This window comes from Nesoenas mayeri, assembly GCF_963082525.1.
Source record: "Nesoenas mayeri genome assembly, chromosome: 24".
NCBI classification, from domain to species: domain Eukaryota; kingdom Metazoa; phylum Chordata; class Aves; order Columbiformes; family Columbidae; genus Nesoenas; species Nesoenas mayeri.
Window position 1 is genome coordinate 4,152,238 of NC_137546.1, and position 276,468 is coordinate 4,428,705.

The 276,468-nt window shown below is 42.9% G+C and overlaps 13 protein-coding genes across 36 annotated transcripts; 7 read left to right on the top strand and 6 right to left on the bottom strand.

The window, feature by feature from the left end:
• Positions 1-1,974: 1,974 nt before the first annotated feature.
• MTHFR (methylenetetrahydrofolate reductase) lies at positions 1,975-12,661 on the bottom strand. 4 transcript variants are annotated; one of them, XM_080358605.1, is made up of 13 exons: positions 12,544-12,573; positions 11,581-11,729; positions 9,775-10,026; positions 8,434-8,672; positions 8,009-8,119; positions 7,677-7,870; positions 6,946-7,196; positions 6,098-6,232; positions 5,587-5,767; positions 5,176-5,358; positions 3,657-3,758; positions 3,310-3,429; positions 1,975-2,780 (listed from the first exon to the last, which is right to left on the bottom strand). In XM_080358605.1, the coding sequence occupies exons 3-13, from the start codon at positions 10,014-10,016 to the stop codon at positions 2,583-2,585; spliced, it is 1,956 nt and encodes a 651-aa protein (XP_080214731.1). In that variant the 5' UTR covers positions 10,017-10,026; positions 11,581-11,729; positions 12,544-12,573; the 3' UTR covers positions 1,975-2,582. The 4 variants fall into 4 exon arrangements, with proteins under 4 accessions (XP_080214731.1, XP_080214729.1, XP_080214730.1 ...); XM_080358603.1 differs by having other exon boundaries at positions 9,775-10,531; XM_080358604.1 differs by lacking the exon at positions 11,581-11,729 and having other exon boundaries at positions 12,544-12,661.
• A 95-nt stretch (positions 12,662-12,756) lies between these two features.
• On the top strand, positions 12,757-27,125 carry CLCN6 (chloride voltage-gated channel 6; the record flags this gene model as incomplete). 2 transcript variants are annotated; one of them, XM_080358666.1, is made up of 23 exons in its annotated part: positions 12,757-12,840; positions 13,675-13,734; positions 14,806-14,871; positions 15,426-15,491; positions 16,184-16,250; positions 16,635-16,741; positions 16,974-17,100; positions 17,703-17,770; positions 17,879-17,937; positions 18,558-18,690; positions 19,222-19,335; positions 19,599-19,765; positions 20,370-20,496; positions 20,878-21,001; positions 21,345-21,498; positions 21,611-21,770; positions 21,910-22,016; positions 22,333-22,519; positions 23,098-23,255; positions 24,047-24,203; positions 24,894-25,001; positions 25,656-25,781; positions 27,045-27,125. In XM_080358666.1, 23 exons carry the CDS (start codon positions 12,757-12,759, stop codon positions 27,123-27,125), a joined length of 2,607 nt encoding a protein of 868 aa, XP_080214792.1. The 2 variants fall into 2 exon arrangements, with proteins under 2 accessions (XP_080214792.1, XP_080214793.1); XM_080358667.1 differs by lacking the exon at positions 14,806-14,871.
• Positions 27,126-33,470: 6,345 nt separating this feature from the next.
• NPPA (natriuretic peptide A) lies at positions 33,471-35,277 on the bottom strand (the record flags this gene model as incomplete). Its single annotated transcript, XM_080358770.1, has 2 exons — positions 33,471-33,809; positions 35,158-35,277. 2 exons carry the CDS (start codon positions 35,275-35,277, stop codon positions 33,471-33,473), a joined length of 459 nt encoding a protein of 152 aa, XP_080214896.1.
• A 4,033-nt stretch (positions 35,278-39,310) lies between these two features.
• LOC308049320 (uncharacterized protein) lies at positions 39,311-39,742 on the bottom strand (the record flags this gene model as incomplete). Its single annotated transcript, XM_080358894.1, has 2 exons — positions 39,311-39,553; positions 39,632-39,742. The coding sequence occupies 2 exons, from the start codon at positions 39,740-39,742 to the stop codon at positions 39,311-39,313; spliced, it is 354 nt and encodes a 117-aa protein (XP_080215020.1).
• Positions 39,743-62,140: 22,398 nt separating this feature from the next.
• LOC308049344 (chymotrypsin-like elastase family member 2A) lies at positions 62,141-70,355 on the bottom strand. Its single transcript, XM_080358930.1, has 9 exons — positions 70,301-70,355; positions 67,158-67,864; positions 66,502-66,590; positions 65,924-66,021; positions 64,826-64,954; positions 63,920-64,056; positions 63,109-63,254; positions 62,817-62,969; positions 62,141-62,313 (listed from the first exon to the last, which is right to left on the bottom strand). Exons 2-9 carry the CDS (start codon positions 67,198-67,200, stop codon positions 62,296-62,298), a joined length of 813 nt encoding a protein of 270 aa, XP_080215056.1. The 5' UTR covers positions 67,201-67,864; positions 70,301-70,355; the 3' UTR covers positions 62,141-62,295.
• Positions 69,954-74,965, bottom strand: KIAA2013. 8 transcript variants are annotated; one of them, XR_013923281.1, is made up of 4 exons: positions 73,874-74,965; positions 72,292-73,145; positions 71,872-72,020; positions 69,954-70,366 (listed from the first exon to the last, which is right to left on the bottom strand). XR_013923281.1 is itself a non-coding variant. In XM_080358924.1 (4 exons), the coding sequence occupies exons 1-3, from the start codon at positions 74,850-74,852 to the stop codon at positions 71,940-71,942; spliced, it is 1,914 nt and encodes a 637-aa protein (XP_080215050.1). In that variant the 5' UTR covers positions 74,853-74,965; the 3' UTR covers positions 69,954-70,942; positions 71,895-71,939. The 8 variants fall into 8 exon arrangements, 4 of the variants coding, with proteins under 4 accessions (XP_080215050.1, XP_080215051.1, XP_080215052.1 ...); XR_013923282.1 differs by having other exon boundaries at positions 69,954-70,919; XR_013923283.1 differs by having other exon boundaries at positions 69,954-70,942.
• Positions 74,966-76,729: 1,764 nt separating this feature from the next.
• On the top strand, positions 76,730-92,030 carry PLOD1 (procollagen-lysine,2-oxoglutarate 5-dioxygenase 1). The gene is made up of 19 exons (XM_080358668.1): positions 76,730-76,874; positions 80,588-80,679; positions 80,821-80,957; positions 81,515-81,678; positions 82,012-82,124; positions 83,460-83,523; positions 84,191-84,288; positions 84,615-84,716; positions 84,818-84,949; positions 85,229-85,350; positions 86,023-86,127; positions 86,567-86,692; positions 87,515-87,656; positions 87,993-88,106; positions 88,375-88,440; positions 88,792-88,896; positions 89,286-89,432; positions 89,747-89,872; positions 90,141-92,030. Exons 1-19 carry the CDS (start codon positions 76,793-76,795, stop codon positions 90,294-90,296), a joined length of 2,193 nt encoding a protein of 730 aa, XP_080214794.1. The 5' UTR covers positions 76,730-76,792; the 3' UTR covers positions 90,297-92,030.
• Positions 92,031-92,185: 155 nt separating this feature from the next.
• On the top strand, positions 92,186-105,348 carry MFN2 (mitofusin 2). Its single transcript, XM_080358580.1, has 19 exons — positions 92,186-92,226; positions 93,115-93,252; positions 93,492-93,670; positions 94,323-94,458; positions 94,805-94,967; positions 95,500-95,624; positions 95,942-96,050; positions 96,142-96,249; positions 96,658-96,811; positions 97,055-97,122; positions 97,292-97,413; positions 97,746-97,872; positions 98,193-98,297; positions 98,796-98,898; positions 99,543-99,763; positions 99,912-100,061; positions 100,981-101,177; positions 101,556-101,690; positions 102,325-105,348. Exons 3-19 carry the CDS (start codon positions 93,496-93,498, stop codon positions 102,392-102,394), a joined length of 2,268 nt encoding a protein of 755 aa, XP_080214706.1. The 5' UTR covers positions 92,186-92,226; positions 93,115-93,252; positions 93,492-93,495; the 3' UTR covers positions 102,395-105,348.
• MIIP (migration and invasion inhibitory protein) lies at positions 105,315-112,732 on the top strand. 3 transcript variants are annotated; one of them, XM_080358589.1, is made up of 12 exons: positions 105,315-105,393; positions 106,727-106,798; positions 107,646-107,833; positions 108,169-108,657; positions 109,068-109,170; positions 109,622-109,733; positions 109,924-109,988; positions 110,419-110,548; positions 110,875-110,971; positions 111,820-111,927; positions 112,221-112,418; positions 112,574-112,732. In XM_080358589.1, exons 3-11 carry the CDS (start codon positions 107,663-107,665, stop codon positions 112,383-112,385), a joined length of 1,440 nt encoding a protein of 479 aa, XP_080214715.1. In that variant the 5' UTR covers positions 105,315-105,393; positions 106,727-106,798; positions 107,646-107,662; the 3' UTR covers positions 112,386-112,418; positions 112,574-112,732. The 3 variants fall into 3 exon arrangements, with proteins under 3 accessions (XP_080214715.1, XP_080214714.1, XP_080214716.1); XM_080358588.1 differs by having other exon boundaries at positions 112,221-112,732; XM_080358590.1 differs by lacking the exon at positions 112,574-112,732 and having other exon boundaries at positions 112,198-112,407.
• A 2,330-nt stretch (positions 112,733-115,062) lies between these two features.
• On the top strand, positions 115,063-136,449 carry LOC308049133 (tumor necrosis factor receptor superfamily member 8-like). Of its 4 annotated transcripts, none has more exons than XM_080358585.1 (14): positions 115,063-115,135; positions 116,423-116,646; positions 118,528-118,751; positions 120,430-120,639; positions 127,107-127,197; positions 128,643-128,801; positions 129,222-129,377; positions 129,480-129,573; positions 130,003-130,283; positions 130,491-130,601; positions 131,132-131,179; positions 131,859-131,884; positions 132,777-132,981; positions 133,782-136,449. In XM_080358585.1, the coding sequence occupies exons 4-14, from the start codon at positions 120,568-120,570 to the stop codon at positions 133,973-133,975; spliced, it is 1,437 nt and encodes a 478-aa protein (XP_080214711.1). In that variant the 5' UTR covers positions 115,063-115,135; positions 116,423-116,646; positions 118,528-118,751; positions 120,430-120,567; the 3' UTR covers positions 133,976-136,449. The 4 variants fall into 4 exon arrangements, with proteins under 4 accessions (XP_080214711.1, XP_080214712.1, XP_080214709.1 ...); XM_080358586.1 differs by lacking the exon at positions 133,782-136,449 and adding an exon at positions 133,247-133,715; XM_080358583.1 differs by having other exon boundaries at positions 115,073-115,135; positions 133,731-136,449.
• Positions 136,450-136,497: 48 nt separating this feature from the next.
• On the top strand, positions 136,498-150,573 carry LOC308049132 (tumor necrosis factor receptor superfamily member 1B-like). Of its 2 annotated transcripts, XM_080358581.1 has the most exons (11): positions 136,498-136,647; positions 136,787-137,022; positions 141,307-141,409; positions 143,426-143,554; positions 144,645-144,794; positions 145,674-145,767; positions 145,852-146,045; positions 146,752-146,826; positions 147,012-147,049; positions 147,455-147,722; positions 148,270-150,572. In XM_080358581.1, exons 1-11 carry the CDS (start codon positions 136,635-136,637, stop codon positions 148,566-148,568), a joined length of 1,599 nt encoding a protein of 532 aa, XP_080214707.1. In that variant the 5' UTR covers positions 136,498-136,634; the 3' UTR covers positions 148,569-150,572. The 2 variants fall into 2 exon arrangements, with proteins under 2 accessions (XP_080214707.1, XP_080214708.1); XM_080358582.1 differs by lacking the exon at positions 146,752-146,826 and having other exon boundaries at positions 148,270-150,573.
• A 420-nt stretch (positions 150,574-150,993) lies between these two features.
• Positions 150,994-230,222, top strand: VPS13D (vacuolar protein sorting 13 homolog D). Of its 5 annotated transcripts, none has more exons than XM_080358633.1 (69): positions 150,994-151,081; positions 152,461-152,631; positions 153,539-153,616; positions 153,855-154,045; positions 154,363-154,443; positions 154,591-154,707; positions 154,922-155,026; positions 155,339-155,509; positions 156,152-156,252; positions 156,768-156,936; positions 157,414-157,506; positions 157,808-158,024; positions 158,590-158,769; positions 158,901-159,031; positions 159,753-159,825; positions 160,344-160,514; positions 160,715-160,845; positions 161,030-161,162; positions 161,501-163,714; positions 164,576-164,727; positions 164,969-166,003; positions 166,734-166,824; positions 167,360-167,486; positions 168,574-168,754; positions 169,644-169,826; positions 172,105-172,327; positions 172,741-172,951; positions 173,076-173,247; positions 173,755-173,867; positions 174,342-174,551; positions 176,085-176,350; positions 176,529-176,662; positions 176,948-177,103; positions 177,257-177,482; positions 177,807-177,881; positions 178,578-178,784; positions 179,120-179,209; positions 179,829-179,969; positions 181,727-181,849; positions 182,596-182,701; positions 182,992-183,144; positions 183,428-183,563; positions 184,574-184,621; positions 185,564-185,714; positions 185,849-186,059; positions 186,788-187,035; positions 187,722-187,913; positions 188,041-188,167; positions 188,504-188,646; positions 189,310-189,440; positions 189,689-189,864; positions 189,988-190,111; positions 190,887-191,122; positions 191,863-191,971; positions 192,331-192,491; positions 192,823-192,931; positions 193,285-193,464; positions 193,713-193,829; positions 194,662-194,811; positions 195,582-195,731; positions 196,143-196,239; positions 197,118-197,266; positions 199,009-199,143; positions 199,454-199,621; positions 209,768-209,900; positions 210,897-211,092; positions 224,648-224,779; positions 227,497-227,737; positions 228,518-230,222. In XM_080358633.1, the coding sequence occupies exons 2-69, from the start codon at positions 152,535-152,537 to the stop codon at positions 228,647-228,649; spliced, it is 13,110 nt and encodes a 4,369-aa protein (XP_080214759.1). In that variant the 5' UTR covers positions 150,994-151,081; positions 152,461-152,534; the 3' UTR covers positions 228,650-230,222. The 5 variants fall into 5 exon arrangements, with proteins under 5 accessions (XP_080214759.1, XP_080214760.1, XP_080214761.1 ...); XM_080358634.1 differs by having other exon boundaries at positions 172,108-172,327; XM_080358635.1 differs by having other exon boundaries at positions 161,504-163,714.
• Positions 230,223-252,075: 21,853 nt separating this feature from the next.
• On the bottom strand, positions 252,076-272,839 carry DHRS3 (dehydrogenase/reductase 3). Of its 3 annotated transcripts, none has more exons than XM_080358841.1 (6): positions 271,839-272,839; positions 256,395-256,538; positions 256,011-256,130; positions 255,031-255,269; positions 253,885-254,010; positions 252,076-252,983 (listed from the first exon to the last, which is right to left on the bottom strand). In XM_080358841.1, exons 1-6 carry the CDS (start codon positions 272,031-272,033, stop codon positions 252,899-252,901), a joined length of 909 nt encoding a protein of 302 aa, XP_080214967.1. In that variant the 5' UTR covers positions 272,034-272,839; the 3' UTR covers positions 252,076-252,898. The 3 variants fall into 3 exon arrangements, with proteins under 3 accessions (XP_080214967.1, XP_080214968.1, XP_080214969.1); XM_080358842.1 differs by lacking the exon at positions 271,839-272,839 and adding an exon at positions 268,590-268,598; XM_080358843.1 differs by lacking the exon at positions 271,839-272,839 and adding an exon at positions 258,972-259,099.
• Positions 272,840-276,468: the final 3,629 nt, after the last annotated feature.

A 276,468-nucleotide genomic window follows, 5' to 3' on the forward strand; every position in this document is an offset into this window, starting at 1 on the left:
CCGTGTTTTTCAAAGCTTTGTGTCAGCAGTCAATTCCCCTGAGGTGTGTGCCCCCTTCTCCACTGTTATCAGAGATGTTAATCCACTAATCCCCTGCCTCTCAAGAGTCCACTCAGGGAAGAAACCAGCTCCACATTGGTGCAGGAGGGCTGTGCTGACTTGTGCCCACGGGCAGGCAAATTGCTATAAATTTGAGTGAGCAGACAAAGCCTTAGGGCTCAAATAACCAGTTCACTGCTGCCTGCATCCCAGAGATCTGTGCAGGATTAGGTCCTCCTTTAAGGAAATGAGAGCAAGTATTGAAATTAGAGGGCAGAGGGGACATTAGTTTTACTTTTCTGAGATTGGTTTGTATCCTGCACTTACTGGCCACAGGAACATAGAGGAGACAGGGAGGGGCTCTGAGGGAGTGGTGAAGCAGTTGGCAGAGCCATTGCCAGAGGAAAAGCTTTGTTTGTGGGTACTGTGCAGGTGGCTGCAGCCCCTCAAGGGTAACCTGAGTATTTGATTTGTCCACTTTATTATTTAAGGCCTTTGGAAGGTGGCGCCAGCTCACAGCATTCCAGCTCAAGGACAAAGGCTGCTGCTGAATGGTGGGGGACTGCCTGCAGCTGCTGCTCATTTTGGACACGTGGAGGATACAGCTGGCTGTCACAACAAAGAGCTGGTCCTGAGCAATCAGGAAAGCAAAGGCTCTGCTCACGTGATAAAAGGAGTGCTTCTGGCACAGGATAGCCAAAGGACAACTGGGAAGAGATGGTACCTAGTGAAAGGTCCTCTTTAAAGGACTGAGATCCTACCTCCCTACAGGCACAAATTTGAGAAGTTATTCCCTTTTGTTGTAGGGTTGCATTCCCTTCTCCTCTGGACCCTGATTTTGCTGGACTTCTGATTAAAGGTCAAAAAAACACCTTATAGGCTCTCCCTTTTACTCAAGTGTTTTTTTCCTGGACAGGAGTTTAGCATCATGGAGGGAGTAAGTAAATATAATGCATCAGTCATAAAGATATCAGGAGTATGCCTGAGCAAATACTACATCCCGTTGATTTGAAAGCCTGGGCTGTCCTGGGTAGGTGCTAACACAGGTCTTTAATTTTAGATGTGTCTTTTCCCCTGGGGGGGATTCCCACGTGGCTCACACCTCCTCCCCCTATCTGGGTCCATCAGCTCTTCATTAAGCCTTTCAGTGGGTGGCCAACCTCTTGACTGCTTCCTGCTGGTTCCTTTCTGTGCTGAATGGGCCAGGGATGGAGAAACCTGCTGGGAACAGCTGAGCACCAAAAGCTTTGCTGAGGCAAGACAGGCGTGTCTGACCCCCAACCTTCCCATTACTTACTTCCGTGATTGATGCCCTGTAATTACCCTGGATATATGAGTGCAGTCTCAGACAGCTGTAATGAGAGGGTCTGAAGAATCTGGAAAAGGCTTTTCTTCCGTGCTTGTTTGAAAGAGATGCTCACAGCATGGCAGGGATCTCAAAATCCCACTGGGAACTGCCCCAAGGTCTTGTTTTCTTAGCCTGTGGTAGCTTTGCAGGATCGTTAAGTACACAAAGCAGCCTCCATTGCTCCCCCAACCCCTTATTTCTATGCTGTGGGGCCTGAGGCTGTTAAGAGGCATTAGGTCAGGAAAGACAGGCTCTCTTTTTCTACAGGCACTGGAAAAGGACCACTACAATTCCTGTGACCTTTCAGAACTGAACCAAAGGTTGTTATCTAGTTGCTTTTGGTAAATTCTAAGATTTAAGCTTTCTTTGCTCTACCATGGAGCTTTGTCCATACTGTACTTGGGGCATGTGGTCAAAGTGAATGCAGAACTCCCCATAAACAATAGGTTTTCTTTAACTTTCCCTTGTGCCAGGCTGATTAGTTTGCAAACATGAGTCTTTGCTACTTACAAAAGCAGGGCCCAATACAAAAGATATTCATATTGATGTATTTTATTGTATTTAATCTAAGAAATAGTGTGATTACTACTCCATCTCATCCAGAAGTTAAATTCATATATTCCCATTAAAAAGAAAACAGGAGATATATAAAAAGAGAGAAGTTAGGGAGAAAATTTGAACCTTCTTCTGGAGTGAGTGTAAAAAGAGCCTGATATGATCAGTTATGAAGAAACAGATCTTAGGAGTGCAATGTAAAAGCAACTTGAGCAGTTTTTAGCATTGGAAACTGTTTAAATAGTCTCCTTGCATAGGCACTGCTGACAGGAGTGTTTCTGTCCCCAAAGCAGCATTTCTGGCATGAGAAAGGTACCAGAATCCCACTGAGCTTTATCACATTGAGGCACAAGAGTTCTACTGTTAATGTAACCAACAGAGCCATGATCAGCCCCTCTTCATCCTTCAGTCTAGAGCCCCAGCTCAGAGATTCAGGTAGTTCTGGCTATTTTTCAGTGAGAAGGCACCAGAGAGCCTTTGTGTTGGGGACAGAAAAACAGGTAGTGTGGGCGGATCAAAGAGCTAGCCTGGCCACTAGGTTTAGGAGTATGTGGTCCAAACATCAGCACAGAAGCTGATTTTTCTCTCTCCCTGCGGTCAGTGGACGGAAGGAGGAAACAAGGGATGAGAAGAGGAATTTTCACTTCTGAGTTGGAGAGTTCAACAGCTCAAAAGTATCGTCCACAACCTGCCAGAGGCAGTTTTCAAGTGGGAAGTCATTGTCCACCAGGTTGACCAAGTAGTAGTTGTCATGGATGTACTGGATGATCATGCGAGAGGGTGACTCCTCTTCATAGAGCTTGGCCCATTGCTCGATCCACAGTGCAAAGGCTTCATCCTGACAAGGAGAAAAAAAAAGTGCTTGTAGTGGTATAATGCACATGTTAGAAAGCTGCATTTTCATTATACCTCATTTAGGACAAACAGTGTCACACATGCCTAGCCAGCCTGGGGCCTGTTTGTTCTCGGTAAAAACTGCTAGAACTGAGCGGAGCCTCCTGCTTTCCAGTCAGGGGGACGTGTCCTGAACACAACTGTTCAGAGCTGAAAGGAGACGCATTTGCAGTAAAACGGCTCAATACTGCCCCAGTGCGTGTAAGAGGGGAGGGAGAGCTGCTGCCCAGAGCTCTGGGGACCAGCACAGTGACAGTGGCAGCTCCCAAGCCTGGTTACTGGGCACCTGGAAGAGCTCTTGTCAGCACAAAGTTCTCCTTATAATGAGGGAGCAGGAGGAGCAGCATCTGGACCTCTGCAAACTAATATCCCAACAGTCCTCAACTACAAGAAGTGTCACAGTCTAGAAACAAACCAGACACCCTGAACTTCCAGGATATCAGAGCAATGTATCCAGCAGGAGGAGGACTCACCTTCCAGGAGAGGAAGCTTACAGGATCTACCACAGTGGGCTGGATGATCTCTCTGCCTGGGAAGATGCCCCAGGTGACAGCATTGGGTTGCAGATCTGGAGCATTGGTGATATTCTGGCCCTGCCGAAGGAAGAAAATTCTTGTGAAGGAACGGCCGGAGGAGGGATTGAGTGAGTTGCAACAACTGCATTTACCCTCTCCTTGTTAAGAGGTCACACAGCTGACTTGCTTCACTTTCCCTTCCCTTCATCACTTTGTCACACTTGGTTCATAGCAATATCTGAATCTTTAATATTTGCCTCTCTCCTAAGGTGAAAGGCCCTCCCAAGGTCCTGTAAAGAGCCTACCTTGACATTGACAATGTGGTAGTTCACTCGCAGCTCATACTTCTTCAGCACTTTGAGCAGCGCCGTGACGATCTCACTGGAGGTGAAGAACTCTAGGTATGCCTACAGGGAAGGATGAGGAAGAGAGTAAGAGCCTGAACTCATGGGAGGGCTGGGACAAATACAGGCAACCAAGAGGACAGCCTGACTTGTACATTTCTGGGAATGGACATCCAACAGAGTAGGCTTGAGCAAAGGGCAGAGCAAGTTAGTAAGAGAGCTGGGGGAAGAGGAAAAAACAAAACAAACACCCCAAAGCTAAAAATCCAAAGAGCAGAGGTAACAGCCCAGGAGCAGCCAGCTCAGGAAAGCTCCATGCTTCCCATTTTGCACCCCAGTAAACAGCCCGGCTGGAATAAGCTCCAGCCAGCATAACCACAAGTGCTGTGCCTGGGAGAGTCTGTGCCAGACAGAGCAGAGTGCTTGGAAGAGGCCCGAGTTTGACCTCTGTCCTACACAGCACCCTGTGAACAACAGTGTCCTGCCAAGGCAGCCCAGTCTGCTGAGCGCAGAAATCGGGGGTCTCAGCTGGGCTCCCCCAAGCACCCCACCATTCCCCGGCCTCATCTTTTGTTCACCATTCTCCCCGTGTGTTTATACAGCCTAATTCTGTACTTGCTCCATCTACCGCTGCTCTGTGCTTGGCTGCTCCCAACAACTGGTTCCCCTCCTCCCCTTTCCTGGCTATTGTGTGAGATGATGGATTTCCCCTCACCTCGGGGGATTTTTTTCCTTTGAAAACATAACTGCATTTGCCATCTGCTGGTCTCATGGCTTTAGCGGTTTGGATCCCTTTTGAACAAGGCTGCTTTGTTTCCTTGTATGAGCCACTTGCTTGGCATTTACCTTGATGGGAGATTCCTATCACAGCTATTAGTGGCGAGGCTCTAGGGCCTGAAAAATGCAGGACAGCAGGAGGCAGGCAGGGCAGGTAAAGCTGCTTGCAGGCCAGAGAAGGATCCTGGCAGCTGTCTGGACAGCAGAGCAGTCATGCATTGGGGTGGGGGCAATTGGTGGAGAGCTCTGCCTTAGAGAAGGACAGAAAGGGGGATTTTAAAATGCCCAGTTATTACTGTGAGAAGCTGGGTGGTAGGGATACTACCTCACTGATTCCCACTTCATGAAAAACACTCGTGCTCCTGCAGTGAATGGGATCAGATGCAGTGGGCAAGTGTGTGTTTGTACCTAAAACTTTATAGCCCTGCTCTAGAAAGAAGTTAATAATAATAATTACTTGCTGAGAACAAACCCAAGAAACTCTATAGATGTTCAAAAGATGTTTTGAGGTGGGAGAAAACAGCTACGAAATGAGCCACAGAGGTGATGTAGTCTGTTTCTTAAGAAACCAAAGGAGCTTTGCCTTATCTCAGCAACAAGGTATTAAGATAAGGAGCCCACAGAAGGATTATCTGGCTGAAAGCCCAGGGCCTCCCTTCCCAAGAGAGACCAAACGGGGTCATAACTCAGAGCAGTGCAGTACCTTTTGGAAAACATAACCCCCACTGGGCCCCCAGCCTACTATGGGGTCAGTGGATGGTTTGCCATTGATGTTTGGCTGGGAGTTGATGGTCAGGATTCCTCGTCTGTTAACCTTCTCCAGCTGCTCCTTCAGAAGGTTGGTTTCAGTAGCAAGAGGGTCATCATTCCAAGGCATACATGTAACCTACCGTAAGAAGAAAAGATGTCTCACCATGGATGTAACAACCCTTTGTTTATTGTCTGGATGTTGAACTCCAGCTGTTGGATTCCCTTCAGCCACTATCTCAGCAAGTCCTTTTGGATAGGGAAGTTCCAATTCTTGTTTAGAAGAACAATGTGGTACCAGGAGCAAGAGGAAATATACACTATTGTCTATGTCACACTGACCATCCCTTCCTGGGCCATCACTTACCTTGTGGCCATTCTTGTTGGGTTCTCCGGTGATGTAACACGTGAACACCTCAAAGACACTTTCCTCACCAGTCAGCTCTTCTCCCCACATCTTCAGGAGCTCCTCCCGAGGAGACTTGCTCTTCAGGTAGAAAAGGTAGTAGTCCTTCAGTTCCCCAAAGGCTGGAGAGGAGGAATTACCCCTGTAAAGGCACCAGAAAAAGGGTTAACAGGCCACTGGGAAAATAAGCTGATTTGGTGATGCAGGAAGACAGCCACCTAGGAAGAGAAGTATCCAACAGAATCCACCTAGAGACCAAAGACTTCAATATCTTGGTGCCATTCTCATCATCTTATCAATGCTATTCTCCTCATTTTATCTCATCCAAGCAACTGGGGGCCACTTTGTTAAGAAGCCACCTGTTCTGTCAAGCTCAAAGTGTGCCCAGGACGCCCACTAATAACAGACCAGCTGTGGAGCAGGTTTTCATACCACACCTCTGCCTCACTGCCATTGCAGGCTGAGAGCTTACCATCGGCCATTGGGGAAATCATCCCATTCTTGAGTCCGATAGATGTAACTCTTTGGCCTAGAGGCCCAGAAAATTGGCCGAACGTCTTCGACTCTTCTCTTGGGGTGAGCGCTGACTGCCCAGGGCAGAGGCCGCCTGCATGGGAGGAACAGACGTTAGCACAGTTCCTCTGCTCACTTTCCATTAGAGGCTGGAAGCCCTTCCCCTGGAGAACTTTGCCTCTGGTGAGAGCAAGTAACAGGGGCTGAGAGGAATTCTATTCATCAAGAAGTAGGACAGAAAACTCTTCTTCCTTCATGGAAAATCTTTTCCCATTCAGTTCCCTCACAGGATGCTCAGGAGGTGTCTATTAAGTGGTTAAGTACAGGACTGACACTTGAAATTGAATGAAGTAAAGGAAAAGGACTGTGTGAAGCTGTTAATGAGAATCAAAACCAGCTCTCCATTTTCCTTTGCTTCCTTTCCTCTTGTCTCTGCTGAAGCCTGTGGACTCCGAAGTCCACGTTCCCTTTATCAGCTGCAGAGAACCCTAGACATCCACAGCGGGAGCTCACGTAGCACCTAGCCCGTAAGAGGGTTGTGACAGACCTCAAAAAACACACTTCTTCCAAGTGGCAGCTATAAGAGTTTAGGTTTTTAAAGTTCCAGAATAGGCTACTTTAAAGCCACTTGACTAAAACTAATTCCTCCTTCAGCTGTCCCCTCCATTCCTCCCAGCTTTTGTTAGAGACCTGCAGAAAGGTGCTAAAAAAGAAAAAAAGCAGCAGAGGAGAGGTGCAAATCCATGCATTGCTTGAGCCTTCAGTAGATGGAATGAATGTAGTGAAAGTCCAGCATATTCTGCTCACCTGGGGTCCTCATTCCACATGCCCAGGCGCTTAAGGACTTCGGTAGTAGCCACTTCCCGATTGAGGGTGTAAAAATGGAGCCCATGCACCATGCCACTGTCCAACAGCTCCCGGCACATGGACACCGCCAGCTCCACCCCGTAGTTCCGGATAGCGGCATCATTGTCCTTGATGGGTTCAATCACATCTTTGATTTCTTGAGGCACTTCCAGCTTGGAGAGCTTCACCAGCTGGCGCAGGGAGTGGTAACCCTGGATGAGGATGCAGGGGATTTTCATTTTTCCAAGGCCCTTTCCTGACATCCCAGTAACACAGGTACTTGTTCTCAGTTTTGTGGCAGGAGATTTAGAACTGGGGCTCCTGGATTCTATTCCTAGGCCCCACCTCTAGGATGATAAAGCAGTCCTGGCTGTGTCACTTTAGGTGATTTCTTCCCATTTCTTTACTCGTTGCCTGAGCCCTAGGATGCTGACAGTGATGACTAACACCTCAGGACTCATAGGCCACTGTCCTTTATATCTCTTTTTTGCCATATGGATATAGAAAACCTTTTGAGCTTAATATTACATGCCTAAGAGTTTAATTTGGCAAACCACCTACAGATTTGCTGCACCCTCACTTCCCAGAAATTTTATGGAGGATATTTACAGACTTCTGTCAGGCTCTAACCCACAAACACCTAATATCCTGGATCCTTATTCCCTTCCCAAACTAGAATTACTGGATTTCACCTGTATGGGGAAGATGCCAGGAATAATGGGGCAGGTGATGCCAATGGCTTGACAGTCCTTCATGAACTTGAGAAAGGTTTCCGAGCGGAAGAAAAGCTGCGTAATGATGAAGTCTGCCCCAGCAAGGACTTTTTCCTTCAGGTGTCTCAGGTCTGCCTCGTAGCTCTCTGCTTCAGGATGACCCTTGGGGTAGCCTGTGTAAGGAGAAAAATACTAGAAATCAGAAAGTGTCACATCTCATTATAGTGTAACAGCCCAGGTAGAAACAGGGACTGCTGAGCTGATTTCCCTGTCTCAGACCTTACCCATACTCTGCAATGAAGGACGTTTACCTGCCACACAGACGTCAAAGTAATCATCAAATTCATTGCGAATGTGCTTAACCAGGTCAACAGCATAGTTGAAACCATCTACTTCTTCCTCCCATTCCTCACCGACAGGATCTGAAAAGAGAACAAATCCACAGCTCTCTCCAAATGTCTGCTGGACTCAGATCTACTACTTCTGTAAAAATCTCCTGCTATCAGAAGGAAGACAAAGATGAAACCCTCAAGTTTGCAGTTTTACCCGTGGACTGCTTTGCCTGCCCTTGAGCTGGAGGGGCTACTAACAAAGGGATATGAGTGAAATGCAGTCTCAACATTTAATTCCCACAGCAGAAGTAGCCTCTAAATTGTATTTCTCCATTTTTACCGTGGAATTGAACACAATAGCAATACAGCCTCAGCCCCACGCGTCACAAGACGAAAGGATTCACCTCCACGCAATGCCATGATGTTCTTCAACCCAAGCCGCTTGGCCTTCTGCAGATTGGCTGTGATGTCATCCTTGGTCTGATTGCAGCACGTCATGTGCAGGATGGTCTCCAGGCCGCAGTAGTTGACTGCAGTGTTGGCGATAATCATGGAAGAGGTTTCCTTGTCAGACGCTGGGTCCCCGGCAGGGTGCCATGTCACGTCAACGAAGAGCGGACCACCTGCTGCCATGCGGTCAAACCTGTGGATTTCAGAGCTGTGTCAGCCCACCAGGTAGCCAGCTCCCCTCCTCTTTGCCTGCGATATCTTGCTCACTGCTGGAATGCCAGTGACAGGCAGAGAAAGCTTGGAATGCAGCAGCAGGAGAGACCAAAAGTGTTGAACTATGAGTTTAGCAAGTGGCCAATGTAAATAAGGAAAGTCACCCTTTAAGGCTGTATGAGGAAGAGATTAGAGTCTCTTGGATTAAGAAGCAACTTCCTTCAAACATGCTCTATTAGACTGATACGTCTTCTGAAAGACAGCAAAGTCCCATTCCTTTTGAGATGGGAGACTAATGCCGCAGCCCGCTGTCCCCAGCTTTCACTGCAGAGGCCACAAATATTAACAGATGGACCAGATCTCTGTTATGTTCCCAAGTATGTCTAGCAGAAGAGACAAAGGCTCCCCGAACTTGTCTCTCTCCTACTCTGGACTTTCTGTTTAAAGTAAACCTGGCACTGGCATACAGCAGATACAAAAAGAGTGATGAAACTCCCTCTTCTCCTCCAGGTGAGTACATGGTGGCTCCTGGGGCTCCCCACTGGGCTCCATGGTAACCTTTAGCTCTGCTGAGAACTATCACCTTTCATTTAACATGTAGATGGGGACATCTATATCAAAGGCTAAAACTACAGTCCTCTGTAATACAGAGGCACAAACCATAGTGGTTGGATGATTCTGAAAGCAAGTGGGAGTCTCTATTCCAGAGACTTTGGCACACTGCCCATCAAGTAATATTTTTGGCTTTTAATAGGTATTTTTCTGCTCTCTTGTTCCCCAGAATTCTGCTTCAGCCCCAAAGCATGACAGTGGGGTTGCTCTGTCTTCACAGAGCACGGGAGAGGGGAAACAGTCTGATTCCCTCAGTAACCCCACCATGACTCTTTACTCTTCAGGGCCTCCAAGGAAGACAAGTTACCTGGTGTCCATTACCCTCCTCAGCAGGAAAGCACAGCCCCATTACCTGCTTCGTCACCTGGAAGGGGAGACAGAGCATGGGGCAGAGCCTGCCTCATTAGCTATTTCCCAGCCCTCCACCAAAATCACTTCATCTCTCCCCTCTCCCACCCTGCAGCCCTCACCTGGAGATGAGATTGACAGCAGCGTTGGCTGTGCGTGGAGGGAAGAACTCCAAGGAGAACCACCTGTCTCCAGAGTCCAGCCGTCGGCGCATCTTCTCCCGCAGTCGCTCATGCCGGTCAGCGTCGAGGACAGGGGTGGAGCAGCGCGAACTGTCCTTGGAGCTCTCGCTCCCGCTGCTGCTGCCGCCATCGGACTTGGAGCTGGAGCTGGCGCTGCAGGTATGCTGGGTCTCGTTGACCATGGTGAGCTCTCTGGAGGAAGGGAACAGAAGGAGCACAGTGGGTACAAACAGGACACACATCTCGGCAAGGGGCAGTTACTGCTGGGGTGGGCAGCAGATGGTGAAAAGGAAGCGTGTGCCAAGACCCAACATTAATCATCAGCAAGGAGTCCCTTTTGCCAGCCCTCGCTATAAGCTGTAGTGAGGCATCGAGTGAAAAAACAATAAAAAGTGTATCTTTAGATAGTGCTGAGAAAAATAACATAGCAGATGGCTTCATGCCACTTTAACGCAGCTCTTCTGTGCCCGCTGGGCCAAATTTGGCTCTCAAAATTGAGCCAGGTCAACATCACTTTTGCCCTGAGTACAACTTAGCAAGCCATGATACTCATGTGCATCAGGTGACAGCCTCTTTGATCTGGTGGCCTTGAGCTGGACATGCCAGCAAATATTGTTTTTCTTCTACAGCAGCTGCTTCTTGGACTGTATCCATCTTCAGAGTTCCCATTCTGTTTGTTCCCAAAGGGCAGCACTCCCTTACAGCATAGGTAGGAGAACAAGTGTTAATGGGGCAGGTACACAAGAATGTACAAAATATTGTTTTGTCAGAGAAAAAACTGAAGAATCCCCTCTGATCAGGCCATCCCCACTAAATATCATCCTTTATTTTGTCTTTGCTGCCATCAGACAGTTGTATTTCTAACTGTTAGCCTTCTTCCACAAGAGACACCATCTCCACAGACAACTGTCCCCTGCGTCAATACCCCTGCACACACTCAGCTCTTGTCTTTACCAGAATTGCTGTTCTTTTCCTCACCCACTAAGGCTGCTTGGACACAGGGTCTGCAGAGACCATCCCCTTCTGCCCGCCTTGCAACACAACCAGCTGTGCTTGCTTGGCTTCACGGAAAACAGCACTGAAAGTCAGTGGTACAAGTGGATCTAGGATGCCGAGCTCCTCTTAGCTCTCAAAAGTGTTTCACCCTATGCCTTTAAAATTAGGCAGTGATTACAGATAACTAGAGAAAATTTGGATCTGCATTATTTGCTTATGTACCTGCCAAAACTTAAAATTGTCACTGGAAAGCAGCAAGCTGTCTGAGCACTAGGTAATATTGGAGCCTGTTTTGGAGGGAACGGTTGCATGAGCTGTGCACACATTGTCCTTAACATAACCTCAGTGGCTTCAGGTCATCCAAGAAGACTTTGAACTCATCTTCTAACTGTTTACACTGAGTTGCCAATCAAGCAAAACTGTTTGGGAGAAAGTCTACTTTTACCACCTGGAGATCTCTCCTGCTGGCAGGAGATATGAGAAAAGAGCCAGGCCCTCTGTAGCTGAGAGGAACTGGGAGCCTTAAAACTCTTGTATAACAACATTAGGTCATGGTAAAAATCAGCAGCACCGACCTATTAACAAGTCAAGCAGAAGCAACTGCTGCACAGTAGCAGCCTTGACCAAGCTCTCTCAAAAGACTTTGCCTGACAGCCACATGGCACTAATCTGGGAGAATTATCCCAAAGCACATGCTGGTTATCAAGCCAGAGGTGCAAAATCACACACCAGCAACTCCCAATATCTCACTTCTAGCAAGTGTGTCACAGCCCCGCAGGCAAATCAAAGCATCTCAGTTTTCCATCTTGAGATTTAACACCCATCACAGGGGAAGGGCTCACGTTGTGTCTATAGGATGAGACTTGCTGTTGAGGAAAGGTCTTTACCTTACTGGCAACCTGGAACCACAAACACAGGAGAAAGGTCCCACTTAAATTTTGTGTACAAGCAGCATTTGGAACAGTTTCCTTACCACCAGATGCATCACAGCTGTACTGGCAGAAGCTTGCAGTTATTGCAAAGCAAAAATATATTTTCTAAACAACAGAAACAGTTGCAAAATAACACAATCTTAAACACCCATCAGAGCAAAGATCTGTAGCCCAGCACATCGATGTGCCTGTTGTGTTTAAGTGATGCTGCTGGAGCTGTAAGGTGTTTTTACTGCTTCTAGGCCTGAGCTGATACCCACACATGTAGTGTGGGGTCTGCATCCTCCTAAGCTTAGTTTTCCCACCCAAGCTAAACTCGGCTGCAGAGACACACACTTCACATGGGACTTCGAATCACAGAATGTCCCGGGTTGGAAGGGACCCACAAGCACCACCGAATCCGGCTCATGTCCCCGCACGGGACTCGTCCCGGGCCGTGGCAGCGGGTGACAGCGGGGCAGGCAAGGGCCCCGCTGCCCGGCACGGCCGCGGAAAGGCCCAGGGAAGCCCGACAGCTCCATGGGCTGCCGGGGGACAAGCTGCGCGGGGGTGTCCCTGCGCCGCGGGATCCCCGCGCCGCCGCCGGGCTCGGGGCCAAGCGGGGACCGAGTTCCAGAGCGATCGTTCCTTCACCTCAGCTGAACCCGCCCTCGAGCAGCCGCCGGGCAGATCGGGCAGATCGGGCCGCGGCGCAGCGGCAGCCCGTCCCGGTACCGCGGCGGGGGCTGGGATGGGGCTGGGATGGGGCTGGGATGGGCCGCCCCCCCCGGGTCCCGCTCACCTGCCGCCGGTGTCAAGCGCTGCGCATCGCGGCGGCCCCGGCCCGCGGCGCTTTAAGGGCGGGCGGAGCGCGGCGGGTCACGTGGTGCCTCGCGGTTTCCCTTTTCCGACATGGCGCCGTGGCCTCAGCTCCCCGGGACGTGCCGGCGGGGCGGGGCCAGGCGGCGGCTGCCGCGGCGGGTGGGGCCGGCCCGGGGCGGGGCGGCGGCGGAAGATGGCGGGATGCGGGACCGGGCTGTGCTGCTGCTGCTGCCCGCGCTGCTGCGGCGAGCGGGAGAGCCGCACCCCCGAGGAGCTGGTACGGCCGCAGCCCCGCGCGCTCCCGGCCTCCCCGCTCCTGGCGGCGCCCGACACCGGGCCCGGCCCGGCGGGCTCTGGAGAGCGCCTGAGGGTGGGCGGCTGTGAGGGGCGTTGGGCGTTGCTAAGGCGCTGGGCCTCTGCTGCAGGTGCCGCTGCCTCAGCCTGTGCTCGGCCCGGTTCCTCAGCTGATAGCTCAGCCGCTGCTCGGCCCAGCACCTCAGGGTTCCTCAGCCGGTACCCCAGCTGGTGCTTTGGGCCCCGGTACCTCAGCCAACGTTCGGCCCAGGGCCTCAGCCGTTCCTGCTCTTCTTTCTCGTGTTGGACGCGTAGCTCAGCCGCTTTTGCCAGTGCCTCGGCCTGCGCTGTGCCAGCACCCCAGACAGTGTTTGCTTTGGTTGGGCCTGGTGTCCCAGCGCCTGTGGCTGATGTCCCAGCATGTGCTGCTGCTCCTCCGGGCACAGCAGCCATTGCAGCCGTCAGAGGGGAGCGGCCCTGGCAGGGACTCTCCAGCAGCCTGGTGCAGAAGAACGGTGTCTGTGCAAGTTTGCTGCCCTGTGCTTCCCTGTAACCTGTTGTGATGGTAGCTGGAATGTGGGTTTAGTACTATGCTGTGTGGAGCTCCCATATAGAATGCTTGCTAAGTTGCAAGCTTTAAGGTAAGGCCCTATACAGTTACCTCAAGGTTGGTGGTGGTCTGGTAATCCATGCTCTGACTTTATAAGCAATCATGGTATAAGCCTACCTTAACTTTGGCTCTGCCACTGATATTCATGAGCACCTGTCCATGCATTTGTTCCCCTGCTGATTTTCCTTTCCCATGTTTGTTTTGCAGACAATCCTAGGAGAAACTCATGAAGAGGAGGATGAGATTCTTCCACGCAAAGACTATGAGGTGGGAAATTAACTGATCGTAGCTTGTGAAATCGATGTGAAAAGAACTGCGGACAGGTTTTGATCTGTTTGATTTTGTAATGGGGCAGGTACTTAAAATGCATCACTAGTTAGATTGTATTGGCACCAACAGAAATACCAAGAGTTGCTGTACTTGCGAAGAACTGCTCATCATCATTATACATTTCAGGGTTAAAGCCCTGTGAGTAGAGCTTGAACATCCACTCCTCAAATCAGACTCCTGTTGAGGAAATTTATTTTCAGAGTTTGCTATATTGTTCCACTTTTTTAAAATGTGAGATTTACAGGCTCTAGTGATCTTGTTTCCTCATGACTGTAGAAAATATCTGTAGCGACTTGGTCGCTGTTGCCTTACCGCTGTCTGTTGCCATACTGGCTCTCAGCAGATCTTCCCATCTTTCAGATCCTGCTTCTTACAGGAGACTTTTGCTTTTTGCATGTCTGTATGGTGACCCTGAGCTATTTAGAGCAGGTGCTGTCAGCAGGGGTTTCACCAGTTCAGCCTGTTACTGCTTGGCTTGAAAAGGTGAAGTTGTTGTAGATAGAAGCAAGTGGTACTTTGTGAGTAGAACTAAACAACTCTGTATTGCTTTGAACTCCTTACACTGATAAGCTTCAGAATTGATGCTGTTCATCTGGAGAGGAATTCTTATCTAGTGTTCTGTTGTAGGGAGAGGTTAAATATAAAGATCTGATGTTATCCCCTGCACTGTCAAATTGAAGGCACTTTAAGAAGCAAAGTCTAAATATATATGATGTGACTTACTTAAAGTTGTATTAATCAGTCATGTTTCTGTTTGGTTCCCTATGTCTTTCGGCTTGGGCAATGAAATTGGTCTGTTTCTTCACTTCCTGATTCTCAGGGTCTGGCTCTGCTGGAAATATTTGAATGAAGTTGCTTCCAGGAGTTTTTTTTTCTTCTACTGTTTGCAAAACCTACTGTGGGGATAGTAATGACCTCTGTAATCTTTAACGAGGTCTGCTAACCGTAGCTTTTTGCTCAATCTGTTGGAGCTGATTCTCTTAAATTGACCTTTTGGCATTCTTTCAGAGCTTGGATTATGATCGCTGTATCAATGACCCCTACTTGGAAGTTTTGGAGAGCATGGATAACAAGGTAGGACCTTGTTCTTTCTTTTTCATTAGCTTGAAAGCTAAAACTGTGGACATTTCCCAGAGAAATTGGCCTAGGGAACTTGTAGATGTCCCATCATCAGAAGTGTTCAAAGTCAGGTTGGATGGGGCTTTGAGCAACCTGATCTGGGTGAAGATGTCCCTGCCCATGGCCAGGGGATTGGACTAGATGAAATTTGAAGGTCCTTTCCAACCCAAACCTTTCTATGATTCTAAATATTCTCCACTGCAGGAAGTTTTATGGGTTTTTTCTTCTTTATGGAATAAATTCTTACGCTTTCTTGACGTCTCTATGAAAAGAATAAAAATATATGTGGAGATTATAGCTCCCAGCATCTGTTCTGATCCTCAGGTTTAAAGTGAGGGAGATGTTCAGCATTTTCAGTTCCCTATTTTCAGTTTGCTGTTGTCATCATCTTCTGTTGATTTATCACTCTAGCTGGAACTGAGCTGTGGAGCCCAAAACCACATTTTTCTGTTCTCCATTTCTATGTTGCTTTGACTTGGCTTTTTATTTTTTATCCTCTTCCCCAACAGAAAGCGCAGAGGTATGAAGCAGTGAAGTGGGTGATGGTTTTTGCTATTGGAGTCTGCACAGGCCTGGTAAGGGTCATGCTGTTTGGGGAATGATGAAAATTCAAGAGACTAAGCAAGAATGGTTTAGAAGTTGATGGCTGAGGAATAAAGAGGAGAAAATGTTCTCTTTCATGAAGTGGAGAGCTTAGTAGCTTGAGTTGTCTTTTGGGAATTATAGCTTGCTGTTGCTAGATTATTTTCCAGGAAGCCTTTTTTTCTTTCAGATCTTACTGTGCTTTCTTTGCAAAGTATTTTGGCAAATTCTTTAATTCTGCATACAGAAAAACTTGTCCAAAGTGAGCACTTAATAAAAATGGATATTAATTTACAGTTGATCTTTATTTTTTTAGTGTTTGGTAGTACTAGTTTTGCTGCATATGTTTCTAGAGCGTTTGAAAATTAGCTTTGCTGAGTGTATGCCTCAATTAAACACCAGCATTCTTCTGTCCCCTGAAGTATGCTGTGGGTGTTAAAAATGCTACCAGATTAGTGCTCCAAAATGCAGCTCTTTGGGAGGAATTCTAAGTTGGGTCCGTCCCAGGGAGAACAAGGGATGCAGCAGATCTGAGCTTCTGAAGTTACTTTACTCTGAACAATGCCTCTTTTGCCTTCTTCCTCTGTCCTCCCAGGAGTGTGTACTTCTGGTAGGACTTACTAGACACTGGTCTTTGTTACTTGTTTGTAGTAATTTCTGATGGCAGATCGCTTGTTTTTGATAGGTGGGCCTCTTTGTGGATTTCTTCGTACGGCTCTTTACCCAGCTCAAGTTCCAGGTTGTACAAAGCTGTATCTTTTACCTCATGTGTGGGTTCCTGTTAGACTCAAGTGACCTTTTCCTTTCTGTTGCCATATTTTGCTCAGAACAGCTGACACTCGGACTTCTGCCATCTGTCATGTTATTGATGATTAATCAAGTTTTCAACTTGCCTATGTAATTCAGCCTTTGAAACCAAGAAGTGGTTCCAGTATCATGAACATAGGCAAAGACTAATCCCTGAAAGAATGTTCTCCCTTCCTTGTAGCTCAGTCTTGAGCTCTGAAAAGGAAGCCTGACTGGTGCTCTGGCTGGATTAGGAATCACAGGCTTGGCTCCTGATGCCAGTCTGACCCACAGGCAGTACTGAATGGTTGTGTGGCAAACGTCATTACTTTCCTTGACCATCTCTGCAGCGGTGGAAGAATGCACCGAGAAAGGCTGTCTTGCCTTGTCCTTGCTGGAGCTGCTGGGCTTCAACTTGACCTTCGTTTTTCTTGCCAGTCTTCTGGTCCTGATCCAAGTAAGACTTGAGATCTACTGCTGCTCCTTTTTCTTTATGCTCACATGGGTCCTGGGTAGGAAGTTTCCTTCTTGCCGGAATTGCTTTCTGCCCCAAGACATCAAACCAGCTTCACAGTGATAATTAATTTAGTTAAGCAGGGTCTCTTGATCCCTTGCTATGCTCTGTGATGAGATATTGTTGGTTAGCTATGGAAACAATGCCGCACAGCATCAGTGTTTCTTTTCTGCAGCCTGTAGCAGCTGGATCAGGAATCCCTGAAATTAAGTGCTACCTCAACGGGGTAAAGGTTCCAGGGGTGGTGCGTCTCCGGACGGTGGTGTGCAAAGCCATGGGAGTGCTCTTTAGTGTGGCAGGAGGTAAGAAACGCTGTGGTGTCTTGATCTTGTTGGGGTAAGGAATTGCTGAAGCGTGAAAAATGCTGTCCCTGCTGTATGTAGGGCGCAAAAGGCTTCTCCTGCCTGTCCAGTAAAATAATTTTGATGGGCTGGAGCAGAGCGATGAGCCCTAAATGCACATATAGAGTAGAAAACAGAAGGATCAGAACTGTTGGGGGAACAAGTACTTTTCTGTGTGGGCTGATCAGAAGTGCTTCTTTATGGCTGAGTCCAAGAAGACCTGAGAATTCTCCAGAACACCTTGTCTGGAGCAGCCTGGGGGAGGTTATGTTCTAGGTAGCAGGGCAGAGTAATCTGGAGAGTTCAGAGTCCTCGTAACAGCTGTCTTGGAATAATTCCACCCAGTTGGAGTGCCAAGTCTGTACAGGTCTTCACAAACATTTGGGGGATTGTGGGACCAGGGGTCAGCACCTTCCTTCACCTCGAGGGGAAAGGGAAGAGCTGCCGGCTTGGCCCAGGGCGCTGTGCCATGGTGTGGGAGTGGTGAGCTGATCTCTCCTGACATTGTCAGCAAGGGAGAGGCAGGGTGAGACTGTGTTGCCTCATCAGTCCTGTTTTTTCAGGTCTTTTTGTCGGGAAGGAGGGTCCAATGATTCACAGTGGTGCTGTCGTGGGTGCGGGTTTGCCACAGGTTAGTGCTAGCCTGGGTCACTGGCCTGGTCATGCCACTGCTTTGTAAGAGTGCTATGAGGAGTAAGTTTCCATCTTCTGTCGTTCTAAATCTTTGTTTTGTTTGTAGTTTCAGAGCATCTCTTTGAGGAAGATCCAGTTCAACTTTCCCTATTTCCGCAGTGACAGGTACTGTGTACCCAGGATGTAGAGGAGGATGAGCCAGCAGACTTCCTTGGGAGAAGGGTGGTGGGCTGGGATGAATCAGTCAGTTGGTTTTTCATTTTCTCTCTGGTGTCCTGAAGTTTCATTCTGCAGCAAAACAACACTGGGACTTGACTCTTCCATGCTGCTCTGCTCTGGTTTCCATGTTCACTGATGTTCTCTTGTACTACTCCACAAATCTCAACTCATTTAAAACCTTTAATCTGAATGGTTAAATGGCCTCATTGTTGGGAACAAGCTCAGTTACTCACCCCTTGAGACCAAGATATGCTACAGAGATCTTGCCCTTCCCTCTTTGTAATTCTATCAAGTGATACTGGAGCCCTGCAATTTGGGATGGTTCTTCATATACAGGGCTGTAGTATCAGAGTTTTGCTCTGTATTGGTGCTCTAAAGAAAGAGCATGATGCTGCAATGACTTGTTGAATAAATGGCATTACCTGCCATGGCCAGCACTTCTCCCAGCTGTCACTCCTGTATCCCTGGGATATATCTGTAATGGGAATGGTCTCTTATTTTGCAGAACCCAAGCACCTCCAGAGCTCTACTTTGCTAAACTGAGATTGTTTTCCTCTTCATTTCAGGGATAAAAGGGATTTTGTGTCTGCTGGAGCTGCTGCGGGGGTTGCGGCTGCCTTTGGAGCCCCAATTGGAGGCACTCTTTTCAGCCTGGAAGAAGGTTCCTCCTTCTGGAACCAGGGACTTACATGGAAAGTGGTGAGTGGTGACCCCAGCTCTTTCTGTGTGTCTCTTTGAGCTGGATCTTTGGGAGGGCTTGTCCCTGAGGGCATTCAGATTATCCTGTGTCTCCTCCTGAGCTCTCATGGCAGGAGAGAGTTTCCCTTCTCTGAGTGCTTCAGAATTACTATGGACCAAGAGCAGGGATTAGTCTGGTACCATGTGGAACTGTGGAGCAGCTCTGCAGGCAGCAGATTTAGTGTGACTGGGCAAAAGGGCTTTTGTGCCTGGGCTCTTTGCAGCCCAGTCCTTTGGGAGCAGACAGAGAAGGCAGGTGCTAGAAATTCCTGATTTCTTGTGTGGGAAACCAAATCAGATTATTATAGGGGTCCATTCTAGCCCTGCTGTCTTTTGTAGCAGGGAATGTGTTAAACCTCAGTAGGGCTATTTTCTTGAAGCTTGAGAAGGCTCTGAGTTTCTCTTCCCCAGGTGTGAGTCTTAAAGAGCTGACTGTGCCAGTCTTAATTTTGGAGTGTTCAGTTCTTCACTTTTTTTTTTTAACTTTTTCAGCTTTTCTGTTCCATGGCTGCCACCTTCACCCTGAATTTCTTCCGCTCTGGGATTCAGTTTGGAAGTTGGGGGTCTTTCCAGCTCCCTGGGCTGCTGAACTTTGGGGAGTTCAAGGTAAGATTTAGTGTTGTTATTTCCACTCCCACTCCAGTCTCTTGTCAGTTCAATGTTTCTTTCTGGTAGCTTTTTTTTTGTGATGCATGCTTATATTTCAGTGAAAGGCAGCTGATACTTAGCTGAAATACATTGATAGCCTAAGACAGAATTGTTCCCCTTTGGCCACAGCTGCTGAAAGTCTCCTGCTGTGGGGACAGAAGCATTAGTAGAAAATTGCAGCAGCAACTGTAATGCTTATTTTTATGGTTTTCTGCACATAGTGCTCAGAGTCTGATAAGAAATGCCACCTCTGGACAGCTGTGGACTTGGGCTTCTTCGTTCTTATGGGGATTGTAGGAGGCCTTCTCGGAGCCACCTTCAACTGCCTGAACAAGAGACTTGCAAAGTATCGCATGCGGAACGTGCATCCCAAGCCAAAGCTGGTCAGGTATTTGTGCTTTCTTGAGTTTGTGCGGGGATCTGTGATCTGTATTCACTGTCACAAAGCAAAAACATCAAGCTAGGAGACCTAGAGAGTGCAATTGGAGAAAATCCCAGACCTCTTCTTTTTGAAATCACAAAGTAAAGCCTCCATAGAACTTAGAAGTGAACGCCAGAAGCCAGATGTTACAGCCCCTCTGCATTTTTGTAATTACTCTGGTCGTACAGAGAAAGCTGCAACCCCTTACAAGGGCTATGTATCAACCTGTCTAGTCCTGTCTAGACTTCTGCCCTGCAAGGATCTATAGAACATCATTTCCATGTGAACATCCTCATCACTGGACCCTTCCCTGTGGCTTTTTATACATGACTGCTATGTGTTCTCTGGGCAGAAATAGCTCCTTTTTGGGACAGGCAATTAAAAAGGGGAGTTAATGCAATCCCTGGCATCCAAGTAATAATTCAGCTTGACTTACAGAGTCTCCTGCTTCTGGTGTTAAGCTGTGGTGACTACTTGTTCTTGCAGCCTCATCAAAGTCACGTGCGGAGCTGCGACTGGGTTACAGGGCTGAGTGTGGCTTCAGCGTGTGGTTTCTGTTGTGTACTTGCAGAGTCTTGGAGAGCCTGCTGGTGTCCTTGACTACCACGCTCGTGGTCTTTGTAGCCTCCATGGTTCTGGGGGAATGCCGGCAGATGTCTTCCAACAGTCACAGTGGCAATGACACTCTGAACCTGCAGGTGAGGGATCTTCTGTGAAGATTATACGTCCCTGTCATATTGTTCACCCTCCAGAGAAGCGCAGGCACATAACGAGCTTTTGACAGCATGCAGTACATAGCAGAACTTCAGTGGAAGCCTACAGACAGTTGCAGGAGCTTAGGGCAATAATGAAAGCTGCCCTTTGTACTGTCTTACCTTGGTGAAGCAGCTCAGCTGTGAATCAGGGAGCCCAATGATGTTCCAGGCCTCATCTCTGCTGCTGATGTTTGATCTGAATTTCCCAAAGTGTGGGCTGGCAGCCCTGTGTGTGTGTGGAAGGGTTGCTCCCACTCTGCATAAAGGCTAATGTGGGAGAGAGGGGATTTTAACTCTTAGTGTCTTTGTGTCTTGCATTAGGGCATGTCAGAGGATGTGAATTCAAGCATCAAAACTTTTTTTTGCCCAAATGAAACTTACAATGACATGGCCACACTCTTCTTCAACCCTCAGGAGTCAGCCATCTTGCAGCTCTTCCACCAGGACGGTGAGTAACTAGGAGACAGTATCCCATCCTGTGTTTAGGCTCAAGAGCTTCATCTTGCTTGAAACAGCCTTGTCATAAGAACCACAAGGCCAAGAGCATCTTCAGGCTTTCACAGCTCTGGGGGATTGCTTGTACAATAGGTGAAAGCCTCCTCCATGGAGAAAAAAGGCCTGCTTTTCTTCTCTTTTTCACTTGCTCATTTTCCTCTTGTGTGTTTGGACTGGGAGACTGAGTAGCTGTTGTGAGATGAGCTTGCTGTGAGCTGAGGGGTGGATGGTGCAAGACTACTGTCTTTGTCCAACAGACCTGTGTCCCTTTAGTCATGATTCTTCTTGTGTTGCAGGTACTTTCAGCCCAGTCACACTGTCCTTGTTCTTCCTTCTCTATTTCTTACTCTCCTGCTGGACATACGGGATCTCTGTGCCCAGTGGTCTTTTTGTGCCATCACTACTTTGTGGGGCTGCCTTCGGACGTCTGGTCGCCAACCTCCTCAAAAGGTGCATTGAAAGTGTGTGTGTGTGTGTGTGTGAGAGAGAGAGAGAAATGTGCTGCAGACACTCGGTGAGCTCTGGGGTTATTCTAACCTCTGCGCTCTGTGTTTCACCCTAGCTACATCGGCCTGGATCACATCTACTCAGGAACCTTTGCACTGATTGGGGCGGCGGCATTCCTGGGAGGAGTGGTCCGCATGACGATTAGCCTGACTGTCATCCTAATTGAATCGACCAACGAGATCACCTACGGCCTCCCAATAATGATCACCCTCATGGTGAGTGCAGTGTTCTGGCTTCTTGCAGACTGCTTGAAGATGTGCTGGCCCTGAATCTCTGTTCACTCCAGGGCTCCAATAAGCCAAGGAGTCTTGTACTTGAAGCAACAGCTCAGTGTACATTCCATTTGCTCTGCAGGTAGCCAAATGGACAGGAGACTTTTTCAACAAAGGCATCTATGACATCCACGTGAACTTGCGAGGAGTGCCACTTCTGGAGTGGGAAACAGAGGTGGAAATGGATAAGTAAGACTGCTCTGCTTGGCAGGGCTGTGGGTTAGAGTTTGTAGTAGGGCTTTTGCTCAGAAATTAATGTTGTAATGCAGAGGGATGATGCTTCATCTCACACAAATCTGGCTGCTCTGAGAGCCTGTAGTGCATCATTGATGCAATGTTATGTTAAAAAAAAAATCAAGCACACAGGAATAAGGAGCTGGCAGAATTAAATTGCAGCAGACTCCTTTAGGATCTCATTTGGGGACGGGGTTTGTTTGTTTGTCCATCAGCAACCTTCTGTCGCTGACATGATGCATTCAGCAATCTTGGATTTCTGTTTCCTCAGACTACGAGCCAGTGACATCATGGAACCCAACCTGACATATGTCTACCCGCACACCAGGATCCAGTCCCTCGTTAGCATCCTGCGCACGACTGTCCATCATGCCTTCCCTGTAGTGACTGAGAACCGGGGCAATGAGAGGGAGTTCATGAAGGGAAATCAGCTGATAAGTAACAACATCAAATTCAAGGTAAAAAGTTGCTTGTTTGATAAGTTGAAGGGTTGAAGAGCTTTGTTTTGCAGGTGGAAGGCCCTTTCTTTTGTCAGAGCAGAATTCAGGTCAGAGATAATCACCTGCTACAACACAGAATTTTCAAGGACTCAATTTCATTCTGTTCTCTGGGTCATGGCAAAGGCAGCAGACTGAGCTATGTTACTATATCTGGAAGTTAAGAAAACTAAGTAACCTGTTTTAGGACAGACATGGAAAAAGTTTGGATTTGGCACTGAAATTCTAAACTGACCATTGAGATCAGTAGTAGATGCCTAAATACTTCTCCCCTTTGCAGGAGGGGTAGTGAGACAGATGTTTTAGTCTCTTGGGAAACTGTAAGATCAGAGTGAATAAGAAATGTGCTTGTGTTCTAGTGAAAAAGGGTGCCTGAGTTCCTAAAGTCCAGGTTCTCTGCCCAAGGGGGTACAGTCCTGCAGCAGCACTGACTAAGAAAAACCTTATCTGGTGACATAAAGCTGCGATCAAATAGTTCATAGTTGCTCTTGGATAACTGTTGACCTGCTTAGTATGTGAAAATTGTTTCTTGTATCCAGAAATCAAGCATCCTCACCCGAGCCGGAGAGCAGCGCAAGCGCAGTCAGTCCATGAAATCCTACCCGTCAAGTGAATTGCGTAACATGTGTGATGACCACATAGCAACGGAGGAGCCACCAGAGAAGGAGGATCTGCTGCAGCAGATGCTAGAGAGAAGGTGAGATCCTGGTAGGCCCAAATATATGGAAACAGGGTGTTTCCATATGTTGAGATATGTGTTGTGATGCTTTATCTGTCATTCCTGTGTCAGAGGAAACAGTGCTAGTATGTGAGATTTAGAGGTGACTTGTCAGGTCTCATCAGGTGGTGCTGGGACTCACGCCTGTGACTCGAGTTCCTAGGCTGAAGGCTTGATGATATCCAACCTGTTAATTTCTGCGAAAGGATAGAATACCTGGGGAAATATCTTGTCTGTAGAAATCAATATCCTCTTGTCTGCAGAAACCAGAGGTCTCTGCAAAGCTCACTTCTCAGAGGAGCTAAAGTCCTGGTGCCATAATACTGATACCACCTTTCTGGTAACTGGGCTGAGTCACCAGGCTTGGATTACAGTTGTTGCCAGCAGATGCCCAGTCTAGTGAATCAGTTTCTACCCTAGTGCTTGTGATGCTTATGAGTGGAGTCTTGACCCTGATGTTTTGACAGATGCTTCAGCTTTTGTTAGAATCGGAGTAATTTGGCACTGAAAATTGCTTCAGTAGCAAGTGATTTAAAGTTGAGGGCTAGGAGACTGTCTCAATTCTGCTGCTGTTGTCATACTCTGCTCATAGTAATGGCTCTTGACCCCTCTCTGCTATTTTGTTTGGTGGAGAAAAGACTTACTTGTCTCTACCAAGAGCCCCTGAAATGTTCAGAGGGTTGCAAAGAGCTGAAATAGCTGTTTTTGTGGTGGGGGTATATGTCTCTCCTTAAGTTCACACAGCTTATAACATGTTAAATCTGTTACAGATACACTCCCTACCCCAACCTGTACCCTGACCAGTCTCCCAGTGAGGAGTGGACCATGGAGGAACGCTTCAGACCTTTGACCTTCCATGGCTTGATCTTGCGCTCACAGCTGGTCACCCTCCTCGTCAGGGGTGTTTGTTACTCTGAGAGCCAGTCGGTGAGTCTTCATAATCATTAATTGTAGCAGAGACACCCCACCTTCTTGGCCGAGAAGGCTGGGAACAATATTTATCGGCTGCCAAAAAGAATTTACCTATTTTTAGACTTTAAAGAATGCATCTGTGTTTTAAAAGCTGAAGATGGATAATGTAAATTCTCCCTTGCAGGTCTAGAATAAAGAGAGTTTAATTTTTGTTTAAGCACCCTCAGGAAAAGAGGGCAGACTGTTTAAAAAATAAACCAAGAGACCCGTTTGTTGCATAAAGGTGCAATCCTGTCAGAACTGGTGAATGGAGGGCAGATATGAAACACAGAGCAACCAGCCGTGCATACTGTGTCTTTACTGCTGTGTGCCAAGGTCTTTCCAGGAGAGTATCAGCTGTATGGCTGAGATGAGTATGAACATTTGGTTTTGAGGCCTGTCTTCCATGAGGCTGATTTGTTGCTGCCCTCCAGTGTTGAGTGTAGGTCTGTCAGAGGTTGGAGAGCAGAACCCATGCTCTCTCAGCTAAATATTTGTATGGGTTTGGGCTCACACTGCTGTGTTCTGAGGTGAGCTGCTAGGAGCCCCTCTGCAGAAGCTGTGTGTGTGGGCATGGGAGAAGGAGATCTGCGTGAGCGATTGTGCGGCACCGTTTGCTGTGCTGCTTGCAAGACATTGGTTCAGTGGGATTTGTTTTAATTGCAGAGTGCGAGTCAGCCTCGTCTGTCCCATGCAGAGATGTCAGAGGATTACCCCCGCTATCCAGATATCCATGACCTGGACCTCACGTTGTTGAACCCTCGCATGATAGTGGTAAGAGATGCACCGCAGAGCGACAGTGTTTCCTGATATATGTTTAAGACTGTCCCGAGCCTTTAACAAAAGCTGAGGGCGTGTGTAAGTCCCTGGGTGCAGTGACCAACATTCTGTATTTCTCATGCATTCAGCCAGCCTTGTTTGCATGTGGAAATCAATCCTGCTATGAGGTAACATCGCACACAGGTGCTTTACTTTCAGAATAAGGTGTTGCCTGTCTCATTTAACATCCTTCTAGGTTAGACTCCTGCCCGAGTGAGATCAGACAGGCAGACTGCTGATATCTGTTTGGAACTCTGTGCTGGCAGCTCAGTCAGTGGCAAGCCTGTCATTGTCTTTGTGACAGGCAGGTTGCTGTGTAGGCCAAAATACTTTTTAAATATACATTCTTGTTTTCATGGACCCACATTTATCCTGCTGAGGGGCTTTCTGCAGCATTGGGCTCTTAAGGTCTCAGGTTACAAAGTTCAAACAAACTGTGACAAATTCGGGTTCCTGAAATAATTCTGTATTTGTGGAGAAAGTAAAGATGCCCACAGTCTAATACCCTGTCCAGAGATCAGTGCCTTGGAGGAGCTGTAGGAATTGCTTGTTAGTGATTCTCGGAGACAGTGAAAATGTGACTTGTAAAGAATTGTTTTTCTTTCTCAGGATGTCACTCCATACATGAACCCATCACCCTTTGCTGTCTCTCCAAACACTCATGTGTCACAAGTCTTCAACCTGTTTAGGACAATGGGGCTCCGACATTTACCGGTTGTGAACGCGGTTGGAGAGGTGAGTCCTTATTCCATTTTGTCTTGGCTGAGCAAGGAAGCCACTGTGTTTGTTGCAATGCTTTCCACCTTTGATAGAATTAAGATCTCTTTTAATATCAAAGAAAAATGCTTTGAAGAAACCAGAATGTGATTTTCCTAAGGCCCTGAAGCAGTGTTGGTTACTCTGACTCTGACACCATCTTTTGGGTCCAAGCCTGTTTTTCCTGCAAAGGGCAAGACATGCAATCTTTATCCTGTCTCAGGTGCACAGCCTTGAACTCATCAGAGTCTGCTAATTTGGCTTCATCTTTGGTGGCCTTATTCAAGGCCAAGAGCAGAATTTTCTGTGTGTTGGGGCAGGAGGTTTTTCTGCTAGAAGGGAACTTGCTTTCTGCTCTGAATAGTTTGCACTTGATTCACTGTACATGTCTCGTTGCATCTACAGTGTTCAGGAATAGTCAGTAGGTGTCAGTAACTTCCTATAAACAAAATGAGAAACTGTTGCTCTTTAAGCCTGAACTGGTGTGTCCCTGTGGGGCAGCAGTGCCTTTTCTGCCTCTTGGGTGTTCTAATAGCTACTTGGCAGAACCTGTTGCTTGAAAACATGAGATGTTGACTCGTTCCATGCTTAGTACAAGATGCTCTTGCAGTACTAGAGAGCAGCCTACTTCTAAACTCTCTCAATGTGTAAAATCACTGAGGTGTTTCGTTAGCTGAAACACGTGGTTTGACTGTTTCCCCAGCAGACTGGGTGAGGGTCGCTTTTGTGAGCTGCCAGCTAGTGATGGGCAGTGTGCAGTCACCACTTAGCTTTATCATTTCCCTGTTTTGGTTTTAGAGCTTCCCAGAATGTATCTGGTACAAGCTATCTGCAGTCATGCATGTGACACACCAGAAATGTCTCTAATGAGAGAGCTTTGTTATTTCTGACTACAGTTTTCACTTTCCAAAGGATTTAATTACATCTGTGTGCTGTCTAACATGGACAGGATTTCCCATCCTAGACAGGAGTAACTACTGCTGTGTCTAGACATGACAGCAGCAGTTAAGCTGTTTTTGTGTAGTTAAAGCAGTGTCTTTCCTGTAGATAAGTGCTGGGAGAGGGAGGGGTGTTGCTTTGGCAAGGTTTGAACTTGAACCCACTCTCACTCAGCATTGGTCAAGAGCTGCTTGCACGGTCCCTCTTTTTTGGGAGTTGTAAAGAACAATGGCTCTACCACGTACGTCTCTTAGTGGCGCATCTATGATACTGACTTGTGTCTTTTTCTTTTTCCTCTTTAAGATTGTTGGGATAATCACTCGGCACAACCTGACCCACGAATTTCTGCAGGCAAGACTGAGACAACACTATCAGACCATTTGATGCCCGTGCCCCGCTGTCGGTGTGGCTCCCTCCCTCTTCCAAGCCTGCACATGCGCTCACATTCTGCTTGGACCCTACAAGGCCCAGGACTTGCCGTTTGGCTTCTCACATGCATATCAAGCTTGGGGAGCTGGAAAGCATCTTGCTAGCCAGAGAAATAGAGGAGCTGCCTGAGCCCAAAGCTGTTGATTGGTCTCAGGCACTTGGTTTGACCACTCTTGATCCAGGATTTTTGTTTTCCTCTGCCCTGGTTGTCTCCTTTCATCAGATATCCTGACACTGTCTGTTTGTCTGGGTTTTTTTTAAGGCTTGGGGTAAAGAACGGTCTAGCTCCACTGTGTCCCGTGCAGAGAACTGCAGCATCTTTTTCCTGTCCTCCTGTATGTCTCCCTTTTCCTCCCTTGTTCCTGCAACTGTTGCCTTATTTGTGTGAGAAGAGGGTCGCTGTTGAGGCTGAGAGCAGATACTGAAGTTTGCAGTTCTCCCCCTCTTTTATGGGCAAGTGTCTCTGCTGTGCTGGTTTTGACAGCAGCTGACTTTTGAGAGCAGCTCAGCAAATCAGGAGTTCAAAACAGTTCAATTCCACTTACTGTTTGGGATTATAAATATTTAATACATGTGCAGAGCATCTCAGAGAAGGGAAATATCTTTCCCTGTTAGATGTTGCTATTATCTCCCTGTAAGAGACTCTTCTAAGGCACTTTGTGGCACTCCACTTTGTCACTACCCTGCCACTCTTTCATTTCTTGGCATTTGTAGGCACTTTGTCCTTGTACTGATCTAACAGTGAGAGCCTGGGACACCTTTCCAGCTAGAGCTGGAGACCAGGGAGGTGAAGTGTTGCTTTCTGGAGGCATATAGAGCTCATGCCCTGTCTCTGGGTTTGGTTGAATTATCTGTGTCATGAGAGGAGCTGGTGTAACTTCAGGCTGCCATCCAGGAGGGATATGTGGTGCTGGTGACTAACTGGCAGGATCTGCTGCAGGGTGATAAGTGAGGCTGTCTGTGCTCTAAAAAATGCTTGGGATAATGTTTGCAGCTGTAACAGCTGAATATCTGTAAGGGCAAAATCAGCACTTAGAAGCCAGTTGCAGCCAGTTCGCTGCTTTAGCAGGTACCATCCTGGCCAGCACCTGTATTGTTCCGGCAGGCACCTGCCCTCCTGAGTTTTGCATACAGATAACCCTCAGTGGGAAGCCAACATTGTGCCTCCAGGGGCTGCAGAGCTGATTGGCTTGATAAAGCACAGAGCATTCTCTCAGCCAAGAGACTGGGCCAAATAACATGGGGAATGTATCCCAGAAAAGCTTCTGCACAGCCTCTGAGTGCTCCAGTTAACCTTTTGTCTGCCATAAGGAGCTAGTTAGATGAGAGCTGTGACAGAAGGAAATCAGGATTTGTGCTTGTGGGCAGTTACAAGTCCCAGGAATCCTGTTTTAATGGGATGTCAGATCACTCTAATGTGGTATTAACAATCCCATACTGTCAGAGCACCTGTCAAGGATGCCCTGTGTCTCTCCATGACAAATCTTTTCCCTCTTGCTCGTGTTTAGTGATTGTGTGTGGAAGGTTCTCTCTCTTCCTGCACGTGAATAGGGCTCCTTAGATTGTTTGTCTTGAGCTGGTCCTGCCCTGTTTTATTTCTGTACACAAACTGCAGCAGTATATTTTGCTGCAGGATGTCTTGTCATCGCTACTGGAGCCTGGAGTTAGGCAATCCAGAGAAGACAGGCTGAAAAATCTTAAGGTTTGGCTGAATACCAGCTGCTTCCCCATGAAGCCCCTTGCCTTCAGCCTGCTGTCTGCTCTGCCGGTGAGTCTGTCTGAAATGTTTCAGCTGGAAAACACACCCCTTTCACTCCTTCAGTAAAGAAGGTTTAAGTGAGGATGGTGGGTGACCCTGTCAGCTGCTTTAAAGGGAAATCTTGGTGTGCAATCACTGTAGTGTAGCCTGCAGAAAGGGAACTACAAGTTCATCAGACATTTGGAGATGAAGCATTTCCCTTCTGCTAAGGACTGATGCAAAGGGGCTTGTGTTGAATTGATCTTGTTCTCACACTTGGGTCACTGAGTTCCTTTCTTACAACACACTAACTGCTTCTACTCTGGCTCTGGTTGCTTAGTGATTTACCGAGAAACTTACTTCTAACGTAGGTGCCTGTAGCCTTTTACTCAGAGTAACACTAATGGAATAGTAATAAAGAACTGGATTAGTAGTGATGGCAAAAGTTAGGGGGTAGTATGGGGCATTCTCCCCTGTGCAGTGTTAATTATGCAGTTTTGAATTGTTAATTTAACTGTGAGCCATTCCAATGGTAGCAACTTACCTTTCCATTTGTTCTTTTGCACTGTTTTTTTTTGTTATGAAATGATGTAAGCTAATTCCACAGTGTATATAAATGGTATTTTTTTTAAATTTCTATGAATATATTTTTATTTGAACTATGGCACTTGGGACATATTCATGTAACCATAACATGTCTGAGAGTAAAATGTTTGTGTGTCTCCTTCAGCACTTTCAAGGCCTTTTGATGTTTCTAGTGTTGTCTTATTTTTGCCCTTTGTTATAATAAAACTGGCAGAATATCGCAATATCCAAGAACGTTATTTGAGGTAGATGAATAGTTGGTATTTATGAGCTGTCTGGATAGAACAGTTTGTGCAGAAGGTGCTTTGAGGCTGGGCAAAGATAAGAATTAGTATAATCCTTTAGGCTGTGACCACTCCCGTGCCACGATCTCCCACAACAGCTGTTAAAAATGAAGGAGTTATCAAATATATAATAAAGACCTGAATTGTGCATACGGTGCTAGAGGCAACTGCTGCTTTTCTTACCCAAGAACTCTTGCTTTCCACCTTTTTCCCAGTAGGTTCAGGAAAGACATGAAGAATTTAGTGTTGTTCAGTGAGATTTTTATTTTCCTTTACTGACAGGATCCAGGCTGCCTCCGTTAGCGCGTGTGTGTACACACAGGTGTGTAATGCGCAGCACACATAGCGAGAAACTGAGGATGGCTGCGCTCCTGTGAGAAACAGAGAACAAAGCTGCTCTTGTTGTCCAGGGTGCTGAAGCGTTTCTCTGCGGCAGTGGGATGTAACGCAGATGGAATCCGCCGCTAGGAAAACAAAATCAAGGCTTTATATAACCTCCTGTTTATGAAGGGCAAGCTGTACTGTTGAGGGGGGAGCTGATGTGTTAGGAACCAGTCAGACTAATTAATTTTGTCCAGATAGGATGATTGGAGAGGCAGAACTCAAACTACTACAAGCAATCAATAAAAAGGACCGAAGACTGTTTCTGGTTGCCAGCAGTGAGGTCCAAGAGCCCATCTTGTGGTCTTATCCTGCCTTTTTCTTTCACTCTAGTGTTTTCCTTCTCACTGTGAAACACACCAACCAGACCATTTTCTAGAAGAGGCTCATGTCTTACAGTGTAATTACTGCGTTTCAAAGGAAATAAAGCTGCTGAATTATGCGCTGCCAGTCAGGGTGACTGCCAGAAGCTGTTAGGAAGCAAGTCTGAAGTCTGGCCTTGCAGGAGGTAGCAAGTATCATTAGAGCTGGATGGAGGGTATTAGCCTAGTCCTTATCTGATCTCACTGAGATATTCCTTCCTTAGCACGATAGCACTTCGATACATCCTGGGTGCTGTGTTGGGGGGGTTGCTTGAGGTTTATAAAGCACTCTGCTGTCTGATGGGGTGGAGGAGGGCAGGATTTCAGGACCCTGCCCCATGCTCAGTGCTGAATAGCTACCTGGAACGTAACCTGCATTAGCTCTCTTTGACAGCAACAGCGGAAGAAATAAAAGGCTGTCAGGTTAGCACCTGGTTTATATATGGGACAACAGGACTGTCTTTTAGAGTCTTTTGAGCCACAAACACAAGTCCAAGCTGCTGCAAGGTAAGGTGGAGCATGAACACGTCATGCAGCCCATGCTGTGGTGACCCCTTGTGCCTCTTTTGTTCCCCTGCTGGAAAGGTCAGCCTGCTGACCCCTGGTGAAGAGCAGAGCTGTGGCATTTGCCATTGGTACTGCTGGGTCCCAGTGCATGCGGCTGTTCTGTGACACACATGATTAATGAATTAATTTGCTAGCTGGCTCCAAGATCCTTCATGTCTGCACCCACAGGCTGAAATTTCTGGCTTTGCTGGAAGCCAGCTCCCAGTAGAGCCTTTTGTGTTTCCTATATGTGCCCTCTGGGCCACAGTCTGTACCCTCTTCAGAAAGTAACACATGGAGCTCTAGAGAGATGCTTCACTTTCGGATGTCCTTGGTTTAGTCTGCGTGTTTGGGACTGGCTGTTCCCAGCACTGTTTCCTGCTCTCTGATCCAGCTCTCACAACCACACCGGTAGCTTTGCTTGTCCTTGGGGGTGATGCTCGTTACCTGCAGAACGAATGTGAGTTTCTCTCATTCAGCTTTTCCAAGTGCTCGTTTCTGCGTGCAGTCTTACTCTGACCTGGCTGTGAGATTTCCCTGGGGGAGCTTTACAGCTCACTGTGTTTATGGGAGTAGCAGTAAAAATCCAGCCGCAGAGATGCTTTTTTCCTAGATTGCCTGCTCACAATTAGGTTCTCCCAGACCGCAGGGTCTATTAACATGCTGTCTGCAAGCCGATACAGACTTATTCCACCGGGAACTGGCTTGCTGTTAATACTGGACCCACCTGGCTCTAGGTCAGGCTGCGCCAACTCTTCTTACCGTTTTTAGCACATTCCACTGCACTCATTAGTGTTTTGTGCCTTGAGGGGCTGACAGGGAGGGACAATTTACAGTGTCTATGCAAGTTTTGCTTGACTGGGTAAAATTCAGCTCCAGCAAGGGCTGTTATTGCTGGAGTACCAGCATTGTTTTTACTTTCCTTTATAGCAGCACGTGGGAAGTCAGAATTAGGTGTCTGCAGTTGAGTCCATCCTGGTGCTGCTGTGTTCTTAGGTGCTGAATGAGCTTTCTGGGGTGCTCGAGTAATGTTTGCTGGGAACGAGACCCAAAATTCGATGGTCAACACAGTTTCTAGTGCTACGTGCAATCACAGGACGGTTACTTTAAGCCCGGGCTCAATGCCATTGCTGTAGCTGACTTGGAAATCCAGGCAATTTGGTTCTTGAGGTGCTAACTGAATGTAGTCTTGGCAATATAACCCCATTTGGGGTGGGGTAGGATGTGGTTTGTGCCAAATTCAGATCACAGATGTGAAATCTAGCTGCAAAGGCTTAAATGAAACCTTTATCAGATTTGCAGTGTCCCCATTAGCCATGTTTAGGATAACATTGTGAGGGACCATTCGCAGAAAGTGGTAAGTGATAAATGTTATGCACAAGCTGCTTTGTAACTGGAGTGATCCTACCTGCCCTTGCATGAGAAATACCGTGATAGGGTTCAAACATGTTGAGAATCCATCAAGAAACGCTGGGGATCGGCACCTCAGCCACATGCAGAGTCAGACAAGACACAGTTAATGATGTATCTTTCTGTTGATGCTCGTAACCTTTATTTGGTCAGTGCTAGAAAGCATATACAATGAATTCCCTTTCCTCCCTCTGGTTGTCTTGAAATTTGTGGAGTGTTATGATTTTTTTCTTATTTATTTTCCTGTAGACTTTGCGTCGATGAGGGATTTGTGTCAGTGGAGTGCGGTTCCCTTGACTGAATAATCGATACCAGCACAAGGACTCTCTTGTTAGTGAAACCCCTGTCTATAGGAGGACTCGTATTGGTCTTTCAACATTGAGTAAGCTTTTTTTCCTGCTAATCTGTTATAATTTATTAGCGCAGAGGGAAAACTCTAGTGAAAAACTCTATTTTGTTTCTACCAAGCTCATACTTTCTTCGTCTTATGTAAGTAAGATTCAGCCTCATGGGTACCAAAGTACCAATAAAACCTGGGCTTTTGACTTTAGGAAAATAGAAGAAAATTTAATGCAACAGACAGGAGAGAGGTCCAGCATAGATGTCTAACGTGTTAGTTTTATTTAAAGATGGTCTCTTGGTGCTAGAGTAAGAAATGTTCTTTAAAAAAAAGTCAAATAAATAAATAAATAAATAAATAGAAATAGGAATAACTTTCTGTTGGAGAGTTTGGAAAGCATCTGGCTTTCGTCTTGGGAGGAACAGGTACTGTAAAGCATTCTTCAAAGTAGGGTCTAGGGAGGTTGTCCTAATTCTTCCTGGGACCTGCAAACCAAACATGAAATAAATGTTACTAGAATCTGTTTCTCAGTATATACCACTACTGTCAGCAGTGGTTTTACTGACCAAATCAATAGACACAGGGTTTCTTTTGAAAAAATGGTACTAGCTTAGACTAAAATTAATTCCTTTCTCAAACTGTCTTATTGACAACTTACATGAAAACATGCTCGTGTGTCACAGTGAAACGGCTTAGGCGGGACTCACCATTGCAACCCATTCCGCTCAGGGAACCGATTCTATCAATTCTCCTCCCGAAGCAGCCAGAATCTCTCATCATCCTGGGCATCTGCAGCCCCCGCAGTCTCTTGAGGAAGGGGTCCCTGTAGGACAGAGGGGTGCTGGGTGCGAGCCTGGGTTCAGCCTTCTGCTCCTCGCTGTCATCTGTGAGTTCTGGGGGCATCTCCTCCTGCGTTTTGGGCTCTTGCAGGTCAGGATTGGACTCCAGGGCTTCAATCATTGCCAACTTATTCTCCAGTTTCTCCAGCAGAGCCTGTAAGAGAAGGATTAATTTCATCACAGTCCTACTTTTATGGTCATTTACTAGCTCTTACAGTCATCCATTCTGTGTTCATCAATGGTCCCATAGCCACCCTCAGGGAGGCTGTCAGGTTAGATCCCTTGGTTGCCGGTGGCACTTGGGCTCTGTGCTCTGCAGTAAATCCCTCTTCACAATTACTCTACCTATGGGAATCTCTAGCTGAGCGCTGATTGAAGCTGCTTGCTGCAGAAATGTATCTTACTGGCAAGGTTAGAAGTGCTCTTGGCAGAGAAAAAAAACAAGATCTGAGTTGTACAGGGAGATACTACTCAGCCAACCGATGGCACACAATCTCAAAGTACCTCTGAATCCACAGCCCACTCCCATGTTCTCAGAAGTTGCCCGCGATGCTGCTTTCCAGCAGCTTGCTTGTCACCCCTGGCTGTTTCAGTGGGCATCACTTGAACAAGCTCTCGGTGTTTTCACTAATCTCTGCCCCAGGAGTTACAGGATTGCTGCTCCCTAAAGTAACATGCATCCCCCTAAAAATACCTATACGCTAAATTTATGTCTGATGTGTGACTTCTTCCTGGGTATCTCTATAATATTGAAATCTTTGTGTAAGAGGGATCAGAGAACCTCCTCAAGGGCAGCTCCAGCTTGGGCTGACACCATCCTAAGAATTTTAGGAGTTTGTTCTCAGGGTCTGATGCTGCAAGAAGCCGGTCACTGGTGCCAGTCCAAGGAAATGTTTGAGCTTTCAGACTTCATCTTGCAAGACAAGTCTTAAGCTTGTGTTTTGCTGCATCAGTGGGTGTTCTCTCTCATTCATTAAAATACACATGTAGTAATTTCATAGATCTAGAAGCTTTTCTGGATAAGTCACACTAAATGATCATACTATTCCCCTAGCAACTCTTCTAAAAGTTTGACTTCGGGTGCTCTGCTTTACCTCCTCGTCTCCCATCCACACTCAGCCAGTTCTCTTAAATCCACAAATCTAGAGCCGTATGTCTCCTGTTTATTTTGATAAAGCTACTGTGATGATTTGTTCCCTCTCTGGGATGTTACTCCCAGAAAGGTGAATCTTTAAGAGAAAAAGAACTGAAAACCCAAAGCAGACATCCCATAGCATCAGAATTCTGTTTCCCACCGCTACCCCAGAGCTCAGGTGAACCCAGTGCTGGAGGATATTGCTCTGTAGAGCTTCTTTGAACCCCTGTGAAGACCCGAGACTTTGTCCCCCAGCGTGTGATCACCAATATGGCTGTTCAATCATGCAAAAGAAAGGCAAAACCACAACCTCACACTCCGCTAAGGACCCCAAAAGTTTAACCTTGCAAAAGGAGAGAGTCCTCACCTCCATGCTGGCCAGTTCTTTGGCTGGGCTGAGGCTGTAGATGGGGTTGGCTCTGCTGGGCTGGAGCTGGATGAGAAGCAGCAAGAAGAAGCCGCAGGAAAACGAGCCTTTAGTGTCCATGGCGCCGGGTTCACTGGGAATAAAGAAGTTCAAGCTGTTTCTTCAGAGATGTCTCTTCAGGTCTCTCTCTTCCTTGTCCTCTCCCCTCTCTTCCGAAGCTCGTCTTTTATACTCTTTGGGTGTGATCTCTGCTTCCTAGGTTATCAGTGGATTTATCTGGGGCACATTCCAGTCCCACTGCAGGCATGCAGCTCTGTCAAGGGAAGATTCCCTTTATTAGCTGTCATTAGGCAGCAGCTGCTGTTGCTGAGGAATGTATGTCACAAGTCAGTGATTTCATGTCACTCCCCCTCCTCTTGATACCAGGCGCTGTGATTACATAGTCCAGTTGGAAATTCTTAGCAATTTTCTTTCAAGAGACCCCTATGGTCAGATTTACGGAGATGGGAAACGACCCTGAAAATGCTCTAAACTCCACTCATTTTGAAGCTTTCCATAGGGAAATTACCTTTTATAGGGAAAACAGTAAGCTTTTCCGATGAGTATTTGGTGAAGAGTAAAGGCTGAAGATAAAACTCTTTTAGGACACCTAAAGTATCGTGCACATTTTCTTTCCGTATATGGAATATGCACAACCACCGCGTTCCATGGAGTGTGCTGAAAATCCCAGTTTTGGGCCACTTTCTCTATTGCTGTTGGGGTGATATCACTGTTGAGACCTTGTTGCCAACACCAGAGACGACTCGATCTGCACCTTGGTACAGACAATAACTTCTAGACGGGCTCCGCAGGGACACCGGGCACCTCCAGCCCCCCGACAAGTGACTTTGGCACCGTTGCAAAACACTACTCTTTATTAACAGCTAAACATTTAAATCAGTAGGATTTCTTTAAACATCAATGGTAAGGCTTGACCCTGGGTCAATAAAATTTAAAGAAGAGATGGTCAGATTCAGGAATAATCTTCGTGTGCCGTTGTACAGGAAAGCAACTTGCTGGATGAGAACTTTAGATAAATAGTTTTCGGTGTTATTTAGCAAAGGTTTCAGAATTTGGCCCCAAGGAAGAATGAACGAATTTGTGTATATGTGTGTTTAGCGATGGGTTAAAGTGAAATGTTTAGCTTAATAGATTAAAACCAAAAATATTTGAGAGCTGGAGTTTTCAAGGTGAGCTAAAAACTGCCTATGTTTCAACAAGAAATTACAAAGATGCAGATTTGCTGCAAATTCCTCTTGCAGCATCATCTTTGTGCATATAGTGCAACTAAAAATCAGTCTTTTTTACAGAACTGCAGGAGAGTTCTGCACCATGAAGCAGATTGTTTATCCTGCATTTTCCTTACATTTCTTGTTATTCTAAATTGAAACAAGAACTAGTACATGAGCAAATTGAATATGTCAGTCTAGTAATAATTTCATTACTTTTAATATGAATATAGACATTGAAAGATTCTCCTGAGTACAGTTTCTAAATAATAATGGAATGATAAAATATTTCTCATGTCTTAAATATCTTCACACAGTGTTTGTGTACAAACATGTGCACACACTGTTCATATGATCAGCTACCAAAATTATACTAGAAAGGGCACTCTCAAGGTTGTGAAGTGAAGCTCAAAATGCTACTTTTTCCTAATATAGCCTGAAGTCAGCCCAACTCTGCGTGCATTCTGAAGTCCTTTTTTATAAGCACACTCCATTTTTCCCTAATACTTTATTTCATCACTACAGTGGCAGCAGTGCTTGTTTTTTGTATTATTCTGTGCCCAACACATTCTCATTTCATGCTATTCAAATTGTATTTAACAAAGATCTCGATAGCTTTTTTAAATTAACACTCCACACTGCAGTGTCTGTACAGTCTGTGTAATTCACTAATTATTTGCAAGTACTCTCTTACTGCTGCTCTTGGGTGTGTATGTGTGCGTTTGTGCCAGGGCGTAACTTCATTTTGTAAACTGAGGAAGTGTGAGAAGATAAACCGGAATGATTCATTAATATTGTGTGTTCAATTTAAGATAACTAGGATCTCTTATTGTTTTTTCTTTTCCTTTCACCCTTCTCCCCCTCCCTCCCCTGCTAAGTATTCTCTAGTGCAAAAACACTCTGTAGCTTGATCTGGGTTTTGCCTGAGCGCTCAGCACATCTGTAAAACAACCCCTGGGGCACAAATGCCGCAGCAAGAAACTGAGGAACACGATATCAGGTGTGAAAAATTAATATTTTGGTTTGACTGATCTGTCCCTGTGAAACAATCTGATATTCTAGGGTTATATTGAATAACCTGGACCCAGAGATGCTCCTTTCTTTTACTGCTTTGTTCATTTTCCGTCTTCTGCATTCCACAGCAGAGAAATGAGATGGAAGGTCCTGACTTCAGCCTTGACAGCGTTTTTCTAAGACGAGGAGGTTTCTGTGCGCTATTTCACATACTGTGTATGGAGGTATGTAGGTGGGATAAAACAGTTGTCTCTGTAGCTCTTATATTTTCAAAGCCAGATTCTGCTCTCTATTATCAGTCTTGCTGTCCTGCCAGAGCAAACAGAGTGTAAAGTGTTGGAACTCAGCTGGATCATTGTTGAAGCTATAAGCTCACTTGTTTGTTTGCTTGTGGTATTTCAGTATTGTCACCCTGGCAAAGTTAATATGAACTTTAGGCTTTATAGCTCAGTGACAGATACACAAGACCAAGGCTTTACCCGTGCTCAGCTGGTTATTTGACTAGTAAAAACCCTGTTGGGAGTCTTCACAGGGCAGCAGTTTGTTGTAAAAAAGCCACTGTGACCAGTTTTAGGGTTGGGAAATCGGCACATTATCCCTGCAGCCTGTGGGATGGGATTGTGGGGACCTTTCGAGTAGGGTGTTTGGCAAAGCCGGGAGCCTTTCTGCTTGTTCTGGGCTCCCTGCGCTTCACAGCCTTGTCTTGAGAGGCTGGAGGGAGCTCTGCACAAAACCTGTGCAGGAAAGCGAAGGGGCTTTGCTGAAGCCGAGTGACATGAGCTTGGGGGAAAGCGCTTGGGTGAGCTGTGCTGAGCTGGGTTTGGCTGCGCTCTGGACCCGGGCGGGCAGCGCCGAGCCCCGGGCGGGCAGCGCCGAGCCCCGGGCGGGCAGCGCCGAGCCCCGGGCGGGCAGCGGGAGTCCCGGGCGGGCAGCGGGAGCCCCGGGCGGGCAGCGGGAGCCCCGGGCGGGCAGCGGGAGTCCCGGGCGGGCAGCGGGAGCCCCGGGCGGGCAGCGGGAGCCCCGGGCGGGCAGCGGGAGCCCCGGGCGGGCAGCGGGAGCCCGGCGAAGCCGGCGCTCGGCTCGACTGGCTTCTGTCCCGGGTGCTGAAGGCCCCGCGGCCCCTTCGCCCCCAGCGGCCGCTGCCAAGTGTATTTTTAAAGCGATACTGACCTTCTGTCCTTAGTGGCACCCCAGCTTGGCACTGGGACCTGTAGGATAGGGGCACGTGTAGGGAAGCTACCTGGAATTAACCCCGAGCCCAGTGCCCACCTCCTGGGAGGACTCACAGCTAGCAGCCATTGGGAAAGGCTTTCCAGCTCACTGCCACTGTCCCAGAGCTGGCAGCGGTGCCTGACAGTGCCTCTGGACTGATCGTTGTTCGGGAAGGATGCAAACACCATCCTTCCTGCTGCTGCAACACTCTGGCAAAGGCTTGTCCAGACCGGGTGGGATGCTCTGGTCAAGGCCGAGTCCTTAGGGTAGAGAGAGAGGAGCGCTCTGGAGGGGATTTCTTTATCTTCTGACCGTGTGCTATGCCGTGACCGAAAAAACACTCACAAAAGGCAGTGCAGGCTTTGTACAAAAGTTTATTGCTGCGTACCCCACCCCCGCAGAGGCTCCGGGGGGAGCCTGGCTGCTGGACACTGGCCTGGAGGCTCAGGAAGCGCTTGGGAGCCGGTCCCAGCTTCAGCTTCTCCTTCTTCTCCAGAGACCTGGGAGAGAAGGGCAGAGAGCTGCTGGGAGATCCGCTCCGAGGCTTTGAGCCCCGTCCTCTCCGCTCTGCGGGGCAAGCTCCGGCCTCCCCCGCTCCCGGAGCCGCGGGCTCTAACCTGGCACCTACGGGCTTTGTACTCGTTGCATCCCAGCCCCGTCTACGCGCCCATCCTCTCCATCCTCGTCCCGAAGCAGCCGAAGTGTCTCCGTCTGTAGGAGGAGAAGAGGCTCCTCCACTGGCTCTGCCCCTGGGCTGCCGGGACACCGGGCTCCGGGACACCGGCCTCCGCCCCCGGCAGCTCCCACTCGGAGCCGCCGTCCTCAGCCCCGGCCACCGGCTCGTCTTCCAGGCCCAGTTCCCCTTCCTCCTCCCAGAGCTGCCCCAGCGCCTCCAGGAGGGCCTGGAGAGGGAAGGAGAGGAGATTAGCGCCGGGACAGGTGCGGGTGGGCACCCCGAGAGCCCCGGCCCGCCCCGGTACCTGCAGGGACCGCAGCTCCGCACCGTGCTCGCCGCCGGCAGGTTGCGCTCCTGCCCATGGCAGGACGAGCAGCAGCAGTGAGGTCCCACAGCATAGAGCCGGCAGCTGCATCTTATTTTATCCTATCCCAGCCCAACACCTCGCTGCTTTGCCCATGGATGTCTCTCCTTATATCCCCACTGTCTGCCCGGAGGGAGCTCAGCTGCCTCCTTCCAGATCCCCGCAGGAGCTGGAGTGCCCCCCAGCTTCGATAAGGGGACTGGTTACAACTGGCCCCACAGGTGACCCTCGGGGAGAGGGGGGGACCCTGAAAGCAGCAACTCCTCCAGAGGGAGAGAACTGCCCCGAGTCATCTCCTCCCCTCCTGGCTGCACTCAATTCCACCCCCCTCCACTCTCCATCACTGTAGGGTAGGAGTTGATGCAGTGAAAGGGCCTTGCACTTTCTGCCTATTTGCTCTGCTAACATCCGCAGGTGCGCAGGAGCTGTCGGCTGGCCCAAGAGGGGGTTGATTTCCCCTCCAAGGGGATGGAGATGGATAATTTCTTCTCCATGGGAGAGAGAAGTGAGGGGAATTGGGAATTTTCCTCTGTCTGCAGCAACTCCTAAAAGCTTTTCCTTCTCTGTATGCGTGTTTTTGTGCTATGTGAATAGACCACATCCTAGATTTGGGTTTGGGAGGTTTTCCTTCCTTGCAAGTTCATGTGATGACTGTTCTTTCCTTCCTCTGGCATTGGCAGCAGATGCTTCCCTCTATAGCTAAGAGACACTAACCTTTTAGTGGCTTAACTCTACCCTGAGCGACAGTATAGCTGACCACTTTGCTATAAACCTTACTTGGCGCTCCAGCCCTGCCCTGGTTACAGCAGTGAATGAGTTACCACCCTCTCCTCATATCCCAACATCTTTCCCATAAATAATGGCAACAACTATCCCCAACAGCTTGGGTTGGAGTGAGAAATTCCTATGGAAAATATATTGTTTTCAGAATGCCCAGGGGCCTTGCCCAAAGAAAGAGATTTTGTAGATCTTTGGATTTAGGCTCCCCAGATAAAAGTGTCTGAATCACCAATTTGGTGACTGTAACGGGCTGCCTGTTTGTATGAAACTTTCTCTTATTTTGCCTCAGAGCTTTGCAGAAGTTTCTTATTTACTTTCAGTAAAACTTTCAGCATCTCTCCTGTGTGAGTGGTGAATTTCAACTATAAATGAGCACAATTTACACTGGTCCTGGGGTGCAAATCACGATGACCCTGTTAGATCCTTACAGAAGGCAAGGCAGACTCCGTGATATCCTGTGGGAACAGCTGCAGACAGGGTCCTTTCAATCACCACCTTGGTAATATTAAAGCAATTACACTCTCTGCCTTGTGCTCCCCCTTGTTTGTAGCCAGTAGACTCATCCATCTCTCTGATTTCAGCTGATGCGCAGTGATTTCTGCTTGGGCCTTCATTTCAGAGACTGTCCTAAAGCTCAGCAGAGCCAAAGCAAGCTTTTCCTCTGAGTTCTGAGGGGTTCGAACCAAGCCATTGTGAGCTGCTAGGTGCTGTATGAACAAGCAACAACATACATTGTGTTTTTACATCCATTTCCCTCGTTTTCTTGTCCTTCAGTTCCACAAATCTACCTAAAGCTGACAAAACATCTTAGATTGGAAGCAAACTAGTAATAGCAGCTGGTGTGGGACAGTGGTTTCTGGATCCAGCAGTCTTAACAGTTGGCGAGTGGTTTTGTATAAGGCATCGCAGCAAAGAAGAATCTGGCAGAGAAATGAGGTGCATGTTTTGAAAGCACGGTATGCGAATGAAGGAAGCTCATGTGTGATGATCGTGTTTTGTTAATATGGAATAAGAGCAGATAGCTAAGGCGAGGATGTGCATCATCCTTGATTTTGTGTGTAGTAAAGACAGACAGGAGTGGAGAGGGATAAAGCAGTGAGAGTGTATAGGATCTGTGTGATGACCAAGGGAAATAAATACAATTTAGTCCTCTAGTAATAAACTAGGCAGACTTGAGCCTTGGATGAGGCCAAATCTAGATTGCTGCCTAACATTGCTTATAAACAGGTACCCAAAAGCAAACACATTTGAGAAAGATATCTCTATGTTTCTTTCTGTGTAGGAGTAGTTTTATTGCAGGCCTTTCTCCTCGGCAGCTTCTGTAATCCTAGTCAGTAAATTCATGCACTGCTGCTCAGTGAAGATGGAAATGACATCGCTAGAGATGAGCTTCCCCCAGCTGACCAGCATGCTGACTTCAAAGGTTAGCTTTGATTATTTAAATGCTAATAGGACGCAGCAAATTACCTACAGTACAAACACACCTGGCTTCAGTCCCAGGGATCTAATTATGGAGCCTTTTATATGAAAGAAATTGTTCTTGCTTTCTGCGAGTGGCTTTTTAAAATGCTCGCACAAAATGCCAGGTGATGGGATGGCACATTACCAGCTTAGCCTCTGTGGAGTTGGAGCAGGATTCTGTTCACAAGTGCTCACAGCTCAATCTTCAACCTCCTCTGACCTCTGTTATTTTAACTGTAAATAATTACAATGACCCATAATTTATGTTAGTGTAGCTGAGTTTGGAAACAGACTGAGGATGTTGAGGAAGCAAACTCTAGTACCACTTACCCTTCATTGTTTTTTTGGTGTTGAAATTTTACCATCAGGAAGTTTTTTATGGCAATGAGAATGTACCTGATCCTAAGGTTACTGAGAGCTGGGAGCAAGCCATCAGGCCCAGGATTATTAGGAATTGATGTAACCTTCCCATTAGCACCAACTGTCACAAGATACTAGCTCATTGTCTGACAGCAGAATGTCCCTGGGCTGTGTGGATTGACCTTTCCACCACACGACGGTCCATTAGAAATCACTCTCTGCTTTCTGGTCTCAGATAGTGAGCTCTTAAATGTTGCAACATGTTTAGGAGCTTTTCGTGCTGATGTCCTTCCTAGAGCAAGTCTGTGGCTTCAGGGTGAAAGTTATATTTTGAAAATAGCATGAGAAGAACAAAGCTTTCTCTAGTTTGGCCCTGAATAGCTCTGCAATGGGTCTTCATTCTATGGGAATGTTGGTTAGAAGGTACAAAACCAAATAATGGAATTTAAGTGATTGAGGCAGGCACAGAAACTAAAGAGCTGCAAAAGAGCTGAACTGCCAGAGATTCAGAGCACGAGTCTGCTGGTGAACTTGGTTTGCACAGATATTTGTGCTCCGTGTTGCAGTTTGTATCTGTGGGTCCTGTTAGGAATAGGTTTATTACCAGAATATATTCTTCCAGGAGCATCTGTTGTGTGGGCAAGAAAATGGGAGGAGTACAACTGTGCAGCCCATCTGTCCACTCTGGGTGAAAGGCTGGAAGTGAACAGCTGTGCCTTCCTTTTTGACCGCCAGTGTGGACACGAGTGTGAGCAGATCTTCCTGATGCCATGGAGCTGCTTCCAGAGCCCAGCTCTCAGCAGCATCGGGATGGCACAGGTGGGATCTTGGCAAACCAGCCTTCCTGCAGAATTCCTTTGGCTCAGGATGTTTGCCAAGTAGCCATTCAGTGAATAATGGGTTTGCTTAAAAAAATAGAACTGGTCAGATACACTTCTTGTATAATCTTGACTTTTTTTCTGGAAAAATGCCTTGAATTGTCTGTGGAAGAATAGTTTAAAAGTCCATTTTGCCAGAAAGTAGCTCTTTGAAATGCTTGTGAATTTTAGTGGATGGTGTCTAACCGCAAACTGGGGCACTGCTTCAGTTTCAGGAACGATACATGAAAGAATCGCAGCAAAGGCTCCAAGTAAATTCACCAAATTATGGAAACCAGTTTATTGTCTGTGACATAATGAGACTTGTTTATTTATACATTTAGTACACAAATAGTACAAATGTTTTTTGTAATTAAATTTCAGACAGATGTTCACCAATTGTTACTCTGATACAAACAGGCAGTACAGCAATGGTGTGTTCTACTGGCCAGGTAGCTCAGGAGAGAGGGGGAATGCAATTTGCTCAGTGCATCATGTAGTAGATGGATTGATGGAGCAAATGTGAATAAGGGCTGAATATCTCACTGAAAGGCAACAGGTCCTTTGAAACCTCAAAGTCAGGCCTGTCAAGAAAACAGAGGAATAAGTAAAAGAAAGAGAAGCAGACAGGATTTCACGCATGGAAATTAACTGATTTCTTACTGTTCTAGGGCCAGGTTCAACTCCACTGTTCTGCTCAGAGTTTCTTTGGATTGGCACAAGCATCCCTGGGGAGCTGGTGAAAACCTCTCTGACCTGGCTTCTGTGACAAGATGGAATGTGTACAGCTGACGTGGAGAAAGGAGTGAAAGCAGGTAAAGCAGGGATGTGGCATTCACAGGTTTTAGGTGTGCATCTGATGACAGTGAGTTCTGAGGAGGGTAAAAGTGGTAAACTGTGTTTGCAATAAGAGGGTAAGTTACTTTAAGGCATCATTTACTTAAAGCTGCATATTTATACAAGTTATACACAAACACACAGACCACTTGCCTCTGGCTTTCTCTTACCATAGTAAGCAGTTAGCAACCCAGTCCACTCAGTGACCCAATTCTGTCCAGCTTGACACCAAAACAACCCCTGGAGAGGCCCTTTTTGCTTCTTCTTCTGTATCTGCGGGGTAAACTAAGGAGGTCGCTCAAGAACCTCTGGACAGCACCATCACCCATGGGCATGCTGTCAGGCTGGTCCCTGGTGTTTTGGGTCCACTGGAATTCAGCATCTTGCTGATCAAAGGCATCTGTTGGGATCGTGTCGTCTTGCTCATGGTCCCTCTCTTCTGGGAGCAGGGGATGCTCCAAGTCCTCATCTAACAGTTTGGACAGACTCTGAAAAAAGGGAAAGGTAGATGGTGGAGGGGGGAGGAGAAGAGAAAAAAGAGGGGTTCTGGGAACTCTGTCATTATTTTCATGTAAGCCATAGTCAGTGCTAAGTTTGGAGAAACTTATTTTGAACATTTATCAAAAGATTGAAAATACTGATGTGATTTCTGAAGCTGCTGATGGTTATCTTTAGTTTCTTCTGGCTCACAGAGCTGCTCTGAGCTACTGTACTGTATGCTCTCTCCAAATGCTCTAAGGCTCCATTCTGTTACTGTATTCTATAGTTTTGAGCTGACAAACTGCCAGTTAAGTCTTTCCTAGATCTGGGTATCTGAGCTATGGGATAAATTGTGAAAGACGATGAAAGAGGCTTGGTCAAGAGTGATTAAGGAACAAGAGAAGATGATTGATACCTTGGAATAATAAGAGAAGCAATGCAATGACAGGAGATGTGCTGCAATTGGTACTAGAAGAATTATGTATTTCTTTACAGACTGGGAGGTTACTTCATATTTGGGAATAGCAGATCCCTAGTCAGGCAGCTGAAATGTATTTTCCAAATGACTTGGCATTCCTGCACACACAAACTACACACACACACACACACACACACAAAAACTTTCTCTTTTTCTCACATTGTGTCTCTGGGGCTCACAAGCAGGGACTGCACCACTGATCTGAGGAGGAGGTCATGCAGTTACAAACCATTCATTCCTTCTTCAACTTAAACTAGGGTGACTGCTCCAGGCCTCTAGGCAGGAGCCCTTCCAGAAAAATTCCTTTTATTCCAAAAGCTTATTGCTTCACTCAGTCACAGGATTACCTTAAATCTGTAATCCCCAAATTGACCCCATAGGAAAAAGCATTTTCCTTTCAATTGCTTCAGGTGATCAGAAATTTAAATCCAGCAATCGATTACTTTAATTTCCCTCCATTTAATAACTCAGTGTCACCCCACCTCAGGGTTCCTGCTGTCCTTGTTTCTTTGAATGTCACCTACTGGGGTTGGAAGAAACAGAGCTAATCTGAACTAAACCCTAAAGAAGCATCAGCTTCTTTCAGTTCTATTGAGCAGCCAATCACTTACCTGTAAGCTGGAGATGGGCCTGGCCCTCACCTGGTTTTGGCTGACAATAAGCAGCAGAAGGAACCCAAAAGGGCAAAAAAGAAGTTTCAGGTTCATCTTCATGTTTTGGTGTCTCTGATTCCTGCTCCCCTTGAGTCTCTCCTGTTCAGTGCTGCTCTGTGTCTCCAGCTACCAGCCTTTATATCTTCCTCCAACCCCTCCCAAGTCTACCTTTTGAGTTCCTGCCCATGCAAGGATTGGTTTGAGGTTCTGGTCTGTTTTCATTCTCAGAGGAGGAGGAGGAGGAGGAGGGAGGAAATAGTTCTGTTTTCTGGTGGTGAATAAAAGGAGCATTTTGCACTTAGGCAATGCAGCATCACTCTGTGAATCTGAAGGTCTCTGCTGCCTTGGTGCCATTTAAGTATGACCATTTGTTTAGCTCAGTGTTCCTTGAGTTGGCTGCTATACCTTTGCTTTCTACCCAGAGAAAAATAACTGTCAGAGAAGTATGAAGTGAGACAGAAAGCAAATTGTATCTGTTATGCATTCACCTGGCTCCTTTGTCACTATGAAGTACCAAATCAGGGGGACGAGTGTTTCACAAAGCACACTTGGCAAGAACTGAGTCTTATTACCTAACATAATAATACGACATTAGTAGCCTATGAGACAAAATAATGTGTTTTGTAGAAGGGAAATCCAAACCCTAAAAATGAAAGAAGTGATTTACATTGGTCACTGGCCTGAGTGACAGACAGTGTGGCTGAAATCAAGCTGACATGCGAAGAAAGATTCTGCATGACTCAAGCTGAGGAAGAAATTCCTCTTCTCCCGTGGATCCAACTTAAAACATTTATTCATGCCTGTTTCTGAAGTGATTTGAGTGTTCATTTGTATGGCAAATCCTCTCTATAGTATGGGAGTATCAAGAAGGAGGCAGGTTGGCACGTTTTGCTCATCTCCAACAGTCAATTGTTTCCTAGCTTATGGAGATATTTCTCCTGTACCAGAAGAGAACTTATTTCTTATGAAAAGAGTAGGATTAGGGCATCCTTTTCCTATGGGGAAATATCTGCCTCATCTCTACAGGCTCTTGTGAGGAAGCTGAGCTCTGAAGCTGACAGCGTGTGGTGTGCTTAGGTAGATATCGTCAGAGCACAGATGCAGTAACTCGTTATTCTCCTCCTTCCTCGCTCAGTGACCCTTGTCAGCCTTCCTCTCCCTCCCAGTCGCTCGGGCCAGCGTGTCCTGGCTCAGCGCAGCTGGCTGAAAGGGCAGTGACGTGTTTGCAGCGCGTCCGTCACAGTGGGAACATCAGCTCTGTGATGGCAAATGACACCAGGGGCCCATCATTCTTTGGGGTCCCAAGAATGTGTTTTGCCTTTGCCTGATCTGTTCTGCTCTCGCTAATGCTCGCTCATCTCTTTGATAGGGGTGAAGAGGGGATATTTTTTTCTGTAGCCCTTTGGCACAAGAAAGGGTCTCGGCTGTCCAAGGACAAGGAGGGCGGTGGGCTGGCATTTCGTAGCAGGTCGTAGGTGGTTCTGGAGCATTGGGTTTTGACGGCAACATTTTAATATTGTGTTTGTCAGGCACATTTATCACATTCTGCTGACACTAATGAAGGCTGGCAGGGAAGCAGCAGTGAGGGAGGGGATGAAATAGCAGGAGATTGTGCTCAGTGCGAGTCAAATGACTGTCCCGTAATGCTGCTTGAGGAGCTGAGCTCAATTCTGATCTCTGCTGCAGCGGGGGTGGAAATGAAGAAGCCACGTGGGACTTGTGTATCTGGCCCGTAGCTGCCCAGACCAACCTGACTTCTCTCATTATCCCCAGTGCTGGCACTTGGATGGCACTGGGGAGAGAGGCACAACATCCACTGATTCACTGGTGGGTGTTTCTGGCCCCCTTTCAACCACTTGTTTCCCAGAAGAGCTTTTTCTTCATGCATGAGGGCGTTTTTAGGTTCAGTGGTCCTGCTGGGGGGTTTGATACTGAAGATCCCTGACTTTGCTCTGTTAGTCTTGCTGATGGTTAGAACAATTTTGCTGTGAATTCTTTTGACATCTAGAGGCAATCTGCTTTTCCCAAGGTACTTTAAACACACAGAGCCCCACTGCCTGTGATTTAGCACTCTTCAGCAAATGGTGTAAAGCAGATGAAATGTGAAAACTGCTGGAGAACTGGTATGAAAATGCAGATGTTTTTTACAGGCTATAGTACTGGAGAGGATTCTCAGATTAATCATGGCATGATGATGGGAAGACAGGAGGGAGTTGGTATTACACAAATGTGAGAAGCAAGGAGGGAATGACAGCTAGACAAGCATTGTATGATCAGCTGAAACAAAATTGAGGCATTTTGGAAACCCCAGTAGAATGGATCCTGAAACAAATGGAAAACAAGCTGAGGCGTTCAGAGCAATGGCACAAGACTTGTGGTCAGTGCCTGGTGAGAGGCAGAGGCTTAAAGAAAGACCCATGTTCCATGAATCCTCACCTGAGCTATATTTTTGGCTAAGCTTCACCTCTAGCAAGATGAACAGCATCTTGCTGCCCAGTTGTTTTGGAAAGGCAGGAATGTTGCCAGTAACCACACTGCAACTGAAAACACGGATTAGCTGTGCAGCATGGAGTTTACATATCCCAAACTGTTTTGAGCTGAGATTTCCCCAGCAAAACTAGGTGGTTACTCCTGTGAGATCCCACCTCTCCTCTTCCCTTCAGTTTAGCTGCCTTTGTGTTAGTGAGGTGTGTGGTGACCTCTCCTGGTGAGTAGAGAATATGCCTCCAAGTTTGATAGAACAAGTTCTGGCTAAAAAAACACCCAAACCGGACCCTGTGGGAGGTTTTGATAAAATGACGGCTTCAATCTTTTATTCAAGAACCTTGTACGTGCAGTATAAGAAGGGGCTGCAGGCTTTAGGCTCTAGTAGCTGTGTTGGAACATGGGGGTGGTTATGTCTCGGGAAGGCACACGGCACGCGCGTGATATATGAATGTGTGTGCATGGTATGCTGGTGTATACAGCAAAGCGTCAGATGTTCCGGTGGTTGGCTGGCTTTAGATCCACCACTAGGTGTGTTGATCTGGACTCTTGTAATGGATTTTGTAGAATATAAGTTTCTATAAGATGAGAGGGGAGCGGGGAGCACATTTCTTAAGCATTTTGTCTGGAGTAACACTTGCCACGTTTCTCTTTGCAACCTGGTGCATCCTGGAATAGCTCGGAGTGGTGTCAACAGTGCCCATTGATCTGGAAAGTTTGCTAGGCAAGAAACCAAATAAAGGGCCAAGTGGTCACACCATCCCATTGTGCTATTTATTGCTGCATGCCATTTGTCAGCGTAGAGCATGCTGAAGGAGAAGGCATTTCTAGAAATGGCTAAACAGCTACAGGAATGAAACGGCATCGTTCCTGGAAGTTGCTCTGGTTGTTTACTTCCCCTCTCCCTTCCCTAACAAACTGCTGATGAACCTAAGAATAACTCGACTAACTAAAAAGGTAGCCATTACATAAAGCCTGTCCTCCACTGAACACTCTGTAGATGTGAGAGAGTGGCGCTATGCAGAACCTCAGTTTTGTGTTCCCTGAACAGGATCCCAGTTGTATATTAGTTTTGACACATCTCAGTCCAACATCTCTCTGTGGACTTCCCTTGACTGCACAGTTGTGTAGGTAGGTTCCTGCTTTTTGAGAACAGAGAAGTAAACCATCCCGATTTTTGTTGGGCAGAGAATTCATGTGTGTATTATTCTTCCTGCTTACATTTACAGTGCTCTTCATCAATGCTTCTCATCAGTTCAGGCACAACTGGATGCTTGGATGTGCCCACTCTTGCTCACTAGGATTAGAAGGCAAATCCTTCATGTCACAGTGTGGCAAGCAGTTGGAGACTATCGTGGAAGTCTGCAGTGAATGCACATCAGGCTACGTGTGAGCAGGAGAGTCCTTCCTGCCTCGGGTGGTTGAGCTGCAGTGGGAGGAATGCAGCCTCATCCAGAGCTTAGCTAAGCTGGTCTTTCTTAGTAATTCAATGTAGCTATGGACGACTCTTATCACCCACTGTTCTTGATTTGACAACCCTTCTTTATTTTCCCAGAAAATACTCACTGTGTCCGCCAAGCTTCTGGAAATAGCTCCCTCCTTTTGTGGTGGAGAATGGCATGGCCGTGGGCCAGAGGGGCAGGATATTTTAGCTGTTGCTTGTCAGCACAGCGAGATGGGCGAGTAGCATCTCAAAAACTAACACTTCTAAAGCTGTGATAAGGTGCTCAGGCTACAGGGCTGGAGCCTGTGTTCGTGCTTGAGATAAACTCCACTGTCAGTGCTGCATTCACACCTCTCCTGTCACATTAGGCACCTCATGGTCCTGCCTTTCCCATTAGACACTTGCTGCAAAGCCTCAGCATGGGGGTATCAGGCTCTGTGCCTTCATCTGCAGAGTCCCCAGGGGCTGCATTGCTCCCTGTGCCCTTGTGGTGACATTGAGGTGGCTGGAGGAAATGTTGTGGGTTGGAATAGATTTGTCACTGAGGGCTGTCATCCTGAACTTTGTTTGGACTTGGGTGCTTCCCCTTGGGATGTGCTATCTGGCCGTTGCCCTCTGGACAAAAGAGAAACGGGAGTAGCTGGATGTCAGGGCTTGTGCTGGGATTGCAAACACCAAATGTGCTGTCTGAAAGCTGGGTGGGAAAGCCGTGCAATAGTAAGCAGTAATGGACAGGTAGGGTAAGAATACAGCTACACAATCTGTCCGAGTTGGACATGTTACTAGTCCTTTTTACAGGAAATAGTGCTTCAGTGTTTTCTAAAATGCAGGAGAACCCTCCAAAGGGTCTTCATTTGGGCACCCAAACCCATATTTGAAAAAAACAACATTTTGTGAGGAAGCATCTATGCTGTAAACCCTTAACTGTGTTTAGTTAAAACCAGCACGCTAGCAGGGCTCCTCTTCGCATAGCTGAGAGGTGCCACCAAACTTTGCAAGCAGAGAATGCGTTTAGTGTCCCTTGCCCACTGGAAATTCTTCACATAACTTCTGCATTGTTTGACCAAGAGGATTTGTTTGCCCATGTCACCTCCCCGAGGATAACAGCACATTTTTTGCCTGGTGTTGAAGTGTGAAGACCGTTGTGAGCCATGACATCATATCTCAGACCAGAGCAGATCAGGAAATGACCAAGAAGGCCTAAAATATTGGCCATGGGAAGAGTGAATGGAGGAGAGAAGGGATGTGATACAGCAACATTCTTTGGCCTGGATAGGTCAGATGCACCTGACATGTGTAATAGGACCAGAACATCTTTAGCACTTTAGCACATGATGATACTTTAGTGCAGAGAGGTGGCTTGTGAGAGGCAGAGGTGAACTAGGGTGCAAATCCACCAAGTGACATGCTAATAAATCAGAGCTGCCCTTTGACAATAAGGAGTAAAGGGGATATGGACCTGAACAGCTAAACCGCTCCAAATCTGACCTTTCTTTAATTCTGGAAGGTTTAAAATGAATTCTGAGTCCTAATCTCTAACCACAGCTAGAACAGCTACCTCCAGACACATCAAAACTACCAGCGAGGAAAGACACATACATGTATTAATGGTTGTGGCTATTTTGGGAGGGTGGAAGGCAAGGAAGGTGGTAACAGGAGAAAACCAGCAAACTACATTTTCTAGAAAATTGATGGTTTGGTTTTATTTGTTTGTTTGTTTCAAAAAGAAACCATTTTAAGTATTGATTCATGAACTGAATAATTTCAACTGGTTTTGAACTGATGTAAACCAGAAGGGGATTAGTCAGTTAAAAAACAAAAAGAAGAAGGGGAGGTTTATAAGGTGAAGCCTCTCTGGGGTCTTGCTCAGTGGGTTACAAAGCTGAGGGCTTGTTTTGGTCCAAGGTTCCGACATCCGTGGGGCTTATCGCTGAAGTCAGAGCCAAGACAAACCTTCGGGCTGGGTCATGTCGATCTCATTTTGCCCACAGCACAGGAGCCCTTCATTAAAGTCCAAACAAACCTGACTTGCAGACACATCTCGTGCTGTCTCGCTGCTGGTCTTGTAAATAATCTGCTCTCCAAATTGCTAGAGCGCATTTCTCTCTCTGTGTTGTTCTCTCTCCTTGTTTTCCTGTGTCAAGCATTGAGAGCAGGATGATTTGGCTAAGGCTTGGCCTCTTTTCAGTCTTTTATTCTGTAATTATATCAGACATAGGATTGACCAGTGATTAAAGTATTGCTTTGCAAACTGGAAATGTGCATCACTTTTACAGTCTTGCCTGCAGTCTGAGCAACTGTTTGTCTCTGTATTTACCTTCTGCACAGCTTGTGTCTGGTGCTCCCCTATCTCACATGGATGTTATTAAACCAGGTTGTTGTCTGTGCAGCTTCGTAATCGTAGAGGCGAGAATGAATGAGAGCTTTTGCAGATACCCGGTAATTCACCAATGACCAGAAAGCTTCTACTGGAGGAGAGGTATTTAAAACCTCTGTACCTCCTACCTGTCACACCATGTGGCTTTCCAGAGCTACTTTGTGAGCATCCCTAATCATTATACGACTGTATTTAAACCTCAAAACAGATCTCTACTTATACAGGTCCAAGAGCTTGATTTGATACCCCTTAACTTAGCTTCAAAGCGAGTACCTTCATTGAGACAACAAAATGTCCCGTCCCTCCCGGCTGAGCTCCTGGGCCCAGCGCCCACTGATTTGTTCCCTAACGATCCTGCCAGGTCGAGGCCGCTGAGCACGAGTGCTGCTGAGCCACGTGGGGAAGGCAGAACGTTCAGAAGGCAGCGATTCCTGGAGCAGCGAGAGGAAGGGGCATGACAGGAAGAGGGGACCGATACTTCACTGAAGAGCCCATCACAAATAGTGCAAGAATAACAGTTCTCTGTCGCGGCTACAGATTCCCTTATCGGGGAGCGTTAAGCGGTGGAGCCTGTCGACACTTCTGCCTCGCGCCCTGCCCTGCACTCAGCCGCCTGCAGATACAGAGTGGCTTGAACAAGTTCCAGTGCTCGCTGCGGAGCTTCCCAGGACCCCGCAGCCGGGTGACATCACTGCCAGCAGCCGCGCCGGCGCTTCCTGTGTCACATTCCCCACTGAAGAGCCTCTTGCCAAATCCTTGTCATTCTACACAGTCTTTTTAGGAACAAATGGTCTAATTTTAGCCTGAGTGCCACGAACACCTCCCTGAAATAGACTTTGACACTCTCCTGCCTTGTGCATGTTCTTGAGAGCTTAAAAACAAAATCTCTGGTCTTTAGGGTCCATAGCTAAGGCATCTGTCAGCCTAAATTTGGGCAGTAAGAAATATTGAGTAGTGTCATGGGGATACTGTTGTCACTGCTAGACCCATGCTGAGCTGAGCAAGGACAGGAATGTTCCAGAGAGGCAGAAACTCAGGTGATGGCCCGTTACAAAGTTGTATGAATCTGGTCCAATCTGGATGAGTTGTTCTGTAATTCAAGGACTTTGCAATAGAAATAATTTGTTGTTTTCTGGACTGGCTGCAGCCAGATACGATGTTTAGAAGTATGGTGAATGGACTCACAGAGTGTCTTCTGTGGTTTGCCCAGGACAATTGCCCTAATCACCATCCTCTCTTTTTGGGGTGTAACTGGATGAGCACTGGCTTAGGAGTCAATAAACTGTGGTTGCGTCCCATAGCAAGGTCAGTTCGCATTTGCTGTGCTGTTCTTGAAGGGCATGTGCAGCAGTGACCTGCTTTGAGAACTTACAGAACAATTAGGAATTACTGTGATCTGAGGACAAGGAGCACAAACTCCACAAAATCACTGGGCTTTTGTGCTCCTGCCTTTTGCTGTTTCCATGAGCTCAAATACGCAAGCTCTTGTACTGAAGGATCAATGCAAGCCTGAACTGCTGTTTTTAATTAGCATAGAGTAAAAAGCCACATCTTTAAATAACTCTAAATAGGAAAGGAGAAAATGTTTTCAGGCAGCTGTTGTCTTTATGTTGCTCTGTTGTGATTGACACACATCCCTTTTGTTCCTTTATACCTACTAATTAAGCAGCTCCTTGTATCTGCAGGTAAGTTGAGCAGCTAATGGACTCCCTGCAGTCTCTAGTTGCACCACGTCCTGAAGGATAAATAGGAAAAGGCAAAAAGCCCTTGGGCATCCAACTGGATCCTGGGCAGATTTGTCCAACGGGCCTTTTCTGACCACCACTGAAAGCAGGAACATGAGACAAAGACCAATAGCCCTGGAGGCTGCCAGGGTCGCTGCAGGACCTGGTCTCCAGTGGGCGCAGGACTGTTCACTGGAGGAGCTTCCCAGCTTGCCACCATTCAGCAGAGGACTAAAAATACTGTTGGCTCACGTAAGGTGAGTGCAAAGTGGCTGGTGTTACTGAATACTCTAAAAACCAAACCCCCAGCACCTGGCTCCAGCTGGGCTTTAATGGGTGAGAACAAAGCAGGACTTGGTGTGCTGAGCATCCCAGCAGAAGCTGGGAGCACACCAGCACGTTAATGGAAGGACAGAAGGGACTTGGGGGACGGGGCTTCTCCATTCTGGGTGAGCAGCTGAATTACCCCAACTGCTGCACAGGCTGGGGTAGCTTTCACTCTCTTTCTCTAGCTGTATCATCCAGGACCTTTGAAATGTCATTGGCAAAAACTTTGTCAAACTGATTAATGTAAATTAACTATTTTTGTTTCCAGCTTCCTACCTCCCCTCTCATTTTGACATGTGTCTTTTAAGAACAACCTTCTTAACACCCTGAAAAGCAGTGCAGAGCCCACAGATCAGGTCATTTATTGAACAAGATGTTAGCACAGTAAAGTGAGCAGCCTTGATTATTTTTTCTTCTTTGGCTTCCATTTCTGCATCTGGGCCATAGGGATCATCCCAACTACTCCAGGATATGTGCTGTTTTCTATTTCATATTCCTAATCTGCCTCCCTTTTTACCTGCTTTCTGGTTTCAAGGGCACGTTACCATTTAATGCCTTGTCTTAAAAGACTTATTTTGCTCTTCTAACTTCTGTCCTTCTCCACCTCGAGAGGAAAATGTTGTGGCAGCTCAATGACATTCCTTTCTTCTCCTTTCACTGCCTGTGACAAAGTGTGTGTGGGGCTGGAGTCCAGTCTTCTCTTGTGAATGTGCCGTTTATCAGGCAGGTCTGTAATGACACCTGGCGTTCAGTGTAGGAAAACGCTGATTATTGTACTGTCCTGCTCTGGCCTTGTGAGAATTCAGGTGAGAACAGGCTGGCTGAAAGACACCCAGATTCTTGTTTCTAGATCTGCAGAGACAGCTTATTATCCAGACTCTGGATCCCTGTAACTCAGCACTATCACTGCTGCAGGATGGCTACAATAATCCATATGATCTTTATGGAAATGAGGAGTAACCTTTGAGCTTTACTCAGGGAAGGCAATGGAGAAACTAACTTTGTACGTCAAACTCAAAAAGGTCTCTACAGGATTTGTCTTGTTGAAGGTCTGTTTCTGTGCCTTTGACCAGGTTGAAACCACTACCCCATCGTAGAGTAAACTTGAGACTTCGTGTTAGTCTGATTAGTCCAGAAGATGTTTCATCTTACCAAAGGTGAGTCTCTGAGTTAGACCAGTCAACCTGTCCAGCCTCAGCCTTCACCCACTCCAAGCCTTGCTGCATGTTAGGCATAGAAAACTCAAAAATCTTTGGAAATGAGCCACCATATCAAAGCATCAGCCATATGCATAGAAAGCAGCTCATCACTTCCTCCTTCCTCTTTGGAGAGGGATTGTTCAGAGTTGAACCAAATTATTTTTCGTTAATAAACACTAATTGCCATCTATCATCAAGCACACAGGGCCATTTTCTACTATTTTCTAAATTAAAAATCTGCACTGAAGCCTCTGAAGAGATGAAGATCAGAACAGGCTCAATTTTTCATGCAAATAACTTGCCTCTGATCTTGACCCAGGATTTTCATAACAATTAGAGGCAGCGTGGGGCTCGGGTGGCCCTGAGCTGCCCCGCAGTCCCCAGCTGTCCCCAGCTGTCCCTCTCCTCTCCCCGGCTCTGTTCCTTTCATGCCAGCTTATGAGGGGATACGTGCACCTGAGGCATTTTCCTTCACTGACTTGAAAGTCGTGGCTTTTCAACAACATTTATCTCTGTTCCCTCTTTCCTGTTTTGTTTTTTTGGTGTTGTTTGTTTGTTTGTTTTCCCCATTTGATCCCATTTGCTGAGCACTCACAGGAACCAGATGAAAGGGTTGCAGCCTTTCAGTATCCGTCCTGGGCACCACCCTAGATTTATGTAGATATATAGACTTATATGTATGTGTTTGTCTACATGTGATTGTCTGTCTGTTTAACACTGTGCAGCTTCCACATGTCTCCAGTTAGATAAACATCAAGCATTTAAACAAAACCCAACCCACCACCATCCCCTTGGCTGGCTTTAAAAAGAGTTATTTTTTTTAAGTGTTTGATTTGTATTCCTCATGGCTTTCTGTGATGTAGTTTGCTGTAATATGATTTTTTGTTGCAACCATTAAGCACTGCTTTACCTCCCTTAAAAAAAGACCTTTCTCTTGTGCAGCAGTAGTGCTCTACATGAGCCTGTCGACTGGGAGAGGAGATGGGCCAAACTCTCACCCTCACACTTGTGCTCCTGTTCCCATCAGGATGGTTCCCTCATACTGGAATTGCAGCCAGCAACAAAGGGTTAATAATGTGTACACCCCACTTACAAATTAATTGGACTCTGTGCAGAGTTACTAATTGTCAACATCAGGAAGTGATTCAGTTTGCTTTGATTTCTCTGAGTTTTTCTTGGAGATCGCTGGATTCCAGTGACACACCAGGCTGTCATTTTGGACGCTGTAGTTCTTGTTACCAAGAAGCCAGTAGGTTTTCATTTTCCCTTTGCCCTGAAACAAGAAAAGGAGAGCAGAAAACAGCTATTTTCATGGGGGATTAAGCAGAGCATCGCTATGGCCAAGGCTACTACCTGTACTGCATTTATTACCTCTCCTTCTCTTTTAAGTGGCTGCTCTTTGGAGAAAGAATTGTAATTTATATGCATTTTGTGTGCTAATAATTCTTTCAGTTCAGAGAAAGGGCTTGCTGGTCACTAGCAGTATTGCTGAGGATTTAAAATCAGCTTTATACCCACATGTCTTCATAACTGAATCCTAACACTTCCACCCACATTTGTGTGGTTCTGGGCAGGTGCGGACATAGCAGCTGCATTTCAAAGCACATAGTAACACTTCTTCATCAATTAGGAGGAGTAATGTATGACCATTTTCAACTGAATTAGGAAAAGAACCTTGGGGCCACAGTTAAAAATTGACTTGCAGTTCACAGAAGAGCAGTGGCCAAATCTTTCATTTCTCTTTCCTACCTCATTAAACATCTTTACTGTTGCAACGTTACAGAAAAGCTGTTACCTTGACTTCAATTTCTCCTCTCGGTTCAATTTCATACGCATCATCTGTGAGAAGGGCGTCATATGTAGCAGAACTGATATGGATCTTCTGCGCTAGGATTCAGAACAGAGCATTAGAAATGAATGATTCCCCTGTTCCCAGAGACCACATACCAGCCCTCCTGCATTTATCAGCCCAGAGTTTCCTCCTCCTCTTTGGAAAATGTCAGGTTGAGGAGGACGCCCAAGGAAGGGGAAGGTGCCTTACGCAAGCTGGTGGACTCCATGCGGGAGGCTGTGTTTACAGTGTCCCCAAAAAGGCAATAACGAGGCATTTTGTACCCCACAACTCCAGCTACGCAGGGTCCTGAGAAAATACAAGACAGAGAGAAACCCCAGTAAGAAACAAGTGGAAAAAGTGCAGGGAGATGCCCAGTGCAGACACCTTTGCTGGTCTCTGGGTCCTCGGGGAGCAACGGGAATGGGGAATATTCAGCACATCTCAGATCTGGCTGCACATAGTTTACCTAAGGAGATGTCTTGTTTTGATTAGCTAATTAGCTAATTGATGCTGATATCAGTGCAACTGAAAGAATTGTTTCACAGCCCTTTCTACATTGATGCAAGCAAAAGTCTTTTCACCCCACTGTTACTGCTGGAAGCCAGAGAAATATTCATCCTGGGGTGCTGTGGTGTGCTAGTGGCTCATATAGAAATGCAGAATTCTTTTCTCCTCACACCGTTATTGTGTCCTGTTCTCTTTGTCTCACGCCTCCAGCTCAGCGCGCGTACCTGTGTGTATCCCAGCCCGCAGCTGCAGTCTGCCCGTTGGCATATGGGGGATCACGACCTGTCGAACTGCTGCCACCAGATCCAGAGACATTTTGGCAATCTCGTCAGCGTGTTTGGTGCCATTCCTCTCCGGCAGGCCGCTCACCACCATGTAGGCATCGCCAATGGTTTCCACCTGATGGGAAGAGGCACGTGGCACTAAGTGGCAGGTACCAAGCTTTTCTTTCAAAATGAGAGCAGAATAAAATATATCTCGGGTGTCCGCCACTTGCCAAGCTGCGGTGTAGTCCCTGTGCCTGGGGGGTCTGGCCTGGTGTGTTTGGTATTCACTAGGAAACAAAGTAAGAAAGATCTCAGCAGGTTCCAGGCTCCTTGCCTGCAGGTTCGTACTCACCTTGTAAACGTCGTAAGACTCAATCCTGCTGTCAAAACAGACGTACAGATTGTTGAGCATCTCAACGACTTGCAAGGGAGTGCAGGAGGCAGCAATGCTTGTGAAGCCCACGATGTCCGAGAAAAAGATCGTCACCTGTCACGGGGAGAGGGAAAGCGTCAAGGTGAGGTCTCCAGGCAACAGTGGCAGAGCCTTGGAAGAGTTTGGGGATTTGTGACATTCTGAGCAGAACAGCCTGAGGCACAGGCTGCACACAGAACCACTGTTGCAGAACTGAATAGATAGAATCCTAAATTAACAAGCTCTGGCTGCGAATTGTTCTCTGTTAGTTTGACAGATAAAATGATGCTGATCTCCAAAGTTTATAACGTGCATTTCTCTGAATACCTTGTGCTAGACGAGAGATTGAAAATCAAATGCTTTGAATCTCGTGAGCAGTGATCAACCAATTTCTCTAAGAAGTAGATCCTGATTTTTCTTCTAAGGTGATTTAAACTGTAGTAAAGATCAAAATCAGGTATCTGAACAAACTACAAAATAAAAGCTGCTATATCTGCTCTTGTTGAATTGGGAAATATTAATTGGATTTTGTTTCTCCTCAAGTGATGCTCATCTTTGTTATGATCAAGTAATTTACAGATAAATTCACTTTAAAAACCCCAGATTTATAGAAGAAAGAACAACAGAAACCATAATAACTGAATTGAGGAAGGGAAATGAGTGCTATAGCTGTTGGCAAAGATTTCAGTGTTTCTTCTCTGTCCTGCCTGAAATTTGTCAGTGTTTAAAGTGAAATTGTTCTTTTATTCATCCTTGCTAATAGCAATTAATCCAGAAGAGCCACCTTTTCACTCCCTGTCTTGGTTCAGCTACTTTTGATGTCCTCATCGTTGTGAATTATACTTAATTGTGCAATTACAGGTTGCTGTTTCGATAATAACACCTACAAATTAAATGCAAATATTTATTATTGTGTTCCACAGCTAAAACTAACAGAGTGTCCAGAATTGCAATTACTGTAGTATGAGGATTTTGGCTGTGGTTTGTGCAGCACAGCTGCTAAATTCAGCATTGCCAGAGGCGTGTGAGGCAGAGCTGCAAATAAATAGGTGCCTGGCCCAACCCTGCCCTTGTTTTTATGCTGACAGGTTTTGGTACAGTGACACACTTGAGGCTACGAGATCATCCATCCCCATCATCCTGCTCTAAGTCCTGTGCCCTCCCTTCAGGTATATTTCTAGAATCTTACTGACAAGTACAGACTTGTGGTGGGGTTTTTGTGGTTCTTCCCATATTGCAAGGAGGAAACTTGGTCTTGCTCTTATGTGCTCATGATCTAATGACGCTGGCTGGCTCTCAGGAGCGGGCTCATGAACGCAAAGAAGAAAACATGCTAATATAGGATCTTTGACATCTAAGGCTGCACTTCTGGAAATTTCAACTCTTCTTCCTTCCCCATCAGCCCAAGTGCCTCAAGGCACTTTGCTCAGCTCTTTCCAAAACCCATCGTGAATATTTGGATTTCCATCCACACTGAAATATGGGCACAAAACCAAGTTCTTCAAAATGGTGGCAAGGTAGGTGCTTTTTTAGTCAAATACTTTTCTCTCCTTGGTGACAGCACCCTTTCCATTTGCTAACCTCATCGTAGTTTTCTGCCTCAACTTTTTGGCATTTCCTGAGCTGCTTGGCCACAGATTTTGGCAACATCTGGTGCAAGAGGTCCTCAGCCAGCCGCCTCTCTCTTTTCAAGTCCTCTGTCTTTTCCTTGAGGTTCCTGGCATAATTGTGTATCCAATCTGTCATTTGCTTGAAGGACATGAGGATTATGGGGTAAATGAGGCAGGCTACCACTAACAGACTGATCTTAAGGCTCAGTGTGACCAGGATTTCATTAGATTTTGTGACCAGCTTTTCCTGTGCCCTCTGCAGTAGGCAGCTCTGTGCAGAATGCAGTCCCTTTGCCAAGGCTTCAGTGGGCACAAACTCATCTGAGCCCAGGGATGGGATGAAAAAAGAGATTCCTTCATAGTGGGTGAACTGAAGTGATAAGTTGACATTATCCATCCAGCACTTGCGTACATTCTCTGATGAGAAGACAGCATAGTTCAGAATGGCAAAAAATGGATGCAATGTTGTTTGCAAGCTTGGAGATGCTGGCATTAAATGAGCTTTAAGTGTGGCTTCTCTTATTTGAAGGATGAGTTTAAAAGCTACGATGTCTGCCCAGTCAGGGTTGTATCTCATAGCTCTGAGGTCTTCCTGGAGACTGAAACGCTCCAGCGGTTCAGAGATGGCTCTGGACAGCACCTGGTTGGCTTCAGCATCCCCTGTGCTGTTTAATTTTTGTCTCCTGTCAGCGATGTAAAATCTACAAATGGAGATTTTCTCCTTCTTGCATTGGCAATTCTCGCAATACGGTTCCGCTTCACTCGCTTTGCAGAGGGAGTTTAAATTCCCCAGTAGCCGAGCATGAAACGATGTGTTCAGCTCACTGTGTCGTTCCTCCTGCAGGACGTACAGGCGAACAGCCCACAGCTTGTCACAGGAGACAAGCTCCTCGAGGGCTTTCCCTGTGGTTCTCCACGTTTCCAAGCTGTTGCTCAAATCAAAAGAAACGGCTCCGAGGAGGCTGCAGAGGGAGGCGACGCATGCTGTCAAAATCCTTCCAACTGGTTTTCTACTGCCAGCGTTGGAGGGGGGCGAACACCTAAAACAAAACCAAAACCAACAACAGTGGGGGTGTCTGATCCCTGGGGTGTTTCTTACAGCTCCTAAAAACATAACTAGAGTTAGTAGTGAGATTTAACGATTCTCATGCATTCTGAAACAAAGTACAGGGATCGTGCTGTAGCTGAACGTCATTGAAAGACATATTTTATTATATTTTGTTCCACCTGACGTTTTGTTTTAAAATAAAAGATGCAGTTAAGGGACTGTTTCCTTGACACACTCAGAGCTGCAAAAGCACATGAATGAAATAACAGTTCTTCTGTGAATATTAAGACTGATAAAATAATTTGCTGCAGTTTTTATTCTCTGTGGTACTTAAAGGAGCCCATGAAAAGATGGGTTTCTTATTTCAGTGATGGCAAACTGGAACTGTTGAATTTTTTAAATCAAACTTTTAGAATTCGTTCTTAATAGGGATTTCCAGGTGATTAATCATTAGTGTTTAATATGTTCAAATGCACAATTAAAAGGCAGCAATTGCAAAATGTCTGACCGAAAGGAACCGCAAGCCTAGACAAATTTATCTCTAAACCCAGGTGCATTTTGCTTCTCAGAATGAACTTCCAATCTTTTCCTTACTCTGTCTACTCCTTACCTTTGAGTCGCTTGTCCTCGGTTTTTAATCATTCATTTTGCTTTTGAATCCACCAAAATATGTGCCAGGAGGGAGAAGAAAAATGCAACAAAAATCCACCTTGCTTTTATACTACCTTTTATTACAATGAGAGAAATATAAAGAGAGGCTTTAATTTAGTACCAGGCTAAATAGTGGTGACTCTGCTTGTGCTTTGGAAAAAAATCTCGGTTTGTGTCTATGTCAGCCGATAGTGATGGTCCAGACATCTTCACCTGGCATCTGAGTGACTTATAAAGGGGATCTGAAGGAGATGGGTCTGCGGGGACGCTGCCGGCACTCCCTGCGGGATCTCACCCTTCTGCTCCTTCAAAACCTCTCTGTAAAAGCGTTTTGCAGCGCTGCCGCACTCACCTGCCCAGACCCGCTTGCACCCGCGCTGCCTTCCCCTCGGGCATCGCCCCGCTTGCTCCGGTGAGTCCCACTCGCAGCCTCGGGGTCCCGCCAGCTGCCCGCAGCCCTGCGCTCTCACCCCGACCCCCCGAGTTGTCCCTGTGGCTCTAACTCTTCCTCCTGCCTCCTCTTCACAGCAGCTTTGCATCTCCCCTGGGTGAGGGGAGCAGCCTCCAGCCCCAGGCTGGGAACGGCTCTGGCGTTGTCACTAAGTACAGGCTCTAGTCCTGGTGATGCCCAGGAAGAAGTGACACGTGTTTTTCTTTCATGATGCAAAAAATAGTGTTTATTGCAGGTTGGTTATGTATAATGCTTGTGTTGTTAAAAGCATAATCCTCCATCTCTTTGTGATCAAAAGTGTCATGATCATGACTTCATTCAAGCTGTTTTCCCTCTTGGCATCTCTCATCTCGTTCTCTTCGTATTAGTTGGTTGCCATAACCTGAAAAAATTTAAAACAAATGAAAAATCAGATTATGAGAGCCAGGAATTTGTGAACAGTAGATGTAGCATCCAAAATGCAGGATTTAAATAAGGGAAATAAAATTTTTGCTTCTCAGTCACTTTTTAGATTAAAGTTTATATTAAATTAAAAAAGAATTGATGCCTAGAATTGAGCAGTGTGTGCTGCCTGCTAGGATGCAATTGCAAGTAGCAGTGTTATTGATGAGTAACCATTTCTGAAGTCATACCAGTAAAATCTTTATGACTATAAATACAGCCCTAGTATAAAGTGAGAATGCACTCCTAAACATCGAGACTTATTTAAAAGTAAAAATAATGTGGATAACTGAGAATAGGATACTTTATTTTTGCCGCAGAGACTGCTTTTGCACTGGGAAGGGCTTGTCTACAGGGGTCACTTGGATGTAAAGTAGCATTTGAATCAGAAGTGATACAGCTCCAAGTGTCTGTATTCTCTTGCAGCAACACCGAGAACCTTACCTGCTGGATCCAGCTATTGAAAGCAGAGACTCGAGTGAAGACAGACGGCTTGCGGTAATAGTTGCAGCCAAGACTAGAGCCAAAGCTGACGATACCATGCACTTCCCACTGGCCAGCAGCATTTTGACAGTTCAGTGGGCCACCAGAGTCCCCCTGGGAGGAAGGGGGAACACCGTTAATGCCAGTTATAGCGTGAGTAGCTCTTCTTTATTGTGCATTTTAAAGTTTTCCTTCCCATCAGGCCTGTTCGTGTCTGAAACCAAGCCCTACAAGCAGTGATCTCTGGACTTACACTACAGCTGGCGGTGACTCCATCTCCGCCGGCACAGACCATGGTGGTTTTCACTGTGCTTCCCCACCAGGTTGCCTGGGAACAAGTTGCATGGCTCACTATCCGCAAAAGAGCTTGCTGCAGGTCATCAGGGGTAGGTCCATTTGCTGGGAGGGAACAGAAACAGAGGAGTCATGGTACCAGCAGGCACTGAAAAAAGAACAAATCCACCTTGTTAAGTTTCTCCCAGGATCTGGGTACTATCCCTCCAGGTAAGTAACTCCACAGGGGCTGTATTAAAGGAGAGGCTGTATAATCCACTACTTAGCTCCATCCTTTTATCTATATATATTTTTTAAAAGGCTTTAACTTGCTAATAATTTGCATTCCATTAAAAAATGTCTCATTGTTAGAGAAATAAAGGGCTGCTCTTCGTTCAGGAGTTTGGAATTTACTTATCACTGCAGGAATCGCCTCTTGAGGCGAGCTGACATTTCTGCTGAAGCCTCTGAGATTTCCTTCACTTTCCATCTATTCCCGCATATGTCTTTTCAGTTATTCACTGGGATATGTTCAGATTAGTAAATTCTCCAGTGTGCACCCCGTTAACATTTGTGTTACAATAGCTTCTAAAAGCTTAGTACAGGGCCCTCTAGTGTGTTATTAGCCCTATTGCAAGAAAAATAAATGAAAGGCAAGGAGAAATCATGGTGTGAGTGAAGTGGGGCTTGATAAACTACGCCACTACTGTGAGGTTGAGCCTTTTCCCAATCAGTCCCAAAGGTGAAAGCAGTACTGGAAGATTTTGTTCCACAAACGTCCGGGCACTTACTCTGCAGGCGTCCCCAGCCCGTCACGTAGCAGGCGGTATTGGCTGACAGGATGCTCTGTGCCGGCGGCAGGCAGGCCAGCTGGATGTGGTTGGTCAAGGTGACGTGTTGAGGGAGTTTGATCAAGGCAATGTCGTACCTGTGGCCATGTGCACACATTTGGGAGCGGGGAAGAGAAAGGGAAGGGGTGAAGAGATTAGCAAAAGGGTGAATGTACAGCAGCACGAATGCTTAGCACAAAAGAGATGCAAGGGAGCAAGGAGGCTGGTACATAAGCAGTAAAGATTCCTCCAGCCACAAAGCAATGTGGAAATCCATGGACTGGAAGACTGATCCCTGCAGAACTGTCCACTTTCCTGCTGGCAGCTTTTTGGAAATTGTCTTTTATAGGTTATTTGGTTCTTTTCACCAAAACCAAACATGTGAGGGCTAACTCCAAGGTTCTGGAAACAGAAGGGATTTCTTTGATAATGTCCTTAGTTCGCAGAAGGACCTGGGAGTCCTTCAGCAACAAAGGTATTGATACCATTGATCAATAATATTTATGCTATTTGTAGGAGAGCTTCAAAGAGTGTTGTATAGGTTAATTAATTCCCTTCCACTGTATGCAAGAAATAATTGCATAGAACAGCTTCCCACCTGAGCATGAACATGCAAAATGGCATATGAAAGCACAATCAATAAGCAATTCATATTGAAAACTCTTATCTTCTTTTGAGAGGGAAAGGTACAAACTGGAGACTCAGCTCTCGTCTATGAGAGAACATTTAGAAGTACCACTGTAAGCGCTAACAGTTGGCTCTAAACATTTATGCACTTAGATCCCACAATTCAGGGTGGGTGGGATTCAGGCAGTTTGATTTTTGCCCTGCATCTAATAACTGAAAAAATACTTGCCACCAACTTACCCTTTTGAAGCATCATTTGAATTCCAGTTCTTATTGACAATGATTTTTTGTGGACTAACCGCAACTGATCCTGCTTCCTCAGTTGCCAGGTTGTATTTTCCAAGATATACTCGATATGTCCTAGAAGAACTGTGCAAGAAAAGGACCAACAGTCAGTTACGCAGCTGCTGGCTTGCTGCTTGGGCATCTGCATCTTTGCCACCTGAGATTTTCAGTAAGAATATATTTAAGATTGTAATATTGCATCACATGCATTATTTCTCTGGAGCTGAGCCAATATCTAATGGATTTGCTAAGGACAAAGTGTTGTGTGCAAGGCTGAATAGTCATTTCAGCTCCAGGCTGTTCTGTCAGCTCCTGCTCAAGGCTTCATTAGCAAACCCAAGATGCCTCCAATCTTTGCAGGATTCAGCTCTTATTCTTCAGTTTAGACTGCTTTTTTGACAGCAATAAACAGCTTCACTGATAAACAGCTGTGTGATATATATAATATGTAGGATATATAATAATAACATGCAGCCAATCCTTATTTCTTATGATGACATTTTCTACAACTTGGTGTTACAATAACCAAGAACTGTATCCACATATTCAAGGACATATGCTACCAAACCAAAATGGGGTTGTTTTTGTAGGAACGTTTTTGATGATGAAAGGTCATAGCTGTACCTGATCATTTCTTTGTTATATTGCCTCATAACATGGAGAGCTTACTGAAAATGACTGTGATTATTTCTTCAGGGAATGGATTGATTAGATAATCTGTGGATCTCTCTGCCACATATATTATGGAAACAGGCAATGCAGCTGAATTTGAATAGCAACTTGAAAATATAATGATGTTTGTAGTTATTTACAGAAAATGAGGAATGGATAATTCAGGTAATTGTATGAGGGGTTTTTTCCCCCTCTACTTTTATTTTAAGAAAATGAAAAGGTGTCATTCTTCTTCTGACTTGTTAGTTATAATCAAAAGATACGATGTGAAACTCAGAGCTCTTAAATGGGAAAGGGAGAGCTGGCATTCATGTGGTTTTGCTCCATCTACCTCCGGTCCTGCGCTGCCTGCCGGGTGCAGCCTTTGGCTCTGTGGTTTACCTGATGCAGTGCGCAGCTGTCATCACCCAGTTGGTCGCAATGAGGGTTCCTCCGCAGGTGTGCCGCCACCGGCCATTGGAATAGACTTGAAGGGAGGCCTGGGATCAACATGTCAAGTAAGGCTCAGATTATTGCTTACTGATTTTTTCTCATTGCTGCACTTCCTGCACCCAGAACACAACTTGCTGCTGGCTTTTTAGGCATTTAAGCAACAGGTTTCCAACTCCTAGCCCAAACAGAGCATTTAATTTGCTTCAGAAATGTATTTTTAAACACCATGTACAACTATGCTCCAGTAAGCATGGTATGCTCCGCTGAATTTCAGTCTTGTTTAAACACAGGATGGTGCCCAAGACTACTGAAAGCACAGGAGAGCCTGCAAAAGCAGCAAGAGGTGGCACATTCAGAGCTTTCTTAAAAAGATTGGACACTTTGGCATTGATCACAATGTGCTATTCACATCCTAAGATATGGCAGGCAAGATGCATCAAATGAATATAAGACTTGGTCTTGTCCAGCCCTGTTGTGTGAGGGTAGCACAACCCAAATTGTTCCAGCAAAAGCACAACGTGACCAACCTGCCAGGGCCAGCTGAAAGGTCTCGCGTCTTCTCCTCCAACAACCCTGGACACAAGGGGTGGGTAGGCAGGAACCCCGCAGCCAAAGGCTGGAAGACAGGAAAATAGGATGTGGGATTTAAAAGTAGGAGGTTTAGAAAAATGGTTGTAAGAGAGGGTTGTTTTTAATATAAACTGTTTGTACAGAACATTGCAAGGTCCAAGTATAGGCTGTGATTTAACGTGATACAAGTGAAGATACCGCCATCAGGCAGAACTGACCAATGTTACATAAAGTCTGTTTGAACGGTTTCATTTTTCTGACAGATAAAGAAATCAAGTTGGCTTAACCAAATTCTCATGCATCAACTGAGATGCAGCTCTTAGCCAGGGCGACAATTTGATGTGGATTAACTGTATTTCAGTCTATTCAGGCCAAGTAAAATAACTTAGAATTTGCTAAAGGCTGCAAGCAGAAGTGCTAATCGAGCCCCTCTACTAAGAACGAAATAGCACAGCACATAGTTACTGTTCTGAGAGAACTTTTTCATTAACTGCCCATGCTGTATCTCTCTCTGCTTTGTTGCAGAATGTCTAATTGCCATTAAAAAAAGAAAGTTGCTGTTAGGTTTTAATTCATTTTCCCTTTAAAGCAAATACTGAAACTGGGTACATACCTGCAGCAGCCAGACTCAGCACAGCAAAGAGGACTCCAAGCATGGTGCCGGTTGCCTGTGTGCTGCAGGCTCTGTTTCACAAGCCATTTTATACGGGATCGTTTATCTCTGGGATACATGAGTCTGGAGAAGTTATATAATTGTGCGATAATTTTTTATATGCACAAGTGAGACTATGTTAATAACCTGGTTAAAAAAAGTTCCAAATGAGTTGCACATTTTCTGTAGCAGCTGTTTGCTTTCCCATTGTCTTGAAATTCACCACAAAGGTGTTTTCAGAAGGAAAATGTTAGGTGAATTATTCTAATACTTGATGGTCTGTCAGCAGTGACAGCATCTGATATATTCAGACAGTGACAGATTCAGACGTGTCAGCGGGGCTGAATTAGGTGATCTCTCGAGGCCCTCTTCCAACCTTAATTATTGTCTGATTCTATGATTGCTTGAAATTCTATCTCGTTCTGGTGGGTTTTGTGACTGATGGCAGCTGCCACTTTGTACTGACTGAAAACCTGGACCTTCTTTTCTAGCTCAAGTTGCATGTGTTTTAGCGAGCCATACTTCTTCAATAAACTGTAATCACTTTGAAGTGGAAGATGTTTCAAGCGATACGGAGAATCAGCTGTCCACGATGAAAGAGAAACACTGGTGGGCCAGACTTCATTTCTTTCCCATTTACCTTTAATTGTTAGATCAGTAGCACATCCCTGGAAGAGAATAGAGTTCCTGTAGCATTGCAAATGAGTATTTTTACACCCCAAATCAGCATGCTGACCCATGGTATCATGCAGTGTGGGCCTCTTAATGAAAAAGGGTAAACTATTTTCACCAACAGGTCAAATCAGGCAAGAGTAGGCATTTCGACCATGACAGAGCTGCTGCCTCAAAGGAAGTGTCCTAATTCATTACTGGATGTTCGAGATCCATGACTTGATATCATCATTTTGTGCCTTTTCCTTCCTTTTTTCTTTCTACTATGGGAATTTTCCATCCTTGGGCGTTTCCATCTGCCTGCCCTTCATCTGAAAAACTGTTACTGATTATTTAAACAACAAACAAAGCAAGGTCATGCACAGGGAGCAAACTTACGAGACTTGAAACAAATACCATAGCGCCGGTTTCATAACCAGAGTTGCATTGTACATACAGACCAAATTAGAGGTTTCATAAAAGCTGAAATAAATCTATGGTTTAATGTCAGTCTTAACAAGCAGCAAAATCCCTGTTTCAGTCTTAACAAGCAGCAAAATCCCTGTTTTTCAGAGCTTCCATTCGGCAGTAGGTACTGATCTGGGTGGAAGATGCCTGGAGCACACATGTGGAAAGCAGACATATATAATGCTTTGCTGTTTTGTCTGCTTCTCAATAATGTATTATCCTACCAAACAATGGCACTTGAGAAAGCTGCATTCTGAATTTCAAATGGAATCAACCCGACTCTGCTCTGGCATCTTGTATTTATTATCTGACAAAGCGTAAATCAGGATTAACTGAGTACAGAACTGAGATTCTAAAATGTTTTTTCATTCATTGGTTGGCTCTCTTCTTAATGGCTCAATTTACAAGCTAAACAACATACTATGCTTTTCAGTTTAACTTCCATACCACTATCATTTCATTGAATACCAACCAAGGATAAATTTCAGATGTTCGGTTACTATTTAAACTTTCCTGTTTTATGGGTGTGCTTGTAAGCATGGAACTTTCTTTAGTTTTTTAAGCGTTTCTGCAATCATTTCACGAATGACCTTCTGCTATCTTGTACACTGTAAACACAGAAACCCTGTTCTTTCTTTTCCTCTTTCTTCTTTGCAAAGAAATACTGAAACAGTTATTTTATTATATGGGGGGAAGGCTCGTAAGAATCATCATATTTTTAATGTAAAACATTCTCAAAGCTTTCCTTTTGTTTTTTGTTCCACCTCTGCTTTATGTAACGATTGCTTGTCCATGTTTTCCAGGTCTAATCTAAACAGGCTGGCGTATCTTTCTGGAGCTCGGTGGGCGTCACACTGTTGGCAGTTCTGCAAGTGAACAGCAAAAGGCTCAGCCTCCAGCTGGTATCACGGTGGCTTGGAAACAGCTCCCTAGAAGCTCTTATCATCTTCATGCCAGATGTTTCACAGAACCTGAGCAGCTCATGGACCTTCAGTAAGAAAGAGCAGGAACTTCTGGTATGTTCTGTTAAAGTGCAATAGCCAATATTTCTTTACACAATGTATGTAGTGTACAATTTATAATGTACTCCATTGCTTCACAGTCTTTAGCTTGTTGCCTTGTAGGATAGTAACTATGCTAGACCAATTAGTAAGCAGAATGGTCCGCAGATAAATAACAGACACTGAAATCTACTTTTCTGAGGGATGTTTTTAATCTGAAACCAGACAGTAACCTGTTTAAAAACTCAAAGTTAAATCCTGCCCTGGCTTTTCACTGGGAGCATCGAATCTGCCAGATTCATTATTTGCTGGCCATTAAATCTGCCACTTGATTGTTCCTTGGGTTCATTTCTGAGTTCCTAAAACTGAAGCTTGGCCCGCATGCCTCAAGATACAACGAGGCTGCACAGAGCCAGGGAAATGGAGATTAGCACCACCCTGTGTGTTTCAGTCTCTTACAGTGCCTTCCAAATTGTCTGTTCCCAGTTTAGACCCATTTATGTATTATTTTCCACGCTGTATTTCCTTTTAATCCGAGCACTTTTGCAGTCACTAGTCACCACAGATGTTTTCACTGGGCAGGGAGCAAGGTGAGGAGAGAACACAGACCAAAAAGAAACCAACCATACTTTGGTGATCAGATTAGACTGAAAGATATTTATTTAGAAACAACAGCTTTGGTATTTTAAAACCAAACAATCTTTAAATCACTAGAAAGTGGGATGTCTCCCCCCATAGCCAAAACAAATCAATGCACAAAGTCTCAGTATGCTCAGAATAGGAAACCTGCAGATCAGCATTTCCAAGTGTAAATCCAGAAAACAATTTCATTAAATTGGTTTTGCACTCTGCAATGATAAAGGCTGAAAAACCTGTTACCAGCACGTAGATATCTACAGTTCAATTGACTGACTTGTTACTGAAGTGGAAGCAAAATTAACATCCTCTCCCTCCCCCTGAGCAATAAATTAAAAAAATGTATACCAGAAAGGAGGTTACACTAAAGGTTTCTAGTTAACTCTCTGAAGGGAACCATCATTCTTTATTTTCCTGTAAAATTAAAAAACAAACAAATCAAAATATTGGTATAACTTCAAGTATTTTCACTAAATGGATTACTCTTAGGGAACTGAACAGCTTACAAGGAAAAAGAAACATCTGTTACACAAGCTTCTGGGATAAACTCTTGAAGAACCATACCTTGCAAGTCTCAGATTCCTCTCTTAACAAGGCACAAAAGGGTTGTTGCTTTCAAAAGGTCCTTGTTCTCAGCTGCAAAATTGTCAGATGTCTTGTGCAAATGGAGGCTGAAAGCAGGACTAAGTTCACTTGGACACAGGGATGTTCCCATTCAATTAATGAAGCAGGCCACTATTTCAATACCATTAATCTTGCTTCCTGCTACAAAGATTCTGCTCCCTGTTTCTGGAATCAAATCCTGCATCATCTTCATTAAGTAGGTCCAATTAAGAAGAGGCAAGAGAGCTGTTTGCTGTACACTGCAGGGCTTTTTGCAGTGTCAAGAAGGAGGAGCTGTTACATTGGCCCTGGTGTGCAGCTGTGAAGCTTCTCAGCGTGTCAGAGCAGTGTCAGGGACAGTCACCTGCAGTAACGGTTAACGAGTCACTGTAAAAGGCAGAAGGCAAGACTTGTGGGTGGCAAAGGCAACCTGATCGCAGTGAGAAAAGGACATAATTTTATAGTTTCAAGGACATGTTTCAGGATGTTATCAGCGTGCAGCTGTATACAAAATAATTTAAATTACCTCCTGACCACTTCCTCCTTTTGCACTATGGCTCTGATCATGATCATAGGCTTATAACTGCAGGTGTCTTTGATAGACAGATCTATTCCACCTCTTCCTAGGTTAGTTTGTCTAGCCACAAGCACCTTCCACTCTTGTTCATTCAATGGATGGCAGATATTCAGACCTGCCTGCCATCAGGCCTGATCTCCAGGGCTCAACATTACAAAGCCAGTGAGCTGAGAGGGAAATTGCCAACTGACTTTAAATGAGTTTAGTCCAGTACCTTCTGAAAATTTTTCTATCATTTGGAAAACCACAGCAATCTAATGGTAGGACTTTTCCTCTGACAGCTCTATTTAACCATGCCTTTTTTATTTTACTTTTTTTAAACACAAGCCACATTTAACTCTGTTCAACCTGAAGGAGGGATGCCTCTGAACAATATGGCTAGCTCACATGGCAAATCCAGTCTTGTCATTCATTTCCACTCTGTATCAACATACAACCAAGAGCACCACTAAGAGCAGAAATCACCATCTGTTGTCTATTCTGTGCTAAGTTTTTACTAGCACTAAGTTTTCTAAGGCAACTCAAAACAATTTCAAATCCTTTACACCGAAGTGAGATGCGGTGGAGCTTGAAGTCAGAACCTCCAACTCACAGTAAAAAGCACTCAGTGCTTCTCTTAACACAGCTATGCATTTTGTCTGAATCAGAGAAACACTAACTCGGCATCTCCCCAAAATGACGGTGGTAAACGTGGTTTGATGGAGCACTGCACGGTGTCTATAAATCTATGAACATTTACCAGTAGTCCCAACAAGTCAGCACCTTGACCTGAGAACACCAGCTTGCACTTGTGTGTTCTTCACACAGTCACACCAGGCAGACAAGCGTGCACGATTCCCACGCAGTAGTAAAGACAAGTACAGCAGCTCTCTCACAAGCATCCCGGTCCTGCATAATGAGAAACATCATCGTCTGCCTTGATCTGCAGCCTTACAAATGTTTAAGGACAGATGATGGTTTTATCTTTCTAATGTTCATGAGCCCTACCACTCCAATCCCTGCCCTAATCCTACTTCTTGCAAGAAGAGGTCACAGCTCACTTGTTGCAAGAGAGACTGAAAATCCTCACAGTCCAAGACAGAACCTCTCCAGGCACCGCTGACAGAAAATGAGGTTGACTACACTCAGTGGACAGTAGCCAAATGCAGCAGCCTTATACCTTACTCCTGAAGAGTGGCTTGGCTCCAGGACCACAATATTCGTTGTAGATGAGTTTGAACAGAAACAAGTGAAACAATGTGATTAAGGAAGCCACGCTGAACCAGAACAGGAAGGGTAAGCCTGGGTATTGCTTGGCCATGTGTTCCTCATGAGCCAGAATAGCTTTTAGATGGAGTGTGTGTCTCAGGTCCTGCAAGTGGATCAGATCTGTCGATATATAAAGCAGTGGGGTGATGGGTTGAGTCACCATGACTGGGAAAGTGTGACCTCGTGCCTCTGAGGTCAGTTCCACAGGCTCGTTCATACAGCCTGCCTCACACGCGTAGAGTTTAACTGGCTTGTCTTGGAACTTCACAGACACATGCAAGAAGGGCTTTCCTTCAGCATCCAGCAGAACAGCTAGGTTAATCAAGTCCTTATTGTAATGGATCCCACGTAAGGAATAGCTGTTATGAAGTACATCAGGGTCAGCCTGAAACTGAAGATGGTTTTCTGTGAACTGCAGACCCCCAAAACTCAGCACCATTCCCTGCATAAGTCCGTGGACTCCGGCTGCCACAAGGCCCTTGCATCCCCGTTTCTGGAGCGTTAGCTTCCACAGGTCTGAGAGCTGCAAGATCTGGGTGACACTGGTCAGCTTTGCTGGCCACAGGTTCTCCGCGTGCATGGTCGCGTGGCCACTGAAGCAGTGGTCAGCGTAGTTCAAACTGGCTTCCATTTTCTCTCTCTCCTCGCCACTAATGAGCGGATCGAGCAGAGGAGCTGGCATGGTTGACAGCACGTAGTAGAGGGTCATGTTAACAGTCTCACTGGATGGTGTATGCGCATCTGTGATCTTTCGCATTTCAACCCCTGTAATAAAAGAAAACAACCAAGAGTCAGAGGAGTAGACATTAACCAGAACAAAAAAGATCAAAGATGCACGTCATTGTTCAATACACAGGCTAATATAACATCTAAGAACCCTCTGCCTATGAAACATTGAAGTGAAAAGCCTCCTTTTATTTTCTTAGACGCTCTCTCTACTACTTTGATTTTGAAAGCCAAGCTCCCACTAAAGGCAAGTTTGATATACAGATGGAGCTGTCACTGTAACTCTGCAAGAATGATCTGTCAAAGGAACATCTATCTTTTTACTGTCTATAAAAAAGCAAGTCCTACATTACTTGGGCAGCTACTCTTTTATGCAAGGCCATTAAAATCTTAAGAAAAGGCATCCTTGTAGGACAGTCCTTAACTCCCACGAAGAAACCTGTCCTTTATACTATCACTAGAGGTCAACTCTACTTCCAACTTAGAGCTGACATGCTGGGCAAATCAGTGAAGTTCCTGAAGATATGCAAGTTACGGTTAGAAATGTTCTTCTATCGTTTCCTTTATGCAGTAAGGAATACTCCACTTTCATAGAGTACGCTGGGTTCCAAAGCGGGAACACTTTTATTATCCCACAAGGTGCCTTCTGACCCTGAGAGAAACTTGTCACGAAAACCGGAGCCTCTGGAGACCTTAGAGCAACCAGGTCACTGAGCTTTCTGCTCCTCTCTAAAGCAACTTTGGAAGTTGATCATCACTTCCCTTACCTGAAATGAACAGGTCTGACCAGGTCTGTTGGTGCTCCTGGAAAAGATCTTCCACCCCCATCTGCATCACCTCCAGAATCTCTTTCTTGGCCGCCTCCCTCAGCTTGCTGAAGGTCTCCTCCAGCCTGGAGGCCTCGATGGGCTCGGAGGTGTACACCACAGACAGCAGGGTCTCGTCGAAGTGGGATTTGGGTGCCACCTGCACCCGGCTCACGAGTTTCTTGGCCGCCACCACCATGAGCACCACCTTGGTGCTCCCAGGCAGCAGCAGGCGACCAGAGGAGAGCAGGAACTGCCGCTCCTCCGCCTTCTCCAGGCTGGTGGCGAAGCGGCCGCCTAGCGAGGGCGCGGAAGCCGGGGCCGAGGCCTCGAAGGCGGCCACCCGCTCGGTGGGGTTGGCGATGAGGATGCGCTGCAGGTAGAGGTGCGGCCGGCTCCGGTGCGCGACCACCTCCTCCCGCAGCGTCACGCAGTCCCCGCCGCCCGGCCCGGCCCCGCTCTGCACGCACCGCACCCGCCGCACGGCCCCGTCCCGCAGCGCCGCCAGCGCCGCCCGCGCCTCCCCGCGCCCGCCCAGCGCCCTCAGCCGCACCAGCGCCGGGTACTCGGTGGCCAGGGCCGGGCCGCCGCCGGATCCCGCCGCCGACACCCAGAGGCGACCGGCGGCCACGTCCAGCAGCAGGAACCCGTTCCCCGCCAGCGCCAGGCCCGGCCCCGGCTCCCCTTCGCCCGCCACCTCCTCGGGCAGCGGCAGCGCATCGCCGCGCTCGGCCTGCGCCCGCCAGGCGCCCGTGGCCGCCTGCAGGCAGAGGGCGGCGGCCCCGCGGGGCTCGTTCCCCCGGCCCGTTCCCCGCCGCGCCCGCGCCGCCCCCAGGTACCAGTAGGCGACGAGCAGCAGCGCCAGCAGCAGCAGCAGCCGCCGCGCCCAGCTGCTGGAGAGCAGCCCCGGCAGCCCCTTCAGCCGCTGCTGCAGCCACATGGGCGGCGGCGGGGGCGGCGCGGGAGTCCCGGCCCGTCCCGCGGCCTCGGCGCTTCCCCGCGCCCGCTCCCCGGCCCCGATCCCGCCGCGCCGCAGCGACCCTTACGCCGCCATCGCTGCCGCCCGGAAGCACCGCGCCGTGCGGCGGTCCCGGCGCGCTTTGCGGCGCTTTGCGACAGCCCCGACGCACTGCCCTGTGAGGAGGCGCTTGGCGGGAAGCAGCGGCCCGCCCCGCCGCCCGAGAGGTGGGACCCGGCCCGACCTCCCCGGCTCCGGCTCCCCCGGCTCCGGCTCCCCAGGCTCCGGGCAGCCGCCGCCCCTACCCGGCCGCCGAGAGAGGGACGGGCGACACGGCCCCGGCGCCGCAGCCGCGTTGTCAGGCAGCAGCTCCAGCCCACGGCCGCGGTTCTGTCCGTGGCGGGAAAAATCTGGAGGCGTTTTCCATAATTCCAGTGGCAATTTGCTCCTGTTACCGCAGCAGAGCCTGGTGTGGGAAAGCCAATTACACTCCGTTAAACTTTATTCCACTGTGTAGTAAATAGAGGAAAAAACTTGACGTGATTTACATGTGCTCTTCAGGCCACAGACAGCTCTGTAGTCCAGTTCAGCTCTGCGAGGAGAATAGCAAGCCGAACAGAAACAATGTGAGTGAAAATAAAGTGTGGAATTCCTGACAGCACAGAACCAGTGAGCCAGCTTAGCAAAAGGGGAGCAGAGGAGACACTTTCTTAACTTATTCCCGCAAATTAGCTGTTTGCTTTGGGGTGGGCCGGAATCTGTAAAAATGGCGGGTGAGACCCTGTTCTTTGCATGTTGCTGTGGTTTGAGGCTGCTGTAAAAACTGAGCTCTGATCCTTCCAGTTGTTAGGAAGCTGCTGCTGTGCTGGGAGCACGTGTTGCACGTACTCCTTGGAACATCTGCACTGGCAGCTGCCTCTGCTTACAAAGGCAGCCCAGCCCACCCCAGCCAGAGCGCACAAAGCAGGACAAACATAGAAACAGGAAAAAAAATCTGCTTGCTGGGTTGGCATAGCTGCAAAATGCAAACAGAGCTATCAAATAGGGACCAGTCTGAGTAACAGCACTATAAACAATGGTGCGTTCATGATTTCTAGTGTGCAAAACCCCTTTCATTTTAGAATGGAGAGCTTTAACTTCATTAAAATGAGAAACTTGTAGTTTTTAAAACTCTAGATTGAGTCACAGATCTCAGTCGGAGGTTTGAAGGTGAGGGGCTGAACACCTTTGCTTTGGCTCTGGTTTACGGTGTTGGGGCTGCTAAAGATTTATCATGGCCTGCAAAGTACTGCAGAAATCTAAAGTGAAACTCCATTTTCTTTTTTGTTTTCTTTCTTTAGTGAAACTGGCGCCTTTGCAGAAGGAAGTTTCCTGAAATCGCCACCTTAGGGAGAACTAGTATTTCCTTGGATCATTGCCTGCAGTGCATCGTTTCAGCATGAAGACTGTTCTGTTTGCCTGGTAATGATGAGGGAATTCCTGCTTTGGGGAGAGTGAGTAGAAACAAAAACTGCTTTGGACACTCTCAAGAATATTCCCAGTGCACAGGGATGGTACTTCTGTGCGAGGATGCTATGGTGAAGCACGGAGAATACTGATTAGCTACAGTGGGGGGCCGAGAGCGAGCCCCCTGCTCCCGCACAGCCTCACGTTTGCTCAGTACACTTTTCTTCCTCCTGCAAAGCGCAGATGTTCCCTCGCTCCCCTCCAGCCTCGGCCCCAGCGGTTCCTGCTCCCCCTCCCCGAGCGGCCCCAGCTGCTTCCCCGCCTCCTGCGGGGGCCGGGGCGGCCTGGGAGGAGGAGCCGCCGCCTCCCGCTTCCTCCGCCCGTCCCCGCCGGGCGGGTCTGGTGCGTGGCACAGGCTCCGGCAGCTCCGGAGCTTTCTAGAGCCGCCGGTCGGTGTCGGCTCCCGGGCCGCCTCCATGGTGCCTCCGGCGGTGCTGCTGCCCTGGGCGGTCCTGGCGCTGCTCGGGCCGGGGGGCGGCGGCGCCTCCGCGCAGGAAGGTAAGGGGGGAGTCTGCGGGGGGAGCTGGTGGCCGGGCTGGAGGTGCCACCGCTGTCCTGGGCATGGCCCGAGCGAGACTGTGGAGTTTGAGCCCTTGGTCTGAGCCTGAGCTGAGTTCTCAGGGGTGCGAAGCTGGCGGGGGTGTCTGCACATGCTTCTCGAGTGCCTCAGCTACCAGACTAGTGCTCACGGCTCTGAGTTTGAGGTGAGCCCTGGACACCCATTTCATCCCACTAAAGTAGTCCCAGCTCCTTGGAGTGCGTCCCACCCAGGTCAGCCCTTCCTGCTTTTTAACTTGCTCAGTTCAAGAGTTTGGTAACAGAAAGCATTTGATCCCAGACTGGCCACAATGTGCCCTGAGATCCGGGATGCTCCGAAAATAACGTAAATCTATCCCCAGCATAAACAGTTAGTAGATGCTGTGAAGAGTAATTGGTAAACAGTAGAGGATCAGGGCAGCTACAGAATGTCAGCCAGGCCGACAAAGAGGTTCACACACTGTCACTCTGCCAAGAAGTTTGAATAATTATCTCTGGCTTCATTAGAGAAGTGGCAATTAAGTGGAGATTTCATCTTGTTACCTACAATATTTCTCTTCACAATGTGTGTTTCTGGTATAATTTCCTTTACTACGTATTACTTAACAATAATGCAGTTAATGTGTATCCATGGGAGCGTTGGCAGTACTTGAGCTACAATGGCATAACTAAAAGAAAACAATTCAGCATTTAGAATAACTAGCAGACAAATAGAAGTTAATCTCTCTGTGCTATCCTGTTTTCCTTACACATCCCAAATCTTCCAGGTTTTTAGTAAGGTTTTAGAGTGCACTAGAGATATAAAATTGGGTGGTGGGAAAAGACAATTAAGCATGTTGATTAGGAAGAGGGATTTGGAATTAACTGCTTCTTGAACCCATTGGTTCTGCCATGCTCAGAGAAAAAATGCCTTACCTTTTCTGTGCCTCAGCTTCCTCAGAGTAATATGAGACTAATGATACCTGTCTTCTCTCTTGTACATTCTTTTAGATCTCTGCAAAAGTTCTAAGCATAGTTATTTGTAGTTAATAGAATCTTTAAAAAAACTTTCATAAATGTAAATTTAATAGAGATTATATCCACTATTAAATTGTGCACTGATTTTTTGGGGTTTTTTTTCTGTTTGATCTCTGTATTAATGGTATTTTCTTGGACACTATCTTAGCAGGAAGGGGCACAGTAAGATTGCCCAAAGCACAGCCTGGGGATAAATTAATTCCTTGTCCTGAAATGCAGCTGTATTTGTACTATTTCTAATTGTCAGCATGGCCCAAGGAGTCCCTGGGCCCAGTAGGCCCAGCCTGACAGAACAGGCTGCTGTTTCTACATATGAAAAGTAACTGTGACACAGAAAATAGGGAAGCATAAATCTGCTTTTGGAGATTTTAAAATGCCTCTGTGTGTGACTGAGATTAAGAGAGTTACTGCTCTGTCTCCCAAAATACCAATCAGCTGCACCAGTGTTCAGCAAAATCTTTGAGAAAGAGCAAAAAGGGTTAAAGGAGAAAGAGCGGGGGCAGTGTAGCTCAGCACAAGCTCATAGTACTGGACAGAAAGAATGTCTCTTGGGATGGAAAACTCTTGCTACTGCAGAGATTTTTCAGAACAGAAACTGAACTTCATGTCTCTCAGAGTCCTACCCCACTAGATGAATAATAAGAAGGGAATCTGTAATGTGGAATTCTGCTGGGGAGGACGGTGTCTCCTGCTTTTCCGTGCATCAGTGAGTTCACAAGCTGCACAGTGAAACCTTTTCTGTCTTAGAAGTGGGACACCGCTTCCCGTTTGTCCATGCGAGCCTTTAGCTCTCGCATCTGGTCCAGCAAACTTCTGACAGTCGGATCATAAACAGCTGGTTGCTTTCTTTGGGTAGCGACATAAAAATGAATTAGCGATTCATTTAACATGAGATGTCTGAGAATTCAGGCTGAAATAATTACATAGCAGTCAGGCTCTTTTCTTTCTTCTCTTATCGTTATCATATGCTTTCTCCTCTCCTTTCAGGTACTAGAATTTGATGTTTGTCTTCACATTCCTCTCTGGCAGGCCCACATTTGCCCCACTCTGCATTGGCAGCATGATCTTCGCGTTCTCAGAAACCACGAGCTCCGAGCCCTTTAACAAAGCTGCCATGGTTTGTGGCGAGAAACTATAATGGCTTTAACGTGTTCCCTGGGGAGAGAGATATTTTACTCATTTGTTTGCACCCTCTGACTGGACAGGACACAAGGAACTGGAATGTGCTGTAGGAGCTGGATTAGGAATGCACTTCATCTAAAAATCTGCTTTTAAAAACCACACAAATGCAGGATTAATATTCTTTTATTTGTTACTCCCTTTGTGTCAATGCCTAAGAAAATACAATTAGAGCTGACCCCCTGCCTTTGTCAGGTCTGTCTAGGACTCAAGCTCTTAGATCCTTCCTCCCAAAGATCAAACAATATCAGTTTTGTTACACTAGGAAGATGCATCTGGTACATCCATTGAAAAAAATCATTATTCCAAAGTAGCTCGCTCAAGCCAAGAAATTGTGCTTTCAGTTTTTCCTGGTATTTTCTGATGTTAAAATCGAATGGCCAGGATTCACATTTAAGCACTGCTGCCAGAGCCTATATGAATTCCTACTTAAGCTGGAATGTTAAGATGAAGTAGAGCATTTAATCATCACAATGAAGAAACCAGAGCTTCCACATAAAAATCATATTCCAGTGGGACTATAGAGAAACTTCTGAAAGGGAACTTCTGAATTTAGCTTTGTCATTTTTAAGGGACTGGAAATGAAAAGTAAATTTAGGAGGAGAATGTAAATGAAAGTTATGGCAGAATTAAATTCATATTGTATGTGTATGAAAAAATCTGAAAAACGCCTCAGGAATGCAGAAGATAATTGGACCAGCCATGGAGAGGGAATAATAATATTCAGTGTAACTTTGGTGTTCCCTACACCCAGTCAATGCTGAGTGACAAAAAAGCAGCTCTGTGGGGGACAGGAAGCCAATTGCACTAAATAGATGAATTCCAAATGGGCATTTTTGTAGTAGTTCAATTATTTATCTCAAGTTTAATTTTCTCCATACCCTATGTGAGAGAAGAGAATTGTAGCTTTCAATAGCAGGGCAAAAAAAACACTCAATGCATTATATTTTCTTTTTCTAGCTCATAACTCAGGCAATGAAATTGTGTCTTCTTGCAATCTCCCATTTTATACCCCACACCAAGTTCTAATCTCCACTGCAAAGGAACAGTCTTGCTTGTGCTGCAGTTAGTGTTGAGTTCTTCAATCAGACTGAAATTTGAGGGCACCTTTGCCCTGTTCTGTCCCCTGTGATAGTTCCTCCAGTAAAACACCAGCTATGTCCACACGTTATTTGGTCTGATGTTATATAGAATGGACGTAACCTGTGTCCGTGAACAGCAGAGACTGCAAAAGTCAGGGCTCCTTGGTTCTGTTGTTGGATTCATGTTTGACTTTAAGAATATAGTGGGAAAGTCACTTTGCTGCTTCTTGGCTGGATTTTGACTTCTCTTTGTCAAATCTGTCAAGTACTTTTAGGGCCGTTGTTCCCTACCTTGGCTCCATATCTGATAGTAAAGCTCCTCAGTTAAATATGGAACAGCTGGTAGTGGACACCGTGCAAGTTGAATGTGTCTCTTGTGCTTTCTCCTGTATGCAGAAAACCTGCTGGTTCTTACTGTTGCCACCAAGCAGACCGAGGGATTCCAGCGCTTTAGAAGATCAGCCCAATTCTTCAACTACAAAATCCAGGTGATGGCTCAGTGGTGGTTGGTCAAAGGGATTTGTACTGGGAGTTATCAAGACCAGTAAGGTTGTGTGTTGTGGTCCTTTCCTGTGAGTCTTGCTGGGAAGGTGACCTGTTCAATAGACCCTGCGCCTGTCATTCTTTAGGTGCTGGGGCTGGATGAGGAATGGCAGGGTGGAGATGACAAGAAGCCAGCAGGAGGTGGGCAGAAGGTCCGTCTCTTGAAATCAGCTTTGAAGCAGTATGCTGATAAGGAAGACTTGATCATCCTTTTCATAGACAGGTAATGGGTTGGAAAGTATTTGCCATGAACTGAATCGTAAGGCTGTTTGGACAGGTTCTTACTAAGAAGAAATGAACTGTGAAGTAGATTGCTTTTGGAAGGTGTGTCCAGACCTCGTCCATTTTTTTCCCCCTGAATTCTCTGCAGTTGCCAGAGAGTGGCTCAGAGCTGCATCCGTGGCAGCTGGGAAGGTCTGACCAGAACAGGCTGATTCTAGCTCTTGCATAAAGTTGATAGTGTTATACCTGTTCCTGCCAGGGTGGAATTTGGCTGCCTCCATCTGCAGAGAATGAGCAGACAATTTAAATGGATCCTAGGCAGGCCTTTCTTACCAGAATTATTTGTTTTGTAAGGTGAGGCAGGCTGCAACACAATCCTGAGAGCGAGACTTAGTCTGCTGGAGAAATGTGGAAAGGGAAATGGACAGTAATACTGTGAAGCAGAACTAAAAGAAAGAGATTCCTAAAGAAGTTGCTGTTCCTAGAAACTTTTTGTGCTGATCTCATTTTGTGACCCCATACTTTTTCTGTCCCTTTCTTGTCTGTCTTTTGCTCTAGCTATGATGTACTCTTTGCATCGGGCCCCACAGAACTGCTGAAGAAGTTCAAACAAGCCAAGAGCAAGGTGGTCTTCTCAGCAGAGAACTACATCTATCCTGACAGAAAGTTGGAAGCCAAGTACCCTCAGGTGCGAGATGGAAAGCGCTTCCTGGGTTCTGGAGGTAAGATGCAGAATCTTTTTTTAGCTGAGAACCTCTCTCAGCTTTTTCCTTCTATTAGAGGGCCTTTGGGAGAAGTAGCAAGTGACTAGCTGTGGAAAAAGCATCCCTATAGATAGAGCTTTTCTGATGCTAAAGGTTACGTATTTGATCCTGGTGTCATTCTGAGTCAGAAAGTGTGGTCTATACATGTTTTTGCTGAAAGCTGGTATAACCCTGCAGCACTGCAGAGTGGAGCGAGACTTTGTGTGAAAGAAGTGAGAGCATGTGTCTAGAGGAGAACATTCCTTTTTTAGTTGTCTGGGCTGCAACACATATTCATACTTATTCCCACAGGCTTCATAGGTTACGCTCCAAACCTAAAGAAACTTATGGAGGAGTGGAAAGGGAAGGACGATGACAGTGACCAACTCTTCTATACCAATGTCTTCTTAGATCCAGAAAAAAGGGTAGGTGTAGCTGGATTTTGAGACTAGGAGTTGTCTGAGAAGCATTGCTGTTAATCCTCTGTGTAGTGTCCCTGCTGACAGTAAAAGAAATTAGTTGCATACATATTGCCCCTTAGTTATTACTCTGTCATGCTTACATGCAAAAGGCCAGTAGTATGTCTAGTTACCCATTTCTCTTCTGAAAATTTGCATTCTTGCTGCTACACCTTGGTTCTATTATTAGCAGTTTTTATCTTTAAAGTCAAGGTATCTTAAAACAAGTCTTACTGGAAACTCATGCTGGTATCTGTGTGTGCTGATGTTTAAAGCTCTTGAGTGTGGCAGAACTCACCAGCCTCAACCCAGGGGATGTGAAACCCAAACCTGAAGTGTGACTGATTCTGCTTCTGTTGCCCCTGCCCAGTTCTGCGTTATGCGGTGCAGCCTGTCCCTGAGGGACAGCACAATGCATGGGAACGAAGAAGGCAAACTGTGACAGCAACGTCAAGAGGGAGCATTAGAAATAAGAAACTGCTTTCAGACTAATTAGAGAAGGAGTTGCACTTTTTTACCAGCAGGGCTGGCAAAAAATTCAGAACAGCTGCACTTTTTTACTTCCCCAAATCTGAATGTGGCCTGTGATGTTTTAACATGACCAGTTCCTTTAATGTTCTCATCTGCAGTTCTGGCCCTGTGCCACACAAAGGCTGAGTAATTCCACTGACTTGGCATTCAGAGAGCGGATGTTAGCACCCTGCTGTCCCTTCCAGTAATCCGTCTCAATAGGTGCCTGGGGGGACACTGACTCTGTTAAATCAGCTGGATTTTAATCTGACAAAAATCTAGTCAGAATGTGACTTGCAGCAAGGAATAAAACCAAAGATTGTACAAGCTGGCCTTGCACCCTGACTGTGTTCTGGTTTGACACCGATACCTGGGGCAACATTTGGGGTAACGCTTGCCCTGTGGATAGATGGCAAGAAGCCATCTTCACAGCAGGTTTTTTGCTATCTTGGCGTTCCTGCATATTATATGTGGGTTTTATATGACTGTGCTGCAAGTGTACTTCATTAATATGATGCATATTATTATTGGCGCACCCACGAGAGCTTTAAACTGTTTATTTGCATGGTTTTGCATAGTATAATATGCTTAAATTGTTTTAGAAAATGGTGAATTGTCCCAGATTCAAGTGAAAATGAGGATTAGCTGGGAGTATTATAGGCTTCAGAGCCTGGAGAGTATGGAAATGAGTACAGGAATGTCATATATCTTCACTCAACGTCGGGTCTCTCACATGTAAAGAAAGGATGCCCATGTGTTTTAATTAGGGTTATTTATCTAATTCTTTTAAAGGAAAGTATCAACATCAGTCTAGACCAGAGAAGCCGGATCTTCCAAAACCTAAATGGAGCATTAGGTGAGATAAAAGAAGGAAGCTCATTTCTCCTTGGAATACAACTGCATGCCGACACCAGAAATAAAGTTGTGTTGTGGCTGAAGGGATTAAATTTCGGAAATTCCTGTCCCTGCAGAATAAGCCTCAGTAAAAAGCCTCTGCCAGAGTTCTGGGATTTATTTGCAATTCCACTGCAACAAATTAGTTTCTCATTGTAATTCCCTATTCACTTGGGGAAATGCAGGTCAGGTTTTCCATCTTACATCTCCTTGCCCCTTTGATCTCCAAGCATGTCAGATTGCATTAGCCTTGGGGATTGAGGCTGGGAGGGACTTCAGTGCAAGTAGTAACACACAGCCCTGCCTGGGGCTCTCCTGTCTGTCCGCTCCATAGCAGTGTGTGGAATGCACAGGATGCGAGATGCAGCCAGACACTGTCTGTGCTGCTCACTGACCCTACCACCTGCTCATTGGTTTTGCTAGTCCTGGCAAAAGTGATTCCTTTACTCTCCTGACACTACTGCCTAATGTTTTCACTTTAGAGTCTTGCACGACTCCATCTTTATTCCATTCGGGTAAAAAATTATTATGGAAGTGTAGTTTTTGGCTCTCGTGCTCATTATAACAATGGAGCTTGGATTATCAATAAAAGCCTTCCTCTGATAACACGATGGCAATGTCATTTGCAGATGAGGTAGTTATGAAGTTTGAAAACTCACGAGTGAGAGCAAGAAACTTGTTATATGACACCCTGCCCGTGGTGATTCATGGAAATGGACCCACCAAGGTAAGTGGGTGTCCTGCGGGAAAGATTTGGTATGTATTTGTTGCAGTGATCCTTTAGGCTTGAGTGTATTAGTTTACTGTCTTCCCATATACTGACTTTCCTATCTGCATCTGAGAAACAATAAGTGGTCCAGGTCCATAGCTGCAAGATGGGCCTGGTTCAAAGATCAGCATGTAATTATACCCTCAGGCTGTCATGCTTTTGAGATTCTTTAGTCCAAGAAGAAGTTAAATGAAGCTCTGATGAAACGTGATCTTACACTGGGGGTGGATGCAGAGAAACTCCCCTGCTCTGTAATGCCTAACATGGCAAATTCACTTCTGCAGCTGCAGCTGAACTACCTGGGGAACTACATTCCTCAAATATGGACATTTGAGACGGGCTGCACTGTGTGTGATGAAGGTCTGCGCAGCCTCACAGGCTTTAAGGTAATGCTGATGTTTATTCAAAGCTCTCAAGATGGGTCTTACAATGGGATCTTAAGTGTCTGATGTGTTACCTGAACCATCACTTCTCTCACTGAATGTAGGATGAAGCATTGCCAATTATTCTGATTGGCATTTTCATCGAGCAGCCCACTCCATTCCTCTCCCAGTTTTTCTTACGGCTTCGTAACCTTCATTACCCAAAGCAACGAATCCAGCTCTTCATTCACAACCACGTAAGTAATGTTGGCCTATGAAGGTCTTAGCAAATGTGGGGAAAATGTATATGTCCTTCTGTCCTGTGGGCACCTTTGCAGCCTTTGACTAGGCTTCCAGACTCTGTAATCCCAGGTCTCATCTGCAATGGCACCTATAAAATAGCTCTGTCCAGAGGTAAAGATGTGGAAATTGGAAGAGTGGTTGCTCGTCTGGTTTGGCATTTTCAAGAACAGGAGGCTGAGCAGCCTGGAATGAACCCATCTCATCTATTTTTCCTTATTTTTCCTTTGGCATAGGAGGAACATCACTCGATGCAGGTGGACTCTTTTATTGAAGAGCATGGGAAGGAATATCTAGCCGTCAAAGTGATTGGACCAGATGATGAGGTGGAGAATGCTGTGGCACGTAACTTGGGCATGTAAGCAAAGAGGCCATACTTGATGGCTAGTGGAGTCAGCCTGTGTCCAGACTAAGGCAGTCCAGTTTTTCTGAGTATTGTCACTGTCAAGTGGATGCTTCTCTTCTTTCAGTAACCCTTTTCTTTCAACTTTCATAGCTTTAACTCTCCTTGCCCATTATATGTTGGGGAAAAAATCAGGCCAAATGCCAGCTCCCTTTCTCCAATTTCAGAAACCAAGTTCTCCTCGGTTCTTTGCTCTGTTAGACGATAGCCCTGTACCTCCCACCCTCATCAAGCAATCTATGTGCCCAGTCACAGATCACAAAGAATATGCCCCTATATCCATGAAGAGAAGTGTAGTAAAACTAAAAGCTAGTGGCAGAGTATCTTCCTGTCTGTGACTGGGAGGTGTTTGAGCTCAGGTCTGTATTTGGGCTGACAGTAAATGGGAACCTCTTCAGTTTGTGCTGGGGAAACAGTTTGCTAAATATTGATTTTTGGCTGTGTCTCAGTGTGTGCTATTGGATCCTGACTCTGATGTGCTTGTCCTATGCTAGCCTTCTGAGTTTTTAGGTTAAAGTGAACTTCTCTGAGCACCCGTAAGACCTTTAGTCTACAAGGTTTTCTGTCCCATGTCTTGCTGTGTTCTAAGAGGATTTTGATGTGACTTTTCTTTTTCTCTGGCTATAGGGATTTGTGCAGAAAGGATCCTGACTGTGACTATTACTTTAGCCTGGATGCTGAGGTAGTTCTGAAGAACACAGAGACTCTAAGGATCCTGATAGAACAGAACAAGTGAGTTCTTTGTTCTGAGCAATCCTTACTGGTCACCTTTCACAGAAGGTATACAATGAATTCTTTAATCACTGACATGTGTAAGGCAGTAGGAGAAATGTATCAGAGATGGAATGTTAGAGAGACACCTCTTCTTTGGTCTTTTTATACTGTAGTTGTAATCCCTGGGTTTTAGGCAGTAGATGTAAATCATCCCTAGTTTTGTCTTTGTATAGTCACTAGAACAAATCAGATTCTAAGGGACCTGTTGCAGGGTGCAGTTAGATAGGAGATTGTGACTATACTTGCCCTTTCTTATGTGGAATTTCATTCCAACAGAGTTGACAGAAGCAGCAACTCTGTGAGGGAGAATCCAGCTCTTACAGTTCTGTGGTTTGTAAATATTTTCCTTCCTGTGGTAACATCCTGTCCTGCGATTCCTTTTTGTTTGTGCTCACAGGATGGTGATTGCCCCACTGGTGAGCCGGCATGAGAAGCTGTGGTCAAATTTCTGGGGAGCGCTGAGCCCTGATGGATACTACGCCCGTTCAGAAGATTATGTGGATATTGTTCAAAGGCGGAGGGTGTGAGTTTGCAAAAATGTTTCTTGCTGATATAATCTCTCAAATATAAAGCGTGCTGCAGCACATTATCATCAAACCAGCTAATGTCAAAGAACCACAGTCTTTGTGTATAGAAAAGGAAAAGAAGTCTGTACTACCATTTGGAAGCAGCTTTATGTTCTCCCCTCAGCAGAGACCATAACCTACTTTGGGCAGATCATCTTATGATCGGAGTAAGGGTTTAAGAGTCCTGACTCTGCTGAAATAATTTTACTAATGTCATGTTTTCCCACTTGTGGCTTGTAGTTAGTGTCATCCTGAAAATCCTGTGAAGTGCTGTTTAATCTTTATCAGATAGTCCTCATAAAATACCAGGTGATCCTTGAATGGAAAATTCAAAAAATATAATTGTTGGTTCATTTGTATTCTTGAGGGGCCGCCTTTTTTGTTAGGCCATTATATATGTGATAAATACTGGAAATCAGCTTAGACACTTTTGGCTTATTCTGTTTTCTTAAATCACTGGAAAAAAAATATGTTGATCTCTCTGGGAAGAGATTCAAGCCATTAATTCTACCCCTAGTGAAACAAACCCCACAGTAGCAATTGATTGTTTTCACAGCATACTAGTATTTGAGCAGCTTAAAAGCTCTGGGCAATATAAGTGATTTTTCCTGGAAAATAGAAATGACAATTCCTATTGGTATGATTTCTCCTTACTGTTCTGAGCTGGCTTATTTAGGCAAGCCTGGCTGATATTGCAGTGCTGCCTGCCATCCCATCAACTCCAGCAGTTCCTTTCTTAGTGGTATTTCAAATCTTACTCTTGTACCCCTGTGTTTCAGCGGGCTTTGGAATGTTCCCTACATCAGCAGCGTTTACATGATTAAAGCCAAGGCTCTGCGATCGGAGCTTGACCAGACAGATCTGTTCCACAGTGGCAAGCTGGATGCTGACATGGCTTTCTGCCACAACGTTCGGAATCAGGTCAGTCGAGGAGAGGCTGGCAGGGGAGAGCTGCGTGCCAGGGTGGAGGGGGCAAGATCAAGTATTTTCAAGGCATTCAGCTTTGCTGGGGCATGGGACAGGATGAGCTGGCATTGCTCAGTGCTGCGCAGGCTTGGAACGGTGTGGGATTTCTATCTTGCTGTGAAACCACACAGAGCCGGGGACCACTAAATGCAGATAACATTTTTGTTCTTGGGCCTATTCATGGCTGTTCTAAATGGGATTGACAGGGTAAGAAGGAAAAACCTAATCTCAGTGGTTTACAGAAATGTGGGGCCTGGAAACAAAGCTTGATTGTTTCCCTCTGTTCTGCAGGGAGTCTTTATGTACCTGACAAATCGGCATCAGTTTGGACACATATTGTCCTTGGAGAATTATCAGACAACTCACCTCCACAATGACCTCTGGCAGATATTCAGCAATCCTGAGGTGAGATAACCTGCAGTCTTAACAATGTGGCGTGTGAAGATTTGGTGAGTAGCTTCACCAATAAAGAGGGTCCAGGCTTTGTAATAACGATGTCTCTCAGGTGGGATGAGTAGCATAGTCACAGAATTTAAAGAGAAGGTGTTTATGCGATTTATAATATCTGGATCTTCAAAGCCCATGAAATACTCCCGCACAAGTGCCTGGCCTTTCATTCCCTCTTTTAGCAGGCCCCACAGAAATAATTGGTTTTCTTATCCTTTAACTGCAGGACTGGAGAGAAAAGTACATCCATGAAAACTACACAGCAGCGCTGAAAGGGAAATTGGTAGAAGTGGTAAGAAAACATTGCTCTTATCCATCAGAATGGGAGATTGGTGTCAGGACAATGCTGATATCATCACTATTGTCATTCTTGGGAATAAGCGGTTCAGCATGACCTCGTAGTCTTTCAAATCCAGAGGAAATGTGACCTTGAAAGTATATCTAGAGCTAAATCATTTTTGTAGAAGTGTATTTCCGGCTCTCTTAAGTGGAAGTGAGGCGTGTAAATCAGAAGACAAATTTCTATCCTCAATGTTTTAGTTACTTTCCACTTTGACTCAATCTACAGTCAGTTTAGTCTTGTTCCTTTTGACTCAAGCACCTGCCCTTGTTTCTGCTGTTCTCACCCATCTACTTTCTGCAGCCCTGCCCAGACGTTTACTGGTTCCCCATATTCACTGACACTGCCTGTGATGAGCTGGTGGAAGAAATGGAACATTATGGCCAGTGGTCCACAGGTGACAACACGGTAAGAAAAAGCAGGAGCTTTTTGATTTCTGGGTCACATCATTATCTGTGTGTATTTGGTAGTAGCAATGACTCCTGTAAGAAGGCATTAGGCCTCACAGTTAAACCAGGAAACCAGAGGAAATACTCTGATTTTGTTCTTGATAAACTCTGTGATTTTGCCTGTGTTCTTAAAAGTGAATTAATCTTTCTGAGTCCTCTTTAGTGTCCTCTGAAGCTACAGTGTTCAGCCCTTCTGATGGTGATATTGTTTACCTTAGGGTTTAATTATTGTTTGAAATGAGTTTTCCATCCTGGAAATTCTGATAAATAAATATCATATTTATTTGTAGTTACCAGAAGCACATGCTTTTCAGTCCTGTAATGAGTGTTTTCATGGTTCTATTTCAGGACAGCAGAATACAGGGAGGATATGAGAACGTCCCAACTATTGACATACACATGAACCAAATTGGTTTTGAAAGAGAATGGTATAAGTTTCTCCTGGACTATATTGCACCCATTACTGAGAAGCTGTATCCAGGATACTATACCAAGGTATGTATAGTTGAGCATCAAAGCTTGTGATCATCTCAGCACCTCCTCTTAGTTCCAAATTTATGAAAAGTCTGCTGGACTCCTCTAGCAATATGCACAGTATTTCCCAGTATGGAGGCACTGATCCTGGAGTATGACATAAGTATATGCAGCAGGAAATATGCCATTTCACAATGACATTTTCCTGCCTTATTTTTGCCTTTCTCTCTTAGCAGTGAGATGCACTTTAAATATTACACTGGGCTCTGCAGCTCGATAGCCATGGACTAGTATAGCCCTGTAACAGAAGTGCACTTTGCTCTTCTCTCCTGCAGGCTCAGTTTGAGCTGGCCTTTGTAGTTCGCTACAAACCTGACGAGCAGCCGTCTTTAATGCCCCATCACGATGCTTCCACCTTTACCATTAACATTGCTTTGAACCGAGTTGGAATAGACTATGAGGTAAGTGTGTGCCAGTGTGTCAAGAGTGCAGTACGGCCCCTTGAGCAGCCCAGGCAGCTGAAAACCCTTTCCTAATCCATATCTGCCTACTTCACACCGCAGGTTGCAAATAAAGACTGGGGTATGGTAGAAATGTTTTTGAATGCAACAGAACATAGGAGATTGCCCAAGCACCTTCTCACACTCCTGAGGGGCTGCCAGGAGAAGGCAGAGCCTCTTCCCTGAAGCGCTTTTACCAAGCTGGTGTGTCTCATTTTGTTTCCACCAGGGAGGAGGCTGCCGGTTCCTGCGCTACAATTGCTCCATTCGAGCTCCGCGGAAGGGGTGGACCCTTATGCATCCAGGACGCCTGACCCACTATCACGAAGGTCTTCCAACCACCAAAGGAACCCGTTATATCGCAGTGTCTTTCCTTGACCCTTAGAGCCATGTTTCACAGGAAGGACCTTTCCCTGGCCCTGCTCACTGCTGACTTTGAGTGGAAACAGGGAATGCTACTGAGAGTTTCTAAGGCATTGATCAAAGCTATTTGGATATTGATTTTTAACAATATTTTAAGACTCCACTACTGGAAGATCTCTCTCTCTGATACTGCAGGTAATATCTAGGAATATTGCTGTAGAATTTGGAAGGAGATTCTGTGCCTTCGTTTTTGATTCTGCTCCTCATCCGCTGTGTCTTGGAAATGCGATTTACTTGAACCTTCACTGATTGATTGGCTTTACAAAAATGCTTTCTTGGACTGGAAATGCAGCTTTTTGGAGGCAAGTCACAAGCTCCCTCTCCAAGTAGCTGAAAGCCCATTTTCATCCACAGCATGTATATGGGACTGGACAGTAATTCTTGGATACAATTCCAAATGTAAACCAATCGGGGAGCTGACTCCAGGAGTCATAGCAGTTAAATGTTATACCAGATGAAACTCAGTAATAAGAGCCTGAAGATCATCTGATTCTTTACCTCTTTGCAGTCCTTGGAAGCATATCACAAAGGTCAGACAGCAGCAGTGGCAATATAAGTGCTTCTGGTTAGCTAAAGGAAAGTCCGCTGATGATATTTTACCTCTGGGGTTAGAGTGAAGAGATAAAAGCCTCCCTGTTTTCAGTTACTGTAGCTAAAAGGAGTGTGCATACCCAGACAAACACAGACCATGTCGGTGTAAAATCAGATAAAATCTAAGAAAGGGAAGGCTGAGAACAACTGGATCTGTCAGGAGGGCTTCACTGCTCAGTCCTCTCAGCTCTGTCCCCTGTTCAGATTGTCAACAGCTCTGATCAGTCTGGATAATAACCCAGAGGCCCCAGTGGCCTCATTCCAGTCCTCAGTGATAGTTTTGATAATTTTCTTTGCATCCAACTTGAGTAGGCCATCAGAGAGCTGTTCTCTAGTACTTAGAGGAGATCTGTATTCAGTGTTTCTTATTTGAGATTCCAAACCAAAATGCAAATTCCCTACTTCTGCAGTGGGGTCCAGGCTGATAGAAAAGGGTGTTTGGAAAGTGCTGAGAGATCATGGTGAGCTGGTAGGTATAAAAATCTGCCTAGACTAGGCCCATGGTTAGAGAGGGAATGGGGAGAAGCCTTTTCTGCCGTTGCCTGGAGGATATTTGCTCTGCTTCTCAGTGTTACGCTCTGGGCTTCTCAGACTAATAGGTTTCACAGGCAGTAAATTAATATCATGATTGTCCTTAGGAAAAAAAGAAATCATCTTAGTTCTCTGTGTTTTCAGTTTTACTGTCTAATTGCCAGGTTCATCTCAGACAGGTTGCATTAATGCAGGCAGAACAGCTTTAGACCTGTAAACTCTAGCAGGGAACTTTATACGATTTGATGGACCTGAAGAAGGCGACATTGACCCTTTTCTGCTGCTTTCCACGTGCTTTTTAGGTCTGTTTCAAGGCTACACACTCACACGTGCACAAGGGAGAAAAATCTAGGCAGGGACAATCAATCTGAAAAATAAAACAATAATAAATCTTGTTAAGTGAAGTCAGAACTGTTATCAAATGGAAGGCTGTGACAGGCCAATCGTTGACATGTCAAAAATGTGTATGTATTTATTCAGCAAGTTTTTTTTTCACTTATTTTGTTGTGTGTTTCCTTGCTGGGTGGGGTGATGGGGGTTAATTATGGGCCTGTCGCACAGGGTGCGCGGTTTGGGCCGGGGGAACCCGCGTCCCCCCCGCCCGGTGTCCCCTCGGGGGATCGATCCTGTGGCCGCCATTGCGGGGCGGCGCCCTCGGACTACGGCTCCCGTGATGCCCCGCGAGAGGGCGCGCGGCGATGACACGCGCCGCCTCGCGCCTGACGATGCGGCGGGGGTAACATGGCGGCGCGGCGGTGGCGGCGGTGAAGGTGAGAGCTGGGGCGGCGCATCATGATGGGGGAGGCGGGAGCCTCTGCAGGTCTGGACGGGCTCTTGGGGGGGTCGCCTCCTGGGCGGCAGGGACGGGAGGACCCGCCGGGGCAGGGTCTTTCTGCCCTCCGAGGCGCGCGCCGCCCTGTGGGGGCGGCAGGGGGGCGCTTCCCGCCCTTTGCCGTGCACGCGCCGGCTGCCGCCCTCCCGCCCGTCCCCTGAGGTGTGAGGAGAAGGTGATGGGGCCGCATTGAGACCGCAGCTGGAGTATTGTGTCCAGTTGTGGCCCCTCAGTTAAGAAGGACAGGAAACTGCTGGAGGGAGTCCAGCGCAGCCACCAAGATGCTGAAGGGAGTGGAGCATCTCCCGTGTGAGGAAAGGCTGAGGGAGCTGGGGCTCTGGAGCTGGACAAGAGGACACTGAGGGGTGACCTCATTAATGTTTACAGATATATAAAGGGTGAGTGTCAGGAGGATGGAGCCAGGCTCTTCTCGGTGACAGCCAATGATAGGACAAGGGGTAATGGGTTCAAACTGGAACACAAAAGGTTCCACTTAAATTTGAGAAGGAACTTCTTCTCAGTGAGGGTGTCAGAGCCTGGCCCAGGCTGCCCAGGGGGGTTGTGGAGTCTCCTTCTCTGCAGACATTCCAACCCGCCTGGACACCTTCCTGTGTAACCTCATCTGGGTGTTCCTGCTCCATGGGGGGACTGCACTGGATGAGCTTTCCAGGTCCCTTCCAACCCCTGACATTCTGGGATTCTGCGGGGCTGCCCGGAGCATCAGCCCAGCGCATCCCCCGGGCACTGGGATGGCGGGGGAGCACAGCTGGGCTGGTCAGGGAGCTCGGCAGCCCATGTCCCTCATCTCCTGGTCGCTCTGCCACAGGGACAGGCTGGAGTCGGTGTCACTGAAAGAGCTGCGGGCCAGAGGCTGGCGAGGGGGACAGCAGGAGAGCTGCAGTCGTTCGTATTCAAGAGGGACTCAAGCTGACCATGCCTGACTTGTGAAAACATAACTCATCCTGTAAGTAAGCAGAGGGAGACGTGATTGCTGGGGGCTGTTGACCTGAAGGGAGAACAAAGATGGATTTTTATTATTATTATTTCTGATATTTGAGTAATTTGCTCTTGTAGAAAGTGGAGCAATTTCTTTGTGGAAGAAAAAAGTTATTTTTAAAACCTGTATTTATCTAATTCTTGGTAGGCTGCTTGGTTAGCTGGCACTTGGTGAGCCACCGTTGTTTGCTGGATTTTTCCCTGTAGCGCGATGTCCCTGTTGTTCACTCGTTCCAAGTCAATAGTTGCAGTGAAGAAGGATAAAAGACACATGGCTGAGGTAAATGCTTCTCCGCTTAAACATTTTGTCACTGCAAAGAAGAAAATCAATGGTATCTTTGAGCAGCTGGCCGCATACATCAATGAGAGCTCCTCGTTCCTGGAAGGTAAGCTGAATTCTTGAACTGCAAGTGTGTAACTGCTTCACCCACATAGAGTTCCCCAAACACACACCAAAACCCCTCATTCAGTTAAATGACATCACTATACCTGTGCTTATTTATATGCCCATGTGTGCTTATATTGGTATTTACAAGGAGAAAAGAAAATTACTTGATTGGATTTGGACGGGGTTCAGGTTTCACGTTTTAAAGCAGACAAGTTCACAAATGTTATGAAACTGAGCTAGTTATTAAGCTATGCTTGGCCTATACAAGGCCCTTTAGGTTTTTTACCTGTAATTCTTTCAGTATTCTTACCTAGACATGTCATTGCTAGTGATGTGTACCTTATGCCCAAAATTGGCTTTAGCAGCTTAATACACAGACAGAAAAATTTTATTCGAGGGTATTGGAGTGTTGGAAATATTTGCTGTGTTCTGTTTAAGGCAGTCCTGAGGATAAGGGTGGTTATTAGATACATAGAAGAAACCATCTGATATAAAATTGCCTCAGGGTGTAATTGCGTGTGTCAAGATTACCCACACAGTCTTTGGGACACAGATAAACCTCTAGTTGTGTGTGTTACATCATGAAGAGTGCACCCAGTACTGAGGCAGGTGATTTGGAATTCAGAGACATGATATAATTTTTGTTTTAGAAACACACAGGAACATAGAGCTTGATCCTGTCACCACAGAAGAGCAGGTACTGGAAGTCAAAGGCTACCTGTCAAAAGTCAGTGGCATTAGTGAAGTGTTGGCAAGACGACACATGAAAGTTGCTTTTTTTGGAAGGTGAGTCACGTGTTTATGTTGCCTACGCTCCCCACTCAGTAAGGTGACTGGCATTTTTAGGATTGTAGCCAGTAAAAAATATTTATAGAAACCCTTGTGCTCCAGCTTTTGCTTGTAATTTGCATGTTCCTGGTATTAGTCCTTTTGTAAATTGGAAATAAATACTGCCGCGCATAATTCTTTGATTTGGAAGAATTCTTACAATAAGAAAACAGAAAAGTCATCTTCTAAGTTTCCTGTGGCATCTAAATTGTTAATACGTTTGATACTGCTTGTTTTAGAGAACTTGCTTTCTCTAGTATGAAAGCAAGAGGCCTAGCTATAACGTTCTTTAATCTGACTTCAGGACAAGCAATGGAAAAAGCACTGTGATAAATGCCATGCTATGGGACAAAGTCCTTCCTTCAGGAATTGGACACACCACTAATTGTTTCCTGCGTGTAGAAGGGACTGATGGACATGAAGCTTTCCTGCTCACGGAAGGCTCAGAGGAAAAGAAGAGTGTTAAGGTACAAATTCCTTAAGCCTAAGATAAAGCAGAAGAGCTCTTCAGAAGCGCCAGAAATTGGAAGAAACAAGAAAATAAAAGCACTATTAATAGATTTCACAACTAAGGATTTTAATTATTAAAGGAGTAGAGATGAAGAACAGCATTTTTTATGATGTGGGAGGGGAGGAATGGAGCAAGATATAGCATGGAAATTGTTCATTTTATGAAGAAGATATGTTTATTTGTTAGTGATAGCAGGGAACCAGAACGATGACTCAGGAAGTTCTGAGCTCTGCGTGACTAACAGAAGGGACAGACTTCCTGGTAATTCCTCAGTAGCCTTTTGTGACAGGAAAATTTCTCATAAACTCCAACTAGGTGGTCGCCTTTTGACTGGGAGACTCAAGCAAGTTTTATGTTGAAAACCTTCCAGGGAGAAAGTGATTTGGGTTTTATCTTGAATTGTCTGTGAACAGCCCTGAAGGAGAGATAATTGTGTTAATGGGTCTTAGTATATGCAAAGTGTTATAAATTATCCGTCTTTTTAATAGACAGTAAACCAGCTGGCTCATGCCCTTCATCAAGATGAACTTCTGAATGCTGGCAGCCTAGTCAGCGTAATGTGGCCTAATTCCAAATGTCCTCTCTTAAAGGATGACCTGGTGCTGATGGACAGGTGAGAAATAGCTTTCTTTCCTTTCCTGCTTATCAGAGATTAATTACAGAAATGTTCGTTAAATTTTTATTTGAAGACATCAAGGAAATTGACCCTGTTCTATCTATGACAGTGACTAAAGTCCTTTGGTGTAGTTAGCTGTCAGAGTTTCTCTTGATTGGTGCTTCGTTTTAGTCTGTACTCTGTGTCACCTCAGGACGGTGTAGCTCAGATGTGGGAAATTAATGCCTTGAAAAACTGAAACGTATTTCTTATTAACTTTTTAATTCTATTATTTACTGTTCTCACAGCATAGTAATGTCTCTTTTTATTGCTAGCCCTGGCATTGATGTAACCACAGAGCTGGACAGCTGGATTGACAAATTCTGTCTAGATGCTGACGTATTTGTCCTCGTGGCAAATTCTGAATCAACGTTGATGCAAACTGTATGTTCAAGTCCACTTGTTCAGTGAATTTTGCTAAAAGTTTTTTTAAATGACATATTAATCTTAAGAGGTTTTGTCCCATTTTGCTTAGGAGAAGCAGTTCTTTCACAAGGTGAATGAACGTCTGTCTCGACCCAATATATTTATTTTAAATAACCGCTGGGATGCATCTGCCTCTGAACCAGAATACATGGAAGAGGTTTGTGATGTGTTTAAATTCCTTCTCTTTGCATGGATATTATCGAGTCCATTTTGCCTCTGGTCATTGCGGGTAGAATCAAAGTGTTGGATGTAATTGTTTTACAGTTTGGGTTTTTATTACCACAGTGTGGAGACTAGAGGGAGCATAGACTGTAGAGCAGTGGTCAGGATATGACTCTTGAAATTTCTGAGCTGTAAATCAGGAGTTTCACAGGGGAATTTTGAAGTTAGGTCACTTAGATTGCTCTTCTGGAATCTTCCAGAAGCTAAGTTGATTTTTTTTAATATTGTTTTGTTTTGGTAGCTTAGACTAGTAGAAGGCATCAGGGTGCCTGGACTAACCTTTAAGAGATGGAGCATAAAGTGGATTTAACTGCATGTGGGGCTTATCCTGTTTATCCCTCAGGTGCGTCGGCAGCACATGGAGCGCTGTACCAGTTTCCTGGTAGATGAGCTGGGTGTGGTGGATCGAGCCCAGGCAGGAGATCGAATTTTCTTTGTGTCAGCAAAAGAAGTGCTGAATGCCAGGATTCAGAAGGCTCAAGGGATGCCAGAAGGAGGTGAGGAAAGCTAACAGAAACTTTCCATTTTCTTATACAGAAGAAAATAGAGAATATCTTGTTTAAAAAAAAAAAAAAAAGATTAAATTGGGGTGGGTCAGGTTATTAATAGAATGGTCAAAAAAAAGAGGTGACTTAGCAGCACTTTTGCATTGTCTTCAAGGTAAAGCAGGAGCATTTCCTGATGTCCAACATTTGATTGCTTTGTCAAAACTCACGTGGTTGTTTTGTACTTTCTCTCAGGTGGAGCATTGGCAGATGGATTTCAAGTAAGAATGTTTGAGTTTCAGAACTTTGAGAGAAGATTTGAGGTGAGTGTAAATGTGTGCTAACCTTCTGTTTAGATTTTACTCCTGAAAGGCTGGGGTCTGAAATTTATAAACACGGAGTGGGACCACATTTTGGAAACAGGTTACATGGGAAGGGGAAGTTGTGTTAGTGTGCTTCTGCCTTCTAATCTTGGCTGCCTTTTGTATACAGGAGTGTATCTCACAGTCAGCAGTAAAAACAAAATTTGAGCAGCATACGGTGAGAGCAAAGCAGATCGCGGAAGATGTTCGTCTCATCATGGATTCTGTGCATATTGCTGCCCAGGAACAGCGGTGAGGAGAGCTGATGCTTGGTGCTTGTGTAACTGAAGCTTGTATTCTGGGAGAAATCTAAGGGAATAGGAGCATTTGAAATGCAAAGTAGAATACAGCGGTTTTGGAAGTGGGAAGGACAAGTACCAGTAGTCTTGCTTCTATTGAATTGTAAAACTATTGAGTGAATAACCTGTTTTTGTCCTGTGCCTTGTGTATGTAATGTATTGTAGATAGTGACACGTTTTGTTGTTGGGCGGGAGAATCTGCCTTGTTTCTGGGATTCAAATGGTATTTGGTGATCAAAAGTGCATTTATTTGGCTTTTTGATGGGCACTTTTTTTTTTCACCAGAGTTTACTGTCTGGAAATGCGAGAGGAACGACAGGAACGTTTAGGTTTTATTGACAAACAGCTGGAGCTCCTTACTCAAGACTACAAGCGGAAAATAAAGCAGATCACAGAAGAAGTGGAGAGGCAGGTAAGGAAGAGTGACTGCAGAAAAAGAGATTGTCCTAAACAGCTACCAGCACTTCATTTTTCACAAGTCTTAGAGTGCCTCTGTCTTTTTCTGTCCATGCTGTTATACAGAGCATAGATCTACATACTGCTCAGCCCCCTTGTTTGTTTGCGAGTCACCAACATCGCATTTTGCAGTTGGCACACAATGACCACATGGCGCTGCACAATCATAGTGTCTGGTGTTCAGTAGTGCTTACTAGGAAGTGCATGTCTTCGATGCTTTTCCATCGCTCCTTAGGACAGAATATCTAGAAACACTGTCTTGTGCTGTTTCTCTAGGTGTCAAATGCAATGGCAGAAGAAATCAGACGACTTTCAGTGTTGGTAGATGAATACCAAGCAGACTTCCATCCATCTCAAGTAGTTCTTAAAGTTTATAAGAGTGTAAGTGATGTTTGCATCTTACAGGTCACTTAAGGAACTTAAAGTGGCCTTTTTTTAGCTGTGAGTCTGTTATGCCAGCTCTTTGAAATGCTTAACATTCTTCAACTAAGATATGAGCTAAGCTTTTCATATTGGGAAAAATCTTGTTAGAATGTTCCTTATATTGGATGGCTTCTGTGAAGAGTTAACATCATAAAAAAAAAAAAGAAATTATTTTTTAATAATCTTAGTGATAAATTGATGCATATATGCTGTATCACATTGTATAGATCAAACAGAACTTTTCCTAGACTACAGAGTGCATGTGAGATTTCTTGATTTGCTTTTTCCTCCACTGAAGAATGGGGAAGAAAAATGAAACTAATATTAGAACAATGAGCAGACAGAATGCATGCTCCTGCTCTGGGAGGGTTTTTTTAACTGGAAAGCTCTAGCACCCACAGCCTGCATCTTACCTATGTTTATTTTAAGCTTAATAACCCTTTTTTTGTTTGTCAGGAGCTGCATAAACATATTGAGGAAGGCCTGGGTCGTAACATGTCGGATCGTTGCTCCAATGCAATTGCAACTTCCCTGCAGACAATGCAACAAGAAATGATAGGTCAGTTCAGCAGGCAATATTTCCCTTTATCTTTCCTGTAACTGTAATGCAAACCAACTAGGTAGGGGTTCTGGGCTTTTCTTTAATCTGATGGCTGATGTGCAGCTGGCATCAGGACTAGTTATTCCTGCTTTTTTCCACTCTGTCTGAAGTTGTACAGTGATTTGGTAACGAATACATACAATCGGCTTAATCCTGCACGACAGAAGGGAACAGTGACTTTGGCAACTTGGGTGATTCACAGACCAAGATCTAATGAAATGTGAATGACTTGTAACTAGGTGCCTGTCTGAATATAAGCTGTAAGAGGAGTATGGTGTCTAAACGCTTTTAGAACTGCCCTTCAGATTCTGTTTTCCAAGTTATTGCTTAGCTGTAAACTTCACCAGCTACCTGTAAGGGTTTGGGAGAGTCCATGGAAAGATTTCCTTCTGAGTTGATCATAAAACTAAGAATTGAATAGTAATTTGTGATGTATCTCTTGCTTTGCAATGTGCTTGGCTTTAGGAAATTTAAGGGACTAAGAAAAATAACTCTTGAGGAGGGAACGTCCCAGAACCACCCTGATTACAGAATACAAGTCTGGTTAATTTTTGTGAACTCAACATGCATTTTCTGAATGTTTCTCTTTTCCATCTGTGCAGATGGTTTAAAGCCCCTTCTCCCAGTCTCTTTGCGGGGCCAGGTAGACATGTTAATTCCCCGACAGTGCTTCATGCTCAGCTATGATCTGAACTGTGACAAGCTTTGTGCCGACTTCCAAGAGGACATAGAATTCCATTTCTCTCTTGGATGGACGATGCTGGTGAACAGGTTTTTGGGACCAAAGAATGGTCGTCGGGCCTTGATGGGCTATAATGACCAGGTAGGTAGAATACCTCATTGAGTGGTCAGGGGTAGATGTGATATTCATCATTTTGGTAGCTGCTGAAGTCTTCTTGGTGGGAAGGGCAGTGGCTTGCCTTCTCTTATTCTGTATTTTGTTTTTGTTTTGTCACTGTTTTTCTAATTAGGTTCAACGCCCTTTAACACCAGCAAATCCCAGTCTGCCTCCTTTGCCTCAGGGCTCTATGACACAGGAAGAGCTCATGGTGTCAATGGTGACAGGACTGGCCTCATTAACCTCCCGAACTTCCATGGGGATCATCGTGGTTGGTGGCGTGGTACGTTGGCAATCCGAGCAGTATTTATATAAATAAAGTTGGAGCACTGACTTGAAAGTGCTCGCACTGCTGAGTGTAGATATTTGCTATCCACGGATAGTGAAATACTTTATCCTTTGTTCTTCCATTTGGGTATAAATATTGAGCTTATTTTGCATAATAGTTAGGCTTGGACCCAGGGTTGTTGTGAAGGTAACCCTTCAAAGTATATGATGAAAGTATTAAATAGTCTTTGGTTCTTTTATGAGAATAAAATAAAATTTGGTATTTTTCTTTTCCCATTTACAGAGGAGTCAGGACAGAAATGTCTACCAAGAGCCTCTGATCTTTGTCTATCTTCCTTCCTGGAAGGGGAAGAGAGCACTTAATTTTAGATACTGTACCTAATTTATTTAAGAGAAAATCAGTACCTCCTGCTTTTCTGTCTTTTGAAAATAATGAATGTTTTGAATCTCAAATCTCCCCAGCCTGAAGAGGCATAAGAGATCTAGCTCAAGTTGCACGGTAACTCCAGATCTTGTTGTGGCAGGGTCTAAGTTTCTCTACTGCCAGTTCCATACCTACATTCTGTTCCAGTGTCACAGGTGAATTCTCAAAGGGGAGGTGGTTGCTTAAAACCATCTTTTACTTCAGAAACAGGGATTCTGTGAACCATACAAAGTTCATTTGCACTTGCAGATATTTAAATATACTGGGAAGGTTAACCCATACAGAACTCAGATAGTTTAAGTTGGGTATTTTTATTTTATGGACTGGACATCAGCAGTAAGCTGTCTGAACAATGAAACCACTTGCAAGTCAGGGTTGATTTTTCATGTGCCTAGAATGTAAGTACGATGCTCTGTGCACTGTTTTTAGGAGTTATCATCATTCCTAGGTGATGATCATGTCTTTTGTTTATTATTGTCCTTTTTTTTAGGTCTGGAAGGCTGTGGGTTGGAGACTGATTGCTCTCTCCTTTGGCCTTTATGGGCTCCTTTATGTATATGAGCGACTCACCTGGACCACAAAAGCGAAAGAGAGAGCTTTCAAACGGCAGTTTGTAGAGTACGCTGGTGAGAAATTGCAGCTCATCGTCAGTTACACAGGTTCTAATTGCAGCCACCAAGTTCAACAGTGAGTTGCCTGTATTTAGTTAAACTTTATCTGAATTCTGTTGTTTTGTTTTTTTTTTTTTAATGATGTTCATTGTTAAAACAAGATAAGTCTGCATATTGAATTCCAGGTTGAAAAATGTGTAATAGTACATGTGTTTTAAAAGAACATTAGAGTTTTTGAATCACCAGTGTAGTATTTGGGTGCTGTTACGCTTTAGTCTTAATGTACTTCTGTCTCCCAAATCAAGTTGCACTGATGGTTGTGCAAAAGTGGAAAGATGAGCACCCAAGTCAGTATTGTCATCACTGCACATCAAGGGATTTATTCCTTGAATTTGCTGCTTAATCTTACCTTTCTTACCTTCCGTCGTATCCAACTGTTCTCTTTGTTTCTTAGAGAGCTTGCTGGAACGTTTGCTCATTTGTGTCAGCAAGTGGATGTCACGCGGGAGAATCTTGAGCAGGAAATTTCTGCCTTGAATAAAAAAATTGAAGTTCTGGATTCACTGCAGAGCAAAGCAAAACTGCTCAGGTGAGATTGTATTGTTGTTTGCATATGGTTTATTTTTACGTGATTACCCCAGGATGTTCACACTAGGGTGTATCTTTGAATGCAGTCCTTCTTCTGTCATAGCATTTGATATGCAGATATCAGCAGCTTTTTCTACTAAGCTATGTTCCCTTTCAGAATGTACCTTCCCATGTACTGTCAGCAGTCTCCCACAAAACACTTTTTCTTTCTTGTTTTTGGTTTGTTTGGAATTACAATTGCTTTCCATTTATCAAACATCCAGTCTTCCTACAAACTCCTTCAGGCCAATATAAAATTATGCAAAAAGTGTCACCCTTGCCTTTGTACACGATTGTCTGATGTTTTTCTTCACCCTGCAAATGTCATTGGGAAGAATTTTTAACATTCCATATCTACACAGCAAGATCAATGTGAAGTTGTAACCAAGATCTCTGTTTACATGTCAAAGCCTAGGGACTTTGGCAGGGAAGCATTCCTGACCTGGGGACAGTCAAGGAATAGCCGCAGCATTTTGGAATGGACTTCTGGCTCTCCTCTGCATGCTTTGTTGTTCACTCGTTTTAGTTGTGTTTCCTTCGGATTGCTGTGAGAAGAGGTGTTTTACTGGCCTAATGGAGACTTTCTGTCCTTGCAGGAATAAAGCGGGTTGGCTTGACAGTGAACTCAACATGTTCACACATCAGTACCTGCAGCAAAGCAGATAGTGTGGAAAGAAGAGAAAACCAACACTGTTTCCCTTCAGTGCTCTCTTAATTACTGCAGAGAACATGGTGGGTGATGGAATTCCCTAAAGGGAGTGAGCAAAAGCCTGTTGCTACGTTTCCAGTTGCTGTGTGAACAGTAGGATTCTGCTTCCCGGTTTTGTGTCCCACCTTTAAACACTAGCTGATTACTACTCTTCTTTTTCCTTCTTGTGAGACGAGGCTACTGCAGGAGGAATGTGTACTTCATACATTTACAGGGGGCTTTTTAAAGCAAAATCAAGTACAGTAACAAGTTTAAAACAAGCAGATGTTTATCAGGTTGAAAGTTATTCTGACACCTCTTTATGAAGTCATTCATTTTACTACATAAAGATAGAACTTTTGACTTCCAAGCCCCAAGTTTATGTATGTGTGACGAGCAGTTTGTCTAAACACAGATCCCATGCACACAGATATAATGATGGTTTCACAATGTATTTATAGCACGTGCAGGCCCACTTCCTAGGTTAATATTCCATTATTATAGAACATGACAGAGAATCGCCATGTTCATTGAAAGGTTTATTACTGTCAGTATGTTTAGACCTATGAACAAAACCCAGTTCTCTTCCAGAGCAAGAGGGACTAAGATTTTGCTTTGGTAAACTTATTGTCTTTGGTTCTTCCTCTTGAGTAATGCAGTCTGGCCCATTTCACATCATGGACAAATAGATTGCAAAGACCTAACTAGCTCCTGTGAAGGAGGTAGCGCTGATAGTTGGCAGCTTGTTGAGGAAGAAAAATAGGAAAGAAAAGCCAGTTGAAAGAATGTAATGAACTGCCTTATGAGATAAGTTGATGAATGTGGGGTTGTTTTGGAAATGCACAGCTGTGTTTTCTGGAAGCAGGCCTTTGGAATTCCATTAACCACTGTTTGGCGACAAGAACAGCATGTGGATTACAAGCTGTAAGAGATTTTGCTTATTGTAGAGTTCCCATAGGATGTTACAGTCCGTGCAGTAATTTGATTTCCTGTTGTTTCCCTTCTTTTAAAGTATGAGAATGATCTGGCAAGTGCAGCTCCTCTGGGGCAGGGGTGAGACCTGTCCCTCGTGTTTCATGACAGGGCAAGAATGGGTTAAGGCAATTAATTTTATTAAAGATCTTTTTTATTTGCAAATAGATAAAATTTATCTGTTAGTTTTGTCCTGAAGCAATTTTCAATTTGGGGTGTAAGATTTTGGAACTAGAACTTGAGTCTCTTCCTGTTGGAACTGATAGATGAGTAATTCCCACTGATTTCAGTAGTACCAGATTCAGGTTCCAATGTTGCAAAGTTTCTTTTCCACTTGGTGGGTCAGTATTTTGCCATGTGTTAAGTATAACCTTTGTATTCCCCACAAAATGTCTGAGGAATCCAGAATCAGATCCTGTAGTTCTGAGGTTAGTGACACCCTAAATCTCTTCAGCATCAAACTTTAGAGAATATGGGCTATCTTTGAGGAGTCCCAGCTGAATTCATAACTACTAAGAGTTGTTTTCTTATTGACAATGAGACTTTTCACTTGAACGTGCTATCAGCTGGGCTTAAGATTTCTCGTTCATTGCTCAGGTGTGAATATTTGTGCATGTGACAAGTCCCCTGGTTCGTGTGTCGCAAAAGTTCCAGAAAGAAGAAACTGCCTGATACTTGAGGAAGTTAAAATAGTGAAATGTCAGTAAGTACTTTAGGCTCTTCTAAGATTTCCAGTAAGAGTTGAAGTATCTTAATCGTGTAGGAGCTGGCAGTGAGACTTTTGTTATGTCCCTGAAATGCAGGAGGCAAACAAACCTTTCACTTCCAGTAGACAGCTTTGAATCCAACCCAAGCAGAAAAACTGTTTTCATTAGAGGACTTCCCTGGCCTTGGTCGGTTTCCTCAGGCAACCACCAGGACATAAATGTGGCTTGGATCAGATCAGAGAATGAGTAGGAAAGAAATTTGAGCCCTTGCCTTTGGAACTATGTTTTCTAGGCTTGTGATGAAGTATACCAGAGTAAGTGGAATCATCCACTGTTATTCTGCTGCAGGTATTATGTGAATAAATGTGGATGTCTGGTCTCTCAGGCTGTCACATACACATTCATGATAGGCTTTGAACTATGCTTTTGAGTTAAAATGTTAAGTACATCCCTTATACACCACAAAATTGTCAATTCCAGGTAGAGGGAGATGATGATGTACTACTACTCAGCAGCTCTGGGCTAGCCAAAACGCTGACCTTGCTTTTGAAGACGTGCTGTTAGCGTGTCTTCAGCAGCCTTTAGGGGAAATCTGATAAATGAGCTGATCTGAAGCATCTCTGATCTGTAAAGGGCAAAGATATTGGTGGATTCTTAGAATCTGGTGTCTTGCCAATGTGTGTGTTTCTGACACTGTCCAGATTTTGGTGGTGTAGGCATTCTCAGTGTTGTGCTGAAACCCAACCTATAGAACGAAGGAAAGAACCACCTGGATTTTTTTAAGAAGCAAAACTAACATGGGAGAGAAGAATTTTTACATACATAGATAACCCTTGTCCCTACAAGCCTGAGTAATCTAGAATCGAGCTTTTAACAGAAAGCCCTATGAGCTGGATTCCTCTTAAATAAAATACAGCTGTACTTCTTTAATTCAGAGTGGTGGAAGAATGAACACTATTAGCAAGGAAGAAGCAGTTCTCTGCTTTTCATAAAGAATGATAAACTAATCCTGTGAACAGATGATTTCAAAAGCAATCATCCTCCAACTCTTATTAAAGGAGGTCAGCTAAATGCACTTTATCTTATTGCTGCTACTTATTTTTCCTCATTGTGTTATGTTGATGGAGCTCTTCAAAATACTCTTACCAGTGAGTTTTCTCTCTGCTGTATTTAAGGTGATAAATTTGCATGAATTATTCCTGTATCAATGCTGTAAACAATGGAAACCAAAATAAAAATGAATTGGAAAAGTATTTCTCCCGATGTGTTCTGCGTGTTGTGATACAAAGTCTTCAAGTGTAAGTATAATATATTTGGAGAATGATACGCCTACCCTATTGTAGTAAATTGCCTGTTTGACGACAGTGACCTGTTATCTGTGTTCTTGCTATTTAAATTAACGAGACCAATAATGCTGAATTATCTGATGGGGAGGCTTGAGAGATTCCTTCTTAAGCTATACTAAGAATGTCAATATTGAATCAGTGCTTTCTTGAGAATATTGTGGGAAATAATGGTCAGCAAGTACTGTGTTAATTGTGGTGAACCAGTACTCTCGGTTGATAAGATTACACGGTGTGTGTGAGAAGGCGGCAGGTTTCTAGTGATACGTTTTCAAAACAGCTCCCGTTCAGCTTCTGGGGGAGCTCAGAAGATGAGCTGTGGCCATTTAATGAACCCAAAAGGGGCAAGTTTGGGGCCGCGTCCTGCCCGTGACCGCGGGCCGGGGTTGCGGCCGCCGGGGCCGGGCGGTGCCTGAGCCCCGCGCATGCCGGGAGCGAGGGGCGGGCCCAGCCCCGCCGGCAGCCCCGCTGCGCCGCGGGAACGGCCGGGCCGGGGCTGCCCGGGGGATTCCCAGCGTTGGCTGCGGCCAGGGCGGGGACCCGCCGGCGGTGGGGCCCTCCCGGCTGCGGGATCGCCGGGGTGCCGCGCAGGTGGGCCCGGACGCGCGGAGGCGGCGGGAGGGGAGCGGGGGGAATTTGAACGGCTGCAGTGCTTGGCCTGGTCAGACTGGCGGGCTCCCCACGCCGTACCCTGCAGGGAAGCTTTAGCGGGTCTCTGTCGGCTGCTAGACTTGCCTTTTAAAGACGAAAGGGGAATTTTGCCCAACTGCCCTTCCTCCTGGCCGCGGAAGAGCCAAACCAGCGTGTATGCGAACAAACAGCTCTGGGAAGCCCTCCGTAGGTGTTAGACAACTTTCTTGAAGAGATGAGAGTGCTTAGTTCCCAAGACGGCTGTTATTTATTTTTCTTAGCTGTGAGAAGCTAAGCTCCTTTTCACAAAGTATTCAGACCAAAGCAGTTTCATACCCTTGAGCCCCTGGGGTTGAGCATGAAGGCCTAAAAGCTTCTTGCAGATTATGCTAAGAGTGGATCTCATCTGGTAAAACCCTTCCAAAAAGTCCCCTGACTAATGTTATTTTCAGAGTATTTGCTTTTCGATGAGAAATGCTGAGAGGATGCTCTTAGCTTTGTCCTGTCAATACTGTGGGAACTCTGTTCAAATGATCTCAAATTCAGTTCCTCAAGACTGATATTCCTATTTTGTGTCTAGTAGCGTGCTTCTCATTTATTGTAACAAAAAGATTTGTCGTTTTTTTTAATTGTTAGCACTGTTCTTCCTTCCTCCCAGTGCTTTTGTAGAGCATATGCATTTGACTCCATGCATCCAGTTGCCAAGGTAGCAGGCACAAAAACAAACCAGGTGAGTTTTGGAGATCCTTCAGGGATCCTTCAGAACAAAAGGTCCTAGAGAAGCACAGTTTCACTTGAGAACATAATTGATCACTCTAATAAAAAACAATGTGGGGGTTTGGCTTTAGGGTTTTGCTTTGTTTTATTTAAAAAAACACTTTCTGCAAATTTAGAGGAGCTTATAATGTTGTAAACATGCTGGACAGCATAACGACCTTCCAATCAAACTAAGCTTTATTTATCTGTTAACCTCCCCATGCTTCTAATAAAGGGCAGTAACCTTTAGTGTTTAACATGTGGGACTGGAATTGTCTGAGCCCTCATCCTGAGTCATAATTGAGCCTTTTGGAGTTTTCCTGCCTATGGAACATGGAGGATGGTTTTGACTCAATATGTCTTTTGGATGTAGTACAAATATTCATCTCCACAATTTATATTTTGAACTTATGAGCATCCTGGTATTATCACAAATACATTTTGGTGAATTACATAAGGTTGTCCTAAGTATCAGCCTTGGAATCGGATGTCGCTTACTTTGCTTTTTGATGTGATTTTTTTTGTGTTTATGGTTCCCTCTGTAAGAATGTCTTGTCTCTGTCCAGTCAGCTACCAGTTTCTGGGTGCAAATATTTGACAGTACGAGTACATCTGAGGGAAGAGAAGTGTGCAGTGGTGGTAGTTCTTAGTGTAAAGAGTTTTGAGACTGGCTGATTTCTCAGGAGCGATGATCAACACTCCCAATGTTTCAACAGCTCTAAGGGTTTTTGATGAGAAGTCCTCTGAAAGGGGTTTCTCCTGAGTCTTCTTCTTTCCTCAGTGTTCCATTTATATCATTCACGCTTCCTCTGGCTTCACAGGAAATTGTTTTCATAGGATGGAGTTAGAGCACCTGAAGAGGCTGCGTCAGGCTAACCAGGACCTTCTACAGAGGCTCAGAATGAAGCAGGAAGAGATCAGAAAAAGACTTCCCAGCAGGCCACTCGTTCCAGCATCTCTTCATAATAGAGCAGCTACCGAGAGATCTGTCCCTGTGCCCAAGAGAGGGGTACGTGTTGTGTCTGGGAGCTCTGGGAAGCAAATAGGCCTTGTGGCATTGCAGAACGTAAACCTTTTGTTTCTTCTAAGCACAAAGGCTGAAAGTTTAGCAGTTCCTCAAACTGGGAAAAGCTGCATTTAGATGGAAGTAGACCCCTTTCTTACCTTCTCCGAACATTTCGTAATGTGTCATGAATAACATCAGGATTTGAGGGTTTTTTCTGTACAATAATTTAAAGGGGTGAGCAGACTAGCATGGGAGGTTGGTTTTTCTCGTGCTGAGTGAACTGTCCTAATGATAGGTATTTGTAGCATCATGTGGTACGAGAGTGTCTGTCGTTACAGAAGGAAAACCAGGACAATGCTGTGAATTCTACATCTGAGCCTGCAGTGTTGGTGTCTGTGGAGCCCAGAGTTTACGCAGCCAGAGCAGCCCTCTGTTCATCTCTTAAATACAGCAGCAATGACAGAGGGGTTCAGCAACGAGTGAAGATGCAGGAAGGAGTTGATTTGGATTCCAGCTTTCCTGGGAATGAAAAGAATGTTACCCCAGTGTCTGCAATCACTGTGTGTGGCAGAGAAACTTCTGGAGTAGATAGAGATGGTTGTGGTCAAAGAAGTCCAGAGAAAGAATCCTTCTGTCTGGGATATGGAGAGAACAGAAAACAGTCCACTCTGCTACATGGTTTCCATGAGAAAAAACAGCCTGAGGATCATCTGGACCCGTCAGTGAGCAGAATACAAAGTGAAGAGACCAGCAAGCCACATGTGGTCCTTAAAGAGCCCATAATCTGCAAATCAATCTTGCTGACATCTCAGTCCAAAGAGCTGAAGGTAAACAGTGAAACCAATGCTTTGCTTATTTTCATAATTCAATAGATGGATGGAGAGAAAGGGTCAGGAGAACATTGCTTGCCCTGTTCCCACTGTGCAAATTGGAAGTTGGGGTCAGAATTGTTCCCAACCGTAGCAGCCAGGGACTGTTGGCAGTTTGTTGAGGCCTTTCTTTCCTTAGCGCTTGAACCCAAGTCCAGAAAACTGGAGCACTTTGCTGTAAGGCTCCTTGCCATCTGTGTATGTGATTCAGATGCTCAGAGAGAACAGGCTGGTGTGGTGTTGCTGCTCCATAGCTTGTTTCTGTAAGCAGGAAGAGCAGGGTATTGCTCAGATCATCTTCTTTGGAATGTACCTTTGAATGTCCTGCTAGATGTATAGGATATCTTTATGAATTGTTTTCTTCCCAGAAGGAAGCTGGCCATGTGACTTTTCAGCCTGACCCTGAAGAATATACTGTACCTGTGAGCAGCTGGTCTGCGCGTCCTTTTCTGGGCTACGACTGGATTGCAGGTGAATCCTAAACCTGAAAGCTCAGTGTGATGTGGTAATGTGAAGAGTTGAAACACAGTTTATCACCCCTTTAAGTTGAGGTGTGACAGAACTGCAGAGCTAGAGCCCATGTAGCAGGTCTCAGCAGAGGAGCTACAGTTTTATCAGAAGCCATTCCCTGTCCAGAGGTGGCCTGCGTGTCGGTGAAGTGGCAGTGGTGTGGGAATCCAGGCAGCAAATGGCAAAACTGAGTGGGGTCAGAGGGGACACCAGGTCACTAAAACGAATGGGTGCAATAAGGGACCCAAACCACGCAGTACATCTCTGGTTTGACATGTTGGCATGCTCTTCTCGTTGTCCATTTTGGTGCTTCAGACCTTTGGTTGTTTTGACTGTTTTGCGTGACACTTGCTTTGGTGATTTCCCAAATTTGCTAAATCCTTGAACTTTTCTCTTTCCTTGCTGTTCTCAGGGCTCCTAGATACCAACTCTCCAGTAGCAGAAAAGTCTGATCAATATTTTGCTGAGCTACATGAGTTCCGACAGGCCAACAAAGAAGCATGTATTAATGAGCAAAACCTGGAGTAAGTGGGCAGGGGGGAAGGGCTGAAGCAGCAATGTATCCCTTTAGCATAATGAGAAGTGTGATCCGATTGGAGTGGAAGATGGTACAAGTGGTTTTGTAGCCCTTTCTTTACCTCCCAAAAAGAAATGTGGGGCTGTTCAGAGGGCCTGCCCCCCATCACTAACTGATATATTTGTGTGTTTCTTTAGGCCCAAAGCTCTGGATTACATAGTTTCTGAACAAGAACCAGATTTGATAAGCGGTTCCCATAAATGTAAGATCAGATTTCATCCTAATCCAATTTCTGTGTACGAACAACTGAGCAGTATTTTCTTGTTGTTCTGAGAGAGCCCCACAATCATGCAACACAATAATGTGTTGGTTTTAGCTGCAGTTTCTAATCCAGATTAAACTTCCTACTCCAAAGATACTTGAGCCTTCTAGGGTTCCTCTCTCATTATCATCTTACTTTGTCAGGGTTCCTTGTAATTGGCTAATGTACTGGTTTTAAGTTGAGGTTGAAATTTTGCTTTTGCTTTTTAGGAACTAATTTGGGGACAGGAAATGTAAACGATATTTCAGGAAAAGCAGCTCTTTCTATAGAATGCATATGTGGCACTGTGGTAGAACACAGCTTTGTTGACTGGGTTGAGGAACCTTCTGACAAACTGGAAATACCATAATTGTTCGTTACTCTGTGACAGGTGTTTACTGTTACCAATTAAACCAGCGCCTCTTCACTGTCCCTGTGGATTCAGAATCTGCTTGCCCCGTGTGTAAGATCCCACGTAGTCACCAGCCCCCAGAGACACTGGAAGAGCCAGCCTATGTCAGGTAGTTAATAATTATTGTTTTGTAATCTGCAAAGCTTGAGACAATGGGGAAGAAAAATTTGATCTTGTGAGGGAGAAAATGGCATCAAAATAGCTGTTCTCAAGGTGGGGATATCTCCTGCTTAAACACTCACTACTGATCTTTCCCATAAGCAGACACAGTTTAGAACTCAGAATCTGAATGTGTATGTTAAGTGTCTAACATCCTAATCCAAAACTGTTGCTTGACTTTGGGATTAGGCCCTTGGATTCCAAATAGGTAAGGCATGCAGTTTTCCTCCACCTTGTCAAAGATGTAGGCAATTATTTTCCGTTGTGTGGTTGCAGGGTCAGCATTCCCAGATCTACCCTTATGCCTGCCTACAAATACAAAGCCCATCGCAGGAAGAGTCTTGAACCAGTAGACAATCTAGCGTTACCTTCGGTAAGTTGCTGTCTTGTTACTGATGCGGATGGCACAACCCAGGCTGGGCATTGTTTTACAGCACAAGAAGGAAAGAGAATCTGTTACTCTCCTGGCAGGGTTTCCCCTAAAATTTCTCACCTGTGTCACTGAGATAGCAAGAAAAGTCATTGCTGTGTGCTTCTGAGTTCATACTTTAGCATAACAGGAATTAAGTATATGACATATCTCCAAATGCTTTATTACACTGAGGAAAAAAGTGCCATATGGAGCTGTATGCAGTTGACTTATTTCAGGCATTGACCTTTCAACACAATGAGCCATGCGTAAGAGTGCCTGTGTTTCCTTCCACAGATGTTAGAGAATCTAAAAGACAAGATTCCTTGAAGTATTCGCAGTGTAGAAGGGCCAGGCAAAATAAATTGTGGCAAAGTTGGCTTCAAAACTGGTTTTGTAGAGTCAGTCACGTATTCCAGCCGCTAGGCAATGCCACAGGCAATATTATTAATCAGGCCTAGGCCTGGCCTAGAGATTTCCAGGGAAGAGGCAGGAAGAGGCCTGGTTTTGAGGTTTAGGGAACGAGATGAGTCAGTTGAGAAAGGTTCAGAGAGGTCAGGTGCTTGAGTTCACAAAGCGGGAGGTTGTTTTAGAAATAATGAGCCACTGAAAGGTGGAAGAGGGAAAAACTATGCAGTTTTGCTTCGTTAGAGATGTCTTCTCTTTCCTGTTAGTCTCATAAAACTCGTCACAAATTAGTTAATTACCTGCTAAAACCTCCCTGTGCAGAAGTTATTATTTAGAACTAACAGGCCACAGTAGATTAAAAAGGGGAAAGCACTCTAATGCAGCATTCCCCTCTCTTTTCACAGCATTGTCTGGCTGGCTGGGAAAATGTCATCCCTTCCAGCAACCCCACCCTCAGCAGTTTAGATCTACGAGCTTCACTGGAAGAGAACCCTTTTCACCATCATCACCTGGTAAGAACAGCCTGTTAAGACTCCCTGGAAATGCTGTGAATTGCACAGATGGGAATTGCGCAATCCCGTCTCTCTAAAGGGTATGATAATCATCGATGACTGAGCAAACTTAAAATGCATGGCAGATTATCTCCTTGTCTCTTCTGGTGTTGTGCAAACTACTGTGCACAGACAGAAAAAGGCAAATGGAGCTGGATAACAGGCAAAAACCTGTTCGGCTCACCAATCTGCATCAAAATGGGAAAAGTCACTTTGGCATTCTTTGAGTAGTGTTCTCTTCATTTGGATTCCAGAACTCGGTGTCCAGAGTGTCAGGAGGAACCAGAACTGACCAGCTTCTGAACCTGACCCACTTGGCACGCTTCAAATTTGGCAGTGCTTCTCAGCAGAGGGAGCAAAGCAAGCCTGGACGCTACAGAGCAGCTCCAAATTTAAATCCGACTGCCTCAACTCTGTGAACCACTGACTTGATTCCCCTGGGGAAGGAATGGGTGTGGAAACAACTCTATTTGGATAAAAATAAATATTGGAACAGATTTTTCCTAGTTTTCGTAGTCATGCACATACGTGAGCAGCCAGTGCATGTAGCTGAATGTCCAAACTCTCATACGTGCTTTTTCCCTTTTTCTTTTTTTACCTTTTGCAGCTACTTCTAAGCAATTGCATGAGCTTTCCCACCTAGGGCTGGATAAAGTGATGCATACAGGATGACTAACTAGTACCGTTACCACTGGGACAACCGTAGCTACAAAGTTCACCTGCCAGCTCAACTAAGTAAACCAGAAGTATAACATTAACTCTGAATGCCAGGGTGAGGAATTGGCCTATCAATGGCCTGGTTCAGTGCAATGCATAGAAATATGTTCATTTCCAAACATTTGAAACATAACACATAATTTCCTAGTGCCTTAAACTTGAGTTACTCAATAATTCAGTTCCTTGTTCCTTGCTGTCAGTACATTGGAAGAATTAATATCAGGAGTCTTGAATGAATGTAGTGCTGATTTATTCTGTTTAGTTACCAGCCTGTCAAGGAATGACTGTCTCCAGAACCCTCAGGTGAAGCATCTCCATGTGGCATGACCTTGCTTTTTGAATTATTTGCCAACTTTGATTTTTGGAGCTTTCATCTCTTTGGAACTTGAGTTTTCAAAGCCCAGAAGAATTTGTTTTCAGAATGTGTCAAATCTGAAAACACGAGAGAAATTCTGCCCTTTCTCTTCAGAGTTAAAAAACCTTATTTTCACCAGTTTTCTGGGTAATGCCACAGCAAATGTAAAGATTTTGTTTTCTGCTACATCTGGTGTATTCCGTTGATTTCTGCAGCGCAAACACGTGCTGGTAGGACAAGGAAAAGAAGACCCTCAATTGTCAAGTTGAGATGCTCAGCTACACTCTTTGGAAAAACTGCATACTGAAAATCCTCCCATTTGTTTCTTTCACAAAAATTATTTAATATTTTTTGTCTTTCTTTTGCTTGTGTCAGCAAAGGAAAACTCATCTTGCTTCTGTTAAGAGATAAGCTTGATCAGTCTCTGCTTTTAGATGAGGAGAACTAGAGTACCAGGAAAGGATATGAGTTATCCAAAAACTCTGTGGCAGTACTGGGAACAAATGACTCTCACTCCTGTGTTTTAACCACAAGGCCAGTCTTCCCCAAACATTTTTATTTTCAATTTTGGATAAAAGTGTGTAGAATTTACGCTCTTGTTCCTTTCTCAATTTCCTCAATTTACTTTTCAGGCAATATACATAGAGCGCATTTCAATTGCAACAATAGCATAAACAATTGCATATCAGTGAACAAATGTAAAATATTTGCACAAAGGGTGGTGAACAAGGAATGCTCTGGCATATCTTCTTCTTATTTTGACCTCAGATTCGTTGTCTTTCCAGTAACAGAGATCCAGAGTTCCTCTGAATTCACCAGCGTTTGTTTGGGTTTATATTTATGTAAATGCGAGCAGAATTTATGTTTATTAGAAGGAAGTGAAATGCTCTTAATTCCAGTAATCTTCTAAAATGGTAAATTTATTCGCAAAGTTAAATAAATAAATAAAAGAAGTTAATATAGAGAGTGAAGTAAGATCATAAGTAATTTCCAGTAAGTGACAGAGTAGTGCTTCATCCTGAAACAGATGGTTTATTTGGGAACTGTTTATTGACATAGAGATGAGCTTCAGGGGTTAAATGCTTTGCTGAAATAAGTGAATCTGTCTACAAAAGACCTGTTTGTCAGTTCACACATTCAAAATACCTGAAAGTAGATCTTCTGTGAAATGGCAAGGCTCTGCAAAAGCTCATTTTACCTCTCAGTTTGCTTCTGTCCTATGCTTGAATCTTTCCCTTTGTAGTACCTTTCACTGAAGTTTTCTTTAGCATCTTCTGCCAAGAGTTTACAGACTGGAATTCTTGAGTGCCTGATTATTCCCTCCTTCCCGTTTTGGGTGATGATATGGGAAGGAATAGAAAAATTCAGTCTGTAAACAATTGGCTCCAGGACTGGTGCTACAGGCAGGGCTTTGGGTTCTTTGGTAACGGCTGGTTTTACAAGCCACCAGTCCAAACAGTGATAAGTGGGAAAGGTTTATCTCGCAGGGGCAAAAGGATGCTGGGACAGGAATTAGCAGGGCTCATTTGGAGAGCTTTAAACTAGACTCCAAGGGGGATGGGGTGGTAGCTGGGCTTGCGTCAGTGGGGCATCACTCTAGAGTTCATGAGAAGATACAGAGAAGGCAGTGTTACTACTTTTTACCAGTCCTTTCATGTAATGGATGACTTTATAGAAGCCTGTCTGCACTTTCTAGTTAGGTAGGGGAAACCATGAGTTTTATAGAACTCCAGACAAAGACTTTGACCTGAGATAAGACTGAGCTCAATGCCAAGCTGGTGCTCCTGGATTAATTTGTGCAAAGGCTGGAGATGGGGGGAAGGGGCCCAAACCAAATAATGCTGTTGTGGGTCATTTAGATTTACAGTATGATTACTCTAGCAAATGAGCAGCAGAGACGACTTGTGTTTTAAATTAAACGAGTGCTAGAGAGGTGTTAAGAAAGGGCATGAAGGATCTTTAAAATGCCTCAGCCTTGAGATGTTCTTGCCTGTGCAACCTGTGTTACCACCACTTTCTTTACAGCTGTAACGATCAAGTGGCTGTCCTGTCTGGACCATGAAAGATTCACCCTTGAGCCTCTCCATTTCTAGCAAGGTATGGGAGGAAGGGCATAATGCAAATGATACTCAATATCTTTGTCAAGAGCTTTCTCTGTGGAGAATGACAAAGTGTAAATCTACCACTCTTAGCTTCCAGAAGCTGTAGTCAGAATTACTGAAAGTACAGACATGATGTGATCTCTCTTCTAAGGTTGTCTCTCTCTCTCAGTGAGCCTGTGGGCATAGTAATTCTGTGACACGGTTTTGGTTTCTTTCATGGAAGCCAAGTCTGTCCTGAGAGCACTGAGTTCTCTGTCAGCTCTTCTCATTTTTCAGTCTGACTCAAAATGCACTTCAGTTTTGAAGCTACTATGCAGCAGAAAAAAAAGGCATTTTATACAGATTTTTTTTGTTACATTGGTTATTTTATCATAGTATATAATGTAGTAGTATTAGCTGAGATAAAAACAGTTATCAGATTTTGTTATCCACATCAACTTTATATAAATGACATCTGTAAAAGAAATTAATTGAAAATTAAGCCATGTTATCATTATTATTAACATGATCAGTCTGACACATTTTTCGCTGCCTAAGTTTTTGCGTCAAAGTTCTGAATGACTTAATCCAAGCAAAAAGTGAATAAAATGACAAGACACACCATCATATATTGTTTTGCATACCAACACCACATGCAAATCTCTTGTAACAGAAATGCATGATTACACTTCCAGAAAATTTCACTTTTTAAGCATAACAAGACTAAGAGTGACTTTGCTGCTTCCAGAAGTGTAGCCAGAGGGTAGCACTGCCATATATTATACTATTTAAACTGAGGATATGCTTGGGTGGAAGTAACTGGAATGAAAACTAGGGAATATGAATGGGGTCAATGGGCTTTTTTGGGGGGGGTTTATAGATCTTGGCTGAAGCCAGACTTCTTGCAGTAAGATTAATGTGAGCTGTCTGGAGAACTCTTCCAATAGCTATGTTGTGGCTCAGAGCCTGCAAAAGCAATTATGGTTTACAGCATTTCTGAGCTTCCCACAGTTGGGAATTGGATGTTTCACGTAAATACTTTTGACATTACATTAAAAACAACAACAAAAAAAGAGTAACCTTATTGCTTGGGAACAGACCAGGATGCATATCCTTCCGTTGGTTGTTCATTAATGGCCAATAAATTTTCTGTGCTCAGCAAGAGCGCAGCTAATTGAGACAAAAGTCCCTAGTTGCAAACAAGCAAGAACTAGTCTCTTCTATTTTAGATTTCTGATTTGCATGTATATGAAACTTCATATAAAACAAGGAAGCTGATTTCTTTTTCTATTATTTTTACTAGAGATCAGAAATACCCGGTGAGAACGTCCATCTACTGAAACTACAGTTACTGAAATGACTTGGGATTTCCCTTATGAATTGGGATTTTATTATGACCCTAGCTCATTATAACCAGTTTTTTCCTGCTGGGAACTCTTGTTTTAAGCCATTGCTACGTTTCAACAAGCGTGCAAGAAGAGCTTCATACCATCTTCCTTGTTGATCACAGTTAACAGATATACCCAGGTAAACTGCGAGATCAATATAGTTCTGCAGATCATGTTATCAAATGAACTCATGATGTATTTAACATATTGCAGAGTGATTTGATTTGACTGAATGTAATTAAATGGACTGACAATAATTTAATACTAAGAATAAGAAAAGTGTATGTACCAGAAAACAAGTATCGGTACCAGAGTGGCATAGAGAGACAGAATTTTACCAGTTTGTGGCATACCTGACGCAAATATGATTTTATTCCTTTCTGCATGTTCTGACAAGTTCAAATGCTTTGTCAGCTCCAGGTAGTTCAAACTCCGATTGCTTGCTGACCAAGTGATGCTTCTCCGTGACATCACATGGCACCAGTGTTGCCTTCCCTCCTGTCTGTCCTCTTTGGGCTACTGACACATTTCCAGAGAAGTTTAGTGAGATGGCTTCCCTTACAATGCCTAAAATCATTGGGATCCTGAATGCTGTCCCTGTGTGTTGTTACCATAGTGTCACTTCCCAGGTTCCCCAGAAAGAGAGCTGTCCCATGGCTAAAATGCATAAATTGATCAAGAGAGGTATCAAGAAAGTGATTATTGGTGACTACTTGCTTTCCTCCCTTTAGCTGTGAGTTATTTTTTCTTATTACAGCAAAGGCTGTCATTTTTCTTTTTTAATTTGTTAAGAATTCCACCTTTTATTTGTAGCATGTGTCCAAACAAGCACTGCCTTTGGTACTGCTGAGACTCCCAGTGAAGTTTTAGGATCTGGTGTTATTTCATCTAGCTGAGTAGCAAGAGCTTACTGATTTTTCATCAGCATACTGCAATTCTCTAAATAGCAGCACTGACAGACACTGAAATACAGATTTTAGACAAGGTAGTTTTAATATGTGTCCTTCTAAATTCGGTGGTCTTGTTTATCTGTTCGACAGATGTTTAGAGATGACACTTCTCTCGGTGTTTTTTTTCCACCAATACAGCTAGATATATAGTAACTGAACATAAATATTAAAACCGCAAGAAACCATGCTAGTAGTACAATATGAGACTAAAATCAGCCACTTCAAAATCAGAAAATGGCATGAGTATTTTTGCGTAAGTGTTTGTGTAACAATGCTACTTCTACAATATTCTACTACTACTCGTTTTACTCGGCTATCACTGTTAGCAGCACAAGGAATAGACGGTGCTCAAGGAACATCCTGGGTATGTGTTAGAAAGACTTTCCCTCGTGGCTTAGCTGGGTCTCTGCATTCTTTTGCTCCAGGCATCAAGTGACATTTGGATAACTGCTGGCTTAATGAGACCTTCTCTGATCCCCTCCACCTCAGATCCACACAACACACGCAGATGGCCAGCACAGATCAGATACCTGGTGTAAAAATTACCTAAGTGTTAACTAAGCTCAGCATTAACTGAATTAGTTAAAATAGAAAATGCCAAGCAGCCTTGTCTTTGGGCACTGCTACCTTTAACACCTGAAACAAAAGATATTCAGATGTTAGAGACAGATGCATATAATCAAATAGACATTATAAGTAATAATAGCATGTTCATGGGGGTTTTCCCCTTTTTTTATGATAGACATTGTCCTCTGATGGAAGAATAGAGAAATACAGGTTGTTTGTTTGCTTCTATTTGTTCTGCTTTTTTTTTTTTTCATATTAACATAGATTATTTTCTAGGAAATAGAGGCAGCATTTAGAGAACAGTAGCGTGGGTTTGTTATAAAACAGAGGTGCTTCTTCCAGTTACTGATAGGGCTTCTTTTGGAAAGCCCCTTTCATTGTATTTGAAATCAAAACACACAAAGTCGGAAATTAAGGCATTCACTTAAAAATGCATGCGGGTCGGAACATTCCTGTTAAACACAACCTCTTCACCCTTTTTATTTCTGTTGCTTTTATTACAGACTTGCAATGGCATTGTGTGGTGTAATAGCCTTTCCGAAAAGCTGGAAGCAACAATGAGCACTTTACACTTCCTATCCTTTTAAATATCTAGTTCAGTCAAGAATGAATTTAAGAATAAGGAGTTCTAAGAAGGACGACTGCTGGGAAGCCTGGTTTCACTTTGGATGTGTGAGATGGATCCCTTCTTCTGAGGAACACCGGTCTTTCTGCAGCATTTCCCTCAGTGAGTGTTACTGGAGTCCTTCGTCTTTGTGCAAGTCATGTTCCATGAAACTTTGTAAAATGTATTGACATTGCATCCTCGGCCAAATTTAACTGGAGTTATCCAATGGGTAAAAAAATTATTGACACTGTTGATTAAAAAGGAACTGACATACATATATATACAAAATGCTCATTATGCTCATTTCAGGCTTATTTTTTGTGGAAAACAAGCCAGAAAACTCTCCCTATTGTTAATCTTGGGAAAGTCTTTAATGCACAGTGTTTTGTGTTCTGATAATTAATTTTTGTATCAGATACACTGACCTCAGCAGTATGGCTTACAGAGGCTAAAATTTTCCAGGCTTTGTCTTATGTTGGTTTCTGACCTTTTGCTAGAAAAGCTTTAGATAGAATTACCTGATGGCATATTATTACACAAGATTTAGATATTTCTGACCCATTATTTAATGAGGAAAACCAAGAATGTATTATTTGGACATTCAGATACTTAGTTATCTCTAAACATACCTACCTGAATCAGCTTAGAGCTTAGAGATAGAGAGTAACCTGACAGAGTGAAGAAAGGAGGTTAGATTTGTGTGTCAAATACACAGTATGAAATGTTCTGAAAATGCCTGTTTTTTATAAGAAAGCATTCTGAAGAAAGAAATAGAGGTAGTTACTTAAAAAGAAGAGAATTACAGCTGTGGTTAAAGAAGATATTTACATCATCCCAAAGTTCCTGTGGAATGCCCTCATCTTTGGTACTCTAGTGTGGTGGCAGTGAAGCAGCTGTGGGTCTTTAACAAAATAATCAATTACCCGACTTGCAATCTTTTCTCTTTTTTTGTTTTGTTCTTTTTTCTTTTTGCTGATAAAAGTCAGAAGCAAAAAACCATGGGTGTGGGAAATCAACTTCTCATTATTTTCCTGAGCGTCTCAGAGAGGTTTTGGAGGCAGCCTGCCCTTTTTTGAAGTGGGTAACTTTTACTTTTGACAAAACTTTTAGGGCAGATAAGAAAGCTTCATGACACCTTAAAGCAACTGAGATGTTTCCAGGCACCAGAGCCAAAAAAGCATTATGCAGAGTAACAAAAAAAAGCGATTGGAATGACAAGTAGCAGTCCAAGAGATGATTGTCAGCAACAGGAATTCATTTCAAGTGGAACCAGAGGAAAGAGAAGGACTCTCGGGAGGATGCTCTGCATTATGTTGGTGTTTAAAATGGCAATGTGTAAAGCCTAAACCTTTGTGGAGTCACACTGGTTGGTTGTGAGTTTTCACACACTCATTCAACAGGAGTAAAATGACTGTACTGAAAAAATGAGTGTTTTTTTACTGGGAACTCTCTTGAGATTTGGTTGCAGCTCTTGAGAGTGTGGTAGCTGGACGGGGCAGGGCTTGGACTCGTGCCTGGCCAAGGCTTTGGGGTGGTGAAGTGCTCTCTGAGGGCAGCCTAAATGACTCAGGAGCCTGTGCTGCTGCACAGCCAGCTGCGTACCTCTGGTGACAACCTTGACGCGCGCAACCAACTCACAGAAACCCGACAGCTCTGGGACTAGAGATTGATGTGGTTTTGTTTTGCTCTTTTTTACTTTTCTTTTTCTGGGCAGCTCCCTCCACCCTCCCCCTTCCTTCTAAATTGTTTTTTCAGCTTCCTTGAGTCTCAAAGCCTGTCTCCTTCTTGTCTTGAACAGCTGGAATGGCTCTGGATTGAATGAACAGACACGGAGCAAGACTGGACTGGACCCTGGCAGGATCTCAGCCTCCAGGAGGAGCAACCTGGCTGTCCAGCCTGCAATGCTGGCACCTGGGGAGATTTAACACCACTGCAGATGGCTGCCTGCAGCCTGCCACTAGGACTGTGGCTCCTGCTGCTTCTCCAGGATATCCAGACAGCCCCTCAGGTAAGGCAGGGTGGCAGCAGGATCCTGCAGCCCCTCAGAATGCGGGAGCCTGGAGAGGGCTGGGGGTGCCTAGGGCTTGCAGGACTATCCTGACCATAAGCTGGGTCCTGGGTGTCCACAGAAACAGGCTTTGTGCAACACAGGGTGATAAATGTAGAGAGCAGAGCTGTCAGGAAATAAAGGTAGGAAGAGCAGGCAGGAGAGTTTGCCTTCCCTGGGAACTTTGCAGGCAGGAGCAGGGGATAGGAGCTATGGTCTGTGGGTTTTTTTTTGTTGGCATTGTTAGTGTTACTGCACCTCCAGGCACATCGCAGTTAGGGAATGAGGAAAGATTTGTTAGGGGTGGGGAACTGTTCTCCTTTCTTTTGGTGAGTGGCTTTCAATTTTGCCTGCATGGCCAGGTGTCCTGTGGCAGAGCTTGGTTCGGAGGGCTTCTGCTCACTCTGCTGATGTGAGTCAGGGCTGGCAAATTGAAAGGTGTAAAGGCAAACTAAACAGTAAAATACCTTCCTCTTTACAACCGCCCACTGCTCTGACACTGACTTCCTCATGAATGGGCTATTATTTCTGCATCAAATTGACTTAAAATAGACAATCGCACGCTAGTTCCACTCAGCTGGCGCTGTAGATGCAAGCTAGTTCCCTGCTTAGATCCTGTCATCTCTTGTGGGTTGGTTTTTTTTTCCCCCCATCCCCCCTGACTCAGTTTTCCTTAGTGGATCACATGGCAATGAGCCCTTAGTATCTGGTGTAAATCCAGGTAATTTCTCTGCTCGGCACACACACATACAAAAAGGTCAGTTGGAGAGGCTCTTTGCACAGGTAGGATCAAATACTTGAGTAACTGCACAGTCTTGGATCCTGAAATTGGGTATTTTCCCTTGCAGTGGAAATATGAGCCTATACTGCCTAAGACACCTGTCTGTAAGTGAACGATATAGCACGTCACTTGGTCTGTCAGCTTTTTAACAAGAAACAGACTCCAATTAGGTCTTTGAAAATAAGCAAGTCCTGCATCCTTTTTATAGACACTTGAAAAAGATCCTTATGGCTCTTCTGGAGAGAGTAGTTTGATCTTCTGTCTTTGGTTGTCATTTCCCCTCCCACATTGCAAGTTTGCTCTGTTTTGCCATGGATATCTGTCTTGCTGCTGTCTCCTTCCTGAAATATAGAAGAATCACTGTTCTTCCCTAGGATTGGAGTCTGTAGTCCTTACCCTCCAGGGGAATACGTAGGAGAGTATTCAGATAACCTTGCTTGGTCTACTGAATGCAAACTGCTTTAAGAGAACTGCAATAGCAAAGATGGTATTTTTGCTATTTGACATAACTCCTGGTGTCTTTTCATAAAATGAAAGGGGCAGAGAGAAAATTTGGTTTTCTGATACTCATTGTCAACATTCAGACTCACTGAAAAATCGTCAGTTACCCAGAATAAATATGCAGATCTTGCTGGGATAAGCAACTGGGCTTTTCACTGTCTGTCTGTATTGTCTCTATCACATCAACCTGCTTTTCCTGCTACTGGACTACAAGGAATACTATTTAATATGAGCAAGTCACAGTTTATCGGTCATATTTTAAACCCTATTCCACCTCACATGAGTCCACAGTTTGAGTTTTGTTTGTTTTAATATTCAGTTAACTCTTACTTGTTAATAATGTCTTTACTATCGAGGAGATGCAGCTTGAGTACTTGAAGTCTTAGATTATCAGCTTCTTTTGTACTGTCAGAATTTGGATGGGAGCATGAAAGGGAGTCAACTGTTTTGCTGCAGTCTTAGTCAGTTCTAGAATAGCCAGTGCTGCTAGAAGATTTTTTTTTACCGTAATACGCTTTCTTCCTGACTGAACAGCTCATTTGTAGCAAGCTGATTTCTTACTCTGCCTCACCATCACTTTTTCTCTGTGAGCTCAAAAGACCATAAATAAATGAGTCAAACCTTGCCCTGACTGAGTTGCAGAGTAACCCACTGAATTCAGCACCATCTTTACAATTGCCATTATTTAGATTGGAATAGCAAACATGTTTGTAGATACAAAGAAAGTGAGAAGAGCTACAAAACCCCTATTTTCTAAAACAAATTCTCAAAAACATGCACTGAGAAAAACCCAAATGCTTTGTATCAAATATATTTGCTTTATTTAACTCGACCTTGAGATACAAAGCTTTAAAAAACCAATAAAACAATAACCTGAGTTCTTTCTCTGTCCTAAGATTCAGACAACAGTTGATAAGGAGGAGGGATAGTCAAAAGTTGAAAGAGAAAAATACTTTAAATGTTGGTTAAAGGGGATTTTGAGGTTACTGCATTTCATTCTGTTTCTTGCATAGATTTAGGAGAGTTGGTTCTGTAAAACTTATTGGAGATTTCCTTGACGAAGCAAAGCCGTGTGCTAGTTGCTGCTGAGCATGGATCATACCCCACTCTTCAGTGTTTCTAGGCATTCCAGGAAGAAAAAGGGGGAATGGAGCAGAAGTGGAAGTTCTTACACACAAACCCTTCCCTATGAAATAAGTAGTAAGGGGCACAAACGATGAAGGGAATCTTCTCTCACTGGCTAATTGGCAGTTTCTGTAAGCGTACTGGAGCCAGGAGAAATGGCCAAAGCTGTAGGTGGAGAATTGATTAGCACTTTATTTTTTGTGGGCCTCTACACATGGGCACCACGGAATCAAGAAGTTGAACCTGCCACCCCAACGCTCACAGCTGATGCTTTTTGTAAGAAGGTGATAGCGCTGAGGTTTTGTAATGCGAGGGTGAAACCTTTTTCTGTCTCTTTTGCTTTATCCCTTCCTTTCATTTCAAGAGCTATTTATGAGCAACTAGGACCTGCTAAGTCAAACCTTAACCTTCAGCTTCTGCCTCACAAAGAGTCTTAATTTAAATAATCTGGTTTTGTTCTGGAAAATATGAGTTTTATTAGTGATATTCGCACAATCCTGAGTCAAAGTAATTAAGCTCATATTTTTTTTTTCCGAGAGAGGGTTAAATTTCCACTGTCATCCTAGAATGTATTGCAAAAGAATTCTTTGACTTAAGTTCGTGCTAACAAATGGAGTAACGGTCCAAGGTAGAAGACTTTCATTGTTTTGTAGTTAAACTTTTTGTCTTATTCACATGCGTGTGTTGCTTCCATAATTCTGTGGAAATCTAATGCTTTTTTTGGCCAAGCCACTGAAATATTTGCTTTTTAACAATAAAATATTTCATAACTCCAGCACTCAGTGGTCATTCTGTCCAGGAACAGTGAGATAAATATGCATGAAGCATTTTCCAGTCCCTCCAAATGTGGTTGGACTGGATGGTTCATGTCTAGGTTTTTTATGTTAAAAAAGGAGTATCCAACAGCTGAGGAACAAAAAAAAGCCCAAACACATCAATTGTATCACTTGGAGCCTTCTTGCACACAGAGATTTAAGTTGATGGTCAAATCAAGAAAATGCATAAGGTATCTTTCCAGAAGCACTGAGTTGTCATGGGAGTGGGACTGGAAAACAAGAAATCCAGAATTCCCCGTGTTTCTTCCAGCAGTCTCGCTGTCATTAGAACTACTGAGCTCATCAAAATAAAAGGTCAAACAAGCCAATAGTTGATTGCAGACTTGCACCCCAATTTCACTAATTGTAGCTGAGATGCTGGATGTGGTGTTTTGCATGTGGGAAGAGCAGTTACAGGTGGTGAAACTGAGGTAATTCACATGTTCAGTCATTGAGTGGGCAAGTTACCTCAGTTCAGGCCTGTTGCTACCCACTAATAATGCACATTTTTGTTCCCTTTTCACTTCATATCTTTGACTGGTTATCTTTTTGTTTAGAACTCTGATATTCAGCACACATAAACAGAAACATGAAAATTATGTTGTTCTTGTTCCCAGAAGTAGTGTAATAACTGCAGAAAATTAGTTTCATTTTATGGAAGACTTAAAACAAGGAGGCCTTAGCCCTTCACCTCTGCCCTTTCTTCAAGGCGTGCTCTTGGCTTTTAGGCACCAATTTTTTCCACTTGTACAAAAATTTGTGGAAATTTTGGTGAGTTCTTAGCACAGGATCTTTTATTCCAGATGCATGAAAACTTGAAATTCAGCTTACAAAATGTGTTGCGTAAGGTAAGAAGCAGAGCCCATATCATCGTTGTGACAGTTGGCCTTTCCATACCGCCACTTTTATTATGTAATTTACTTTGAGCTTTTAAGCCTGAAGTGCTGGAGCTCTGGGCGCTTGGATTATACTCAGGTCTACAAAGCACCAACCTTTCTGCTTTGTTGTCGAGAAGAACTTTGCATCATTGCATTGCTGTTAATCAAACAGCTTTAGAATTTAGAGGAAAAAAAATAGGGAGGTGATGATTGATGGCGAGCATTGATATGTTACATTATTTATCACTGAAAGGATCTATAATAAGTTTTGTACTCATTAAACACACCTCAACTAAAAGGATGGCAACTCTTAAAACATTTTGCAGGTAGCTGCAGATTAGAAATAGTGGGGTCTCCAGAATGTAGTTTCTCAGCCATAGAAATCATGTCACGATTTGTTAAAATGTCTTATTCTGACCTTAGGCTTGGCTCAGCAAACAGTAAGGCTGGCTGCAAAGCTGGGCTCAGAACTGGATGCTTGAAAGCAGCATTTGCTGTGGTGCTGTGGATGTTGTGTATTGTGTAGCTGCCCTCTTGTGGAAAGAAAAGTAAAAGTTGAGTACTCTCGTGTATTTTCATGATCTGTGTAGTATTTATGCATGGTTCATGCAGTAATTTATCACAGCGTTAGCATCAGGTCAAATTCAGGATCAGAATTTGCATTGCTGTAACTAAGAGCAGAATCTAATCCTAAACTTGTGATTTCAAGTAACTTTGTAAAAAGCAGCCCTACCCTCAAACTTTTATACAGAGACCATTCCTCTATTTAAATCCCAAAAGAGACAATTAAATAAGCTATAAGTTTATGTGCTGCATAAATCACTCAAGAATTTTGTTCCCACCCTGATTTAAAGTCAAACACAATTTTGCAGCCAGAGTTTGTTGCCCAGGAGAACCAGGGCCAGAAGGTGAGGTTTTCGTGGTGACTTCCCATAGCTCATACAGACAAACTAGTCCAGGACGACTTAGCTCCAGCCAGGATGTTGCTGTTCCTTGAATTTCTTTATACAACTATTTAATTCACTTCACATCACTGTAGTGACTCCTGAATGACCCTTTGTCTGGTGGCAGGTCTCGTGTCATTTCCTGTTATTCAATGTAGTCTCAGAATGGCTGGTTAACCAGGGTGCAAGGAGATTCCACTTCCATTTCCTACAGCCCGGGGCTTCCTCTTCAGAAGAGAAAAATACAGGGTGCACATTTGTAAACCTGATCTGAGTCAGGCAGAGCGAGAGCACACATTTGCTATTTCCTCTATATGCTCAAAAAAATGCTTTGTATGGAGGCTGTGTGGCCCAGTGGTTAGTGCAGAAATGTGTCAGGCAGGATTTCTCAGTTCTATTACTGGAGCTCAATGAAATTTAATGGTTTCAATATGGTTTTTTTCTTGTCCTTTTGTTAATTTCCCCCTTGACTGAAAGTTCCTGTTTTCTGATGTAACCTGGGGCAAGTTAAATAACTTCTGTGTTTTTATGGTCCTGCTGTGAAAAGAGCGGCGTATTATATAGGAGAATACAGCTGTGAAATGAGTTGGGTAGTAAGATTCTGCACTGTGTGCAAAGGCAGTGGGAAAATGCATCTGCAGAAAGTGAGATGTAGGTTTGGTGAAGTATTTAACTGCTCTACCAATATCATGTGGGAAAAATATCTGGGGAATCTGCTGAGTCTTTACAAAAACTTGCTATTTATACCTTCTAGTAAATACTGAAAATGAAATTCAGATAACAACATTTTTAGGGGATTATTAAGGGAGATGCCAAATTAAAAAAAAATCAGATTTTCTCATCAGAAAACTTGTAGCACTGTAATTTCCCAGAGCATGAAGTGGCCCTGCCATGCGTAAATGAAGTCGTCTTATACGCTTCTTGATACAGTTCATAGCTGAATCTCATTTTCTAAGCTAATATTAGAACTATTATGTGGAGGTTTTTTTAACTAGATAAGTATCAGTTATGTTGTCAAACCAAAGGTTGCTCCTGAAGGCCTTCACTCACAATAGAAATGAGATTAGGGCTTCATTGTGTGAGTATCTACAGCACTCTTTTCAAGGCAAAAGCCCCTTTTTCTCAGTGTAGGATTTGTCTCTGAATTATAAGTAAAACAATGTATTGGTTTATAATAAACGCATTTTTAGGTCACTGAATTCAAGTGTTATGACCACATAAATAACTGAACAGAAAGACTTATTTGCTGCAAACAAGAATTATCCTTGTGAATTACAGCCAATCTAGCTAGATTTTAATATGCACTTGAGACAGATACTGGGATCTGCTCTAATAGAGAACTAATTCTTTTCTAACTGTGTCTTTTGTCTGTTTCAATTTCTAGACATCACTAACCCCATCTCATTCCTGTGACACACTTGAAAATTGGTTCTATGATGAAACTTCACAAAGCTGCTGCTACCGGTGTCCCACAGGTCAGTACGTTTGTAATTCAATCAAATCAATGTGGAGTCTTTCTCATAGAGGTAGTAGGAACCATATATATGTATGCAGAATTGTATTTTGTTGTTGAAGGAAAGTGCAATTGCATGAATCACTGTCTAGTGTGGATCCAGATGTGACCTTGTTCTCCACTGCCGTGCTCCTGTTCAGTCTGCATGCAGTCTGGAAATTACAAACAAGATAACTTACTAGAATTTTTTTATGTGTTTTTTGTTGGCTGACTTGACACTCTGAAGTAGCCAGAAGTAGGCAGGTTCTAAGAATTCATTTCAGTTTGCCTCAGGGTCTGAAGGAGTGCGGTGAAATTAGGCTAAATAAGTTTCTGGTCAGAGCCGAAAAAAGAAAAAATGCAGGTGCGGAAAATCTGTCACTATCTTCATAGTCAACGCAGTTTAGAAAGTGTCTCACATGAGAAAGTGAACAGCCCCTTTATGAGAGGACACAGTGAGCTTTGCCTGGACCTCGTTGTGATGCATGAGGTCAGAAGCAGGAAACATGCTGGTGAGACAAGTTCTGGAAATGTCTGAAACTCCCCCTGTTGGCCAAAAAACCCCTCAGTGGTTGGGACATTTTAGGGTACATCACCCTATCCATCTCTTCTCAGAGAAATGTTTTTCTTTTCAAAAGGGTACTTTATTATTAGAGCAAAAAAAAAGGGGTCTAAGGAGGGGTTCAGTGCTTGGTTGCTGTCGTGGTTCAACCCCAGCCTGCAGCTGAGCACTGTGTGGCCTCTCGCTCACTCACCGCCTCGGTGGAATAGGGGAGAGGATCAGAGAGGAAAAGTGAGAAAACTTGGGGGTTGAAATAAAGACAGTTTAATAGGTAAAGCAAAAGCCGTGCACGCAAGTAAAGCAAACCAAGGGATTCATTCAGTACTTGCCATGGGCAGGCAGGTGTTCAGCCATCTCCAGGAAAGGAAGGCTCCATCCGGTACGTTCTTCTGTACAGGTGATTGCAGCTGGTGTTCCTGTTGCTCAGGCTTTTGCCTGGTTGTTGAACGATGGACACAATCAGTGCTGGACATCACCAGAATACACTGTTAGGCAAACTTCAATGCTACTACACCCAGGGCACACATCCCATGTGTTCAGGAAGTCTCAAATAACTGAAGTTAAAGCTTTTGTGTCATTGGGGGAAGAAGGGGGAGATGACAGACACGTGCAGGTACACATGTGCAGCTTGCATGCCATTCAGCCATCAGCCCCCACCTTGAAAAGAACAGACTCAGACAAGTAGTTTTGAGGAGGTGGAAGTGATGTGGTTCAGGCTTGTCTGGTGGTATTTAGTGGGCCAAATATAGCACAGCTGATTTTACCTGCACTCCTACAGCATGCTTTCCAAAATGCACCGTAGGTGAGTTATTCCCCTGCCAGATCCCACCTCCCTATGGTTAACTCTTTGTTAACTCTCTGAACAGGGTATCCTGCACATTTTGTTTTTCTTTCTCCAGGCTCTGTTAAAAAGAAAGCATGTCCTAGGAACCCAGACGAGGACTGCATGAGATGTGGACCTGAACAGTATGTGAAAGAAAGATTCCATAAGCCACAATGTGCGGCTTGTGTATCATGTGCAAAAGGTTTGCTTTCCCTCACACATACCTCACAGTTATATTCTCTCTATGTATTTTGTTTACACTGCATTTATGTTTTATTCATTTAGAATTTCCAGCAGCAAAATTATCCATCCTTGGTGACTGATTTAGAGAGCAGAATGCTACCTTGCACATAATGAGTGTCGCTTCCTGCGTGACCCGAGACTACCTAAAAATTCTCTCATTCAGTGCTATCCAAGTCTAATTTCTGCTTTCTGTCTTACGTTGCAAGCAATTGTCTACTGGCTTCTCCAATTATTCATGACTTAAGTTGCCATCATGAAGAATGCCAACAGCCTGTTCTGCTTCCTGAGCTGTTGAACTGCTGGCGCTCAGCTTTGGCCCGTGCTTTGCATTTTCCTTGCAGGGCGATCCTTTGTTACTGCATCTCTTTCTTCCCCACAGAACCTGACCTTGTGGAGACAAAGCCCTGCTCCTTCAACTCCAGCCGCGAGTGTGAGTGCCGCCCAGGCCTGTTCTGTCAATTCGCTGTTCAGTACACCTGCTTGCGATGCCAGCGGCACACTGTTTGCAAGCCTGGTTTTGGAGTCAAAGTCAGAGGTAGGAGTTCCTACCTGTCTAGTTTACCTTTTCTGATCTTGGCCTTAGGCCTGGACCTGATGCACTTTGGCCAGTAAGTCCTCAGTCATTATTTTAATACAGGCACCTCATCAACTGATGTTATTTGTGAAAAGTGCCCGCCTGGGACCTTCTCCAATCAAAACTCCAGCACCAACATCTGCAAGCCGCACACAAAGTAAGTCCGTAGATCTTTAAAGTGACTAACTAATTAATTAAAGTTAAGAAAGCATGAAAAGGAATACCTGTCACTTCCGGTGCAAAGTATACAAATTTAGAGGCTAATGGGATAGCTTTGGATCTATATGCAGAGTTCAAGAGGCTTCTTTTATACCTGTTGCACAGCTCTGTACTGAAGGAAGGAATTCCTCTTGCCTAATTGTTAGTTTACTGATTACAGTGGAATTAAACATATGTATGGTTTGCATTCAGATCAGTAATTAATGCCACAATGGTGAGAAGAAGGTTAATGACTTTTTCATGGAAAGCAGTAACTGCAGGTGATACAAAAATGACCAAAGGGATGTTTGGCACATGGAAAGTACTCTGATCCTGTACCATGGCAGGGTCCTCTAGCACTGATACACTGTTCTCTTTCATTCTCTAGCTGTGCCAAGTTAAACAAAGTAGCACTAAGCAAAGGAAATGCCACCCACGATCAAGTTTGCCTGGACCAATTGCCCACCTACCTCACCCCAAGCACTTTGTCCATGAAATTCAGCAATGAAAGAAATAACTCTAACCTAAGGAGGTTTGAGGAGAACCTGGTGACTGTCGCTAGTATTGTTTTAAGTGCCGCAACAATGGAAAACCCCAGTTCAACTCCTGAGGAGAAAGTTCCAGCTGGCACTTTTCCTACCTCAGCCAAGGGGGAGACAACAGTGGGAGGTAACAAAGATAAAGCATTTATACTTGTCTAACATGTTTTATTTGGATATGTCTTTGGTAAATGCAATTTTTTTGTGGGAGCTTCCTGCAAATCCCTTACAACTTGTAAAATGTTGTCCGTGGTTCTATGTCCAAAAACATACATCTACTAATAATTCCCCCTCTGCCATTTCTTAGCCTTTCCTGTGCTCCCTTTCTGTGCTATAGGTCTAGTTCTTTGGGGAGTGGTTCTCTCTGTGATAGTGCTACTTGTGGGCATGCTGTTATTTTGGAAGTGGAAAGTTTGCAAGAAGCAGATCCTCATCCTCAAAGGAAAGCGTGAGTTTTTAAATACAAAGCATGCTGTTTAATCTCCAAATATCCCAGAATTTTGTGGAGGTCACTGGGGAAGAGAATGTTTACTACTGCCTGGTGAAGGCGGGCCAGATAACGGTTGTACGCAAACTGGTCATGAAGTGTGTTGGAGAAGATAAGAGAAAGATTGAAGCAGCTGTGAATTTATGGAGGAAGATACTACAAGCTGGGTGGGGAAAGGGGAACCCAATGTTTTCTTCTCTCAGCACAGAGTAATATTAAACAATATCTGAAGTGTTTTGTGAGTATTTGTTGGTTCCTGGGATAGGGTTGGGCTTTGAGCATGAGAGGAAGAGTGGTTTTTACTGATACTGACTCTCAGTAGCTTTGCCTAGAGTTACATGTGGGGTGTGCCTGCAGAACCACATTCCCTTTTCTGTAGAAAGCAGGACGTGCATGTTGTAAGTTGGTTGTAGACCAGTGGGTGTGGTAAAGCTGTTAGAACCTGCACACTCCATGATGAGTTTTGCTAAAGAAATGCTTTCTTTTATCAGCACATCTGCATTCCATCGCTTCGCACAAATCCTGTCTCGGATCTCAAGGTGAGTGACTGATGGACCAGAAATCGTAATCCATCTGTCTAAAGAATAAGTGGATAGTTTTAATGTGAAGCTTTATTTTATAGAATTTTAATTTAAAACATAGAACTTTTCAATGTCAACGGTATGTCTCTGCTCACATGCAAAAGGCCAGGCCTGTTGTCTGTCTGGTGTGAGCAGGTGACACTGGCTGTGACAACCCACTAGATGGCACCTGCTTCCCACTGCACTGGGCTGTGTGTCAGTTCAGGGAGGCTTTACTGGAAAAATTTAACTTCTGGGCACTCAAATGTGGGAGACATGCTCCAAAAAATTGGGTGTCAGCCATAGCAACCTGTACAGATCCTCCAAAGTACACATATTTTGCCCAGTTAAATAACCCCCTCTCTTTGGTTGTGTTAGATTCTCCTCATCACCAAACATCAGAGCTTTTTCTATTAATTTATTTAGGAATACAATTTAATACCTCTTCTGTGCAGCTTAATTTTCTCAAAATGAAATGTTTGCTTCCTTGCTTGCCTTAAACAATAGAAACTGTGACTGTGCAGCATTATGGAGGTGACGCTGACGTTGGGCAGTAGGGTAGTTCAGGACATGGCTGGTTGATATTTCGGAGCAAATATTGAAATTCTTGTGATTGCTGTGAATTTTCTTCTGATAATTTTTCTTCTTTCCATTTCAGGTTCTGATCTAGTGAACGAATATACAGTAAGTGTGAACAATATTCCAAAACAGATCACTTTCCATTCCAACGTAATGATATTTTTAAATGTCCTGTTAAAGAGTGCCAGTCTTTTTGTTTGGACTACACAACATGTGATCCTCTAGCTGCAGTGCTGAGATCTACTAGGACTTGCTGCTGCTTTGTCTTCAGCTGTGTCTAATGTGGTGTTAATATGATGTTGCCACTCTTGTTTGCGAAGGGAGTATTTGGTTTGGTCTCATGCCATTCATGTTGCAGTCTATGGGACAAGATTCAAAATCACAGGGTGAACGCGCCTTTTCTACCTTCTGGGAGAACTTTGTCTGTCAGTCCCATTTTAGCTTACTGCTCCAGTCACACAAGTGGGATTTGCACTCGTCTTCTGTCACACTCTTTGTAGGATTTGCCATGACTGTCATATGGGTACCCAGTGGGTATGGTTTGTCTGGAAGACTTTCCATCAGGACCAGCTTCTGGTTTAACAGGATGGTTTGCAGATGAACAAGACAAACATCAGTCAATATGGTGGTGACAGAAAGCAGTTCCTCAGCTGCTGAAATCATCATACCTGTTTGATTCCCCCATTTCCAGTAAAATTATAGCAACTTTCATCCTGCAAGTATTCTCAGTTTATTAGGCTTATTATCTTTAAATGTCCATATCTGCTAAAACACTCTTTAGACTGTTTTTTTTTTAAATCAGTTTGCTTTTAAGTGTTGTACATCTGCACACATACAAGATACTACTTACTCTAATAAATCTGCTTGCAATCAGCTATCATAACTTCAGTGTGTCATTGCCGATTTCTGCCACAGAAGGGTTCTGTAGACTTATTGCAGTCTTCACGGTGTTGTTTTTACATTCACCCCACTTCTACTCTCCTCTATATATTGGCAGATCAGACTGACTGCTGACAGAGAGCCAGAAGAGAAGGAGTTCATTGACAGAACCCTCCCTTTGGAAACCAACAATAACTTGTTCTCCAGCACAGAAAAAGCATGTAGTCCTGATCTAAGCCTGACTGACGTGACAGAGAGTGATGGAAATGCCCCAGATCGCCCTGTTGATTCTCGAGTGAGAGACCACACAAACAATCAAATCGGTGAGTCTTGCCTTTCTTTTTCCCTCTTGCATTTCCAATTTTTCAACCATGGGCACATAATGTCATTCTGAGATTATTAGTGAGCAGCAGAGTGTCCAAAGCTTCTAACAAAGGTTGGGCCTGAATCTCCAGAACCTTTGACACACAAATTCTGGTATTTCTATTCATTTCAATAGAACACTTTCTTATTTTCACATTTGCCTCAGTCACTTATGAACCTGACAGAAAAATGCTTTGCTCTTCTTCCTCTTTTTCATCCCTGCAGATGTAAATTTGCAGAAGAAATTTTAAATCCAAAATGTGTCAACTGGAAAATGGTGATGTAATACCTAATGAGAGTTGTACTTCACATGTCTCCAGCTGTCATTTTCTTATCTTGGTTTCACAGTCATAGCTTGAAATGTGTCTCCTATGTGTTCCCATGAAGTCTTTGACCATAGAACAGGGCAGGAGATAAAATCACACTAGGTTATTTATAGGGGTAGAATTGTTACATGAGACACAGTCTACATGAGACATTCTGGCAATTTTTCCAAACCCAATTTTGAGGCATTTGAAGGGTTATAGTGAGCTCTGTGTTTTCACAGTGATGGGCTTGGTTAGATGAGCTTGCCTCTGGTTAGAAAATGGAATGGTGGGAGGCGGGAAGAAAAACTGAATATCAAATTTAAAAAAGCATGAAAATGAGCCATTTCTAGGGTCAGCAGTGTTGCTTAACTTCGCTCAGCACTATTTTTTTCCTTCCTCAGAAAAAATATACATCATGAATGCCGACACTGTTATTGTGGGGTCCATTTTAGGAGCGCCTAGTGGCAAGAACTGTGCTGCTAGAGGGTGTGAAAGTAATGTTGATGCCCAGGAAAACGTGGAAGAGGAGCTGGTGATGCACTATCCAGAGCAGGAAACAGAGTCGTTTCCAGGGAACGATGTAATGATTCCTGTGGAAGAGGAGGGAAAGGAATTTCATCACCCCACCACTGCCACTGAAAAGTGATCACCCACTGAGACGATGTGTGAAGCTACAGAAACATACAGTGTGACACTAAACTTGAATCTATGGCAAGGGAGGTAAACACCCACTGCCTTAGATTATCTGAAAACTCATGTTAAACACTGAAACATATTCAAACAAGGAGTGTCAGAAACCTATTTCAGCTAAGAAATGAGAGGATCATCCAAACTGTTGGCCTTCATAGCTTGACATCAAATATTTCTCTTTCCTTCTTTCTCCCATTATTGTGTTGGAAACAAATTTGAATCAAATCTGCAAAATTCAGAGGACATCTGGATGCCAACTCAAGTTCCACAGCTTGCATGAAGGAATGAATTGAAAACTATGTATGATTACTTCTATTAGCTATGAAAATTCTGGCCAGAATTCCAAGTTCAGCTTGAGACCCTCACATTATTTCATATGTTATTTCTATTCCAGTATTACCAATATTTCCAATTTTGTCATATATTTTGCAACATCTGTGTTTTTCTTAAGGCCACAACTCTTGAATAAATATAGCAACAGTTTCAGTTTTCCCTAACACAAACAGAACTCTTAAGTTTGTGGACTTCGTACTTCTTGAAGAAATAGGATCAAAAGATGTCACGCAGGCTCAGAAAACAGAAGGCAAATAAAACTAATTGAAGCCCACTGTCCTTTAGGTCATTCTAATTTTGAAGTCTAATTCCTGTTTTTGACTACTTCAAATCATCAGTAAGTGTATAAATTGGCCTCTTCTGATGGAATCTAAACTGGCTGAACATTTGGAGTTGGATGAATGATGGGTTTAGCCCAGTGTGGAATCTGTAAAAAGGGAAAAGAAGAAAATAAACTAGTTTTCTACAAAAAGGAAGGACCGAAAAACAGGCACAGCAATTATTTCCTGTTAATATCTGCTTCTTTTAGAATTGCTCAATAATCATCAGGGTGACATTGATTCACGTATCTGCTCTTTAACAAAGATCTTTTTTGTGGTCAAATGGCTTGTGTTATGCTATTTCTCAATCTTTCATGCTGCTTGTTTGATAATTGTAAATGTAATAGTGCTGACTACGTTTTTGCACAGGACAATGGAAAATTAGCAAGATGACACGTTTTGCCTTGATAGTCAAAAAAGGAACCACAAAAACAACTACTTGCCTTATAGTTCTACCCTGGACGGAGTACTGTAATAACAGCTGTGCAACTTCAGCGTCTTTTGTCTTAGAACACACAAAAGGAACATAAGAGCATAAAAAACACCTTCTTGGACCAGACTAGTAGCACGAGCTCAACATTTTCTCTCTGACAGTTGCAGTACGATGTTATTTAGGAAGAGCACACAAGCCTGGTAAAGATCTGCTGTTTGCATTCCTCATAATTCTGCACCATCAGCTGCAATTGGGTTAAGGATGTTAAAGAATTTGCCCCGGCCTTTAGTATTCGTTCATATTGCCATTAATTTTTCTTCTGTCTTTTGCATACCCTGGTACAATCTGCCTCCACAAGCATGTGGCAACAGCTTACAGATAGTTACCATTCACTGTGTAAAGAGGCACTTTTAAATTGTCCTCTTGACTTATTCCAGTGAATGCTGCTAGTTCTTGTATTACAGTATTTAGTGCAATACTGAGTTGCTTTTATCATTTTTGCTGGTATCCTCCTCAGCCTCCAAGCTGAGTTCCCATCTTCTTATATTTATCATGTAAGTTAGATGCTCCACTGCCTTGGTCAGTTTATTGACCTCTTCTGCATCTCTTCTAACTTCACTACATTCTTCTGGACATCTGGAGGCCAGAACTATGCGCTGCACTGAATACGAGGGGAGTTGTCAGTTCCAGTATTTACTTCCTGAATTCCACTCTTCTCTGCAAGTCCAGAACGTAACATAATTTTTAAAAACAATTGCTGCCACTGTGTACTTTTGTTTGTCTACCAAGTCTTGTAAGGAGAGGCAACTGGGGAATCCTTTCTGGGTACTTGTGTATTTGTACTTGTTTTATTCAGAAGATAAACTGCTCCTAATGCCCAGAAATGTCTTCTGGCTGTCAGTGTTGCCATGTCAGCAGCAGTTACATGAGCTGAAGAAGTGCTTGTGCAACAGAGGGTCAAGTCACCAAGTACTGCCATAAAACAGCAATGCAAGGAAGAAGAAAAAACTGGTCACCCTTTCCTCCCGGTCAGAGTAATTAATTGTTTCCCAGTGCATACACTTCATTCTACAAAAATACAGGAACTTGCATTTCATTTTAGAGAACACCAGTATGTGTATCCACGAACTGTGAATAACCGTGTTCACCCGGCTGTGACTGTTAAAGGATGTTCTGTAATGACAGCTAATCGTATATTCCAGATCTGTATATAAATTAACCTTTTCTACTGGAATGGCTTTCCAGATGAGCCGTATGCATTGCAGTATGTTAGATGTATTATATTTGATTAGTTGCTGGAAATCTTTGAATTAAAAATTACATGGATTTTAAGCCATAGCCACACTTTTCTTGTCTGATGTGTAAATGTTTTGTTGTTTATTTCAGTACATGTGTCACTTGCAGAAAAGAATGTTTTTGCAGGAGAGCTGTTCAAAACTTAGAAAGCTATTAGTCAACCAGAGCAGGTCTGATTTACATTAAAGTGTCTACAGCAAACCGGCAGCGTGTACGAGACATGAGTGAATGTGATGCAGCAGCACGGTGAGTATCAATGAACGCTACAAAAGGTAAGTTCATATTTTGAGGCTAACGGAGCATAAATATGACTTAGAAAGACCCTTTATGCGTGTGGAGGGTCTCTTCAAAGATACTTGATGTAACTTCTATGTCTGGCCAGCAGCGCTGTTTAACCTGAAAGCCGCGGGGTTTAGACCGAACGCTGCTCCGCGGTGCCGCCTGCTCGGGGCGGTTCCCGCCGGTGTCAGCTCCGCCCCGGCCGCGCTCGGCGGCGGATGGACCGCGGATGGGGCCGCGATGGCACCGGGATCGCGCTGGGCGCTGCTGATGGGGCCGGGACCGTGCTGGGCACTGCTGGCCCCGCTGCTGGCCCCGCTCCTGCGCTGCGCTGCCGGCCGGGTGAGTGCGGGGAGCCCCGCGGGGTCCTGCCTGCCGGGACCGGGCGGTTTGTGTGGTGCTTGCAAAGCGGGAGCGCATCTGGTGTCATGAAAGGTGTGATGCAACGGGCAGCGTTTTACCGTTGTGCTTGCAGAGGTGTAATGTAATGGGCGTCGTTGTAGTGTTGTGCTTGCAGTTATCTGTCTCCCTCAGCTTGTGCTCAGCTCGGTGTGATCCCTATAGGAGCCTCAAATCTCCCTCTTGGACTTCTTTAAAGCTCATCCTGCTCCCTTTGGTTGTGTTGTCGTTATTTTCTGGCTTCCCAAAGCAACGGCTGGTCATTTTTCCTGGATTTTCATTGGAAATGGGTTGATTTTTTCAGGCTTGTTTGAATGTGTGCAAATACTGAGAGTGTCCTTACAAGTGCAGTGTGTAGATCTGTATGTATTTTACACCGTTGTTTAAACAGGAAGAGCTTGTTGTGCTGTGTTGGATCCCTAAAACTATTCTTTATTTATGTAGGAAAGCCCTTTAATTTACATCTAAAACCTGGTGTGACTGTTGTCTTTTGTATCCAGCTGTACCACTATTTGGTAATGAATGCTTTTAACTGTTTGAACCAAAGAGCTTCATGGGATCTATTTGACTTTGATTGTGCGTGAAACCAGGTGGGGGTGTCAGAATGTATACTGAGCCTGGAATTACACAGTGGTCTTTTAAGGGATACTGCGTCCTATAGTGGGTTAATATATATTACATTAATTATTTTAACTGCTTCTCACTCATTTTGAATTCAGCCCTGGTCTGTAAGGTGATGATAGTATTTCAAACCTGATTCACTGGAGTGCACCTTGGGGTGCATAGCGCAGAGCAGAGAAAGAAGGGAGAGTCTCAGAATTGTAGCAGACCTTATAAACAAAACTTAAGAGTGAAGTTTTGTCATAATTCTTGCTGAAGAAATGGCTTTGATTCTAAATTTGTAAATTTGCAGGAATCAGCTCTCCTCTCCCCATAAACATGTCCTAAACATAATGATGGAATCCAAAGAAAAGTCCATATGTATCACCCTGTCTCCCTTTGGTGCGTCTTCTAAGATGCCTCCATGTAAGATCAAGCCTAATGTGGCCAGTCCTGACTTCCTGATCCTTTCATGGGAACTTGCTCATCACCTGCCCTGTGATAAGTGATGAAGATGCAGCCTGTGTTCCTGCCTCTCAGGCCTGCAACCTGTTATTCCTCTTGCTTTCACCCCTTGTCTGCCTGAGTATCTTTGCTTTCCGTAGGGAAACTGTAGATTTTAAGGCTCATCAGCTTGGACTGTGCCTGTTACTGTAAGTGTCAGATCTTGATTTAGTGAATAATGTCTTATATTATGCTAACCTTTGGGAAAACAGATCAGCTTTCAGATACATAAGCCTGAAGTTCTGAAACAGAAGAGCTGATATTCCTGAAAATGTGTATATTTTTTCAAATATATATATATATATATATAAAGTAAAATATACTATGTAAAAAAGAATCTTTATGTTTTGAGTATAGTTGTTACAGCCTGATACAGCTCCCACTGATTTTGGCAAGACTTGCTGTTATCTGATAACTAATCTTTGACATAATTATTTTTGTAAATGACCAGTTTAAATATTTTCAATAGGAATCTGGTTTTTTCCTGTCTCAGCAGGTTTGGTAGCTTAGCAAACAGTATCTCTTTACCTCAAGTCCTTTCCATAGCAACAGATTTTTATGTCAGAGCCCTTGGTGACTTCACTGTGGTTTCATGTGCGTAAAGAACATCGTACACCAGATGCAGTTCCTGTTCAGACTCCTTTGTTTGACAACTGGAGTTTGAAGAAGGCAACTGTATGAAAAAGAAACAAAAATCTAGATATGTGAGTTAGGATTAAAATGTATGTTTACATATTTTGGTTTAAATGGCCTCCTTGAGTGGAAATGAATGTAATGTGAATGGATTTATTTATATATATATATATATATATATATATTCATCCATTATATTAGCATGTTTTATTTCTATTGTTGAAGATACTTGAATCCAATTACACAGAAAGTCCAAGAATACAGGAACAAGCTGTGAGGTAGGAATTAAAGGAAATTACATTCATTATAACTAGTATTCAGACTTCTCAGCTGGTATGGAGACTGCTGCTGGCCCACTCCTCTCTAGCCACTGGGTGTCTGTGGTACAGATGGGAAAATGATTCAAACAATGCAGAGACTCTAGAGAGAGAGTCTTGAGTCATTGACTTTTTTGTATGTAACTTCTCAGCGATTGTTTAATACACAGGCACTGCAAAAATCTCCCCAGTGAGTTGTGTAGTCAGCGGCAAGCATGGTTTACCCATTTCTGTGCCAAAATATATTGTGTAATTTCAATGGTGTGCATAGAGCTAGACTAAATTTCATGTTTAATAATGTCTGTGCCTCTGCTGCTAGAGGCGTTTTGCTTCTACTTGTACCTGTTAAATTTAATGAAGTCCTCCAAAGTCTTCATTTTTCTGTGTGAATATCTTGAAAGTCTACTGCCTTTGGACACTACTACCTCATCTGAGATCTTTTAAGTCTGTAACTCAAGAGATCTAGCATCCTTCACACAATCTTCTTGCAGAACATTGGATCTCAGTAAAAGCAGAAGACAAAAAAGGATGTAGGAGATATACAAACAGTAACAAAATGTGAAGATTGTGGAATAGAATCTGATCCCCATTCATCAGTCTTTCAGCCCAAAGTGGCCAATGGATCTGGATGCCAGATACAAATATTGTACTGCTCAACTCGGACCCTAGAATTGGTGGAATGGCTAGAAAAAGCTGGGTCTTCTTGTAGCAAAGAAATCCAGAAGAGATTTATGCCCATTAAGTGGCCACACTTCCTCTGGCAGAGTGGGAGATTTAACTGCTGGCCTCAACAGTTTACATTGGCAGTAATTACTAAAATTAATGGCATCCTTCCCGTGCAAACAAAGCTGAGTTCACGTGTGTATACAAATTGTATCTAAGTTAGTTTCCCATAAAGTTCTTTGAGGACAGTTGGCAAGAAATGTTCAATTGTATGTCATTGAGAGCCGCAGCTCATCAAATAAAATCTCTGGAGATTGTATCAGGCAGTAGACATATCCTTTCAAGCACAACTTAAGAGAAATAGACGTGAACTTAGCAACCAACAGGTTTTCCTGTGTCTTTAACTTGCAGGGCAGTATTTACAACAGACAATGCAGGTGAGATAAGAACATTTTTTGCCAGGAAGCCTTGCCACCAGGATAATTTGTGATGTGGTTTATTGTATTTCTCCTTCCCCTGCCGTGTCTGTTCTTGCAGTGAAGTTTTGTGTTTTAAAAAGACTCTCAAGTGCTCGTTTTAATGAAGCTGCTCATAGTAGCTACAAAAATGTGACAACACACTGGATCTTTTTTGGTTTAGTAAACGAGAAAATAATTGAAATGAAAAATGCTTTGGATGAGAGCAGAGCCCTTTTCTCCTTCACCAGATTTTAGCGTCAGCTCATATTTGCAAATGCTATGGTTTGTTACTCATCCTATGAGGGTACAATAACAAATCCAGCATTAAGAATTATTACTGAACCTAGAAGGTGTTGAAAAGCCTTGGTTTTATTTTTAAATTATTATGGTTATTATTCTCATTAACAATTATGAAACTGATAATGTTGAAGGCAGCCACCTGGTTCTGCTTCAGAGTCTTCAATCCTTGTGCAAGCGTCCTTTAAAGAGGCCTTGTTAACTGAGAAGCAAAAATGGAAGCCAGAGTAGATATGCAGCTAGTAAGAGGTAAAATATTTCCACAAGCAGCATAAGAAAAATATGGGTTCCCTTTAAGCACTTGTTGAGAGTGGGAAGTGTTAGTCTACTTTGTCAGTAATGTGAAGACACAATAGATAATCAACGTGGTTTTTCAGTAAGGAGGAAGGATATTTTCATTACTGGCCTCCAAAGGGATTGTTCCTGTTTTGATTTCTCTTTTTAAAAACACTTGTGTAGAACTTCTCTAAATGTGTGTAGATTACACATGAGGCAATCTCTTCAGACTGAAGAAAACTGAGCAGCATCGCATACTTTTGAACAGCGTCTTTCTGATCTAGCAGGAAACTCCTACACTTGCACTACCTAAGATTAGCCTTTTTCTTTTGAGTGAGTATATTTTTCCCTTTGAAAAAAGGTGACACGTCCTCAAACATTTTGGTACTTGTTCACTGAAGTCATTGAGCTGTGCTGATTGGTGTGAGCTGAAAACTGGGTACACTTGTGACTCATGATTCTCCTCTAATTTCTCCTAGGAATATTCATTGCCTTATACACCACAGTTTGCACAATGCAAAGATCCCAGCACTGAATTCTATGATGAAGAACTTAATAAATGTTGCAGCCAGTGCCCTCCAGGTAGGTTATAATTCAAACCATTACTTTACACAGCCAAATTCATCAATTTTCAGATGACTGTGGTACGTTTTGATTATTTATACATCTTAAGAACATGGAATTTTTGCTGTTGTCTAGCTGGAAGACAATAACATGTGACTATAAAAATATCTGCAAAAGAGACACACTGTTCATCAGAATTGGAGTTCTGGTGCAAGGTTATCCTGGCTGGGGCTCATCAGGAGGTGGGCTGCTGAGCTCATGTAGGCACAGCTTTGTGCTGAGCTCTTGTAAGCACAGCTTTGCATGGTGTTTTAATGAAAGTATTTTTAAGTCAACATCTGGGGGAGGGTGCAACAAATTAGACAACATATGTCAGGCTCAAGCCAGCTAATAACAAATATATTGTAAAATAGGCCGTGAGATAGAGCTTAGTTTCCATACTTTGATAATATTGCTTAAATAAGAGGCTTTCCATTGGACAGGTTAATCTATAAGTGCTCATTAAGGCAGGGTTTTTTGTCTTTTTACTGTAAATCAGACACTGCAGACCACTGTCAGAGACTGGGTACAAGACTACAGAAACTGCCTGCTTGACGTGTCATGTCTTACACTTCAGTGACAATGATTAATAATCTTCTGAAAGCAAAAGTTGTTGACTGCAGAAAAGTGGGTGTGTGGCTAGTAATGCTGTTTGGGTATTTTAATAATACAGTTTTTGCATCAAGTTGTAATTATATTATTACATTAGACACAGCAAAAAACCTGCCTATTTGTCTCATTGCATGCTGAGCAAACAAAATTTGTCTCCATAAATGCTGAGTTCCTGTCAGAGAGATCCGGAAGCTGAAGCAGGAAATCAGTACATGCTGAAGCAGCCACAGTTGCTTGAATTAACTGAAAATGTCTAGATAGATCTGTCAAGCTTCCTTTGTTAAAAACACAGTGGATGAAAGATGATAATTCATCGGTGAAGCCTTTTTCTGTTGTGGTATGTACAACAAACTCTGGGCAACGAGTTGTAGGAAGTCTAAACTCTTTATTTTTGTTATTATGAATTGGATTTTTTTTACAATAGATTATCACAAACTGAAGCCTAAATCATTAGCAGGATGTGGGAGGCAGAATTCTAAGGTTCAAGTAAGTACATGGAAAAAAACAAGTCTTTGGAAATATTTTCTATGGCTCACCTCCAGGGCCCTTCTTTCAGATAACAGATTTCCCAAGCAGTTCCAAAGGCTCTCTCAATGTTACTCCTGCTTTCTGAGCATATTTTCCAGGATATTTCTGGACAGGATATGAGACATTGACTTGTATCTTCTTCCTCCTTTCAAGCAAAGGGGAAACAGCAACAGAGGGGTTTTGCTTTCTCCAAAATGGATATGTTGGAGTTCTTATTCCCACTACTGCACTGAACGTGTTGTTGGTGAGAAGCACTGGATGAAATACCTTTGATAGCTTTTGATTTTGTCTGGAATGCCAGTAGCTTCAGAAACTCATTGCTTTGATCATTAGGGCTGGCTGAAGAGCTGAAGGAAAAGGCTGAGCTCATGGCCCTTCTGTGGTGACATGTGGGGAAGTTCTTAGTTCAGGTCTGTTTGTGGTAAGACTTTATTATGCGTTCGTCACTTGCTGCTTGTAAAGGTAATAAGGGCCTCAGCCAGACACGTCATTCCAGCACGTGCCTGACCTTCAGCATGAAACACCATCCTGTGTTTCACCAGAAAACACAGCTTCTATGAGGAGGAAAAGATTGATGTACTGTGGTAGCTGCACTAGGACTGAGGCTGCCATGTTTTGAATACAGCTGGAATTCACTGAACTGAATGGAGGAAAAGGGGCCAAACAAAAGAAATCAGAGTTTCTCTGTATATACATGTGGTCCTTGCTTGGTGTACGTTGCCAATCTGATAGCGGCAGTGAAGGGAAAGCGTTTCTACAGCTAAGAATGGAACTTACCTTAAATGATTCCCAGTGATCTTTTCCAATGAGATGCTTTCTCTGTTTTGTTTTCTCATGTGTGGTTCTTTTTGATAGGTCAATATAAGACAGAGAGCTGCAGTCACAGTGTGGACACAAAGTGCCGTCCCTGTAGACCTAACACATACACAGCAATCTGGAATCTGTCTCCTCTGTGCTTTGCCTGCTCACCACCCTGCAGGAAAGGTAGGCTTGAATTATTAAAGAGGCATTTGTGACTTTAACAGTCTACTCAAAGTGTGGCCTTGGTTTAACCTAGTCTTTTCTCCTAGGAAAATCAGGAGGTTTTGGCTATCATTTGTATAGTCCTATTCTCATGCTTTTGGGGAAAAGAATCAGGGAAAAGTCTTGCAGAGGGCCCTGCCCCCTTTTCTTTCCAAATCCTAAAAATGTGACACCCATCTTATATTATTTGAAACTAAGGCACCGCATCACTAAAATAGGTATAAATGTCATCAGCAGAGCAGATTCCTGCTTATACTCTCCAGCCAAGGGAGCTTAAGACCTGACTTGCACAGTATGGAATGGATAATGACATTTGCAGCATCCAGCCGTTCCTCAGTTTGTCATCTGAACTGACAACAGCAAATGCCAGTTGTGATATTCCTATATGGGTTTTGTTTCTTTTGCAAAACAGCATAGTCAGTTTCTTAAAGCAGCTGGACGGTATGTAAAGTAGTACCAACATCTGCACTATGTGCATTAACAAATTCAGCGCTGTTGCCCATCACTTCTAATGGAAACTGGTGGAGAAAACTATCTTCTTGACTCACTGGCAAGTAAGTTTTAAGGATAAAATCTAAGCTGTTCAAAGGACCTTTGGTCTCATCTAAATAGATAGTCCTACAAAGCTGGTTAATTACGATATGAAAATGTCTGTAGTAAGGTCTCCAATCACTTTAAAGACAGTTGATGATCTGCATAGACTACAAATGTTGGTATGGCCCCCAGATACTGCACCGATGAACACAGGTTACACAAATGTGCATATATATGGTTATGATACAATACAGCGCAACTGCAGGTGCAGAGTGTCAAGTGTGAATTCTACAAATGCAAATTTCTCCTTTCCTAGAGAGAGGGAGGAAAGTCTTCTGAAAATCTTGATGCTGGAGCATATAACGTATTCGTTGTATGATGGCATACTAGCCAGAAGCTGCAAAATTGTCTTCAGTTTGTGGAATGTGAACATCACCCCATATTCACTTGAAACGTTACAGGCTATAATTTTAAATATTGCTAATGACATCTTGCTTTATTCTATTTTTAAAAACAGGATTGGTGCAGAATCAAACATGCACTAAGTCACAGGACAGAACCTGTAGCTGCCCACCCAATGAGTACTGCATTTTGAAAATATACGACTCCTGCAAAATATGTGAAGTGCATAAAAAATGTGGAAAAGGTTATCGAGTTTCCAGAAAAGGTAATTTAATTCTGAACACTCTACACACAAAATGGATTTACTGTTTGAAGAGAATTATTTTTTGCATTAACAGTCCATAAATATTTCTGAATCTGCCCCCAACTCAGTAAATTACAGTAATATTGTCTTTTGATTCTCATGCATTCTTTTTAATGCAAGCATTATCTCAGCAAGTAGGCAGTAGCTAGAGCAACAGGATTCTCAAGGGGCATATCCGAACAGACAGCATGTTGCAATCTGTTACTACCATATATCATGAAGTTCCCCAATCCAACTTAATCTTCCTTTGTTTTGCTCTACCATGTGCTTTCTTGCATACAAGTGACTCAGATTCCAGATCACTTATATCCTGCTTAAATCCTTGGAACAGGGCTTCAGGTTGAACTTTTGTTACAGTAAGTAATGGTGACTCTATGCTGTCCTGCAGAACTAATCTGTCTTTATTAGATTATGAAAGTCACCACTCTGACAATGTAGCTGTCTCAAGATGATATATAATATTCAAAGAGGTAGAACACTGAATATTTTTAAGAAATTAAGATTAATCTGAAAAGATACAGAACTCCAGAAGAATGGAATTCATGGTTAGCCTGTCAGGGATGAGTGAAAAGCTCAGCTCTGTCTGAAGTACCACATTTTAACCTTTTGATGGGTTTTTACAGTCTGAAAAAGACTATAAAGGGCACCGAACTAACCACTGATTAATCTTCTGATTTGTGTTTGGGTTGGGTGTTTCAAGTAAATCTCTTCCGTGACAGTTAAAGAGACTGTATTTTGTGTACTGCGTCTGTATCACTTCCAGGATCTGTACCGCAGACTGAATTATTCATTCTTATTTCTCACTAGATGACTAACTGGAGATTTTCTATTTGTTTAAAGGGACAGATAGCACAAATACAGAATGTAAACCATGTCCTCCTGGCACCTTTTCACATGAGGAATCTTATGATACCAGCTGTGTACCACATACAGTGTAAGCCAATGTTTCTGTCTAATAGCGATCTTCACTGTGCATGGGGTTGCTTTCTTTCCTAACGTCTCTCTTTGTTTCCTGTAGTTGTAAATCAGTGGCTGTTCCTGGAAATAACATAAATGACACTGTTTGCAGCGACTTGGGAACAACACTTGCCACAGTTATACCTCACACTATTTTGAACCTGCTCCTGACCCAAAGCTCGTCTTCCAACAAACCTGAAATAATAACTCGACCTGTCATTTTAAACTCTGTACCTGACGTGTCTCACATCATTGGTGAGCTATTGACCTTTTAAAAGTAATTTTTGTCTGCCTAGGAAGCAACCTCATAGTTATTTCTCAGTTCCCCTCCAAGACCAATTACCTGTACCCAAGCAGAACCTCAGAACAGCTGAATTAGTTTAATATGATGCTGCTTGTCATGAGTTGCATAATATTTACCTGTGCTACCCCAGTGCATTCTACAGTCCTTGTAATTCTGGAAATATTTCTAAAGCTCCCAAAACGATATTATACAAGGCATTTCCTGAGAATTGCTGCTATGAAGAAGCTGGTAGAGAAGGTCATATCTTAGATTTGGGACTATGAAGAGAGAGGAAGTCCTTAGAACATCCGAAGTGTGGATGTGTTCTCTCCTGCTCACAGCCTCTCCAGAAGGCAGACGTTTTTAGGAGCATTCTGAGCTGCCTCGCCTCGTATTTAACAAACTGTTGCTGGCCTAGAGAGACATCTTTTGCGACTGAGGCCTAAAGTCTGTCCTCACTTCTCAGAACAGGAAAATTCAGTTTTATGCAGTGTTGGAGACTGAAATGAGACCTTGGTATCCAACAACAGAGGCATCAAATGCGAATGTCAGACACACCTGATAGTTGTAAATTTAACTTTTGCAGCCAGGGATAGAACCTAAAAAACTGCCTCTTTCTAATTAGATCATTTGTCAGGTCAACCTGCTAAATAATTTATCTTTTTAATTTATTTTCAGGATCAGTAGCAGGACCATTGTTATTGATCCTGATAATTGCTATTTTGGGGGTTTGCTTAGTCTCCAAAAAAAAAGGTAAGATTTATGAAGTGAAAACAAGCAGATCTGTAAATATTGGAAAGAGTGTCACTTTATTTCCCACTAAGTTGAGCCTAGTGGTTGAGTGCCATTAGCGTCTCAGAAGATGCTAACTGCCTTTGAGAAGCTTTTGCAACTGAAACACATTGAGGTGCTAACGAACTGTCTGTCCTCATTTGCAGCCCTTGTATATTCTCCAGCAACTACAGAAGCGGATTTGGTGAGTGTCCCTCGTTCCTTTCTATCTTTTCCATTTCTTCCGAAGTTTTACGGAAATCGGGCTGTCTTACCTGACTGCAAGTAGAAAACTGCACAGCAGAAAGACAACACACAATGCACCTTCCACACACAATGCACCATCCTCGCTTGACTTTAGGCTATATTAGCAATAAAGCAATCAGAAGACCAGATTTTAGAGCCCAGGTAATCAGCGAAGTGCTGTAGGTGCCTTCAGGAGACAGGTTCATTTTGTTGAACGCTTAATGAGCTGGTATGAATTTTACTTAGTCATCAGTAGGCAAATGGAAATTTTCAGTGGTTTCTTTAGCTGTGTAAGTGCTGAGCTGTTCTTTGTCAGTGTTTTTAAAAAACATTAATGGTTTGCATTTCTCTGCAAATGTTGCAGCCTATTTCCCCTGCAGAAAAGCTGTGTGACAAAAAAGTAAGAAATACAGAATCACAAAACTCCAGCAGTTCTGAACAGGAGGAACAGCGTCTCTTAGAAACTTCTGGGTCCAGCAGTAGCTCCCTGAATAATCCAGCTGGGTCTGCAAGTGTCAGTGCGATAAGTAACAATAACAAAAAGCCAGAAACAGAAGGATTTCAGCAGCGACCTTCAGCTGCAGAAGGGTGTCAGCTTCACGGTGGAGACAGACACAACTCCGCGAGCTCAGGTAAGAACGGATCAGAATGATCCAGCTCCTCTTGAAATCTGATTATCAATCATGGGTCTTTTTAGCAGAAGTTTAAATGGCAGGATAAAACATCAGACACATGTTCAGGAGAGAGAGTAACTTTCGAAAAGAAAAAGTGATTGTTTTAAGCCTGAGACAGTAAAGAGAGTGTGCTCGATGGAGAAGCAGTTATTTGCAGACTAGGGGATCAGCATCGTGTGAGGCTCTGACCTGTGAGTGGGACTGAGAGCCACAGGGAGCAGGAAGAACACTGTCAAAAGCATCTGAAATGGAAACTGGTGGGTAAGGAGTTGGCTGTGATCAGGGCTCTGTATTAATTTTTATGGCTTTTTTATTTCTGGGATGACATATGGTACCAACCCCCCCCTAAAACATTACAGAATCAACTCTACCAGCTTACCTAAATGAAGTGAAGCAAGAAGATATTTAGTGTCTATTTTAAGTCAAAGAACTGGATAAAGAATCCAACCATCCTGTTCTGGATTTCATGCTTCCGTGTTTAATGTGTTTTCTGTTTATTTGACAGAACTTTCTGGTAACGGAGGAACGCACGTGAATGTGACTTGTATTGTGAAGGTGTGTAGTCCAGACTGCAGTTCCCAGTTCCCAGAACAGAATAGTTCAACAAGCATGGATCATGGAAATGCTCCCTATTATTCCCCAACAGGGGAAGAAATTCCCCTTTCAAAAGAAGAAAACCCCTTGAAAAAACAAACTGAAATTCAGATCTCAGTGGAAAATGAGGACAATTTACTCCAAGACTTGCTTCCAGAAGAAAAGAACTTTCCTCTGGGTATTCAAGATGTGGGGATGAAAAACAGTTAAAGGAAATTACAGATTATATACTGATTGACTGATGATATTAATCAAACAACCCTTTATCTTCTAAAAGAAACTTTATGATAAATGTAGCATTCCTACAGAGACTTGACATTTCAGATTAATATAGACACTGATGCTTTTGAGGTTTTTAATCTCTTTTGCCAGCTTTGAGAGTCCAACAATGATCTTTGCAGTTTAAAAAAAGTTTAATGCTTTTTCTTTTCAACTGAATGGCCAACGCCTCCCTTTCTTCTCTGATACCTTAGAGGGACTTTTATCAGATCTGAAAAGGAACATTTTTTCTAACTTTATGCCATTGATTTTTCTGCTGAGTCTTCTCGTGATGGTAATTTGGGTTCGGGTTTGCCCCCTGTCAAGAACATGGCTGTGACCAGCACTTCTAAGAGACTGGAGTTGAATTATCATTCATTCAATGCTAATGAATTATCCATTTGATTTTAATTTTGAAAGTATTGCATTCCATTTCCTATCACATATCTTCATGGGCTTACCTTCCCTCATCCTCCTGGTTATTTCTTTTATTCTTACAGTTCGCTTTCGCTCATGATTAGACCCAGCTTCTCAAATCAACCTTAAGTGTATCAAGGAGTGAAATCTTTTACAAGAACCTTTTTTACTAGATTACAACTATTATGTCTCAACAATAGCATTTCATTAGCTGTACATAGTGCTTTTTATTTTAGGAAAGGAAATCTAGATTAAATAGTTATGATCTTGGAGTAGGAAGTAAGTTCCTTTTATCGGCAGCTCTCAAGTTTGTCATCTTTGTGTCCGGGCTGATTTTATGTGGTTCCCTGATTGATTTTGACTTCATTTTTGAGGTTAACCATAAACCCCAAATATTTTTCCCTATGTTCCACTGCATATTAGAGAAGATCCACGTGACTATGCACACCGCATACCTCATGCCCACTGACCTCAGGAAAAGGGCTATCTCTTGATGATTGTGTAGCATAATCTGTCAAAAACTGAATGGACTCAAACCTCAGAACCAGAAAATCCTGTTCTCCTTCACTTCTTGCTTGATATTGAAGATCCAACCACCTCTTACAGAAAATTAGTAAAGGTTCTCCTTCAATCAAGTGTGAGTCTTTCGGTTGTAGAAGTCAATTCTTAGGGTCCCATTTCCCATAATTACATTTTGTGCATGTGGCTTAATGAACAATCGTGGCATCTATACTCAACCAGAATTTGCAATACGGTGTTTGAATTACATTGGAATGAAGTCATACGGTAGGCACAACTCTTTTATGCCGTAAGAACATACGGTTGGACTAGATTATTACTGTATTTCCCTTCTATTCTACCTCAAGAGAAACTAAATGCAGTAGTTATTTCTGAGGCCTTAGACTGAAAAAGGATATTTTGCAATAGCATTTGTTCAAGAACAACACAGAAGAGGCACGGATACTAAAAATACAAATTTTGAACTTCCACAAAAGCTATAGGGTTTACTGACAATGTTTCTGGAACTGAGAACTGGCAAATAGGTCTTTAATTCTGTTATGAAGAAACCTTTTGTAACTGCATATTAAACTTCTAGGTGAAGGTAATTTTCAGAAAATACTTTGAAAATGGGCACAGTGAAACTGTTACAAAACTGGAAGATTTAGCCAAGAAAATGACCTAATTTTATGCAGCACTTTGAACCTCCTGCATGAGACTTTCACGTCTCGTTCATCAGCTCCCAGTGCTGGGACCGCCCTGAAGCAGCAGTGCAAGATTTCTGAAGTGTTAATAATGTTTAAAAGGAGGATCCCGCTATGGCCGTTAATTTACTGGGTTTTCAAATTATGGAGCTGTGTGACAGCAGGAAAACTCAAGTTTTGTGGTGAAGTAGGAAAAATACGCTTGCATTTGCTTATAAAAAGTAAAAAAAACCCGCACCTATATTTTTATAATTGTGTGTATCTTCAGGTTTCCTAACTTCTCAATTAAATAAGATTATAATTTTTAGAGGGAGTGCTTTTGTTCCATCGGTTAAGCTGCTGCTTTCCAAACAATGTTATCTCATTGTACCACCTAATTACAGGAGGGCTGATGCACAGCAGCCTGTGCCGCTGAAGAGAACTCCGCCCCAGCCTGGCTCCTGATGCAGCGCAGCCAGGGGCCGCCGCCCCCCCGGCCTCCAGCCCGGACAAAGGGACTTTTGGCGCTTTTCGAAGCCGAAATACTTCGATACTTTGTTTCCCGCCGTTTTCCCGCTCTGAGGGGCCTCGCGCGGCCCCTGCTGCACGAGCCCCCTCACGGCGGGCACGCAGAGGCGCGAGCCCGCCCTCGCGCCGCCCGCACGTTCCCGCCTCCCCCGGGGCTCCGAGGCGCCCGGGCGCCCCTGCAGGCGGCGCGGAGCGAGCCCGGCCCCGTCCGCCCCGGCTCCGCCTCACATCCATAGCTCGGCGCTCCCCTAGCCAGGCGTCGGTTCGCTCGGGATCGATTGGCGTGCGGCCCGCCGGCCCCGCGCACCACCGAGGAGGCGGACACCACCGGGAGCCCAGGTGCGTACCGGCGGGCTGAGGGCGCGGGGCTGCCCCGGCTGTCGTGCCTTTCTGCGTCAGCCCCTTCTCCCAACTCCACGGCGTGGGCCCGGCCCTGAGCGGCCCCTTCCTGCCTCACGCCCCTCGCAGGGCTCCGCCCCGCCGTCCCGGCCCCGGGGAGAGAGGGGGGGGCGAGGGGCAGCCGCGCAGTCCGTGTCTCCTCGCTGCGGGGCCGGGGCGGCGGAAGGGACACCCCGGCGGGGTCTGTGCGGCGCCTCATCCTCGCGGCCGGGCCTGCGGGTTCCCTGAGGCGCCCGCCCCGCGTGGCGCAGGCCCTTTGCCCCCGGCCCTCAGGGCTCCCGCCGGGCAAGGTGACCTTTCGCTTGGGCTCCACAGGCGGTGGTGCCAACAGGTCTCCTCTTGCCTATCGCGTCCTCCCTGCGACGTGTTTGCCCGTGTGGAGCGAGAGAAGGGACAGTGTCCCGAACGCTCCTCAGCCACTTTTTTTCCTCTGTGTGTGTGTCATCGGGCCCTGAGTAAAACGCCGCCCTGCTCCCTTGCACTGACAGAAAACCAGCCCAGCTCCCTTCCCTCCCTGCTCGCAGCCTTTGCGCTGCCCATGGCCGGCTGCCCCAGGCTTCTCGGTGGCCTGTCTCATCCTCCCTGTTGGAAAAATAACACATTTTTCCAGAAAAAGTGAGCTTACTTTGGGTGCGGGTCTTGGTTTGGACTTCTATTCTCATCCTGCTAAGCGCTGTATATGTTAAGAAAATAAAAGCACTGTCATAGGAAATAAGTGTTCCATTTTTCTTTCCAGTGGCACAGCAGTGGATTAGAAGTTGACAGAGTAACTGTTGATGAGCTGTTTATTTGACATGTATCTGATTACTTCCCACACATACGCTGTTCCCAAAAAAAGGGTTGTTTCGCAGATGTCATAAGAATTCTTCAAAAATACAGTCAAAGGCTCCGGGCTGTCACTTTAGATCAGGCTTCCAAAACCAGAATGGTGGCAACTTGAAGAAATACTGGCAGCAGAAATCAAGGAGGCCAGTGCAAAACTGCTTCTTATCAATGTGGAGTTTTAGTCTTCACTTTTTCTGGAAGAGGATTGTAGATTGGCCTTCTTGGTTATTGCAACAAAATATGGTGTTTTGATTAGAAAAATGATGGAAAGGTGAACTTAATTTACAAATGGAGTGGTCTGTAGTCATGAAAGCTCTATTTGAAACACTTAACTTAAAGGACATAGCATATAGCAGTTTTTTAAGGCAGAAATAATACTAAGTGTTTTTACTGCTTTTTAGGGGCGTTACAGTGAGAATTACAGTGATAGCTGTGTGCCAGCTCTGCTGAGTGTTCATTTCAGACAGTAATTTTCTTTGTGTTTTTTCTTTCAGCGTGTGACTGTAATTATGGAACAGAAATCCAGAAAATGACAGACAAACATTAGTTGCCCTCCTCTAGGACAGTCATGTTGGAAGGATTGGTAGCCTGGGTCCTCAATACTTATTTGGGCAAATATGTCAATAACTTGAACACAGACCAACTCTCAGTTGCTCTTCTAAAGGGTGAGGCTTTGTGGTATTTTCTGTAGTATTTTCATACCATGTTTAAAAAGAAAAAGTTATGTTCTTGTAATAACTAGAAGGTGGAATAGAAATGGTCACTAATATTGTGTTTAACGTTTATATAAACCCTTTTAATATAGTGTTTTGTGCCAGCACTTTAAAATGAGTAGTGAATTCTCTTGTGTTCCTATTTTTGTTGCTCTTTATCAACATTGTTAAAGCAATTTGTATGAGACTTTCAGAAGTATGCCTAGCATATCTTATCAGCATGTTTAATTTAGCTAATATTTGAGTGTCATTTTTCTTAATACTGTTCGGTAACTTTCCTGTTTAGGGACCGTGGCAGGAAGTATTCTGTAGTCTTTACTTCTTGTGCTTTTGTGCTGGTAGTTACTCCTCTGTAATTAAGCCTTCTGGTTTATGTTATGTCATGCTATGTTCACGAGTCCTGCATTATAGAGTCCTCAAATCAATGCTTTCTAGTTTGCCTTTTGTTGCTATTAACTGCTTTTTTTGGAGAGAATATTTTATAACACTTCAACACTTACCTGTTCCTGTTTTTTGAAATACCGAGGAAATACTTGAAGCATCTCTTTTAAAAAGACAAAGAGTAGGAGCTTTCTCCTTGGTTACAATAAAGTTCAGATCTAAAACCTTGCAGAAGATTGTTTCTAGATGACCTCATCAAATAGTTTGAGCACATGGCATTTGAAAATTAACAAGACAAGTATATTAAATAACCATTGTCATTGTAACACAACTTGGAATGGCATTCTCATGAAATCCTATTTCATTTTTTTTCTTTAAAACATGATGCTAGTCATGTTAGACTTAGAATGTTCAAGTTGACATTGATTTAACATAATTTTCTTTTTAACAGACTTGTCTTTTTTTCTGCTTTGTGCAGGTGCTGTTGAATTGGAAAACTTGCCACTAAAGACAGATGCCTTGAAGGAACTGGAATTACCATTTGAAGTAAAGGCAGGTTTGTATTTTGCCTCGGTGTGCAGGACAAATATTAATAAACAGGAAGTATTGCATAATTTAGGAGAACCTTTACCTCTGAGTCAGAAGCTTGTGTGACTGAGGTAATCTGGTTTTCAGGTTATCCAGTTCTATTTTAGTTTGTTTGTTTCTTACACCACTTTTTCTTTCAGGCTTTTCAAGCGTGATAAAGTATGTTTACACAGGAATCTGACAGCATCTCTGTTTTGTATATCTAGGTTTCATTGGCAAAATAACACTACAAATACCTTTTTATCGCCCACATGTGGATCCATGGGTGATATCTGTCTCAAAGCTACACTTAATTGGTGCACCAGAGAAAAAAGAAGATTTTGATGAGGAAAAGGAGAAGTTACAAGAAAGAGAACGCAAGAAGGCCCTTCTTCTGGCACTTGAAGAGCAATGGAAAGTGAGTCAGGCTTGTCTTTCATGCTGAAGAAACTGCTATAGAAGGATGTAGATGGATTGCATTTAGGTCTTTTAACAAGCTGGAGGACAAATGCATAGGAAACCAATTTAGAATTTGATTAATTACCTGTTAACATAGTGCAATTTCTGCCTAATCCCACCCTGGTCACGTCGTGTTTCCCACATATTTTGAAGATACTGAATTTTATTTTTTTTCTTTTCCACCCTGTTCACGGTAATTTCAGTATAACAAGGTAGATTGTTTCCTGATCGGTTGTTATCGTGGTGCTTAATGCTTGTCCCTTTTTTCTCTTTTAGAAAGAACGACAACAGAAAGGGGAATCTTACTGGTACTCAGTTACTGCGTCAGTGGTCACAAGAATTGTAGAAAACATTGAAGTAAGCCTTTGCATTTTAGAGCTTTTCTCACTTGTTACGAATTCCCTGTACCCACTGTGCTTCACATTGTGTAGTCCATATTTGAGTCTTTAGTTGACAATGATGTTAATATTTGTCTCTACTAATATTTTTTTTTCTTCTGTCTAGTTAAAAATTCAGGATGTCCATTTCAGGTTTGAAGATGGTGTCACAAATCCTTTGCAACCATTTGCATTTGGCATATGCATCAAAAATGTATCAATGCAGAATGCAGTATTTGAACCAGTAAGTATAAGCTTTTGTCCTGGCAGATAAAATGTGATGCTATATTTTATGTGTGCTAGCAAATATTTAATAAAAAATATGGCATTTTAATAATCTTCTGATTATTCTTATAAATTGATTCTGGGCATTGTTTATAGAATATCTCGAACTAGAACTAAAAACGTCATGGTATGTTGTGCGTGATCTTGACTTTATACCACTTTTTCTACTTCAGGTAGAGAAACTGATGCGGAAAAAACAGTTGGATGTTGCCGACTTCAGTGTTTATTGGGATACCAGCTGCACTTTATTGGGTGACCTGCCTCCTGGTCAGCTACAGGTATGAGAGAGATTGTTGTTATTAGTCTCCTTTTTATGTTGCAAACCTAATTGACTTAAAATTTATTGGATCTGGTGCTTCTAAGAGCAACAGAAGTTTATGTTTTCATGCTATAATGATGGCATATGTGTGCAACCCCACAAAGGCTGTGCTGTGAAATATTTTGTTTTACCTTTGAAGAGAGAACATGTTTAAGAGGGTTTATTATGGACTGGTATGCTAACAAAGTGTATTCTAATATATGAAACTAATGCATCCTAGTAAGTATTGTACACTCTTTTCTTATAGAATAAATTTGCTTGTAACCCACAGGAAGCAATGGATAAAAGTATGGAAAGTCATGATCATAATTACATCATGGGACCTGTATGCACTTCTGCTCTTCTTAAGAGAAATTGTTCTAAGGAGCCTTTAAGATCACGCCAGACTCCACGGCTGGAGTGTGACATTCAGCTTGAGACTATACCCTTGAAGCTCTCACAGGTAAATACCAAACATCTTCATTTGGCAAAATTCAGTCTTGAATTATCTAAGAAAAACAGTTGTTGATTCAAATAGTGAAATACCTGTAGGGGTCACAAAACTGTGAAAGTGTTTGTAACAGCTTAAATACCAATTATTGTAGCATAAAATTAATACTTTCTTAAAAATTTTGAATGGGACATACTGAAGAATTTGTTTGTTTTAAAATCAACCACTCAAAGTTATGTAATTATTTCAGCGGAACTGATTATTGCAAGGAAATTTTGTTTCTGTTTGTTCATTGTAACAGGAGGGATATACGTGGGGTTTTTTAGTCTGTAGTAGAATGTACAATAGCAGCTGATGTTTGGCTGATAATCTGACATGGAAGGAGATTTCATTCTGAGTTTTGTAAGTAAGGAAGCCTGTAAATGGAATGTCACACATCTGCTAGCTACTGGGAGAAGATACGTGACACTAGAGAATCAAAATATGAATTATGGTTAACTTTAATCTTCATTCTGAAACTGTATGGAGGCCATTGGTGCAAATAAAATAAGCCTGCCTTTTTTTTGTTGTTATTTGTTTTGTTTTCTCCTCCCCTTTGATTTGGAAAGCACTCCCAATATTGCTTAATTGATCTGTGTATTCTTTTATGAAAAGATGCAGTATCAGCAGATCATGGGATTTTTAAAGGAACTGGCTAGAAAGGAACGACAGCTTAAATTCAGGAAGTGGAGACCAAAGGTTACGATAACAGAGAAGTAAGTATATCTACACATGTGGTGGTGTTAATATGGTATTAAAAACTATACTAGGGAGACTAGAATGAAGGCAAATATAAAAGTAGATCATAAAAATAATATATTAGAGCTTCCATTTTCATCAATCTGTCTTCAAAAAGGGCAAAAAGGAGGACCCGGGTAACTGTAGACCGGTCAGCCTCACCTGCATCCCTGGGAAACTGATGGAACAACTTATCCTTAGAAAGATTCTATCAGTTCAGATCAGAGGTCTGTGTAACTCAATATTTTGTTTTCTATGCTTTGATATGTAACAACCATATTAAATCCCACTAAAGTGGTGGGGACTTTGCAGGGTGCTGCTCTACACAACTTGTAGAACTGCCCACGTATGCTGTCTCTAATCCTGATGCTTCTTCTGACCAGTTGCCCTCTGTTTTTATCACTGAACCTCTCCTGGACGTTTCACCAGTTTGGCATGTGTTTGCATATTTTTTTTTAAATACTGGTAATATGGTAATTTTAAAATGTTTCAGCTGCCGAGAATGGTGGATCTTTGCTTTGAATGCTAATCTTTCGGAGATCAGGGAGCAGAGACGACGTTCGACCTGGGAGTTTGCATTACATCGGGCCCAAGATGCCGTATCTTACACTGACCTGTATTACAGCAAGTTGAAGGGGGAACCGCTGTCTGCTGCAGAGGAGGTATTTACATTTGGGTTTCCTACAGTATTGGTTTTGGTTCATCTTCTCAAATGTAAAGTGTTCTGGTTTAGAAGTATCTTTAGTTTTTCTGCAGGCCATTTTCACTGAACAGACTGTCTTTTGACCATAAATGAATTTTTAAAGCTTGTAACCTGGGCTTGTGGGAGGTGTGTGAGTGTTTTTGTTTTGCTTTGCAAAAAGCTGTCTCATTTTTGAGCTGTAACTGGTTTTCACCAAAAATAGTATCTCATAGAACATTCATGTCAGTCTGACATGCTTTCTTAACTAGTGTTCTCTGTAGACTCAGAAAGTATTAAATATTAGAAGTGTTCCAGGTCACCAGTATGGTTGGGTAGCTAATGTGGGAAAAATTTTGGCAAGTTGACAGTCTGTTTCAGGGTGCTTTGTTGGTTTTTTATTTTTCCCCAGTTGATTTTAGGATGATGCAGTTACTTCACCTTTTTTTTCTCTTTTCAGGCAGAAATGCATCGAATTGAGGATGAGCAAACTTACGAAGAGTTGAAGATACTGTGTGAGATAGTTCATGATAAATTTCACGACCTAGCTGAGGTGAGAAACATTCTGCATGCAGGGTGATATTTAGAATCTTTAAGTGAATTATTCTGAGATATTGTGTTCTGTTCTGCTGGAGAGTGTTAGTATGTATTTATTTTGATTTAGATATGTGGTTTATTATTTCTTTGCTGCTACTCTCCTAATAGGCTAAGTATTGATGGAAAATATTACTGCTGGTATATTGAAGAGTGCTGAGTAAATAGTAGATGAAATTGTATTTTTATTATGATTCTTTTTGTACACTTGTGATATTCTTTCACTTACCAGCAGTGATGTGTATCTCTTCAATGTTCAGACACAGAGTATTAAAGAGCCGTTGCCTGATTCCCCTGGAGCTTCCCCCACAGCAGAATCTACGCATGGCAGTAGCACTGGAATGCTGCAGTATCTGCAGTCCTGGTTTCCTGGCTGGGGAGGCTGGTATGGATACACTCAGCAAACATACGAAGGTGAACCTTTTGAAGGGCTGCTGCCAGACCCAAAGGAACAGTGGAATCCAGAAGACATACTAGGTGTGGAAATACAGGGTTTTCTCTTTCTTTTTAAGGCTGCTAACTCTACCGTAGAGAGATACCTGGTAAAGGTGAATAGGAACAGCACTTTGGTTCTGTCCTGTTAAAAGATGATGTGTGTCAACTGATGCACCTAGGCAGCAGAGCTTAGAAGCCTGTTAAAACATCTCGATACCTGCTGTACCTGCTTCGTTCTGAAGTGATTTATGGAATGCATTTGCTTCCACTGTTAGAGATATTTATGGCAAAGAGCTTTAGGATATTTTCTGTTCAGGTGGGCGGGGGTCACGTATCTTGCTGGGATTGGGTATAATAGTAACAACACTGGCTTGTTGGGATCTTCTTAAATTTAGGTATATGTTATCTTAATAGAAGGGTTCTACAGAATATTCAGTTTTGTTAAGGAAGGAGGTATTTCTGCTTTATTTTTTGTTTCTATGTTTCTTCTCTAAAGCTGGGGAAATCTTTCATTTTCAAATTCAGAGAAACTTTTCTGTTCTTCAGTAGTATTCCAGAAACTTACTTGATGTCTTGTTTTGTGGGTTTTGTTTTGTTTTTTAATTAGGTGCAGATGAATTTTTTGATCCTGCTGCAGATGCTTCTAGCATGAATACCTTTACAAAGAGAGATCATGTTTTTGCTAAATTCAATCTGCAGTTGCAGGGTGGCTCTTTCACTCTGTTGCATAAGGAGAAGAAGGCGGTGCGTGCTGAGGAGACTGCTTTCATGCAGCTGGAGTTTTCAGGTATTAAATCAATTCCTGTTCTTTCTCAAAGAAGACCAGAGCTTTGTTGGATGGTATTTGTTATCTGTAAAATTTAAATAAAACCCGTGCTGTGCAGTAATAGAGAAGCATTTTATGTCTTTATATTCCAGGTGTCAAGATCTTAGCAGAATCCCTTCCTCGCCGAAATTCTTCCCTTCTCAAAATTCAGCTTGGTGGTCTTTTTCTGAGGGATTTGGCAACTGAAGGGACCATATTTCCTGTTCTTGTTTTCCCGAATCCTGTAGGTGAAAAAGCCTCTTTAAGTTACTATGTAGAATGCATAAGTATGTATGAAAATTGGTACATTCCAGAACTCAACAAGTTTTTCTTGATTTGTGTCTTATCCCAGAAAGAGAACACAAAAGTCCACTTGTTGAACTTACTTTTCCCCTCTCTTTGCAAGGATCATTCATAGAACTCTTCATTGTTTGCTCTGTATGCTTGTAACTTTAATGTGACAGCTACTTGTGTTGGGAAGAAGGTAATTTGTTGAACAAGATTTGATTTTTGGAACAATCAGCATTCCTGTTTACTCAGTGATTGTACTTTTTCATAAAACTCTTTGGTCCAAGTAACGTTTTATTTCACCTGTATACTGTTGCTCTAGAAGCAGAAATACAGAACTTTTTTTTTTCTTCCTAATGTATTGCTGAAAAGACTTCAAATATTTCTTCTGAGCAACCAAAATTTGAATCTAATTCCATGAAAATTTCCCATGTGTTTTGTACTTTGTAATTTGTAGAGAACAGATGGAAATTTGGACTTAAATAGCATTAGCCTCTTAGTCATACTTCCTGCTCGTTTTACTACCTCAAGGGAAAAAATGCATATATTTTCAGACTATACATATAATTCACTTATAAAGTGACTGTAAGACGTAATACAGAAAAGACTTTTATGTTTATAGCAAGTGGCTTGGTTGATTTTATCTAAACAATCTTTTTCTTTTAAATTCTTGTCAGCAAAAAGAGGTTGGCTGCATGTCTTCCTTTGGACTCCAAAGTTTGTCCTCAGAAATGATTAATCAGAATACCGGTAAAGATTTTGTTTTATGTTTGATGATAACAAGCATATGGGATAACTCCTGCAAACAAATTTCAAAACTGAGTGCCTAGGGTTGGAATTCATGCAAATGCTTTTTGCAAATAGTGAAGATAATATCATAGAACTTTGTTCAGCCATAAGGGTGCGTGCAGGTTCACTTGAAAGAAAGTAAGAAAAAATGTATTTCAGCACAAAGGGAGTTGCACTTGCTCTTTGTCTTAGTTTAAAACAAATAAAAAAATGTTAGGAGTTCAGCATTAGGACACCAGTTCTGAAAATGGTTTTGTATCTGCAAACATGTTGAATTCTGTTGGTTGTAGAAGTTGATCATATTACTTGCTTTTCCATTACTGAAGGATTTTCAGACAGGTACTACTTTCCTAGTAGCACTAATTAAAAATTAGTCATTACATTCTTTGGGGTTGTTTATTGCTTTTGTCTCTTTGTTTTTTGTTTGGTGGTTTTTGGTTTTTGTTACAACTGCATTTTGTAACTCAGTTTTTATTCAGTTGCAGATCCTGATGCCCCAGTGTTTGAGATGCTTTATGAAAGAAATCCAATCCACAGCAATTTTGAGAGGCGCCTGGAAGTCAGTACCAGACCTCTAAATATTATTTACAATCCACAAGCCATTAAGAAAGTAGCTGACTTCTTCTACAAGGGAAGGGTTCATACCTCAGGTTAACCTTTAATGTGTTTTTTTGTGGGGTTGGGGTTTGTTTTGGTGGTATTACATCTCATCTTTGATTTTTATTTCTTTTCATTCTTAGACATATAAAGCACTAATCAATCTCCACTTGAAATTAAGCAATACTTTTTTTTTAGTTCACTAACAGATGAACAAAATTATACCTAGTCGGCTTTGTTATCTCTTGTGCAGGTTTTGGATATCAGTCTGAGTTAGAGGCAAGAGTGGCTGAAGCTGCCAGAAGACAGTACAACAAGCTGAAGATGCAGACAAAAGCTGAAATCAGGCAAACGATTGATCGTTTACTAGTAGGAGACTTCATTGTAAGTTTTTGCCTCCAAAATGTTTATGTAGGCTCTTTTGCCACATGTTTTAGGACTTGAAACTCTGAAGAGTGGGGCTTTTTTGTTGTTTGCTTCTGTGGTGTTCCTTTGATCAAAGTGGGGAGTTTTAATGTGGTATTGTAGTATTCTTGTGGCCTATTATTTCTTTTTTCTTCACTTTCAGGAAAACAGCAAAAGCTGGACCGTGTGCCTTGATATTTCTGCCCCTCAGGTGATCTTTCCTGATGATTTCAAATTTGTGGATCCAGTGTTAGTTGTTGTAGATCTGGGAAGAATATTACTTACCAATTCTCAAGGTATGATTTAGAATTATTGCAGCTTTCATTTTCTTTCCACCTTCTCCCAGAAACACTTTTGTAGTAATAGTGGTTGAAAATGAGGCGATAGTGTCTTTTAATGGATTCTATAGTACATTGTGACTGACATCTGCATGTATGTAGAAGTGTAGTAGATTTCCTGGTGTGCAAATAAAAAAGTGACAGTGGAAGGGGGCAAGGACACAGTACTGGATATGCTTTGTGATTACAAAAAATACAACTTAGACAGGATAATTAGGTAATGATGGGAAATACCCAAGGAGAATGGAGAATACTCTTGTTTGTTTGTTTGTTTACTATTTTTTTTTAATCTGCAGAAGAATCTAAAAGGAGTGCAGATACTATTTCTTCAGACGTCAATGAATTGAGTGACGAGGAATATAAAACGCCTCTCGCAACTCCTCCCAATACTCCGCCACCAGAATCTAACACTAATAGTGGCATGAAAATGTCCGAGTTTACTGGAGTAGAAATAAGTGAAGAGCAGCTACAAGCACAATTAATGAGTAAAAAAATGTATGAGACATACACACTTTCATTTATGGATCTTCAGATCATGGTGGGCCGAGTGAAAGACAACTGGAAACATGTTCAGGATAGTGATGTGGGTCCAACTCATGTGGTAGAAAAATTCAATGTTCACCTGCAGTTGGAGCGCAGATTGATATACACGTCTGACCCAAAATACCCTGGAGCTGTCTTGTCTGGCACTCTGCCTGACTTGAAAATTCATATCAATGAAGACAAAATATTGGCTCTGAAGAATTGTTGTACACAGCTGAGTACATCTGAAACGAAGTCTTCTGATGCCCTACATTTAGCGAAAGACAAGATTTTTGCAGAGATAGACCAGCTTGGCAGCTTGCACGATTCTGTAATGAATCTGACACAGAGTGTTGTGATGCTGGAGCAACATACTAGAGAAGTTCTTGTTGAATCTCAGCTGCTTTTGGCCGAATTCAAAGTCAACTGCATGCAGCTGGGTGTTGAAAGTAATGGACGATATATCTCTGTGCTCAAGGTTTTTGGCACCAATGCCCATTTTGTGAAAAGGCCATATGATGCAGAAGTGTCCCTGACTGTTCATGGCCTGTTACTGGTTGACACCATGCAAACGTATGGAACAGATTTTGATCTTTTGATGGCTTCTCATAAGAATCTGAGTTTTGATGTGCCAACAGGAAGTCTTCGAGACAGCAGGGCTCAGTCTCCAGTTTATGGACCATACGATGCACGTCCCATTGACGTAGCTAGTTTGGCAGAGAGATGCACTGCAGCCTCCAATTCTTCATCCGGTAATGATGCAAAAGATCAAGAGTCTCTGATAAAACTAGAGTATCAGTTTGTGAGTGCAGAATGCCCATCAATGAATTTGGATAGCAGTCTGCAGGTGATTTCTCTGCAGGTGAACAACTTGGATATCATCCTTAATCCAGAGACTATTGTTGAGCTGATTGGGTTTCTCCAGAAATCTTTCCCAAAGGATAAAGAAGATTCTAGTCCTCAGCCTTTGGTAACTGACTTGGAAAGAGATTGGAGGGAACAGGAAACCTTCCAGTCTACTTATGTACAGAATACAGAGGTAGCAGTTGATATTCACTGGTTAAATATACTCCTCCTCAGGACAGTCGCCATGACAAATGGAGAAAAATATGGCAGAAAAATTGCGACAGCCAGTATTGGTGGCACCAAAGTCAATGTCTCCATGTGCAGTAAATTCGACGTAAATGGCTCTCTTGGGTGCCTTCACCTGATGGATCTCACACAAGATAGTGTTAAGAACCAGTATGTTGTCAGCATAGGGAATACAGTAAGGTATGAAAATCTCATTGGTGATGTAGAATCTTTATTCTTTAGGCTTGATGATGGAAATAGCCTTCCAGATGCTTTAAGCTTCACTTTCACAGAAAAGTCAAAAGAGGAATGTTCTCTCAACCTCAAAATGGCCTCCTTACACTACAACCACTCGGCGAAATTTTTGAAAGAACTAACTTTGTCAATGGATGAATTGGAAGAGAATTTCCGCAGCATGTTGAAAAGTGCAGCTTCAAAAGTTACTACAGTCTTGGCAACTAAAACTGCTGAATACAGTGAAATGGTTTCTTTGTTTGATACAACACCACGGTCAAGAGATGTTACCAACTTAGAAGATAGTGAAGGCTCTGCATTTGGATCACCACCTCTCAAAACTGATACTATTAAGCTTATATTAAATATAAACATTGAATCACCGATTGTCTCAATACCTCGAAAGCCTGGTAGTTCTGAACTGCTTGTAGGTCATCTAGGACAAATATCTATTCAGAATTTTGTACCAGGAGAAGATGAGTCAACAAGTGATAGACTGCAAGTTGAAATTAAAGATATTAAAATGTATTCTTTAAATAGCAGTCAGTTTACGAGCAAGAAGGAGTCTGCAAGTGAAGTACCTCATGGGCTGCATTCTACTTCACGTCCTGCCAGTATTAATAGCCAGGAAGAATCTCATTTTACTCGTCATGACTTCTTTGAATCATTACATAAAGGCCATGGTATGTTAATCAGAGGACTCTTAATTATTTTAATATGAGTACTAGATGGTACTAAAAATGTGTCTTGACCATAGGTCTGATTGTATATTCTATCTCAGCTGTCCTTTTGAGATTTTTAATTTAATTGCTCGATTTTAATTTCAATGGACATGTTATTTTATTTATATCCATTTTTAGTCTTCTAATGAAGACTCAGTTCCAGAAGGACAAGGAACTGCTGGAGAGAGTCCAGTGCAGGGCAACAAAGATGCTGAAGGGAGCCAGGAGACATCTCCCTTATGAGGAAAGGCTGAGGGAGCTGGGTCTCTTTAGCTTGGAGAGGAGGAGACTGAGGGGTGACCTCATTAATGTTTACAGATATCTAAAGGGTGAGTGTCAGGAGGATGGAGCCAGGCTCTTCTTGGTGACAACCAGTGATAGGATAAGGGGTAATGGGTTCAAACTGGAACACAAGAGGTTCCACTTAAATTTGAGAAGAAACGTCTTCTCAGTGAGGGTGACAGACACTGGCCCAGGCTGCCCAGGGAGGTTGTGGAGTCTCCTTCTCTGCAGACATTCCAACCCGCCTGGACACCTTCCTGTGTAACCTCATCTGGGTGTTCCTGCTCCGTGGGGGGATTGCACTGGATGAGCTTTCCAGGGCCCTTCCAACCCCTGACATTCTGGGATTCTGTGATTAAAAACTGAATAGTGCCTTTCATGCAGAAAGTTAACAAAACATAGCAATATATACCTATTTTAGCATTGCTAAGAGATTCTGAGCAAGTTAAATAGCTACTGTGTTATCTTTGCTGTACAGTCTTCATAGGATAATCTGTTGACTTACTATAATTTTGGTTTCATTTCACTTTTTCTTAACAGCATTCCACATTCTGAACAACACCACCATCCAGTTTAAATTGGAAAAGATACCACTGGAGAGAGATTTGGATGTAACTTTTCCTCTGAGTAATGAAGACTTTGGAATATCAAGCCTTATGAAGATTGAAGGGAAATTTGTGAACCCTCTTCAGGTATAGTAATGTAGTATTAATATTTCCACTATTGATATAAAAGGATTTCTCTACATAGAAGGCAAGTATTTTTCAGGCAAATACCTTTAAGTTTAACATGTTAGTAGTTTGGAAACTATGTGTGGTTAGAAGAGACAGTCTGAAGTCATAATAACAATGACTAAAAAATTTCATCTTGTTCTGGAGCATTTTAGACATGTTTATGAATTAGTGATGATTGTTTCTTTTTTCTGCATTCTAGGTGGTGTTAGCAAAACATGTGTATGAACAGGTCCTGCAGACTCTGGATAATTTAATTTACAGTGAAGACTTGAACAAATTTCCAACCACTTCTGTGTCTTCAACTTGTCAGAGTTCTCCTTCAGCATCACCTCATAGCACAGGCACGGAATTCTCAAGTGAAAGGAAGGAAAATGGCTTATTCAGCCATTCTAGTTTTAATACTGTTCCAAACAAGTCATTAACTGTCAGGGAAACAAAATCTTTTACTCAGATTCAAGCAAACTTTCATATCTCGGAGCTCCAGGTTCAGTTGAGCGGTGATCTTACACTTGGTGCACAAGGTCTTGTCAGCCTTAAGTTTCAGGATTTTGATGTTGAGTTTACTAAGGATCATCCTCAGACTTTGTCTATTCAGATTGCCTTGCGTTCTCTGCTGATGGAAGATCTTCTGGAAAAAAACCCAGACTCTATGTATAAGAATCTCATGGTGTCCAGGGGAGCACCCAAGCCTTCCAGTTTAGCACACAAGGAATATCTTTCACAGTCTTGTCCATTGGTGTCCAATGTAGAATATCCAGATATGCCACGTTCCCTACCTTCCCATATGGAAGAAGCAACTAATGTCTTTCAGCTGTACCAAAGACCAGTTTGTGCCTCCCGTAAGAAGCAAAAAGAAGATGCCGATTCTGAGTATCCTCTGACTCCACCTCCTTCTCCAACAGCAGGCAGATCCAAGTTGCCTTGTGGAAAAAGTAACTTTGATGATTCATTAGTTCATATCAATATATTTCTAGTGGATAGGAAACATCCTGAATTTTCTTCTCGCTATAACAAAATTAACCGTAGTGTAGATGTTGATTTTAATTGTCTAGATGTCTTAATAACTTTGCAAACTTGGGTAGTGATACTGGATTTCTTTGGGATTGGATCCACTGCTGATAACCATGCTATGAAGCTGCAACCTGAAGATACTCAGCAAACAGTCAAATCAGAAATAAATACCTTGTCAGCTTCTCAAGCCCAAGAGCCTGTAAACACTAAGCTGGATCTGAAGGTATACTTGAGATGCAAAACAGTAATTGGATTGTCTGTCATAAAACGTCTGGTTTATAGAAACTTTAGGTGACATTTAAAACAAATGCTCCATGTTCATCCCGTGGAGCTCTCGGGGGTAGAGTTTGACACCCACCCCCAGCCCCCATCCAGGCTGCTCTGTGCCTGGGGAAGGTGGAAATTTTGTGGGCAGGGATTATTATTTCCCTGGGGTAACGCAGGGCATAGACTAAATGTCTGTGGTCCCTAATTGCTTCAGTATTAAAGACTGGACATAGTGAAATTGGCACTGTGCTGTTCTGGGTACTATGGAGTTTTGTTTTGTTTTGTTTTTAATTATATATGTTTGTAAATATATATACATGTATTTCTATACATGTATTTCTATACATTTCTATGTATAAATGTGTATTTTTAAAAATATGTGTATATATATAGTGTTTGCCCAGAAGTCCTGCAGTCTAACTTAAAAATGATAAATCGTGAAAGAGAAAAGGGTGAAGATAGCAGCTCTAGGATTTGTTGGTGTCCTGATCATTTTGAGTCGATTGGGAGACCCATTAATGTGCAAACAGGGTAGTAAAAACATTGCTTTCCTCCAGTGTCTCCCATTCAAATAATTATTGTTTGCCATTTATGTGTTACAGAGCAATTGTCTTGAAAAAACCTAACGACATTCCAGCTATGGAATTATATTGTTTAATACCAACCTCTCCATTTTTTTTGACCAGGTCCATTCCTTATCATTAGTACTGAATAAGACAACTAGTGAGCTTGCTAAAGCCAGCGTGTCAAAGCTTGCAGCTCACTTGGAGGTGACTGGTGAGTCTGCCGGGCTAGGGTTGTATGCAGTTGAAAATAAAAGGAGATGTGCACTGGAGTTGTGATTTGAAATGCTTTTATTTTGGTGCTCATTGGGGGTTTTGTGTGTTTGTTTCCTGGGGAAGATGCACATTCTCTTCCTGCTGTTTCTTCCTCTGCCTTTTCAGGCTTGATTTTAAATCCTTGCATCTTTTCCAGTTGTCAAACCCTTGGTTATTTTTGCGGAGATTAGCTAGGAATGTCATCCTTTACTGTCACTGAGCAGAACAATAGTGTGTAGTACTGTTTTAGAGAAAAGGAGTTCTAAGTTTTCACAAATCAAAGTGATGTGATACATTATGTATGTAAAACATGGAGTTACGTTTGGGTTAATATAATCTTTGTGGCAGAAAGGTGTGATTTTCTTTGAACGTCATGTTTAATTGAATTTGATATTTTTAATTACTTGCAGTGGGTTTATCACACTGATAGAAACTTTTGGGTTTTAGTAACTTATCCATGTTTGAGGATACTAATAGTGTGTCTTGTTTTGCAGAGGGAGATTTAGCCCTGCAAGGAAGTATCGGAAGTCTGTCCTTAAGTGATCTTACAGCTCACGGAGAATTTTACAGAGAACGTTTCACTACAAGCGGTGAAGAAGCACTCATTTTCCAAATCTATAAGTACGGATTTAAACTTCTTGTTACTCTCTACTAACAGCATTAACACCCCACCCTCCAAAACAGCAAACCAAAAACTAAACAAACCGAATAAAATCACCCACAATCGTCAGGTCTGCATAGTTCTGCTTTTGGATGCTTGTGACTTAAATGAGACTTTGAACCTTTGCAGTCATAAACTTGAGATTTTTAGCACTTTAATATACTTACTTTAGAAATAATTAGTATAAAATAAATAAGATAAGAAAGAAAGAAGGGTAATTTTAGTTGGCAATTCCCTTCTGAGAGGGAGGGAGGGCCCAGGCTGCAGAGTTGACCCTCATCGTAGGGAAGTGTGCAGTCTACCTGGAGCCCGAATCAGGGACATCACCAGCATGCTCCCCAACCTGGTGCACCCAACGGACTCCTACCCACTGCTGATCTTCCAGACAGATGGGGACGAAGCTCCATCCTGCAGTCTGAGGGGAATGAAAAAAGATTTCAAGGCCTTGGGATGGATGGTGAAAGAGTCTGGGGCTCAGGTCATTTTCTCTTCCCTCCTCCCAGTTTTGGGTGATGATATGGGGGGAATAGAAAAATTCAGTCTGTAAACAATTGGCTCCAGGACTGGTGCTACAGGCAAGGCTTTGGGTACTTTGGTAACGGCTGGTTTTACAAGCCACCAGTCCAAACAGTGATACGTGGGAAAGGTTTATCTCGCAGGGGCAAAAGGATGCTGGGACAGGAATTAGCAGGGCTCATTTGGAGAGCTTTAAACTAGACTCCAAGGGGGATGGGGTGGTAGCTGGGCTTGCGTCAATGGGGCATCACTCTAGAGCTCATGAAGGCTGGGAGGCCACCCATACCCCTGGGGTGAAATTGGTGTGCTTATCGGGACTGTTTTGAGGTCCCTTCCAGTCCCTAACATTCTGTGATTCTCTGTAATATAATTAGTATAAAACCAGTTTTTATATCTATAACTGAAGTAGTTTTAATTATATTCTGTGAACATCAGTTAAATAATCTGTTATTTTGAATGCAAAAAAACGAATGGCACTATTTTTAAAACATAGCTAAGATAGCTAAATTTTACTTTCAACCTTTATCATAGATACGGGAGGCCGGATCCGTTGCTACAGAGAGAGTGTGATATTTGTGTCACTCTACGAATGGCGTCTGTTCAGTATGTGCATACTCAGCGTTTCCAGGCAGAGGTCGTGTCTTTCATCCAACATTTCACTCAGCTTCAGGATGTCTTGGGGCGGCAAAGAGCAGCAATTGAAGGACAAACAGTATGTCGGGTTTCTTCTGTTCTTTCCTAGACTGCTTTTGGAACTGCAGGATAAGATTTATGTTAATGCATCAGAGTTCTGATATTAGCAGAGATTGCTCATACTCATCTTGCAATTTGCACATTACTTAAAACTTTGGCACCTGCATCCTGCCATATGCGCTGATACAGGTGGTTCCCCGTCTTTGTAGTGCCGGACAATAAAAGGCTCAAGATTTTATCTTGCCTTTTTCTCCACTGTTCTCTAGGTAGTTATAAAACCTGAATAAGGAGAACCAAGCGAGAAGTCCCTCTGTTCTGCTCACGTGTCTTTATTAAGTATGATGGCTGGTAGACTGAGAAAATCAGATCTTGAACTCCTGCACAATATTTTGTAAAAAACCTAATGTGGGAGTGATTAAGATGGTTAATAGTAATAGTCTTGTTTAAAAAGTCACTTCTCATTATTGGAACAAAGGCAGTTAATACTTCCATATATTAAAATGCTTCATTGTGCATCATGTAAGAGGTTTGAATCTGATCTTGAAACATCTGTTCTGAATGATTTTTTTCCTTTCTTAAATAATTTTTTGAAGTAATCTTTTCTTTCAATGGTGACCTGAGCAGTGTCTGTTATGCCTCTCGGTTCAGTGGTGATCAGGTGCTTCACTCTCGATTGCTGCACCTGTTGCACAGGTGTGGGTGTTTGCCTCATGGTCCTTTTTTAACTGTCTTTATAATCTGCCTAAAACAAGCTTTGGGGTTCTTTTCTTTGACATAAAATTTCACCACATTTTAATTTTATAAATCAAAGAATAGCGTTCCTGCAATCAGTACTAATCAGTGTGAAATAATCACCTGCTTCTGGTATTTAAAAAAAATTTCTTTTAATGAATTTTTGCTCTTTCCAGGTAAGAGATAAAGCACAGCGAGCTTCCCGAGTTCTTCTGGATATTGAGGCGGGTGCTCCTGTTCTACTTATACCTGAAAGCTCCAAGTCTAATAGTCTTATTGTAGCTAATCTTGGAAAACTGAAAGTCAAGAACAAATTTCTGTTTGCGGGTATGCCGGGTACTTTTTCACTAAAGAACAAGGTAAAAACATTACTTCTTAATTCAACAGCTTGTGGTTTTTCTATTTCTTGTGCATTTTATGTCTGTATCAAAATGGTAAATGATTCTTACATTTTACTTGGTATATACACTTTGTACTACTAGTAGCGAAACTATCCATGGCAGTGTGCTGGGTAATCTGGATCTGGCCGGGGGCTGATTGTAGCCAGCTGCTCCCTTTTGTGCCTACACCCCTTTCTGAGACAGAGCAGGGGGAGACTGTTGTGTGGAACTCGCTAGAACTGGCCTTGTTATGAGCAGGGCCCAGCTGGGTGCGCACCTGGATGTGGGAGCACAACGGGCTGGCAGCCGGCTCGGTTTAGTACCTGCTTGAGCTCTTAGCCAAACAAAATTTCAACAGCATGAGCAGCAGAAAATAGAGATCTGTGTTGGCTGAATAGTTGGTGTTGCTGTTGAGAGGTGCAGCCACAAAATTTGGGGTAAGGAAGATCAATCTTAGTTGGCTTTCTATATCTAACCTATGCAACAAATAGGTTGTTGCTCTGGAATGCCCCAGTCCCATTTTAAAGGAGGGCACAATTGAGGTGGACTAGATTGGTACAGCAGATGTGGTGTGTCTCTCACCCTCATTTAATTTATATCTACCAGTGTCTTTACTGTAAGGAACTATTGGACTAATATTGAGCTGTGTTCTGTACTTTAGTGTGCTGACATATTTAAAGGTTTGTAAGTGGTAGATTCATAAATTAATGTTAGAAGTGAAAGGATGTGCGCACAGTAATTTTTATTTCAACTTAAAATTATTGTGTTATGTAGTACTGTAGAATTTTGGGGGTTTGAAATGAGACCGGATGTTGTTTGCGGTTTTTTGTTTGGTTTGTTTTCATTTTTTATCTGCCCTATGTTTATTTTTGAGGATCTGATTTTACAAGGCAATGCATACAAGGATCCAGTTTTATTTGAGGTATTTCACATCTTTATAGTAGTGCTCAGGTGCTCCTCATTCCTTAAAAAAAGGAATTTTTCTTACAGAATTTAGCACTTTAAAAGTTCTTTTATACATTTGAAATTATACTTAGCTTCTGAAGACTTTGCTGAATTCTGTAAGAATTGGATTTAATTTTGTTGTGGTGTGCTTTTTATGCATGTCTGAGGGGCTGTTAATTTGGATTTATTGCATAAATTCATAGATTTATAGATGATGTGATAATTTCTCTTTGCATGTACTTCTCAGTCTCGTGTTTACAATTCAAAGTCAATGTCTTCAAATTTTTAATCTTAAAATCCTTGATCATGGCTACAATAATTTTTTCCACTGAATAATAGAAGCTGGATGCAGAAAGAAGGTGGGCAGTGATAATAACCATACTGCAGCCTTGGGTAAAGCGAGCAAGGGAGTGAGGGGCAAGTGGATCACTACAGAGACATGATTGTTATCTGCTAGGGCACAAGAAGCTCAGTTAAACTGAAACATGAGGTTAATAAATGTAAAAGCAGGACGGACTAAGTGAACCCTGAAATTGGCTTTGGAGTTTCAAGGTAGTGTGTAAACCTGTTCCACCAGACATATGGTTTTGGGAGAATAAACCCTTTCGAGGTTTTTGATGCTAAAAAGTATTGTGAAGGTGGAAAAGCTCGTAAGATTTCCACTGGATATGTAGTGATGTGGAGATGTCTGTTATACCTCAGTATAAATGAGCTTTAATTTTTTCACCTGTGGGGATTTTAACACTGAGGCGAGGGATTTATTCCTTCTTAAAATTCTGCAGAAAATAATTGGGACACATTTTGTTATGATGAGTGAAATATATAAAGCACATGAAACATTAACTTCATGCTTAGAAGTGTTTGTTCACATATTCTATTAAAAAGTTGCCGACATGATCTTGCAGAAATAATGGCATATGTTTCCATCATCTGAAGGTGTTCTGAGAAACAGCTTTGCATATTTAACAATCTTCACAGAAGTGCTTGATATCTTGACAGTCTAATCCCTCTATTTTCTATTTAATTTACATTGGGTTTTGTTTTGTTCAAAAAAACACTGGTTTTGAATTAATTTCTCTTGAAAAGATTTCACAGCTTTTTAAAATGTTGCTGAAATATTTTTTAAGAAAATGTTTTAATCTGCTGTTAAGGTTGTAGAAAAAAAATTTGGCTGTCTTTCTACGGTAAAAGATACTGGCATTGAAATAGTTAGTATTTTGACAGGAATTTGTTGCAGCTTGAACCTTAGTAAACTGGTTCCTTAGAATTTAAATTAAAAATCTATTCTTAATTCCAAAATTTCTTTCGTTAGCAGGATTCAGTTCAATTTTCATCTCCTTTGGGAACCCCAAAACATAGCATGAAGAAGACAGCAAGTGCTGAGGAATCAAAAGTGGCGATGGAAGGACTGTTCATGAAAAAATCATCAGGAACAAACATTTCTAGGCTGAAGAGTGAGCCTATGCTGAACACATCGAGTAAGCAACAAGGGCAACAACCAAAGCTACCGATTGTACCAAACCCTGACAGCCCAGGTATGTGATAAATAGTACAAACCCCATATAGCTCTTCTTTTTCTTTCTAAAATAATGCAGTGCTTGTATTTGATGTGACACTAGAAAAGTAAGGCTGGCTCTAAAGACAGTAAATTTAAAAAGATGACTTCTTAGTTTCGAGGTTGATCCTTGCAGCTGAAAGGATTATAGTTCAGTTTCTGGAAGAACATGTTTGGGCCTGTTTTGAGATGCATATTGCAGACATGTTTTAAGAGTTTACATTTAGCTGTGAATGAGCTTGGTATTTGGTAATTACAAATATTGATGAGTGTGAATAAAAAAAATAGGAATAGCTTCCAGGAGACACTAAATTTCTTTTTAAAGTAAGTTTTATTAGTTTTGTACAGATTTTTTTTTTCTTTCTTAATATGTTATCTCCTGTGCACTTGCAGAGGATCACATCTGCCTCTTAGACTGCATTGTGGTTGATCTGCAGGACATGGACATATTTGCTGCAGAAAGGTATCAGAGAGAGCGCTCAAAGACTGTGGAAGACACAAGTGTGGACTTGAGCTTTCCATCCTATTTCGTGAGGCAGACGGGGAGGAGCCTCTTAACAGAACCTTTCAGACTGAAGTTACAAGTGGAGAGGAACTTGGACAAGTGAGTTTATCTAAAAAGGATCTGCTGTCAGTATAAGCCAGCGTTTTAGATGCATTTTATTGTATTAAGTATTGCTCGTTGTGTTATAGCATCTTGAAACACCGAGGTTTTTCCTGTATTGTAGAGAGCTAAGCCATGCGGTTGCAGACATATCGATACATGGCAATTTGTCATCAGTCCATTGCTCTCTGGATCTGAATAAATATAAGCTGATACGTGGATTGCTGGAGAACAACCTGGGGGAACCTATAGAAGAGTTCATGCGGCCTTACGATCTGCAGGATCCAAGAATCCATGTAAGAGGAACTATATGCAATTGAAATTCTGTCTTGAAATGTCTGGAGTTTTTGCTGATTACGCTCAATATCTTACTTTCTTGTAGTTTACCAGGTGGGATGGTAGACTGGTAGGTGGTGGTAGGTGGGACTACCAGCTGGTAGGTTGTGGAGTCTCCTTCTCTGCAGACATTCCAACCCGCCTGGACACCTTCCTGTGTAACCTCATCTGGGTGTTCCTGCTCCGTGGGGGGATTGCACTGGATGAGCTTTTGAGGTCCCTTCCAATCCCTGATATTCTGTGATTCTGTGATTCTATAGAACAGAAATGTGAAACTGGATTAATAGACATTTTTCAAGTTGACACTTGTGAAATGTAACTTTTTTTCTTCAGCAATGGTTAATGAAACTCTTTGAAGGAGAAAGACAGTACAGCTATTTGCATTTGTCTGAAATAACAGAATTTAATTCAGGAAGGGAAGTTATACAGATGCTCTTGAAAAGCGTGTTGATGTTTTCCACTTTCAGACAGTTTTGAGTGGAGAAGTTTATACTTCTATGTCGTTCCTCATCGACATGGTTAATGTGAGTCTGGAACTGATGGATCCAAAAGGAAAAGACGGATGCAGCTCTTTAGCCAGGTATGAATTTTCTTTTGTTACTGATTGCCTTATTCTAAATACTATGCTCATCTGAGCGGTTATAGGAAAGGGATTAATGTAATACATGGAATTATGGTTTAATAATGCAATGAAATAGAATTTCTTAATTAGAGTCCAAATTGAGAGTCTCAGATGATCTGAAAGGGAATGACACTGTTCAAAAGATACCACCTGTGTCTTTCACGTTGTCCTTGGAATGACAGTTCAGTAATCAGTCGACTTGCCTGAGACATGGTATTCTAATTAAGAAAATGCTGAAAGGCAATCCAAAAAAAAGGAACCCAACATATTTCTGCTATGGGTTTTTGTTTGTTTGTTTGGGTTTGTGGTTTTGTTTTGTTTCTAATCCAGACGGTTCTGTATCAGTGGAAAATATTATTACATACAGTGACTTCTATAAATAAATGAGCTACAAGACTCTTAACGGTATTGTTTTGCTTTTTATTCTCCTAGGTTTGATTTTAAGAAATCCAAGTTGCTTTTTGAAAGCTCTTCAAATGGAACAAAGTCTGTGAATTTGGTTTCTCATTCCATGATGGCATTTGACACACGTTATGCTGGACAGAAGTCTACCGCAGGCACTCCGAACGTGTTCAACTGCATCTTTCAGTCATCAAAGAATACTAGTAGTCCAGGAGCAATCCAGATTGAATTGCACTTCAGGTTGGTAATTCTGGGATGTGTTTGTTTGTTTGTTTTTAATAATGGCATACTTGATCAGGATTGTCTTGTTTTTAATATAGCTGTTATTAATGCAGATAAACTTTCTGGCATTTTACTTAAATCTGAAGACTCTTTGAGGTGGTCAGTGGTACTTGATAGATTGAAATCTGCAGTGTCTCCTGGACATGGGATGGTGTCCAGGTGGGTTTGAATGTCTGCAGAGTAGGAGACTCCACAACCCCCCTGGGAAGCCTGGGCCAGTGTCTGTCACCCTCACTGAGAAGACGTTTCTTCTCAAATTTAAGTGGAACCTCTTGTGTTCCAGTTTGAACCCATTACCTGTTGTCCTATCACTAGTTGTCACCGAGAAGAGCCTGGCTCCATCCTCCTGACACTCACCCTTTATATATTGATCCCTACACTGCTCTCTAATAGGTCATTCCCCAACTTATACTGGAACCGGGGATTGTTCCTACCCAGATGCAAGACTCTACACTTGCCCTTGTTATAGTTCATTAAATTTTTCCCCACCCAACTGTTGATCTCGTACCTGCCTAAACTGGAGGTTATCTTGCAGAATGTAGTCTAATCTGATTCATGAGTGATAGTTTCAGGATTTTCCTCTCAACTGTTGTGCTTTCAGTTTTTAGCCACGTAATAATGTGTTGGTTTTTACTGGTGAGAGCATCCTTGGCACCAGATAGAAGCTTCAGCAGAGCTCAGTGATAGTGTTATACTGGCTCGTGCCTTTTGGAAATATCCTGGAGAGCCAGGGAGGGTTAAAGGCTTTTGCTGTTGGAAGCAATGCAGGCAAAGGAATTACAGTACTTTAGAGATTTTATAGCTCAGAATGTGTTGGATATAAAATTGTTTCATGGTATTTAAGCACTTAGACTATTTTCCAGTTAGCATGACCAAATATAATTGGTATTCCAGATCATGAGGCCAAACACTTTCATCCCTCCTAGCCAGATACTCGAAATGTGATGCTAAGAGTTCAGTAGGGCCAGCATTTTTTCTGAATGACAAAGAAGCTTCCTGTGCTGCAAAATGCTGTCAGGGTGTGAGAGGAAACACATTGTACGTCTAGTCTTTCCGAGGGATATGGAGCCAGGGCTAAGTTTCACACGCAGTACGTTAGGTTTGATACTGAACAGATGTAAAATACTACTAATAAAAAATCAGTTTTAAAATTGGAGACTTTGCAAATTAATATCAATAATGTAAATGTATTAAAGGAGCTTTTAGAAGTTAATTGCTTGTTACATAGTTTTTCAATTCATCTCTGGTTTCATTACAGTTTAGAATTCATGCAGTTAAGACTTACTGGGTTTCTGTGTGTACAGCATCTTCATGAATTTCCATCTGTTTAAAAAATATATATGTATTTTAAAGGCCAGTCACTTTGCAAACTAAGTGTGTCCCTGTAAAGTCCCATGCAGTTCTTATTTGCTAGATACTGATAGTTTTCTGCATAATTTTAAATATATGCAAGATGTAAAGTTCATATGTACACTTTTCTCTTCTTCAAAGGTCTACTAAGGATTCCTCGAGTTTCACAGTTGTTCTGAACAATCTTCGTGTATTTCTGATATTTGACTGGCTGTTACTTGTCCATGACTTTCTATATACCCCTGGAGATACCAAAAAGCGGGAGAAGCACATTTCTTCCCGTCAGCGAACTTACAGCAGTGAAACAAGTGTGGTTCCCAAAACTGTGAAATGTGGAGTAGTTACAAAGCGTTCATCACTACATGTGTCTACGGAAAAACAGCTGGAAGTTAAGGTTAATGTGACAGGTAAATATATTCCTCTCTAATGCTTTTCTAGGAGCTTTTCTGATTAAAAGCCATGTGCTAGTGGAAAAACAGGTCTGTTAAAGGATGGAAAAATCAAGAAACCTGCTATAAATGCCTAACATAACTTAATGGTGTTTCCAGTTGCCCCGATAATTATTTGTGGTTTTGTTTTGTTAAGGAACTGAATTTGTGGTTGTTGAAGACATGTCTTGTTTCGATACCAATGCAATTATTTTGAAGGGGACTACTGTTCTCACTTACAAGCCCAAGTTGTTAGATCGTCCTTTCTCTGGTAGTCTGTTTGGCATTGAGGTAAGAAGAAATAAATTTGTATTTGTAAAATTGCTAAAATTTGAGGAGGTTATGAAAATACTTTAAGTATATATACAACAGAAATAGTCCACAGATTAGTTCTGAAGTTTGTTAGTTCCTCATTAAATACTCTCATTCTATAGCAGTTTTAAGAATGGGTTTATATTGTTTGTGTTAAGACACTGAAACACTTGATTATCATCTCACCAGTCTTTGATTCTGAGGCTCTTTCCAAGCCTGTTCTCTTGGTTCCTGTTTTTTTTTAAAACCATTTTGAATTTTTAGGTTTTTTCGTGCCGGTTAGGAAATGAGCAAGAGACTGCGCTGTCCATTATTGATCCAGTCCAAATTCAGATGGAGCTTATTGGGAATGCTTCCTACCCAAGTGGTTCAGGACTGTTGGATGCTTTCAATAGTGAGGATTTTCCTCCTATTCTAGAGGTAATATTAAAGCCCTGAATAAAACTGTATGCAATAGAAATACTAGATCATTAGCACAGATCTGTTTGGGAAAAGCTTTGTTAATATCCAAAGTATACAATAAAAATAGGTAGGAAAGGGTAACTGAATCTTATTTTTTAATTTTTCATTTAGATTCAGTTGCAAGCACTGGATATCAGACTGTCATACAATGATGTTCAACTGTTCTTGGCAATTGCAAAGTCAATTCCTCAGCAGACTAGTGCCGCTCTGCCTGACTCAGCTGTATCGCTGGCTGAAAATGCTGCTAATCCACCTACTTTAGCACCGGTGACTGAGGCTTCCTCCTTGGCACATGAAAGCAGAGAGATATCCAAACGTGTGCTGGATCCTCTTGTTGGTACGTTTTTGATGTTGGAGTGAAGCCATTTTTTGTATTTGCAGCAGGTTTCTGCAGTGTCAAGCTAGATTGTATGCTGAATGCCGAAGGTACTGATATCTTCATTATGTAAAACCGTTTATTGATTTGAATTATCTGGGGTTTGGGGTTTTTTGTTTGGTTTGATTTCATCTGGGTTTTTTTAGTAAAGGCAGTGCTGAATCATATGCTTTTTCTACAGTTGCAAGCTTAAACAAAACCCCATTTTTTGTACAGATATATCTTAAGAAATCAAAACAAGTAGAAGACTGTCAAGGATTTATGATGGGTTCTGTTCAATTACAGAGGTGCAGCTGGCTCGTCTCCAGGAGCTGGGATTCAGTATGGAAGATTGTCGTAAAGGTCTTTTGATCTGCCAAGGTAGCCTTAAATATTTTTAGTAGGCCTTGCGGCTTGTTCACGTTTGCCTGACTTGCAATTAAGTTTCAGACTGTAAGGTAGCTGATGCACAGGCAGTATTTCCTTCTTTTCTTTGGCTCTGTCTTGGCATATAATCTTAAATATTCTCATTATTGTGTTCTACTGCTGTGTAGAGCCCACAGCCCAGAGATCCTTCTTGCCTTTTGGGATGTCACATGTGGGATGTTGGAGTGTATTTTTGTTTGGGGATTTGGGTTGCTATTTTCTTTTATGGTATACCTATTTCTTGCTATTCTCCATCTCTCTCTCTTCAGAGCATGTGTTTTTCACCTCTCCCTTTTTAGATCATGTATTTTACCTACTTCTACATGCAATACGTGAAAAGAAAATGAAGCTTTAGTATGAGTGATTCTTTTTCTTTTGCACTGTCATGTTTCTCATCTTATAGGCATTCATAGTATTAATATAGATTTATTTTATGTTGCCATTAGTTTGTAAAGTTCAAAACACATTTCTTAGGAAATACCAATGTATTTATAATCTTCTCATATTTGTTAAATAGAACACATTCAAGATATTGTTGGTGTCTTGCTGTACTTCTTGAGAGGGAATTAGTTTGCTTCTGTATGTTTTTTAAATAAGTACATTTCATTGAAAAGTAGACGATGATTGATTGTCTGGTTGGCTTTATCTAAGGTGACTTGAAAAAAGCAGCAAGTTGGTTATTTAAGAATGCTGAACCTTTGAAATCAGTTTCCCTGACCTCTTCTGGTCGAGACAGCCAGGGGATTGTGCCTTTTCAGTTCATCTCTGGAGTGGAAGTAAAAGCAGAAAGTATATGCATTTGCTTTATTGATGACTGCATGGACTGCGACGTTCCCCTTGCCGAGTTAACCTTTTCCCGTGAGTATTTTGTTTTGCTAAGTGAGTTGCACAAAATGACTGTCAGTTTTGTTTTTAAGAAGATTACAGTCTTTGTAGTGTTAAGATTCTGGTTTCCCCTTTATACATCACGTAACAAATGGAGCCTGTCCTGAGGAGAACCCTGGGGAGACTCCATGTTGTAAAGCGTGGCTGGCTAGAAATGTTACCTGAAGAGTATCATGATATGTTCTTTATACCATTTCAATTTAAAAGACGAGACAAAACCTTCAATTGCTTACCTGACAGTTGAGAAAATCAGGGAATTTGATTGTTTTGTATTAATATGACATTCTCTCTCTCTTTTCTTTCTTCAGGTTTGAATTTTCTCCAACACTTGAGAGCCAACCCTGAAGGCTACGCTCATTTTACCCTCTCTGGAGATTATTACAATCGTGAGCTTTCAGGTGAAATAGTGGTTTATTATAAGAAGACCATCATAGTTTATATTTTAGATATAAAAAAGCAAGTTATTTATGCCTCGTTACAGATCAGACACTGACAAAAGAAATAATGTAGTTGTGTGTTTTCTCTGAATTGAGAAATTTTCTGTTATAAAATTGGTGACAAGAAGCTTGGGAAATATCTATCAATAACAAGGTAGGTTTTTGTTTCTAAAAATACGTAGGGTGCTTTTTTAATAGCTTTTAGACCTTTGTCTTCCGTGATACTGAATAGTAAGCCAATTTCACAAGTTGTGAAGTTCATTTTCAAAACCATTTCAGAGAACTTAGTTCCAGCGAACTGCAATATGAAGCTCTAATTGCCTTCTAGGACTTTCCTCAGAATTAAGATATTTGTGCAAGACCCTACCTGCAGTGTACGCTGGTTCAAATGGAGGAGCTGGAGCAAATTTGTATTAGGTAGTAAATTAAACCTATAGTCTTACAAGTTTATCTTGAATGCAGATTGAAAGTCAAGGATCTCATTATTAAAGTTGCATTATGAAATACTTAGGTATGTAAACAGCATTCCAGTGCAGCCTTCAAACATGCGGTACATGTGAGGTGTTCTCTTTGTCCTCAGGCTGGGAGCCGTTCATTGAGCCATGGCCATGTTCGCTTTCCTGGCAACAACAAGCTTCGAGCCGTCTCCACCCTTCCCGACTGAAGCTGGATGTAAAGGCCAAACACCGCTTGGATATAAACGTTACCTCTGTCTTGATGGGTATGTAGGAATATTCCCTGAGGACATCGCTGCACAGGCTGATTTTCCCTGGTCTGGAAATCAGATACATTTCTAATTGAGTCTTCCCGCTGTCCCATGGATGGCGAGAGGGAGATTTGGCACATGTCCGTGGATACTTCACACAATATTGAACACAGGTGTACACTTCAGCAGCCTGTATTTTATCAAATATTGTGAACACGTAAAGACACGAGCTACATATTTTAGAGGTTAGCAGGAATTGGTTCTCCAGTCACATGAATTCTATCAAATTCATATGTTATTTGAAATTTATATTTAATCAGAAACAGGCTGTCATCTAAAGCTTTCTGTGCTTTACAGTACTTAAAAATATTTTGATAAGCTCATAATTTTTCAGTGTATTGACAGGCATAGTGGGGAGCTACTCATTTCAGTTGTGCACTCTCTGAAAACCTGAACTGTCCATTCCCACCTCAGGAAATCAAAATATTTTGTTCATCATGAACTCGGATTTCATTCAAGCTCCTGTGTTGTGAGTCTATGACTGTGTGCACAGAACCACAACCTCCCTGGGCAGCCTGGTCCAGTGTCTGTCACCCTCACTGAGAAGAAGTTTCTTCTCAAATTTAAGTGGAACCTCTTGTGTTCCAGTTTGCACCCATTACCCCTTGTCCTATCACTGGTTGTCACCAAGAAGAGCCTGGCTCCATCCTCCTGACACTCACCCTTTAGATATCTGTAAACATTAATGAGTCCCCCCTCAGTGTCCTCTTGTCCAGCTCCAGAGCCCCAGCTCCCTCAGCCTTTCCTCACACGGGAGATGCTCCACTCCCTTCAGCATCTTTGTTGCCCTGCACTGGACTCTCTCCAGCAGTTCCCTGTCCTGCTGGAACTGAGGGGCCACAGTTGGACACAATATTCCAGATGTGGTCGTTCCATCAGTTTCCCAGGGATGGAGGTGAGGCTGACTGGTCTATAGTTACCCAGGTCCTCCTTCTTGCCCTTTTTGAAGACTGGAGTGACATTTACTTTCCTTCAGTCCTCAGGCACCTCTCCTGTTTCCCAAGACTTGGCAAAAACATTCTGTGCATTTCACAGAAATATTGTTGCTTATTCTGTATAAAGATCTGAAAAATTCGATGGTCATAATAAAAAAATGTAAGTGGCTGAGGTTGCAAATGTAATGGAAGAGCTTTCCTTGTTCCTCGAATTTTCATTCCTTTCTCCAGCAAGGCCTGTGGAGTTGGTAGGAAAGAGGGAACGAAGGTGGGAGGAAAAGACACAAATTAATGATTCCTAAGAGTTCCCATGATGTTTTTTAATACTAATGATAACAAGTATTCAGGCTAGCTTATGATTAATACTGTGGCAGAGGAATCCATTGGTGTCTTGATATTCATGCAGGAATGTGCGTGTACTTCCTAAAAAGAAAAAAAAACTAGAGGTTCTGACATGAAAATATTTAAGGTTAATTGCCTTCTCAGGGAGAGCTCTTACATTGGCACAGGATTATCTTAAGAACATGGAATTTGGCTGAAAGTTTAAAATACAAATAATCTTAAGAATATAAAAATATTTGGTTTTGAAGACACTGCTGTGGTTTCATGAGCTGTTGTTGGTCTTTAACTTATGTAAGTGCCTCATAGAAAAAGCAGTGAAGCAAAACCTTTGCCATGTAAGTGGAGTAACTTTAGTGTTATGAATTTAACACACTTAAATTACTTTGTTTCCTGCCACCTTGGAGATTTTTACTGGCTATGCTTCTGTTCCTCTAGAACAATACACGTGTACCAAACAGTCATGGATGGAAGATTACTGTAAACAGGACAGAGAAGTGAATGTTGTCAGTTCAGAAGACTGGATGGGCTCTTCGGTGGATCCACCATGTTTTGGGCAGAGTATGTTATCAATTAATCACACTTTATTTGAAACAATCCTGACATACAGAGTCATCTGTCTAATATATTACAACCATAAGTATTTGGTCTTCATAGCGTACAATGAATTGTTAGAGATACTTGGCAAAAAAGACAAAAATTCTGTTTTCTGTTCAATTGTGTTAAATTCTTTAAAAACAAAGCATTTCTGGCTACTCAGCTTTGAGTGAGTGCTTTGCAATTTCTCAGTTAATGAGTGACTGTCCTTTTCTCCCAGTGTTACTTCTGGAAGAAATTTTAGCAACTCAAATGCCAACTTAGCATAAGCAAATGGGTAGAGAGCTGTGCACTGACTGCATGATGCCAACTGTCCGTGTCTTTCCTGGTGCATGATGGAGAGAATATTTGTGTGGTTTTTCTTACCTGCTAACTTTGTCTTTCCTGTCTGCCAGGCCTTCCTCTTGTCTACCTTAGAACTAGGAGTACAGCCAGTTTGACTAACCTAGAGCATCAGATCTATGCTAGAGGTACTGTATAGCAGACAGAGACAAAAAGGGTTGATGTAGGGAAAAACTTTCTGTTTGCTTTCTACAATTTCTGTAATAGTTAATAAATTTTTAATTTTTCTTAGTAATCTGTTACCCTGTTTCTTTGATCTGTTTTTCTAGTGCAGGTTGTGGTTCTCCAGCCACTGTCTCATCTTGTATTAGTATCTGATGAATGCTTTTCTCCTAAGCGTTTTGACAAATCTTTGTTCTGTTTTATAGCTGAAATGAAGACTCCAAAACGTAGGCAGCCGTTTGTCCCGTTTGCTCTAAGAAATCATACTGGATGCACTCTTTGGTTTGCTACCCTAACTACAACGCCTACCCGGTAAGCAGCTTCTGCAGGATCACTCTGACAGTATTTGTGTGGCTTCTCTAACATGTCAGTCAAACCCTATTGCTTTCAGAGAAGCAGAAGCAACTCCCAGTCTTTCTTATTTAAGAGCCTTTTTTTGACAGTTTTACTGCTAGAAAAAGGATTTTGTTTTTCAAAGGGCCCAATAGGATTTTAAAACTGCTTAGATGCAGGACTTCTGCAGACCAAGGCAGATCAAAAGGCACTTGTGACTTGAAATAGTAGTTTTGTCAGTTCATAAAGTGGTGTGGTTCTGTTCACAGGGCTGCGCTGTCTCACAGTGGCAGTCCAGGGGTTGTTCCTGAGGAAAACGGGACGTTGCTGGATGATGCCCATAATGTCAGCGAATGGCAAGAAGTTATCACTGGGGAAGAGATTCCATTTGAATTTGAAGCCAGAGGGAAACTCAGACACAGGTAAAGGGACCAGGCTAAGAGAAGTGTTTTGACACATTCATATGTGGAACACAGGATCATAGTTGTGAGAACACTGATAGATGTTAAATAGAACTGGATATGTTTTTAAATCTCCCATTGACATTTTGTTTTTCAATATTGAAAACTCATTATAGAGTGAAATTATCAGTGGTCTAGTAAGCAGCGTACATTGCTATTGGTGGCAGCCATTCCTAGATGTGAGTTGGATCGTTACACTGTATAATAATGCTTAATAATAATTTAACTTTATCTCATCTGGTAGGCACACACATGATCTAAGAATTCATCAGTTGCAAGTGAGAGTCAACGGCTGGGAAGAAGTCAGTCCAGTATCTGTAGACAAAGTTGGAACATTTTTCCGATACGCTGCACCAGATAAGAACTCATCCTCTTCTACTGTAAGTTCTGATTTTTAGTGTTAGTTTTAATAAACTATTTAATTTGAGAGTAATTATGTCTCCAAGATTTTGATCTTAAAGCAGCTGCTGTATGAGATTGTCCTCTTTCCAGTTAGCTTGGATTGGGAGAGCCTGGGATGCTGGGTTCCTAACTGGCAGTTTTATGCGTAACAAAACCAGAGAGCAGTCAGCAGTTAGTCTGTGCTTAGCAGTCAGAGCTACCAATGACAGAACGAATATATTAGTGACAGTGTCAGGGGCTCATGGAGATCAAGCTTTAAATCAGCACAGCCTTTCAGCAGCTATTTTTATTTCTTCTGTTGCAGGAATGCTTTACATGTGTTTAATTTACTTAAAGTAAACAATACTGGCAATTTCCTGTAAGCCAAGAGATTGTTGAAATATGTGGCTGCTTAGACAAAATATACTTGTCATGAAGGAAAAATGAAATTGTAATAATCAACCCGCTGGCAGCCAGTCCTTGAGGCTCAATTGATGAAAATGAACATGTGGATTTCGAAACTATTAAAGTTTTGAGACTATCTACTGAAAATTGTTGAGCTCTGGAGAAACTGGAAGTTGTTGAGATCTTTTTGGTATAAAACAGAACTTGAATTTGATTTCATGATACTGTTGACAAGAGCCAGTCTCTTATTTGGATCATTCCTGATGTTCTCATATTGAAGTGTAAAAAGCATCATCTCTCTCTGTAACTTGATTCTTGAAAGAAAAGGATGCAAATTAATGAGAATTGCTATTCAAGAACATCTTCTGTAGCTTTTTTCTTCTTTTTCAACAAACCTCCTTCCTTCAGCTTCATTTTAAAGCAATATTACAAACAGGTTTTGCTGGTACAGTTCTGACATATTTTCCAAGCCATATTGACGATCAGAACCACAAAGTGATGAAAGTATTTAGTTTATTCTTCTGTAGGAATGTTCTGTATTACAAATGAGAGTAACGTCTTAAAAGTTGAACAGCTTTAACTTTCGTGTTTACTTTTCTTCCAGCTTGGAAGCCCAATAAGCAGAACAAATATAATACATCCCCAAGTCTATGTGAGTACAAAGTTTCATTTTTTGAGAGCTGCTTAAATAGACTAGCATAATTTGACAAGTGAACTGGCTTTTCTGTTAATTATATGATGGTTGGAATTAATCTCCATGAGTTTATGAAATAATGTAATAGTGAGATAGTGTATAAAATGTTCTCACAGAATCCCAGAGTGTCAGGGGTTGAAGGGCCCTGGAAAGCTCATCCAGTGCAATCCCCCCATGGAGCAGGAACACCCAGATGAGGTTACACAGGAAGGTGTCCAGGCGGGTTGGAATGTCTGCAGAGAAGGAGACTCCACAACCCCCCTGGGCAGCCTGGGCCAGTGTTCTGTCACTTTTACTGAGAATTACTCCTCCCAGCTTGGTGTCATCAGCAAACTTGCTGATAGTGCACTCTATTCTCTCGTCCAAATTGTTGATGAATATATTGAATAATATAGGCCCCAGTACTGCCCCCTGAGGCACTGCACTAGATCCAGGCCTCAACTGGACTCTGCCCCATTGACCACGACTCTCTGGCTTCTTCCCTTCAGCCAGTTCGCAGTCACCTCACTCCCCGCTCATCCAGACCACACTCCCTCAGTTCAGCTGTGAGGATGCTGGGGGAGACTGTGTCAAATGCCTTACTCAAGTCAAGGTAGATCACATCCACTGCCATGTTGACTGTCCCTGATGACCCTCTTATCCCTCTTATCTTATCTTATCTTTTAGGATCTATATGGCTCTTATTTGAACTAACATTGTTTTGATAAAGGGGTTAGTAATATTTAGATTTCTTTTCTTAGTTAATTTTATTGTGTTTTGAGAAGGAGGTGTCTTAGGTTTTGCACATGTGGACTCGCTTGGCAGGTTTTTACTCCAGCAGTTACTGCATCAAAGTTGAGGTGTCCCTCTTCTAGATACAGTCATCACCTGAGCTTTTTAATGCTTTTAAATATCTTCCAGTTTTCTTCGTTACCTCCAGTTCGTGTGGTATTTGAAGTTACCATGGAAGGCAGCGCTCGGAAAGTGATAACAGTGCGCTCAGCCTTGATGGTGAAGAACAAGCTGGAAACACCGATGGAATTAAGACTAGATAGTCCTTCTGCTCCTGACAGTAAGTCTTGTATAGTCCTTCCATCCTATGGGGAATCTTAAATGCTTCAAAAATTTGAGACTTATTATTTGAAAATTTATGCTTTTCAGTAAAGGAGCCTCTTATGAAATGTGTATCTTCTTCTCTGGTTGCAGAGCCTGTAGTTCTTCCAGCGGTTATGCCGGGAGATTCCTTTGCTATTCCGTTACATCTGACATCTTGGCGTTTGCAAGCCCGGCCAAAAGGAATGGGAGTCTTCTTCTGTAAGGCTCCAATTCACTGGACTAATGTTCAGAAGACAGCAGAAGTTTGTAGCAGCAAACGAGAGTGTCATTCCATGGAGTCTGAAAATAGCCGATTTTTCAGGTAATTCAGACCTAATTATTTTTCTGTGAGCTGTGTTACCTTCTTAGGATAAATGAAATACCATGGAAGTGAATAGCAGGAAAGAAAATACTTAGAGATGAAAGCTGCTGCAGTTTAATGGGATGGTTTGCGTGGTCTGTTGAATAATGAGAAGGCATTCAAGCATTAACTGCTCTATTTCTGCAGGGCTTCTTGAAGCACCTTTGACAGTGCTTGTTAGCAAGTATCTAAGAGTATTTCTTGTAAAAAAGAAGAGGTTAGAAAATAGGGTAAAGAGAGGTTTGCCAGATCTAAGTGTCAGATGGCCAAAGCAAGCAGGACATGTTCAGCATTTATTTTTAAGGATATGTTTATAGTTTAATAGTTACAATTTCTTTTTAGTAACAGTTGATAACATGTTTCTGTCAGTTTATGGAAGCCGGTTTTGAAGTGGGTAATCTGCAAAAGCCATTTTCTGTCAGGTCTCTGAACAGACGAGGTTTTTCAAGTGACTAAATAAATTCCTTGATTAAAATCAGGAAACTCTGTTGTCTTAATGTTAGGCATAAATACAGAATACTTTATAATCAAACTCCAAAATGATTATGTGGAGAACAATTCTAAATGCTGGTTTTGCTATCAGTCCTGAAGTTACAGCATGTTGAGGGATTTAATGCAGTGCACACAGACAGGGTTCAATTACTCCATTGAGTTCATTGATTTCTTCTCATGTACATCTGCCTTCACAGGTTTTGTGTGGCTATAAAGAAGGAAAATTATCCGGACTACATGCCTTCCAACATATTTTCTGACAGTGCTAAACAGATTTTCAGACAGCCCGGGCATACTATTTATCTCTTGCCAACGGTGGTGATCTGTAACCTGCTCCCTTGTGAACTCGAGTTCTATGTTAGGGGAATGCCGATCGATGGGACGTTAAAACCCGGCAAAGAGGCAGTGTTGCACACAGCTGACACATCTCAGAACATTGAGCTTGGTAAGGTTCTTTTTCAGGTACCGCTTCAAGTAAGTTCCCGCAACATTCTGGTTGGTTTTACTGTTTTATTTCTGATGGAAAAAGTTGTTAGTGACAATACATACAGAATTATTCAACACTGACTGGACTTCTGATGCCTAAGGCAGTAGTTAGCCCTAAGCAGTGTTCGTTACATAACGTTTTTGCTGCTTGTGACCCAAGTGTAGAGTCTTGCATCTGGGCAGGAACAACCTCAGGTTCCAGTATAAGCTGGGGAATGACCTATTAGAGAGCAGCGTAGGGGAAAGGGACCTGGGGGTCCTGGGGACAGCAGGGTGACCATGAGCCAGCACTGGGCCCTTGTGGCCAGGAAGCCAATGGTACCTGGGGTGGGTTAGAAGGGGGTGGTCAGTAGGTCAGAGAGGTTCTCCTGCCCCTCTGCTCTGCCCTGGGGAGACCACACCTGGAATCTTGTGTCCAGTTGTGGCCCCTCGGTTCCAGCAGGGCAGGGAACTGCTGGAGAGAGTCCAGCGCAGGGCAACAAAGGTGCTGAAGGGAGTGGAGCTACTACACTGGGCAGATTTAAAAGTTAATCTGGGTAAGCTATATGAAATATTCAGAAAGATGAAGCCGTATGAAACACCAAGCTATACGCTTATCAAAATCTAATGATTCTGCATGGGTGATGTTTGGTTTGGTTTTCATAGGTATATTGCTAGAAAACTTCCCCATCTGCAAAGAGTTATTGATTCCTCCTGGGACACAAAACTATATGGTGCGGATGCGACTGTATGATGTCAACAAACGACTGCTAAATTTGACCATAAGGATTATATGTCGTGCTGAAGGTTCTCTAAAAATACTGATTTCAGCACCATATTGGTTAATCAACAAAACAGGTACAATATTACTACCTTATTATAATATTTTACGTTCCTTACTTTGAATTAGTTTTTACCATTCTCATTGTAATTTGGGCAAAGGTGAAGTGTAGTTTGACGCTTCATTTTTTGTGTTTACTTAAAGGATTACCACTTATCTTCAGACAAGATAATGCAAAAACAGATGCTGCCGGTCAATTTGAGGAACATGAGCTTGCACGAAGCCTCAGCCCACTTCTGTTCTGTTACGCTGATAAAGAACAGCCCAACCTGTAAGTAATACCGCAAGAAGGGCACAAAAACTTATTCCAGATTTCTTTGTATTTCAAAGAAAAGAGACACACAAATGTTGTCATGGTTAATCAGTCTAAAAATAACCAAACCTTTTACATGCCAGTCATTGAGTCTTGACTAATATGTTAAAAGAGCTTATGGCAAAAACACAGAATTAATTACCCCAGAGGAGACTTCTTGTGGCTTCTAGTGCTTTGATATTGAAACACAGGTGTTCTTTTTGTATCTGGGTATGTGTTTGGTCACTGTCATCATGTTGATATCTGATCCTTCATTTAAATGAGTAAATCTTTATGTTTTCTTCTTACCCTTAGTTGTACCATGCGGGTTGGAAGGGGAATCCATCCGGAAGGAATGCCGGGCTGGTGCCAGGGATTCTCCCTGGACGGTGGGAGCGGTGTCAGAGCCCTGAAGGTGATCCAGCATGGGAACCGGCCAGGACTCATTTATAACATTGGTATGTGCTGCTAGGAACGTTTGAGAGATACTGTGCAGCTTGGCAAGACGTGATGTCAGCGACACCGGAAACGGAACAATTCCAGTAGGAAAAGATAGATTGTTAGAGGTTTTTGAGGGTCCAGAGAAGATTGTTAAACAAAAAATAGTTTTGTTTTGGTTTGTCTTTTATTTTGAAATTCATTATCTTACAAACCAGTTTCCAGCTATATTTATTTCTACATTTCATCGTTGAGTGTTAGTAACTGCATTTACAAACTGTTCTTTGTCTTTATTCCCCCTGTATGTTAAAGTACTTTTGACATGCCACCTCATTGCGGTCTTTGGTTACTTTGAGTGTCTGTGTACTGTAGCTGTTCAGCCGTGTGCTGCTTCTGTAGCTTTTGCTTTGTGGTGCCTCTGTAGGCTGACACCGAGGAGTGCGACTTCTGTCTTCCTTGCTTCCTTAGGAAACTTTTACTTTTTAATTAAAGGACAGTTTGGAAGTTACTCCACAGTGATGTTTGAAGAATTTTTCATGTTTAAAAGTGGAACAATTACTTGCGTTGATTTACTTATGACTGGAAATAGTCGGGTTTTTTATCCTCAGTGCTATAGTGGCTGATGTCATTTGTTTTTGCTTGCAAATAATAGCTTTATTTTTAACTTTTTTTTTTATTACTAGGTATTGATGTTAAAAAAGGCAGAGGCCGTTACATTGATACGTGCATGGTAACATTTGCGCCCCGTTACCTGTTAGATAATAAATCATCCTACAAGCTTGCCTTTGTTCAGCGGGAGTTTGCCAGAGGTCGGGTAAGATGTTTGCTTTTTGTTACTTGTTTTTACAAGACCAGTAGTTTGTCACAGCATCTTCTAACCAAAAAGAACACAAGCATTATTCTTGAAAGTATCGTTGGCTACTTATGAGCATCTTTCAACATTATTCTAATACCAGAATCCACCTAACAGAAGAATTGTTGTGTTCGTATTTGAGAGCTATATAGGTTAATACTGTATTTTTTCATAGCTATAGGATATGTGTTTCCAATTTCTGTTCCTAGGGAACCTCCAATCCTGATGGCTATATCTCCACACTTCCTGGTTCCAGCGTCGTGTTCCACTGGCCGCGCAACGACTATGATCAACTACTATGCGTGAGACTAATGGATGTTCCGAACTGCGTCTGGTCTGGGGGCTTTGAGGTCAACAAAAACAGTTCGTTCCATATTAATATGAGGTAGCTATGATATATAAATCTTCTGTAGCATACTTCAGTTTTTTGATAGAAGCAGCTATTGTACACTTCTGACTGTGCGTAGCGCAGATCAGAAGCCTACGTCTCTTGTTTGTTCTTATTCAGGGACACCTTGGGAAAATGTTACTTCTTAAGAGTAGAAATTACTCTTCAAGGAGCCACATACCGCATTGCGTTCAGTGACACGGATCAGCTACCACCACCTTTCCGCATAGACAATTTTTCCAAGGTAAGAGAGAAAAATAAATACATTTTTTTCCTTTTAATAAAAAAAAGAAAAGTAGGACTTCTTTACATTCGTTAGAAAAGGGAGCTGACTGGCTTGCTTAATGAAATAAAATAGAAGTCTGTGTAGTGAGAGGTATTTGTGTATAATAATTATAATTTTGTGAGGTTTTACTAAAAATTAGTACTCAACTACTTAATCTCGTTCAAATAACAGTGCTAGTGTGGTTTTCGTGAGTACATTAGAAGTCTTACAAGGAAGAGCATTATTACTAATGAGAAAATTGTACTAGGGTGGTAGTTTATAATCTGTGTTATTTTCAGCACTTGAATAAGATCTAAAAGGAATTCCAGCTACTGCTGCCACTTTGTTTGTCTTTGGGCTTCCATGTCAGTGATTGTAAAAATAAGAGAATTTGCTTCGCATATTTTACAGTAATTTACTGCCAACCTTGTGATCAGAGCAGGATAGATAGCTCTTAATAGTTACTGGTTCTCAGTCTGGATTTTGGTACTGAACTGTTAAACAGAACTGGACAAGCCTTGTAATTTTGATTAGGAGGGTTTGAGATGCTGCCATGGGACATTTGAGCCACAGATGATAGATAAAAGCAAATCTGTTTGGACTCTCTGTAACTGAGACCTGACTGGAAGAACATGTATAGTGAGCTGAATGTGTTCCAGTGATCAGCTCCTGAAAAAGGAACAAACAGTAGCAAAATAACTGTCTGATTCGCAATTTCTGTGTGAAACCAAAGTGTCTTTCATAACTGTTGCAGGTCCCGGTTGTTTTTAACCAGCACGGCGTTGTCGAGCCCCGACTGTCCACTGAGGTGAAGCCCATGACCTCTCTGGATTACGCGTGGGATGAACCTATTCTACCACCTTTTATCACGCTGACGGTTAAAGGAGCTGGCTCCTCGGAAATTGTCTGTAGCATGAATGACTTCCAAGACAGCAAGCAGCTTTACTATGAAAACTTCATTTATATTGCTGCTACACATACTTTCTCAGGGTAATCCTTTATATACTAGAGGAAACATTTTGAATGTGGATGGTGTTCTTTAGTTAACCGTCACCGTTTGAAAGATTTTCAAATGCAGCTAAACTTTTACAAACCTTGTAGCTAAGCACAAGAAACACCAAAATTCAGAAGTTAGTCTGACAATAAGCTGTGTATCTTACCTCGTTTGGTCATGGTGACTTAGCTTTATAGGTGCAGCTTACCATTATTTATTTTATCGCCTAATGAGAAAGATTTAGCATGTGGTGTCTGTTACGATCCCAGTGTCCAATCTTGGAATAGCAGAGATGTTGAGGGTCACATCTGGGGGCTTAATTTCATTTGGCGTATGAAGAACATTTGACTACAGGGCATACCTATTTATGACATGCCTGTGAATTTTAAACCCATGTTAATTTATATTCTGTTGAAAACAACTATGGGAGATGGATATATGCTTTGTTGCTTTTCTCAATATAAGGCAGAAATTTTTCTTTGGAATTCATCTGCTTTGCCTGTGACATTCCTAGTTGCAGTGAGAAATCAAAGCCCCTTTTAAGAATGTACTCAAATTGACAGCTTAGACTGGCAATTCCAAAAATAACAAGAGCGAAAAACCACCAATATAAATTTTTGTCTGGTTACATTGGAGGTGTAAACTGCCTTGACTGGATTTTGTTACATATCTAATTCAGTCTACAAAAGAAGCAGCTACTCTGAATAAACATGATGCTGTTTTCTTGGTGTTCTAGTTTACAGGAGCCAAATGTAAGACCAGTTGCTTCGAATAAGGATGCTGCATATGCAGAGCTTGTCCTTGATGTTTCTCCAAAGACTCAACGAGTTGTACTGAAAAAGAAGGTACCAAGACACATTTGATTTTGTTAAGATGCTGTTGCTATGTGCTGGAGTGAAATCAAATGCTGGGAGAAGGAAAAAAAGAACATTTTTATGGTAACTTTTAAAAGGTGGAAGCAGACTTCATTGAAAGTGACAGGTTATTGCAATTCAAGTTGCATGAATTATGGTGGTGCTTCTGCATAAGACATTTCACAGAGTCACAGTGTGTTAGGGAATGGAAGGGACCTCGAAAGATCATCCAGTCGAGTCCCCCCAAACCAGCTTGTAATTACTGCTCTGCATCTAACTCAACTAAACAGAACAGAAATATTTGCTCTGTACTGCTGCGTTCATCTACATGTTGAATTTTTGTGCAACAGGAGCCAGGAAAACGATCCCAGCTTTGGAGAATGATGGGCACAGGAATGCTTTGCCATGAAGGTTCTTCAGTTCCTCATAACCCCCAGAAACCATCTCCTCAGTCTGTGGACTCGTGTATGATTTTAGATATTGCAGGTCTGGCGGCCGTCACGGATAACAGGTATTGCAAATACGTTTTCGTAGGAAACTGATGCAGAATCTAACCTTGTCTTTGAAAGCACACTTGACATCATATTCTCTGAGTAAGGAAAGAAATTTCAATGAAGGCATGTGGAAGAGCTAGATTTTGTCTGACTTCATGAGCAGACCTCATCACTTTTGTGACTTGGAAATATATTTAAAAGCATGGCTAATATATTTTCAGCAGCAGTTTATTAAAAGAGCACTTCAAAAGTGAGATTAGGAAAATGAGCTTGAACAAACTTAGAGAAGTGTTTGCCAATAACACATCTTCACAGTAAAACGGGCACCCTGGCACCCTGTCATTGCAGGTACGAGCCCCTGATGCTGAGAAAGCCTGATCGGCGGCGCAGCACCACCCAGACATGGAGCTTTCGGGATGGAAAGTTGACCTGTGGTATCCACGGACTTGTTGTCCAGGTCAGTACTGATGAAAAGTTGAACTTTTTTGAGTGTTGCTGATACAGGTGACAGAGTCATTTGGGTTTAGTATTGAAGTGAACTAAAAGCTTTGGGGCTAAAGTTCAGAATACAGAGGAAACCAGACTTGCACAAACAGTTTTGCGGTTTGAACTCATGTTTGAATGTTCTTATCAATTTCAAATAATAATATGTCTTATCAAGTAAAATGCTGCTGGACGGCTTTTCTTTTAGTTCTGAAGAGTAAGGAAGAGTAGAATAAAATACACTTTTAAATTAATATATGTAAGTAGTTATCTGAAGCCTTTACCCATCACTTAGGTTTTTTTCCGTACTCTTCGTTCTTTCTCCAGGCAAAGGGAGGAATACTAGGTCTCCGTGATGGAGCAGAAGTTGTTCTTGGTCCTGATACTTCACTTGAACTTTTGGGGCCAGTTCCACCTGAACAGCAGTTCATAAACCAAAAGTTGAGGCCTGGATCAGGAGTACTGGCTATTAGAGTCATCCCGGATGGGCCAACTAGAGTTCTACAGGTGAATGTCCTTCATTAACTCGAGTCTAGTTTCATTATTTGCTTGTACTTGAAATACCTTAATCCGTATTGCATCTCTAAATTCTTACCAAAAGTTACCTTTATAATGATATGAAGGGGGAGAGGAATATTATAAACCAGAAATACTTACAACAATTTTTTTTTAAGATAATTTTTTTAAGGTAGGACAATATAGCTGTTATTTATAAATAGGAAAGCAATCATTGTAGTAACTTATTTGTTTATCAGATAACGGATTTTAACCAACGTAGAAACGATCGTTCATCCAGTGAAGCAGAAGAACTTCCAGTTACGGAACAAGATCTACGCAAGTTAAAAAATCCGGATACAGAGCAAGAATTAGAAGTAAGATATTACAACTACTGTCTGTCTCTTATTTACCATTTTCCTTTCTAGATTTTAGAGGAGATCAGTACGGTTCCCCATGAATGATCTCTTGTTATGAACTTATAGATTTTCCTGTTAAAACTCCTCATTGTTAGAAGTTGGGTATGACTCTCTTTATGTGAGAGAGCAACTCCAATGTATTGAGTATTGTCCAGGCACAGATGAGGAGTGAGTTGAGAGTCTCTGGGTGAAAGGTAAGGGGCAGGCTGGCAAGGGTGATACTATTGTGGGCGTCTGTTACAGGCCACCAGATCAGGGTGAGGAAGTTGATGAGGCCTCTACAGACAGCTGAGAGCAGCCTCACAATCACAGGCCCTGGTTGTGGTGGGGGATTTTAACTTCCCTGATGTTTGTTGGAAGGACTACTGGGCTGGCCACAGTCTACGAGGTTCCTCCAGTGCCTTGACGAGAACTTTCTGATGCAAAAGGTGGAGGAGCCGACTAGGAGAGGTGCTCTGCTGGACCTCATCCTCACTAACAAGGAGGGTCTGGTTGAAGCGGTAAAGGTCAAGGGCTGCCTTGGTTGCAGCAACCATGAGATGGTGGAGTTCAGGATCTCCTGTGGCAGGAGCAGGATAGCAAGCAGAATTGCAACCCTGGATTTCGGCAGGGTTGTTTTGTGTGTGAGCTCTTTATTGGGAGACTAATTGTTAATGAGCTGTTCGACCTCTCTGGAGATGGGTCTGAAAAATAACTTAGAGGTACGTGTTCATTATCACAGTTTTTTTCAGTGTTGTTTTGTTAGTGTTTTGATTTGGTTTTTTCCCCTCTTCAAATATTCTTTTCTCAGGTGCTTGTGAAACTGGAAGGTGGAATAGGATTGTCTTTGGTCAACAAAGTTCCTGAGGAGCTGGTCTTTGCAAGCCTCACAGGAATTAATGTCCACTACACACAGCTCTCGACAAGTCAGGTGCTAGAGCTCAGTGTGCAGGACATACAGGTATTTACCATTTTGAAACAAGTTCAGTTGTTCATGGATCTTCTGTAGTTTTTATTGCCATAATGTTTGAAAAATGCTTAGAGCTGTTACTGAGATTTCAATTCCTGAATAAGATAGAAGTTTTGATTAGCATCAGTTTCCTTACTTAGTAATAGCTGAGACAATTGTACCTAATGCTGTTAATTTCTATTAGGCAAATTAGAATCTCTATTTTGTAAACAGGTCAGACTGAGATTTTTTTTTTTCCCTTCCTGGATCTTGGCTCTCTGTCATTTCATAACAAAAAAGCAGCCAGTGCTGGTGGATGCGCAATACAAATCATAGACCCATAGGCAAATGAGACAACTATAAACCTGTCATGTTATTTTCCAACTAGATTTTGGGTTTGACTTTGAAGAGTTTTGCCTTCACCTTTGTTTTCAGTTCAGTCTTTGAAATTCACAATTCACAAGTTGAACTGAAGACTGTAAAAGCTGTTTTTATTCTACTAAAAAACTCCTCTAAATTATTAGAATTTTGTTCCAAGTAAGAAAGATTTTCTTGGAAAAGGGGAATTGTGGGTACTGATGGAGATTATATGAGATAGATGGATACATTCATGCATCAGTCAAGCTTCAATGCAGGAATAGCTTAACTCTGCTGCTGTTTCATAGTTTTGTCTGTGCTTTTAAAAGAGGGAGAACATAGCAATTTTGTTATAGGTTTTGATTTTTAGTAGCTGCAACAGGGTTTTTTTGATGGAAGACATTTCTGAATATGTTTTTTTGTAGGTGGACAACCAGCTCATTGGCACCACGCGGCCTTTTATGCTCTTTCTGACACCTAAGATAAGTGAAAATGAACCTGTGGAGACTGGTCCTGCTGTGCAAGTGAATGCTATGAAATTTCCCAGTAAAAATGCACTGACAGATATATACAAGGTAAACCACAGTGTTTTGACTGTGCCATGCAGGTATTACTCTGTTTGAATGACCTTTCTGTTTTTACTAGTAATCTGAATTAAATAATTAGTGAAATACACTTTGTTGAATTAATACTGAGAACTAGAGGACCCTATGTCCACCTTCTCGTGTTCATAGTGTTTAAAGCTACAGTACAGTGATGAACAGGATAGTAAATATATAGTATAGTAAATAATCATTACAGGTTGTAGGTAACTTTACATGAATAAAAGTACCAAAGACATTTTGAAGGTGGGAATCTTACTATTAATATGAATCTGTTGCAGCGAAAATACTCGGTTAAGTAGAACACATTGTCTTATTTAGTGTCTTACGTGGATTATATTTCTAGTGTTAATACTATAAACTGAGTCTTGTTTATCTTCGTAGCATCTGATGATCACTGCTCGAAAGTTCACAGTTCAAATTGAGGAGAAACTGCTTCTGAAGCTATTGAGTTTCTTTGGCTATGATCGATCTGAATCAGGTACAGTGTCAAATTACAAAGACCAGTTTTACAGTGCACAGGGATATTATGATCTTTGCATATAAAATAAGTTCAAAAGACTTAGCAAACTCTTAGCTGCTTGGAAACGTCCAGTGAGGAGCAAAAAGCTGGAAATTTAATGTCTCCATGGTGCCCATAAACTGTTGGTGTCCCTGTGCGTGTTTGGCGCTCGGGCAGGGATGCGCTGGTGGCCAGTGCACAGTGGCTGGTGCTGAGCTGAGCTGAGCCTCGGTGGGAAGGAGTTTAGCTTTCATCTGAAGTTCCTGTATCTGGATTCACCTAAAAAAAGAAATTCTGTTATTCATTTAGCAAACCACTTTGTTTAGTAACGTTTGTTTGTTTAAACCCAAGGCTAGAAATGGGATCTCTGTTCATTTGTTCCTTGGGCAGTTCCTCTTGCTTAAGTGAAGGAACGTTTTGGCTGTCTGACCTTTTGGTCGTGCCATCCATACCTTTGACTTTAATTGTAATACCAGTTTTCTTCTGTTCATATTGTAAGACTGTGACTACACAGTAGGAAACCATTGCATAGTTATGTTTGTGTCTCCTCCTGTGTGCTGGCAAAGATAAATGAGAAGCGAGATGAAAAGCTCAAATAACATAAACTATGCACTTGGATGACATTTTAATCTAGGTACGAATACATGCAGCTTTTGGAGATACAGGCAGATCTGAAAAAAAATTCCTGAGCCTCAAGGGTCAATTCCATGTCACAAGGCATGAGTCATTTTGCTGGGTACACGAGCAGTCGCACATACTTTTTATTTGTACAGAAAACTATTAACTCTTTACAGAGTATGCATTTATCTTGATTTACATATAGTGTATTCTGATTTGTATGTTTTGTCTGGTTACAGAAATCGAAAAGTATGATGAAAACCTTCATGAAAAGGTTGTGGAACAAGGAGGAGGACAAAAGCGATACTACTTTGAAAACCTGAAAATTAGCGTGCCTCAGATAAAGCTGAGTGTCTTCACTTCCAACAAACTGCCTTTGGATCTCAAGGTACGCCAACGCATTCACAGAGTAAAGAGATCCTGTTGGAGGAACAGAAGCTGTTCACTTAGTGCTTAAAGTTTCCATTTACAAAATCAACGAAGCAAGCCATAAAAAACCCTCCCCACTGTGGAGGAGCCGAGCTGCTACTTATCCAGCTTGTGGGTTCATATAACAAAATTGAAATGCTGACCAGGCTTTTATTTATGGTCGTTATTACGTCCATATTATTATGGACTTTAAGATGTACAAGCTTTTAGAGAAGTTTTAGTGTTGTGGAATAAGCGTATATAATGGCATCCTACTAAAATGACCCAGAATATCATCAGTCCTGTATTGCTTTCTCCCAACCCTTGTGTGAAGGAGGACAATTCAATAGGTAGCTGTAACGTTTCTTACCATTCAACAACATCAGCAATGTCTTGAATGTGTTTGTGCTTTAGCTTCAACACAAAAATGCTCATCACCAGATTATCTCAGATTTAAAGAGAGGAAACAGTGGTGGTTGTCTTTAAGAAGGGAGCAACGTGCTGTTCTGTTTGGCTTTTCTACCGCCTTTGGTGTATGATTGCATGTGGATATGTCTTGGCAGCCACCAGAATTGTTCCCAAGAGAAAACCTGACGTATACATTTTGTTCCCCTAATACAGTCACTGACTGTATTCTGTACATTAACTTCACAGAAAGAGTTCCATTCAGTTTTGTAGCACAGGAGAGTTCAGGGTAGGAGGGAGAGAATAATCACAGTAGAGCCTTTGTAGAAGTTTTTCTAACTACCCCTAATGTTTCTGGCTTGGCCATTGCTGTCTGGTAATTTGGTGTAGACAGATTATTTTTATTAGGTACTAGTATTAACAAAGTTGCCTTATATAATATCTGATAGTTAAACAGGAAATTACTTCCTACCCAAGTGAATAATGAGGGCTACTCTAGTAAGTCATCCATTTACTGAAAAAATAAATAGGTCCTTTCTTACTTGCAAAATTAAATCAGACCTGTAATTTACCTTAATTGCCTGCAGATGGCAGAAAAACTCATATTACTCCCAAGCATGCCTTTGTGATTAATGTCGATAGAACACGAGTATCAGGCTTCTTGCTGCCTTCAGATTTTCTGATCTCAGTGACTGTGCAGATTCCATTATCAAGACCTGAAGTAGAAAGAATCTCTTTCTTTCTTAAAATACTGTGTTTCTTGTTTGTTTTTTTTTCCCCAATTATTTTATTTCTGTGTGCATATATATAGATATATAGCTTGTACAGCTTTAATGTTTTTTTAATGTGTATATTGTGCAGGTAACAGATGGCCATAGTCTAATGACCACCTTAGTTTTCTTCCTTGAAAATAACTGAAAAAGTTGGTTTAAATAATTTCAGTCCACCACACATATTGTTAAGAAATGAGCCTCAGGCTTGCAGGAAATTCTGTATGTTATTCCAGCTCATCCTGACACTTAATCCATTCATAGAACTTCAGCAGTGTGGAAAACACCCAGTTTTGTCTGCGCTGTGTATCAAGGAAATTCATTTAGGGTTCAATTTAGTTAAACTTTAAAGAGTTACAGCAAAGTGCTAAACCTGAAAGGTTTCTGAAGCGATTGCCCTCTATATGAAAGCGTCTGCCTGGCAGTGATTAACTCCTCTAGCAGCTTCTGTTCATTTTGGTTTGATACCTATTGAAAGTTTCATTTGGGTGCTGTGAATGAGAAGTAGAGAGAAAAATTAAAGTAGCAATATCTTTTATTTAATTAGGCATTGAAAAGCACGCTGGGATTTCCTCTAATCCGATTTGAAGATGCTGTGATTAATCTGGATCCTTTCACCAGGGTCCATCCCTATGAAACTCAGGAGTTTATCATTAATGACATTCTGAAGCACTTTCAAGAGGTGAGTGGACGCTTTTCTTGTGGCAAAGGCTGAACCACTTTTGATGAGCTCTCTACTGAGGGCGGGGGAATGTTTTCTTGAATGTTTGTGCTTTGGTGTATGGAGAAACAACATCACATGCTTGTAAGAGTACACTGCATTTTGAGATGACACTTGTTGATCTTACTGGTATTTGTGTGTTCATTTCTTCAGCAAAATGATATTTTTTTAATATGCTTTTGTTGCAAGTGGGACTTTTTTTGTTTTAATCAACCTTGGTAGTGTTAACATGATCCATAAGTGGTATTTCATTATCCATGTTATTTTTCAGGAGCTGCTCAGCCAGGCAGCAAGGATTCTGGGTTCGGTGGATTTCCTTGGCAACCCTATGGGTCTGCTGAATGATTTTTCAGAAGGCGTTACTGGGCTCATAAAATATGGCAATGTTGGTGGTCTGATAAGAAACGTCACACATGGAGTATCAAACTCTGCTGCAAAGGTAACAATTATGATACTAAAGTTTGCTAAAACAATAAGTAAAAGTAGTCAGGAAACAGGTAAAATCGAATTATTGACCATCTTTAAATTGCTTTATGCCCTGTTTGTTTCGTAAAAACTGCATTTGAAGGGTAGATTTTTTTGAAACACTATATATACAGTTCAGGGATGCCAGAAACCCTGCAGGAGCCAATGAAAGCACTCAAGGCCTTGTTATTGATATACGTATGTTTTGCAGATTGGATGCAGTAGTTAACCATAGTGAGAACTAAAGTGGAACTGAGGGACCACAACTGGACACAAGATTCCAGGTGTGGTCTCCCCAGGGCAGAGCAGAGGGGCAGGAGAACCTCTCTGACCTACTGACCACCCCTTCTAACCCACCCCAGTTACCACTGGCTTCCTGGCCACAAGGGCCCAGTGCTGGCTCATGGTCATTCTGCTGTTAATTTTTATTTTTGGGAAGTGGTTAAGGTGATGCGAATATCAATTATTATGCTAATGCTCGAGTTATTTTTTTTGGTTTTTTTATTTTTGCTGCATAGCAACAAACTAAGGAATTCCTCGGTTGCTACATATTTATCTTTAGTTTAACTGCAAAGTCTCTGCATGGTGAATATTCTTTTGCTTTTCTGATAATGACTGAGAAAATTCAATTTTCTCTGCGTTACCAGTGAAAATAACTATCTTTAGTGCCTGAGAGAGGGAAGATCTGACACAGCAGCCAACAATAGGAAGTGATTTGGATCAGGGTCGATAATGTGCTTGATACTGAACAAACATATGTTGTCTTGGACCAAAAGAAAAATTGAAATATTTTTCATTACATAACATGGTGTGTCAGCGTGTACTGTAAATGAACTTTGTGAACAGGGGTAGAACTGGAATAATATGTTCTTCACATAAGGACGTGTTGTTAGAATCTGTTGTTGTGAAAATTCTTTACGTCCTATTATGTCCATTTTCGACACAGGTAAGTTTGTCCATGTCTGTACACCAGAGAAGGTTTAAGTCATCTTGCCTTGTGGTCCAACCATCTCTGTCGTAATTATCATGTTCCCAGCATTAGCCCATTTTGGACAATTTCAAGAAGCTCAAACAAAATGGCATGTTGTGGATATTCGTGTCTTTCCCCCACCAGATGACTGTGCTGCTCAGCACTCAAACGCAGGCTGACCCCAGCGCTGGGCGATGTGCAGAGCGGCGCGGGGCAGCGTCCATCTGTGCAGAGCAGCGGCTTTGTCCAAACTTTGTACTCGTGGTTCTGGTCTCTGGTGACCCATCCGCTCCACCCAATAGAGTCTGTTTCTTTAGAGTTTCCTTTCTATAAAGTGTTGTTTCCTCATCGCAGTCACATCTGCAGCAACAGTCTCATAAATCTTTCTTTAAAAGGCACGAGCCTTCCTGCGTTTCCCACAAGGGCAAGGTCATTCTTTGAACTTTGGAGTCATTTGTAACCAAGGGTTTTGTGAAGGGAGATTTTCAAAGGCAGAGGGGCAGTTGGATGCTGAACTCCTTTCAAAATTCAACTGGAGCTCAGTGCCTGCTTCCCATTTATACCTTTGAAAATCACCCCATGTCCTGTTTATCTGTCTTCCCAGGTATTTTTTTTCCCTCCTTGATATATCCAAAATGTCTGTGATACAAATCTCACACAGTTCCCTTTAAAAACTTTTTATATAGGTTATGTATTTGTCATTTTAGAACAGGGAGAGAATCAGATCATTTAGGAAGGCTTAATAGTACATTATGGAACTTCTTAATTAAACCTCCTTCCAAAGGATGGATCTTAATTCTGCTACATTAAAAAAGATGGTAAAAAGTCTCAAATAATCAGGATTATTTCTTCACTATATGTTGCACTGCTTTTAGGCATCTAAATCTGCTAGAAAACTAAGCTGGGAATGTCCATATGATAAAAAATTGACATTTCACGTCCAATTTGTGATGTGTTATGTACATGGTACAGTGCAGAACTTTGTCTTTTATTCCTTTCTACTGTGCCATGTATATCCTTCGTGACCCTGTCTAGGACATGTGAAGTTTTGGTAAATTTAAAAAATGTGGGGCAAAATATTCAGTTACTCAAGAAGAACATGACTGAAACAACAGGTCATTTTCGTCTTGCTGTTGGTGCTCGCTGTAGGGAAAGTATTTGAAGTGTATTTTCACTGCATGAATTTTCGCCTGATTCAGCTGGGCTGTAGTGGAGGGGGCTGGTAACCAGTGCAGCCAAAGGGACATGGTTCTGTCTTCTGCCCATAAACTGATGGCGGGGGAAAGTACCCATTTGGGTTGTGTGGGCACCTGACTTTTAAAGTGTCCTCCATAAAAATCTACCCTAGATTTGAAGACGAGTTAGCTTTTAAGGCATGAGTGGACAGATAAACTTTAATACTATAATCATCACTTTCAAAGTAACGCTGCCTGAGTGTATTGAAAAGTAAGCTGTTTGAGTTGTATCTGGTTTTGTCATTTTATTGCTTTTCTATTTTATAGTTCTGTTGATTATCCCTGTAATGGCTTTTCCATGCGTTTCAGAACACGCAGTGGGTTATGCCTTCTTTCAAGTGGAGAGATGCACTGTATTTAAGTTGGCACAAAAGCGTAGGTTAAATAAAGTTCACTACAGACAGTTTTGTAGTTTTTATCCCTTGGAGACTCCAAGTTCTGTATTTTAAAAAGTGCTTTGATCCTAAATATAGACACCTGAGGGAATTTCATTCCCTCTGAATGGAGACTTCTATAGTTGCCATATGCGTAGAAATGTCTTGCATTCTTGGCATCCACACTTTTTATTTCCCCCGTTAGGCGTGATAGTACTAAATCCTAAATTATTCCTGTTTCATTGTCATTTCAATTAGAAATGAATATTGAACACTGAGTTAGCATCTGAGCAAAAATGTTCTGGAGCTTGTGTTCTCCAAATGGAAAATTAAGCCTGGTTGTTTCTATTACTGGCAAATAGATGTTGTGCTGACCCACACGGGTGTTTGTTTCTGGAGATATATATATAGAGAATGGGAATAATTCTTCTATCCCTCCCTTCCTCCTGAAAAAAAATAATTTACTTAACTTCTTGAAAGAGCCTAATTTTCATATTGAAGTTTCCAGTGAGAAATGTAATGAGGCTTTTTAGGGAAAGCTGAAGCATCAGCCAGGGCTGCGTTTCCCTGTTGGGTGTTTGTGGAGCCCGCAGTGCTCGGGGGCGCTGGCCAAAACTTGGTTATGGAGGAGCTGCAACAAGTAGTGTGGTGGGTGTTTGTTTCTTTTATGGCTGAGGAAGAGGCGCAAATGAACTTCTGCTCTGGGCTTTCATTTCATGTATTTATTTTAAATCAGTTCAGAGGTCTTTAAGTGATTACCAGAGAGATAAAAAGAGCAGGATGTTGGAACCAGGTAAGAAAATTATAACACTAGTACGCATACAAATATTGCTCCAAGTGAATGTTTGACATGGAGGCATTTGTAGAAAAGGAGCATGGAAGCAACACAGAGGGAAATAGTAGTTTTAACCCATGTTATAAGATAAATCAAAGCAGAATCTCAAGTGGTTGGCAATGACAGAAAAATAAAGATAACTGAATGGAAAGTGAAGAGGAAGTAATAAAGGGATTATTTAAAAACAAATCATGACCAAGTGTTTGACTTGCAGAAAGTTAACAAAACTGGCAATAAATAAGGTGAGAGGTAGAAACAGCAGAGCTCAGAGTGTAGTAGGTACAGTTTAAACGGGTTCTACCCAGGAACAAGCAGAAATGTTTCTAAAGCAGTCAAAGCTGATGGTTTCCTTTTGTTTAATGTTTCGTAGTTTATATAACCAGCCACTCCTGAGACCATTCAGAACCAAGAACAACTGGCATTTGCGCATCTTTGGAGACGCTGTGGTTCAGTAGTTCTAGGAATATTAACTCAAAACCAGGCAGCTGAAACTACAACCGTATCTTGGTGACAGGAAATTTCTGACAAAAGCCTTTGCATATGAAGCCTGAGGAAAGAAGTACATGGTGGCAGGAGATGTAAAACAAAATAGTCAACTGATAATGTAGAAGGGTCATGGTGGCTTTTGACTTCTGAGTTTCCTACCATTTTATATTTTCAGGATTTCGACTCCCTATTTACCTGTGAACAGCAGAATGTGTATGATTGCTGGCAGTCTCATTCTGGACAAAAATGAGGCTGGAATACACGTTGTCATTCTGGGCAGCTTCACAGATTTGAGTTTTACTTTGGGGAAGTTGCCCGTCATCCTCTGCAAGGGATGTCCAGGAGCTTGTGGGATTTAGCAGCAATTGTCATGAATAGGGGTTTTTTCTACTCGTAGAAACGATGAGACAGTTCAGGTCAAACGAAGCTTTCCTGAGTGTAATCTTGAGATTTCTGTTGGTGTGTCTTGCTCAGTATTGCCCGGGAGCTGCTGCAGCCTGTGGGGTAACGCACCCAGGTGGCACTGCAGATCATCTCCAGGGTAACTCGCCTTTCATTCACAGGCCAGCCGAGCAGAGGCAATCTGGATGAAAATGTGCAGATTATGAGATGGAAAGTAATTGAAATTCCCAGGCAGAAATTTCCAGTGCTGGGAGGAGCATTATAATGAGGCCATTTTCCTAGCAGTTTTAAAAGACAGCAAGCTTTATAGCCAATTAGTGACAATGAAAAGCCATGGAAAGTGTCCTTTTTTATGTGCGGAACATCTGGTATCTGTGATCAGTATGTTTGAAAGAGGTTTTAGGATAAAGGATAGTCTTTGAGAAGTTTGAAGTATTATTTTGTTCTTCCTGTTTTTCATTTGTACCAAGGGATAAATGTGTGTGGCCAGCATCCTGGTTGAGAGTTTTCGTCACTATTGGGGTTAAATTCAGCTCTTCTTTTACAAAGCTTCTTATACAAAGTGTTTGTGAGCGTGCTTTGACTACAGCCTATTTTTCTGTGGAGAAATGGGCATGGGTAAGATCAAACAAAGCTGGTGCTGTGGGAAGAACTGTTTTGATCCGGACTTGATGTCTCAAATGTGCACATTCAGAATCAAACTGTGACACACTGGTGGTAGCTCTGAATGAGCCTTTTCCAGGAGAAATTATTCAGTAGACAATGAGAATCCTGCAACATTGCAGCAACAACTGCAGCCAGATGCTCAGGTCTACACAGAAATCTGCAAGTGACCATCCTGACAATTAGAAAAGGAGTGGTTAGGAAGCTGTAGGTTTTTCACTTGCTCCAGAGCTTTATTGCAAATGATTTTACCAGCTGATTTTCTTGCAAAACAAAATACAATGTTCCCGTTTTGCTGAGTCATTGGGGAATTAAGTGAAAAAAGGAGAATTTAAAATGTGGTATGCAAAATGTTGCCAAATCATAAACTGCGAAATGAGAAATAAACATGTATCATAGGGATGAAATTAGATCTTAACCTGCAGTTTTTGAATGGTTAGCATGTCATGAAAACAGGCACATATATCCCATATATCACAATTAGCATCTGAAGGAGAAAAGATGGGGTGTGGATTTGAAATTAATTACTTCAGTCTTGACAAAAGGCTAATTATCCCTCCCTTTTCTATATATAAACTTACATAGTTGTGTAGAATACATTAAATAGTACAGATTTAAACCAGAAATTCCTTGGCTGTGTATCCCTGAGGAAGACAGTATTTTATGTCAGCAGGAGATGGCCAAGGTACCTTCCAAAGCTTTAACTATAGATCATTGGCATCAGTTCAACAGATCCCAGTGCGAGTTATTTGCTCTTTACACCGTACACACGATGGCAGGCCGAATTAACACGTTTGCATTAGGTTCCCTTCAGAAATCTACCGGAACACAGAAAAGCTGTGGGGTTTTAAATAGAATGTTCTTTCAGATCCCCAGTGTGGTCACAGGTGACCGTGGCAGAAAACAGATCTGGCTGGGAAGAGCCTGCCTGCGGGCGTACGGCTGGGAGAGAACGCAAACGGTTGGTATAGGTGATGGTCAACAGCAAACTTCATCTGTGCCCTCTAAATACATTGTTGTTACATATTAACTCAGGGAACTGGACTAGATCTCTGCAGGCTTTTTCGCAGGTTTGCAGTATATAGAGGAGTTTTTAAGGAGGGGGTGAAGAAGAGCAAATGATTCCCATCCCAAAAAATAAACAAACAGGAAGACCTTAAGGTTTTGCAAGAGTTAAAGCTGGGGGTTGGGGAATTATCTGTTAAGAGTATTAGTTGTTTAATAAAGCGCAGTTGTCCTCCAGATGAACCCGCCAGTGACTCTGCAACTGGGGTCATTCCAAGTTCATGCTGTGGACTTTTGCCGGCCTTGTGTGTCTGCAGAGCAGCGGCAGCTCCTGCGGGGATCACTCGCTCCGCCGGTAACACAACCCGCTCGCCAGCGGGCACCTGCTGGGGGGCCTGGGGCAGCGACCGGCCCGGCTGGCAGCTCTGGGGACAGCGGGGCTGCCCTGGGACACCCAGCTCCTGGGGACACAACAGGGCTGCCCTGGGACACCTAGTTCCTGGGGATACAACAGGGCTCCCCTGGGACACCCAGCTCCTGGGGACCCAACGGGGCTGCCCTGGGACACCTAGTTCCTGGGGATACAACAAGGCTGCCCTGGGACACCCAGTTCCTGGGGATACAACGGGGGCTCCTCTGGGACACCCAGCTCCTGGGGACCCAATGGGGGCTCCCCTGGGACATCCAGCTCCTGGAGACACAATGGGGCCCCCCTGGGACACCCAGCTCTTGGGACATCCACACAGGTGGCACATCAGGGGGCTCCAGGATTACCCAGCCAACATGCCATTGTCAGGATGCATTAGGAAGCTTAGTTAACAATAGGATGTGAGCTAATTAAAGCTCCTTTCCTTTATGTGTCATAAATAGGGGTCGAGGATGCTGCACAGAATCTCAAGAAACATGTTTGGGAAAAGCTATTGCCTCCTCTTGGTTGTCAGTAATTTAGAGAGGGTCACAGTGCTAAAGAGACAGCTTATTAGTATTTTTCTAAAAAACTTGTAAAAATAACATTCTGTGTGAAACATTTTGTATAAGAATATATATTTTGGGGCTGATATTTACTGTATTATATTTCTTAGGGTTTTCCTGTCAGGTTCACGGGATGCACTGATTTGTTTGTTCCTTTCAAGCCGTCTGTGTGTGGACATCATCAGCGTGTGGTGTTCAGGGTTTTTCTGAAAGGTGGTTTGGGGTGAGAGCTGAATGGAGTTCAACAAAGAGCTCCTTTTTAAAGGAGTTCTGCAAAGCAAAGATGAGAACCAAGTAAGCCCTGTGATTTCTAATTTAAATGCAGTTCATTGTGAGGTTTGCACAGAAGTTATAACTGACCTATATTCAATTTCATCACTTTCTCCCTTAAAATTCCAGCCTGGAATGTTCTGCTTTGCTCAGTCAATAATATTTGCAAATGTACCATTCTCTGGTTCTAGAATTACAATGGAATGTTTGGACTAAAGTCATAATTGTGTATTTATCCTTTTGGGATGTCCTTAGAGAACCAGGCAGTGCCAAGAGCTTAAAAAGCCTTTAAAAGATTACTTCAACCTTATTTCCATGCCGTGTGCTTCATACATCTGGCTTGGAGGAAACATGCTGTACAAAGTCTAGAATTAGTTTTCATTTGCTTTGAATTCTTCTTGTGCCCCATAAGCCTTAGTGTTTGGCACCAGCTTTGCTTCACAAACATCGTATTTGGATGGTTCTGTTTTTCTTCTGTTGCTTGAAACAGCAAAGGATACATAGGGCTCAAAGTTTTTTGTTGCAAAAGTTCAATTATTGAGCTTTTAAAAAGAAAAACGTGAGCACCAAAGAATCCCCAAACGTGTGTACATTCGTTTCTTGTACAGACAGTATTGCAAGTGCTTTTGCAGATTATGGTAGAGAGTTAATATGGATTGGTGACACCACGGAAATGTAGAACAAGAAATTATTAATCGTCTGTTTACTGGCGGCTCCACAGGATCAGCCAAGGCCGGTGTGCCCTGGTTTACGGAGGGCAATAACATCTTCAGGGAGAGTGAGTCCCCGTTTCACTGGTTTTACAGTTCATGCAGACTATGACTTTTAAATTATGTGCATGTGATTTTTTTCTTTCTTACTAAGAGAATCATTTACTATGACATGGGATTCTTTCTGTACAGTAAACCAGAATTGTTACTGACTATTAGGTGTCAAATTCTGAGGCAAGACTGGATTGCATGTACTGGGCAAGCTGGAAAGTGGGGCTGACCAGTTTAGAAGGGGCGAGGGGGAGGGAAACCAAAGCTGGAAGGAGAGCTTACCAGGTCTGATCAATATTAATAAGCTGGTTTATTCCCGCTGGCTGGGTGTCTGATCACACACTCATGTACATTTCAAATTGTGTTCTAGAAAAATAATTTTCAGGCCTTGACAGATTCCTTAACGAGGTTTGAATTTTGAAGGTCTGTCGAGCCTTCCAATTTCTATAGCAATTACTCTAATCCTCTTAGACTATTTGTCCAGCAAAATAACACAACAAACAAACAAACCCAACAACCTTAAATATGGTTAATAGGCATCTTCAGGTTGGTCTGTATCTGTAGGCTAATTTAAAAAAAATAACATCTACATGAAGTTCACCAAGAGGTCAGGAGTAATTCAGTCAGCGATAGCCAAGCTCTGTTCAGTGTCTGTAGGATCAAGTCACAAGAAGGGTCATGGGATTTCATTGTCGTTCATGATGTAAAAGTCTACTTGTTTAGATAACTGGAGCCACTGGACAGTTTGTTGTGGAGCTGGAAAGACGCATCTAAAACAAGGCAACTATCTCTTTGGTAAAAAAGAAATGCAGCCTTGGAAAAACAGAAAAAGGAGGGGAAATTCGTCATTGCATCAAGCACATAAATTAAGTATTTGTTTCTTTTTTAATCAGAATTTCACACCAGTTTTTAGTTGTCTTCTGGTGCACACTTTAATCGCATAGGGTTTTAACCATAAGTAATACAAATGCAAGGGAGATGGTACTTGCAACAACCTGAGCCGTGCAAAGCGCAGTTGTGAAGCAGCCGTGCACTGTAGAGGAGCTGGGATCAGCAGTGATTCCACCGCTGCTGCAGCCATGGGGATCTTGGACATTCCTCTGGCACCTGGTACATCCCCCAGCCCTCGTCTAAGACACAACAAAGCATTAAATTATCTCTCCTTGGGGAGGAGAGGGGAGGAAAGTTCATTTATTGAAAGAAGATTGTAAGAATGCTAGTGGAGGGAGGTGCAGAAGATGAACAACTACACATAACCAAAGAGTAGCTCGTATTTGGAGGTTATTCCAGGAAAATGCCTGCTAGGAGTCCCTTTCTAGAATAACATCCTGACTATGAGGTAAGGTTTCAGGGGTTCTGTTGCCTTTTCTCACCTCCCTCCTTGTACCAAGCTTCTGTTTTATATCTGATTACGTCAAACTAAAGGTCAACAGATCACAGTAGATTATGTTTATTTGCTGCTTTTCCATTGACTGGTGCTCAGTAATGGTCAGAAATCTCAGAATAAATCCTGTTTGGACTTAGGTGTCCTCTTCTATCTGTAACCACGTCTCAAGTCTTCCCCTGTACTGTTAAAAGAAAGTATGAGGAATAAAAATGCTCCCGACACATATTCAGGGTTCCTTTGGCCTGTTGTTTTACAGTGCCCATCAACGCAGCCCGTGTGCCACTGAGGACCTGGCACGGCTCCCCCACCAACTCTTCTCACAATAAAGCCATCTCTACATTGTGTTACTAAAAAGAATGTAATTAACTCTTGCAAATGTTTTAGTTTCATGACAGGCATATTCGCCCTGAGGCATTTCACATATCTTTGCAGAAGAACAGCTCTGTATCTAAATAACATTCTTGTGAGTGTTTGAAAGGTTACAGTTGGGTCACTGGTGCGTCCTTCACAGGCTTCATTTATTTTGGCCAGACCACTGTGGTTGGGCACCTACTTAGTTTTTGACTCTCACCTGAGGATTGAAGTTGCACCAATGGAAAGCACAGGTCAATGTGGCAAAAAAGCTGGAGTGACTCTGTATGTGTAACAAATGAGTTGTATAAATCTGTATTTCACAAGAATCTAAGAATTTTCTTCAGTAAATCTGCATAAGGGAAACACCTTTTGTTCTTTTAATAACAGAAAGTTTCCTCTCTTACAGTTCGCTGGGACCCTATCAGATGGTTTGGGAAAGACAATGGACAACAGACATCAGACGGAACGAGAATACATTCGGTATCATGCTGCAACGAGTGGAGAACATCTTGTAGCTGGAATCCATGGGCTTGCACATGGTAACCCTGAGCTGTCATTTTAACTCGCTTCTCTGTAAAAAATAATGCTCAGATTGAAAAGAACAGTTTGTATTTCTCTTGGATGATTATTTGGAGCCAGGGAAGCCGAGCTCTCACTGGCTTTATATTTGAATTTGAATGCTTGCAGGTCAGGTCAGGGTGGGAGGATTGTTTGTTTTTTAAGATGACAGAAACTACATTTTAGAATAAGGTCTTCCCACATGCAACTGTAAGTAAAAGCTTTTTTGCAAATTAAAATGAAATTTCAAAGTTAATCACAGTTTCTTTGTAGGGGCATAAAATACCCATGCAAACAGCCTTCTTGAGGGCCAGGCATGAGAATAAAAATGAATATGTCTGGATTGTAGCTTTCTTATGTTTGCTTTCAGTTCCAGAAATTCGAGTTTCCCCAGAATTGGTACATCAGCTTAAAGGAACATTTCACCAGTTGGGTTATTTTGTGGTCTGGGGTTTACTAGGAACTAGAGAAATGGGTTTGTGTAAAAGGCAGTGGACTAGTGTTAATTTGGCCAGAATCTCACATCAATTTAGTTCATGATTTATCTGTTGAAGAAAGTTGAATCAATACCAGCCAAGTTTAAATCAAATATTTATATTTTGCATCATCTTGTCTCAGTTTGTTTAAATGTCATTCTTTTAGTGCAACTGTTGAAGCCTGTGTAAAGATAACGTGGCTTTCACTAAAGCAGCAACCTCTTCTGTGCTGAGCAAAAGTCTTTAGGCTGGACTTGTGTCATAAAGAGACACCGTAGGCATTGAAATGGATCATGAGAAAGGTGTGCGCGTGTGTATACTACATATACAAAGTATAAAGTTACGAGCTAATGTAATCAGTTTTGAGGCAGTTTTTGTATGACATTATATGCACAGCACATTTCTGTCAAGCGTGACAGTAAATCACTGCGGCAGACAGCACCAGCTGGGACAAGGCTCTGGAATTCTTAGACTCAGTATTTCTGGCCTTGTCTTTGCCAGGGATCATTGGAGGATTGACAAGTGTAATAACTTCAACAGTCGAAGGTGTGAAAACTGAAGGAGGCGTCAGTGGTTTCATTTCGGGCCTCGGGAAAGGGCTGGTTGGCACCGTCACCAAACCTGTGGCTGGAGCCCTGGACTTCGCGTCGGAAACTGCCCAGGCCGTGAGGGACACGGCGACGCTGAGCGGCCCCAGGTCAGTAGCTGCTTCGTATTTCTGATCAATAGTACTGGAAAAATACGTATTAATACCTGCTGCAATTTCTGATCTAATTATCTTTCCTTGCCCAAAGAAACAATAACTTAATCAAATTTACTGTGAGCTGTTATTAGTGCTGTAGCCCATTTCATTCGATTTGCCTTTTCTTTAATAGATGGCATTTACTATAACGACTGAAATTTGCACGGAAAAGCTGCAACATAAAATAGGAATTATTAAGCTACAGCATTAGATTAAAGCAAAAAATGTAAAAGGCTCTATGTAATGAGATTAAACTTCTACCACGGAATTCGTACGCAGAGTTGGAATGGAAGAGTTCTCCCTGCTCTACCTCCAGCTTCCATTTAGCTGTGTAGAAAAACAATTCTTGAAAGGTTTGGAGACTTCTGGCATCAATGTAGTGTCATTATCTTCTAATTTTCTCACAAAAAGTGTGGATATACGTCCACACATTCTTCTGTTTACCCATCCACATGTGGATGTGAAGTGTCAGCACATCAGGACAGATGCTTTGGCTTCCTTCCTGTGCTCAGGGCCAAGCCAGTGTGGGCTCTACAGAATTACGGTGATTATGTTTGAAGTAAATGAGTGCTCATTAGCACTGCCTATGAAAGTGGAAGAGGGAAAGGGCTGAGCTCTAAAAAGGCTGCTCTGAGAGAAGAGTCTTTTTACTCTTTGTGGCCAAGAGTTTATTTTCTATCACAGTACATGCCAGGAAGTCCTGCTGCATGTACATGAGCTCTGCGTGCTGAAGAAGTGAAAGAAAATCCTAAGTAGGTTTTATTGTCAGAAAGCTTAGAGAAAAATGTCTGCAAAATGCTGGGCTTTCTGGTTGTTTTGTCTTCCCCTTTGGCTTTTCAGTTTCCTGTGTTTTCTTACACCACACTTGGAATCCTGAAGTCTCTGCCCTCAGTGTTTCAGTAAAGAACAATACACTTAATGAAGTGTGAGGTGCAGGAAACTGTGCAGAGTGAACCTGGGTGCACTTTGTTGTGAAAATGCACGTGTTTACGTGTATGTGTCTGATGTATTTGGTACTTAGCTTGATTTGTAAAACCACGAGGCCAAGGATTACAATTTGGTAAGTACATGTGTGTACACAATTACATGAGAACTTCAAGTGCATCCTTGTGAAAACACATGGAGTGTTCTGCTTGTATGTGTTCTATTTTTGTGACTGTACAGATTGATTTACTTAAAGAAACACACCTGGCAATAGTGTAAGTTGTCCCAGTTTGTTTCAAGATACACATATACTTAAAATTCCTGTTTTGACTTAATTCTATGAAACACAGCCTATGCACAGTAGCAATGATGTTATCAATGTTTAACAAACTAGATAGCAACTGGGAACAGGGCCTGCAACCAGCCTTATCTCTAGCTTGTGTTGGCCTGTGTGACACGTCCCGTTCACTTGTTAACTGTCAGGTAAGGGAGGAGGGTAAGACAGATGAGCTGAACCGCATTTGTGCTTCCACTAGATTCTGAAATGCTGTTGTCACAGAGCAGCGCTGTGGGATGATTTTAGTGTTTACACACACTCTGCAAATAGTTTCTGGCCCAGCAACCTGCTGCTACATTGAACCAGACTACACTGAACCAGACTACAAAATCTGATCACAGTTGTTTTCAGATAAACAAATGTACTTGAGAATATGTAAATAATGTAAGAGGGGGAAAAAAAAACCCAAACCAAAACACAAACCGCACCACCACCTATAAGCAACCTTGCACTCATGTTTTGTTTGGTAAGTGGTTTTTTTATGTGCTTATATAATGAAGCAACTAAATTGTTCTTTTGGGGGTATAAAAAAACCCCAAAACAACAAAGGATTTGTACATTTTTTAGACTGCTGTGTGCCAATATCCCCCCACCGCATTTGTTAACTGTTCAAATATGTGTGGTTTGGAATGAAAATAGCAGTGTTCCAAACCCAAGCTGCTGGCTCCAGTTGAATGCTCTGTTGAAGCCTGCTGGGCCATGCAGGCTCTTCCAAGTAAAGTACACAACAACAGCCAACCCTGAGGAGTAAACGTTTATGGCAGCAACTGATCTCAAGCGCAGTTTTGAACAAGTGAAGAATGCGAGTTAATACCCCTGGTAGGAGCCAGCCTGACCTTGAGACTGACGGCATGTGTGTGAGTGTCCAGTTCTGGTGCAAAGTTGAGTCAACCAGGTAATTACAGTTTCATTTAAATAGCCTGATACATAACTGTCACTTACAGGCCCCTTGCAATTCTCTAATTACATGGTTAAATTTTTAAAAAACCCTCAATTTAAGACTCTGCAGCTGGTGTTACTGTGATCATGCTACATGGACATAAGGCTCTTTTGGCTGCAAAATGCATCAATTGGTACTGGGACTCCCACAGTAGCACAAACCCTGTGTTTGGAACACGGAGCCACCCTGATAGAGCTGAGATGCAGGTGATAGCCTGGAGCTTATGGTGATAGCTTAAGAGGTGCTGTGTTTAAAGTACAAGAAAATATTTTTAAAATCTCACTTAGGCTGGACCTTTTCAAGGCTAATATTATAAAATGATGTAATCAAATAATTTATTATGCTTGTTATTTTTGAATACAGCTGCATAATACTTGTAAATTTTAATGCAGAGGAGAGCATAGAAGATGGTAGTTGTTGACAGTGCAGCATACATCTAATTTATATACAGTTAATGCCTGTGACTTGATACCTTTCTTTAAGCGTGTGTTACGTGTTCCAAGCACTCTGGTGTCACATACAAGAGTTCTGATTATTTCCGTATTTGTTATATACTGCCAAAAGTCTTAAAGACCAGTTCAAACCAGGAAAGCTGTTACGTCTCTAGATACGCTTGGAAAGCTCTCTCCTAGAAACGTGTTTTAAGTCCTAGTGCAGCAAAAGTAAAGAACATTTATATTTGAATGTGTGTCTAACTCAACAAGTCATGCAGGAAGCGGCCATCATGGCGTCCTCAATGGCTTCTGCCAGGTCAGTGCAAATTTAAGGTTATTTTAACGGCTGCTGCAGGGGTTTGCGTTCTTTCTCGATAGTCACAATGTAAAACTTGGATGGAAGGGGATAACTTCATGACTTACCCAAGGGAACTAAACTGTATTCATAAAGAATAGTTCTGAGACTGGCAAGCCATTGATGGCCACAGAAGATTCTTATGTAAATATGTGATTCTTTGAAAGGTACTTCCCCTGGAAAGGAGCGGCCTGCGCTAGTGGTTCTTTGATCACCACTTCCATGCCATCACTCGGAAATGTGTAGTGAGGTTGCAAAGTTTCAGACAATGTCAACAGCAGGCGATTTATTTCCTTATTTTCCTTTGAGCACGTCTCAGCTGTGATTTCAGCTGTAATCCCAAACGAGGTAGACTTGGGCATGATTTTCAGTGACACCGAGAAGTAGAAAATATGTACCTAAGTGTATGGAACACCAACGCAGCTAATGTACTGCAGAGAGTATATTCTCAAGATTCTCGATGGTTAAAGATACATGTTGCCTGAACCTTAACCACCCCTGTATGTGTCCCACATTCTGTCCTGACCTTGGACTTGATCTGATAATCTCGCTTCTATAGTCCTTACAGTGATGTCAGTCATGTATGGGCCACAACTCTGGTGAAGGAAATGACATTATTCTCCTGGAAAACCCTTCTAAAGGTATTCTAGAAGCCAGAGAGAAAATATGAGCTAGTATGTATTGTGTAAATCTGGAAATGTTGCATGTTCAGCTGATTTATCAGACTCATTTGTAAATGACTTGCACAGTGCGATTTCCTTCATATCCGCTTTCCTCTTTTTTCCCTGTGGGATAACAGGTCTTTATAATAGTCTGTTTTCTTCTGAGCAAGTTTGCCTGTTGTGCTCCTGTGGTACCCTGTGAAATGGCTGCAGACACTGGCTCTTCCCGTCAGCCCCACCTCCCATCCTCAGTCACTGCTGGGCTCCGTTCAGTGGGTTTACATTCCTCTGCCATTAGTCTGTCCAGATTCTTCCACTGCTGCTGTTGAGTTCCTGTGCAATCCCCCCAGTCTGCAGGTTTCCCTCAGTACTGTGTGAAAAGGGAACCTCACATCCCTGTTCTGGGACCTTTCGCGGTCCCTTCCCATCCCTGACGTTCTGTGACGTGTGATTCTGTGACAAGCCGTGCTCCGCATCTCATCCCGAATGGTGCTGGCTGCTTTAACTGCCATACCACATTGCAAATCCATACCCTAGTTTTCTGCTTGCTATTTTCCCCCAAGAGCTTTTTTTTTCCATGTTTTGTTTTATTTTACTGCTGTGCAAATATCTCCTCGTCATTTAATATTTGTGTTCTGGATTATTTTTCCCCAGACGAACCAGGTTGCAATTTGTAGGTTGAATCCCATTTCATTTCCTGCCAGATTTCCGACCTCTTCAGGTTCTTTAGTACTTCACTGTCCTCACTGGAGTTTTAAACTCCTCTGAGTTGTCCTATCCAAACAGAATTGTACATGCTGCTTCTGCTCGATCCTTGAAGTTAAGCCAGCCTGGTTTTGTGCCCACACATTCTGCAGCGCCTCAGTAGACACTTCTCCCTGCTTTAAAAGACCATCTTCTGTTCCCAGTCTCACCTACTCACTATTCTTCTGTCAGGTTTTAATTGATCACCGGTAACTCTCTGTAGTTGTGTGGATATCCTCTTGCTTGTTCTGTACGTGAATGTGGATTTTCCTGTGGGACAAGTAGTTCCTCAACTTCTTTGGAAATACTTATTTTTCTAGAGCCTGCATATTTTGTCTCATTATCTTATATACCAGCAAAAGCTTTTGGACACCAAGGACAAGAAGTAAAAAGAACACCTTTTACTGTGTTGTATGATTCTTGTTTTCTGGAATTCATGTGTTTTCTAGATTCTTCCTTATTCAGAAAGCACTCTGCTAAATGACCCTTTCTGGTATATTCTGTTTAATTAATTTGGTATATTCTATTCTAAACTATTCTAGTTTTCTTGCCTTGAAACAACTAGAGAACTGCAGATTTAACGAGTCTGTATGGAATCTCCTAGAATGGAACTGGAGAGACTTTGAAAAAGAAAAGAATTATATTCATGTGTTAGCATCAGCAAACAAACTAAAAAGCCATCGAAGACCAGGCAATAAAATATTCACAATTTCCATTCACAAATCTACTTGCTTAGAATTAGGTGGGGTAAGTTGAAAGCGTATGCGCACCAGGAATGAGCAAAAGCTTTATTCAAACCAGACGTGTCTGTTGGAATGTACCAGGACGAATGACCAGACTGCATGAAACCAGCCCGACTCCATCCCCAGAACTGAAAAAAATTTAACACACGTTTTGTGGGGTTTTATAATATCTTTTGGCCCTCTTACTGGTATTTTCAGTTCATAAAAATAGTAGGAGAGATGAAACCGGTGTGGTGCACCAGGAATATAGCGTTTATTTACTTATTTCCAAAGCACAAATGGCAGGGGCTGTGACCCCATGGCCTGACACATCTGCTGCGGGTGCCAGAGGGTGAAGTCTGGTACGGCGGGTCTGGGGCAGCTCGCTGCCAACGGGTTTTACGCGTCGTGTGCTGATGCGGGTAAGCAGAGCTTTCTGTACCGAAGAACTGAGTACGGTACCTTATATTACGGATATAATCAGTAAGAATCCTTGTGGTTTTTCATATATTTGTTTCTCTTGCCTGTGCTTGGAATACCAATTCCATTTGCTTTCACTCCAGAATGGTTTTGCCTTGAGATCATGTTAAAGGTTTCTTTATGTCCTTAATGTAAAGATGGAGCTAATGCCTGTTATATGCAAAATGAAAATCCTCCACGTACTGTATTTCCAGTGGGTTTGTGTCTTACTAGGGTTGTTTGCTATATCCTCCTCCCAAGTATAAATATCACAGGTCCTCTGAGATTCCTCTACATGTTTAAAATGGTAGGAATACTCAGGCGTGCAGTGGGACAGGTAGAACTGTTTGTACCAACAGGTTTGATTTTTCAAGTTAAAAGATCCAGCATTGCTTTAAAACTAATACCACTTCTAAGTGGTATCGTAAGCCACATTAGTTGAGGTTCCTATTTAAGCAGTGATTACAGGCTCGCTTGACGTGAAGGGACCCTGTGGGAAGGTGTGCGCTGAGCTATTGCTGGTTACCTGTCACGGACAGGTTTGTCCTCTGTCATCACCGCGAGGTTTCCTGTTCAGTCCTAGTCCGGAGTCTGTAGATGGGAGCCCAGGGCCTGCTGGGATGGGGTTTTACACTTGTGCTGTCCTTTTGCCCTTCCACTGAACTCTTTTCATTTCAGTCATGAGCAAACAGTCAGTGCCTGAACTAACAACCCTGCAATCCTCCAAAGCACGCCTCGCTTACAGTACCAAACAAAGGGAGGCCCGCGTGGGCCGGCCCAAGCCAAGGAATGCAGCTTCGGGGTTCTGCTCCATAAATTTAACCAGCACGACAAAAAGGAGATAATATGAGCCTTCGTGATGATCTGAAAGGGGGAGGTTTGTGTCCCATTGATTGCGGTCTGGCCTATTGCCAGGCCCCGAGCCTGACCGACAGTTGAACCATATCGTTAAGGCGTGTAATACAGCTCAAGTCTTGTACAGCAGCCAATGAGTACATATCCAGAGGGCAAAAGTTTATAAAGAGTTGAGGCTGTCCTGTTTAACCCTCTCACACTGCATGTAATATATACTGCTGCCATTCAGAAATAGTCGCATTGCTATTAAAAATACAAACCTTCAACTTTCTTTACTTGGAAAAAAATACATGTGTGTCTGATTTCTAATGTGCAGCAGATTTATAAAGTGATCTGAGAAAAATATGTAAAACTGATTTTTTTTTAACAAGGAAAATCCAACCCACATTTTTTTCAGTACTGCTTTATCCATAGTTACTTTTTTGTTCAGAGATGTCTACAAACTCTTTCATACAGATGGAGCTATTTATTGCCTTGATGTCACCTCATTTAGCATGTGGCTGGTATTTTTATAGATAATTTTTTCACCTAATGTTGCTGTTAACATATGGAACACTCTTTATCAGTTCTGTAAGTACAGCCAGTTGATTTGAATTGTTCTTGCAACTTGCAAGCTTTAAAAATCAAAACAAACTCTGCAAGGAGCTTTTGGTTCGGTGCAGTTTGTGCTGGAGCCCCTGGCCTGCTGCAGCCCTGCCTGGACCAACTGGAACGCACATGAAGGAGGGTTTGAGAGCGCTCAGTCACCGCAGTCCCGCTCACACAGCTCCTCACACACACCTCGCGCTTCATGGCTGCGCAGGGGCCCCGGCTTTGCTTTCTTCCCCAAAGTGGGTTTGCTTTCCCAGAAAGGCCAGAGTTCAATATGGAATAGTGTCTGTTCTACCCCAAGTATGTCACACTTGAAGTAAAGTCACCATGTTTGCACTTACAAGAAACGGACGTTGCTTGGCTGGCACTCCTGGGGTCTCACTAAGGCATGTTCAGCTCCTGTTTTCCAGGTAGGTGTTCGCAGGGAACCCCTGCTAAGAAGTGTGTCTTTTACACTGAATCAGGTGAATAGGAACAATTTTCAACACATTTGTGAGACAGGAACCTTCAAGGTGACAACTCTAGTCATCACTCTGACCAATACAAGAAGAGTCTGGGAGAAACTGGAAACTGGGATGTCAGTGTTAGGTTTTGTTAACCTCTTATGTGTGATGATATCAAAGTGCTTGGAAAAGTGTTTGTCTACTGCACAACTATTGCAGTTGGAGGTGGAGCGAGTGCCAGAGGCTCCGCACTGGTTGATGCGCAGAGTGTGGCTGGTGTGAGCACCATGCATCCGTCTGGCATGCAGCTTACGCAATCTCGGATTTGCAGTATGGATGTCATAAGAATGTGCCATTTGGGTGAGTGCATCTGCTGCTCTGCTGGTTTGAAAGAAGCGATTCTAGATGTCTTAAGCCCTTCTCACTTCCTTTTGAATTTGGAGCCTGAAGAGGTTGTATCCAGTCATACACCAATGAATAGCTTTCAATTTTGATCTTGTGTGCAAAAGAAAGGGCAGAGGGGGAGAAGAGCTACATCTCGAAGAAGCTGGCAGGAACAGCCCGCATGATAAATAGTTGCTTCTTCAGCATGCTGTAGTTCTCCTGAAAGTATATTGGGTCAGACAAAGGTCTTCAGCATCTGAGCTGGTAGATCCCTCCAAAGAGGAGGGATTTGACTGTAAGTGGGAGGTTTTAACCCTAGACACCATTTATTTGCATGTTTCTGCCTGAAACTAGCATTTTGGGAACACATTTAACAAGCACAATATATTCCATGCGCTTGCTGGAATAAACGGTGCATATAAGCTTCCTCAGATATGCAGTCAGCAGGGAGCTGTCTGGCTCATGATTTTACACATTCTTGCATCTAACTGAGACATTCTGATGCCAAATGCAGCACTCGCACTGACTGCACTGCCCGTGCATTTTTAACACACCTTAAAAACATCTGAATCTGAATCAGTGAATGAATTCCAGCCCAGAGCTGTGACAAATCTCTGGGTTCAGGTGTCAAGTCTTGAAGAAATTATCTGCCTGTTGGGAACTGCACCCCTAAAGTCCGGCACTGGCTGGGAGGCAGCTGTACTTAAGCTGTGGAACAGGCATTGCCGTCTGCCCATAGAGTCACAACGGAACGCGACATCTAGATCACGTAGGTGTTCCTAAAATGAGGCCCAAGTCATTTGATGTTCTCAGATGCAGAGATCTGGCACATAAATGATACTGCTGTGTGTCCCCTAATGCCCAGTAAATGCAGGGGATGCTCCTGCTTACCGCAAGGGTTCACCACTGGAAGCCAAGTACAAAGTACATCAGTGAGGAAAGACTTGTGGAAATAGTGGATTTTCAGTATTTTGCAAAGGTGCGATATGAAATACAGACCATAGCAGAAATGGCAGATGTTTGTTTTCATTTGTTATCCTTGTGATCTGATGGTACAACTGCATCATCTGTAGTTTGTTGCTGTGATGGCTGAACTTTGAGGTGAGTTTTTAAGAGATACGTTGTTTAGCACTGAATTGATGCTGGCTGTTCTGAATATGCTTTACACTGCGTCCTCCCATTACGCATCTGTGACACAAGTGTTGTCATCGTTCTGTGTTTTGTGGATTATGTGCATGGGATGATAATCTGTACAGAAGGCTGCAGGTGCAATTCAGTCTTCAACTTGAGCAACTGTAGCAAGTAATGTAGTTGTTGTGTAGTTATGATTGAAGATGGGAGGCGATGCCTCCTTTAACTTAACAGATGGAGTCACTTCTTAATGTCTGCAATGCACTTAAGCCTCCTTAGATGAAGCAGCACTCCCTGTAGTTATGAAGCAGACTTTTCCAGAGCCAAGTAACAGGTTTAATATTATTTCTTCACAATACTAGCAGCAATTGAATTGTTTCATAGGCTTGTATTACCTGCCAGTTTCCCTTTGTTTGAACTAAGGTTGTTTTATAATTATTTCAAGGGCACAAAAATTGTTCCCAGGCTGAATGTCAGTTTGTCACATTACAGCCCAGAGCAGCCTTTTATCAATAAATTTTATGCAAACCTGAAAAAACAAGTTTACAATGCAAACGCTGACAGAATTTGAGCTATAGCAGAACCAGTAAGTTACTGCTTTAGATGAGGTTGTTAAACCGCAGCACCTTTCTGAATGCGACACGTTGGTGACAGCTGGTGGAAGTTGTGGCAGCAAGAACTGAGTTTAGCTGAAGGAAATTGTGACTCAAGGGTGCTGGGGAGAGCCCGGTGGCCAGAGAGACCTCTGGAGGGCTCATGCACATTTTTTTAGGTCCAGAAGACACTCAAAGGTGAGAAACAGTTGCTGTTCTCAAAACCACTGTGTATTCATGCACCTCAGCAAGAATCACGTCTATTACCTGACAGTGTAAACCCAGTTGGGTGCAGCGAAGGAACAAGGATAAAAGAAATTCCGTAGCACACGTGCTGTCTCTTGTAGAGGTCTTTCAGTCTACGTTGGTACATAATTACCAGCAGTAATACCTAAACAGCTTCCTTACATCAGTGGGTCGGTGACTTGTTTGATTACAAAACTTCTGGCTTAAATCTGGTCAACTGGCTCACAAGAATTCTGTGAACTGTTAAGCAAAAGCCAACCAATTAACGCTGTTAACTGGTTTTGGTGGGCGTACAGTCATCTGAAATGAGATTCTCCAGTGTTCAGCTTTGTCTGAGCAGTGAAGAACTGGAGTGTGTGCCTCAACCTCCTGACACCATTTCCAGTCCCTTTGTGTCTCCATTCAGCAGCACTCTTCCCCGCTGTGACCAGTAGACGTGAGGGCATTTCTGTCTTGTATTGCCTTTGTGTGCTTATTAAAAAAGAATCAGCAAATCTGTTGAGTGCATGTTTAATGTAACCCAGATGTGGGCACACCACCGTTCATTCTGCTTTACAAATCTTCAGCTTTTTATATTTCATCAGTGTTGCTTATTATTTACAGAATGTAACTTGAGACAGTAGAACAAATTTTTAGATTAAAAAATCAAGGCGTGTGGAATGTTTTTAGCTGTCCAGACCAAACAGACCACTCTGCCAAGGGGCTGATGGACTGAATCGCTGCAATTTACGCTAGCACTAGTGGCACTCGGTTGAAAAGCAGCTGACCTTGTTATCACCAAGATGAGAATTCTCTTTTATCACCAGGATGAATGTTTAGCGTGGCGGAGCAGCAGCCGCGGGAAGTGCTGTACCCTATTTCTTCCATTTATATAACAGAAACAAAACCTAAAAGTGACCACAACTCAGAAATTACCAAGCCATCCTAAAATCTTTAGTACTTTGCAGTACTGGTACTTTCTCTCTGACCTGCTGCTAAGCCAGCTGTTAGAAACCAGTGTTCACTGGTGTGGTCTGGTTTCCATGAAATAGGTCTGATTTTAACGGCCCTATTTCTTGCTCATTTTACAACAGTCGTGCTTGCAATGCTTTGGAGACCTGTCTCACCGTATTACAAAATATTAGAGCAAATAGCACAGTTGAACGTTTAACTGAAAGATGGTTAATGTAAAAACCATTATGCACTGTTGTTTCTCACTCCCATATGGATCATTATCTAACTTTCCTGAATTCATAATAGGAAAGTGTGCAAGTAAAAAGTTATTGATTGGCCAATAGTTAATTAAAAACTATATTATGCGTCAGATATTCACTCTTTAAACTTGTCAATAGAAGCTACAGGTGCTGTAGAGAGGTTTAACAGCCAGCGGGGACTTCTTGGATAAGTGAAATTTTGCCATGTTACTGGTTTTGGAAGGTAGGCAGTAGGACAAGTAGCAAGATGTGAATTACCCTGGTTGGAACCCTTAATTTCTTTGGAACTTTGCCTCAATATTGTGCATTTTATGAAGGCAAACACATACTTTTATTTACTGCTTTGTAAGACTCTAACAGGTAAAACCAGACACTTTGTTTCTTTGTCCAGCTCTGGTGTGGGTTCTGAAAGAGAACAGTACTGACATGTTACTGTACCTGCTACAGGTCAGTCCTGCTTATATGTGAAAACATGTAAGGGGTGTGAGAGGTGACTTGCTCCAGAATCGCAGCACTTAATAGTGAAGTTCGAACCACTGCATGCAGCTGTTATTCAATTGAATCATTTTAAGTCGTACATAGGCTGCGTAAGTCATCTGTTTACCTAGTGCTTACGTTATTCTGATTCAGAGGAATGCTACTCATGCAGCAATACAGTTTTCAGACATTGTGCTCTTTGCAAATGAGGAAAACTAAGTACCTTTATGTGGCAAATTGCAGTTTTCATACTGGCCTTTTTTAGTTTGGATTGTATAACACTGTAATTAATGAACGAACACCTAACGAAAAGCAAAAGCAGTGCAGCAGGACAGGTAAGGCACTAACAACATCTGTCAGCAGAGGTACCACTGAAAATTTGACTAACAGCATTTTACTGGCACCATTGATGACAACATTTGTTATGGTTTCTTAAGCCCTTGCTCTGTTTCACATTCTTTTAGTTGGAGAATTTCCACTTTTCACTTCATCCTCCCTGCTGACAAACTGACTTCCCATCTCAGCATAACCACAGTTCAGCGGAAGTCAAGAGCTTTTAGTCTATCCAGAAGTTTCTCTCGAAGTGGCTCAGTGAGAAGCGCTGCTGCTGAGCCACTGTGCTTTGTTTCACAGGTCAGGGATGTAATAATCTCATTAACAAATTCAGAACAGATAGTCAGAGTGTATTAAAAATATCAATTAGCTGATGTTTTTCTGTGCTGTGCTGCCTTGTACACCTTGTCTGCAAAATACATTGTTGACACTAGACAGTGGCAGTAGCCAAAACCACTGAACGACCAGTGACCCAACGGGAGAGCAGCAAAGATGATATTAAGAGATTCTGCTCCAGTAACATTTAATGCAGCCAAGAAGGGGCAAAAAACCAATGCTGTCACCATTAAAAGGTGCAGGTGACAAAGACTCAAAGGAAAACGAATTTTGAAAGGGTGTGCGGGTTTGGGGTCTGGGACAGGGCTGCTGAAGGGAAAGGTAACAAAGCAACAAGGCTCCAGAGGAAACATCTGCAGAAGGCAAAGCTTAGAAGGTAAGTGCTCATGTGTGCTATTGCCAAGCAGCTTGGAAAGAAAATGTGTTGTTGCATGGGATTTTTTTTTCCTGTCTTTTGATCAAAAAGGATAGAAGCAGTTCATTGTACAGGATCTTACAGAGCACCGAGATGGGAAGTACAGAACACTGATCAGAAATGGTGCCTTTGGCTTGGAAAATTACTCTATCAGTAGTAGCCTGAAAGAGATAAGAAAGCTCGTGGCAGACCCGGAGTGATGCTGTCAGAAAGGACAGAGAATAGAGCGGGGCCAGGCAGTGTGAACACAGTTCTGCAGGGGTTGGGCGTTTGAAAAGCTTAAAGGAATTCAGAATATTATTTTTTAACAAAATAGGGCTAAGGGAGGACCCCAGCCTGCAGGTCTCTAGCACTGGCGCCAGTATCAACCTCTGTCTGTTAGGCCACATGTGTGTCTTTTTTTATTACCGTCATTTTCTAATAGATGCTCAAGAAAAGTGAAGTCTGCTGAACCCTACTATGGAGACCAACTGGATTTTTCTTTTGTCTGAACCGCATGTTCCTATTTAACCCTTCAGTTTTCACACCACTGACACTGCCCATCAATGTGAGCTCTATCTAGATTGATGCATTCTTATTTTCTGTCGAGAAGTGAGAAGAAAACAGTAAAACTCTGCTGAGAAATAGATCCCAAGATGTGCAGACAGGGTACTCAGTTTAGACTGCTGCTTATTACTAGAGCACGCTGCCCAGTACTTGTGGAGGAAAACTGAGAGACGTTCCTTTGCAATGTAAAACTACAGGAGCAGACGCGTGGCTTCCAGCTCAAGTATTACAGAATCTATAAGCTGTATCTGTGAAGATCTTGTGTTTTTAAATGCTTTGTCACACCTCATATTTCATAATAAATAAAACTCGGTGTGCTGACAGGATTCAGTGGAAGGAAAAGCAGTGCTGTTGCACTAAGTCATCTTTCTGCCTCTATTTTACACGTAGGACACAAGCGGAGAGGGTGAGGAAGCCGCGCTGCTGTCGAGGACCTCAAGGGCTCTTGCCCCGCTATTTAGAAAGTCAAGCAGAAGGACAAGAACAGCTCTTCAAATTGACCGACAACATCCAAGATGAGTTGTAAGTACTGACTTTCACGCGTATCTGCGTTTCCCCGGGGTCAGTGGTCAGGCTGCGGGCGCCGTGTGCCGCTTCTGGATTCCCAAGAGTGTGAGATCTGCCACTTGCTTGCGGCCCTGTGATCTTACACTCTCATTAATCCTGTTTTAATCTCACATAAAGGTTTCTACGCGTATACAGTCTGGCTGCCAGGTAGGGAGAATTGACTGAGTGCAATTTGTGACCCAAAAAAATCACCAGCTTTTTCCAAGTGTACCTCGTAAGCAGATCAGTGGGCTTTTGTCATCAAGTCACACCATTCGTTCACTGTGACTTTCGCCATTAGGAGAATTGTTCAACAAGAAAACAATGTTTCTTGTAATGGAAAATAAGTACAAAATTATGCCTGTGACTTTTATCCTAGTATCATAATCAGAAACACATTTAAAGACCTGATTATTTGCATATTTTCCTTCAGAGTTAAATCCATAAAAGGGGGTTTAATACCTTGCTCTACTGTTCTAACTAAATGTTTCCACATTTTTTTCCAGTTAGGCTCACTGTTTCACTTCTGGAAAATATTGTGTAATTACTTCCTGATGTTGTTAAAAAACCCACAAATTCTCTGGAGATCTGGTTGCTTCTACTTTGTTCTACTGGATCATGTTTCATTTAATTTTTTATTTTATTAATTTGAGATCTTTTTAATACCGTAGAAGTATGGGTTAAAAAAAATAGTAACTTGAAGTAGTATCTTAAAAGGTTAAACACCCAATTTTTGAGAACTAGACACAGAGAAGAAACAGTTGGCAAGAGAAAATGGGTAATGATGCATGACTCAAACTTAGAACAAAATGTAGAGCTTGAACTACAAATTAGCTAATGTTTCTATGCTTCACCATTAAATCACAGTCCTCTGTTTCCATTCTTCAAAATATATACAGAACACCAGTAAAAATCTTGTATGGAAAAGTAGATATAAAATCTGTTGTTCTTATGCAGAAAATCCAACCGTGTAGGCTGCCTAGTGGCTTGCGCTGAACCTTCTGTAGCTTTAGTGCTGCAGTTCTCTCCCTGGATGTCCCCCGTGCCACCATACATCAGGAATGGAATACAGCTGTTCTGCTTTTGGGGATACATAAAACATTCTCAACTTCGGCAGTTTTGCTGTGACAGTTGCAAAGGACAGCACTGCAGTGTCAGGGGTTTCTGATATCACCTTTTAATGCTCTTTCCCCGCTGGCAGAGCAGCCAGGCCCGACAGCCACAGGTCTCCTGTGCTGTGCTCTGGTGGCAGTCTGCCCCGAGTCTAAGGCGGGATCGCTGTCAAACACTGTACTCGCTTTTATGTGCCTCTCCAAAGGAACAAGGCCATTATTCTGCAGGCTATCATGCTGCTCTATTTTAAAATTAAGTTTTCTGTGACACTTCATAAAAAATAGCACTCTCCGGTCTAATTAACTTATTTCAAAGGCAAAACCTTACCCCGGGGTGTTTGAACTCTGATGGAAAGCTGAGGGGGAATTGCTCATTTCAGTAACTGTGTTAACATTGTCTTTCACCTAAGGGTTTTTTTAAGCTGAAATACACATTTTTTTGTCCATTTTGTTTTGCTTTAAGGAACACTATTCAATAATTCAGAGTAATTTGTGCCAAGTGTTGCTTAAATGGTAGAACCAATAGTAGTTCTGGAGAGGGTAAGCTTTTCTGCTCTAGTGACAACTCCTGTCTCAAAGACAGAGCAGTATTTTGCAGAATGTGTTAGGACAACAGCAGACGGATTTGTACAAGCACTGGTTCGGAAATTGTAATTTTGAACCTACCCGACAACATATGAGAATCTTAGTTTTACAGATCTGCTTCCGCTGCTGTGGGTTGGTGACACAGCATTATTACTGTTTTGCACTCTTTCTTAGTTATGAGCTCATACTTAATTTTCTCAAGTTTTCAGCATTAAAAAAAAAAAAAACCCAAAACATTAATGAGGTTCATTTCAGTAGTAAATCAGAAGTGGGGGAGAAGCGTTTGTGTCTGAAATACCTATTTCACTTTTGCATTCCTTACTGGTGTTTTTTTAACACATCAACTTTCTCAGCCATCATAATTCTCGATATTCTTAACTCACTCTTTTCTACCTCCGCTATTCATCACTCAGCCTAATCTCTCTGGGGAAACCCGCTTGCTGCTTAACCTTTCACCCCAGTGTTAAACAGCTAATTTCTCTTTTCTAGCTACTGATCCAGGCGGCAGGTTAGACTTGGTTTTTGTTTTTCAAAGCCAGAGGAGGTGCGTGGTAAAGGGAAGCACAAGCAGGTTTACAATGTGTAGAAGGATAATGCTCTTGTCATAAATGTCTGCAAACCTTTCATGTATCAGCAATGAAACTGAACTTACAATTAAGTATTAGGGCTTGCAGTGCTCCAGTGCAAGGAAATTACTCTTCCTAAGCCTTGTTAAAGGATATTTTTATATGCCCTTTTAATGACCAAAGCTAGAAGCCAGGCATTCGGCACTAATACTTGATTTACAGCATGATCTTTTTTAACTGGGTGAGAGGGTACTTCATCAGCTTGGTTTTTAAAACATTTTAAATTAAATACAGATGAATTGTACTTGTTATGCTATTAATTTTTCTGAAAGACTTCTAAAGGTCACTCAAAACATCACAGGTGAAGACACTTGTAGTTTAGTATTTTTAGCTTAAAGAGACTAATATTTCTTCTTGTTCTTTTTTGCAGCTTCATAGCAGTGGAGAACATAGACAGCTACTGTGTTCTCATTTCATCGAAAGCTGTGTATTTCCTGAAGAGCGGTGACTACACCGACCGCGAGGCCATCTTCCTGGAGGTCAAGTACGACGATCTCTACCACTGCCTTGTTTCCAAAGACCACGGGAATGTGTATATACAGCTGACCAAGAAAGCTGTGAATACAAGTAGTGGTGTAGCAATGCCGGGTCCATCACAACAAAAACCCATGGTAAGGATCTGGCACTTATTGTTTCATTCCTGGGGGGTTTTCTTTCCCCTTCATGCCTGTACTGATGCTGAAAGTGTTTGTACATTAGTGTTGCTTTTCCTAACAATGAAAACTTTGAAAATAGCTGCCGCCAAGAAGGTTTAGGTGGTAACAGAACTCACTCCCCAAACTCCAGAGAAATCTGGAAAGCAAAATTGAAACTATTCCTGCAGGCAGAAGAATTACAGTGGGAAATGTGTATTTACCTGAGAAGGGCTTTTAACTTTGCAGCGCATACATGAAACTTCGCTACTTACTCTAGTCTTCTCCTCCTATACATAGTACTTTTTTACTGCAAGGTATCTAAGATTGGAAAGAGTGTTCATGCCATGCATGTAAAAGTTAATCAGAACTCTCGCTTCTAAAACCCATTACACTCTTTTTCTTTGGCTTCATTACAGTAGTTGCTGCAGGGTCTGTTTTACAGACAAGGTTACAAGCTCACCCCTGACCCCAGTCAGTTTACATTCCAAACAGATAAGCCAGATAAAAGGTAGGAGGGGAAGCAAAGGAAATAATAACTTCAAATATTGCAAATGTTTCTGCTTGCATCCTGAAATACCTCCGTCTGTTTACCTGTCTGTCCCTCTTGCACTTCTTCCTTAGCTCAGCACTGAGAAGGACCCTCCAGTGCACCATTTCTGTACCCAATGCTTTCAGTCAGTGCAATAACAAAACCGTTACATTTTGCTGTAGATGATGGTGGTAGCACATTAAGAAAAATCACATTTCTTTTTGCAGGTGAAAGTGAAATCTGAAGTTCTTGCAGTAAAGCTATCTCAAGAAATAAACTATGCAAAGAGCCTTTATTACGAACAACAGCTTATGTTAAGACTCAGCGAAAATCAAGAACAATTAGAGCTGGACTCTTGAAACCTCTTCCTACTGCCAGAGTGAACCGCAAGTATCCATCTGGAGCTGATGATACTCTGTAACTGCAGAAAGTACTACATGGGAAGGAGAAATACAGTTTTAGTATTTAGCTAAACAGAATCATTGTGCGTAAGAAAAGGGAGTTGGGCTTTTTTTTAAAAAACATTAGTTGTATAACAAAGATAGAGCTGAAATGCATTTGGTTCTGGGAGAAGCCCTGTATTTTGCTAACATGTATATATGTAAAAGTGTTTCATGTAAATAAGTACAGACCAGGGTGTTGGTATAAATAGAAGTCTGTTTACTGTGTAAAGAAATTAAAGGAGATATACTGAGTCTGCACTACCTGAAACTAGCCATTCTCTCTTTTTTTTTTCCTTGAGAAAGCTGATTTTCACAGTGCAAGAATGTAGATAAAAGTTTAAAAAATAAAATAAGGAGTTAATTGCAGATGCTGGAGCACAGATGTCCTGTTGTTTGGAGCTTTAACAGTGTGATTAGGGTGCATTGTTTGGGTTGGTTATTGGATTTTTGGGGTGTGGGTTGGTTTGGTTTTTTCTTAAACCACTAATACAGATAAGTGCACATATACCTAGTGTTCCACTGAAATTTCATCCTCAGTTGTAACAAAAATAATTGCATTTTGTTAAATATTGCAGTGAAGACTCACTAATTCAACTACATTTTCAAAATATTAGAAAACAAGCAGCTGATTCTATTCTCAATGCAGCACCCAGACCCAGCAACGTCTGCACCGCTTCTAAATTGTTTTAAAAATAGCTCAAGTGAGCAGCCTTGGAAATGGAAATCTTGCGTGTTTTCCTTCACTCGGATGGTGCGTGTGCACGGGTGTCGGGTTGGTGTGAGTTCTGCTGGTGCTGGAAATGCTGGGGAGGTGGGAGACAGAAAATCACTGTGCACTTGTCTTCATGACAATGTCTTCAAAATTAAACTTTTTGAAATAATTAACATGCTTTTTCAGATGTTGCACATCAATCAGTATTGTCTCATCAACTTTAACCATGCTGAAGCTTGAGAAATGAGTGTACCTACCTTTATTCACAGCAACCTGGACATCTCATTTTCCAGAGATAGTTCGGCTACCGTGCTGAACACCCACACAAATACGGCATTTTGTTGGGCCAAGTTCAATGTGAATGCCCAGCTTTCCTAAAACTTCTGAGTAACCCACATTCTACAACCATTATTTTGTAAACCTTTGACTCAAAGCAAGGAGACCACTATAGCTTTATTTTCAACCTCGTTTACTTTGTATAATAATAATACCTCCTTTCATAAAGACATACAGGAATATTTTTAAAGTTAGAAATAAACCAATTCTCAACTCCTGTAAAGCAAAAGGCAGAGGATTATTGTCTAAGGAGAAAACATGGTATCAGTTGATGTGTGTATGGTCTGCGACTGGAAATCAAAATCCATAAAGATGCATTACACAAATGAAACTGATATAATACATCACTTTTGTATATCCCTCTGTATAATTTTTAAGTAAAATAAGGAATTCAACAAGCACGTTGGCTCAAAAGTGCTTTAATGTCTCAGTCCTGTCGGACTCTGCTACCAAGACTCTGTGCTTCTCTCTCGCGTAGAATTATTTCTTAATGCGGCAAGTATCTGCCTGCTGAAGATGGTAAGTAGGTGGGGAAGGAAAATAAAAAGTAGTTCACAGCTCAGTGTTGAGAATTTACAAAATGGCTTGAATACTGACGTTTTGTAACAATTACATAAGGAGCTGCCATGCACACAACTGAAATTCAACAGTACACATACCCTTTGAGTTACCTGAACTCAGACCCATAGTAAGAGATCTAATTTGTGTATTTCTTCTGGACTGTGTTTAAGCTGTTCTTTTGACTGTTAATAATGATTAAAGAGAATATTATTTAAACTTTTGAAAAGTGTACCCACTAGCCTAGATGTACCTGAGTACCACAGATCGTAACTGGAGTTGCTCACTCGCCTATAGAGAAGGCGGTTTTCTCTTAATAGTAGAGCATGCACACAGAGTGATGCACAGACCCAGCTGAAAGCAGCACATTGCCTCGTGCAGCGTTCCAAAACAAACTGAATCAGACCTGTTGGCTTTTTTTTTTTTATAAAAAGCACAAATGATGTTATTTCTTGCTGTAACCCAACTATTTTTATATAATTTCAGAACTCTCACTGTGGACTTCCTATTGCTGTTGGCACCACTAACATTGTTACTCAGTGAATAAATATAGCTTTTGGACTCCTGGAATCATACTCAAAAATAGTTTACAGAAGATGTGGAGATGTGCAAGTCTCCAGCTTTCACTCAAATTCTTAAGGACTCAAACACAAGCTGTAAGCACGCAAGGCAGTATCAGAGCTGCATTTATCAAGTTGTGCAAAGTTCTTGAGCTCCTGAGCCTGCTGAAGACAGTGCGCTTACCTCGCCTGGCCCGGTGCGCTGGAGGCGGGGGGGCTGCTGCAGCGATGTAAGCACATTGAGTCCTCACATTTCAGAGGCTGGGGAGGGAAAAATACACTAATGAGCAACAGTGCCACAGCTTTCTGCCACTGCCCACTCTTGAGCATGCAGCCAATACAACTCAGGGAAGACACTGCTTTTTCATGCCTCTTTGCTCAAGTCTTCATAAAAAGCTGTTCACACTCTAATAAAGACTAAATAACCCAGCAACTATGGAGGTGGTAGTTCAAAAACCCATGCAGTGATATGCTGAAGTAGAAATACTTTAGACTGTTAGCTTTGATTTTACCTATATTGTGCTGCAAACTGTACAACTTGTTCTCTGCCTACCCTGACCAACTTTGTTTTCTTGCTGGAGGTGCCACTGAAGAAATGTAAAATAAAGATTATTGACAGGAGTTAGTTCACCATAATCCTCAAGAATTGTAATAAATTTATTCCACCCACCTTCTTCATGTGCCCTTACTTGCAAAACCATTAATTTATGTGCAAGAACAAAAAATTACTGTAGAGGAGAGGAATGAATAATTCTCTAAGTTAGACAAGTGCCTCTTGAGTGGTGAAAGAGCCCTCAAGACTCTTCTTACATCACATAATTCTGCTGTTTGAGGTAAACCTGGGCAACCCCCAGAACACCGGTTGTGTCTGTCAAACCCAGACTTTCACACTGCATTTCTCTGACCTGAACACTCAGTCTGCATTTCAGATGATCTAATTTGCCAAAAGTAATCTAAGACTGGGAAATCTAGATGCTAAGCTATTCAAACTTCAAAAAAAATAGAGCACATCTCATAAAATCCAGGCATCTTTCATACACAGCTGGATGACCAGCACAGCCGATAGATGCTTTTGTGCTACAGTAACACCTCACAGTACATGTCACCTGCCCAAGCTATACAATGCCAGTGTTAAATCAAACAATACTCCTCAAAATAAAAAAGAAGGCACTTTAGGCATTATTTTATATGGGAAAAATGCATCGTAATGTTTCTAACACTTATCCAGATCCACTAAAATGAGGCAGACGTGTGACTCAAGTTCTTAATGTGCAAGATATGCAGAAGAACACAGATGGCAATGGCATTTTATTCTAGAAGCAATTCTGAACAAGCAGAACTACAAAAGTCCTTTCTGTTCTGACCTAAATCTACAGCTGTGGCTGCAAACTTCTGTTTTGCTGCCCTGTATCTGACAAAGCAATCATAACGTGGAGGGTTACTATTTTGGATCATATTGTTTTAAGTTCTAAGCTAACGGGAATGTGACAAGGCCACTAAAAGACCTTTTTTCTTCCCCTAAGGAAACAGTGTTGCTGATAAACAATCTGGTAATGCAGAAGTACATAATATGTGCATAATATGGCTACTGAAAGAGGCAAACCCCATACTACTCACCAATATATGATTTTGTGACCACATGTAATTCCTGGAGACAGCCCTCAGCTCGCCGCAGGCTCTAGCACAGGGCAGGGAGTAGATAAGGTGTCTGCCCACTTGTTGCCTCTGAAATAGAAATTAATCACTTGCTGAAGTCACTGAATACACTGGGAAACGTTTGGTAACTTTTAGAGACTTGACTCAAACCAGGGGTGAGGTTCTGCATGTACTTACACGTCTTACTATGCTATGATCAGGTTGAAACAGACTTTTTTTGTTATAGTCATTACCGCAGCATAAACAATTCTGTTACCTACTTAAACTTAGACATTTCTAAATAAAGTCTAGGCAGTGAAACAGGAAATACAGAATGAGGTAGGCCTGAAATGAGGTAAAGTGTGCAAGATGTGAACACCATCCTTCCCTTCCTTCTGCTCTTGAATAGATTTCCAGTAAATCAGCCAGATTATAATAATTATCTGAACAGCTTCAGTTGTGAACACTGTTTACCAAACAAGTGCAGTGCTTACGTTTCTGTGGAGAGAATATAAGTGGCTAAATGGCCCACATCTCAAAACAGAAAAAATAACATTTCCCTGTGACAAGGAGGCTTTGATCTATTTGCTGGCCCATCTTCTAGACTGCATGATGGTTTTTCAGCATTTTATCTGTTTTCTCATCAACAGAATACTTACTTTCTAGGATCCTAGGGCAATTCTAGATATTTTAACAACTTTTTTTTTTCTCTATAACACAGCCTAGCACTGACCTGTTTCCTACAGTGCACGAGCCACTAGATGATGATTTCTCAAGTAATAACCTTCCTTACTCTGCTTCCCAGAAGAACATGCCTCTATTTGCTAATCACAATGATTTCATCACTGGTACCTGGGTCTCAAAAAGCAGGTTTCAAAGAGTACACTCTCTGCAGGCTGCTGCAAAGATACAAAACCAAAACATAACACATTTTTAATAAAGTCAACAGCTGAACAGTTGCCCAAAATCCATTTATACAAGTTGGTTTCTTACAAGGAATAACACTCCCTCTGTATGTGTATACTTCTATACTTTTAAAAATACATATATATACACACACCCACACGTACTAATATTTTTTTAAAAAACACACAAAAAAATTATCAAGACGTTGTCTTATTTTTCAGGGTGTGGAAGGAATCAAACTATGCCCTGGGCTTTAGATTCCAGTCCAGACTTGTGTAAAACTCAGGTGTGACAGCAGACTGAATCAGTACACATTATGATGTTTAGTTTTACCAAATGTAGAGCTAGGAACAAAACACTTCAAATCCCCCACTTGTATTATTGCTTCAATTTTATTACAGCCTATTTATTACAGCCTGCAGTGCTCTGACAGCCTTAAAAAAGGAACTGGGACAGCACAAAGCCATCTGCCTCAATAATACCATAAAGTTACCTAGCTGAGAAAATGTTTGATTAGCAGAGGCCACAGATCAGCTTGACTGAATCATGTGCTTCTCATAGCTTTCTATCAGCAGCTTTTCTGAAGTGGGGAAATGTGAGGGACAAACCAGCACCAGATGTGTCTGTAAGGCTGGGTCCTCGCGCTGCCACTGGCTTTGCACATGTCTCATAGATCTAAGAGAGTGCGGTGCTGATCACATGAAAGGAGACTTGCCAAAACAAAAAACAAACAAACAAAAAAACGTTGCTAATTAACCACTGACAAACATGGCGGGGGGGGGAGGGGTGTGTGTAAAACATTTAGGTATTTTCCTCGGTAGAACTACAGCACATTCTAGTATAGACATAAAAATAATCTTGGCGCAAACTGCAGTTACATAAGAGAGACATGCCTCCAGCATTATATCAATTCTATTAACAGCCTGCTGCACAGTTATGTTGCCTCAGTGCAATCGCACTCCAATATCACAAGGGTATTTGGGTTTTTTGTTTGTTTGTTTTTCTGTAGCTGACACAATATTGCCCAAGCAACGTGCCCAGCACAAAGAGTTCTCTCGGTGGCTAAGAATAACCTTGCACCTCGGGCCTATTCTGGTCTGACTCAAAAGTACTAAAAGGCCATGAAAGAAGTAAACAGCTTTCATGTGCATTTACATTTTGGATAAATGGATGGGTCACCCAAAGGACAAGGATTGTGTGTGGGAGCTACAGAACAATTGTTGCTGCACACTGAAAATGCCAGCAGAAAAAGTCCCCTGGATGCTGCAGCTGTGGAGAAATTTTAACAAATAAAAGAGAAATCTATCATACCAGCTGTCCCTCTAGACACAGCAAGAGCAAACATTTGCTCTGCCCTGGGTGGGTGACTCACCATACCTAGCGACTGTTGCTTCAAGGCCCTTGCAAACAATCGACAATCAGCAGTACAAAGCACTGGGTAGCAGATGTAGCAAAAAAATTGTGCCTGCATACCATTTTGGTGGGAGGGCAAAAAAACACACCAAAAAACCCCCGCCACACACCAAAAAGCACACAACACCATTTGCAGGATCAGACTCCACCCCTCCTTATTTAGTAAGGTCAAGCCCCTGGCACAGCAACTCGAATACTCCAGCGCCCGGGAGAACACCACCTCTGTCGATGTGCAATTCTAGGCCCCTTGAATAATCCTTTGTGTGCCAATACGTTTTCCAAGATTTCTTTTAATCTCCAAGAATGGAGGGAACAGTATTTGAGGTAAACATCCCAGAAATGTGAAGATTATATTTAGCACTACCTTCTGTGCCAGAATGTGTCTTTATTTGTAGTGTAACAGCAGTTTCACTATGAGTCTTCAGAGGATTATGCAGAGACAGCATCCTTACCTCCCAAGTTCAGACAGGTATACGCAGAATACAAGAACACAATACAAGCTTCCTGATTTCAAATGCTAAATCCATATAACACAAAGACCTTCATCCACACTCCTTTCTTTTCAGTAGCTACCTTTTTGCCGTCTCCTCCAAGCACACACCCAAGGGAAGCTGACGCGCAGAAGAACATGTATTTACAGACCAGAAACTCAGAATATATCACAGGACATTCAGTAACTCCCACAGCAACAGCAATGTTGGATGCACTCAGATTTTGAACATCCATTGACAAAGCAGAGGTTATAGGGCTATTTGAGTATTAACCATCGACAGGCAGCTCAGCACTGCATGTGTGCCTGAGCCTCAGCTGCAAATTCACCCCAAGATTATTACTGCAGAACCTATTTGCTGTGGGTTCCTGTGGAAGTTTGAAATAACCCCCACACAGCTCAAGAATCCACTTTTGCACCTTGCACACATACGCAAGCCCTCTAGACTCATGTTGGTAACTGGACTGTTAACGGGGAGAAAGCAGGTTTCTCTGCATCTTTCACACACAAATGGTGAAATGTAAGTAATTTGCAACACAAACCATGTCACTGACTGATGACCAACACAAGCACAGCACAGCACCTGCTTATTCCACAGAAGCAGCATTGTGCCCTTCCTTGGTAGTAGTAAGCAACAGGTTTCCAGCGCAAGCCTCAGCTCTTGCTCTCAAAGAGACAGAGAGGAGGAATTTCTGAAGGTCTGGCCTCGGAAGAGAAATGTTTCCCTTGGCTTGTGAAAGTTGCTCAGACTGAGAGCGGTAACAGGCTGAAGAAGCCAGCTTTCAATTCCCTGTTCCATTACTCTTTTTGATTGGCACTTTAATGAGGGCGCGAGGGGTCGACCCCCTGCCAGGGGGCCGGTTCATGCCCCGTTTATCTCACAGTCCATGTAAGACTAAAATAACACGCCAGGCTGAGTTTCACTGGCTTGTGATCCAACAGCCCACCATGATGGATTGAGTGACTGCAGCAAGTTGGCAGCTAAAGTGTGTTGTAACAGTATCTTTCTGTCAGCACAACACAATGGATTTGCTGATTCCCTGGTTTTCCCAGTGTTCACCGTTACCATCGGCTCAGAATTTTCTAAAGTTCATTTTCCAGGGGGCTGCAAAGTGATAATAAATAATATACCAAGGGTTATGCCAAGCTTTTCTTCCCCTCAACTGTCCTACTGCTGACAAAGTACGGGTTGTGGTGCCAGCTTTACTACACACACAAGAACAGCCATAAATCCACTGGTTTTTACAGAAAGGAAGAAAGGGGGCAGCTATATTGCTCTTTTCGTGTGAGCTCATTCTGCTTAGGCCAACACATGCTACACAGGACTTTTCACCCCTGAACAGAACAGTAAATACAATCCAACACAAGAGGAGGTTGGTATGTAAAGCAGTGTCGGCTTATTTTGGGGCTGAGTTCACAGGCTGCAGAAACACAGCCAACAAGCTACTGTCCTTGTGATCATCCTACTTACTTGCATGGCTTAGAACCATCCAAATAACCCATAAATGAGCTACAAAATCCAGGAATCCCGTGCGAGGGATGGATTATGCTTATCCCTTTCTCTAATATTATAATATATCCTCATGTCTCCTCTATAGGAAAACCCCAAGCGAGAGGGGTTTTTTTCCTTCAAAAAACTGGACTACAAGGAAATTGACAGAATTTGTATTAGTCATCTGAAGAGGCTCTCTATGTCCTCTACCTAAGACCTTGTCTCTGTGCCCTGTTTCTTCAATACATTTCAAGCTCCTTGCCACTCTCTGTGAAACGAAAAGCTCACCTCAAATACTGGGGAGAACATTCGTATTTTCAGTCATTGCCATCCCAGCCCCTGCCAGCAAGAATGAACAAATGAGCTCCATGACAGAAGTGGCTTTTCACTTCCTATATAAGGATTTTTGACAGTACAAATTTCAACAAGCTAACAAGTCTCCCAACCCCTCAAAGTCAGATTCACATCCAGGGTTAATAAATAGGAAGGGTGAATGCTGTTTTCCTTGCTTAGGGAAGAACTCTGTATATCCATACAGTTTTCTGTTTCTTTTATGCCTTGCATGAGACAGTCTAACACAGCCAAAAATACCTCTAAAATCAACTTTAGAACCTGAGCTGCCCTAATGTCAACGTGTTCTGAAATAATACCTCATTGCAGACATCCAGAATTGATCTGGTGTCACACTTTTCCAGCTCTGGGACTCTAGATCCATCTAACCCTGGGCAAAATCAAGTGTGTTCCTGCCAACAGAAGAAATTACTAAGAGAGAGGAAGGTACAAGAAAAAATAATACAGATCTAGAAGAGACTTGGACAGGCAATAAAGAGAAGAACGCGATGGGTAAAAGGGAGCCAGACTGAGGAGATCCTTCAAGAAAACATGGCTGCTCTCAACTGCAGCTTACTGTTCACGCCAACGACACAAACCACTGCACAATACAGATTTCAATTCATGATGCTGGAGGAACAAGCCCCATGAGTTTAACATCTTTATTTGTGAAAGAGAAAACACAATCATACCTACAATCTGGAACAGCAGAAGCACATAGGGACAGTACTGGTGCAAGTCTTTGCTAGCAGAGAGTGTGTAATTAAGGTAAATCTTTCCACAACTCCTCTAGAGAATCCAGTTTGTAGTTCTGTGCACCCCAACACTGTAGCCTGGAGCTAAATTGCTCATCTGGCTTTGAACTAGCTACCTCAGAGGCTGGCAACACAACAGCCACAGCAAAGTAGATGATGTGCTGTGAACGTAGTTGGAAGCTTTACTGAAGCTGCCAGTAGCCAATCTATCTCACTAGTTCACGTCCAGCTCCTATCTGCCTACGTGAGTCACTGCAGCCAAGCCCTAAATGTTCCTCTGGGGAGAGCTAGATGATTACACCTTAGCACAGTAACACAGAGGAGGGCACACCGAGCGGACAGCCAGAAAGCCTGGGAATTATTAGGAAAAATGAGTGGGTGTGGGAGCTCAAGGGACCAGTGGGAGGATGCGGGAAATCAGTAACACTGATTTGAATAACTGGTAACAATTATTAGATCTTTTTTTGGTATGAATCATCTCTCAGAGACTCATCGTTTAAATGATGTCGCTCAAGAGGCAGTAAAAAATACAGTACAAGAAATAAGCCTGCCCTGACACAAGGGTTTTGAACCACAAGGTGAATGGCCAAAACAGCTCTGGGAAACTTCACCAACACATCCAAAAGGGAAAAACTTTTGTGGAGAATATACACTCTGACAGATCAGACAAGCAAATTTGTCTTTAGGGAGATTATGATGTTACTTACAGCTCTGCTGAATCTGCTTAAACTGATGGAAAAGGAGTGGTCTCGCTTATCTGATGACCACTGAACTTCTCCTTGCCCAGTGGCGGTATTTGCATTTGAAACTACAGGTTATAAAATTAGCCAGCCAGAACCATAACAAAGGGAACACAACAAAATGAGAACAACAAAACATTAGCCCCCAACAAACAAACATAAAAACTGAGTTTGAACAGAATCCGTTCTCTGACTGGTCTCATCCAGCCTACAGAAATGCTCCTGTCACTGCTGAGGAGGGAGCAGCAGAGAGCAGTGCTGCCTTATGCAGCTTTCAACTACTTCTTTTTATCTTTTTAAACAGCTGCATGAGAAGAAAAACTGTTTGATAAACAACTAGTAGCATCAGCAACAGACAGGCCCAGCAACCCACCAGCAACCACCTATGGCACCTATGGGATAGCTGCCGCCAGCTGTTCCGCTGTGTAGCGCAAGAAGCACCTGACCACCTTCCCAGAGCCAAAATGAGGGGTGGAAATCATCACTCTGCCTTGAGCACAGTAGGAGGCAAAACTGAGCCAGGAAGGCTCAGAGTTTCCTGAAGCCAGAGATTATCTCTAGGTTTATGCAACACTCTTTCCATTTTAGACACAGATCTCCCAGCATTTACCATCTGAAAGTCCACTACCGGTAGAAGTTTCTTAACAGTGGTCTGCAAGGACCTGTGTTTTATAGAATTTAAGAACACACACAGAAAAATACAGGACTTAACTCTTGCAAACACTGTGCATTAGACAGCTTTTATTGGTTTAAGACCTTCCTTACCTATAATGAGTGAAAAGGAAATGAGAAGATCAGAAGAGAACTCGAGTGTCAATTTCAAACCAGTAGTTTTTGGCCTAAGAACAAGGTTGAAATGCTTTACCAGGTATTACACTTCAACAAACCTGCCACACCACAAATCAGAAAAATGGTCTAGGAAAGCATATCAAATACTTCAGCCTCACCACTACGTACTGATTGTGGTGGAACAATTCCTTTAAAAACAGTAACTCTTAATTTGCTTGGAGCTTTCTTGGGAGAGGAGAAACCAAGAGGAAGCAGTAGGGATTTAGGAAAAGGTCAAGAGAACAAATTCAGCTCTTGGTTCCATACCACACCTCTGGAGCAAAGCCCATTACATCGGTGTCATGGGAGTAAGAGCCCAAGTATGCCGTATCTGCCCATCAATATATATTACTAACTAAGAAAAAAAATAAGCTTAATGGTTAGCATAATGCTATGTTTTTACAACATCTGTCAGCAATTATTTGTATTTACTTGCACTGCAAAGGCAGAAGAAAAGTCAGAGAAATATAAACACCAGAATTCACTGAATTCCCATCAGTCTTGCGTTTTCCCACAAAGAATCTCTAATCATCCCTGTTTAGACACTGTCATTTGTTGCCTGCCCTCTCCAGCATGGAATTTCTTCCTGATCCTCAATGATCAGAAATGACTGGTCCTCATTCTACACTGGAACAAATAATAACTAACCCCTCTGCAATTAGTGGTGTTAATGTCAGTTCTCTAAAAACAGCAATTAGAACTCTAATATTTCTTGGACTCAAAACAGCAATCAAACCCCTTTCAGTTCCTGGTCTTCCCTTGGCCACGCTTTACAGCAAAAAAAAAGAGGCAGGGAGAGCAAGGGTTGTGCACTATTTGAGTTGTACTCCACCTGTGCAATGCAGGGTGAGGAACAGGTTAGCTGGGTGAAAAGTTCACTGCAAGCTGAGCTGTCTGTTTCTCTTGCTTAATTTATCCGATATTTGGCTAACCTTGCTCTGAACCCAGCCCCCAAGACCCCCTTCCTCTCATCCCTCCCCAGCGGGTTCATGTCAGCCAAAGACACCGCCCCTTATTCCCTTCTCCCTGACCCTGCTGAATGGAGCGGGGGCTGGGACAGAGGGCCAAGCACCGAGTGAGAGCCCTTGCACTCCGGAGATAATTATTATTTATGCTCTGAACTTCAACAGGCCTCATCCCCAGGAGCAAACAGAAAAGTTCTGCAGTCAGCAACATTGCCTGATGTCGTGTTCAATGTTACCAGTTTTCCCCAGGCTGGATGGCACCCACGCTGCACCCACCTCCTCTGCACCCCGTCGCTCTTCCACGGACACAGCGTTTCCTAAGGAGGCTCATCATGGATCCCTGATCCACTCTGGCAGCCCTTGCAACAGGACTCACACAGTTCCCACTACTTTCATGATCTCTAAGATACCAGTCAGCCCAGTATGTCCATTACCTCATTTCTGCAGCTCTAGATCCTCAAAAAGATCAAAACAGACATACTTAAAATATTGCAAAGACCAGAGCAGTAACTGCAGTAACACTGAGCATGACCAGGAAGACCCTAGATGTTTTTTCTCCCCTCAAATCCCAGGAAGTCAGTGGCAGAACGGCTGGGGTAGTGAGACATGCTCCTGCTGCTCTTTGGAGAAAAGGTCTCCCCGATCCATGGACCTTTACACATCTGTAAGCTACTCATCTGCAGAATATAGAAAAGGTTCTGCTCAGAAAGCACTGAGCAGTTTCCATTTCAGCGATAGTCTACAACTTTCCCACACATCCTTCCCCAAACCCAAAAGAAGTGTGTCAAGCACACTCTGAAGTTATCCTGCTGTGTAGGCAGTAGCAGGGCACCGGTTTCACCTCCCAGAAAACATAATTCAACGCCACCTCCTGACTCAACACGTCAGAGCTCCACATCAGGTGATGCAAACCACTGGAAAAACTGCCCAAGAATGCACATTTCTGGCAGGCTTGCATTGTTTTCCTGCTGTGCTCAAAACTGCTCCCGGCACTCTCTGGGGCAGCACAACGCGCATTTGATGGCCTTCCCCATGACTGGATACACCATCGGAAAACAGTGCACAAACTAAACCTGTCGTGCTTCCACTGCTCCCACTTGGACTCCCAAGAATCAACAGGCTTTATAGCCGCCCGCTGGCACTTTTGCCTCTGTGAGGTGGTGAGTTAGGATGTGAATAGACTCTACTAATTGAGAAGAATAAATGTTTCCTGTAACTTCATTATACTCTTTGACCTGACAAAGGACCTTACAGCTGTTCCACGGCTTTGATACACCTAAGCTGCTTTAGCTCCAGTAGAAACTCTCATAAACAGCTTATTATTATTAATAATCTGCATCATCATAGTGCCCCAAAATTCCATTACGGTATCAGCGTAGACACAGAGAACAAAGCTGCTGTTCCATTGATTTGGGGGGGTCAGGGGACACAGGGGCAGACACACAGCCTGACAGCTTTACAGTAAGTGGAAATTCCTTGTGGTCTAAGAATAATATTAAACTGGCTTCTCAGGATCACCAGATGACCTCGCCTTGACACATGGCTTAAACTGTCTGGAAGCAGTGCAGAGTAGTTCTGATGTGGTCACTAATTTAGTGACACCATCCATTTCAAACTTCACCACTCCCACAGCAAAGTCGCAAAAGACCAGTTTGCAACAAAGAGTCCTTGTTATTAAAGGAATCCCGGGCCCTTATCAAAGAACATGATCCAGCACCCCCCACCTAACCTCTGCATATTTTCAAGGCATGAAAATTGCTAAGAGCCAAGCAAGGTTGTCAGGAAGATATCAAACCTCAAACTGCTACATGAGAAAACAGAGGATACACACCAAACCCTCAGCCCGCATTGTGTAACTCTCCCAGTATCTGTATTTCCCAACAGTAGGACCAACACAGACACTCGCTTACCATTGCATGAAGATAATTAAACTATTAAAATAACAGACAACAGTAATTTCCATACAAGGAGTTCTTTGTGTAAACTTCAACAGCCTTTGTTAGAGATTTTAACACCTCCTCAGAAGTGCTGAAACCATTCACGGACAGGTAAAAAGGCACAGGATGGATACAGCAGATGTCAAAGGTGAGGCATAAAATAAATCGCAGTGTTTTAGTGCTACATATCCCAGTTCTTTGCTCCTTCCATCCACCACCCAGAAAAGCAAAAATACTTCAAAATCACCACGGGACAACTAAAGGCAAACTGAACCGAAACGCAGCTCGAATCGTTTACAACTTGCGGTTTAAGAATCACCTCATTAAAAAGAAAAAAACAAAACTTGAGGCGGCGATTTCAATCATTATGGCCTATCTCAAAAAATCCAGTGTTAACAACAGAGAAGAGCTTGTGAAAACCCAGCCATTCGGAACAGCTTCCACTTCAGAAATTACAACATACAGGAGGGCCATCCACAGGTCAAGTTTAAAGGAAACCAGTGTCCTCTTTTCAACGTAGGCAATTTAAAGGCTTTTGTTGTTTGTGGGGAAAACAAACAAACAAACAAAACGCCTCCCCAGAAACCCACATTCTGAAAACACAGGAGGGCAGCGATCGGAAATTCGGCATTTCGGTCTCTCTGGCAGGTTCTTTTGTTCCATAAATGGGAGGAAATCGCTCTCCCTTCACAAACACAAACGCTCCACTTGCAGCCACTCAGGGCTCAATCCACTTCAATCCACTTGGTGCTTCTGTCACCAACGCCTAGTCCGGATTAACTCCGACAGCAGACCCGCACACCTAAGGGCAGGCTGATTGCCGGAACGGAATTAAATCAAAGACAACGACACGAAAATCGCCTCATCTTCCACCAGCAAACCCTGCACAGGAGGCGCCGGGCCGGCTCGCTCCCGCGGGCACATGGCGCCTCGGGCCGGCCGCACTATCGCGGTTCGACGCTCCCCTCAGCAGCCGGTACCGAGCACTCAGCGCTCACCCCGCTCCTTCCCCGCCAGCCAGGGCCGCTCCCCGCCCTCCAGCCCGCTCTCCCCGCTCCTTCCCCGCCAGCCAGGGCCGCTCCCCGCCCTCCAGCCCGCTCTCCCCGCTCCTTCCCCGCCAGCCAGGGCCGCTCCCCGCCCGCCCTCCGCGGGGTCTCCGCTCTCCCCACACCCCCCCGCAGCGCTCGGACCTACCGCTGCCCCACAACACGGCCCCAGGGGGACCCGAGGGGTTGGGGCGGGTTGGGTTTGGGGTGTTTTTCCCCGCTAAAACGCCGCGTTTCTCCCGTTTCTCCTCACCTCAGCCGCCGCCTCGCGTCCCCTCACGGCCGCTCTGGAACGTTCTGCGGCGCGCGAGCAGGTGCGCTCGAGCCGCAGTGCGCCCCCTGCCGGCTGCAACGGCCGCCAACAGCCGCCCGGCGCCCCGCGCCTATAGAATCCATATACAGAGTCTATACGTATAGAATCTATGCACAGAATCCATACCCTGGCACGCTCAGAGCCGAGGGGACGGTGACCTCGGGATGGAGTTCCGCGCAGCTCGGCGGGAGCGGGAGTTCATCCCCCTCAGAGCAGCGTCCAACACCAACCGTCCCACAGGCGGGTTTGCTACCTACTGAGCAACCAAAATATTAAAAACCGCTCACATGTGGAATCTATTAGGACATCCAGGAGGAATTCACGTTCATTGTTTCGCTTGAAATATAAAGGTTATAAAACTTAACGGCCACATGACAAGGAAACTATATGAAACACTCGGAGATTTACAGAGCAACCGTTACGTTCTTTAGGCATGTGGGCTGAAAATTGCTTTGCAATAGGCAGCGCAACCTGTGGTTTGAGCACTGAGGTTTGCTGGCAGTTTTAGCTTTTTCTTTTTGACCTTGCATACTGGTATTCAGTTACCACAGCAGCTCCGAAGTAAAACAGAAACACAGCTTGTATCTTCTTTCAAGTATTTATTTCTTTTGTCCCGTTAACATGAAATCATGAAAGGAATTGTGACGATTTTAGATGGGGGGGTAAAAGAATGAAAGCAGGAGAAAGGATAAAGAATACCAACATAATGGGTTATTTCTCACAGCGTGTGCAGTGAAAATGAACAGTAAACACATACCGCAGAAAAATGCAAACAAAGGCTTCGTTTGCTAAAAGTTCCAAGGAAAAAACACATAGCCAGTGCCCCTAAGCAAACATGACTAAATCCTTAGAGCCTTTGCATTTCTAGGCCAATTTTGCACAGCAGATACTTTCCTCCTTCCCCCAAAACACACCTGGACGAGCCAGCGGGGGAGGAGGGGGCAGGTTTTCAAGCCTTGTTTTGAGGCACAGAAATGTCGCAGTTACGGCGTTAAGAGGAAGCTGCAATCTAACAGGTCAAGTACAAGCGTGAAAACTCAGTTCCAAATTTACCACTAGGGTTTGTCTATAGAGAGTGACATGATTAAGAAAGCAACGGTTCATGGGCAAATCCTGTGTTTTGCTGTGCTTGTCAAACCTGGAGCTCAGCAGTGGCAGCATCACCTCTGAGCTGTGGGCTGGGCTGTCACACGAAGGCTTCAGGGTGACCCTAAGGGTCACACCATCACTGCAGCCATATATCGTCTCATTCTGTGACACTGGGCAAGACGGCACAACTTTCTGTTTCGCCCTTGACCTATGTAAACAACAGAATCTGAAAGGCTTTGGTCCAGCAAGGTTTGCAAAGGTGTTCATCCAAATATGCTGCCGTTTTGACACAGGAGTTTCAAATCTCCACTCAGCATTTGGAGTGAAGAGGGAGAACATGAGCATCAGCTGAACTGAACTCTGCCCAGCATCAAGCACAACCTTCCAGCTGACGCACCTGTATTCCCAGGGCATTCATTCTGCTCTTTTGCTGCACTCGCTCACTGCCCACATATAAGTGGCAGTACAACTTGATTCATTTTCTCAAATGAACTAGGAGTGAATATGCAGCAAAACAAATTCAAAAAAATCATAATGCCATTCCCCTGCTGTCAAGAGGTCACTTTTATATTAATTAACTATATCCTGGATCAGTACAGTGTGATTTTTTTCCCCCTGACAATCTAAGGCTATTAGAGAGGTGAATCCAGTGAAAGAAACAAAACCAAACTGTGAATATTTACTGCTATAAGTAAAAGCAAATGCATTTTGACAGCATCCCAAGTTAGGTTTTTCTTTCCTGTGAAAGCGTCTATAAGCACGTTTTTGATCACGAGATTGGACTGTGTCAGGAGAATGCATTGAAGTATGCGTTTGCATTAATACTGTTGCCAGAAGCCATCTCACAGTGATCGTCAGACATCCTGGAGCCCCTGGAAAGCTTTCTGTGGGATTGGAAGGCATCCAGCCAGGGGAAAGCAAAGCCACCATGTCATTCGGATGGCCAGTTCCACAGGAAAACTATACATTAATGAATGGCAAACACTCAAAGCGGTAGTTATGGTGAACAGCTTGCAAGCGAATCATTGGCCGAGAGCCGTTAAGTATATAAAGTATTTGATAAATGCAGTTTTGAAGTAAGCCTACTTAAAAATAATCTGCTGAAAGAAAACAGGCTAATTTTACAGCAAGAATCGCTGATGTCAAACAGTACTGCTAGCTGTAAAGATCACTAGAATATGAGTGTTCCATTCAGCCTTAAAGCCTGTCTAACATTGTATGTACTTCATACTGCGAAAAGACACTTTTAGGTATCATTAGAACAATCTGTTTTAATATTTCTCAATGGTAAATTATCAGAAGCTCTGCACCACATTTCCATTATTCAGACAGATGGAAAGAGTTCATGTGTTTTACTGGCTGTTTATTTTCTACTTCAGTACTGATCCACAAACACCACTAGACCTGCAGTGCAATTCTTCGTCCCAGGAAGCGGGAATGTAACACTTAAACCTGCCATTTGCACTCTCTGAACTTTTCATGCATTTTCTGCTCATTTCAGCAAACCTTATTTTCTTCTATTGCTTGACTTCTAGCTTATAATTCCTCCTTTAACCATAAGGTGATGTTCTGTTCAACCACCACCTACCAGTCCTTCCCAGCTCCAATTCAAATCCTGTGCGTGTTAAAAAGAACATGCAGTTCTCAACTCCTGAGGCAGAAGGAATGCCGGCTCCTCTTGGTACATTTAATGCTTTAAAGGAAGCTAATCTCAAAGATATTTAGGGCAGTTTGCTGTGTTAATGTGTGAGAAGGTGCGGACACAGGCACGCACAGGTGAGACTGCCCCAAGGGAAGGCGCCGAGATGAATAATCTGCATTCTGCAGATTGCACAGCATTCTGGCTCAGAAACTTCCCAAACACAGGCCTCCCCAAGAGGAACAATTGGAAGAGACAGGCAAAATGATGAAAAATGAAGGGATCAGCAAAAACCAGACCTAATATAAGCCCAAGTAAAATAAACTCAGCGTGGCTCCCGTGGCTCATTCACAAGAAGGTCTTCTCTGAGAGTTCATTTGCAAGAACTCAGTTCACTGAAGAAGAAAGACAGAATAAAACTTCCTCCGTTGGGTGTGATTAGGAGCCATTGGCAAAGCTGATTGAGAATACGAAGAGGTTTTTAAAGGGAATTACTGAAGATTGCAATGGCTGCCTAGCAGATCACACCACGGCAAATGTGACATCTCCAGCCAGAAAGCGTCAGTGCTCCTAAATACTGGGCAGAAGAATTGGAAAGAATTAAGATCATTTTCTTGATTGATGTAGGGAATGAGAGCTGTCAGGAGTATTTGTCTGAATTAAGAAACAAATCATAGTTTTTACATAAGAAAACCTATAATTCTGTAATGTGTTTGAATGTGTACTGGGAAACCTATTTTAAAACTGGAGTGAAGATGCAATGAGTGTCTCTGTTTAAAACAACCAAAATGAGGTCAGAAGGCTCAGTGCTATCAGCCTGTAATGATGGAAGCAGAATGTTCTATTGAATGATTAAACGTAGCTGTTGGTACATGACTTCTCTGGTTTTTAACATATGTAGCAACTTACGCTGCAGGACATCAACACTTGTTTTTTTCCGAAATTACTTTTCTGTGTCAGCATCAGATCCCTCCTGAAGAGGTTCGAGGCCATTATTTCATTTGATTATCATGTTTGTTAAACCTCAGTTATACCAACGGGTCAACAGAGAAGCCAAATGCATTTGGGGGTTCAAAAATATTATAGTAGTTGACGTGGGTGAAAATCCATTTTGCAATAGCAGACAGCTGAGAAACATGTCAGATCGCTAATACTGCATAATCTAGAATACTGAAAGTCACAGACAATTCAGTGTTGTGCTGGCTATCTCATTCTTTAAGCTATTTTTTTTCCCAAAAGTTTCTTGTGGGAAACATAATTTGAAATCAATTTGTTCAGTGATTATATTTACCTCAGCTTTCTACGCAGTCTTCCTCTGCACAATACAGAGACAACTCTTTCAGATAAATAAGATTCAATTAAAAAAAATATATGTACCAGGAAAGTGAACCACATCTACCCGGTAGCACGAGGTCAGCACGACTACTGACACAAGCCAGAGAACCACGTGGCCTTGTAATACCCAGGCAGCTGGGCATGAAAAGGTGAGCACTGAGTCAAACCGACCCTTCTTTGTTTGGACGTGCATGGGTTGCTTTCCCTTCCTCAAGAAAAACAAGAGACAGCACACAGTAACTGGTGTATTGGGGTGTTCAGAGCCATCAAGCTACAAAGTTAATGGACTGCTTTTTAGGGCATGGTGACCCATAGGAGCGAGTGTAAGTAACAACACGCTTCTTTTACAGACTTTGGATTTGGATGGAAATCACATGCTTCTACTTTCATGTAACTTCAGGAATATAAAATGGTGTCTTGCCTCTGTTTATGGTCACCACACTCCCCCTCAGACTGCATCTATTTTGTTTCCTCTTGTACTTACTCTTTGGTCACTCTCAAGCTCAAATTCTAGTGCTTTCTCCCTTGTTTGAGGAGGAACTGTTATTTCCTATGTTTATGCAGAAAAAACAGCATATACACTTGCCTTGATTCTTTTTCTCTGTGTTCATGTGTCACGATGCCCGTAGCCAAGGTGAGCACAAGGAGTGAAAAAAAAGGTGTGAAAATAGAAATTGTCTCCTCAGAGGTCTACACGCTTTTCAGTTGTATCCAGTCCACACAGGATGGATCAGTACGTTTCTGCTGAAGCACCAGCTTGAGGGATTTGCTACAGAAACACAAGAGGGTGTTATGTTTCAGGAAAAGATGACAGGAGGGGGGGAACTCTCTACCTTCCATGGTACTGGCAACATTCAAGTTGTGTCCTGCGTCTTCCATCTGTGGTACCTCAGCCCCACCAAACAGTCTGCTCTTCCCTCACACGTTACCCTGCTGATCTGATTCTCCTCCACAATACAGAAAGGTCATTTCTGTTGAAGCTGTCAGCTCCATGAAAGGATCAAGGAAAGGTACTGAGGTGATCTCAGTAGAACAGAGGGGCAGTTTATCAGCCACAAAAAAAGTGACTGAACACCGGATAAAAGAGAATGAGTAGCAGGGAGAGGGTGAAGTCCTGGTTTTCTCCATGTCCATCTCTAAGTTAGTCGCTGAAATGTGTGAGAGGGGCCCGCCACTATCCACATCGCAAAATCTCCTTCAGAAAAGCACCCTAAGGAAGATGATTTTGTTCACTGGAGAATGTAACTGCTGCTTGTGAGTGACAGGTCTCAGCAGGCTGAGCAGAACACCAGGTTGAAAGATCTTAGCACCAGGGAGGTAAGAGCTACAGTGCAGAATATTCTGATTCTCAGGGCTGTTGGTCGTTTGGTGAAAAATTCAAAGATTACATTTGACATAATCTTGCTTCAGCCCCAAATTTATGACCAAGTGCTGTCAAAAAGGTGGCTGTCACCAAGATTAAGTTTATTAAAGCCACATGAAGAAATAAATACAAAAGAGACGATCCAAGGTCACCCTGTATTCTTTTCTCAACAGCTGCATTTCAGCTAGAGGAAAATACAAGGCCAAAATAATGTCTGCTACAAACAGATATGTTTTCTTTGAAATAAAGGCACCCACTTATGCTCTGCTTGCATTAAATCTGTTACCAGATTTTTATGAGATTTGGCAAGTGTGATGCTATCTGTTAATATCTGAAGGTGGGAGCGTCCAGGGAGTTGTCTGAGAGGCTTGTAAGACTAGATCTGATCATATCCACCCACACTAATTAACACATTACATAAAAGCACAACAAGTTTCTCCTTGCAAACATCAGAATCACTTGCCCAGGCACTTTCTGTGAAGAACTATAGGGATGGACTCTCACTTTTTAACCTCAACAGAACGAGGGATGAGTAGGTAGGGTATAGTTCCAGTGTCAGGGCTCACTCCTCCTCTGTAAAAACCATAATAAGGGGTCTTCTACTTCTTCATAGATTGGAGCAAGTAAAACTGGAGGAGCTCAGCTAATTTCATATGAAACTCCTGTGACCTGCTCCTACAGCTTCACCTAGATTCCTCCAGCAGGATAATAAATATATACGCTGCTTTAGATTTACTCCAGACTCTTTGTATGACATCTGGCTTCAAGATGGTGGCACTGGAAAGTGCAGTAATGACATAGGAAAACAGAAGGAAAACAAAATAATTGTGCAGTGGAAAGCAGGAGGCAGTGGAGAGAGCAGGGAAAACCAAACTTAAAATAAGTCAAAGGGCGGAAATTCCTTTGAGAAGGCCTTAGGCTTCAACAAAGCTTGTCCATATTTGCAGCGCTTCAAGATTACCCAATACTAACCTTATGTGAAAAGGGACAGTAGACCTCAGCGGGCATTCCAGAGGAGCCTTTCTGTAAAAAAAATAAAGCCTGCAAATGTATCCATCCAAATGTGCAAGTAACTGGATGGAGAGAGCATTCTATCTTGTAACACTCAGGAGAGAAGAAACCTCTTACCCAGCTCTTCCTTACTATCTGGAAAAGCAAAGTCAATGTTTTCCTCATTCTGTTTGCCGCATACCTCTCCCCCGCTGTGACTGCTATTTGACCTGCTGGCCGCTCAGAGACCCTGAGGGAAAGAGAGAGGCAAGTCTGTGTGTGTAGGAGAGTGAGATGACAGTCTCAGCTCTGTTCTGACTTGTTTATGTTCATTAGAAAGAAATCAACAGCACTTAGTATGTAAAACAACCTCTGAAGACAGGAACAGCTTTCATACAGTGCAGGAAAAGAGCAGATTCACCTTAGAGACACGATTTGGGGATGAATGTGGAGTTAATGTCAATGTGTGCACTAGTTTTTACCTCACTTTTCCATTAGGATGTCATTAATCAACACAATCTCAGCATAAAGGTTTAATTTAAGGGGACACTGTGGGGTGCCCTCTTTCACCAATTCTGTTTGCTCTTGCATCTACAAGCCTGACTGTGAGTAATGAGAAACTAAAAAGGCTAAGAGTGCATAAAGGGAGGTACCTATAACCATCCCGTGCCCTCCCAAGCATCTCTTGATAAATATGGTACCTTCAGTATTCCTGGCAGATCCTGGAAGGGTTCTCCCTTCATTGCACTTGTGTTTTCAATGAACTGGCTTTCTTCTCAAAAAAACAGACAAAAAATAAAGCTGAAAGTATCTATTAGGGCGGGCATCAAAATCACAGAGATCAAAGTTTCTTTTTGTCCTCTCCAGAAAGCCTCAGACATCTAGGAATTCAAAAAAAACTCCATGGTAAGAAACCTTTCCAAAGCTGATATGCTCTGCACTGATGCAGATCCGAGAGCTCCTCAGCACACCCATGCAGGCACAAACACTCGCATCACTGCGGCCGAGCCGTTGGTCTCCATCCTACATCCAGAACCAAAGGAAGATCTCAAATACAGCTCACAGCTTTTCTGCTGTAACTCACATCTCTCTCAGGAAGTGATGCATTTCGGCATATGGGTTTTTTCCCCTTCTAAAGTTTTGTATAGAACCCCTTGTTTTATGAACAAATACTGCTTTTCCTTTCTTTAGCATGTACCAATTGAATTTGCTGAGCTTTTAACAAACATTTAGGTAGTCAGACTTACAGCTTTTGAGGTAGAGAAACACTAGAAATATCTGCTTTGCAGGTCAGGTGTACCTTGAAACTGTGCAGCTTGCCCCAGGTCACACAGGACATCTATTGAAAAGCTTGAAATTCAAGTCAGAAGCCCTACATTCACTCCTTTCACCACGTGCTGTTCCTTGAGGCGCTTCATTTGAGTGTTCTCCCGTCAAGCTTGCTACTTGCCTGTATTGCAATTATATTAATTCCTCTTTTAGTAGCGTTCCAATGTGTTTCAACTACATTACTATGCCTAGTGCTGCACACTGCATCTGGCATAGGAATGCAGTGTTGCTTTTACTAGGCTGTCAAAGAGAACATATCATTACAAAAATAAATAATGTCTAGCTGCTTCTGGCATTTCAGTCTGAGCAGTATTTGTCACTTTTGGCTGCTCAATGCCTGATTCAATGCCCCCAAAAAACAACGGGTATATTCCCACTTGAATTCAACGTGCATTTAATCAGGTCTTTGCTAACTGTGCTTCCAAACTTCACATTTCATGAGCACCACAGTACTGTCTCTTCTATTTTTAGAGCATTATTCCACTTACTTCACTGCGCAGATTGATACAACGGATTTTCCTCTGCATGGATTATGTCAGTGAATATGTGTTTGTACAAGCAGCCTCTAGTTTTAGTTCTAGATTTAGTTCAACTCCAATGTGATGCTGCCTACATGCATGGCAATCTTGGATTAATGCTAAAAATATAGATATATTTTATCATAAATGAACAAAAATATTCAGAAAGACAATTAAATTTCATATATGAGTTCAGTGACAGAATCTTCCACTATTCAGACTGTCTGCTCTTCTGCCTGAGCGCTCCTCTCCAGCCTTCCCAGTAAGACAGCTTTCTTGGGCCCAGCACAGTCCTTCCAGACAGAAGTCCCGGGTGGCCTTTAACAAAGAAAACATCGCTCCACAGTTCACTCCTTCCCTGGTGTGAGTGGGGCATAGCTCCATCAAGAGAGCTCAAGTGAAGGAAGGGAAGGAATCTTCCATTAACTGTCCATAACTTTCAGTTCTTCCAAGTATTTTGGAAGTTCCCCATTCAAAAAGCTGAAATGAAACCAGTAGCAGTTAGTAATTGCAGTTCCTCCGAAGAGAAGGGATGAAGTGTGGGGTGTGATGTGCTGCCTCTCAGCCGAGACAGCCTACAGACAATTTAGAAACAAAAATTACATCTTAAAACCATAAGTAGATTTAACAATTGAACTCTAAAGAATTAAACATCATATAAACATTTCACACTTTTTTTGTTTTTCTTTCCAGAGGTCCATAGTCTACTCATTCAGTCCTGTGCAAAGGTCACGTTACTATGGATATGACCTGCAAGAAATGTGTTGCCTCAGAGCAGTGCAAGTCACATGAACAGGCGACGAGCCAAGACTGCTGATTCACAGCCCTGTCAGGATTTTCATGCTTGTGTTGGCTTCCCTGAAGAACAGTCCTTGCACCATCAAGTCTATGTTCGCCCTTTGAAAGTGTTCATGCAGGTGTAGCTCCCAGAAAACTTGTGGATTTCTTCAAGTGCTGCCTGAGGGAGAATGCTGCAGGAGAAGCAGGAAGAAGATAAGCAGACCAGACAAACCTCTTTGTCTATTCTAGTAAGAGGATGTCTAAATAGGTGTTATGCACATACATACGTAAGTACATATATTCTCAAAAATCAGCTAGTGAGAGCACACAGACAAAACATGTGTCAGCATCCTGCTATAAGCATGCCTAAAGGGAGAAAGTTGTATCTCTACAGAAATAGCTACCCAAAAAGGACTGTAAAAACTGTAACTTGGGAGATGCAATCATGTTTTATTCCTCTCAAATATTGTGCCAAATCTTGCACTCTGAAATAAACAAATTTAAAGCGAGTTCTCTGGTTAACTTGCCATCTATTTGTGGCAGGCACATGGCCTCATCATACAGTATACATATAGATCCAATTTCCTGACAGCTACTGTACTGTAATGTAAAATAAATTATTAATTACAATAAAGGAGAAGGAGAATAAATAAAGGAGAAGGAGAACAGCCCTGTAGAATTCAGTCTGTAGAATTTCTGGGAACTTTTGAGAGTATCCCAAATTTTACATTTAGAGCATTTATCATGAATTATTTTTTCTTGTTTGAAATGCAATATTGTAATTATTTTCCACGGAAATCTCACAGCCTTGTTTCAGCTCCTGACTGAAGCGGGTTTTCCAAAGGCTTTAGTGGAAACTCTCATGCAAACACTAATTTAAATATCCTTTCTCTTTACTTGTTTAAGGATATGAAGTTGGGCCTTTCTTTCCTTAGGGACTTTAAAATTCCTGTCCTAATCATAGACGATTATTTTTAATAGTTTCATTGCTGTAACACAAGCAATGCTCTCTAAATACTGTTCTGCCTTGGTGGACAGACACAGAGGAGCGCAAGCCAAGCTGCGCTATTGCTGGGCAAAGGAAGTGTTTACCTTTTGAGGATGACAAGAACATGCATTGTCCAGGGAAGGAGCAGGAAGGCTTGATTCATCTGAACGGCTTCTACTGTCCTCCTAGCCACTGTCTCTGGCTTGAGAGGAGGAAAAAGATTAGGGAACCTGAATAAAGTAAAAAATAAAATAATTATTTGTTAATCAAACTCCTTCTTTAAGATATCATCTTCCAAGCCCTGTTGCTCACTAAGCTGGTGCTGGTTCCTGGCATTCGAACATGCTCCAAGCATGCTGGAGGGAGCAGGACGTTCCAGATCCAGCCAGAAAGCTGGAGAGCAGAAAGCCCAGTTCCAGCCAGTGCTCCTGGGTCAGCTAAAGGGTTAAGAATGTCAGTGCCTTTAGGGTGAAGCGGCAGACTGCATTTGGAGCCTTAGTTCGGGGATTTTCTTAAACTATATGCAAACCAATATGAAAATGCTGTCTGTTCAGTGTTGTTTTTCCTCTTCCTCTCTGTTGCTCTTTGCTTGATCCAAATTCTTGACAGGTGAAAGACAAATATTTTCCCTTGTTGCTTTAAATACCAAACATAAGACTTTTCCCAGCTCAAGCAACAGTTTGACACTGCATGTTTTCTTGACTAATAGAGCACAAACTATAAGAATAGGTTATTTTGTCTGTTGTAAAGGATTAATTAGGTCAGCCATTAGCCTTTGAATTTAGCTTGTTCTCTTAGATCGAGGTAAAAAGGAGGTACTGACAGCCTTACTTCGGTAAGTGGCTGTCATTCTTTTCAGTGGGAAAGACTGAAGTATTTCTACAAATAAAGAAGGAATCTGTGCTGTTAATTCTCAAGTAATTTGTAGACTGTTCCTTTTGAATGACCTCAATTTTCAGATTGCCTTCCCTCCCTCTCTAGAGGCTGCATGTGGCCCAAATACACTCGGGGAAAAAGAGCTTGCAGATTCTGCGCAGAAGCAAAGGTCTCTCAGCACAGGCAGGCTGTATGAATCCGCCAGCAAACTGAGGAACCAGTCTGATGGGTCCCAGGTGGCCTAGAGTGACCCTCTGTTCCCAGGCAGCCAAATGAGACATCAAATTCTCTTAACTAAATGAAGCATTAATTAGGAGTGTATTCTGATGATTCATTTAAAATGAGATGCTTTCTTCTAGTTCCCCTGGACTGACCTGATTCTCATGCCCTGAAACATCTCCGTGCTGGTGTGGAAGGGCAGGACTGTTGTGGCATTCACCCCAGGACAGTCGAGCAGCCCCAGGGTCAGGCTCTCCATAAAGGCGAAGGACGAGGCTTTGGAGGTGCAGTAGTCAATGGCTCCAGGGATGGCTGACAAGGCCAGGACAGAGTTCAGGCAAACAATGTGTCCATTCTGCAACTCCAGCATCCTTGGCAGGAATGCTTTGGTGGTCTGAAGAACAACAGAGAGGAATATAAAAAAGGTTTGCTCAGCAGAGATACAATAAAAACAGTAGTTACTGGGAAAAAAAAAAAGGTGACATGGAGACAAGAAGCCGAACTGTGCTGTTCATTGTGTTGGGAAAGGAGCGGCAGGCTACCTTGTTGCTTTGTCATTTTCCAAAAGATTCTGAACAGGCAAAGTTTGTGTAGAAACAAAACCAAATCTCTCCTAGCACGTAAGGAAGCAGTACCCACAGATATAGGCCATGAACAGGATGCTTTGAGTGTTTAAGAACTTCTTGTAGAGGACAAAGTCTTCAACAAAGTGACGAAATCGCAAGAAAATATTTTTTAAAATGTATTCCTATTATCTAATTTGGAATGGAGTGAGTTTCACACTAGCTTCCTTCCCCGAGCAACGGAGTCTCACTCTCCTCTGATGTTCCATGTACAGAAAAATAGCCTCTGTGAGCTCTGGCTTTCTCAAAAGAAATCAGATGTTTTACTGGAAATCCCAGGATGAGGACACATTAGCATCAAATATTGTGTTACTACTGGAAAAATTAATTTTTGTAGACTTCTTTCCTCTGGCCTTTGCCCCTCACATTGTTTGTTCTGTCTCCTTTTCACATCAGACTGATTTTACCAAACATCATTTAGAAAAGCTTTGTAGCAGCCAACAGTTTACTGGCAGTAATCTGTCACTCTCCTTCCCAGTTCTGAATACATGTGACAGAAGAGCTCATCTTACCCAGAACTGGCCCAGGGTGTTTATGTGCTGTGATTTGAGCAGCGCGTCATCATCGCTGTCCATCAGGCTCTTACCATGGACCACAGCAGCATTGTTCACCAGGATAGTGATGTCGCCCACCTGCAAAAAGAACAAATGACTGGTTACAACTAATATCTCTCCTCAAGAATCAGCAGTCACCGTTATATCTGAATATCTATTATTGCCTAAATACATTCATATTTTCACAGTTTTTCACATTCTGGCCTATAGGCCTTGTAACCCTTCTGGATCACTTAAAACAGGTAGCTAGACCTTGTACAACACAATCTGGATGGTCATCCATCCATCCTCATCAAACATTCCTAAATTCTACCCAAAACCAGCGTTTCCACAGCCACTAACCTTTTCCCGCACAGCTTTGGCTTGCCGATAGACCTCCTCTCGATTTCCTACATCGCAAATGAAATAATGGCATTCCGTCCCCATCGTCCTGATTTCCTCTGTGGTCTCCTTCAGGCATTTCTCAGTTCGACCCCACAGGATGATCTGCAGTGAAAAAACCTTTTGTTAGAGTCAAACAGCTTCTGCTTCAAATCTAAAATAATTAAAACATGCTTCTAACTTCAACAATTTGATGAACATCTTTGATGTGTTTGCACTGCCAGCCCCGTTGCCTTGTTTCATTTAAGACTAACAACGTTTTTCTATTAGATGGGGATGGGACTTGAGTATCGTGCTGGTAGCTGTATCGCACTGCTGATGTTATTTACAAGCAACACAATAGCTGACACAAGAAATCAGATCTTTAGCCTAACATGACAAACACATGAAACACTTGGCAATTTTCTGTATCATGACATTTCAAATCTATCCCTGCTTTTGCTATGCACACACAGAGAAAGATCAATTTATTCTGAAATCCCAGACCTTCCTGTATACCTGGTATGTCGTTTTGTTCTTGTTCTACATTTGGAGGCAAGATCTGCTCTGCAGTAAAACATCTTTTTTCAGCGTATCATATGTAAGTATTTGCAATGCTGTTTGCAGGCTGGTGCCCTGGGTGCATTTCAAACAAGAGGTTCATCCTAATACAGACATTAAAAGTGAGCAATTTCAACCTCTTAGCAGGATTGGATCAGTCAAATGAGACACTAAAAAATTAACCCATAAGTTGATGAGTGATGGAAGGCAGGAGAGGAAGAGAAATAAGGTGTCAGACAAGGGGAGGAAGGCAAGAAACGGCCCTCACATACGTAGCACTCTGGGGTTTCACACTGCTATTGCAAAATAAAAAGTAGACCCCTTACTTCAATCTCTTTCAAACATCCATACAGCCTCCTGTTCCCAAGAGCTGCCACCGATGCACTGAAGGTCAGGAAATATATGGAAGAATAGTTAAGCAAAGGATAACCTGTCAAAGGAACATCTGTCTGTGATGCAGCTCTTGGATATAATATTTTTTATGCCCCAACAGTTACTTGGGGACCTTTAATATCCTACAGGCAAGTCTTGCAAGGTGACCCCTTTAAAATCTGGGCCACCTGGGGAAGACGGAATTTGCTGGTTATCCTGCTGACAGCATTCACTTCAGTACTGATTTTTTCCTTGGGAAGTTTCCGTGTCCCTGACACTGTTCACACTCAGGTGAAGGCTCCAGCCTGCGTAAAGCAAAAGCAGTAAATAAAAGACTATTCTTTCGTGAGAGGTGAAAGTTCCCTAACGCCGCAGTGGGAAGTGAGGTTTCCTGCCATCATTTCTGCTACTTTTTACAGATGGATAAAACTCTCAACTCAATACAACAGGCTTTTGGTCCAAATTCAAGCTTGACCGCTCCTACGAGATCATATGAGACTTTCAATTTCTCTCTTACATCTGGCCAAATTAAATTGGCACAGGCTTCCCCTCTGGCCTCGGAGGAGATCAGATCTTACAGACAGACAAGACTTTTAGTTGCTGCATTAGCCTCATGGTTGAGGCTTCTATTGCTCCTGAGCTCAACCCTTACAGAGGGCTTTGGCTTCGTGTTTCTGTGTAGGCAATACTTATTTTTTGTTTGTTTGCTTGCAGCAGTTTTCACCAATGTTTTTCTAGGTCTTTATTCCACTATCGCCTCCTGAGATTTTCTACAAACCTGTTCATCAGTCCTTGGTTCTCCTGAATTTACCTCCTTCTGCAGAATCCCCAATTTGACAGTTTGCTGTTTCGTTCTCATAAGGTTGTATTATTTGTAACGTTCTCACTAAACCATTCAACTTGACAGCTCAAGAGTCGGGAATAACTACACACATTCTCAATGCTCCTGAACAAAACCTCTTGCTCCTTGTTGAGCTGATGAATGACAGGGCTCGGGCCTGTGTTTTGCTGATGCCCCATGGCCTAAACATGGGCAGTTGGCACCTCCCTTTACATGCAAGCAAGCATGTATTTTATTATTTGCTCAGTCAACATCAAGAAAGGGACCGTGTAGCTTCATCCTGCCCTAGTCAGGATTTGAAGGCTCTGCATTTGTAAGGACTCTAGATCTGCAGTTTAGGAAATGGCCCATTTTACTAGGAAGCACAATTGCCAGCATGTAGACAGGGCTCTCAGAGTCTGGTCTGTGTCTCCTTTCCTTTTTTAAGTTTAAATTGGCAATAAGTGTGTCCCAATTGGAGGCTAAGTCCTGGACAGAATGACACTTACAGACACAGAAGTTCCTGTCTGAGACAAAGGAAAACGCCGAGGAATAAAGGAGAAAAGAGACACGGCGTTCCTTATTACGCAGCCTGTCAGGATGTTGCACAGCCACTCATTCACAGTAATTTAATGGTGGATAGAGGAATATTTAATTCATATTTCAGATAAGTTCTTGGACAGACAGTTTTCCGTCCTGGAAAGAATCCAGCCCCTATTTCTTCTCTTCCTTCATCTCTCGTCATCCTCTCCCGCCTGCCCCTCCCTGCTGCACTAGACACGCTCTCCTTTCCAAAAGTTACTGACCAGAAAATTGTCGAGGGCAGGAGCCCAGTGAGGCGGTTAATCCCCGCTGCGGCAGACCTGCTCCTACCCCGGGGTTACCTCGGGGTGACCCCGCGCTTGGCAGTCGGGAGGCAGGTGGAATGTCAAAGCAATCGCTTCTGCTCCAGGCTGCGAGCGAGAGGCGGTGAGAGCCCCGCAGCAGCAGGGTCGGGGTCTTCCTGCCACTGGACATGGAAAAGAGGAGATTTATGATGACAGAGGAACTTAACACGCCCTCCTCTTAATGAACTTTAAAGTAGGCAAGGGCTGTGACATCACAGCTGAGGGCAGATTTTCCCAGGATTTTTGCAAAACAAACCTTATCTCCAGATCTCCCCTCTGGCAGGTCCCAGGACTCCTTATCTGGCCTTAGGAAAATCATCGCAGCCAGAGTGGCAGGCTCAGTAGTCGCTGCATCCTCCACTCCCAGAGGACTCGTTTAACTCTGGACTTAATCTGCTAATGAGACGTGAGCTGAGGTCGGAGGGGAGGCAAAGGGAAGGTTTTAGCTGCTGTTGTACCAAGGCAAGACTTTCTACGAGAGGCCTGCGCTGGCTACTTGCCAAAAGCCCCAAACCTGACTGCAGGTTTAAATCCTGATTTTCACCATAACACAAGTAAGTAAGAGTTATGTTTTTGACCGCCACAAAATCAGATAAAGCCACTAATTTATATAAACTGGTCTAGATTGAAGCTGCTATCAACCACAAAATACACACGTGACCTATGCTTTCAGAGCCTTAAGTACATTACTGGTGCAGGAGATGAGGCTGGAGCTAATTTTACATCGTTTACGAGGCTATTCAACTTGTTTGGTCCAATTTTATTGCTAGCACAGCTCAAGAACAGCAGCAAAGGAATGTTGCCCTTTTACATTGTCAATTAATTTGGCACGGTATCTTCAGCAAACCCGCTGTGCTAGACTTTCACTCCAGTGAACTAGACCAGTGTTGGAAAAGTGTCCCACAACCAACGCATTTCTGAGACCGCACATGTGCCATTTCTCGACGCTCCCCTTGGATTATCTGGGTTATATTTTAGTGGAGTTGTTTACCCTTAGTCTTTTCCAGCACAACAATGTGTATTGTGATTAGCAGCTATAACTCCCATCCCAAAAGTTCCAGCACGTTGTGATTCATGAAGCAATTCTCTGTATCAATTTGAAGACACTGAAAGATAAAAGTGTTGCAGAGAGACAGGGACGTGCCCTTTCTGCCTGATCTCATTATTGCTGCCTCCACAAATCAACCACAACTCTTAGCCACAGATCAGCAGAGATAGGAAGTAGTTGGTAGGTCAACACATTTCATTCCCCCTTTCAACCTCCCTTCCTAGTCCAGTGAAACAAAAGTTGCTCTGTTTGAGTTGGTTTCTGTAATTGCACAGCCTGCCACCTTTGTTCAAACACAGAAAGCCTTTCTGCACCTAACACTGAAAGTCCCTGCATACTTTTAGGAAGTACAAAGTGTAGATAATCCACTGAAGTATGTCAATCTTAGCCCCATATATTTACAAAGCCTGGTAGTACTAACTCACAGTTGGTCCTCCAAAGAAATGCATTCCAGTGTGTCCTGTAATCCCGGCAGAGTTTTGCATATCGTGAGAACAAGAGGCTCAATTAAATCCTACAGCCTCCAAAGCTGTCAATGGCAGAGTTTTCTCCTCCACCCCTTCCCCTCTCTCGCCCCAGGGCAAACGCAGACAAGTCCTTTCAGGAGTTTTCCGTGGGAGAGGCAGGAAAGACAGATTACTGGGAGAGCGAAAGGTGTGGCCCTTCGGTGTGAAAAGCCAATCTTGGCTTTAGAAAGGAAAAAAGAACCTTTTGATGCCTCAAGTGGGTCAAAATACTTAACCCAGCCCCCTCAGTGACACTTTATAAAAGTGAGCAAACAAAGCAGGCCAGTGGCAACAATTTCTCCATTCGCACAGTGGAAAGCGAATATCAAAGCTGCAGGAAAGATTACAGGTAAGAACGGGGGAAATCAAGAGAGTGAGCCCATTTGCCTATTTTACACACAAGCTTTTGTGGATTAGTATTCAGAAGCTGTGAAGACATTAAGCCATAAGGATTTCAATTAAATTTAGTCCTGTCACCATGGTAAACACAAAACACAGACTTTAAAATAACTGGTTTGAGTTAAGGCCAGGAGTAATATACAGTAATGAGATTAAAACATAGGTGTGAAGAGTCTTCAGGAGAATAAAAGAGTGAATTCCAACTCCTTTAGTCTGCAGTCAGAACTTTTATTACTTTATATGTTGATCTAGCGCTCAATGGCATTAACATTATCCACCCAAACCACAGTCAATTCCAATAGTACCCCACTCACTGCTTTTTTTCCTCTGAAGGGAGCAAAACAGCACCTAAAAGGTCACGGAGAACTACGTAACTACCTGTCTCCCATTGAATAGAGGCCGTCCTTAGTAAGATAATTTGTACTTTTCTATCTTCATTCAGGCATTTCAGACCAGCTCCCTGTAAAGAAGTGAACAAATGCCTACTGTTCTCACAGCCAGGACTATTTAAGGACAGGTGGCCCCACGCTGACTTTTTTTTCCAGTGGTTTTTCCAATTGCTTTCGTCTGCAACATGAACTGTCACTCCAGACTGCCCTAGGAGCAAGGATATGCAGCTCTGTCCTACCCAGCAGTTGAGGAAGGGGAAGGGTTGGGGTTGTTTGCAAGGAGAGGTCACGTAGGAGTCAGCCTTTACAATCCTATTAACACTGGGACAGGGTCAACCGGAGTGCACGTTCCAACAAAAGCACCAAGTGGCCACAGGCTGTCACCCTGCAAAGGTTCATGGAAGCATTTGTGGGGGAAAAACCGACAGATTTTTGAATGGTGAATGTCTGCCACACCATGTGTTAGAACCGGCCTCTGCTCCAGGGAACCAAAGCACACAAAGAAATATCCAGCAATAAAATTCTCTGGCTGCAAAGCAGGAAAAAGTGGCATATTTGGGGGTGGGGAGGAGGGGTAAGGTTGTTAAAGTTATATATTTGAGGTAAGAAATATAATACTCCATCCTGTAAAAATAACCGGTGTGCCGCTGCTCTATAACCCAGCTTCATAGGAAAATGTGCAGAGACCTCAGGAAATTGTGGGAGGGGAAATACGCAGGTGCGGAAAGCGCTTCTGAACTGCGAGCCCAGCAGACAGGACGGAGGGATGGAAAGTCAGTATAAATAACATTTCGAAGGAAAAAAAGAAACGACTGGTTCTGCCATGGTCCAACAGGGCACTTCAGCACAGCTGAAGTTTTGCTGTTTGCATGTTTTCCTTCCAAAATTCTGCATTATTATTTTTTCTTACCGCTCAGAGTTAAGAGTTCTTAAAATGTGGCAGGTTAACCGTCCGTGTAATATAGTTAAACATTTACTATGATAGAAAGTTATGTTGACACTGAATGGCAAGAGTGTTTGTTTTTGTAAAGCTAAAACCAGTCAGAAGTTTAGATTATAGGGTAATGTTAGAAGTTAAGGACATGTGAACTTAAAAACATGAATCCAACACTATTATTTCTATCACCTGCCTGGGTGAAAGTAACTCCTGAAATTGCCTGGGTCAACCAACAGTTAACTGAAAAGTCTGCTCCTTCTTAAATAAGAGACTGGAAGAATCAGACCTACCATATGGAAAATCAGAATTAAAGAGCTACCAACTGGGCACCAACAGAACTGCATTATCTTTTAGAGTTTGCCTTTCTATTTCTGAGAAGACTTCTGGAACAGCGTGCCTAATCTTGAAATGCTGAGAGGTTCTGGAACAAAACAAACATGGAAACCTAAGGATGAGTAACATTTCTAATGCTGTCCTTATAAACTACCCTCCAGAAAGGCCTAAAACATGCTCAAGATCATCAACATGCATAATAGGATGCAGCTTTTGACTGAAAAAGTAATTTCTTCCATGAGGCTACTGGAGAAATATTGGAGTTAAAGCAGCCTGCATTAAATACGTGTATAAACTGAGCGCCAGCAACAGCTCCAGACAAGCTCCCCTAAGAGTCTCCTTTCTTTGCATCCAGAAAGAGAGAATTGCTACCTTTTAAAAACCATCTAAAAGCTGACAAAAGGAGCTTTTATTCTAAGTATTTTAGTCCAAGAAATAAAAGATATTGCTTAGAAAGCTTCAATATTTAAATGCTTAACTGGTTTCCTATCTTTTCATGCACCCTTCAAATGCTATGTTTTTAATGGTGGCTGTTGCTATGCAACAGGGCAGAATTTCTAAAATCTATTCATCTGTTGTACAAATGACAGTTTTCAGGACATATTTAACTCTCTCAGCCTATTAAGCCAAAGAAGGAAGATGGGAATGGGAGGACCGTGAGCAGACATCCCCAGCGGGGGCAGCACGGCTAAAAAGGGCCTTCCACTGATTAGACCCATTTTTTCAATACAACACTAAGATGAAGTAGCTACCCAGCTCATAAAAATGTGGAAACAGCACAGCTCTGCTTGAATAAAATGATATCTAAATGTAGAAATGCAAGTTATGATTGTTACTTTTATTCAGAATTGATCAATTCTAATCAGATGCTTAGAATGCTTACAGGGACTGCTCAGACAATGGCAAATCAAGCTCTAGTGTATTAAGAAGTCACAGCTCCCTGGAAGTTACCGTCCTTCGGATGCGATCGCCTATCACACACGTTAGGCCACTGCAATGCAAAGTGAACTTAACACTTCAACATGAACATAACATCAATTAAGTTAGAACAGAACATGAGATAAGCTTTCCTTGCCAGTAAATAAACTATATCAAGTAGCCTGGTCAGCAACTAGGATTTAGCTGAGGGGGCAGTAACATAATATTGGAGCATAATACATCACATTGAGGCATAACAATTCCTTAACGTGCTCACAGTCAGTAACAAGCACAGCTCTATGCCACAAGGCTTTTCTACCTGCCGGGAGATTGCAGAGCACCAGGGATCTGTCAACTGCTTCTACGGAGTGTGCAAAATTCAGCCCTAAAATCAGCCCTGTTTTTGGTTGTCTCGCATGCACAATCTTCACTTCCACTGAAAAATATTGATAGGTACACAAAAAGACTAAAATAATGGAACTAACAGACACGACTTGCAGGAGTGCTGAGTGAGGGCAGCGGGAAATCTGTAATGTATTGTCATCTTGGAATTGCACTTGGAAGCCCAGATCCTGATACAAATAACATGGCTTGGCCTAAATCTGTGACTCAAAAGCAAATCAATAGTATTTTAATTGTTTTCACTGATTCTAGTGGCTAAAGAAGCCATTCTGGCTTCATGTATTGCAGAATAGTTCATCCCAACTCTACTGACTCCCTTTGAGATGGATCTGTTTTTCAGTCTGTAATCAGCATTCTGGTTATTTACTTGCACTAACAATATTAACAGCAACACAAAACACTGTTCTGTCTTTTATTTTGCCTTTTAACTCAGTCACGAAGAGAAAAGAAAATCACTTTATAGAGGATGCTTTACTGAATTCCGGATTCTGCAAAACCACTGGACTAAAATAAGATAATGACAGTGGTCAAACCCATCAGCACGGCACTTCCTGAGCAGTAAACAAGTGTAACGATGTCGTTAGGAACTGGCTGACCCGGCGATGAACTTGGGGCTGTAAAGGAGACACAAGGTGCCAGATCACTACACACACTACACTACACACTACGTACACACTCGTGTGCAAACGTGTCCTTACACCATAAAGGTGTCACAGCCCAATCTGCAACAGTTGCACATCATCAGCAAGGGAAATGAAGCCCTGAAGAAACCCTTTGATGACTAAATATTTTGCTTTTAAAGAGGTAAACCTCTTGCTTCCATAAAGCACACATTCAGATATAAACACAACATAGACAATGGTCTCTAAGGGGCCTGGATTAAAGTCAAATAACAAGCAACACAAAGAACACTCTGCAACGTTGCACAATCTCAGACCCCCAAATCAAACAACTCGGCTCAGTGAGACGGGGCTCCCGTCTTTCCCAAGGGGCTTGGAAACGTTCTTACCTCATTTCTGACAGCTCGCTGTGCTGAGGGCCAGCCCCGCTCTATTAGCACTTGTACCAGCTGGATGTCTTTAATATTCCACTTGGAAGCATGACCTCTTCTTTTTAAGGCAGTAAGCTGAGTTTTGTCCTCCCCGGTAAGGTTTTGTTTCAGGAGGGAGGGAATTGGAGTTTGTAGTCAAACCCAAGCTGCTCAAAGTGGGTGTCAAGGTTTCCCATTCCCTCTCCAAAGCACCACAGCCAAATCTCGCCTAGCAAATGTTCTGCTCAGACAGAGGATGTGTCTCTGTTTACTACCAGCAACGAGATTAAAACCACAGATCTAAGACAAGCGCTAGTTTAATCTTCAGGTAGAAAACATCTGAGCATCCACTGTTATTGTTGAGCCATTCTTTTTAAGGGCACAGAAAGGTGAACTGCAAAGTGTCTTTACAACAACATTTCCACTCCCATTTAAGTCTGGTATATTGAGGTTTTTCTTAAGGTCCAGCACCCAGAGTTAAAAGATTTTGCTTTCAGTTAAAGTGGTATAAGTTAATCCACTTATCGGATATGAAGAAAACATTGAAAATGTAACTTGGGTGTTCCCAGTGATTCAAAGGGCAAACAGAATGAAAAAACAATTATAATTACTTAAAATACCATGCTTTGTTGAGTAGTAACTCCTGACTTCATCTGCTGACTGAGAGAAGGAACAGTGACCGAATGAGAAGTGAAGCTTGAAATCCATTTGCACCTATTTTAAATGACTGTTTCACTGAGATAAAGGATGAAATATATTAGCCAGGTCACACCAACTGCCACTCTACCTTTCTATGGACTCTTTCTAATCTGTGGTTAAAAGTATGTCGTGCTACAGCATAATCACAGCTCAGAAGCTTTTCAGGCATCGTTTTTATGCCACCTCAAAATATATATAATTACTGAGAGCCAGATTTATCTCAGACTCACATACGTAAAGCTTAACCGATTTCAGCAGAGCTGCATTTGTGCTTTCAAATGCTATTTTATTACCCCAAGTGGAGCACTGACACATCCGCTCAGGCAGTGTTAGACAACAGAAATCTCCATGTTAATCAAAACAAGAAAGCTCTGTAGCACTGTATTCAATAAATTGTAATTAAGAAGGTGGCAACATAAGGGTGGCTGTCCACCAAATCCTTTTGTAATTATGCATAGTTTATGGCTAAGCTAATAGGATGAACAATTTAAATTAGTTACAAACTCTGCCAAGGTACCCATCTATTCCCAAGTCTATTAATTAGAATCAATTTAATCCCCACTGGGATAAAGGTCAAACAACATGTATTTGACCCTTTTCTACTGGCGTCAGTGTTATCAGCCAATGGATCTGGCAGTGCCTGGGTCTGACTTGTCCGGCTCTCCAGCATGTTGACACGATGCTTTGAAGAACGGTCTAAAAAGATCTCTCTAATAATTTCTGTTTTATATTCCTGATAAGCACTCAGGTTTAAAAAGGCCAGAGTTCGCTCTCTCTCGGTGGTCAGCTCTGCGGCTGTTGTTCTCTGTCTTTAAGACTTTTCCTTTTCGGTCTCGCTTTCCTACACAATGCCCTAAGGCAGCAATGGTATGAGGTTTGTATCTTCAATTCAGTCCAGAAATCAAAGTGAAAAGCAAACATTAAAAACTAACCGACATGTGTTAATGGATTTTAAAACAAAGACTCAAAAAATCAATAATCATTAGCTGACATTTCCAAACTGTCCAGAAGGAAAAATACAGAATTTCTATATACTTATCCAATTTTATGGGAAGGAAATAGTTCCCCATAGTTCCCCACAGTTCCTGTAGAATTAACTGGCTACTTCCGTGAAGTTCATCATCATCATCTATTTGTCCTAGTTCTTTTGTTAAAAAACCCCCTCTGTGTTTTCTATCGCACTGTTTGCACCTCTGTAAACATCCCCCAGACTCTCTATTGTTGCTCTTCAAATCCCAGCCCCCAAACCTCCATTGCTGTGATGCCTTTCCAAAAAACTTAACAACAGCTCAATGAGTGGTGCTGAAATCCCTTGTTTTACAGTCCCCAGCAGTACAGACTCCTGTGTTTGTCTTCAGCCTTTGCCTTTCGGTTTATATCTACATTGGAAACCCTGATGTAGGCATCACCTTTTTCTGTTGTCCTTATACAGCACATGTAGCATCTTCATGCTAGATAATTTCTGGTGTGTAAGTGGGTTTCTGAGGCAACATTAATATATAACCTAATCTTTAAAACTTACCTCAAGATTTCTTGCAGCATTGACACAGTGCTTATATTTTTGTGGGAAGCCTCATGCAACCGTCTTGATGCCGATCCTTGAGCATTTTAAAAAGGGCTGGATTTTGGTCTCACTGGGACAATATTTTCCCATGACATCACTGTGTCCTGATGTGAGATGACAAGCCTGTCACTCTGCAAGTTCCACTCCATTATTTGTTCTGACAATATATTCACTAAGAGAAGACAGGTATGCTCTAAATTATAAGCTAAACCAGCTCCAGCCGGAATGCTGCTTCACAGACATCAACAGATCTGATACCCAAAGAATTCTGGCTGTGCGTGCCAACCAGAAACACTTATTCAGCATGTTATCCAACCGGCTGCCCTTGGCACTACCACACATCATAGCCTTAATGCCATCGAAGCCTGGTACTTGAAACAAATCTTCTCCCCATCCTTAAATTCAGGCAAAGAAGTCAGCTACCCACAGGGAGTCATCAAATTGCTGTCAGTCAATAGTCTTTATAGAAAGAAAGGCTTTTTAGAGACCATAAAGTGACTCAAACAATTCTATACTCTCATATTTCACCAAAACCTCCCAATGAATATGTTCTTTTGCATGACATGGAAAAATATTCACTCCCCAATTCTTTTTCATGTACTTCCGGTTACTGGTTCATTTCCAGCTCTAGTCACAATACAGTTAATCCTTTATCACATAGCGTTGGTATATGTTATAAAGAAGTTGTTAAGAGGTATATGCTAATTGACAAAACCCATGACAATAATAGGTCAACATAATTTCTAAAGACCAAAGGACTGTAGAACTATGATCGTAAAGATCAGATGCAGTTGTGTAGGTAATATGGGAGTAAGAACTAACTTCAAAACTTGCCAAATTTTCCATTACTGAGAATACAAGGCTAAATTCCAAGACCTGATCCCATTTTTTACATAACCTCTTTGCAACACTCATCCTACACAGCTCTCATCCATTCCTCGGGGTTCCTTCCTCCACTGACTTCTGATTACCATCCCAATTGGAACTGAACGGGAAGAGGATTGCACACTCAAATGACAAGGTGTCTTCCTAAATGCAGAAATTGAGGTCTGGCTTCCAAAATGTTCTGAAAGGAGCAATGGAAAGAACAGGTTTCAGGGGTGGCTTTTTTGTAACCCGAACAAAATCAGGAGTGATAGAAGCAAAATACAAGCTAAAACAACAACAAGAAAAATCTCTGCTAAGTTTTCAAAGCAATAGTTTTCAAGTAGTGCCGTCAGGATCTTTGTTCACTGTCCCAAAATAATCACTGTATGACTGCGTTTGTGGCATTCTACAGCTGCCCAACACGTTGCCATCCTGTTCAAAGTACCTTGGAGACATAATAGTCTAGACTCCCGTGCTGACAGAGTGAGGTCATGGCTAGCAAGTGGTACATTCCATGCAAGAGCGAAGTTTCCGTTTCTTGTTTCGGTGGGTGATACTACCTCCTTGCCATCTAGTAAGGGCTCTTGTCTGTCCTGATGTTGCAGACTGCTCACCTCGCCCACTGCACAAGCATGCAAACCCTCTGAGCCGCACAGTCTCCTGCAATACAGGAGGAGAATGTCCAGAGGACAAAACAGTGAAAGAAGAGACCTTCCAGTGTATTCACGAGGTCATTTCTTGCACTGTGATGGAAGCAAAGAACTCTCAGCGAGGTTAACAGGGACTGTTTGACTCCGCTCTGCAGTACTGTCACACTAATGCAAGGCCAGGGCTGCCCCAGCCCGTTTGGTACTTTGGAGACATCTCTCGTGCCAAACCAGCCCTGGTTCCCTAGAATCTTGTTCATTCATCAACAGCTACAGTTACCAGAAAGGCAACATCGCACAGCTGGAAGGGACAGGGAAAAAAGGAAAGAAATGTCTCCTAGACATTTATCTGTCCAAGTCATATTTGAGGTACAATGGCTTAAAAGAATGGGGGTAGGGAATGGGAATTGGGATGGATGGACATGATCATGGCCAAGAGACTTCCACTCTGCTGGATTGAGAACTTCAGTCTCCGTGCTCGTCTATCAACAGGAGACATTGTATTTCCATTTGCACAAACCCTGTTTTGATTTCTTTCTTGCCATCTTCATACCTTTAAATGCAAGATCAAATTTTACAGTAAAAAAATTGCAGATGCGACAATTAATAATCTTAGTGAGATACAAAGACTTGTCATCTTCTGTGAAAACTGCTCGGACACATCTCACTTGTGATTAACAAAACCAGCCTCTGAAAACAGAGTGTAAGATGAAATCCAATCCAGTCTAATTATCAGAGGAAATTTCATATGCTAACAGTCTCAACTGACCTATCTTTCAGAAGATTCTAATCTCAAAAATATGGTTATATATCGCCGCCTACCTCCAAAACTCCGTCACTATGTCCATACGCAAGTGCTGTGATGACTTTTCCAAAATACATTGCACACCCACTATTAGAATCTGAGTCTATAAGTTATTGCTTCCATTCTTCTCTCTGTCTTGGCCTCAGAATTTCACACCTTTGGTGGAAGTGTCACAGAAGGCAGGAAAGAAATGAAATCTCAGATCAAAGGGAACGGAAACTACCACAGGTAGGTAAAATTGTCATTAAAATGTTAAGGAAGAAAGGAATATGACTGCTTTAGTGTTGCAGGGAAAACGTGCAAAGGCAGTGGCGCTACCAGAGAGGATCAAAACCTGGGGAGTGCCATATTTGACTTACTGGAAAGCCATGATCTAACTGAAAGGAGAATCTAAATCAAATTCAGTAAAAGCAAAAACTGAAACATCTTGATGACAGACACGAAAAAAACCCATAAGGCAAAACTCCTCAAAGTTCTAAACAACAACTAGCAACCGCATGGCATTTCACAGCATCATGTGAGACAAGTACAAAGGTTCCCAACAATTACTGTCATTTATTCCTTCTTTCAAAGACACGTAGAGATTTTATAGACAAGTCATACAAATTAACTACACTCTATATCTGTTTACTGCAATTTCCCCCTCAGCTCTGTATCTTCAATAGTTCCTCTCCTTTTGGCCCATGTCACCTGGTTCCTTAGTGCTGCCGCCATTGAGCAGCTTCTGGCTCAACCACAGCGCTTGAATTAGCTGTGGAAATGGTGGTACTTGAATACCAGAGCCTGGCACAGCAACCAGCCAGCCTAAAGAAATAAATAATGAGGCACAGCATTCTAACAGATTATATAAATACGTTTTCAGCAAATTGCTTGGGTCCAAAGGTCAATCAACTTGTTTGCTCTGCCTCCAAGAATTTGTAAATCTCAACATGATGTTTAAACACAAGCATACACAAACATCAAAGTTCAATGCTGACATATTTTACACCTCAAAGCTGTGTGCCAGAATAGCTCTATACCACACAGAGAAAACTGCAATGCATGTGTAAGGAAGTGACAAAACACTGTCCCAAACTAAATGCTCATTTTTCTTTAAATATCTTCCCATTCTGTATTTTTCTCCTTCTTTATTCTCTGTTTACTCTCATTCATCCTCTCACATGGGCAAGTATTTATTTAATTTCACGATTCCTCCCCTTTATTAGCCATAAAGGGGGAGATGAAACTTTACATCCCAAGCCTCATTTCAGGGTGTGTGTGCTTTCTGTATTCCTGATTGATTCACACATAAGGAGACACGTGTACTTATGCAAACACAAGGTTTTGTCACCAGTTCCTGAGCTGGAGAAGGGACACACCAGCTCCACTGGCATTTCCTTGCTGCTGTGCAGACAGCCCAGTCTCTCAGCCTCTCTCCCTTCCACTCTTTCCTAAAGGAAATGTGCAAACAATCGCACAGCTCCTGCTCACATTGTGCTTTTCCTCCTTGCTGGGTTCTCATTCATCTTACCTTTCAACAGCTCTGGGCTGGCAAAAAGCAAAATACAAGGGACTTCAAGAAAACACAAGAAATTCATTTCACAAACGGAGAACCATTGGAGTGAAACTGAACTCCTCACTTTCCCAAGAGAATATATTAGTAGGGCTTAGAGCCAGAGCCCTCTCGCACACACCCGTTGCCCCTTGCTGTGTCACCCCTCTCCTCTGGGGTGACACTCACGGCAGCGACAGCCTGGCTGTGCCTAAGGAGAGCTTAAAGATGAGCTCAGCCTGGAAGGCTGGAGCTGCAGTCAGCTGCCCCCTCTCCCCTTGTACACAGCCCCACAGGCAGCCCTGCCAGGAAGCTGCCTGGTAAACAGAAACGCAAGCGAGCACCAGCTTCACGCATGGAATCGCGCAGCTCTCCTCTGCCTGCTGGCTGCACTGAAAACTTCGCCTTTGTCAGCCGAAGAGAATTCACCAGGGGGACCCTTCCTCACCTTCACATTTGCTTACCTGAGATGGGGAAAGACAGGACACGGGGAAGAAGGAGTGGGTAACTCCTGAAATGTGAGTCAATATAATAGCACAGCACGCCAGGGGTTGCCAAATCAGCGCCCCTTCTCCCCTCTCACCTTTCCAAAGTGATCCCATCAATCCCACCTAGAGGTGATGGAAAAGGCTTTGGAGTCGGAGGACTCCCCAGCAGCGCAGCAGGTGGGAGCTCCCCCCCCCCTCCTCTCCCCTCCAAAGTGATTCTCACCTTTCGGGCTCCCCGCTTGGCAAACTCCCTGGCCAGGTGGCGGCCGATGCCTCTGCCCCCGCCGGTGATGAGCACGTTCTCCCCAGACAGGTCTCGGAGCTTCGGTGGCAGGACCATGCACATGGCAGCTTTCACCACCAAATAAACCATCTGCACTGGGAAAAGCAGCAAAGCGCCCAGCCATTTCCAAATCATCCTCTTGTTCCAGGCAAGGCAGGAAGGCAAAATCCTCTTCCAAACCTTCACAAAACCAAGTGAACAGAGAAAGAAAACCAATACCCTTCATGCACCCCCAGATGGGTGACAAGTCTTCAACCCTCTTCCAAAACTTGGGAGTAAGAGATTCTTGGACTGGAAAAATCCTTCTCTTCCCCTAAAAAAATTGGGGTAGGAGTAAAGTAGTGCAGAAGATCAAGTCACTCCCCTGTCTCTTGGTCGGTGTCCTCTGGGATTGTCACTTGCAGGTAAAAAACGGTTTCCTTGCTTTTTAACTGGAAGACAGTTGTTGTTTGTTTGTTTTAAATTAGAAGAGAGAAAAAAGTAAAATTAAAAGTAACCACACATCCCTCCGCTTCAAAGACCGACATAAAAATCCAGTATCCAAATGGAAGGGTTTTTTTTACTTGGAAAAATAAAATAAAGCAGCCTATGTCTCCAAATTTCAGCCTGCAGTGCCTTCCAGGCAGCTCATTTCTATTCTTAGACTCAGGAAATTGCTTAAAGAAGACAGAATTGCCAGGACGTTCTTTTTAAGAAAGGCTCTATTCAGGGTAAGGTTGTTTTTGTTTTAATACCTATAAATATCTATAGACGTGCCGTCCTGAGCCGGTTGCAAAGGTTGAGCTGATAACCGCCTCTCTCTGCCCCCTCTCCTGGCTTTTTTTTCACTTGGAGTATCTGTGATCACAGAGCAGGAATTACGCCGTACACTATTTCAGCTCTGGCTCTTACTCATTTCTCCCTATTGCTCTCTCTGCCTATCACAGCCGCGGCGCTGGGGAGTTTTTATACCCCATTAAGCCTGATTGACAGTTAAAGTGTTGGGGAGATTTCACTACTGTTTCTGTGAGTGGCTGGCTCGGCTCTCCCCTCCCCCAGAGCACACACACTCGCACATGCAGCCAGGCTGAGCCCGCGCTCCCTCCCGAGCCGCAGCCGGCAAGCCGGGACTTGCTGCGGCCAAGCCGGGACTTGCTGCGGCCAAGCCGGGCTCAGAGCGGGACCCGCAGCGTTCGGGAACCCGGCTAGGGAACCAAAAGGTGCCGGGGGCTGAGCGGAGCCCAGGAACGGGCAGGGTTAAGGCTGAGTTCAAGGGAGGTAGCTCTGCCTTACAGAGCTCCGGCAGGGAACTGCTCGCCTGAGATAAGCTGGTGTGGAGGGGAAAACTTTCAGCCCTAAGATGCCAGGCTGAACCCAGCCTAGGCTGATAATCAGCAAACTCTGTTACCATCGAACCAACGTCTTTATGGACAATATGACAACTCGTGGGTTTTCCAGCCGCAAGATGCGGACATGGCTGAAAACCGGTGATTTTTAGCAGCAGGGCAATAAAAAAAGCAGGTTCTGAATGAAGGAGGGAGACTCACTTTCTCACAACAAAGGGGTTTTCTCTCCTTTTCCAAGACTTTTTTGTCCAGTTATGAGGGCATAGTTGCAACACCAGAAGGTCTCTGTGGCACTTTAAACGATGTTGTAACAGGAGAAAGGGCAAAATGTATTGCAACCGGGACCCCAGCTCGGTTGTTTGCACTGTTAAGCATTAGCAGATAAGTTGTGTTTTCAGTTGTACTGATTAAACATTTCTGAGGAGGACTGAAGTGCACGTTTGAACTGAGAGCTGCTCACGCACAGTTGGTGGCAGCAACCAGAAATAAGTTAATGTGCAAAGCTTTGAGGATGTCAAACCTCACATTGCTGGATCCACAGCTGAGCTCGAAAAACCTTTTTTATGACTGTATATATAATTAAGAATGTGCCAAAACAAATCCAATCCCACCCGTTAATGCAGGAGGGGTGGGTCTGTATCCACTATCCTGGGAAGCCATCTAGTGGTAAAATCCAGAATTACTGAAAAGTGACAAGAAGCAGCACTGCCATGGAAATGTCTGCGCCTGAACATCTGTGCAATGGTAGCCAAGTTACATTAAACTACCAACAGGAGCGGGTTAGGAAGCTGGATCCCTTTGAAAATAAATTCAAGTTTATGCTTTGGAATTAAACATATTTCTGAAAACAGGCATTGCTTGAAGTCGCCATATGGTAACAGAGTGTTCAGGAGTTATTGGTTTGCAAAGAGAAGAGCAATTGAGTTTTCACTGCTACCCACATTTAAAACCGATATCGCACATAGGGTTTTTTAACATAAAATATGAACAATGTCTAAATCCTTGAATTCTAACTTGGTGAAAAGTTCCACAAAACTTTACAGAAAAAAAAATACATAATAAAATTTAGAGAGAAACTTGCAGTTCTTACCTTTACATGCCAGGTTACCTCATATGACACGAGCCATTCGATTATCACTGCGGCATCATAAAGTGGCAGGAGAGGTTTTTGGAGAGAAGATGAAGCATTCTCACTGGAAACTGAAACTCGACACATTGCCAGGATCAGGTGATATTCCCTAACTCAGCTGCATCTGAAATAACCAGAGCTCAGAGAATTTCCGCTGTCGCTTGGCAGTATTTAGCACCTCAGTGTGTTTTTACAGTAATACCTTCAGAAATGGAGCTCGGGGAGGCACCTGGCATTGCAATTTTCCTCTCAGTCCAAAAATGCTGAAGGGGGAGAAAGAAATTACACAGAGAGTCTAGTGTCTGGTTTAAACAAGAATGACTCAGTGTCTGGACTGGTAACAAAATATAACAACTTTCTGGTATGGAAACAAGGAGCACTGTTAAAAATGAAGGGACACGAAGTTCATAAAAATAAATTTGATTTTTTGACTTCTGGGTTGAGTCTCTTTCTGCATAAATCACCACAGACACATTTAGCATAGAAAAGTCAGCATCTTCACAAGTTCCAGGCTTGCTGAGTTAAGCCAAGAGTTCTATGTTATAACGTCCGTGGATTTCAAGGATTTCTTACCCTTAACACCTTATAACACCACATAATTCAATCAGTTGTACTTGCTGAATTCCACTCAAGTTAACAATTACACCTTTTCTCTTAAGAATCCAGTCTGTTCACTCTTATCACCCCGTACTTTATCTCTTATGACTCATGTTGTTTACTTTCATTCCAGGCAGCTAAATATTTGTTTGTCTTATTGACTAATTCACATCAAAGTTTCTTGCTCTTTTCTTAATGCATATCTTGCATAAGTGGGATTTTTCTAAGCAGATATATTTCATCTGTGTGTTTTATGGGTATAAGAGACACTAGAAAGGATTCACCTTTTTCAGTCAAGATCCCACTTTCAGAGGGAATCTCATTACAGCTTTGTTAGCCAAATGCAGAAGCTTATGGCTCATGAAAAGGAGCATTTCTTTTCTATGACCATGATCACAAGCTTTTATAAGGGTTTTAAAATGGAATATCTGGGAGATTAGTGGAGATAAAGAAATAGTTCAGAGTGTTCGGAGGATAAGCATAGATTGTACTGAGCTAACCCTAACTGAGCTAATTGTCAAGCTGAGCTGATGTTTGTTTGCATTTTATGTTTATGCAAACAAATTCTGTCCAGTCACATGGTGGACAGAAATATATGGAGTCGCACCTGGTCACTCATTCCTTCACTGTCACCACCTCTGCTGGCACAAGCATTGGACTGGCCAAAGGGTCTAATCCCAACCTAAATTACAAGGAGGGATAACGTAGAGTTGTCTTGGCAAAAAAATAGCAAACTATGAATTGTAAAGACATTGAAATCCTCCCTCTAGAATGAATCAGAATGGAGGGTTAGGGCCAAAGTTCTCCAAGTCAAGAGGAAGTTTCCTTCTGACACTGTAAGAGGCACAACAAATACAATTATCCTAAATATAGTCTAGAAAAAGGTAGCTCATGGCCGTTATAGAGTGGGAAGACTTGATTTTTCCAGCTATATCTATCTAGGTAAAGAACTTGGAAAGTCTGGGTATCTCTGAAGAGCACGTACTTACGAGGTTGATTGTTGATGGACTTTGATGCAGAGATTCAAAGCTCTTCATAAAGGATCTGCATTTCCATGAGGTGCCAGGGAGGATTTACCTCCCAAAAGCTCCATCTGCAAGCAAACGGAGAGGAGACACCTTCTTCCATGGAGGATGCAGGATGTTTGGAAGCATCAGGAAGGAACTGAAAGAGAAAATATTTAGGTTTGTTGATTATATATTTTTTTTAAAATTCTCCAGAATCTAAGAAGTGACTGAAGCTTTGTTTAATAGATTGAGACAGAAAACATTTAATGTTTATTTTTACTGTTCTCTTCTTACGCTGTAAGAATCTCTGTTCTCTTCTTATATCAAAGAATAAATTTGCACCATGGCAAAAAACATTTTAAAGCACACAATATATGAGTACTCAGCAATGGGCATACACATATCCATGCAATATACAAAAAATCAGCACAGCAGCACAGATAAAATGCACCTGGAAGCTGAAGATACTTTCAGTAATTCCTATGAATATCCAAATCACAAAGGAAAAAACC

What these genes read in the sequence shown, in the direction of transcription:
- MTHFR (XM_080358603.1), bottom strand. Translation starts at nt 10,076, where the DNA reads ATGTGTGTCCTGTTTGTACCCACTGTGCTCCTTCTGTTCCCTTCCTCC. An exon ending in ATGTGGAATGAGGACCCCAG is followed by an intron (nt 6,233 to 6,945) that starts GTGAGCAGAATA and finishes CCTCCCATGCAG; the next exon opens with GCGGCCTCTGCCCTGGGCAG. An exon ending in TAAGCTTCCTCTCCTGGAAG is followed by an intron (nt 2,781 to 3,309) that starts GTGAGTCCTCCT and finishes TCTCCTTGTCAG; the next exon opens with GATGAAGCCTTTGCACTGTG.
- LOC308049344 (XM_080358930.1), bottom strand. Translation starts at nt 67,200, where the DNA reads ATGCTTGGAGTCCTCTTTGCTGTGCTGAGTCTGGCTGCTGCAG. An exon ending in GCTGAGTCTGGCTGCTGCAG is followed by an intron (nt 66,591 to 67,157) that starts GTATGTACCCAG and finishes CCTGTCTTCCAG; the next exon opens with CCTTTGGCTGCGGGGTTCCT. An exon ending in ACAGCTGCGCACTGCATCAG is followed by an intron (nt 64,955 to 65,923) that starts GTAAACCACAGA and finishes TTTCTTGCACAG; the next exon opens with TTCTTCTAGGACATATCGAG.
- KIAA2013 (XM_080358924.1), bottom strand. Translation starts at nt 74,852, where the DNA reads ATGTGGCTGCAGCAGCGGCTGAAGGGGCTGCCGGGGCTGCTCTCCAGC. An exon ending in GTCAGACCTGTTCATTTCAG is followed by an intron (nt 73,146 to 73,873) that starts GTAAGGGAAGTG and finishes CTTTTATTACAG; the next exon opens with GGGTTGAAATGCGAAAGATC. An exon ending in AGCCACTCTTCAGGAGTAAG is followed by an intron (nt 72,021 to 72,291) that starts GTATAAGGCTGC and finishes CTCATTATGCAG; the next exon opens with GACCGGGATGCTTGTGAGAG.
- PLOD1 (XM_080358668.1), top strand. Translation starts at nt 76,793, where the DNA reads ATGGTGCCTCCGGCGGTGCTGCTGCCCTGGGCGGTCCTGGCGCTGCTC. An exon ending in ATCATCCTTTTCATAGACAG is followed by an intron (nt 80,958 to 81,514) that starts GTAATGGGTTGG and finishes CTTTTGCTCTAG; the next exon opens with CTATGATGTACTCTTTGCAT. An exon ending in ATTGTTCAAAGGCGGAGGGT is followed by an intron (nt 86,693 to 87,514) that starts GTGAGTTTGCAA and finishes CCTGTGTTTCAG; the next exon opens with CGGGCTTTGGAATGTTCCCT.
- MFN2 (XM_080358580.1), top strand. Translation starts at nt 93,496, where the DNA reads ATGTCCCTGTTGTTCACTCGTTCCAAGTCAATAGTTGCAGTGAAGAAG. An exon ending in AGGAAAAGAAGAGTGTTAAG is followed by an intron (nt 94,968 to 95,499) that starts GTACAAATTCCT and finishes TCTTTTTAATAG; the next exon opens with ACAGTAAACCAGCTGGCTCA. An exon ending in TCATCGTGGTTGGTGGCGTG is followed by an intron (nt 100,062 to 100,980) that starts GTACGTTGGCAA and finishes CCTTTTTTTTAG; the next exon opens with GTCTGGAAGGCTGTGGGTTG.
- MIIP (XM_080358588.1), top strand. Translation starts at nt 107,663, where the DNA reads ATGGAGTTAGAGCACCTGAAGAGGCTGCGTCAGGCTAACCAGGACCTT. An exon ending in GGGCTACGACTGGATTGCAG is followed by an intron (nt 109,171 to 109,621) that starts GTGAATCCTAAA and finishes TGCTGTTCTCAG; the next exon opens with GGCTCCTAGATACCAACTCT. An exon ending in ACAATCTAGCGTTACCTTCG is followed by an intron (nt 110,972 to 111,819) that starts GTAAGTTGCTGT and finishes CTCTTTTCACAG; the next exon opens with CATTGTCTGGCTGGCTGGGA.
- LOC308049133 (XM_080358583.1), top strand. Translation starts at nt 120,568, where the DNA reads ATGGCTGCCTGCAGCCTGCCACTAGGACTGTGGCTCCTGCTGCTTCTC. An exon ending in TTGTGTATCATGTGCAAAAG is followed by an intron (nt 128,802 to 129,221) that starts GTTTGCTTTCCC and finishes TCTTCCCCACAG; the next exon opens with AACCTGACCTTGTGGAGACA. An exon ending in ATCTGCAAGCCGCACACAAA is followed by an intron (nt 129,574 to 130,002) that starts GTAAGTCCGTAG and finishes TTCATTCTCTAG; the next exon opens with CTGTGCCAAGTTAAACAAAG.
- LOC308049132 (XM_080358581.1), top strand. An exon ending in CTCACCACCCTGCAGGAAAG is followed by an intron (nt 143,555 to 144,644) that starts GTAGGCTTGAAT and finishes TTTTAAAAACAG; the next exon opens with GATTGGTGCAGAATCAAACA. An exon ending in AGCTGTGTACCACATACAGT is followed by an intron (nt 145,768 to 145,851) that starts GTAAGCCAATGT and finishes TGTTTCCTGTAG; the next exon opens with TTGTAAATCAGTGGCTGTTC.
- VPS13D (XM_080358633.1), top strand. Translation starts at nt 152,535, where the DNA reads ATGTTGGAAGGATTGGTAGCCTGGGTCCTCAATACTTATTTGGGCAAA. An exon ending in ACCATTTGAAGTAAAGGCAG is followed by an intron (nt 153,617 to 153,854) that starts GTTTGTATTTTG and finishes TTGTATATCTAG; the next exon opens with GTTTCATTGGCAAAATAACA. An exon ending in ACCAAACCCTGACAGCCCAG is followed by an intron (nt 172,328 to 172,740) that starts GTATGTGATAAA and finishes GTGCACTTGCAG; the next exon opens with AGGATCACATCTGCCTCTTA.
- DHRS3 (XM_080358841.1), bottom strand. Translation starts at nt 272,033, where the DNA reads ATGATTTGGAAATGGCTGGGCGCTTTGCTGCTTTTCCCAGTGCAGATG. An exon ending in CCAAAGCTGTGCGGGAAAAG is followed by an intron (nt 256,131 to 256,394) that starts GTTAGTGGCTGT and finishes TTCTTTTTGCAG; the next exon opens with GTGGGCGACATCACTATCCT. An exon ending in GTTCTTGTCATCCTCAAAAG is followed by an intron (nt 252,984 to 253,884) that starts GTAAACACTTCC and finishes CTTCTCCTGCAG; the next exon opens with CATTCTCCCTCAGGCAGCAC.